General features: G+C 41.4%; 2 protein-coding genes and 1 long non-coding RNA gene across 4 annotated transcripts; 1 reads left to right on the top strand and 2 right to left on the bottom strand.

Moving 5' to 3' along the window:
- Positions 1–19,599: 19,599 nt before the first annotated feature.
- On the bottom strand, positions 19,600–55,890 carry PRRC1 (proline rich coiled-coil 1). Of its 2 annotated transcripts, none has more exons than XM_047864559.1 (9): positions 55,758–55,890; positions 50,886–51,008; positions 49,857–50,240; positions 47,597–47,757; positions 45,063–45,165; positions 40,901–41,064; positions 34,982–35,085; positions 28,861–28,963; positions 19,600–22,701 (listed from the first exon to the last, which is right to left on the bottom strand). In XM_047864559.1, the coding sequence occupies exons 2-9, from the start codon at positions 50,986–50,988 to the stop codon at positions 22,492–22,494; spliced, it is 1,332 nt and encodes a 443-aa protein (XP_047720515.1). In that variant the 5' UTR covers positions 50,989–51,008; positions 55,758–55,890; the 3' UTR covers positions 19,600–22,491. The 2 variants fall into 2 exon arrangements, with proteins under 2 accessions (XP_047720515.1, XP_047720520.1); XM_047864564.1 differs by lacking the exon at positions 55,758–55,890 and adding an exon at positions 55,551–55,702.
- A 51,764-nt stretch (positions 55,891–107,654) lies between these two features.
- Positions 107,655–286,598, bottom strand: MEGF10 (multiple EGF like domains 10). The gene is made up of 25 exons (XM_047877659.1): positions 286,565–286,598; positions 241,573–241,710; positions 233,235–233,336; positions 231,074–231,174; positions 197,635–197,727; positions 173,966–174,212; positions 172,443–172,563; positions 167,275–167,411; positions 159,494–159,706; positions 153,354–153,528; positions 151,894–152,014; positions 150,940–151,103; positions 148,194–148,296; positions 134,682–134,828; positions 133,358–133,492; positions 132,692–132,820; positions 130,769–130,897; positions 125,729–125,857; positions 123,436–123,564; positions 120,226–120,462; positions 118,860–118,987; positions 117,122–117,245; positions 112,692–112,736; positions 111,714–111,920; positions 107,655–110,454 (listed from the first exon to the last, which is right to left on the bottom strand). The coding sequence occupies exons 2-25, from the start codon at positions 241,686–241,688 to the stop codon at positions 110,273–110,275; spliced, it is 3,414 nt and encodes a 1,137-aa protein (XP_047733615.1). The 5' UTR covers positions 241,689–241,710; positions 286,565–286,598; the 3' UTR covers positions 107,655–110,272.
- On the top strand, positions 160,973–173,969 carry LOC125176367 (uncharacterized). Its single transcript, XR_007156234.1, has 3 exons — positions 160,973–161,068; positions 163,486–163,706; positions 173,533–173,969. It is a non-coding gene; the product is annotated as an uncharacterized LOC125176367 (long non-coding RNA).
- Positions 286,599–288,358: the final 1,760 nt, after the last annotated feature.

Below are 288,358 nucleotides of genomic sequence, written 5' to 3'. Positions count from 1 at the left end.
ACAACAGATTTCTGTGTCTTAATTGAATATCCTGCAACTTCACTGAACTGATTTGTCAATTCTCATAGTTTTTTTTTTGTTTATTTGTTTGGTGTAGTCTTGAGGGTTTTCAATGTGTAGTATTATGTTACATGCAAATACAGAGCTTTACTTCTTCCTTAATAATTTGGATGCCTTTATTTTTCCTTGTCTGATTGCTATAGCCAGGACTTCCAGTATTGTATTGAGTGAAAGTGGTCAGAGTGGAAATTCTTGTCTTTTTCCTGATTTTAGGGAAAAAAAAGTTCCATTTATCACCATAGAGCATAATGTTAGCTGTGAATTTGTCATATATGGCCTTTATTATGTTGAGGTATATTCCCTCTGAACCCACTTTGTGGGAGTATTTGGTGGCTCAGTCAGCTAAGCAGCCAACTCTTGATTTCAGCTCAGGTCATGATCTCACATTCAGTCACTCTGTCTTTTGATTGGATCATTTAGTCCATTTACATTTAAAGTAATTATTGATCTGTACTTATGGCCATTCTGTTACTTGTTCTCTGGTTTTTTCTGTAGTTTGTCTCTGTTTGTTTGCTTCTCCACTTGCTTTCTTCCCTTGTGGTTTTTGATGGCTTTCATTGGTGTTAAGCATGGCTTTCTTTGTCTTAATTTTTTGGGTATATATTACAGGTATTTGATTTGTAGTTACTATTGGGTTTATTTATAGCATCATTGTGTATAACAATCTATCTTAATTTGAGGGTCACAGAAAGTTCAAACACATTCTAAAAGCACTACATTTTCATTCCCTCTGTGAATATGGTACATGATACCATATTTTCCTTTTTTTAATTTTGCTTATCCTTTGGCTAATTTTTGTAGAAATAATCTCTTCTACTACTTTTGTATTTTAACCTCCATACTGGGTTTACAAGTGATCTACTATTTTACAAAACATTTGCTTTTACCGGTAAATTTTTTTGCTCTTCCAATTTTCTCCTAGTTGTAGCCTTTACATTGAAAGAATTCCCTTTAACATTTTTTGTAAGGCTGGTTATTGTGGATAAACTCTTTATCTCCTTTCTTTGATCAAGGAAATTGTTTATTTCTCATTCTATTCCGAATGATAAACTTGCTAGGCAGAGTATTCTGGGTTGTAGGTTGTAGGTTGTAGGTTATTTCCTTTCATGATATTTTTTTTGGAATATATCATACTATTCCCTTCTGGATTGCAAAGTCTCTGCTGACAAATCAGCCCTAGCTTTATGGGGCTTTTTGTGTGTATATACATAACTATTTTCTCTTGCTGATTTTAAAGTTCTGTGATTTTTGCCATCTTAATTATTATGTGTATTCATGTGTACCTCCTTGTAGTCATCTTGCTAGGAGTTCTCTGTGACTTCTAGCCCGGGATGTCTGTTTACTTAACCAGATTAGGGAAGTTTTCACCTATTAATTTTTCAGATGAATTTTCCGTCCCCTCCCCTTCCTCCCTTCTCCCTCTGGAATCCCTGTATGCCAATATTATTATACTTGATGATGTTTCTGAGTTCCTTTAACCTATTGTCATTTTTTATTCTTTTTTTCCTTTTTGCTCTTCAGCTTGGTTGCTTTCCATTACCCTGTCTTCCAGATTGCTCATCTCTTCTTCTGAATTCTCTAATATGTTGATACCTTCTAGTATATTTTCAATTTTAGGAGCTGAATTCTTCAGCTCTGATGCAGGTTATTGCTTTGTGGTAAACTTAAATCTTATATAAAACAACTTCTATTAGCCTATTTTAAATTGATAATAACTTAAGTTTGAATGTATTCTAATGCTCTACATTCTTATTCTTTCCCTGCTTCCATGTTTTATGTTCCTGATGTCACAATTAATATTGTTTTATCTTGTGTATCCATTAACTTAGTGTAGTTATAGTTACTTTTACTAAATTTATTTTCTAGGCTTATACTAACTTTATAAGTCATTAGCATACAACCTTCACGCCACTAGATTATTTTAAATTTTAACATAAATATTTATCTTTAATAATGAGATTTATAATAGGTTTTCCTGTTACTAATTATCATTCTTTTATTTCACCTTAAAGAAGTTCCTTTAACATTTCTTGTAAAGCTGGACTAGTGGTGATAAACCTTTTAAGCCTTACCTTATCTGTAAAATTCTTTCTCTTTCCTTAAATTCTGAAGGACAACTTTGCCAGGTAGAGTATTTTTGGTCACCTGTTTTTTGTTTGGTTTTGTCTTTAATTTCATTTCAGCTCTTTGAATATCTTCCATTTCATTATGGCCTGCAAATCTGCTTAAAAATCTGCAGATAGTCTATGTGAATTCATTGTATGTAACAAGTTGTTTTTCTCTTGCGGGTTTTAAGATTATTTTCTGGTCTTTAACTTTCAACACTTGAATTATAATATGTCTTGCTGTGGGGTCTCCTGGGGCTCCTCTTGTTTGGGACTTGCTGGACTTGCTGGCTTTGAATATCTGTGCCTTTCCAGGTTAGGGAAATTTTCAGCCATGATTTTCTTCAATTAAGTTTTCTTCCTTTTCTCTGTGTCTTTTCCTTCTGAGTTCTCTGTAATGTGAATGGTGGTCTTCCTATGATATCCCCTAAGCCCGTTAAGCCATGTTTACTCTTTTCATTCTTTTTTCTTTATGCTGCTGTGATTGAGTTCCACTGCCTTAGCCTGAGTTCATTGAGCCTTTCTTCTTCATTTAGACTTCTGTGAGCCTCTCGGTGTTTTTCAGTTGGCTGATTATATTCTTTATCTTTTGGACTTTTATTTTGATACTTTATTATATTCCCTTTTGGTTGAAATTCTTTTCATCCATTCTTCTCCTTAGTTAAGTGGGAATATTTATGACCATTATTTTGAACTCTTTATCAGGTAAGTCACATAACTTCATGTCATTAAGGTCTTTCTCTGAAGTTTTGTCTGGTCCTTTCATTTGGAACACATTCCTCTGTTTCTTCATTTTCCTTGATTATCTGTCTTGGCTTCTTTGCATTGTTTAAAGCAGCCACCTCTCCCATTCTTGAAGGAGTGGTGTTAACATTCAACCTTGTCCTAGTTCTTGGTTGTCTACCAAACCTTTGCAATTTTCCAAGCAACTAATTTCTTTCTAGTGGCTTTAGTAGTTGAGGGTGTAAGACCTGTCACTGTTCCAAAGAGGCAGATCTCAGCACCTAAATGTAGGCTGAGTGGAAGCCAGATCCTTAGGCAGCAGTATTTATTTATTTATGTATTTATTTATTTATTTATTTATTTAATGTTTATTTTTAAAAGAGGGAGAGGGAGTACAAGCAGGGGAGGGGCAGAGAGAGAGAGAGGGAGACGGATGATCCAAAGCAGGCTCTGTGCTGACAGCAGAGAGCTTGATGCTGGGCTTGAACCCACTAGCCATAAGATCATGACTTGAACTGAAGTTGGACAGTCAACCATCTGAGCCACCTAGAAGCCTCCAGCAGTTTTTAAAGTATGCAAAAATACTTCTTTCAGGAGAAGACTGGGAGGGTGATGTCTCTGCTTGTGTCCTCTGTGCTGAGCCCTGGAATGACCCACAATTAAGAACTGCTGCTTGGGGCACCTGGGTGGCTCAGTCGGTTAAGCGTCTGACTTTGGCTCAGGTCATGATCTCACGGTTCATAAGTTTGAGCTCTGCCCCTGGCTCTGGACTGACAGCTCAGAGCCTAGAGCCTGGTTCAGATTCTGTGTCTCCCTCTCTTCTCTGCCCCTCCTCGTCCCACCCTCTCTCTCTCTCTCTCTCTCTCTCTCTCTCTCTCTCAAAAATAAACATTAAAAAAAAAAGGACTGCTTCTTGGTTTACTACCATCCCATTGAACCTGTCAGCACAAACCCTGCTGGCCACTAGAACCAGACTATCAAGGGATGTCCTCTGGGCAACAGACATCATGGCCTATTTGCCAGATATGTACATAAGGTCTTTTTTTGGAGACTTGAACAGCCCAGGGTGCGGCAAAAGAAGAGCATGAAGTCAGCACCTCTGGCCTCTCTAGTCTCTGGAAATGACTGTTGTCAGCCTCCCGATGTACGTTTAAGTACAAACCTGCCCCTCAGGCTGCAGCCATGAGAATAAGCTCAGGGGACTCTTTTACAGACAGACTGTGGGGACAGGTGTCATTCTGCTGTCTCTGTGCTTGCCCTGCAAGGGAGGTAGGTTGTTAAAAACTGTCCATTTGTAACAGTCCCATGGGGCCTGCTGGTGCAGATCCCTCTGGCCACCAGAGCCAGGCAATTAACAAGTGTTTACCTTGGCGGCAGCCACAGAGATCGGGGCACCAGATGACTGGTTCCCCCCCCCCCCCCAGGAGATTCCAGTGACCCAGAGCGAAGCAGAGGAGAGTCACAGAGATGGTGCTCACAGGCCTCTGTCCGCAGACAGTGTCTTAGTAGGTTTCTAGTTGGGAGCCAGACCAGAAGCCTGCTTCTCAGGCCAAAGCACCAAGGCAGGCACACAGGTCTCGTTCATACAAAGACTGGAGATGTTACAGTCTGATTATTCAGTACTTATCCAGATGTTACACGCAGATATTTTTCTGCATGTAGCCATAGTTTCAGTGCATATGTAGGAGAAGGTGAGTTTAGGAATCTCCTTTGTCACCATATTCAACCAGAACCTCATTTTTTTTTTTCCACTCTGGTAAGAGTTGTCTTGTTGTCCTATTGGGAATGTAGCACGTTTTTTTGTGTGTGTGTTTGTTTGTTTAGTTGGTTTTCTTTTGTTTTTAATTGTGTGATATTCTAGTTGAGGTTGTCATCGAATTTCTTACTGCTCTGGTTTCCAAGAGGGATGAGTTCTGAATAATCAGACCCTAACACCATCCATTCACGTAACTTCTATTTCTTACACGCAATTATACGGAAAGCAAAGGTTTTCGGGAATACATTTATCCAGTCACAATAGAAGTGTCTGTGTGGTGAAAACCATCCTTGAAAAATCAGCCCTGAAGGACTGATAGAGGAGAGCAACATGGACGTGTCATGTTATGCCCAGCGTAGCACATGCCGCAGTGCTGGGTGGTTGACTGGTTGGCTAGCACTTAAGGTTTCCATTACATGAAACATTCCCATTTTCCCAAATCACAGCCATCATCATGGTGAGCAGATGTTCAGAGTAAATGGACTTAAAGGAGTTGACTATGAATATCACTTGATGTATTTCCCAAAATGGTCTTGTGCCTGTGGTATCAGCACTTGTGTATTACTCATAAAAAATGTGAGGCTCGAAGAGATGAAGAATTTGCTTGAAATTACCCAGGTCCTGAGGGCTGAGCCCGTGTTTCAAATCCAGAGTTTCTAACTTGGAGCTCTCCCATTCTGCAATGGTTGCTTTCAGTTCTTCACTCCTCAGGAGTTCAGTCTGCAGCTTTCAGTAGTCTGGTCGTTTCTTTTTTTTTTTTTTAATTTTTTTTTCAACGTTTTTATTTTTTTGGGGGGGACAGAGAGAGACAGAGCATGAACGGGGGAGGGGCAGAGAGAGAGGGAGACACAGAATCGGAAACAGGCTCCAGGCTCTGAGCCATCAGCCCAGAGCCTGACGCGGGGCTCGAACTCACGGACCGCGAGATCGTGACCTGGCTGAAGTCGGACGCTTCACCGACTGCGCCACCCAGGCGCCCCAAGTAGTCTGGTCGTTTCAAGTTGAACACTTCTGATGGACAGTCATCTTTAAATCAATTTAAACTCCTTCTTTCATCATTAAGTGACTGACAGTCCTTTCAAAGTCAGACTTGCATTTGATATTTTAAAAAAGTTTTCGTACTGAAAAGAAAGAGCACAACATATGCATTAAATAATCATCCTGCATGGTACAGAAAAAAAAAAAAAAAAACAACTGGCCTATGGGGTCATACACACTTGAGCTTCTTTAGTCACAAGATATTTACCCATTTTTGTATTAAATTTATTAATATTTATAATCATGTCAAGCCCTGAAGTATAATGGTAGATAGGACCTCCATGGTGCTGGTGTTCCATGGGCCATCCTTCGAGTGGAATAACCTTTTTAAAAAATGTGTGAAATGATACTAACACTCACTTTGCAGGGATGCACTAAGAATTTGGAACTAGGCATTAAAAGTGGGCCGTATGTGGGGCGCCTTTATGGCTCAGTCACTTGTGTCCAACTCTGGATTTCACCTCAGGTCATGATCTCACAGTCCGCGACTTGAAGCCCTGTGTCAGGCTGAACTGCTAATGTGGAGCCTGCTTGGGATTCTCTCTCTCCCTCTCTCCCTGCCTTTCCCCTGTTCGAGCTCTTTCTGTCTCTCTCAAAGAACCGTGAAAATTTTTTTTTAAAAAAAGAGGCCCCACTCATAGAAACCATCTGGCTATTAGTACCTATTATTGAATTGATAGGGAATAATGCTAATTACAAAGGCTCCTAAGAGGCAAGTAGATTTTAGGATGATGGGCAGGTACTGCATTGTGGTCAGGAAGTTAAATCTGTACTCTGACGAGTGGCTGCTTCTGAGCAAAAGCCACCACCACAAACCACGATAATCTAGGTATTTCCTACCCCTCTGACATGCGATAACCTCACTGGTGTGCAGGGTGTGTGGAGGTGTAATTTGAATACTCCGATAGACTCCTCTATAGTTCTACTTGTTCTGATATATTTCAAAGAACTTGCTTGGAATTTAATGGTTTTCTGCAAAGGACTTTGGATTTGAAAATTCTATTAAATGATAAATCTTTGCATTTCCCTGACCGTATACTTAGAGACACAATAGCTTTTATTTAAATGACAAGGTGAGTTTTACTTTTAGCAACAGCAACCGAGATTTTTAGATACAACCCTCCCAGAAAGAGCAAATGAAAAGCCAGACAACATATCGTATAAAAAAAAACAAAAACAAAAACAAAAAAACATTTAGTTGAAATCAGGAAGCTGCGAAAGAAGTGAAAATTTGTGGAACCAACGTCCAGGAGTGAAGGGAGAACAAATTTTCCATGTATGTAGAAAGAGGCATAAGCCTGGCACCAATTTAATCACTGGGAATATTGTGAAATATGAAAGCAGTGGCTGAGGTAAGAAATGGAACACAGCTTTTGTCAGATTCACAGGACTAGGGAGAGAGAAACGGAGTGTGAGACCTGCCACGGGTTTCAGGTACATTCCAGGAGTAAGACTGAACCAAAAATAGAGCATTCCACTCCTCAGAAGGATGAAAAGCACCTTAAATTATTTTAATGTCTTATTGGGTTAAGTTGATATGCTGCTAACCTGGTTCCTTAGCAAAAGCAAAACTAGATCGTCTCTGAAGGAAAATACAGAGTCTCAAATTACCATGGCAGTTCTCATACACAATGTTTAGCCCTCAATCAAAAATGAGCAGCTGTTACAAGAAGACAGGTTTTTACCAGAAACTAAGAGAAAAGAATCAGCAATAGAAACTGACCCACAGGAGGTTCAGAAGATAATGCTACCAGATGGGATCTTTAAAATAACCAAAATTAATATTTTGAAGGAACTGAAAGAAAAAATGGAGACTTTTATCCAAAAATGGAAATTATCAAAAATACAAAAATAGAAATTGTAGTGCTGAAGAAGAGAGTATCAAGAACTCAGTAGATGAGTTTAGTAGCAGAGTAGGCACAAGAGAGGAAGGAATTAGTAAACTGAATGCTAATTGGAAGAAAATGACCAGACTGAAGTTCAGAGTCAAAAGGACAGAATAGAGAACAGAGATCAGGGACACAGTGAAAATGTTTATTGTATGTGTAGCTATAGTCCCAGAATAGAGGTCTACAGAATTTGGAAGCAACGGATTCTCAGCACATCATGGTACATCTGCTGAAATCCAGAGGCAAAGAGAAAATCTTGAAGGCAGTTCGAGTAAAAGCCTGTATCACCTGTCTTCAAAGAAACAACAGTAAGACTGACAACTGGCTTACAAATAGAAACAATAGAAGCCAGAGGATATGTTATCCTTAAAAGTGTTGAAGGAAAAACATATGTGAAACTGGAATTCTATAACCAGGGAAAGCATCCTTCAAAAATTATGAAAAAAAATTATGGAATACATTTTTTAAAAAAAGAATGACCCCAGAAGATGCACAACAAAGGACCTGTAGAAAGCAGTTTCTTCAGGGTAAAAAAAGAAAATAATCCCAGAAGAAAGTTCAGAAACACAAAAAGGAATAAAGAGCAATAAAAAGAGTAAATCATAGGTAAATATAAATGAATGTAGATTTTATAAACAAAACCAGTAATGTATACTGAGATTTAACATATGTAAAGGGGTGCCTGGGTGGCTTATTTAGTTAAGGCGTCTGACGTTGGCTGAGGTCCTGATCTCACAGTTCATGGGTTCAAGCCCCAAACTTTGTGCCGACAGCTCGAAGCCTGGAGCCTTCTTCAGATTCTGTGTCTCCCTCTTTCTCTGCCCCTCCCCTGCTGGTGTTTTGTCTCTCTCTCAAAAAGAAACATTAAAAAATTAATAAAATACATAGAATTTCTCTTTTTAAGGAAAGAGAAGCATATATGGTAGAAGGACTTTAATCCAGTTAAAGTGCTGTAAGGTCAGTAAATCTAAGGATGGTCTTTTACACAAATGGTATCAGCAAAACTGTGTATTTCTCTTGAGGGGAAAAACTTGTAACCTTTATGTCATGCCCTTTATACACATATAAAATGATTCCAGAAGGTCTGTCAATCTCAAATACAAAAGCAACAACAGTGCAGAATGTGTAAGTCAATGTAGAATGTCTTCAAGAACTTGGGGTAAAGATTTTCCTTTCTTTTTTTCTTTTTTTTTTTTTTAATAGGACACAAATGGCACTAACCATAAAGGAAGAGAGAAATAGCCCTCTCTGTTATAATCTAAACTTTTGTTCAGTGACGCATACCACAGAGGGAGTGGAAAGACAAGTGTGTGGTATCTGTAACATGTATTACTCAGAGTATATAAAGAGTTTCTAAAAATCGTTTGAAAAATAGAAAAAACTTAATGGGAAAATAGGAGACTTAGTACTTCATAAAGGAAGATAACAAAATGGCAAATATATGAAAAGTGGCTCAAATTCATTTTTTTAAAAATTTTTTCTAATGTTTATTCTTGAGACAGAGACAGAGCGTGAACAGGGGAGGGGCAGAGAGAGGGAGACACAGAATCTGAAACAGGCTCCAGGCTCTGAGCTGTCAGCACAGAGCCCGACGCGGGGCTCAAACCCACAAACTGTGAGATCATGACCTGAGCCGAAGTCAGACGCTCAACTGACTGAGCCACCCAGGCGCCCCTCAGATTCATTTTTTTAAAATTTACTTAAGTAGGCTTCATACCCCATGTGGGGATTGAACTCATGACCGTGAGATTGAGAGTCACACGTTCTACCCAATGAGTCAGCTAAGTGCCCCTTAAGTTTATTTTTTTAATTTATTAATATTTTTTATTTTCACTAATTTTTTAGAGAGTGTGAACAGGGAAGGGGCAGAGAGAGAGGGAGAGTGAGAGAGAGTCCCAAGTAGCGTCCACGTCCAGTGTGGAATTCAACGTGGGGACTCGATCTCACGACCCGGAGATGGTGACCTGAACAGAAATCAAGAACGGGTAACTTAGCTGACTGAGCCACCCCGGTGCCCCTCAGATTCAGAGAAAAGTAAATTGAAACCCTAATAAAAGGAAACATTTTAATGAATTGTAGCAAGAGTTGGCAAGGATACGGAATTATTAACTGTAGGAAAGCAGAAGAAATGCGTACTAATGGTGGGACCACAAAGTGGTTTGATCACTCAGACCACATTGTGAGAATACCTACTGGAGTTAAGCAAATGCGTATATTATGACCCAAAACTTCCACTCTTCTGTATATTTCTAGCAGCATTGCTCTACATGTGCATCATAATAACTGTACCAGATGTCTGTCCACAGCTACATTACCCATTATAGTTAAAAAAAAAAAAAAAAAAAAAAAAAAACAAGGGGCGCCTGCGTGGCTCAGTCGATTGGGCATCCAACTTCAGCTCAGGTCATGATCTCACAGTCCGTGAGTTCGAGCCCCGCGTAGGGCTCTGTGCTGACAGCTCAGAGCCTGTATCCTGCTTCGGATTCTGTGTCTCCCTATCTCTGACCCTCCCCCTTTCATGCTCTGTCTCTCTCTGTCTCAAAAATAAATAAACATTACAAAAAATGTTAAAAAAAAAAAACCAAAACCAAAAACCCAACAGTGGAAACAGGCCCACCTGTCCAGTAACAGAAGAACAAAATGCATAACTTACAGTATATTCAGACAACAGAGCACTACACAGAAAGGCAAGCGGACAAATAATGCTGTACCAACATCACAAATGATTGACACAGACATGGTGTTGAAGAAGAGACGCCACAGAAGTATTTGAAGTCCAACGACAGGCAAAAGCCTTATTGGTGTTGGAGCGTGGGATAGGGGTTGGTCACCTTTGGGGAGGAGGTAGAGGACTGATTTCAAGGAGGTCTACGGGGTGATTTGAGGGGCTCGCTTATTTGTTGATCATAGTGGTGGTCATGTGAGTGTGTCCACCTTATGGTAATTCATCAGTTCATTTGTTATTTCTGTGCTTTTCCCTCTGTATATGTCGACATGTGTGGCAAAATAAACAGATACTCTGCTTTTTTGTCTTAAAGTGAAGAAATTCTTAATTTTCTTTTTTTTTTTTTAATTTTACTTAACATTTATTTGTTTTTGAGAGACAGAGCATGAGTGGGGGAGGGCCAGAGAGAGACACACACACAATCCGAAGCGGGTTTCAGGCTCTGAGCTGTCAGCCCAGAGCCTGACACGGGGCTCGAGCCCACAAACTGTGAGATCATGACCCGAGCCGAAGTCAGACGCTTAACTGACCGAGCCACCCAGGCACCCCTTAATTTTCTTCTTTTGAAAGGCTGCAGAAGTGATTTCCACTTTGTACAGTTGAGAAAATTTTTTTGCACCAGTTAAGTACACAAATCCTATAGATTTTTTTCAGAAAAACCTGAAGAAATTAGTATTGTAGCACTTAACATTGATGAGGATGTCAGATCAAGTATTTAGAGGTCTGTTAATTTATAGGGAGGTGTGTTCACTTAGATTCTGTATTGCTTTCATAAAACCTTTCTCCAATAGTAGTTGATTTTTGAAGCATCCTTCTAATATTTGTGTTTGTGCCTTGTGGACTTTCTGTTTTGATGTGTATCCTTTATGTACATTTGCATTTCTTCATAGTTGCAATTTTTCCTATCTGACCCGTCTGTTCATTATTTGAATATTAAATATAACTTGCCAGATTTGTTGCACTATTGGCTCATAATGATACACTGGTTACTCCAATTAATAGTTGACTGTCAGAGGCTGCCTTTTTCAGATAAATATTGCCATAGTAACAGAAACTATTTTTGTAGAAAAATCAAGTACGTAAACATGTGAATGGTATTATTAGAGAATAACTGATATACAATGTAGTATTAGTTTCTGGTGTATCGTTTCTGGTGATTCAGTATTTATATACATTAAAAATAGTCACCACAATAAGTCTAATTCATCATTAAATATTCATCATTAAATATCCATCATTAAATTCATCATTAAATATTTATATTTAATGTATATATATACACACACTGATGTGTTGTATAATATTTGTATTTTTTAATGTTTTTTTTTATTTTGAGAGAGAGAGATAAGTGTGAGTGGGGAGGAGTAGAGAGAGAACGAGAGAGAGAGGGAGAGAGAGACAGAGAGAGAGAGAGAATCCCAAGCAGACTCCGTGCTGTCAGTGCAGAGCCCGATTAAGGGGCTCAAACCCACAAACTGTGAGATCATGACCTGAGCTGAAATTGAGAGTTGGACAGACTGAGCCACCCAGGCACCCTAGTATTTGTATTATTAATATGTTTAAAAATCTCCATGTTTTCCCTAGGGGCTGCACCCACTTACATTACCACCAATAATAGAGCATGAGGGTTCCCTTTTCTTCACATCCTCAGCAACACTTATTTCTTGTCTTTTTCATAATAGTTATTCTGACTGGTTTAAGATGATAACTTACTGGGGTTTTGATGTGCATTTCCTTGACGGTGAGTGATGTTGAGTATCTTTTCATGATAGGTATGTATCCTTTGGGAAAATATCTGTTCAGGCCTTTGCCCATTTTGTAATTGTTCTTTTGCTATGGAGTTGTAGGAGTTCTTTATATACTTGGATGTCAAACCCTTACCAGTTTCATCATTTGTGGTTATCTTCTCCCTTTCGTTGTGTGGCCTTCTTGTTTTGTTGATGGTTTCCTCTGCTGTGCAGAAAGCTTTTTAATTTGATGTCCCATTTGTTTGTTTTTGCTTTTGATGTCCTCGCTTAAGGAAATAGGCCTCCCAAAATATTGCAAAGACCAGTGTCAAAGAGCTTACTGCCTATGTTTTTTTTTTTCCTGTGAGTTTTACAGTTTCAGTTCTTATATTTAAGTCCTTCATCCATTCTGAGTTTATTTTTGCATATGAGGTAAGAAAGTAGTACTCTATTATTCTTTGCATATAAGCTGTCCAGTTTTCCCAGCACCATTTTTTGATGAGATGGTCTCTACCTCTTTGGAGATTTTTGCCTCCTTGCTGTAGATGAATTGACTGTGTAAGTGTGGTTTTATTTCTGGCCTGTCTCTTCTGTTTGATTGATCTGTGTATCTATTTTTGTGCCACTACCATACTGTTTTGAACTGTAACTTCGTAGTATAGTTTGAAATCCAGGAACAGGATACCCCCTACTGTGTTTTTCTTTCTGAAGACTGCTTTGGCCCTTTGGAGTCATTTGTGGTTCTATATAAATTTTAGAATTGTTTATTATAGTTCTGTTTTTGAAAATGCCATGGATATTGTGACAGGGATTGTATTGAATCTGTAGATTGTTTTGGGTGGTTTGGACATTTAAACAATATTCTTCCAATCTGTGAGTATGATAGATCTTTCACTTTGTTTTGTGTCATCCTCAGTGGCTCTCATCAATGTGTTATAGTTTCAGAGTACAGATCTTTAAGCTTCCTCCTACGTTTTGTTTTGTTTTTTTTCTTTTTGATGCAGTTATAGATGGAATTGTTTTCTTAATAACTCTTGTTGATCGTTGGAACATAGTTCACGTGTATAGAAATGCAACATATTTCTACATGTTAATTTGGTACCTTGAAACTTTACTGGACTCATTTCTGCCAGTAGTTTTTGGATGGTGGCTTGAGGGTTTTCTATGTACAGTATCATGTCATCTGTAAATGGTGATGGTTTTGCTTCTTCCTTTTTAACTTGGAAGCCGTTGTTTCTTATCTGGTTGCTGTGACTAGAACTTTCAATAATACACTGAACAAAAGTGGCAAGAGTAGGTATTCCTAATTCTGGTCTTAAAAGGAAAGCTGTCAGCTTTTTATCATTGAGATGATGTTAGCTATAGGCTTATCACATATGGACTTCAGTAAGTGGTGATATGTTCCCTCCATACCCATGATATTGAGAGGTTTTATCAAAAGTGGATGTTACATTTTGTAAAATCCTTTCTCTGTATTTATTGGGATGATCATAAAATGTCCTTCATTTTGTTAATGTGGTGTATCATGTTGATTTATAGATCCTGAACCATCCTTGCATGCCTGGAAGAAATCCAACTTATTCATGGTGTATGATCCTTTTAATGTGTTACTGAATTTGGTTTGCTGATGTTTTGCTGAGGATTTTTGTATCTATAGCCATAAGGGATACTGGCCGATAATTTCTTTTGTAGTGTGTCTGATTTGGGTATCAGAGTGATGCTAGCCTTGTACAATAAGCTTGGGGGCATTACTTTCTCTTGTTTTTAGATAGAGATGGCATCTTGTAGTTTCTGGGTTGGTGAGACTCAAAAGAATCCAAAAATTTTTTTCTTGGATTTTAACAAAATGTTTTGAAGAACACACAGTTGTTGAGTTATAATTATATGTATGGAATGGCAAAATTGCCATTTAATCTAAAGAGGTCGGCAGATTTTTAAAAATTCTTCTTTTCCCCCAAACCTATTAGGATTATGCTTTATTGTTTTGGAAGAGTATTGTTCTTAGTTTTTTCAAATGCCACTTTTACCCCCTTACCCCAACACTTCCTCATAAAGGTTTTTATTTTATAGCTGCAATTTATACAAAAATTAGTAGACTTAATTTTCACCTCTAACCTATTCTTCATGTTCTCTCCCATATTGTTTTCTATTGTATCCTCTTAATTCTTAATCTTGGATTCTACTTTACACATGTGGGCAGATATGAAAAAGCCAACACAAAATTTAGTATCACCTTTCTGAATTACAATCAGTAATGGCAAGTGCCTTTCATTCCTTATATTTTCTAAGCCTAGAAAATTTTCCAAGTAGGTTTGTTTCTACAAGAATTACCAAATGAAATGTCTGAAGAAGTTACATTGTTTATTTGAGATCTTTGTTTCTTAGTGTAGGCATTATTGCTATGAATTCCCTCTTAGAACTGCTTTGGCTGCATTCCGTAAGCTTTTGCATGTTGTGTTTCCATTTCATTGTCTGAAGATAATTTTTATTTTCCCCTTTAATTTCCCCTTTCTGCTGTCTCCTTCTTTATTCTCTGTCTGATCTGTCCAGTGTTGAAATGTTGGTAGAAAAGCCCCAATTACTGTATTACTGTTGATTTGTCTTTAAGCGATTCATTTTTCCTTCATTTATTTAGGGGTTCTGATATCGAGTGCATAAATATTTACATGTGTTACATCTTCTCAGTGGATTGATCCATTTATCATTATATAATGTCGTCTCTTATTATTGTAGTCATTCTTAAAGTCTATTTTGTCTGATAAAAGTAGAGCTTCCCTGCCTTTTTATTTGCTTGTTTTTGGTTACCATTTGCTTGGAATATCTTTTCTCATCCCTTTATTCTCAGTCTGTGTCCTTTTTAAGGCTATAGTGAGTCCCTTGTAGACAACATATGATTGGATCTTGTTGGTTTTTATTTTTTTTTTCCCCAGCAGAGCCATTCTTTGTGTTTTGGAGAACTTAATCCATTTAGGTTTAAAGTAATTATTGATAGGTAAGGACTTACTATTGCCATTTTGTCGTTTGTTTTCTGGGTGTTTTGCAGATCCGTTGTTCATTGTTTCATATCCTCTCATTTTGTGTTTTGATATCTTTTGGTACAGATATCCTTTGAACTGTAATGTTGTTTGTGTAATTCTTTAGGTTTTTCCTTTAAAGGTACCATGAGGCTCACATAAAATATCTGAAAATTGTAACACCCTATCTTAAACTGAAAACTTAACTTGAATAGCATTCTTAAACTTCATGCTTTCCCCACCCCCATTTTTGTTTACTGATATTATAGTTTGCATATCTTTAAATATTTGGTTTCTAGTAACAGACAGTACAGATATGGTTATTTTTACTGTTTTAAAACTTCAAGTATAAGTGCATTATCTACCTCCCTTCCATGTTACAGAATCTAACTTTGATTATGTATTTACCATTACCTGTGAGTTTTATGCTATCTTCTTACATTTTTCTGATGTTAATTGGATTCTTTTTTTTTTTTTTTTTAATTTTTTTTTTCAAAGTTTATTTATTTTTGGGACAGAGAGAGACAGAGCATGAACGGGGGAGGGGCAGAGAGAGAGGGAGACACAGAATCAGAAACAGGCTGCAGGCTCTGAGCCATCAGCCCAGAGCCCGACGCGGGGCTCGAACTCACGGAGTGCGAGATCGTGACCTGGCTGAAGTCGGACGCTTAACCGACTGCGCCACCCAGGCGCCCCTAATTGGATTCTTTTTATTTCCACTCAAAGAACTCCCATTAACACTTCTGGTAGGGCAGGTGTAGTGGTGATGAACTCCCTCAGCTTTTATTGATTGGTAAAGTTTTCACCTCTCTATTGCTGACTACCAGCAGCTTGGCCGGGTGTGGAATTCTTGGTTGAGTTTTTTCTTGCAATATTTTGAGTATATCATCCCATTCTCTCCTGGCCTGGAACATTTCTGCTGAGAGATCAATAGTCTTTTGAGAGCTCCCTTGCATGTAACTCTGCTCTTTTTTCTTGCTAGCTTCAAAATTACTTACCTTTGACTTTTCACAGTTTAATGATAATGTGTCTCTTTGCAGCCCCTTTCGAACTCAACCTATTTTGGGTCCTTGGGGTCAGGTTTTGGGAAGTTTTCAGCCATTTTTTATTTAAATCTACTTTGTCACTTACTGTTTTTCTTCTCCTTCTGGAATTCCCAAGGAGTGAATATTGTTTCTTCTGATGGTGTCCTGTTGGTAGTAGGCTTCTTTCATTCGTTTTTTTTTTTTTTAATTTTTCCCCCTCTGCATAATTTCACCTGTTCTGTCTTTTAAGTCACTAATGATTTCTTCTGCATGATCAACTCTGTTTTTGAAGCTCTTTATTGAGTTCTTCACTTCAGTCATTATACTTTTCAGCCCTAGGAATTCTACTTGGGTTTTTGTTGTTGATGAGTGCTCTTTATTAGTGGAACTTTGCAGTTTGTGCATGCATTGTTTTCAAATTTCATTGAGGTATCTGTGTATTCTTACATTTCACTAAACATTTTTTAAAGGATTCTTCTGAATTTTAGTCTGATATTTGAGAGCTCTCCATTTCTTTAGGGTCAGTTACTGGATTTTTATGTTTTCTTTGGTGCTTCTTGCTCTCTTATTTTTAATGATCCTGAATTCTTGATGTTGGTATTTGCACATTTAAATAAGCAGTTGCTCTTCTCTACAGATTCGATTAGGCATAGACAGTTTTTCCCCAGGAAGCTCAATATGGTAGGAAGTATCTGCTAGGCGCATCCTTGGGCTGGTGAGGTTTGCTTTCAGGGTCTATTGTGGGTTGAGGCCACTGCCCAAGCTCTGGTCTGGGTTGGGAGGTGGGGTGTGGCTTTGAGAATGGCTGGACTGAACTCCTGGTTTGATTCCTTGCCCAAGTGAAGTGGTAGGATTCTCTGGTCAGGCATACTAGATGGTTGGGACTGGATACTAAGCAGCGTGGGTAATTAGCTTCCGTGCCCTGGCAGGGCAGCAGGGCAGAACCCAGGACACGCATGGTTCATTGATTGGGCACCTGAATCACGCAAGAGTACACAATGTATTTCCTGGCCAAACAAGGCCACTGGTTTTGTTCTTTATAAATGGGTAAAGTCGTGAGCTATTGGATGGACTACATGTGCTCTGGCTAACTTCTCTGGGAAGGCAGGCTGAGGCTTTATTCAGCATTGAGTGAGGCTATGAATTAGTTTCTCTGTCAGAGCACATTGGGAGAACCAGCTCCAAGGTGGGTGGTAAGGCTCTTTATTTATAGTCTTGTCTTAAACCATTCTCTGCCTCAATTTCCCTACCTGACCAGGGTTACTAGCCTTGCTCCGCAGACTGTCAGCTCTGCCTTCCACAGTCTCTGCTCAAGAGTTGATAGGCTACTTAGCTTTGCAGGTGGTAGAGCCAGGCTTTCTGGCTTGGTGGTGGTGGTGGGAGTTTTTACTTAATGGTGAGTGGGGGTATGAATTAGCTCCTCTGACTGGGTCACCTGGCACTGACTTCATTTTGTGGATGATCAGCTCTGCCTACCATACTCCTTGCACGAGCACTGCCAGGCTATGCGGCTTCCAGGGGTTTCTGCTAGCCTTTCTGCGTCAGATGGGGCTAATAAGAGTCACACTCAGCAGAGGGCTGGGGTCTGACTCAGTTCCACTGCCTGGATGGGTGCAGACCAGGATCCAGGGCTGGTGAGGCTGTTGATTTATAGGACTGAAAGCAGGCTGACCCACTCCCTGCTGAGTTCCCTCATCAGACTGTGCCACATCCTTGGTGCTGCAGATGAGCAAAACCACTGGTTGGGACCACTGCTTGGGGGCTGCAGGGGGGAAATGGGTTGGCCAAGGTGCCAGTGCTGGTTGTTGGAAGCCTCTGCTTACTTTTCTGTCATCATCAAATTCGCTGTGCTCAAGTCTTGCAGATTCGCCCACAGTACCTAGGATTCAAAACTAGAGTAGGAGCTCCCAAGAAGTAACCCATAATGTTGGGGGAGCAGGATGTCCAGCCTGGGTTCTGTTCCCCACGGAGGGACAAGAGGCTCAGGGAGGCTTTCTCAGTGTGGTGCTGTGCCGGCCCGGTGGTGCGGCAACAGAGGTCCCATACGTCGCTGCTCCTCCTGCCCTTCCCACACGGTCGATCCTAGTCTCTATGGCGGAGGGGTACATCAACCTCGCTACCTTGCTCTGATCCTCTCAGTGGTATCTGTTCCATGAATAGTTGTTAATTGCTGTTCTGAGTGGAACGGGGAAGTCAGGGACGACCTATGCTGCTATCTTGGTGACCTCACCCTCTAAAATAACTTAGGACATTAAGAATGAGTCAGGAATGGTATCACAGCAGTGGTTCTCAAAGTGTGGCCCTTGGAGCAGGAGGACTCAAAATATTAAAATACATTTTGAAAGGTATGTGGTCAGTACCTTGCCTGAAGACTAGACAGTAAGAACATTTCTGGCTCTAATCCTAAAAATGATACTCAAATGTGAGCCTAGTTTCTGGATTGTTGCATTTGGGAGAATATTCAATTATCACAGATACATTCTCATACCCGTTGGGAAGCCCCAGGTAGCACTTGAAACTAAAAGGAAAAAATATGAAGAGTATTTCTTAAACATAATATTGTAAAACTAAAAGTACACCAGGGCAGAGTCTCAAAGTATGAAGTTGCATTCGACAAACATTTACAAGATTAGCTGTGTGCCCACTTAGTGAAGCAAATACACAGGATGCTTTGGAAGAGAAGGGTTTGGTAACACCCTCCATGTGACTCCCTTCTCTGTAACTCACTTGCTGGGATGATACTGATGGAACAGCTGATTCCATTTCACTTCCATCACCTATAAAAATATATTTCTACTGCACTACCTAACCAGCAGTATGCATTTATCACGTAACTGTCAGTTCTTGGTTTTCTCTCAGCTTTAAATTACTTCACATGCGTTCACATTAAGGAGAATTTCAAAGATATCCTTCATGTGTAAGTTTTTACACCTTGATATTGGCCTTTGGTCAATTTTGTTTCTCTTGCCCAAACTTCTCCTCCAGTTAATTCTGAAACAGATTATAAATTTAACAGGACCTTTCCTAGGTTCCAAATGGGTGTTTTTCTAGTCTTCTGCAAACAATATTGTTTTCCTTTGGCAAACAAACAAAACACCCACATGAACATTTCGTTGTGTTTTGTAAAGTACACCCTTGCCTACCAAATCAAAACAAAGCTCTCCGCCCTGAGATCACAGGCTCAGAATAGCATATACCAAGGTTGTTTTGTTGTGTTGTGTTTTTAAAGAAGGTTGTTTGTGGATGTTAAGGGTAAATTAACCCCCTAGTCAAGAGATCTCAGGAAGGCAGGCCATTAACTTCTTGCCCATCGACTCTATCTCCAGAATATCCTCTCCCCTTAATATTCTGAGTTCTCTGAACTTGAAATCAGCATTTCTAGTACATCTGAATGCTACCAGTGAACCGGGAAGATGTGTTTTAAGTTGCTACCGTGTAAGAATTCTTGACAGCCAGTAGCTAGTTTAGACGAAGGAATGTAGGTCCTCCTAATACGTTAATGACTTAGCATTTAAAAAAAATCACTATACACCTTAGGGCAATAAATTGAGGTATTATTTATTTATGACATATTTACATACTTACAAAATTGTTTTTATCCAATATGTCATCCTGCATAGTATCTGAAGAATGAACATCATATTCTGGGAGTAAAAAATCCACGTTTTTAAATAATTTATACATAACCCAACATCTCTTGGGTCACAAAATACCAATTTGGCTTCAGAGAACACATATACCGGTTTCGGGTTTTTTGTAGTTGAGGAACAAAGTAAATTCAACAACATATTAAAGTAATTTAGCTGACCCTGAGTATATCACGAATTTGCATAATTTTTGAATACATGCATATAATACTTTCCTTAAACTTAGAACTGTACTACCATTTGGCTGTATATTCAGTCATCTCGATCTTCTACCTCATTAATCCTTGAGATAAAAAGGAACAGAGAATGGAGAAGTAGTAAAGAGACCAGAGGGGAAAACTACAAAGACTACCTGAAGCTTTCCAACTGAACGAGTCCGTGGCAAAACTCTGGGTCCGGGGTTACGTGACAAGCTTATTAAGAGGAGGGTCTTGAACTGAACCATCTGAGAACCTTCTGTCAACTGAGGTTACATGACTCTTGCCGCATTTTTCCTGTCGTCTTTGACACTACTTAATTAAAAGTGTACAAGCTGAGAGAATTCAGTTAAGTAATTACTTGAGCACTTCAGAAGAAAAACGTACTGTGGCCAGAAGTAAAGAGCCGTGTTAAAGTCTGGTTTTCCTGAGAAGATTGAGGGACAAAAAAGCAAAGACCCCTGGGCTGACGGATGACCTGAGTTATCTTATGCCAGCACAAGGAAACCCTGCCTGCCTGCCGCTGCCAGGGCATGAACAAGATCACAGGTTACTCTTCTCGCCCCGAGTACAACAAAGAAAGCTAACAATGAAAAAACAAGCCTGAGGTTGGGAATACAGCATGTGTGCAGGCAGTCACGCTCAGACACCTTTCAATGGCTGAGAAAGGAATCCAGAGGCCGGAACCAGATCACATGTGCCCTTCCCGGATCCAGAGAACGGAAGGCTCAGCAAATTGGCAGGAGCGGGGAGATCACTTGGCTTCCTTCACCCAAGTGGCAGAAGAAGTGAATAACTGGAGAAATGTGGGAAAACTGTCATCTGAGGGAGGTCCATTGTTGTGTCCTTAAAAACATAAAATATTTGCGACTTGCTAAAATAAAACAGACATTCCTTAGGATCCATAAAATTCGCTATAACAGGAGGGAAAGCGGCAGAAATATGGTAGGGGCACCCTTCATCCCTAACTGTGTTTTCTCCTCAGGCCAATGCCGCAATAAAATACTGTTAGCTAAGAGTACCTTTTTAAAAATAAAGGAGAAAAGTACATGGTAGAGAAAAGCTCTTTTTTATTAACGAGATGGAGGAAACATAGACTGTTCCACAAATAGCAATAAAAGAGGAGAGAAAAGTATTCGATCCCTATTATGCCACAGCAGCTGGTTACAAGTCTTTTCTCTCTCTCATTACTTTTAATGACAAGTCTGAATTTCACCAAACCACAGTTGTGAAATTAGTGCTTCTCATCCTCAGGTAAAAAATAGCACGGATCAATTAAGTACTCAAAACAATACAAAGAAACCGGTACATGTAATGACAGTGCAGGGTAAGAGCTTTGATACCCTTTATAAGATTGTGCTAATTCTGGTCCATCTAAAGACTTGTATAGACGAGTAAATAAAAATTAAGTTACACTTAGGTAAGAAACTGTCCTCAAAAAAGTTATATGAACTTGCATATATAGAGTCCAAAAGTATAAGACAAAACTATTTAAATTTTGATTTATAGAAATTCAAAAACGGTAAAATATATTATTTGGGGGAAAAAGAAGCTTTCACTAAATACAAACACAATGAAGTAGATAAACCAGAATGAGTATTAAATAGTTTCACTGAAAACTTCCATAAAGAGTAAAGGCAGAATGGCACCAGGTTAGAAAAGCAGTGTTTAAGGCAAACTAAACATTAAGTAACCTTAATTAAAATGAGGCGTACAATCCCATAAATAACAAAGCAATTCCTCTGAACAATTTCTCTACAACAGCTGAGAAAACACGAGTGGAAAGAGAAATAATGGCCAACATCAGAGTTTACTTGGAAATACTGAATAGTATTACATGAAAATAACCCAAATGTTTCTGATGTAAAATACACTTGAATCACGTGCCGCTTAGTTGTCCCACAACCACGGCAAACAAAACCCATCACGCCAACGTTTGAGAGTATAAATCTGTGAAATGCCAAAACTTACTTTGAAAAAAATCTTTCCTTTTTTAGACTATGTATGTGTGTACATGATAACACCAACAAAATTATCAATTTCATTATTTTGGCCCATGTAAAAAATATGCACAGAAATGCAAACCATCTCCCTGCAAGAAGGTGTCTGAGGGTCAACTATGAGCACATGGCTCAGTATCTGACCTGAGATCACCTGCACACACAAGAAGCATCAAAAACTAAGAAGGAAGAGATTAATCTTGAAATAGAAGAAACAATGACACGTTCTTTAATGAGTTAAGTCTTCTTAACGAAAAAAATCAAGTACATATCATTAAGTTAAATGTAGTAGGCACATGAATTTGCACCTTATAAATTTGGTATTTCAAAGTATCTTATAAAAATATTTATAGATTTTCTTTTTTAAGAACTGTGGTACACGAAATGACACGATCAAAGAAAGGATCTGTTTCTTTTCATCTACTGGAATGACCCCATGCCTTTCTAAAAAAGAACAACCGCAGCGCACAGGCAAACTATCAAGACGGCTGCGTTCACTGAAGCTGTCCACTTAGGGGAGGTACAAGGTCTAAATACCGCCAGGCCCCAAGCAAAGGAGTCTCCGTGCCCGGGGCGAGCGTTCCCTCACACGGTCCTGGGGGGCAGGCGCTGTCTATACATGCCGGCAAGGGCTTTGGCCGCACTGTAGATCATCTGTCGCCGAGACATGCCCGTGAACGTCCTGTGCCAGTCAGTCCGGGTGACATTTACTAAGCTCTTTTCCAGAACTTCACCCACTGTCACCAAAAGGCCTGACCACCTCAGATGGTAGTCTTGGGGAGTGAGACTTTGAGCCTATGGAAAAAGGAAATTTATCAGATTTATAATACATTTTAAAAACGATTGGACCTAGCTCTGACATTCCAAAGTCTCTCAGATTACTTTTGCTACAGATGAGGACAAACCCGGAGAAGCTATGCGAGCAGCTACAGGAAGTGACCAGGCTACAGAAGAACCTAGAACAGTGCTTCACACACCTCCTGTGTTTACTGTCCACGGTAAGCTCATTCTCTTGCTCACATGTCATGTCAGCCCTAATCGAACGACTCCCTCTAACAGAGCTCAGGGTCCAAGGGTTGAGGTCTCAGTGCCAGTGTGTTGCTCCAGGTTAACAATCTGAGTGGTGAGCGCACCTTCCCGTCCTTTTCCACAGTCCCTGGTTCATCAGTGTGCTCTTCGGAACCTTTCCACCATGTCAAATTTTCATTTACACGTTTCACTTATAAAGTGTCTAGTCTGGGGCATGTCGGAGGATCTAACATTTTATCAGCAGGTCTGATTTTTGCTTTGTCAGTACACACATACCCTTCTCATGCTGATCTGCTAACAAGTTATCGCTGTGCTTATCTGCAGCAAAGAGATGTCAGTTCTGTAGAAATACTTTTTTCTTCTTCAATAGGTTTTGAACTGTGTGAGTTGATGAGCTATTGCTTGAACCATCAGGCCGTTTCTGGCATAAACCTATCGTGGCTAGGCTAGAATATCGGTGATACCGGGACTTACAATAAAAAACTTACACGTGACCACTGAACAATGCAGGGGTTAGGGACAGTGACCACCTGGTATAGTTGAAAACCCACATATAACTTGTGATTCCCCAAAAACTTCACTACTAAATAGCCTACTGTTGAGAAGAAGCCTTTGTAATAACAGAGTCAATTAAGACCCACTTTGTACATTATATATATACCATATGCTTACAATAAGGTAAGCTACAGAAAAAAATGTTAAGAAAATCATAGAGAAAATAAGTACTGTACTGTAGAAAGTCTGCGTGTAAGTGACCTGTGCAGTTCAAACCCATGGTGTTCACGGGTCAACTGTGCTTGGTCATCCCATCCCCTCCCAACTCAGGGGAGGGAGGGAGACTGCAAGGTGACCAAGTAACCACGGCCCAGATGTACCAATCATGCTTATCGAATGAACTCCATAAAAACCCAAAAGGATGGGGCTGGGAGAGCTTCTAGACTGGCGAACATGTGGAGATCGAGGGAGAGGGGCGGGCTGGGAGAGGGCATGGAAGCGCTGCACCCTCTCCCAGTACCTTGTCCTCTGCCTCTCATCCATCTGGCTGTTTCTGACTTGTATCCTTTCGTAACAGGCAAGCCATCTCGTGAGTCACCAGGCTTCCTGAGAAGGAAGGTGTTATGAGAACCAACGTGCGGCAGTGGGGCCAGAAGCAGAGGTGATAACCTGGACTTGGCCCTGGTGTGTGAGGTTGGGGAGGGGCTGTCTTGTAGGACCGAGTCCTTACCCTATAGGATCTGACACTATCTCCAGGAAGACAGTGTCAGAGTGGAGCTGCAATGTATGATACCAGCTGGTATCCTAGAATTGCTGGGTGGTGTGGAAAAACCCCTCCCACACACTAGAAATGGGTAGGAGACCTAGTTAGTAGGTGTCAGAAGGGGTAGCTGGCTTGCACAGCCGTGGCTCATGGAAACACGTAGCTTGCCAAGAACAAAGATGAAAAATGAGGGAGGAAGACCGTCTGGTTGCGGGGCGGCCACCACTTGCATGGAACAGCATCTGGGATGTACTCGGTTACTAAAAGGTCAAGTTACCAGTGAAAATTAGAGATGGATCCAACTCCTGGGAAGCTGATTTCTTGGAAACCCAAAGAAATGCAAACTATTAACAAAAAGGCACAAGAGTCCCTTGGTGGTTGTTCTCTACCACAGCTACACTCTAAAAGAAAATGGTGAGTCCAGCCTTGATGCTGGGCCCAACTCGACTTGTCTGGCTTCGTTTATGCCACTAGCCTCAAGGCCACCCTCTCCAAGGTACAAGTTATGCACGGACAACACAAAGAACCTCTCAGACCTCTGGTCACTAAGAAGGTGGTCAACGGAGAGGGAAGACCTATCCCTTGTCCCTCTTGCTGGAAACACAAAGACCTGTGCACACAAGCAGAGACAATGGCCAAGAGTGGAGAAGAGAGGTTTCAAGTCCCTCGAGCTGCACTACCAGGCCTACTGGTGAAGCCGTGATGAGAGCTACAATTAAGAAAGTGAAAATGGAAGGGTTGATTGGGTTATGGAAGCTGAATTGTTTCAGCAAGTTTTATGTGAAGGTGTCTCCTTGACTTGGATTTTATGTGCAAATGGTGATCATGTCTGTTTGGGGAATAGCTGCCCTGCCTATTATTGTAAAACCATATCCTGTGGATAAGCTCCAAATACAGTCTAGCGTTAGGGGGATAAAAGTACAGATCGAAGTACCAATGTGTAAGGAAACTGTTAGGTTTGAACAGGCTTTATGTGAAGTGTTTTGTTTTGTTTTTTTTTTATCTGATTGCATTTTGGGCATGGACACTGTAATCACTGTGGAAAGCTTCCCCAGCCTAGCGAAGGGCTGTAAATTCACCCTTCAAGTATCATTTATTGGCCATGCTATACAGTAACCAGTAGGACTGGCTGAGCCCACACTGTGTGAGGCAGAAGCTGTGAGCTGGCAGTGACAAACTCTGTGCCAGTCCGATGTGGAGCTTTGACTGAGGCTTATGGCAGAAATCTGAGTGCCATCCAGCGACATTTCCTGGGACTCGGGAGTAGCATGTTTCCATCTGAGGGGCATTTACTACCTTGCTACCAGACTATTAGTTAAAGCTACCCGGTTCACTGAAGGACATAAAATGATTTTGAAATGTGAAATACGCATAACATCTAGGATGATATTGCAGAATCCCTTAATAGGACGGCAGTGCCCAGGAAAAGTTCCTAATGTGGAAATGGTTTACATACAGGATCATGATGCCTAGGGAGACAGTCATGACCAGGGCCCCTCTTTTCCTCTAGGACTCACTTTGGAGCCATGGGAAAAGCTGTGAGAAGCAACTGCCATGTAGACCGTGCCCTATGAACAACTCTCAACTGAAGAGCAAAGAGCTAGCTGCTTGGTCCGTGGATGGCAGTTCCACAGGTGAGGGGACAGTCTACATGGAAGGCCATCACTTGGACAGAAGAAGGTAAAAATGAATCAGCTCCATGGGCTAAAATGCACACTATTTTCTCAGCATGATTGGGGGTTTTACCAGTGTCTTTTTTTTTTTTTTCCCTGTTTCAGTTTTTACTGACTCAGGGCAGTGGCCAATGGTCTGACCATATGGTCGGGCAGGAAGGCACACTGGATATGTTACCTATTAAAAGGTTGCCCATGTGGGGCACAGCCCTGTGGAAATGAATCTGAGGGGTGCAATGAAGCAAGACAGGATCCCATCAGAACTTCTTCCAGGTTTGGAAGGTGAGTGGAATGGACAAACAGATACCCCCGCTTTAGATGGCTACCTGGGTCTACAAAATGAGTGGATAAATACAGAGGTAGGTTGAATCTAGACAGAGTCCTCTTGCATTCTCTGAGACAAAAAAATGCCAATATGAACTGTCTCCCAACCGGAGACAGAAAGCATGCAAATGGTTATGCAGCACGTTCCCTGCTGGGAAGACCATAAACACAGACGACAAAGGAGACTGATGGTGACAGCTCTGGGGGCTACAGATGAGCCTTGGCAGGAACAGATGTTGACTTTGGATGGAGCTTTCCTTACTAAGGGGTAGGTGCAAATGTTCAGACAGCCTAACAGAACCTGAATAGAAGATACTGTGCCAATTTGGATGGCTGAGCGTTTCTCCAGAGCAAGGAACACACCTGACAGCCCGTGTCTAGCAATGGACACGATGGACAGAGATATCCTCCTTCGAGAACGAGTTTGGTCCAGAAGAGAAAGGGGCAACAGAAACATAGCTGTCTGAAAAGCTGCAGGTGTAGGCATTTAGGTGCCGGCTCACATGAGTGTGGCACTGAGCGTGAGTGGGATGAAAGAGATGAAAAGCTCTCTTTTCCTGTGGATGTGGGGCAGGGGGCAGACGAGGATGATGGTCTCACGCTGCAATTCTGGCCAAGGGAGGGTGACCCTGGTATAGTGACTTGTTCTTTCTTCCTTAGATCACTTCAACTTTTCATTCCCGTTCGATGTTGCAAACACAGACGTGGAAACAGGGATGACTCCTAAGCAAGAAACTCTAGGTATGGTTTCAAACTTGACATTACAAAGTTCCTAAGGGCCTACGGGGCAGGATGTGCCCTCACTCTCTGTGGCAAAACTGGGTGACAGGGAGTGTGGCTACACGTACCAGTGGTGGAGACAGCCCACCATAGGGAGGCGTCATTTTGTTGCATCTCGCTTTACCGCGCGTTGCTGGTACTGCACTTTTTACAAATGGAAGGTGTGTGGCAACAGTAAGCAAGTGTATTGGTGCCACTTTTCCAACAGCGTTTGTCATTCTGTCTCCTAAATACGTAATTCTCACAATGTTACCAACTTTTTCATTATTTGTTAGTGATCTGTGATCGATAATTACAACTTGCTCAGTGCCCAAATGAATTTTTTTAGCAGTCGTGTATTTTTTAATTGAGGTATAAACGTCATATTGTGTTTTCAAATATAATGCTAATTTGGGATAGAGGCAAATAAGACCGGAAGCAATGGGAGGAATAATTCCAGAAAAAAAATCACTAAGTAGAAAATTAAACTTGCCAGTTTTACGAGAGCTTTCTGAGAGAATAAATACTATTTTATCAACATGGGAAAAAAATAAATATAATGCTCTTGTACGTTTAACAATATAGTGTAAACATAACCATCATCTGCACTGAGAAACCAAGAAACACATTTCAGATGCGTTACTGTGACACCAGCTTTATCTCAGGTCTGGAAGCAAACCTGCAAGATCTCTGCACCTCTGTAACCTCACCTTGTCTAAATACAAGTGGACTGAGTGGGGATGTACTTGCTAGACTCCTACGGCCACCTCCAAAGTATGCCAGCAGACGCAAGGGAAAAAGTTTGAGTATGAAAAGGAAAACAGGGTAAATAGTAGCTATGGGTAAAGGAACGAATTAATGGGTTATACAAAGAGGGAAACCAAACATTATGCTAACACCTCAAAAGGCCAGGGCAAGAGCTAACACTGGCTCTGAGCTCCATTATACCGCAGGCCTGGAAGGGTAAGGCCACCACACCCGGTTTAGGAAGGCAACAGAAGACTACAAACCTGAGTGGCCTCTCCCTGTGGACATTTTGACAGGACGTGATGACACACTAGATAGTTAATTATTACTGAATGGGATTCTAGTAATGTGCAAGTTGTCTTAAACCTTCGTGGTGGTTTTGCTATAAGGAATTTGTGTTTGAAGACCAGGCGGTGGACATGTAATACTGTGGTTTATAGTAAGAAATACATATTGGATCTTGGACCCCAGTTTTTGGCACAGTGCTCCTACCATCCTTGTAATTTCTTAAGGACTGAGAACCACATAGATACCTTTTGTTAATCAAGTTGAAAGCCCGAACCTATGGGCTTGGTAACATGCCTCCATAACATACTAGCCATAAAAACCCACAAGGATGGGGTTGGGAGAGCTTCTGAGTCAACATGACAAATCTGGAAAAGTGGAGGGTCCAGCCATCATGGAACCTCTGTCCCCCTGCCCCATGCAGTTCTTCCATCTAGTCATTCTGCAGTTAGATCCTTTTATAATAAATCCATAATGGAGAAAAAGTGGGTTTCCTGAGTTCCAGGAACTTGTTAGAAAAGATGAACTAAAAAGGAAGATCAAGACAAAAGATAGGAATAATTAAGGGAACCAAAATGGTAGATAACGAAAAGTGGATATAAAACCAGAACTGGTAAATCGTTTTTCTGTTGTTAGTAGCACAGCACAATCATAAAAACAAAAGAGGAAATTAATGATTAAGGTTGCCAAGTATTATCTTTTCAAAGACAGCTGGAAAACGAAGAAGAAATTGGAAAGCAAAGAGAAAAAGCTGAAAGGGGAAAGAATTAAGAAGCAAAATCAAAAATGTATATCCAGTGAAAAATCTAACAAAAGCTTTTATTGTTAAAACAGTATTTCAAGTTTCTGTGGAGTATAATGAAAAAGGAGAAAACCAACCTGTTGTACACATTCCAAAGGCACTGGTGTGGCCTGGGTAAACGTTTCAAGGTGAATGCCATGGGCAGGATCTTCAACTATCAAACAGCCAATGTCAAACCACCTACAACGGGATGGATGAGGATTAAGTTGTTGATGTGCCATAAAAAAAAAAAGTTACAGTGAATAGACAAAACTAACCCAAAAACTATTATCGTTCAAACAGGAAATGTTTTTCTAATCAATTTTCAAGCAAACAATCCATAAGAATAATATATAAAATTACCTATTAGCTTAATTCCAAGAGGAGGGAGGACACTTGGTAAAATATGAGAAATTTTACATTACCATCTCCATCGTTAATACGTAGCTGATTTGCAAAGTTAATAGCAGATTAAGCTCATTCAGAGGAAATAAATCTTCTCATTTTTGATAATCAGTCTTTAAAAACACTTCAAGAAAACTTTGTTCTATTTAAAGTTACTCATAAATTATAAAAATACATTTTATAATTGCCTTAAGTCATCTGTAACACTACCAGCATTTTAGATAACTAGAATTATGCAACCACCAGATGCCATGAAATCATAAGCCTGAATAACAAGAGGATATATAGAGCAAAAAAAGTTCACTATTTTTAAAAATATGTAGATCTAATAAAGTGTGATGGAAGAGAAAATGAATTAGGTAACTTCTATTTACATATTTAAAGAAACAGCAAAGTAAAATATAGAATAAGTTTTGCTGAGGATTAAAATGATCAGACATTACATTCTTAGTATTCATATCCTAAAATCTGGTTTCAAAATAACAACATTAAATCACACTATTTATTTGGCATACTCATCAGTAACTTGTGTATAACTGTAGTGACTGTTAGGCAAGCACTTGCTGAAAATGAGACTCACTGAAGGTAAAAGTCCCTTGGTGATGCTGGTGAAGACGCATTAGAAGAACTACAAGGTCCTCTTTGTTATCTAAAATTCCATCAGGCTCTTGAGCATGTCAACAGCGATGTGGCTAAAACTGCAACCAAGATCATGCCCTTGGAAACCTCCTGCATTTCTTTCAAGAGTGCTATTGGCCAGGGAAACTTTAGGTCCTCCTCCTCTCCCAAATACTATCCTTCAAGAACTCCAAGGGTACTCCCCACCCCACATTCACGGACAATCACTGAGGACCCCTCTCCAGGTAGCTGCTAAAATAACCAATCTCATGTGGCTGCCATTTTGACTAAAAAAGAGCTCAAGAATTGTGATTCCAAGATACTTGAATACCTTTTACCAGCAAAAATCTCAAAACAGAATGTGGGAACCGCCACTGTATTTTACAAAGACAGACCACCACCACCTACCACCACCAGTCAATTCACACACAAAAAAGACATTTTAATACATTTAACACAAAACCCAAGATTTCTGAACTTGACAGGTTAATCTCTGAATAAGGACAGTCCATGCTTACACGGGCTTTTGTCCAGGCATGGTACAGACCATGTTAGTTTTCCTCACCTAACATGAACTGATATAAAATTCATCAGAGAAGTATGTCGGTACTGGCTCTACTCTTGGTTATTAGGTGTCAACACATTTTTTCGACTGGCTCTTCCTGGATGGGTATCTTCTTAATTGTAACCGTGTTTTTGACTTTATCTTCCCGGCATTTATTTCCTACAGGACCAGGACCACAGCAGAGAGAAAGCAGGAACTGTCAAGTGGTTTGATCCTAGGTTTGCTATTTGCTCTGTATGTTCTCCCTCTTGGCTCGTCTGCACTTTCCTATCACAGCCTTTCCGTCCCCTCCTCTTTAATCCACACTAGAAACCAACAGATTTCCTAATACTACAGTATCCCCTTGAACAACGTGGACATTTGGGTTGCCATGACCCCCTAGTGCAGTCAAAAATCTAACTTCTGACTCTCCAAACACATATAAAAGCCTACTGTTGACCAAAAGCCTTACCAATAACAGTCTATTAAAACATGCTTTGCATGTTTTATAGGTATCATCTACCATATTCTTGCAATAAAGTGAGCTAGAAAAAAGAAAGAAAATCATTAAGAAGAGGGGCACGGGGGTGGCTCAGTTACGTGTCTGACTTCGGCTCAGGTCATGACATCACAGTGCACAAGTCTGAGCCTCATACAGGGCTCTGTGCTGTCACCACAAGCCTCATATTCCGATCCTCTGTTGCCCTCTCTATGCCCCTCCCCTGCTTGTGCTCTCTCTCTCAAAACTAAACACTTAAAACATCATTAGGAAGAAAAAAGGGCATTTATAGTACTGCATTCTATCAGAGAAAAGCTGTGTAAGTGGATCTGTGCAGTTCCAATCTATGCTTTTCACGAGTCAACTGTTTTTCTATCCCTAATCTTCCTAAACGCCACTGTATTGGTCAAAAGGTAATTGGTAGGAAAAATTCCACAGCTAGCTACAATGCGGCAGTTTATGGCAGACCAATGCTCCCAATGAAAAGGTGGATGAGGTATGTAAATCCTACATGTAACCAAATTAAAGAGCTGTAAAAGCCAGGAGGGCAAAATGGAGTAACGCTCTGGATTGGGAAAAGCTTTCAGAGTGAGGTGAAGACTTTCAGTTGGACCTAAGTACCACCTAACCTTAATTCAGCAACTCGACTAGAAGTGAAGGAAGCTCATTCATTAAGTCCACAGCATCTCCCAAGCAGTGGGGAAATTGTTAGACTTTTCTCTGGGGTGGGAGGTGCTCAGGACCTGTGACAATGCAGACAAGCTGGCATGCCACCTCAGTGAGCCCTGGCCCCTAGGACACACACACCAGCTCAAGCCATCTTGTGAAGGTGATGCCAGCATGGTATGCCCTGGGACCTCCCACGACTCCAAACACACATCTACACAAAGCCACGACTTCAAGACTGAGAAAGGTAGGTGTTTTTGCCTAAATGACAAACTCCTATGCTTCAAACAAGAAAAAACTCAGAGCTACACAATCTAACGGAAAAAGAGTTCAAAGTAACAGTCACAAAAGTGCTCACTGGACTGGAGTGCGTAAACTCCAAACATAAAAAAGAACTAATCAGAGTTAAATACAATAAGTGAAATGTCAGACTAGAAAGAAGAACAGATCTGTGATCTGGAAGAGAGGGTATCATAAAGCAAAGAGGCTGAAAAGCAGAAAGAAAAAACATGAAGATATGTAAAAGTGATCTCTGGAATAATATTAAGCATACTAACACTCGCAGGGTCGGGGTCCCAGAAGAGAGAGAAAGGAGCAAAACCTTCCCTGACCTGGGGCAAGAAAGAAATATCCAGGTCAAAGAATCACAGCCCAAAGCAAGATGAACCCAAGGAGGTCCACATAAGTAAAATGTCAAAAAATAAGACAGAAAATCCTGAAGACATCAAGAGGTAAACAACCAGTTATATACAAGGGAAACCTCATAAAGCTCTCAGATTTCTCCACACAAACTTTGCAGAAAAGAAGGAAGTGGCATTATAATCACAGTGGAGGAAAAGAAAAAGCCTACAGTCATGACTATTCTACCGGGCAATGGTAATAGTAATCACTAAAACAGATAAGTAGTTCATTACCACTAACCCAGGCTTGTAAGAAATGTCACAGACTTTTGTAAGAAGCAAAGGCCACAGAGATAACACTATAAAGGAAAAAAATGTACAGGTAAAAGCAAACACACAGCAAAGGGATAGATCAATCACTTATACAACTGCAAAGGTTAAAAGGCAAAAGTAGTAAAACCATATTTACATTAATTAAGGGATTCACGGTAAGATGTAAAATACGACATACAGAAAGGGTGGAGAGATGAGTAAAAATGGAGTTTTTGATTGGTGTAAGTTAAGAGACCGTTAACAGACTGCTATATAGGTAAGGTGTTATATAGAAACCTTATGGTAACTACAAACCCAAAACCTCTAACAGATAAAAAAAAAACAAGGCTACGTATAACACAACAGAAAGTCATCGGTCATAATGAAAGAACGACACAACTACAAAACAATAAAATGTCTAAATGCTCCAATCAAAAGACATAGGGTGACTACATAAAAAAACAAGATGCATTTATATGTGGCCTAAAGGAGACTGACGTCATACCTAAAGACACATATACACTTTTAAGTCTATATGTCTTTTTTAAATAAAAAAATATTCCACGCAAATGGACATGAAAGAAACCAAAAAAAAACTGGGGGAACAATACTTAGACCAGACAGACTTTAAAACAGACGGTGATGAGAGACAAAGAAGAGCATTACATAATAATAAAGGGATCAATCCAACAAGAGATTATAACAATGGCAAATATAAATGAACCCAATAATGGAAGATATATAAGGCAAAATTAGCAGATACAAAGAAGAAATTGACAGTAAAACAGTAACAGTAAAGAACTTTCCCACCCCATTTGTATCAATGGATAGATCACCCAGACAGAAAATGAGTAAGGAAATGGTGGCTTTCAACAACACATCACACCAGATGGGCTTAACCCATCTATATAGAACATTCCTTCCAAAACCAGATGAAAACATACTCTTTCCAAGAGCACATGGAATGTTCTCTAGAATCACTTAACAACCAAGAAGGTGAAAGATCTCTACTCTGAAAACTGTAACACAGCCAAAAAAATCTGAAAACTCAAAATATATAGAAAGATATTCCATGCTCCTGGACTGGAAGAATTACAATTGTTAAAATGTCCATACCATCCAAAGCGATCTAAGATTTAATGCAATCTCTATCAAAATTCCCATGGCATTTTTCACAGAAAGAGAACAAGACCCTGAATAGACAAAGCAATCCTGAGAAAGAAACAGCATCACACTCCCCGATTTCAAACTGTATTTCAAGCAATATATATTACCAAGCTATACTCATCAAAACAGTATGGTATTGGCATAAAAACAGACACACATCAATGCAACAAAATAGCTGACAAACCTACACACATGGTCAATTAAAATTAATTTACGACAAAAGACCCAAGAATATACAAGGGGGAAAGGAGAGTCTATAGGATAAATGGCCCTGGGGAAACTAGACTACTGACACCATACAGAAAAACTCAAATGGATTTAAGACTCGAACTTAAGACCTAAAGCCATAAAACTCCTACTAGAAAACAAGAGGGAGTAAAGTGCTTGCTATCAGTCTTGGTGGTGATTTTTTAGATTGGACACCAAAAGCAATGGCAACAAAACCAAAAATGATTCAGTGGGACTATATCAAACTAAAAAGGTTCTACAGAGCAAAGGAAACCATCAACGAAATGAAAAGGCAACCTACTGAATGGGAAAAATCATTTACAAATCCTTTATCTCGGAAGGCATTAACATACAAATATATTAAAAACTTCAAGAGCACAAAAACCAAATGATTAAAAAATGGGCAGAGGCTCTCAATAGTTTTCCAAAGACATACAGATGGCCAACATGTACATGAAAAGGTGCTCAAAACCACAATGAGATCTCACCTTACATCCATCGGTATGGCTATTACCACAAGTCAAAAAAATAACAAGTGTTGGCAGAGATGTGGAGAAAAATCCCTTGATGAGAATGTAAACTGGTACAGCAGTATGAAAACAATATGGAGGTTCCTCAAAAAATTCAAGCATATGATCTATCAATTCCCCTTCTGAGTATTTATCTGACGGAAATGAAAACTAACTTGAAGATACATGCACCCCTCACCAATGTTCACTGCAACAGCATTTACAATTAGCAAAACATGGAAGCAACCTAAGCACGTCAGTGGAAGAATGAAGAAATTGTGATATATACACACACACAAACACACACACTATTCAGCCATGAACAAAGAAGGAGAGTCTAAAGGAAATAAGTCGGAGAAAACAAATATTGCATGATCTCACTTATATATGGAATAAAAAAAAAACAAAAAAACTCACAGATACAAAGAATAGACTGACGGTTAGCAGTGGGGGGGGTGGTTAAAATGGGTGAAGGAGGTTAACAGGTATCAACTTTCAGTCATGAAATAAGTCGGGATAAAATATATAGCACGGTGACTATAGTTAATACTGTACTGTGTATCTGAAAAATGCTAAGAGAGTAGATTGCGAAAGTTCTCATTACAAGAAAAAAAAATTTTTAATTATGTTAAAAGAAAAGAAGCCTCTTACTTGTCAGGTAGCAATTCTGCGATGAAGTTTTCCACTGACACAGCAATCTGTTTTTCATGGATCACTCCAGTTCGACGCAAACTATCTATCCGTTCCTGGGCGCCCTGAATGACAACAGCACAGGTTAGAAGCCATTTCAAGTTACTCAGTATTCTATATACTAATTCATGGATACATAAGTAATATATACATCTACACAAAACACACCTATATACCCACTGCATATATCCAAAGAATACAGAAGTATAAACAGTACAAGAGTGCAGTCATGTTCTCCTCCGTATTAACGTTTACAGAGCACTTTCCATATACACTATTACTTTGGTTGTTACTATAAAATGGATTATTTTTACATTAATGTTCTAATTGGTACTAATTGTACTAATATGAAAACTGTGTGCTACTTCTTAATGTTGATCTGTCAAGAGGGTATCTTACTGATAAATCTTTTTTTAGTCCTAGTAGTTTTTATTCAATTTGTTCTTGAGTTACCTAGGTAGGCAATCGTATCAACAGTAAATGTTTTTCCCTCTTTCTTATTTCCTTTAAATATAGCCTTAAAATAAGCACCAAAATGACGGATGATGTATTTTTAACTGCAAATGGATATACTGCACCAAGATTTATTCAGGAAAATACATTTATGCAACAAAACTGAGGGGCTGACAATGCTACATAACTCAATACCATCAATACATATCTTACGATACAAAACTACAAGTTTACAATAAGGTTGCTGTTTACCTACTTTCATCTTAATTACTTCATAAATAGTGATAAGGGAAGTGACAGGAATGTCTAAAAAGTTAGACAAATGTGTTCTAATTTTTAATAAAACTTGCCATGGAGAATACATTAACCTATTTTTACTATGGGTAACAGAGCTAAGTAGTGATTAAGAAAAAGTGGTCAATGCTTATCAAATGAAAATTTAAAAGCAAGAGCACTTCTAGAGACAACTGAACTGATTTTAGAGACAACAGAAATAAAGAAAGTGATAACTGCAAGAAAATGGGTAAATCAATTTAAGACATTAGCTTATAAAGATGGATGAAAGAATGAACGAAACTGTAATAGTATCAAGACTGTATTTTTGCTTACTCTTAACTCTCCAGTACCTCACATAGTGTCGAACTACATGAAAAAAATAAAGGAAGAAATAAAGTATTTCTTAAAAAATTTTATCACTCATGTTAATCTTAATAGTGTAAATTTTCTAGTAACAGTGAATGAGGAGGCACCTATTGGATTTGAAAGAAAATCTAAGAGATGTTATACTGGAAAATGTAAATTTGCCCCAGTTACTCCTCCCAAGAGGAAGTTAGTTATGGTTAAATTCTGATTATGAATAAGTTTAAATAAATGTTATTTTACTGTTAACTCAGTAAAAACTATTAGGAGATTCAACCCTCTTTGAAGAAGGTATCTCAGCTATGCACAACAAAATATTCCTAGATTTAATGCTTTCAGGAAAATAAACTTGTTCATTTTTTACTATCCTACCACCTAGGGGGTTTGTATTTCACAAGGAACACAAAGAGAGGGTTATATGTGCCTCTCTTCTCCCGTGACGTTAGGTATGGCATCTTCTGGAGTCACAAATAAAGACACTTTAAGCAGAGCCCCCATCCATGTTTTGAGAACACATTTTAACTTCATTTTCAGAAGTGTAAGGAATCAAGAATTAGGTACTTTTGAGGCCACAATGAAGTAATGATCTCAAATGGAAGCAATCCACAAAAGGCCACCAGAGCTTACTGTGTACTCTTAAGAGCTTATACTAAGCAATTTGGTTTAATCAAAATTCCATACTTATAAAATGCATGTGGATTTTTATCTGTATCTGTTGAACAGAAGTTATAAAACAGTGGTCATAACTATCATTGGCTTTTCCATACAATTAATGGTTGGCATACATGCTTCAGAATCTTCCTAATTTTAATTACGGCAGGTTTATTTCCTGAAACACTCTCGTGTGCTTAAAGGAAAACTTGGGTTGAGAAAAGTCATTTAATTAAAATCTGATGGAGAGTAAAAAATCTGTGTTGAAATTTTAAATTCTAGGATTCTACATTACTTTTCTTCTCATTAGCTCCCTCTGCTGTTTGTGGGGAAAAAATAGTTGATAAATTTATGAAGGATTTTCCTAGGTATCAGTTCCTGTGAATTTTGATTTTAAGCTTCTTATAAGAAATCTGTATGTCTGAAGGGAAAAAACCAATAATAAAAATGAATCTGTCAAACACTAGAAAAATCACAACATACTGAGCTATTAATATTATCTATTATCTAAAAGATGAAGCTTTTCTTGCAGAAAAAAATTTCCATAAGCCTTTCAAAAACAGCACCTAATGATTTTAAGTATCTTCTTTTGAGACAGAGCGAGCACGAACAGGGGAGGGGCAGAGAGAGAATCCCATACAGCTCTACACTGTTAGCACAGAGCCCCATGCAGGGCTTGAACTCACGTGAGAGAACCATGAAATCATGACCTGAGCCAAAAACAAAAGTTGGCTGCTTAACTGATGAAACCACCCAGGCACCCCAATTTTAAATCTCTTCTGTGTAATAATAATTGACATAACAAAATATTTCAGACCCATCTTTTAAAAACCATGAAATTTTGAGTTACAGTCCAAATATCACATGGTGATTTATCTTCAAAAATTATTAATGACCTATCGAGTTGACAACTGTGTCGGTCCTTTTTCAGTATTGATGAGAACAAACAAGATTTTACTTCATCATTATGTCATTTGTATTCCCAACACTGAACACAGTAATTTGAACCTTCAAATGACACTCCAGAGCATTTTATGTTGTGGGGCAATGTACCATATGAACATTTAGTGGGGTGGAGGTAGGTCTCATTTCCCAAAGGGAAAGAACAGAGCCTCTCAAAGGCTGAAGCTGAATTCCTTAAAGCTCTTGGGCTCTCCTGAGACCCTGCAAAATGTTTGTGTCTCCACAGAGGTACTTCTAGACCAGTCTTAAGACCACTGTGTGACTGTGGAGGTACAATCAAGGGATAGTGATGGGTGGGGGGCAGCTAGAGTGCTCTTAAGTGAGCTTAAAAAATCTCTACTCTTCTCATGAAACCGATAGGACGTTAAACCAAAACTGAAAGCAGATCCCACAATGAAAATGTCTTGTGTATCAGACTGCTTACTTGGGAAAATTAATAATTTTAAAAACATACCCTAGAATTTTTAGTTCTGATGTTTGCAGTTCAGACATCTTGATAAAACTGTTAGATACTCACTTCGAAAAGCACCAAGCACTTTAAGAGTTCACATCTCTGAACCAAACCAAAATTCCTACTCCTGAGGAACTTAAATCTTGTGGGGACACATTCCGAAACACGAATACAAAACAAAATGACACAGTGTATCAGAAGGTGCTGAGAACCACAGAAATAAAATGCAAAATGCAGGACAAAACAAGGCAGTCAGGACAGGCCTTGCCGTGCAGGCAAGATGTGCGTGAAGACTTAAAGGTTTAAAGAGCCTGCCAAGCACATGTTGGAGGGAAGAACGTCCCAGACAGAGGAAAGACCTAGTGAAAAGGCCCTACAAAGACAAGCAGGCCAGGCAAGTATGAAGAGCAGCAAGGAAGCCACTGTGACTGGCATGAGTGAGGGAGGGGACGACCAGGAGTTGTAGCACCGAGAGAAGAAACAAAAGGCCACGTCAGCCAAACTGTGAGGGGCCGTGGAAGCCACTTAAGGAACGTGGGCTTACGATGAGTGAAATATAAAGTGTTGAAAAAGAGAGTGATGTGCTTTGATGTATGATATGAAAGGATTATCTGGCCACTCTGCTGAGAGTGACCTAGAGGGCTACAAGGTCATTACCCTGTCAGGGTAACCGTAACAGCTGGATGGCCTAGTCAGAGAGGATGGCAAGATTCCAGCAAGGCACTGCAGTGGCGGTAGAGACGCGAGAAGTCAAATGCTGGCTGGACACACCATGAAGGCAGGACGAACAAGATTTCTTCATAAACTGAACATGGGGAAAGAGAGAAGGGTGACTCTAACATTTCTCACTGGGGAAGATGGAAGGATAGTGCTGCCATCAATCAACAGACATGGAGAAGGCTAGGGGCAGACTGGGAGGAAAGAAAAGCAGGTGGATGTTTGAGGCACTCAAGTTAGGATGTTGAGAAGGCAACTTTTACATAAATCTAGTTTACATGAGAGGTCTGTGCTAGAGACAGAAATCTGAAACTGTCAGCACACAGATGGCATTTAAAGCCATAGGACACCATGAGCTCACCAAGGGAGGGAACGCAGATAAAGACAAAATCATCAGAGGGAACCAACAAAGGAAGCACAAGGGGAATGAAGAAATAGTGAGGCAGGGGAAAAACATGTGGAACCCCAGAAGTGAAAAAAACATTAAAGAAGCCTAAGTGTCTCAAAAGCTACAGATGGGTAAAACCAGATGGAGACCACTGGTGACCTGGACAGCATTCTCTGTGGGGTCAGGCTGATAGTCTGGCTGGGCTGAGTTTCAGAGACTATGAAGGCAACAATTAGAGATACAGGATTAGCAACTCTTTGGAGAAGTTTTGCTGCAAAAAGAAGCACAAAATAATAAAAAATTAAGGTGAAAGATGATGAGTTAAATGAGGTAAAAAATTTTGTTAAAATTTCTTTGGTTTATTTAAGGTGAGAAAAATATTTGCATGCTAATGACCTGTTCAGTATTCATTTGCTCGAGGACTGCAGGTCTGTATGCTGGTGGTAAAAAACGTATGAGAGAAAGGATAGGATTCTTGGAATTTTAATGTTTGAGCGAGAGACAGACAGAGCATGAGTAGGGGAGGGGCAGAGAGAGAGAGGGAGACAGATTCCGAAGCAGGTTCCAGGCTCCAAGCTGTCAGCACAGAGCCCGATGTGGAGCTCGAACCCACAAATCATGAGATCATGACCTGAGCCGAAGTCGGACGCTCAACCGGCTGAGCCACCCAGGCGCCCCCAGATTCTTGGAACTTGAATCCTCGCTAGCTTAAGAAAACCAGCTCTAGTTCACTGGGAACTGGACAGGTTTTACACAGATTTAGGACAAGGTTTTGAAATGTAACAGGCCAGAAGACAAATTGTAAAATTTAAATGGTGATGTGAGTATGCAGTGGTGTTAAATTTCTTTTTAAAACAAGTCATTCTATCATCTGCCCCTGCTACAAACTTGATCACAAGATCCTCCTCCTTCATTATGGAAAAAGTAAGACCACGTCTTCCTTTTGATATTAGTGCTAATGAGATTTTAAAAGTTTCTATACACTGAGGAGACCCTGAAAAACTCTGGTTATACACAGGTATTGTACCTATAAGGTAGGTGCCAGGCAGTCAAGTCTTTAAGACAAAGGAATTAAAAGGATGGAGAAGAGGAAGAATCAAGGCAAGGAAGCTAAGAAAAGCTTTCCAGATGACTGCTAAGTCCCTTCACCAAGTACAAAGCAAAAGGGACATTTGTAGGGTCAATCAAGATAGCACCTGCCTACTGGCACCCCATTAATAATCAGGAAACTTTCAAATATATTAGACTTCTCCAAACCATGAAGAAATACATAAGTATAAAGTATTATTTATAGTGAAGCAATAAAAAGCTTAAAGAATTCAAGAGATACTATAATTTCAGTATAAAATGATAAATTACATGCTAACACTGGGTTAAGATCTCTCTTAGCACTAACTATTCTTTGTGTTCTCCACGTCTTTCCTCCCGTCTCATCACTGAAACCTACCCTTTCTTTAAAGTAAAACTAAACAACAGTTGTCTAATTAAAAACCAAGACGATCAATATTTCAGAATGTAAAAAGCCATTAGCGCCATCAAGACCAAAGGATTACTATCAGAATTCTGAAAAAAATTAGCTTCCAGTTTCTATATACTGAAAAAGTTTTCTATTACTCACTTTTAACCCAGCTGCATACCCGACCGGCTGTGGGGCAATATTGGACTGTCCAGCTTCCCCTATCACCACAGCTAAGCCAAAGACCTCCTGGAAGGCATCTCGGACGGCGGCAACTTTCACTTCTTTATTCGAGGTCACTACTATATCCAGTTCACCTCCAGATTCTACCAAGACAAGAAAAAAATTTCAAATCCAGATTAATGGAATTGTCCTAATCATTGTCATATGCTAACATTACATAATTATTACTAAGCTCACAAAATAATGCAAGACACACATTATCAACTTCTTTACAGGCTGAGGAAGCTAAGACTGATAAGACCTTGCCAACAGTAACATAACAATTTTGCGATGATGTCAGGATGCAAACCTAGGTCTCTCACACTCCGAAATCCTCTTTCACTACACCATCTGCTCTATCAGACACACTTTCACCCTCTAATCTAACAGCATCTTATTCCAAGTGCTTGGACGCAAACTACCAACTTTTCCTGACTTTTAAAAATGAGCATTTAATGCATTACCTGAGACAGTCTAGTCTGCAGGCGGGAGATACTGCATACCTTCTCAATGTTCTGAACATCTCATCTGCCACAAACAGAGCACAACAGTTGTTTTCCTATGAAATGCTGTTCCAGGGTATATTAGTAGATCCCCTTAAAACAGCCATTTTGTGATCAAACAAGATTGAGAGATGCTCTACACATTTCTCTCTTAGAAATCCACAGGGAGGGGCGCCTGGGTGGCTCAGTCGGTTGAGCGACTGACTTCGGCTCAGGTCATGATCTCACGGTTTGTGAGTTCAAGCCCCGCGTTGGGCTCTGTGCTGCCAGCTAAGTGCCTGGAGCCTGCTTCTGATGCTGTGTCTCCCTCTCTCTTTGACCTTCCCCCACTCATGCTCTGTCTCTCTCTGCCTCAGAAATAAATAAACATTAAAAAAAATTTTTTTTTTTAAAGAAATCCACAGGGAACATTAAGAGTCTCAGAAAACCAACAGTTAAAATTCATGGCTTTAACCCAGTACTTTCCATACTTTCCATCTGTTCATGGACTACTCATTTAGCATCTAATGACAGCTCCTACAAAGTCTTCCACAGATGTCAATTTGGGAAATAATGTTTTAACAGCTATGAAAAAAGTTTAATTTTCTATTATGTTGCTCTATTAATTTCACAAGATTTCATTTTCTGGTAAGTTTACACTTTGGATAAAACACATTGCCATTTTTAAGACTGCAAATCACAATGGTTTTCCTGCTTTCAGTTAACAAAGACACACACCTGTTATGCGTAAACTTCTGATACCATGAGGATGCTGGAGTTCCAAGTCCTTCAACTAACTGAGCGATCACAGAAATTAAATACGTGGCTTGTGGAACCCAAGTTACACATTTAGGGTATGTTACAGAAAATGAAAATGAAGGCTGTTATTGACAATAAGGAATGTGTCAGAGTTGTAAAAAAGTTCTGCACTCAACAAGGGCTGCCATGAAACGTACTTTTTATGTAGAAAATAGTTTACATGGTGAGTCAACTTTTTTATCCTACGTCTCCATCATTAGAAGAAAAAAACAGCATATGCCATAAATAAATGGGTTATCTAGCTATAAATTGTACATCTATTATTGTCCTAATATGCAAGCATATAAGGAAATGGAAGTACCAACACATATAAAACTTGAAATCTAAAAAGGCAAAGAGCAATATGAAATAAAAATTCTGAAACAGTTTTAATACATCACTTCTAAAAACGGTGTTCCATTTACACAGGGTAATTTGATAAATACACCTAATTATTTTTTTAAAACCTTAATCTAACATTTTGTGACATACTGAGTTCAAAGACCTATTTCTAAGCACTGCATACTTTGCCACCTGGCGTTAATGGCTGTCACGAATCAAATATAAAGATCAAGAAAGCGGTTTGTATTGTAAAATATTTTGCCCCAGAGACAATGTTATGGTATGCCCTAATAAACATCTTGTGGAACAGCTGAAAATATTTTCAAAACATCTGGGCTTTTTATCATGAATCTTTCTTCCTATTTAAGAGGATGATCCACAGATCCCATCTGTACTAGAGTTTCTTAAGTTACTAAAACCTAAAAGCATTGAGTCTCACAGGAGAGAACAAATACACTTTTTTTTCTAACTTTTTCTCCATGTGGCACCTATCTCTTGACTCTAGCTGAGTACCATTCAATTAAACATCCGCTCAAAAGGCTTCTCAGCCTTTTTTTGATGAGCAGTGCCACCTTTAATGACGACGAGGAAAGTAATTTTAAGAATTCAGGAAGCTAAATTGTGTTAAAATCCATTCCTAATATTCTTATGCCTTCTTGATACAAATGAAACTGTAATGATTTCTAGAATATATCCGTAAAAATTTTTTTTTTGAATTTTGTTAGAATGGTCTTGCTTTCACTGTCTCTAAAGAGTTGGCTTTTTCACATCAGTTTTACTGCTTTTTATAGTTAACTGATTAAGACTATATATTACGTTACGATATTTGCTGGGAGACAATTTATTTGATATTTTCCCCTGCAACCCGACCCCTTTCGTTTTCTGCCTTTTTCATGATGCCGCGCAGACCACTGGCCTGAAAAAAAGCCCAGGATGTGAGTCCTGACTCGATTAGCTTGGTCACCTCGGGGCAGTCAATGAGCTTGTTTTTTCACGGAAAAACATTTGCCACCTCAGGGGGCTTGTTGTTATGGTAAAGTAACTGCTTTCACAGTCTAACACAGTACCTGTTAAAATAGCAAGAGCTTCAAAGATACTACTTGCTTTCCTTCCCTCATTCAAAACATGAGCTTGCGAAGAATATATATGATGCATTAATTACGTCAAACTTGATTATTATGAATACGTGAAATCAGTATCTATGACAGGGTCCAATTTCTAAATCCTCTGGCAGTTACAAACACAAAGAACAATTCAGCTGATTTAATACTTGATTCAATTTTCTATTTCCAGAGAAGCAAGTGGCTAAGTGTAAAAACAAATTGAACATGGGTTCAATCTAGCTCCACCAAATTGTATACGACCTACGATAATAATCTCTCCTAACCGAGGTTCTTCATCTCCAACTTGAAGAAAATACTTACCCTGCAGAGGTCTTATGACAAGTACTGCCTGGCAGAGCAACCACTTAATAAAGGATACTCATTCCGATTAGGTCCTGTCCTTTGACATTTACTAGCCAACCACCAAATATCAAGACTCCTGAAAGCTACTAACTTTTCCCTTGCTACTCAAAATCTCTGTTCAAGTACCTGGTGCATGGCTCTGGCTTTTAAGTTGTTATCTTTAATAGAATTACTAAGAATTGGTCACTGATCCTGCTAACGATTATGCTTGTTCACATATTAGAACATGTACCTTCAAAATTAAACAGCATGGAACATGTATGTCTATGTCATCTGTCTGGAGAATTCTTGGTAATGGGGAGTCAAAGGTGGTTAAAATAACTTCCCCAACAGACCTGGTAATCAGACATTATTAGTAAATAGATCAACTCCCTCTAAAAATATTCCCAGGGTAAGCACAATCACTTAATTAAAATAGATGAAGTGGATGGGACGCCTGGGTGGCGCAGTCGGTTAAGCGTCAGACTTCAGCCAGGTCACGATCTCGCGGTCAGTAAGTTCGAGCCCCGCGTCAGGCTCTGGGCTGATGGCTCAGAGCCTGGAGCCTGTTTCTGATTCTGTGTCTCCCTCTCTCTCTGCCCCTCCCCCGTTCATGCTCTGTCTCTCTCTGTCCCAAAAATAAATAAACGTTGAAAAAAAAAATTAAAAAAAAAAATAGATGAAGTGGAGAATTATCAAAACCAAATATAAACAAAGCATCATTTCAGACGTCAACAGTGAATAAAATACAATTCACACAAAACAATACCAACCACATTTACAATTAAAATACACTAACTGCAATTAAACTATACTATACGAATTCATATGGGTTTTACTCCTCCCAAAGTTGATTCTGTGGAGTTTTCAAAATGTATCTGTGACTAAGAAAAAGTTAAGATTGCCAACGCTAAGACTTATAATCAAGAACATAAGATCTCCAATGATTACAAGACTATGGGTCACGGTGAGTGGCTGACAAAGGCATATACTTTAAAACCATACGGCAGACGCAGCTCTATCTTAAGTACATACTGATATACGGAGCCATGCCAGGGTCCAACGTTGTAATCATACTTTCCACCGAATGTTTTGTTTTGTCAAGCACAGATTTCACCATGGGATTTCCGGCCACACCCTGCACAGGACAAATTAATATATAAATGCCCATTCTAACTACAGAACACCTGACGGTGGAAGAAAACTTTTTTGAAGTTTCTGATACATGGTAGACCTGTGATTTTGTAAAATGTAAGAAAACATGGTTATAGCAATGTCAAATTGCTGTTAAGATTTCAAAATGCTTACCCTCAATTTCTCTTCTTATCGCAGACCCACAGCAGTCTACAGACCACACAGGCCTGTATATCCACATGTGTATGTATTCATTTTGTGGATGTATATATTCATACGTATTCATTTGAGACACACACACACGATCATTTCTCTGTATGTACATATTCTTATTGCATTTCATTTCCACTTATTTATATGAAAGACTATGCAAAACTTATCCATTAAGATCCCAAATAAAAACTGTAATGAGATGTCTCCATAAACTCATACTTGATTCCCTAACCAAAAAATATAAATAGTAATGTTTCTCACCCTTATTCCCCACAAGTTACCTATTAATATGTATTACTCCGCTATGTTCTACTAACGTTTCTTTTTTCCTGCTTCTTGTTTGTTGCGTTCATCCCCCAATTCTCTCTTTTAACCCAGACCCATTCCTCTGAATTCTTACAACCACACTATTAAGCAGAAGGAACTAGGTCTGAGTATTCCCTTCTTATGCTATACTTCTCCCGTGGTAAGAGACTTCTAGGGAGAAGTGCCTCCTGAGATGGCATCTGACTAGCAGGCTTTTCCAATCTACCACTGAACTGGAATCAGAAAAAAGTTGAGTTCATAACACATGCTATTAACAAAGGAAACTAGTAGTAATCCCTATATAAGGAAAAACCTTTAAAAAGTACAGAAGCATTTAAAAAAGAAAAAAAGGAAGCTTAGAAAAATACCATCCCTGTGTAACATAAAGCTCAAATGTAGTAAATAAGTTAGCTACTTAGCAATTTAAAAATATATTTAATATATAATTAAATTGTAGCCAAACTCTCCGCAGAATACTGGGAGAAACTCTGTCAGAGTGATTCCAAAATTCATTAAGAGAAATAAATGCAGAAGACTAGTAAAAAAAAATTCTTAAGAGAAACCTGCAAACTTATAAAATTAAATACTGATAAATCAGTGCAAAAGCAGGCACTTGGAAATGACCTTTATATCTTACTCATCAATGAATATTCCTAATCTCCCTGAGCACAGAGTCAACTTTCAATAAATGATAGTATAATAATAAACAGAGTTAATAATAATGGAAATAGTGAGGTACTATTGCAGGGGCAGGCCAAACAGTGGAAGAGAAACAACTCCAGAAAATGATATTAACACACAGTTTCGTAAAGATGACGTATCAAAACACTGGGATACGATGTTGCCAGAGTCGAGTAAGTGGTCAGAAAAAAATTAAGTTTGACTTCTACTTCATGTAATAAAGTATCAGCAACAAAAAACTGGTGGGTATAAAAAAAAATGAAACCATAAAAGAATTAGAAGAAATCACAGAAAAACATTCATGATATATTGTGGTGGTAAAAGGCCATTTTTAACATTAAAAAAAAAACAAAAAAAAAACCATAACACTGATATGAAGAACTTCTGCAAATCTAGATTTTGTCTCAAAAAAGGATAATATAATTTAAATGTATGATAAAAATAGAGAAAACTGCAACATATGATGGCATATAATAAAACATTCTTACTACATTAGGAGCTCTTAAGAATTTTTGTTCAGAGACGAAAAATCATCCCAATTCAAAAATGGGCAAAGAAAAGGACTAGAGACTTAAGAAAAAAAAACACGAATGGCAAAAAAAATCACATGAAAAAATGTTCAAATCTGTTAACGAAGAAATGCAAATTAAAACAAGGTATGTGTTGTGTTTATCAAATCAGAAAAAGCTGTATTTCAAATTCATAATCAGCGCTGACAAATGAAAAATGCTGGGACAGTCAGACATTCACTCTGTTCACGCTGACATTCATCAGAAATTAACCTCAACAAAACAGAGATGAGCACAAAGATCTGCCTACAAGCATGCTCATCACAGCTGTATTATAAGAATTACAATTGAGAATACTCAAGTCCATTAGCAAAATATGGGAAATAAATGCCACGGCATGAAGGGCAAAGCAGCCATAAAGAAAATTTCTGAAGAATGTTTATGGCTTGGAAGATGTTCCTGATACGTGCTACATAAGGACAAACGAGACACAAAATAGTGTCCACGTGTCACTACCCCATTTTGACTTTAATTTTAGAAAAGATCTATCTACGCAGATAAGCACATAAAAAAGATGGAGAGAAACTATAAAAAACTGGTCATAAGACTAAAAAGAATTTTTACTTTTCCTTATATCATTTTGTTCTTTAAAAATTATTCTAATGGCCATCTAATAATTTTAGAATTAAAAAGTTCAGCCTAGTTTTTACACTAAATACCCCTTACCTTAATAAAACCCCAGAGTCCACCAGCAGATGCTTCATCCTGACCTCTACCAACTCTGGGATCTTCTTGTTCCTCTGGAAAGGTAATGGCTGATGTGGTTCCAGGTCCCTGTGCCAGAGATGACAAACTGGCTTGCTGAGTAATGGGAGTCGGCAAAATACCTAGTAAATGGCAAAAATTTCTAATATGTGTAATTTATTTCATAAACTATTTCCTGTAAAAAGATGTATGAGATGAGTAGCTCAAAACAGCTTCAATAATGTGAATATATACTCAGGCATTTTTTTTTTTTTAATTTAATGTTTATTTATTTTTGAGAGAGACAGAATGAGCCAGGGAGGGGCAGAGACAGAAGGGGGGCAGGGGGACAGAGGATGGGAAGCAGGTTCTGCAGTCAGCATGGAGACTGAGGTGGGGCTTGAACTCACAAACCTCGAGATCATAACCTGAGCCGAAGTCCGAAGCTTAACGAATTGAGCCACCCAGGCACCCCTATACTCAGGCATTTCAGGACTGAGTTATGTACTCCAAGAATCACCTAAATCTTTATAAAATACAAATGGAACAAGATTCCAAAGAACAAATTTCTTTCCCTTTCTGTAGACATTTTTATGAAGTGTCCCGAAAATGGACCAAATATATATCAAAAAGTACTTCCTATTGGCCCTATTTAGCACTTGGATGTGGGCAGCTATAATTCCAATCCCTTTAATGCATAAAATTAGTTGATGTGAGCACCCAAGCCTATCCTATAAAAGAGTATGACAATAAGTACATATTCCATGTGCTCTACTTGAACTCAAAATAGAAAATTCACACATTCATGGACGTATTATACTGTACTAAAAATTCTGTTTTTAAAGGTAGATAAGCAGAAACCTTGGTAATAAAAATCACAAAAAAGTAGCTTCTTTTTGTAAAAGGAGAAGTAACAGGCAGAAGATGACAAGGCTGAAGTTTGGATACTGGTTTTCAAAAACCATTCGGCGAAGACAAAAAAGTAGGTATAACCAACTTAGAAAAGGAAAATGGCCCAACACCACAAACTTAAGGTATACATGAGCTTTTATTTGGTTCTAAATTTTTACCTGGCTAAATAAAACTATTTCCTGAACCATTCTGCCCATATAACCTTTCAAGTAAAGCTTTAAGAAACTCTAGAATTTCACCCTGGTATTTCTCTGTAGGAGAAACTGCACTTCATATACTAAACATGTACATTTTACAACATATTAACTTTAGCATTTACTAAGTTAACAACAGCTTTATTTCGATAGTTTAAATGTCAATGGGGCACCTGGGTGGCTCAGTTAGTTGGGCATCCGACTTCAGCTCAGGTCATGATCTCATGGTTCGTGGGTTAGAGCCCTGCGTCCAGCTCTGTGCTGGTGGCTAGGAGCCTGGAGCCTGCTTCAGATTCTGTGTCTCCCTCTGTCTCTGTCCCTCCCCGCTCATGCTCTGTGTCTCTCTCAAAGATAAACATTAAAAAAATTTTTTTAAAGAAAAAAAAAAAGTCAAAACATGAGAACATTCCAGAGATTAAAGAAAGGAGCTAAAAATAATGCAGCAAGAAACAACAAAGTTAAAAAAAAAAAAGTAATAGAGAGACAGTGCTGAGGCGAAAGTGAAATGATACAACTGCTTTGGAAAAGTCTAGCATTTTCTCAAAGCCAGCAATCCCGTGCCTAGGTATATACCCAAGAGACATGAAAACATGTCCTCATGAAAACTTGTACACCAATGTTCATAAAAGCAGTATGCATAACACCAAAAAGTAGAAACAAAACAAAGTTCATCAACTGATGAAATAAAATGTGGAAGGAATATCCATACGACAAACAGAGTACAGAAACATGCTACATATGCTAAGTGAAAGAATCCTGTCACAAAAGCCACACGCTGCATGATTCTATTTATATGAAATGTCCAAAATAGGCAAATTCGTAGAGACAGAAGGCAGATGAATGCTTCCTTTGGGCTGTGAACGTTGGGAGCAAGTCAGGAGTGACTGCTAAGAGCAATAGGGCTTCTTTTCGGGGGGGCGGGGGGGGCGGTGTGATTAAAAGGTTCTAAAACTGATGATGGCGATGGTTGCAGAACTCAGTAAAAACTCTGACAACCACTGAATTGTATATTTTAAAGGGGTGAATTATATGGTATGTAAGTTATTTCTCAATAGAACAGTTATTAAAAAACAACAACCACATACTTAAACATTACCTACAGCCATTTAATTCAAATATCAGTAAGAGAGGATTACCTGTGACGGGAGGTGCAGAGAACGACGGCATCAGGGGTGTCTGGGGAGCTCTTCCCGCATGTCCCCTTGTAATGTCATAAGCGGCCCCAACAGAAAACCCCGATGTGGGAGGACCAGAAGAGGGTGCAGGTAAGAGCGTGTTTGGGGCAGAAGATGGAGGAGGGAAGTGGGACAGAGGAGGGCTAGTGAAGGCGGCAGCAGGTGCTGGCGAACCCGGAGGTGGCACGGAGGCAGCAAGCGCTGGGACAGAAGGGACGGGTGAAGGTGGCACCAAGGGCGTAGAGGGCCTCACGGGAGGAAGGGGCGGCTGGGGGGTGGCATACACGTGCGGCGGCAAGGTTTGTATGGAGGACACATTTGGAGAAGAAAAGGAACCGGTTGCAGCTAAAAAAACAGGTGGGGAGGGGAAAAAAAACAGAAGACTGAAAATGTTTTCACTTGATTTTCAAAGTATCTTATCACATTTTTCTTGCAAAATCTAACACATTAACAAGCAAGCCATAACTGAGTATTTAAAATGTACAATTTGAATTACACAACAAATATGACTGAGTGCAAATGACTTTCAACTCCCTTAAGTAAAAGAGGCAGCCGTATATAATTAAGTTACAGTCCCATTCATAAGCAGATCTTTGTGTTTTCATTCATTTTGGATGTATTTTTAATAAAATAGAGCTGTTTTTCACCACTGCTAACTTCAGCATAAAAACCTACATACTGGCTGAAAAATTTTGGCCAGAAAGTTAATCATCAAACCCACAGAACATGAGACAAAACCAATACGTGCTTCTTAGGATATTTTTATAAGAAGATGATTTAATACAGTCAGTGTAAATACAAAGAACAAAACTTGACCCAAAGCAAAACACAACGTTTTCTACCTGCGGGCTTAAATAAGAAAGGCTCCTTCCTTTCATCCTGGCAAAGATCACAAGAGTTGTAAATATGTAGTCTTCTAATTGACTCTGAGAAAAGTTAAGTGTCTTCACCGCCCTCCAGACACACTAGACACTCGACAGCTTCATGTACCTGAAGGAAGGGGGGTTGAAGACACAGCAGCCGTGGCTGGTCCTGCAGGATGTGGAGGAGGAGTCCCGGGCGGGGTGGTCTCTATTCCACTCTCTTCCATCATTTTTCTTCAGTTATGGTTTACTGTAAAGATATAAAATTGTAATAAATATTATACGGTAATCACATGAATGTATGTAAGTCTTATATCTAGATTCCAGTCACTGTTACATTTAAATTAAAAATGAATTTTTTAAGCATTAAGTATCACTCAGTATTTTTTGAGAGGGAGGGGACAGAATCTTAAGCAGGCTCACACCTAGCCTGGAGCCTGACACAGGGCTCATTCCCACTACCCAGAGATCACGACCTGAGCTGAAATCGAGAGTTGGACACTTAACCGACTGAGCCACCCACCCAGGTGCTCCTATTATTAAATATTCTTAACATTACTTCTCTCCCCATGGTGTATTATGTGGGCTATTTCTGTTAACACGAAAATAAAACTGAAATGTGCTCCATTCCCAGTATCTCTAGTTCACATCTTAAGTCATCTTTAGTAACTGTGAAATGATATGTTTCACGTACTGGAAACATTAACTTCAGCAAAAATGTTATACAGTAACTAAAGAGCAGGTCTGGGGCGCCTGGGTGGCTCAGGCAGTTAGGCTGTCCGGCTTCGGCTCAGGTCATGATCTCACGGCTTGTGAGTTTGAGCCCCGAGTCGGGTTCTGTGCTGACAGCTCAGAGCCTGGAGCCTCTTCAGGTTCTGTGTCTTTCTCTCTCTCTCTCTCTCTCTGCCCCTCCCCTGCTCACACTCTGTCTCTCTCTGTCTCTCAAAAATAAATAAACTTAAAACAAAATTTTTTTTTAAAAAAGCAGGTCCTAAGACAATAATGAAGTACAAAATATGGGAAAACTTCCTTAAAAATGACAAATTTCCAAGCTTGTCTCAAATATAAAATCAAAACTTCCAAATAAAACTTCAGAATTTGCTTTTGATGTTTCTATTCATTTAACAAATATTCAGTGAAAGTCAACTGTTTGCCAAGCACTGTACTGGTGCCTGTGGACATACAATGTATGCAGAAACAAACAGGATACATACAGTCTAGTAGCAGAGACAATAAAATAATACCACCCATGTGCAATGAACTGAATTATGTGCTCCATGGGTAAGAACACAGTCTTGAGAGGAATATGATTCTGAGTTGAAAGGGAGGAAAGACAATCACATATAAGCAGAGATCTGAAAGATATATAGAATTAAGCAAGGGAAAAGAACTAAGGAGAGCAGATTCCAGACAAAGTGAAAATAAAGGAGGTAAACAAGCCCTGTAAGGGCGGGGGACAAGACAAGTTCAAGAAAATCCATGTGCACTGAACAGAAAAGAAGAATGAAGACTGGAGACACAGGCAACAGCCCACACTGGGGTGAACCTTATACACCAGGTCAAGGAGTTGGGGTTTTTAAGAACAGAAAATCATCGTACAGCATTCAAGCTGGAGATGAAATCTCGGTCTTCTGTTTTAACTTTTTAAAAGTTTTAGAGGCACCTGGGTGGCTTCAGAGGTTAATCGGCGACTTCAGCTCAGGTCATGACCACAAGGCTTGTGGGTTCGAGCCCCACAGTGGGCTCTGTGGTCACAGCTCAGAGCCTGGATCTGCTTTGAATTCTGTGTCTCCCTCTCTCTCTCTCAAAAATAAATAAGCCTTAATTTTTTTTTTTTAATTAGATTCAAAGAAAGATGCAAAATAGACCAGAGTTCTTGGACTACCCTACACTCAGCTTCTCCAGCAACAGCATCCTACCTAACTGCGGTACAGTGATTAAACCCAGAAAATTAACATTGGTTCAATACTAGTAACTACAGACTTTATTTGCATTTTCACCTGTGTGTATGTTTGTGTGTGCAGTTCTATGAAGTTTCATCATCTGCAAAGACTCATGTAACCAACACCACAATCAGGTTACAGAACTGTTCTATTACCCTAAAGAAACTCCCTCAGAGTGTTCCTTTGTCGCATCCGCCCACTAACCATAAGCCGTGGCAACCGACTGTTCTCTATCATTTTCTCATTTCATGAAATGTTACCTAAATAGAATCATACAGCATACGTTTTGAGATCAGCCTTTTTTTTTTTTTTTTTTTTTTACTCAGCATAATGCTCTGGAGATCCATCCAAGTTGTTGGCTCTATCACTAGGTAGGTTTTTTTAACTGCTGAACAGTATTCCATTTTATAGATGTGCCACAGTTTAGCTACTGGTCTGCTGAAGGATGTATTTAAAGCTAATTCCAGCTTTTGCCAATTCGTATTTGTGTCCTAAGTATGAAAACATTCCTTTGACCACAGTATGCAGACAGGGACACGGGACAGAGTAAATGCAGAGAGAAGGATAGAAGTGGTTCATATAAAACTGGTAACACTCTAGACAAGTGGCTCTCACATGCAGGAAGAAAAGAGGATAATCCTGCCTCTCACGGTCATTTGCCAACGTCTGAAGACCTTTGTGGTTGTCAGAACTAGAGGGACTACTATCATCTAGTAGGTCAAGGCTCGAGATACCACTAAAGATCCTACAATGCACAAGACAGCCCTCACAAGAAAGAATTATCCAGCCCCAAATAGCAAAAGTGCCAAAGGTGAGAAGCTCTGGCCTAGACACATGTGATGATACGGGAGAGAGAGGAGAGTAGGTCGACTGAAGAACTGGATACGGGGCAGTGGCAGGAAGAGGCATGACTTGCACAACTGCACAGATGTCTACACCATTCACGAAGACAGGGATACAGGAAGAGGTCAAGGTATTTGTATGACGTCTTCTCTCTTGGGAAGGGGGCATTGTGCAGTGTTTAATACTGGACACGTCGAGTTTCAGCTCCTTGAAACACCCAAATAGAGACATGTGACTTGCTCTGCGGTTTCAAAATAAGTGGGGGTGGGGATGTCTTCACTTTACTGATAGCCTCTAAAGTCATGTTCTGTAATGAGGTTACCTAAGAGAATACCATGAAAAGAGAAGATGACCCCATCAGTCCTTGAAAAATAGTCTGGCAGAAAGAAGATGAGCTTACTGAGAAGAGGGAGACGACCAAAAAGAAGAAAACCAGGAGACCATAGGGTCCAAAAGCTAAAGAAGAGTTTCAAGGTGGGAACAGGCAGCAATATCAAATGCTGTGGAAATGCCAAATACAGTGACTGATGTCTGAAAAAGTCAATGGCTTGCCCAAACTAAGATATGAACACAGTGACAGCGATTTCCATGCAGAGTGGGCTAGAAGGCAATTTCAACCACAATGAGTAGAAGGTGAGGCAGAAATACACACTTTCAAAAAGTATGGTTGTGAACCTACAGGAAACATCTGTGTCATTAAGAAGGAACGGGGATCAGGGAGGCAAAATCCTTTCATTCAGTACCCATACACCTAAGGGCAATAACCTCGAACACAAATGGCCTTCTGGGGACTTTATCACTCCCTGCGAAAGCTACCTCTTTTCATCTCCCCATTCTGTTGGTCATTCAGTCTCCTCCTACAGGTGCTGCCAAATCCTTACACTGGCTGGTGGAAGTCAGGTTTAAAGATAATCTTGATCCATAACACTAACGAATGTGTTGGCAAAATGACCTCTGCAATGAAAACAATCTATAACCTGCAACAAAAGGTCAATTTTTTTCAGTCTTTAAAAGATACCCTATTTAAGAAACAGCTTAATGACAATACTGGATAAATGTTGTGTGCATAAACATGAACCCTTCTAAAGAAAAGCTATCGTGACAACAGTGAAATGTCAAAGTTGATAAAGGTTTTAGTGCAGAAGTCTCAGCGTAAGAAGTATTATTAATGTATTAACATTAAAGAAAGTGATGAAAATGGCTTAGAAAAATTGAGCCCTCAGGCTTTGGCCAGACCCTCCTCTTCCAATTTGCTTCCCATCAGAGTTTTCTGTTAAAAAGTGAATGCCTACTTATTAGAATACAATAAAAGAAATGGAATAATGCAGCTTTGATGATAAAAGCACTAAAAGCCATTATTGATCTTTTACTAGCGCAAAAGACGGTCTTCACTAACAGACAAAACAGTGCCAAAGCAGGATGTGAGTTTTGCCTTTGCATTCTCAGTTGTGAGGCCAAAAGAAACTTCCATAAACGTTAAGTGAATGAAATAATGGCCCTACAGGAGAAAGGCTGGAATGCCAAAATGTGTCACTTTGGCGGGAATGTCCACGGTGCCTCTCAAAGTACCTACTTTGAAATGCAGAAATGGATGTATCACTCGGCCAATCTAGAAGAGGAGCTTTCTTGCAAACTTGCCTAAAGACTTGGCTCCAGGGAGGAACAAAGAGACAGCAGAAGGCAAACACCCTCTGGAAAGGGGCTCGGCCCGACTGGAGAAACCTAGGGAAAACAAGCTACTTCCCAAGGGCGGGCCCGGGGTGTGCACCCCAGAGCCGAGAGAAGGCCGAAGCTGCCGAAATCCTGTTCCTGGAGGCAGCGGCCTCCCCGCAGGCTCTGCCACGTCTCCAGGCTGGGCTGGGCCGGCCTAAGGTCAGCGGGCGCCTGCCGCCGGTCCCGCTCCCACATCCAGCGCTCTGGAAGGCGGAGCCAAACGGCCACGGGCGCCAGTCTGGGTCGGCGCCCCGGAGCGCAGGGCCGGCACAAGACCCACAACCCGCACTCACAGGGCTGAGCGCGGCAGGGACTGCTGGCCTGGCGAAGCACGCTCGCACAGCTTACGCCCGGACTCCACGACAGCAGGGCTCCGACGCGACCCTAACCATCTCCGGGCACCGGCCGGCCCGCCCACCCGGCAGGGACGGCGCCCGCAGGCGCCCGCATCCCATCCCGCCGCCCGCAAGCACCCGCGTCGCTGCCAGGCTGACGCTCACCTGGGGGGGCCCGACAGAGCGTCTGCGTGGCAGTTGAAAAGCGCGGGACGTGGAGTTTGGGGTGCTAAGAGTAAAGCTCGGAGAAGACCACGAAGACGCCGGCAGAAGCTCAGCGCCGCGCGTCCCCGCCTCCAAGATGGCCACCGGAGGCGCACGCCCCTGCGGCTGCCACGTCGACCGCGCGTCGCCCCGCCCCGCGCGTCGCCCCGCCCCGTCCGCTGGGAGCCGGGTCTCTCCTCGCCCCGCCCCGCCCCCCGCCCGCCCAGCCCGAGGACGCTAGTCTAACCCGTCTGAGTACCTCCGACCTAAGGTGCTGCTGCCGGCGGGTCTCGGCGCATTCCCCCCAGAAACGTTCTTCTGTAGCACGGTCATGCTTTCCACTCCACATCCCCGCACCCGAGAACGGCACTCTCGTTACCAGGTGTAGCTCCCTTTATCCTGTGCCGTGGCTGCCCACGGGATGGAGATGAGCCAGCCAAGGTCGTCTAGTCCAGCCCCCACCTGCAAGAAGGACCCCGCTTCACAAACGGGGGACTTGCATATTTACAAAGATTTCCAGATAACAGCAGTGGCTTGCATCCTGAGAAAGAGACAGCGGGCGGGTAAAAGGTAGCAGCTACTGTTACATTTTCCTCAACCACAGTACGTTTACATTTTTTCTTTTTAATTGAAAAACCCAAGACAAAGATCATCAACCTTCTTAACCTTAAGTGCCTCACTTAAAACAATACTTGAAACAGTTTTGGCTCCATAATGTACCTTAAATAAATAAGCGAATGGCGTGCAATGGAGGAAAATAAGGGATTTGAAATCACAAGTCTGGGTTTGGGGCTGAGACTACCCTAATGCCAGTGGTGCAGCTATGTCCTTGTACAGGTCGCTCAGCCTCTTCCCGTCTCCCTATTTCCATCTGTAAGCTGAGAATAGTATCATAGCTGAGAATAGTATCATTTGTCATCTCTAAGTCAGGCAGGTAACAGTCCAAATGAGATGTATGAAAGCACTTCTTAAACTGTGTCGTGTTAAACACATGAATATTTGTTTTTGCTGTTTCCAGATTCCTTTAGGAGCCTATAGATTTCACATTAATAGATCTCTTGGACTTGACAGTCATGAGCACTCTAACATGCCTCACTAAAAAGTTAATGGTATTTAACTATGCCCAAACTTTAGATCATGCCTTGCCACTACAATGGGTTGTTCCTTTTGGTGGTGACTCTTGTCCTGCCCATAGAGAATGGGTGTAGGTAGGTATCCAGGTTACTCTTCCAAAAGTGCTGTTTGGGGTGGGGCTGAAAGTAGTTACCATCTCCAACCTGTTTGGCTGAAACCCTTAACAGCTATAAGGTTTGTTGGCTTCTTCATTCATTCAACAAATATTCATTACTGGCTGCAATGTACTGCACATGAATGCTAGAAATATAGAACGAACAAGACAGACAAGGTCCTGACACTTCATTTTCACAGCAGACAGAGGAAAATACACTGTAATGAGCACTTTGAAGAAAATCAATAAACCAGTAAGTTACAGACAGTAATTGGTCACTTTGGATAGGGTGAATGAGCAAGGCTTCTCTGAGGAGGTTTGAACAGAGACCTGTAAGGAAGCAGGCCTGTGGTTGTCTGGATGGAAGGAAGGGCACACAAAGGCTCTAAGAGAGGGTGCTTAGCACCTTTCCAGAACAACAAGGAAACTGGGACTGGGGGGGGGGGTAAGAAATGAGGTCAGAGAGATAGGAGGGCTAGATCATATCTAGGCTTGCAGGCCCTGTAAAGACTTTTGGGTTCTATTATGAGAGAAATGAGGAGTGGAAGGTTTTGAGCACAGGACTCAGAAGATTTGACTTCAGGGTGAAATCACTCTCTGATTGCTGTCATTGTAGGGACACAAGGACTAACACGGGGTTGCCAATAATAGCACGTGAGTTGGCCTGTATCTCTAATTGGGCAGGAAGAGGTGATACTTGGTCTAGGTATATTTTGAAGGTTGATTACCAATGGATTGAATGTGAGCTGTTACCAGTTTCCTGGGACTGCCCAACAAATCACCACAACTGGTTAGATAAACAACAAACGTTTTTTCTCTTCCAGTTCTAGAGGCCAGAAGTCCAAACTCAAGGGTCAGCAGGGATTCTCCAAAGGCTCCTGGAGAGAATCCTTCCATGTGTGTCTAGCTTCTGCTGGATCCAGATGCTCCTTGACTTGTACCAGTGCAACATCAATCTCTACTTACCTTTGTATGTCCTTCTCCCTAGTGTCTCTGTGTCTCAAACCTCCCTCTGCCTTTCCTTAAGCATACCTATCATTGCACTGAGGGCCCCTCCTAAATCCAGAGTGATCTCATCTCTATATCCTTAGGGGTCTACACCCAATTCCCAAATAAGCTCCCATTCACAAGTTCCCAGTAGACATATCTCTTGGGGAGGCCACTATTCAGCTCACTACATGGGCCATGACAGACAGGAATCAACCGAGTAAGATTATGACCTCGAATTGCATTTAAAACATTTTATGTTTTGCTTTCCGCTTTCCAATGAAACTTCAAAAGAATGTGTGGCAGGTGAGACTACTGTTCTAATATTAGAAGACTTTGAAAATTGTGTGTAGAACTGGAATTGAAACGCAGAATTCTTTACCCCAACTGCAGGTCTGCTTTTGGGTGGTAATAAAATGTGTTCCTAGATAGAGGGTAATGAGGGGCACTGACAGAAAATTGCTGCCTAATGACAGAGCAAAGATCTGCTTAGTTTGTTTAGTTATTACTAACAGATCTCACCAAGTTTTTTCCTTCTGGGAAGTCTCTCATAAATAAAGTCCAGAGGCGCCTGGGTGGCTCAGTAGGTTAAGCGTCGGACTTCAGCTCAGCTCATGATCTCACTGTTGCTGGGTTCCAGTCCCATGTCAAGCTCTGCACTGACAGCTCAGAGCCTGGAGCCTGCTTCGGATCCTGTGTCTCCCTCTCTCTCTGCCACTCCCCAACTCACACTCTGTCTCTGTCTCTTGAAAATAAATAAATGTTAAAAAAAATTTTTTTTTAAATAAGAGAGTTCATTTTTCAGCCATAATGAGAGACACCATGTTAGAGTGGAAATTTGATTTTATCACCCCCAGGCAAACGGAACTATTTCCCACACGAGTTGAAGTTTTTTAGCTCACTACAGAGTCTACGCTTAAATATTCTTAAAATAGTCTATAAAATGTATAATATTCATATGGATATTAAAGCATGTAGTTTGGTTTTATTTTTTTATCATTTATTATTTTTGAGAGACAGAAAGAGTGCAAGCAGGGGAGGCGCAGAGAGAGAGAGAGAGAGAGAGAGAGAGAGAGAGAGAGAGAGAAAGTCAATGCAGGCTCCAGGCTCTGAGCTGTCAGCACAGAGCCTAACATGGGGCACAAACCCACGAACTGTGAGATCATGACCTGAGCCAAAGTCTGATGCTTACCTGACTGAGCCACCCAGGTGCCTCTAAAGCCTGTATTTTGAGGTAGGCAGGAGAAGAGGCTGGAACTCCGGGCATCTGCAGCATGACCAGGAATAAAGGCAGAACTGAACCTGGTCAGAGATACCATGGGCTGGGCTGAGAAAATGCTCCACGAGGTCCACATACACAAAAGACACATTAGCAGATACATCAAGGCTACCAGCCAACACATAGGGACCAGGGGCCCACAGCCAGGCAAACAGGATCGAGAAGTTTCCTAGGAAGGAGAAGTATTGATCCAAACATTGCATGGGAAATGCTTGTACTGAACGATTATGCATGGTTGCTCTGGAATTCAAGTTTAGGAGTTAAGCAAGGTATGACTTAGAGTCCGCAAGGCAATGTGGTATAGATTGAGACACAGTTCTTGGTATAGACAACCTGGATTTGAATCCTTGCTCCAGCACCTGCTATGCCAACAACTAGCCCTGGGCATGTCACTTAAGCCCTGCCTGGATTTCTTGACCCATGAAATGAGAATATATTAATACCTACCTCATAGTTTGTTGCTCGAAGAAAAAACGTGTCGAGTGCTGGTGTGAACAGCACCTGGCATAACATTGTCTAGGTAAGTGTTACCTCTTACTCTTGAACTTTGAAATTGTCTAAATAGTCCTCTGATGATGACTTTTAAATCAAAAAGAAGTTTACTTAGATGAGCCTGAGTTGTAATTTCCAAATTTTTTTTGCTTGTTTGCCATCAATGAAAAATTTCCTTTAGTTATAAATAGGGTGGCCCTGCCTCTCAATTTGCCCAGGACTCTCCCAGTTTAGGACTACTGTCCTGGTATAATTATGAAAAGTTCCCACCTTTTATTCTCAAAAATGTTCCAGTTTGGACAATATGTCTTATACTCATTCTAGCTACAGAGATATTAAGAAGTTAATCTTCTTTCAAAAAAAAAAAAAGTTATTCTTCTTACACATGAGTTATAGTGTGAAAATTTCAATACCTGCCTCTCAATCACACACATGTAAGAATCCATTTCCATTTGCTACAAAGAAGAACTTATCTTTTATATATATATATATATATATATATATGGAAACATTCTTGGGCACCTGGGTGGTTCAGTCAGTTAAGGGTCTGACTTGTGATTTTGGCTCAGGTCATATTGTCACAGTTGGTGAGATCCAGCCTGGGTCAGGCTTTGTGCTGGCAGCATGGAGCCTGCTTGGGATTCTCTCTCTCCCTCTCTCTCTGCCCCTCCCCAACTCGTGTCCATCCCCTCTCTCCCTCCCTCCCTCCTTCTCTCTCTCTCTCTCTCTCTCTCTCAAAATAAGTAAATAAGCTTAAAAAATCTATGATTCTCCACTGCCTGAATGATAAAATCTTAAAAATTAAATTTACCCTCACTTTCTAGATCCTTTGCTCTTCCCGAATCTTCCTTCATAATCCCTAGCCATCAGCTGCATAGATCAGCCCCCTCTAGAAACCATCTGCCTTTGCTTCTATCAGTCCCTCTACCTGAAATGCTTTTTTTCTCTTTCCATCTTCTGCTAATAGGTATGCCTCATTTTTTAAGGATGTGATCAAAGTTTACTTCCATCATAAAACATTTCACATTGCATCTTTGTTGGTTGTACATGTCTACAGTCCCTGTTTGCTTATGAGCTGCTTGACAGCAATAACTTTGCTTTTAGAATCTCAAAACATTCAAATTTTCACTCTATGAACATTTTATTGAATTGATTTGAATTTCTGATGAAGACAGAGGTGTAGTATACACATTGCAAGAAGTCCTCATAATCCTTTTACTCCCCTAGATATGATTTCACTAAAAATAATCTTGTAGGAAATAGAACAAATATGCCTTTCTGGCAACTTTGAAATTTTACTTTGAAAAAGAAAGCATGCAACCCGAGTGAGTTCTCTGGCCAAAGAAAAACTGTTAAGATGCAATAACATATTACAAAGTATTTACATTTTTTTTCTAGAATTTCATGTTTTTGCAAAGTCAAAAGTTTGCATAACTTCAACCAGCAGCTCCCAGTGCAAAGTAACTCCTAAATATTCATGTCTTGTAGTAGTGCTTCTCAAAGTCTTTGAATTCAGTTTTTGCCTCTAGGCGTTTGTATCACAGTTTAGGAAAAGAGTAGGAAACATAACACAAATGTTCTTACAAGCATCTTCATTTTCAAGGAACGTTTAAAGCTCACAAGTTGCATCCATTGTGTTGGCAATTCAGCATGTCTCTAAGGCTTAGAAGTGAAATTTGAGGAAGAGAGCCTAGGAGATGAATAGATCCAAACCATATAATTCACATATAAACCCAACTGCATGTGAACAGCCACTCAGCGTCCTCCCCGCTGTGGTCTCATAGAACCGCTTCTGAGCGGGTCATCTAGGTAAGATGGAACACACAGTGGATACGGAATCTAGTGCAATCACTAAGTAGCAATGCACCTCTGGGGTTATCGCCTCTAAGCTTTAATTTCCTCCCCTGACAAATGAAGGCTAGCTAAGGGATTTCTGCAGTGATGTTAATTATGGTTGGCTTCCTAATGAGACAAGAAAAGGAAATGCTAACACATTTTTACATACCAGCACAGATGGAAAATCCTAGATGAAATCTTAGAACATGGAATTGAGGACTGAGTGGGCATGAGGATGATAATACATTATGATTAAGGGGGTATTTTTTGCCCCAGGAATAGATGGGTTGTTCCGTTTCAGAAAAATGTTTCATCTGATAGAGGGCATCTACAGAATAACATGGCAAATATCATACTTAACGACAAGATGTTAGAAGCATTTCACTTAGTAGCAATGTAAAAGGAGACACAACTTTGTAACATAAAACGAAGAAAATAAAAACTACTCTTATTTGAAGTAAAAATTCATGTTGAAATGATCCAGCACTCAGTCCTTGGGTCTCTTTTCCCAAACTTTTGTGGACTCCCCCAGGCCATTGCTTTCAACATTTATATTCTAATGATGCCCACGTTTGTATAGCTAACCATAACATCACTTGTAAACTCTACACCTCTTCAATAGCATTACTTTGATGTCTAGTCAGGAGACTAATTAAAATTCTTAATGTTTAAAAAACAAAACAAAACAGGGGCACCTGGGTGGCTCAGTAGGTTGGGCCTCTGACTTCGGCTCAGGTCATGATTTCATGGTTCGTGAGCTCAAGTCCTATGTCGGGCTCTGTGCTGCCAGCTCAGAGCCTGGAGCCTGCTTTGGATTCTGTGTCTCCCTCTCTCTCTGCCCCTCCCCCGCTGATGCTCCATCTCTCTCTCTCTCTCTCTCTCTCTCTCTCTCTCTCAAAAATAAATAAACATTAAAAAAATTAAACAAAACAAAACCCTGTTCCATTTGTGTTTCCCTGGTTAACAAATGGAATCTCTGGTTTTCCAATTGCTCTGGTAAAAAAAAAAAAAAAAAAACAAAAAACAAAAAAACAATGAAAAAACAAAAAAACAAAACAAAACAAAAAACTACCTTGGATCACAGTCAATATCCACAGTGATAAGTCACGTTGATAGACTCTGCCCTTCACAGGCTGTGAGGAAAAAGGCACTTTCCTCCCCAACCCCCCAACATAATCCTGGTTTAGTCCTGGGAACAAAGATGAATTCTACATATCTAACTAGTATTCCTCCAAACTGGCAATGCCATCCCAAGTAAGGAAAGTCTGAAAAACTGTTGCAGCCAAGAAGAGCCTAAGGAGACAAGGCTACCAAACACAATGTGGTGTGAACGCAAACGCCACCCAATAAGAGCAAGAAAAGGTTCTTTATTCAGACTTTATCTTTATCTGACTTTCTCTGGCTGGTCCTAAATTGGAAGCTGTCAATTATTAATCGAACCCTGGCCACGTGGGGCTGAATGCTACAAGGTTTGCTGTCTGGCTTCCTCGACAGCTAGCTGAGGGGTCAGAAGTCTATTCTTATATATGGTCTGGCCATTCAATCTCTGTACGTTCAATCTCTCAGTGGTATCCTGGTTAAGATCCTCGACCTGAAAGGAACATGAGGTAAAAACTAAGGAAATCCGGATGTGAGTATGGGCTTTAGTTACTAATAGAGCAACAGTGGTTCATTCATCGTAACAAAGGCACCATACTAACGTAAGGTGTTAATAATAGAGGAAACAAGGTATGGGGTGTAAGGGAACCCTCTGTACTATCTTCTCAATCTTTCTTTGACTCTAGGCGTGCTTGAGTGGCTCAGTCGGTTAAGCATCCAGCTCCTGCTTTCTGCTCAGGTCATGATCTCGTGATTTGGGAGTTCAAGCCTGCATGGGGCACACTCTGACAGCAAGGATCCTGCTTGGGATCCACCCCCGCTCTGCCTATCCTTTAAATAAATAAACTTTAAAAAAAATATTAAAAAATCTTTCTGTGGCGGCGCCTGGGTGGCTGAGTTGGTTATATGTCTAACTTCGGCTCAGGTCATGATCTCACAGTTTGTGGGTTCAGGCACTGAGTCGGGCTCTGTGTTAGCAGCTCAGAGCCTGGAGCCTGCTTCGGATTCTGTCTCTCTCTCTCTTCCTCCCCTGCTCTCTCTGATTCTCTCTCTCCCAAAAATTAAAAAAAAAATTTTTTTAAAAATATGTGAATCTAAAATTGTTGGGAAATATAAACTATATATTTTTTTAATTTTTTTTTCAACGTTTTTATTTATTTTTGGGACAGAGAGAGACAGAGCATGAACGGGGGAGGGGCAGAGAGAGAGGGAGACACAGAATCGGAAACAGGCTCCAGGCTCCGAGCCATCAGCCCAGAGCCTGACGCGGGGCTCGAACTCACGGACCGCGAGATCGTGACCTGGCTGAAGTCGGACGCTTAACCGACTGCGCCACCCAGGCGCCCCTAAAGTATATTTTTAAAAACACCACCACGTTAGAAAAATCCTGGACCACTTGCTATCTTTCACCCTCCACATCCAGTCCTCTAACACGTCCTTAGACAGGACTTGACCACAGCTCGTCCACTCTGCTGCTGTCACATTGGCCCCGACTTCATCATCTCACACTTGGAAGTCTTCACCAGCACCCTGAGGGCCCCCCTGCTCCTGCTCCTGCCTCTACAGAACTTTTCCACAGACCTCTGTGTCAGACCTGCAGGATACAGCCCCCGACACCTGTCTGCCTCGCTGTTTCCACAGGGACCTCGGTGCTGTTTCTTGAGTGCATCCACCCACTCACACCTTGGGCTGTTTGCATCTGCTGCCTCTTCCTGAACACTGGTTGACTTCCTCATGTCATTTAAGACCCAGAGAGGCCTTTGCTCAACCCTCGCTTTCTTTTTCTTCCTAACACTTAGCACGTTCTGACGTTACCATATAAACAGTGATATTTTTTGTTTCCAGTAATGTCCTGCATTATAAATGTAAACATCGGGGCACCTGGGTGGGTCAGTCAGTTAAGCATCAGACCTCAGCTCAGGTCAGGATCTCACAGTGCATGGGTTCAAGGCCCATGTTGGGCTCTGTGCTGACAGCTCAGAGCCTGGAGCCTGCTTCGGATTCTGTGTCTCCCTCTTTCTCTGCCCCTCCCTTGCTTGTGCTCTAAATAAATAAATACATACATAAATAAATAAATAAACTTAAAAAATTTTTAAATATATATATATATATATCTATGAACTCAAGAACAACTTTCTGTTTTGTTCACTGCTGTCTCCTCAGTGCTACTCTCAAACATCTGTGAAATGAATGAATAGATAAGCGAATGTACTGAGGGCCAGGAAGCTAATGCTGCAGAATGCTCTCATCATTCTTTTCTAAAATCTCATGGTTTTGATTCCATCAAATTAAGAAAACAATTTTAATTACTTTTTTCTTTTTTTTTGATGTTTATTTTTTTTTGAGAGAGAGCAGGGTAGGGGCAGAGAGAGAGGGAGAGAATCCCAAGCAGACTCCATGCCCTCAGCACAGAGCCCAATGCAGGGCTCAAACTCATGAAGTGTGAGATCATGACCTGAGACCCAGCTGCCTCACTGACTGAGCCACCCAGGCTCCCCAAATTAGAAATATTTTTGCAGAGATCAAGTTCTTTGTTTGCTTCATGCACATAAAATACATTTTGTTTAGTGTGGGTCCATTCAATGTGGCCTCAGAAATGTGATCCGTGAAGGCAGTTCAGTAAGATTCCTGACATAATCTGTAAGCGTAGGCCTGTGACATCGCCCACAGCTTAACTTTGTAGATGTCACAATTTCTGGAAACATTTCCAAGTATTCGCTCAAGCAATGTTTACTGACTGAAACACTACGCTGGAAGCCACGGGCCAGAAATAACATGAACTAATTCCCGCCGTACAAGAGATCCCAGTCAGTAGGAAAGATATGCGCCCCAAACACAAAAACACAAGGAGGAAGACTGAGGGTCTTCTAACAACTACATGCACAATGCCAGGGAGAACATAAACTTTGGGACAATAACTTCACAGCGCTGTGGAAAACACCTTACCTTGTTCATACAGCTTTTGCAGCTGGCAACGAGGAGATAGATCTTGGTGGTTTTGTTCCTCAGACTTTCACACATCATTACTTTTATGGAATAGGCCATTCCTTTTTGAGACACGCTCTTCCCTTGGATCTATGATGCTGCACTAATTGTTTCTCCTACTCCCTCTGACTACTTCTGTCTTACTAAATTTATTATTTTCTTTCAGTCCTGCTGTCTTCTCATTTGAGAAATACCTATTTCACATGGAGATCCTGCACTGGAGTCACTGAACAAAGGTTTAAACTCCGGCTCAGTCACATTTTGTTCCTGCTCTCGCCACACACACACTCATGAGAGCCAAGAGAGGAATGTGTCTCACACTCCTTCTGTTGAGACGGGCAGGAAGGAGCACACAGTTGACAAATCTTCACTCTCCAGCTCAAAAGAGTCACTGCGTACCACCCCCCCCCCAGGGCCCTCATTCCCTCATCTTCCTCTCCAGATGCTCCCCCATCAAAGCATCTCACTTTTCAAGACTGCCAGGCCCGTGTGTACATTCCCTACTTATAGACAAGGCGAAGAATCTACTCTGAGAGCTTTAACAGAAACCCTCAGTTCGGCATGTCTGTCTCTAATTCGTCTCTACAACGTCGGACCACCTAGAAAGCTCACCACCTTCTCACGCTCAACCAGGTAAAAGAGAAACTCGTCATCTTATCCATGTAACTACTTAAAAATTTTGCCTTTTCAATTTCATTGAAACTGAATTGAATGATATCACTATTATCCAGTACTTAGAAATGTGGTCGCTCTCCCTCCTCCACCAACCATATTCATCAAGCCCCAGATGTGTTAAAGCTTTTTATTGCCTCATAGACCATGGTGAAGCTCTGTGGGTCCATAGGAATGTAGGGAGATTTCCAAGCGAGCCATGATGAAGCTGGGGCTAAGACGGTAATAGGGGGCATGGCGAGCATGTGCTCAAATACTGACCCTGCCTAAGTCTGCAGTTTGCTCTTTCCAGACACTGGATCCTGCAAGCACAGGTCTTGCTTGTTTGGTAAGCACAAATCCAGATTTCTGTTTTACATGCTAAGCACTTTTTAAAAGTTTTATTTGATTTGGTATTTTTTTTAATAGACAACATATGGACACAGTGCAAAAATAAAAGATACAGAAATGTGTGTCATGACAAGTTTCTCTCAGAAGCCTGTTGTCCAACTTCATAGTCCCACTGCTCTGTATCTCAGAGGCGCATATATATGCATATGCTTTCTCTTGTATTTTTTACACAACTGGAAATATGCCAGATATACTACATTATACCTTAGTGCTCAGGGTGTGTGTGTGTATAAAATACCACTCTATGTACACACACATACACTCGCACACACATGCATATATCTTGGAGCTCAATCTCTATCACTGTATTTACAGCTACTTCATTTAAAAGAGCTACAGATGCTTCCGTTAAATGGATTACATTGTCAGTAATTTCTTTAACTTGCACCAATTCCTGAACATAGCTGATTCTAATATTTTGCTGATACCAGCAAATCTGTATTGATTCTACTTAGATGCATGTCATTTTACACACATCCAAGCATAACTGTTGAATGAATTCTCATAAGGAGAATTACTTGATCAAATGGCATTTCTATGTGGAATTTTGATACATACTTCCAAATTGCTCTGCATTGAGACTGTGTTAATTTCTACTCCCACCAGTTAAGTAGGAGCTAGCTTTTCTCCTTCTTCTCCAAATGTAGTTTTTTATCAGATGTTTGACTGCTGATTTGCAAATGGAAAATATATCCCTTTGCATTTATCTTATGAAGTCTGAGGCTGAACATTGTATGTAATTAAGAGTCCTTTGTATTTCTTTTGAAGCGGTCTCTATCTTCTGTTATATTGTTGATTTTTAAAAATAGTTTATAGGAGGTTTTTATGCAATAAAAATTGTCCTATTTATGCAATACCTATTGCAAATGTTTTGCCTTTTTTGTAGTTTGGATTTTGACTTTGTGGGGTGTGTGTGTGTGTGTGTGTGTGTGTGTGTGTGTTGCCATATAGAAAGGACTGTAGAAAGAGTCAGAGTTATTAACTTTTAACAACCAGTTCATCTATGTTAAAATAAAACTCAGATGACATTTTCATTGGAAGCCTATTATATAAATAGAGTTAGAGAAAATTGACATTTTTATAGTGCTTTGTCTTTCTATCCATCAGTCTTTTATATGTCCCAGCAGTGTTTGATTTTTTTTTTTTTACAAAATACAGAACTTTAGTATTTTTTAACCCTTTCTTGGGTATTTTATCATTTTTCTTGCCATTGTCAATACAGTCTTTTCTTCTATTGCATTTTCTAATTGATTATTACTTCTGTATAGGAAGGCTATTTATTTAATAACATCAATTTTGTAACGATTCACTTTACAGAACTGGCTTACTTCCAATAGCCAATGAAGTGATTTGCTTTTATTTACTCACCCTTTATCATATTTGCACTTATTTATTTCTATCATCTAATTTTCTTAAGTGGACCAAGATTTTGCTTGTGCCCTAAAAGATGGTCCATTAACTCCAATATTTTATGGGTGCGTGAAAATAATGTGAAGGCATGAAAACTTCATTCCATACAAAGCAATTATACCTATGACTTTCATTATGTATATGTTCCACCCGACAAACATTTTTTCTTCACCAGCTATGTCATGAACTGAGATGTGGGAATTGAAATCTCCTATTTCCTCTTAGGTTTCCTGTAATTTTTGCTTTAATTATGCTGCCACAAGGTTATTTGATTCATAGGTATCCGTAACAGTGAGATCATCAAAGTGGATATACCCTTTATTATCTTCTTCACATTTGCCTGACAGGCCTTCACTCATGATCCTTTGCTTTTCAGTTTTTAGGAGCTATTTTTTAAAAAATTTTTTTTAACGTTTATTTATTTTTGAGACAGAGAGAGACAGAGCATGAATGGGGGAGGGGCAGAGAGAGAGGGAGACACAGAATCGGAAGCAGGCTCCAGGCTCTGAGCCATCAGCCCAGAGCCTGACGCGGGGCTCGAACCCACGGACTGTGAGATTGTGACCTGAGTTGAAGTCAGACGCCCAACCGACTGAGCCACCCAGGCGCCCCAGGAGCTATTTTATTTTAGGTATATCTCTTGAATTGGGAAATAAAATTACATTTTGCTTTATGATTAAAACTTTTATTTCTGTCTTTCAATGAGGAGTTACTCAACCTATTTTTATTTATACGACACGTATGTTTAGTTTTTGTCTGACATGTTTTTTGTTACATTTTTTCTTTTTAATAGTATTTTGTTATGTTTTCTATAACGTATGTGTGTGTGCATTGTCTGATCATTTAGAAAGTTCATGTTTTTGTTCTAATGTTTATCTTTGTAATTACTACTTTATGCAATAGATTTGACCCCCTCTAAAGTATCTATGGAAGATGAAACCAGGAAATGCCCATGGCCTTTCCTTACTGCTACCCACCCACTTTAGCTGATTACCTATTTTTGGTAGTATCTACCCTTATGTTTTTTTTTTTTTCAACGTTTATTTATTTTTGGGACAGAGAGAGACAGAGCATGAACGGGGGAGGGGCAGAGAGAGAGGGAGACACAGAATCGGAAACAGGCTCCAGGCTCTGAGCCATCAGCCCAGAGCCCGACGCGGGGCTCGAACCCACGGACCTCGAGATCGTGACCTGGCTGAAGTCGGACGCTTAACCGACTGCGCCACCCAGGCGCCCCTACCCTTATGTTTTTAAATCAAACACCTGTGTTACTGGATTTACTGGTTTAATACAATTCCCAAGAGTCTTCTTCATCTACCAGGCCATATCTCCAACCTTAACCCTTACCTCATCTAAGGGGCAAAACCAGAGACTAGGACAAGCCAGAAACCCAGTCCCTGCAGCAGAAAATCTGACAGGGCATATGTAAACATCAGTAGCTATTGACAATTCTGAGATCTTATAGTTTCAGAAATCTGGAGAAAGAGGAGCAAGGAGACATTAAGGAAAGCAATACTTTCAGTTAGGTTTGGAGAAGCAAATAAAAGGAACTTTGCTTTTGAGACAATTCATGAAAGCCAAGTACTTTAGAACGTTTGTAAAGTTGGAGTCTGTGAAGGGGGTCAGTGAAGTCAAGTTCATGTTCTCTACATGGGGTTTTGGCTGCTACCATCCACAGAAGAGAGGACACCTCTTGGTATAAAGCCTAATAGTGCACCTGAAGATTAGCAGGTAAAATGGGTTTTGCTTCTTTGTAATGGCAAAGGGTGATCTTGCTAGATCAACTCCTGCAACGACAACTAAACTTTTGATGGTGCATTTCTCCTGGCAAGTTCTTGCCCCATCCTGTCCTCTAACGTGTACTATCAAGTTCTAATACACACAAAGAAAAGGAAGGCTAGTGGGGGCACCTGAGTGGTTCAGTTGGTTATGCTGACTTCGGCTCAGGTGATGATCTCACAGTTTGTGGGTTTGAGCCCTGCATGGGGCTGTGAGCTGAAAGAGAAGGGCCTGCTTTAGATCCTCTGTCTCACTCTCTCTCTTTACACTGTCCCCACTCTCTCTCTCTCAAAAATAAATAAACATTTTTAAAAAGAAGAGGAAAAAAAGAAAAGGAAAGCTAGAAAAGTTACTAAATGTGGAGTGCCTGGGGCACCTGTGTGGCTCAGTCAGCAAGGCACAGTCCGACTTTGGCTCAGGTCATGATCTCACGATTTGTGGATTCAAGCCCTGCATCTGGCTCTGTGCTGACAGCTCAGAGCCTGGAGCCTGCTTCAGACTCTGTGTCTCCCTCTCTCTGCCCCACCTGTGCTCGTGCACGCTCTCATTCTCTCTCTCTCAAAAATAAAGAAACCTGGGGCGCCTGGGTGGCGCAGTCGGTTAAGCGTCCGACTTCAGCCAGGTCACGATCTCGCGGTCCGTGAGTTCGAGCCCCGCGTCGGGCTCTGGGCTGACGGCTCAGAGCCTGGAGCCTGTTTCCGATTCTGTGTCTCCCTCTCTCTCTGCCCCTCCCCCGTTCATGCTCTGTCTCTCTCTGTCCCAAAAATAAATAAAAAATAAAAAAAAAATAAAATAAAGAAACCTTAAAAAAAAGCCTTTTCTAATAAAAAATAAATAAAAAAAATAAATGTGGAGTGCCAATGGTGTACCAGGCTTTCTCTGGAGCTTTTCCTGTGTTAGCTCAATCAAACCCCAAATAATTCTACAACGTAATGATATGATGTTCATATTCTCATGAGAAAATTTAAAAGCCAAAGCCCACACAAATGCCAAATGGGAGGATTAAAATCTGTGTCAGATTTCGAAACTCTCTCTCTTTTCCTTTTTAATTAATACTCCATATTTTAGAGCAGTTTTAAGTTTACAGTAAAATTGAGTGAAAAGTACAATTCCCATATACTGCTCCCTAACCAAAGTTTCTCACATATTAACTAACATCCTGCATTAATGTAGTATATCCATTACAGTGATGAACCAATATTGAAGATACAGTTTCACTGCCCTGAAGTTTCCCAATATTCCACCTGTTCACCCATCACCCTGAACCCTTGGCACCACTCGTCTTTTTTTTTTTTTTTAAGTTTTTAATGTTTATTTTTGAGAGAGACAGAGAGACAGAGCATGAGCAGGGGAGAGACAGAGAGAGAAAGACAAAGAATCCGAAGAAGGCTCCAGGCTCTGAGCTGTCAGCACAGAGCCTGATGCGGGGCTTGAACTCTCGAACTGTGAGGTCATGACCTGAGCCAAAGTCAGACATTTAACCGACTGACCCACTCAGGCACGCCACTACTCGTCTTTTTAATGTCTCCATAGTTTTGCCTTTTCCAAAATTTCATATAGTCATGCAGTATTTAGCCTTTTCAGATTGGTTTCTTTTACTTAGTAGTGTGCATTTCAATTCTTCCTTGTCTTTTCCTCGATGGCTCGATGGCTCTTTTCTTTTTATCACTGAACAATATCCCATTGTATGAATGTACCACAGTTTGCTTATATATTCACCTATTTTTTTTTAAGTTTATTTAAGTTTATTGACAGAGAGACAGAGTGAGCAAGGGAGGGGCAGAGAAAGAGAGACAGAGAGAATCCCAAGCAGGCTTCTTGCTGATAGCATGGCTTGAACTCACAAACTGTGAGATCATGACCTGAACCAAATGAACCACCCAGGCACCTCCATTTTTGTTTTCATTTTCATTTAGTTCAAAATATTTTAGGTATCTCTTAAGATTTCTTTCATCCTTGTGTTAGCTAGAAGTGTGCTGCTTAATCTCAAGCACTGTGAGATTTTACAGCTTTCTTTCTGTTATTGATTTCTCATTTAATTTCACTGTGGGCCAAGAGCATACATTTTATGATTTCTAATCTTTTAAATTTGTTAAGGTGAGTTTTTTGGCCCAGAATGTGGTCAGTCTTGGTAAATGTTCCATGTGAACTTGAGAAAAATGTGTATTCCACTGTTGAAGTAGTCTATCAGTGTTAATTCAGTTGATAGATGGTGTTGTTTAATTCAACTAGGTTCTTACTGATTTCCTGCCTACTAGATATGTGAATTACTGATAGAGAGATGTTGAAGTCACTCATTTTAGTAGTGTATTCATTTATTCCTCCTTGCAGTTTTATCAGTTTTTGCCTTATGTATTTTCATGCTCACTTGTTAGTTGCATACACAGTAAAATGGTTACATCTTCTTGAAGTGACCTTTTTATCACAACGACTTCTTTATCCCTGATAATTTTTCTTGCTCTGAAATCTGCTGTCTCTGAAATTAATGTAGTTACTCCCACTTATTTTTTATTTGTATTAGCATAGCCTATTTTTTCCATCAATTTGCTTTTAATCTATATGTGCCTTTATGTCTAAAGTGGGTTTCTTGTAGACAACACATAGTTGGGTCTTGTATTTTATGCACTCTGACAGTCTGCATCCTTTAAGTGGTACATGTAGACCTTTGATATTTAAAGTGATTAATGACATAGTTAGATAAATGTCTACCATATGTTTTCCACAAAATTTCTGTTTATTGTCTTTTTTTTTCTTCCACTCTTTTCCTGCCTTCTGTGATTTTAACTGACCATTTTGTGATTACATTTTTCTCTTCTCCTATACTTACATTCTTTTGGTAATGACTGTCCTAAAGTTACCAATCAACATTTACAACTAATCCAAGTTCATGTTCAAATAACACTCTACCACTTCACAAGTGACACAAGTTCCTTTTGATGGAGGATTCTCAAATCCCCTCTCCCATCCTTTATAACGTTGTTTTTCTCATTTCATTGATTCATAAGCTATAGTCACTGAATATGTTGTTGCTATTATTATTAACAGCTTATTAACTGTTAGGTCAATTAAGAATAAGAAAAATATTTTATTTTACCTTCATATATTCCTTCTGTAATGTTCTTCCCTTCTCTATGTAGCTCATGGTTTCTTGCTTTTAAAGTTTTTTTATTTTGAGAGAGAGAGAGAAAGAGAGAGGGTGAGAAACCTATGCAGGCTCCACATTCAGCGTGGAGCCCGATGTAGGGCTGGATATCACAACTGTGTAGCTCACTGTTCCTAACCTGTATCATTTTCTTTCTTTCTGAAGAATTTCTTGTAACATTTCCTGCTGTGCAAGCATACAGTTAACAAATTCCCGCAATTTTTGATCTTTGAAAAAACTGTTATTTCTCTTTCACTTCTGAAGTTAATACATAAATCTGTAGATACAGAAATCTACATTGTGGGATTCTCTTTCAAAGGTTTAACTATTTCACGTCAATTTCTTTTTATACATGAAATGCATGCCACTTAGAATATGTACAGCTCATATTTTTCTGTCCTGATTCCAGTCAATAGATTTTGTGTATGAACATGATCTCATGAGCACTTTTTGTGTGTGTGTGTATATATATATGTATATATATGTATATATATAAATATACATATTTATATACATATATACATATTTATATGTATGTATATTTAAAAATGTATTTATATATGTACATATATACACATATACATATATATACATTTTATATATGTACATTTTATATATATACACACATATACATACACATACACATATACATATATATATATATATATATATATATATATACACATACAGAGACAGAGTGAGTGGGGGCGGGGGGCAGAGAGAGGGAGAGAGAGGGAATCCCAAGCAGGCTCTGCACTCACAGCACAGACCCCAACATGGGGCTCAAACCCATGAACTGAGAGATCATGACCTAAGCCGAAGCCAAGAATTAGCAGCTTAATGGACTCAGTCACCCAGGTACCCCTCATGAGCACTGTGCTTCATAATCTGATTACAGCTACAATGTACCTTTATTTGTTTTATACTTACTATTTCCTAGTTGCTGATCCAAGCATTTTACCAAGACTACATTCTTGTCATAATAATTCTCTGAAGTAGATATTATTATTATCATACCTATTTTACAGCAGGGGTAACTGAGGCAGATAGAGACTAGGTTCTCCAGCACAATAAGCATGTACAGCCAGCACCCAGGCTTCACCCAAGCTCTCTGGATCCAGAGTGTGCTCTCATAATCTCTTGGTATGATCAAGTTATTGATAAAGGAAGCACAGCTGATCACAGAAACATTCACTATAAAATAGCATTTTTCATCATCCTCTCAACTTTCATGTGTTTTTTAAAAAAACAATCTCTCTCTCTACTGAACTATAAACTCCATGGGAACAGGAACTTTGCTTTATTTTTGCAACTCAGAGGTCCAGGTACTCAATAAATAGCTGATAATTTGAACTGAATGAGATCATGACGGTTTATCTATAATTACACACCTTTTAATAACATTAAAAGAAAAAATTACCTCATTTATTAATGAAATGTGTGCAAATTATTAAAAAAAAGGAACCCAGAAGAATTGAGAAACACATAAAGTGTTTAATAACAAATATTCATCAGCATATACACATAGAGAAGATACTCTCTTCCTGTTTTAAGTTTGTTACATTTCCTCAACCACAAAATGACAGACTGGACTAAAGAGTATTGAGAGCTCCATCCAGTGCTTTCTAAATTCTATGATTTAATCTCTTAGTTTGAAAACATTTTTGTGTCATTTTTATAAATATCCACCAGGGGGCGAGATAATGTGTCTCTCCTAAGTAACATAGGCGAAAAGTATAGGCTATTTCCACAGCACCAACAGGTGCACATCAATTCATTGCCACCACAGACACTTCATTTGCAGTGAAGCAGCCAACCAAATTCTTAAAATTTTAAATACATCTTTACGTGAGATTGATTACTTAATTTGTCTTACTGTTTCTGTGAATATTCTCCCTGGGCCACAAGAGGGAGCTCAAAGCTTGTTTGTTTTTTTTCCTTCTGCTCTTTGAGCACTTGATTACCTTAGACTCCTCATCTTTAAGACCCTGAATTTTCCTAGACTGTTTACAAGATAAAATGAAGTGCAGGAAATCTGCCTTCATATAATCATATGGTTGATCACTTGTATAAAGAAATTAAGTTGCTGATAAGGAATTACTTATGTAACTATACAAAAATATTATCTCAGTATACAGTAGTTAAAGAATTAATTTACTTGTTGTCATTTTAACCATGCAAAAAATAAAAAATAACTTCAGGGGCACCCGGGTGGTTCAGTCACTGGAACATGTGACTCTGGATCTCAGGGTTATGAATCCAAGCCCCACATTGGGTGGAGATTACTTAAAAATGAAAAATTAAATCTTAAAAAAAAAAGGAAATAACTTCAGAGAACCTCAAATATTAAAATGAAAAAATAAGAATGAATCATTTTTTTAAAAAAGCCCAGAGTGTATCTATGATCTAATATAATGAAATCTATAAGAAACATCCTACTGGCCATTTAGTAAAGGTTAAAATTTTTATACAGGTAAATTTTTTACTACATATTTATATACAGGAGACATATGTGTGTGTGTGTGTGTGTGTGTATACATACACATTTTTCTTTAAATTAGATTTTAATGCACAAATTTGGATACATAGTGATTTTCTTCGTAATTCTAATTATTCTGATATTATTCTTCTTCTTTGACAATGACTCATTTAGAATCGTGTCTTATATTTCTCTATACATGAGGATTTTATTCATCTTTTTATTTATCTACCTCTAATTTTATTGTATTGAGACACAAGAACATGGACTATAGCATAACAGTCCTTTGACATTGAGTGTTGAGACTTGCACTGTGTGTGTGAGTGTTTTTTTTTAAGGGCTTATATTGTGGGTGCAGAGTGGTTTGTGTGAAACAAGATATGACTTTTTTTTAAGTTTTATTTATTTTTGAGCAAGAGAGAGAACAGAGGAGGGGCAGAGAGAAAGAGGGAGAGAGAGAAGCCCAAGCAGGCTCCTCACTGTCAGCACAGAGCCCAAGGCAGGACTTGAACTCACAAACTGTGAGATCATGATCTGAGCCAAAATCAAGATTAAGACACAACCAACTGAGCCACCCAGCCACCCCAAAGTGTGACTTCTTTTGTTGTCTCGGTGTTTCAGCAGAAGTCAGGAAGCCAGTCCCTGTACCTCCTTGCTAGGCATTCTAAGAGAAGAGGAAACTAGTTTCACTACCTATAGGTCATCACTCACTTATAGGTGGTATAGAGAGTAAACTAGGGGATTGGTTATGTGATGAGGAAGGGTCAGAAAGGACCTATTTCTTTGGAGAGAGTAGGAGAGCCTCAATCTTTCTCCTCTCCATCCAGATGTGGTGCTAATGTCACTCTTCTTTTAATCAAGGTACACATTTCAAAGAACCGATCAGGCAGCTAGATAGGTGCTCCCTAGAAATTTGGGGACAGAGTAATTGGTACCTGACCCATGAATCAATATTCAAAAGGTGAGGGCCTGGCTAAAGCAGTCTGTCTGAAGATATGATGTACTTTCACAGCCTGTTAAGGTAGAAGCAGATGCATAATTCCTTCAAGATTTTATGGATGCTTGAAAGGGAGACACCCCCAAGAGCACAACTCGCAGGGGGTGAGGTGACTACAACAGAAGGGTAAACTGTTAGAAGTTAATGGCCATGCGGGGGATTTAGAAACTGCCATTAATAAGGGTGACTCAAGGGGCACCTGGGTTGGGTGGCTCAGTCAGTTGAGGTCTGACTCTTGACTTCGGCTCGGGTCATGACCCCAGGGTCGTGAGATAGAGCTTCATATCAACATCTGTGCTGAGCTTGCAGCTTGCTTGGGATTCTCATTCATTCTGTCTCTCTCCCCCTCTCCCTTGCTCATGCACTCTCTATCTATGTATATATATAAAATAAAATAAATAACGTTGTCTTTAAAAAAAAATCTCGGGGCGCCTGGGTGGCACAGTCGGTTAAGCATCCGACTTCAGCCAGGTCACGATCTCGCGGTCCCTGAGTTCGAGCCCCGCGTCAGGCTCTGGGCTGATGGCTCAGAGCCTGGAGCCTGTTTCCGATTCTGTGTCTCCCTCTCTCTCCGCCCCTCCCCCGTTCATGCTCTGTCTCTCTCTGTCCCAAAAATAAATAAACGTTGAAGAAAAAAAATTAAAAAAAAAAAATCTCATAGAAGTACCTAAAAGAAAGAGCCAGAAATTTGAGTGTGGCAGACAGGGCAAACTTCAAACCAGACTGATTCTGTTGAGCCTCCCAAGGTTGTTCTTTCCTTAATCCCATTTTTATGCACTTCCTTCTCTTCCCCATTGGCAAAACAAAACAAAACAAAACAAAAAACACATCTAGGAAGCAAAGAAAGGCACGTACAAAGGAAGGAGGAGAGAAGCCAACAACCACATCCTACTTCCCCATGTAGGCTGTTGAACCCATGACTGCTAAGCTAAGGAGAATCATCTACAATTGGGTAAGACTGTGGAATTGGTAATATTGGACTAGACTAGATATTTTTTAAGGGACTGGAGGAGCTGAACTCGTCAAGATTACATCTAGAAGAAAGTCCTTAGAGGGGAAAGATTACCTGGTTTCTCCTTGCACATTACAACCAACTCAACAATTCAATACCTGATATATAAAGACACACACAAGTATATCTGTATCTTTATCCATATCTATATTTATATCTACATACACAATCTACACACACACGCGCGCTCATTTATGTTCACCAAAGTTTGTTAAATATGCTTTCAAAACATGTTCTACTTTTCCCAACTTTGACATTTTTCACTTTTCCTTGAAATTCTTTCAATTTTTTCTTTGTCAATTTCAAGCTCCTAGTTAGGCTCACAAGGATTCAGAATTACGGTTTCTAGCTACATTATTTTATCTGTATCTAAAACTTAGCGTCCCTAATAAATCTTTCACCTTACAGTCTATGTGATTTGACATTAATCTAATGAGGAACTTTTCTATGGCATTTGTCTGCTGTATCTTTTTCCATCTTTGCAATGTCTACTTTCCTGCATCATTATGGCTCTAAGAATGTCTTTTAAATATCATAGAGCTGGATTTTATTATCTCATGTAAGAACCTTTGACTTACATGAGATATCTGACAAGTTCAATCTATTTTATTATTTTTATTTATATTTTAGATTTACTTCTATAATTTTACTTTGTACTTTTATTTTTATGATTTTTAGAGATTTTTCTTTTTTCAATTGGATTAATAAAGATTTCCATAACTTTTTTCCACTTCACTGACTGCCCCCCCCCCACTGACTTTATTTCTATACTTTGTAGATACACTTAATTGAAAAAGTTAATTTTCTTTTTTTTTTCAACGTTTATTTATTTTTTGGGACAGAGAGAGACAGAGCATGAACAGGGGAGGGGCAGAGAGAGAAGGAGACACAGAATCGGAAACAGGCTCCAGGCTCTGAGCCATCAGCCCAGAGCCTGACGCGGGGCTCGAACTCACGGACCGCGAGATCGTGACCTGGCTGAAGTCGGACGCTTAACTGACTGCGCCACCCAGGCGCCCCAAGTTAAATTTCTTAATACAAGAAACTTAATACAAAGTTTAAGGCTTATTATATAAAGGAGTAGGCTCAGCCTTCCTATTCTTAAATCCCATTCCCCAGAAGCAACCCCTTTGAATACTTTTAACTCTATTCTAATCATAGTTCTATCTCTCAATAACATTTTTCTGCTGCTTTTAAATTTTAGACACTATCTATTGAGTCACTGCTATGGCTATTTTCCTAGAATTATCTCTTTACAATTATCCTGGTTTTAAATGTTTTAAATTTATTTTTACTTTTTCAGAGAGAGAGAGTGCATATGTGGGCATGCAAGCAGGGGAGGGGCAGAAAGAGAAGGAGAAAAAGAACCTTAAGCAGGTTCCATGCTGTCAGTGCAGAGCCAAAGGCAGGGCTTGAACTCATGAACCCCATGAGATCATGACCTGAGCAGAAACCAAGAGTTGGACGCTTATCCAACTGAGCCACCCAGGCATCCCTCTATCCTTATATCTTTGCATTCTCTTTCCTGCCCCTAGACCCCATGATTTATTTCTTAGTTTACGCACTTGTTTTGAAAGACTACATCTTTCTGTAGATTACTTACAAAGGAGTTTCCCAGGAGGCAAATTTTTCTCTGAACCTGCATGTCTAAAATATATATATATTTTATCCCACTGTGATATTTGATTATTTGGCCAGCTATGCAGGTATGAAATTCTAAACTGAATATCACTATCCCTTGGAATCTTAAGGGCATTTTCTCATTGCATTTTATCTTCCAATATTTCTGTTGGGAAATGCAATGTCATTCTCTCTGATTCTGTGATCTCTCCTGGAAACCTTTGTCTCTTTATATAGTGTTCTGATATTTCACAGTAATGTGCTTTAATAAGAAACTATTTTTTCTGGGGTACCGGGGTGGCTCAGTCAGTGAAGCATCTGACTCTTGGTTTAGCTCCAGTCATGATCTCACGATTCGTGGGTTCGAGCCCCTCGTGGGCTCTGTACTGGCAGTGTAGAGCCTACCTGGGATTCTCTCTCTCTCTCCCTCTCTCTACCCCTCCTCCACTGGCACTCTGTCTCTCTCAAATAATAAACTTTTTAAAAAAATCTTTAAAAAAAAAAAAAAACCCTTTTTCCCCCATTCATTCTACTGTGCCCTCACTGGGATGTTTCCAGTCTGGAGTCCCATGATCTTTCGTTCTCAAAGTTTCCTGTATCATGTCTTTGATGTTTTCCTTTTCTGGGTTTTCTGTTCTCTCTTTCTAAACCCCCTGTTATTTGGATATTAGAGTTCTTGAACTGTCCTTTAATTTTCTTATCCTTTCTCTCCTATTGCCAATCTATGCTTTCTGTTCTACTTTCTGGAATATATTTTTTAATTTTGTTTTCCAACTCTTGTATTAAAATTTTTGTTTCTGTATTCCTGTTTCTCCTTTCCCAAAGTTTTTTTACTCTCTAATTTTTCACTGAAAGAATGTAGTAACTTTTGTCTTTCATAGAATATTAATCAGGGTTACATTGACTTATGTTCCAAGTTCCTCTTTTCCTCTTTATTCCATTATTTTTATTTCTCCCTTTTTGTGAGGGAGAACCCTCCCTTTTGGAGGGTTCCCTTTCATGCGCAGCAATCATGAGCTATCTATTCATATTTAAGAACAAGGCCCTTAAAAGCTGACCAGAGTTTCTGTCACTCTGTTGACCTCCCCACATGATAGAGGAGGCAGAGTTTTGTTTTGTTTTGTTTAGGGTTGGTTAGTTCCATCAAAGAGGAGTCTTTGTATCTTGTATCTGACAGTGTCAGCCTGAGGTACAGCATTCTGAGTGCCCAGAGAGAAGCTTACAGAACTTTACTCAACTACCTCTCATTATTTAGCACCTCACCTCTGCGCTCAGATCTACCCAGCACCCACAACTCTAGAACTTGGCTAGCCCAGCTTCTTCAGAGAAAAAAACTATAGTTTCTGCTGCAGTGAGGGAAGGATAGTCCCCTTGTTTGCAGCACAGAAACGGTTTGAGGTTCAGACTCTTTTCATGCTGCTTTTCTTTTTTCTTTTTTTTAAGGTTTGTTTATTTTGAGAGAGAGAGAGCATGAGAAGGGAAGCAGGCTCCAGGCTCTGAGCTGTCAGCACAGAGCCCAACGCGGGGCTCGAACCCACGAACTGCGAGATCATGACCTGAGCTGAAGTTGGACACTTAACAACTGAGCCACCCAGGAGCCCCTCATGCTGTTTTTCAATCAGTCCTCCTAGTTTGCCCATCCTCCAACCCCAACTTCAGCAAAACCCACTGCCTCCACTGCTGTGGCCTTTCCTGATGCTGTGGCATGAGTCAGATTGTTTCTTACGCGCTTCAGAATTTTCCTTTTCCCTGCTCTAATCCATTCTTCTAGTTCGTAAACTTTGTCCCCATTTTTCCCCCTTAAACACGGCCTATGTGTTGTCATCCCCTCTGTTTGCTTTTTTCTTGTGGGCTTATTTCCTTCTTACTCATTTACTGCCATTTTGATGGGCTTTGGGGAATAAATGGTGCTTAACACATATATACAAACTGGCATGTTCGTAAGAAAGCCTACCTTTACTTTTATAGGCCTACTTGACTTAGAAAGGATAAATTGATTCAAATAGATCTACTGTCCTCCTGAATAATAAATGGTCCATAAAATGATTAACTGTACTTATTTGTCCATCTCCCAAGCTATTAGGATCTAGTTGTTTTTTTAAAAAATATCACTAATTATATCGTTTTGTGGCTGTTTTTATATTTAATTCTACATATTAAAATATCCCCATTTTGAGGCCCCCCTGGGTGACTCAGTCAGTTAAGCGTCTGACTTCAGCTCAGGTTAAGATCTCATAGCTTGTGAGTTCAAGCCCCATATTGGGCTCTGTGCTGACAGCTCGGGGCCTGGAGCCTGCTTCAGATTCTGTGTCTCCCTCTGTCTTTGCCCACCCCCTCCACTCACACTCTGTCTCTCTCTCTCAAATATAAACAAACATTTTTAAAAATCCACATTTTATCACTATTGATTGATTCTAGGGCCCTTTGCATCCTTCTGGGTTCCTTATTTTTTATTTCTGAACTACATTAGCAAGGGCCTATGAGTAAAAGTTCTTGCCCTCAGTTTCAGATGATAGTTTATATCATAGTTTTGCGTTCTAGATGATTATTCTCCAATTTATATTTCAGATCTTGTTCTGCATTCGCTTGGGTCTCCTGAGAAGTAGCCATCATGATGGGATTAGAGTAGAAGACATTTACTGAAAGCCATGATGATGAAGAAAAAAGGGAGCAGCTGGAGGAGGATGTGAGCTGACTGTGGTGCAGGTCTAACCCCTGGGAAGGAGGGAGGGAAGGGGACAGTGTTAGGTAAGCAGGGTCTTAAACAGCCTAAGAAAGTTTCAGTCAGACCAGTGGGAAGCCTTGGCATAAGTCACTTATTCATGGGAGTCTTGAGAATCTCAGGACGAGGTCTGCCTCAGTTTCCCTAGTACACTCAGGCCCTGGGTACAACCAGGCTTTTGGAAGCATGTCCTCAGCATGAACGAACATGGTGGCAGATTCAGGGCACAATAAATGGGCCACCCATAGATTATGCGCCCACCCCCCAACCAGATCTGGGTGACACAACATTATGGCTGCCACAGATTCCTTGGTCACCTGTGTATGATCAACACTTTAACCCTGACAATGTCAAGGACACTGTGCTTCATTTCTAGAAATTTCATTTCAGTCTTTGTGAAATCTGCTCGTTCTTTGGTCTTGATGCCTTGGCTTTCTGTATGGATTCCATTCCTTTGTTTACCCCTCTCTTTAATAAAAGCATAATTTCTTTGCTCTCTCAGATTGCTCTATTATCTCAGATTCTTGGAGGTGTTACTCTTCTGTTTACAGTGTTTATTGATTTTCACTCAGGATGTATCATTTCCTTATGTTTTCAAATACTGATTGTGAGTTCATCTTTAGTAGGAGTTACTTTACCTTTGATAATCCTAAGGGACCTGGTTTATAGAAATGACACCCCCAAATCGTAGTAATTTGTACAATATCTGATACTATAGGGTCATCACTGGGCTCCGAATGATTTAATATCAAATTTTCATCTTGATGATTATTTTACCAGGTGAATTGTTTCCTGGAGACTTTTTTCCCATATGGATTGCTCAGGACGTTCTTTACCATCCCGAAGATGTAGGTTTTTTTTAGCTTCCTTTGATGGCAGGAGTGGCCCTTCCTATCTTCATGGAGAGTTCCAGCTCTTGTCTTCACGGGAGACCAATGCTTTGACTTTGGTTTCTGTGTGGACACTAAGTCTCGAGCTTCAAGGCAACTAAAACCTAACTTTGGGCCTGATATCCAACCTCGTGACCACAGCAGGAACAGTTTCTACCGCTGCTTTGCCTTTCAAATTATTCTTTTGTTCTGACACGGGAGGACTGCCCTATCCCCCCTCCACTTTTTTTTTTTTTTGCCTTTTGCAACATCAACCATGTATTTACATTAAAACAAACAAACAAACCCTTTCCCCCAGAATCTTCAGGTGTTTGCGGCAGAAGAGATTCCAGGTTAGCCGAGTCTATCCTGTTTGGGAAACTAGAGAAGTCCTTCTTTGTTTATTCCTTCTACCTGGAATGATCTTTTGCATTTTTTTTTTTTAAGTCCTTGTTCTAGTCACTCTTGGGTCTGGCTTCTCAAACCCTACTCCTTCAGCCAGAAATAATCACTCTCCTCTCTGCACAACCATACTACACTATTTAATATCTGCCTTATGGCATAGCCATGCCCCATTTAATAATAGCTATTGGAACGCCTTGAATTTTGACGAAAAGGACATGTATCCACAGTCAAACCTGTAACGCAGTATTATCTATAAGCACAGTGTAGTGGGGGAAAAAAGGCAACATTGAGGGCTACTTACCTAAGTGCCTTAACTTCTTTTTACTTATCTATAATATGAATTAGCACACCCACTCTACTTACTTTGCAGAATTATAGGGGAGAACATAAAAACTGTTTATATAAAAGGGCTTTCTTAATTTTAGTGAATTAGATACATCTAAAATATGTTTTATTCCACATGGCATCAGTGTTTGTTCAATCAAGAGACAGCATCTCAAAGGGTATATTTTATGATTTCATGGAAATGCAGTGAAGAACATTTGGAGAGGACGTGACGTGCATGTTCATTAAAATGAATCTTTCATTCAAAGAGAAATAAACTGAATGATGAAAATAGCAAACCTACATTGCATTTGATGTTCTGGGGGAATTATAAACTGCAAGCATGTCACATACATACAGAAGAAACATTTCCTTGGTATTTGAAGGAGCATAAAATAACTTAGAAGGTGTGTGAAAATACAGTCTCGCTGCCCCATCTGTTGAGTTATCAGATTTCACTGTTAATGCAAGTTTCCTTATCCCCTCTCCAGCATTTGGTCCTGGAATCTGTGAAAGGACTCAACGAAATTAGGTCTGTGAAATTATTATTGCTTGAGTATGCATAGTTTAGTGGTTAAGAACACAGGATCTGGGGGCAACCCAGTGGCTATGTCAGTTGAACATCTGACTCTTGATTGCAGCTTGGGTCACTGTCTTGAGGTTTGTGAGTTTGAGCCCCACAGTGGGTTCTGTGCTGACAGTGCAGAGCCTGCTTGGGATTCTCTCTCTCTCTCCCTCTCTCTCTGCCCCTTCCCAACTGTGTTGTCTCTCTCTCTCTTTCTCAAGATAAATAAAAAAACTTAAAAAAAAAAAAAAAAAAGAACACAGGATCTGGAGCCAGACTACCTGGGTAAAATTTTCTAATTCTATGACCTTGGACCATGATTTAAACTCTCGGCTGTGTTATCTGTAAAACGGAAATAATATTTCTTACCATTAATACTCCTCGTTGTGAGTATTAAATGACTTATTACAAGTAGGGTTTGGAACAACACCTGTCATATATGTAGCAGCTACAAGGACAAGACATGTACTACTGGCCAGGCAATGGGTTAAGTACTCAGAATATGAAGCTGAACAGGGTGCTTTCAACAAAAAGGCAGGAAACTCATCTTGAGCTAAACATTTGTCAGAGAGCACAGATTAATGGTTGGATAGCAAGAGAAACCAAAGAGACTCGGCAAAAATCTTGATGTAAACCATCAAATTACCTTTGAAGCATTGAAGGGAAGGTACATTTAGCTCTCGTTACCTGGAGTGATAGAATGAAGCAGTGGTACCAATCATCGCAAATAAAAGATGTTCTGAAATCCATTTCCATTTGGCTTTAAAGAGCATAATGTCATCAGGAGGGGCCAGTTTGTCTTAGGCTATCTTACTGAAGTCAGCATTAAAATGATCTTTCGTTTTATGAAGACACCAGTCCATCATGGAAAGAATCAGTACACAGCTTGACAAAGGAAATCTAATCTGTATCATTATGTGGTCATAGATAATTCACCGAATATATAATACAGATAGAGGAAAATTAGCATCAGGAAATGTTCTCAAATGAAACAGGAATTCGACATCAGCGTAAAATCATTTTTTTCTAGAGAGAGGGGTTAAAAATCTCGGAATCTGTTCTATTATTGCATTAAACTAAATCCTTTTTTTTTTTTAACCTTTATTCATTTTTGAGAGAAGACAGAGACACAGTGTGAGTAGGGGAGGGGAAGAGAGAGAAAGACACAGAATCCGAAGCAGGCTCCAGTCTCCAAGCTGTCAGCACAGAGCCCGACGCAGGGCTCGAGCTCACTGACGTGAGATCATGACCTGAGCTCCAGGTGGACCCTTAACCAACTGAGCCACCCAGCACCCCTAAACTAAATTCTTACTGTAAATGAAGTTAACATTTATCTTTAACAATTACATTCTTTGTACTGTTTGAGTATACCTTCTCAGAAACTTCTGGTTGTTAGAATAACTCCCTCTGTGGTGGAGTACAGAAGGAGCTATGGTTTCTCATGGAAATAGAAGCTTCCTAATATTAGAAAAAAAAAATCAGTGACAAAACTAAATTGTGGAATAATGAATAATTCTCAGTTGTGTTTGTCATTTTTACAACCTTCATTTTAAGTGACCTATCTTTTTGGAAATGTGGAATGTAGAGCTGGTAAAATTCTGATCTTCATTCAGAATATTTGTACATCCTTGTTTACTTTGTTTCCCTTTCTCCTTGGGCTTCTGTTGCAAACTGGTGGTCACATCATAATGAAACATTATGAATTGCCTGCTATAAGGTTTTTCCACTTTTCCCAACCATAAGCCTAAAGGGGTCATGGGAAAATTCATTTAAAAGAAAAGTATTCATTTTTACTATTCTATTCATTTTTACTAGGTTCATTCATCAAATTATTTTTCTTAGTAACAATGGGGGTAAGCTGTAATATAGAAACTATATTCATTTTGAAACAATTCTGAGAATGCAGGAAAGAAACAAAGAGACATGTGGAGACAAAAACTAATTGAGGATCTTTTTGTGACGATGCAGAAGTGCAATGACTTTGGAGTTGCAAGCGCATTCAGAAATAAAGACCTCAAAGTTCAACATGACATTTCTAAAACTTTTGAGGGAAATCTATCAAATGGGGGCATACAAACACAGTATTTCAACCCTTATCATAAGCTACTATGTTTCATACATTTAAATATTCCTTTTTTTTTCTGCTACAAGCACGGAATTCTGAACTCCAGCAGACAATGAACAGAAGACCAAAGATCAACATGTTTGTAAAGGATTATATTGCCGCCATTGCTTCCCAGACTATTGGTTTATTGTGAGAAACTTAACTCTTTCAGACTTTTTAGTAATTCACTCCTTTTGTCTATGTCAAGATGAAGTGGTCCCTTGTTTCTAACAATGGGCCACATCATCAAAGCCCCTGGAAATGCACAAAGCAAGGGGGAATGTCACACTGTGCAAATGGCCTTCAGCTTGACTGCCATGGTAGTGTCACCATTGTGTCACATGCCGGCAAAGCCACTGCCACAGAGGATAGAGAGCCATCGGGCTGGGTCATTTCCCTGGATGGAAGAATTCACTTACAATACAAATACACTCCATGACCGAACTCTTGGGCCAGACTTTACTTATTGATAGCAGCAAATCATGATTCTCAACCCTGTCTGCAAGATGCCTAGAAATAAAAGCAAAGAATGGGGAATGATAATCAGAGAAGACAGTGTTGAAAAACAATCCTTCCCCATGGTGAGAATGGCATATTCTATTTAGAAATAATTCCTCTTGGGTTTTGTTTGTGTGTGCTTCCTCTGTTCATGACAATTTGGCCATCCTGGCACAAAAGAATCTCATGTTTCAGATTGGCAAATGAGGACTATTTTCCAAAGATGTTGGATGCAAACAATATAGGAAGAAAAATAAGGGGGGGGGGGTACTATTAAGCAATACTTTCTCCTATAACTACTGCAGTTAGGTTCTTCCTTCCATCTGCACGAACCTATTTTATCACCATTCACACTACATTGTCATTTTAAAGACAATGTCTCTTTCTTTCATGAGCCTATGCCCTCCTCGTGGGCACAATGATATCCCTCTTATTTTTCTACTGTTTTTAAATTTTGCAAACCTGCTATTTGGATATGGGTTTTTTTTGTTTTTTGTTTTTTTAATTTTTTTTTCAATGTTTATTTATTTTTGGGACAGAGAGAGACAGAGCATGAATGGGGGAGGGGCAGAGAGAGAGGGAGACACAGAATCGGAAACAGGCTCCAGGCTCTGAGCCATCAGCCCAGAGCCTGACGTGGGGCGGAACTCCGGGACCGCGAGATCGTGACCTGGCTGAAGTCGGACGCTTAACCGACTGTGCCACCCAGGCGCCCCTGGATATGGTTTTTAAAAAATCAGTATAAGGGCACCTGGGTGGCTCAGTCAGTTTAAGCGTCCGACTTCGGTTAAGCGTCCGACTTTGGCTCAGGTCATGTTCTCACAGTCAGTGAGTTCAAGCCCCGCGTCGGGGTCTGTGCTGACAGCTCAGAGCCTGGAGCCTGTTTCAGATTCTGTGTCTCCCTCTCTCTGACCCTCCCCCGTTCATGCTCTGTCTCTCTCTGTCTCAAAAATAAATAAATGTTAAAATTTTTTTTAAAAAAAATCAGTATAGAAATATATACAATGGATAGGAACTTTCCCACCCATGATTGGTTTTCTTGCCCACGTCCTTCAAGAGATTTTTCCGTGCGCGCACACGTCTGTAACAAAACGGCACTGTTATAAAACCTATTCTGAGGATTATTTATTTCTCTTTAACAGTATTTTTCACAAAGCTTTCCACATGACCCTATGATTAACCTCTTCCTTCTGAATAGCAGCAAGACATTCCTTTTTCTGGATATTACGTATTTATTTAACAGATTTCTTATGAACAGACATTTGCATCATCTGTTTTTGTGATAAACAAAACCTCAATGAACATCCCCCGTTGTTCCTTTGAGCACCTATCTGAGAATACCTGTATATTAAATTTGTAAAATCCAAAAGCGTATGATAGTCTCTTTGCCCACATTTTAGTGCCATGGACTACTAAACATGATGACCTTTTCCAATTTGATAAATAAAACATGGCATCTTGTCTAAGTAAGTGTTTTTGAAAATTATGGGTAAATTTGAACATTGAAAACTATGTCGTCTCAATTAGCCTGGGGTGCTAGAATACAAATAGCATAGACTGGGTGGCTTAGACAACTTAAATCTACTCCTCATAGTTCTGTAGGCTGAGATGTCAAAGATCAAGGTGCTGTTTGGTAGCTGGGGAGAGTCACTTTCCTGGTTTGCCTCATCAGCTGCTTGGTGTATCCTTACACAGTGGAGAGAGAATCCACCTCTCCTGTGTCTCACCTTAGAAGGGCGCTCATCCCAGGGGCGCCTGGGTGGCGCAGTCGGTTAAGCGTCCGACTTCAGCCAGGTCACGATCTCGCGGTCCGTGAGTTCGAGCCCCGCGTCAGGCTCTGGGCTGATGGCTCAGAGCCTGGAGCCTGTTTCCGATTCTGTGTCTCCCTCTCTCTCTGCCCCTCCCCCGTTCATGCTCTGTCTCTCTCTGTCCCAAAAATAAATTAAAAAAATGTGGAAAAAAAATTTTAAAAAAAGAAGGGCGCTCATCCCATTCATGCGGGCTCCACTCTCATGACTTGGCCTCAAAGGCCCCACCTCCAAATACTATCGTTTTGGGCATTAGGGCTTCAACATACAAGTTTTGGTGGGACACGAACTTTCAGACCACAGAATATGTATATATTCCATTTATATTTTATAAGACATTTGGGAGCATGATAGTAAATAGTTTTGTAAAGTATTGCAGGAGCAGATTTTAAGGTGTGTTCTCTCCTTTTAGAGTATAGAGTTCAATGTATCAAGTTCAATGTATTTTCTTATTTATTAAGTTCTTTTCTATCCTTGCCTATTTGTTTGGTCTGTCACAGACCGACTTGAAGAGTAAAGTCTCCAACTACTATTGTGTTTCTCCCTTTTTCTTCTTTTATTTCTTATCATTTTGACTTATGACTTCTGATTGTGCATATGCATATAGTTTATTAAAGCACTTGTTGCTATAAATTATCTTTCTTTTTTAAGTTTATTTATTTTGAGAGACAGAGAGAGAGTGCACACATGCATGAGTGGGGGAGGGGCAGATATATATCTGCAGGTACATACACACACACACACACACACACACACACAGAAAGAGTGACAGAGAGAATATGAATCTCAGGCAGGCTCCACACTGTCAGTGCAGATCCCGAAGTGGGGCTCGAAATCATGAACCATGAGATCATGACCTGAGCTGAAGTTGGTTGCTTCACTGACTGAGCCACCCAAGCACCCCAAGAAAGAAATTATCTTTCTTTCTCATTTAATGCTTACTATCCTAAGTTCAGCATTTTCTGATATTAACATCAAAATTCCTGATTTTTAATTTTTTTAAATGTTTTTTTATTTATTTTTGAGACAGAGAGAGACAGAGCATGAGCAGGGCAGGGGCAGAGAGAGAGGGAGACACAGAATCTGAAGCAGACCCCAGGCTCTGAGCTGTCAGCACAGAGCCCAACGCGGGGCTCGAACTCATGGACCACAAGATCATGACCTGAGCCAAAGTCGGATGCTTAACCAACTGAGCCACCCAGGCGCCCCTAAAATTCCTGATTTTTAAATTTTTCTTGGTATATTTTGCTCATCCTTTTACTTGTAACATTTTGGAGTTATTGGAGTTATTTTGGAGTCATGCCATTTTGTTTTACACGCCCTATTTTTAATAATTCTTTAGATGTTCATCTTCTGCTGCATAGAATGTGTTTTGTTTTGTGTCTTTGTTTATCTTCTAGTAACTGGGAATTTGCTTCTCCCCCCCACCCCCACCCCATTGAAATGTAATCTTTATAATTGGATAGAATTTACTTAAATCTGTATTCCTTGATTAGTCCCTTTCAGGCAGCATCTATTGGCTGCCCACTATGAAAATGAAGAACTGACATACTACCTTTCATCCTTCACTGAGATGAGGCATTCCCCAAACTGCACCATCTAATTTTTGCTCATTATATTATTTTTAGTTCTCCTAAGTTATATCTCTAACATGTTAAAATATTCTTTTCTTGACCTATTGTCTAGAGACAGTATCTTTTAACACACACCCCGCTGTGAAAGATGTGTCAATCAGCATACTTATATTTGTTGTGTCTTACCTTTTCCTTCTCATGCCACCAATTTGTGTCTGTTAGTCATATCACTACTTCTATATTTTTGTGGTTTATAACATTTATATTCTATTCAGAGATGTGAATTCTAAGTATCACAAGGCCAGACATCTGAGAAACTCTTCAGACTCAACAATCTACAGACTCCATGCAATCCCTATCAAAATTCCAATGGCATTTTTCGCAGAAATAGAACAATCCAAAAATTCATATGCAACTCCCAAAGACTCTGAATAGCCAAAGCAATCTTGATAAAGAAGAACAAAGCTAGAAGCAATACATGTGCTGATTTCAAATTATACTACAAAGCTTTAGTCATCAAAACAATATTGTATGGGCATAAAAACAGACACAGATTAATTCAACAGAATAGAGAGGCCAGAAATAAACCACACATGTACAGTCAATTAATTTACAACAAAGGAGACAATAATATACAACAGGGAAAAGACAGCCTCTTTAACAAATGGTGTCAGGGAAACTGGACAGCCACATGCAAAAGAATGAAACTTGGCCACTTTGTTACACCATATACAAAAATTAACTCAAAATGGATTGAAGACGTGAGTCTTAGACCTGATGCCATAAAACTCCTAGAAGAAAACAGGCAATAAGCTTCTCCTGACATGGGTCTTGGCAATAATTTTTTGTATTTGGTACCAAATGCCAAGGCAACAAAACCAAAAATAAACAAATGGAAGTCCATCAGACATTAGACAATACACTTCCATAAAATACGAACACCGTAACAAAATGAAAAGGCAACTTACCAGAGTAAAATATTTTCAAATCATGTATTTGACAAGATGTTAATGCCCAAAATATATCAAAAACTCATACAACTCAAATGCAAAAAACAAACAAATTTGTTTAAATAAATGGACAGAGGACCTCAAAAGACATTTCCCCAAAGATGACATTTAAATGGGCAACAGGCACATGAAAACGTGGTCAACATCACGAATCATCAAGAAAATGCAAACCAAATCCACAATGAGATATCATCTCCCATCTGCCAGAATGGCTATTATCAATAAAGGTAAGAAATAAGTGTTGGTGAAGATATGGAGAAAAAGTAGTCCTTGTGCACTGTTAGTAGGAATATAAATTGGTGTAGCCATTATTTTCATTTTTATGTGGATCCTGAGAAACTTAATAGAGGACCAGGAGGAAGGGAAAAGGGAAAAAAAAGTTACAAAGAGGGAAGGAGGCAAACCATAAGAGACTCTTGAATACTGAGAACAAACTGAGGGTTGATGGGGGGTGGGGGAGAGCGGAAAGTGGGTGACGGGCATTGAGGAGGGCACCTGTTGGGATGAGCACTGGGTGTTGTATGGAAACCAATTTGACAATAAATTAAATATATTAAAAAAAAAGAATATGGAACTTGCTCAAAAAATTTAAAAAAAAGTATGTGCCCCATGTTCAATGCAGCATTACTTACCATAGCCAAAACCTGGAAACAATCTAAGTGTCAGTGATGAATAAATGGATAAAAAAAAATGTGGTATATATTCATAATGGATTGTTACTCAGCCATAAAAAAAAGCATTCTTGTCATTTTAGGGAAGTCTCATTATACTAAGTGAAATAAGTCAGAAAGAAGAAAACAAAAACTATATGATCTCACTTATATGTAGAATCTACCCTCTCCCCCCACCAACGTTGCTAAAAAAAAAAAACAAGCTCATAAATACAGATATCAGATCGGTGGTTGCCAGAAGTGGGTAAAAAGGTACAAACTTCCAGTTATAAAATATATGAGTCATGGGGATCTAATGTACAGCATGGTGACTATGGTTAATAATACTGTTATATATTTGAAAGTTGTCAAGAGAGATCTTAAAACTTATTGGAAAACATGTGATGGACGTCAACAAGATTTGCAGTGATCATTTCAAAACATACACAAACACTGATTCATTATGTTGCACACCTGAAACTAATACAATGTTATATGTCAATTATACCTCAATTAAAAGAATGTGGAAGAAAAAGATTTTATCAGCATATCCATATTATTTCTTCATAGCTAAACCTGTAACATATAAAAGCCATCAAAGGTGTATCTGTGTATCCCTGATGAAACATAATGAAATTGGAAATTAGTCCCTATGTATTGTACACACAAAAAATAATGCATTATTGATTATATTAGCACTTGGGACTCTGAGAGAATAAAATATTCTTACTGACATTTTAAGTTAAAAAAAATTTGGAAACATAACAAAGCCAGACATCTAAGAAACTCTTCAGATCCAAGCATCTCTTTATAATTCATTCCAGTTCAGACGTACGTGCTTGTAGCTAAGCCAGAATTGACCTGAGCTGAGGCCCAAGGCCAAATGCTGTTTACCTGTCTCACACGTTTCTGACATGGACATCCACACACGTTGAGTGTTTGCTGGGTTAGAGAACAGTCTTTAGATGTTCACAGGGTGCCTTTTTAAATTGGGTTGCTTATTCACGTGGAGTTTTGCCTCTGATTGAATATAAATCTATGGCAGGGGGCTTAGATGCCTCATTCCAAACTTGGAAGAATTCCTACTCCTTTCTGAACATGTACTGAGGCCAAATTCCACTTCTTGTGGAACTCGTTTGGTTTCTGATGGAAGCTTTCATCTAGGAGAACTCCAAGCCCTCTATGAAAAATGTCAAGCTATCATGAACTTAGACGTGCTGCATTTTGGCTGTTGCACAGAAACTTTATGAAGAAAAAAAAAAAAACAAATAGCAAAGCCATGGGGTGTTATCTGTGCAGACTTGATAATGTGTCACACTCCAGTGTAAGCTCTGAGCTATGGACTGCTTGTTTTAAAGCCTAGCCCCACCTCATTGATGTGTTGAAGGACTGTGAAAAAATCCTTAGCTTTCAAAAGTGATAAATGACCATACTCCACTTCCATTTAAGCCCTGGAAATACTTAAAAAAAAAAAAAACAAAAAACTTAAGATGGATCACATATGATGAGGAATCTGGGCAAAACATTCTCTGATAGCAGGAGCAGAGATGATAGCAAGTATTGAAAAATCATGAGACCAGTGAACAAGGTATCTGAAAATAGTTGCAAAGAAATAAAAGGTTACCAGCAGTATCCAACCTCTATTTCTTTTGAGTTTGTCTTAACAATTTATGCAACTATTTGGGTGCCTTGATCAGAGATAAATGAAATCACTTGCCGCTTAAAATAGAACGTGATTTATGGCCCAGCAATGTGTCGACAGGAAAGGATTCGGCCATTCATCCATACATGTTTGGACGAGAAAAACAGAAGGGAAAAAAAAAAGAAAAAGAAAAAGCATAGAATTGGGCTGTTGAAATGAACTTTAGATTCTTTCAAGGGAAGAAGCACCAGACCCAAGCAGTGAAAAAATGCCCGCTTACATTTACTTTAATGACTATTTTTATTCTGAAGATGCATCATTGCGTTTTGACATTTGAGAACTTTATGGATTCTAAGACTAGCAAGTACCAACAAAAGATATTCATACTTTTCCTCGTGGCTTTGCCATCACGTACAAAAACAGTTAAGAGTTCAGTTTGGACTGGAAGCTCTCCAAGGGCAAGGGTAATTTTTTTTTTTTTTTTTTTTTTACTCTACAATATTCTACACTGCACCATATATGGGAAAAAACATGATATAAAGAAAAAATTGAACTTTCAAAATGCACATGTCTTCTATTAAAAGAAATCAGCTGAGGGGTGCCTGGGTGGCTCAGTCAGTTAAGCCTCTGACTTTAGCTCAGGTTATGATCTCATGGTTTGGGAGTTCAAGCCCCACATCAAGCTCTGTGTTGACAGATCAGAGCCTAGAGGCTGCTTCTGAATTCTGGGTCTCTACCTCTCTGCCCCTCCCCCGTTCGTGCTCTGTCTCTGTCTCTCTCTCTCTCAAAAATAAATAAAAATTAAAAAAAAATTTTAGAAAAAAAGAAAGAAATCAGCTGAAACGCTAATCATTGAATATTTCCAGTAATATAAAGTAGGCCCTTCTGAGTGTGTATTTTTAATTTATTTTTAAAATGTATTTATTTAAATTCAAGTTAACATACAGTGTAGTATTGGTTTCACAAGTAGAACCTATTGGTTCAAGACTTACATAGAACACCCAGTGCTCGTCCCAACAAGTGCCGTCCTTCATGCCCATCAGCAATTTAGCCCACCCATCTCCCCTCCAGCAACCCTCAGTTTGTTCTCCGTATTTAAGAGTCTCTTATGGTTTGCCTCCCTCTGTTTTTATCCTATTTTTTCCTTCCCTTCCCCTATGTTCATCTGTTGTGTTTCTTAAATGTCACATATAAGTGAAATCCTGTAGTATTTGTCTTTCTCTGACTTGCCTTGTTTAGCATAAGACACTCCAGTTCCTCCACATTGTTGCAAACGGCATTATTTCATTCTTTTTTGATCGCCCAGTAGTATTTCATTGTATATACCTACCACCTCTTTTTTTTTTTTATCTATTTATCAGTTTTGAACCAAGGAGTAAAGGTCTTTTGCTTAATGGAAAAGAAAGAATCTGATGTTTATTCTGCAATGCAGTTTCTCACTCCTAATTTTCAGAAGTCATCATCTCTTTGACATAAAAATGATAGTTCAGACCTCCAGTTTTGAGTCCAACATGTAAGGAGCTGTGAAATCACTGCTCTACCCTAATAACCACTGGAAAGAGGAATACACTGAGAAGTCAACTCTTCTTAGATCTGTCAGAGAAGTGAGGTCACAGGGCAAACCACTGCTCCCCAAGCTGACAATACAGGTGGATAAAAGAGAATCACAACTTACCAGAGCAGAAACCCTTGCAGGAACTTGTGTGGACCTGAACAGCAATGAGCAAATTGCTGGAGGCTCAGTGTCGACCAGCCTGAGAGTTAAAAACTCCAGGAGGACCCAATCATACACAGTTCCCAAGCTGTTGTGAGTTTCACCTCCAGAAGCTCCAACCCGTTTTTGTCAGGGAGCCTCAGAGAAAACCCCCTAGTAAAGAGGGCAAATGAGAGCGAGTGGAACCATGTTGGAATGCACCAGAGCACTTTACTCTTAACAAGGCCCGACCCCAGAGGAAACTCGTTAACCAAAGCCTAACCTGCTGGGCTTTCTTCAGAGGCGACCTGACTTGGGAGGAGGGACATACCCACCTCTACTCCCTCTAGCCATCCTATCCCGCCTAAAAGGAGGGGCAAAAAAAACCCAAGAAGCACCTGTGAAGATCACAGCCCAAGGACACGTGCTCCTGAAAAGCTGAGACCAATCACTGGACCACAGAACGTTTCCCTCCCCCACACTCACCACTACATTACCCTGGTTCTTTTTTACCTAATACATCACATCCAACTTTCAACAAAAATTTATAAGGCATAGTATAAAGCAAAAACAAAGCTTGAAAAGATGGAGAAAGCATCAAACTAGAGTCAGATATGGCACAAATGTTGGAATTACCAGACCAGAGCTTTAAAAAAAACCCTGTAATTAACATGCTAAGAGATTTAATGGAACAGTAGACAACATGTAAGAACAGGTAGATAATGTTAAGCAGAGAGATGGAAATTCTGAGAACAAAAAAGAAGTGGCAAAAGTCACGATCACTATGCCTGGTGGGCTCATACATTGGACACAGCAAAGGAAAGAATCTCTGAGACTGAGGACAGGACGATAGAAACTCCTAAAACTGAAAAGAAAAGAGAAAAAAGACAGAAGAAAAACCACAACAAAGTATCCAAGAACCGTGGGAGAACTATAAAAGATGTAAACACATGGAATAGGAAGAGCAGAAGGAAAGGAAACAAGAAAAAGGAACAGAAACAGGTGTTAAACAATAATGACTGAGAATTTCCCCCAATTAATGTCACACATTAAACCACAGATTAAAGAGAGAAAGTTGGTGAAATAGACAAAGAAATTAATTGGAACAGAATAAAGAGCCAGAAAGACCCACATAGATGTAGTCAACTGACCTTTGAGGAAGGAACAAAGGCAATATAATGGAGCAAAGAGTCTTTTCAACAAATCTGGAAAAAACTGGACAGCCATGTAAAAAAAAATACAGACCGTGTGACCTTCTCCAAAATTAATTCAAAATGGATCATAGACCCAAACATAAAATGCAAGACTATAAAACCCCTAGAAGATAGTATAGAAAAAAGCTCCACGTGACCGTGCATATAATGAAAACTTTTTAGATACATCATCTGTGAAAGAGATCACTGATGAGAGACCCATCTGGCAAAGGACTGTCATTCAAAACATGCAAAGAACTCTTTAAACAGGAAGAAAATAAATGATTAAGAAATGGACCAAAGACCCTTAACAGATACCTCACCAAAGAAGATACTCAGATATGAAAAGATGTTCGACATCCTATGTCATTGGGGAATTGCAGATAACACCCCTACGAGAGTAGCCTAAATCTGGAACACTGACAACACCCAATACTGGTGAGAATGTGGAATAGCAGTGACTGTCATGCATTGCTGGTGACAATTCGAAATGATACAGGCACTTTCAAAGATAGGTTGTTGGTTTCTTACAGACCCAAACATACTCGCCATACGATCCAGCGATTACACTCCTTGGCATTTACCCAAATAAATCGGAAACTTATTTCCACACAACAACCTGCACCACAGATGTTTATTCATAACTGACAAACCTTGGAAACACCCAAGACGTTCTTCAGCAGGTGGATGGATCCACAGTGGTACACCCAGGCAATGGAATATTCTTCAGTGCTGAAAGAAAACGGCCTATCAAGCCATGAAAAGAAAACTCAAATTCATATTACTAAGTGAAAGAAGCCAATCTGAAAAAGCTACACGCTGTATGATTTCAGCTATATGATATCATAGAAAAGGCAAAACTACGGAGACAATAAAAGGATCTGTGGTTTCCAGGGGTTAGTGGGGAGGGAAGAATGAGATAGAGCACAGAGGGTTGGGGGGCCAGCAAAACTAGTCTATATAATAATACAATCATGGATATGTGTCATTAAACATTAGCCAAACCCAAAGAATGTACATCATCAGGAGTGGACCCTAATATACACTATTGACTTTGAGTCATAATGAGGTGTGAGTGTACGTTTGTCAGTTGTGACAAATGTACCACTTTGGTGCAGGATGTCAATATTGGGGTCGTGTATGTGGAAGGGCAGGAAGTATATGGGAACTCTGTACTTTCTCCTCAATTTTGCTGTCAACCTAAAATTGCTCTAAAAACTAAAGCTCATTAATTTATTTAAAAAGGAGTATTTGACTTACAAGAGATGATGCCTATATTAAAAAAGTACTTGCCGGGGCGCCTGGGTGGCGCAGTCGGTTAAGCGTCCGACTTCAGCCAGGTCACGATCTCGCGGTCCGGGAGTTCGAGCCCCGCGTCGGGCTCTGGGCTGATGGCTCAGAGCCTGGAGCCTGTTTCCGATTCTGTGTCTCCCTCTCTCTCTGCCCCTCCCCCGTTCATGCTCTGTCTCTCTCTGTCCCAAAAATAAAAATAAACGTTGAAAAAAGTACTTGCCATTTTTATAGCAACATTATTCCAAAAAGGTTAGGGCTTTTCCAGAAATTATCATGTGGACATTTTTTTTCCCCTGTCATTATTTCTCTGACGTGGTCATCTGCTGGAAACCCCAGATGTTACTCATATGGGAGAAGGTAAAGGGATTTAAACAGCCCAGAAGGTTCATCGGCTGAGCAGTTTAAATCAGGATTTGAAATACTGATTTTTCCTCTTCATGGTTACATCCATGACGCCATCCTGTAAGAATCTATGGAATGACCAGTCAGCCCAGCGATGTGCTTTATGTCATTCTGCTAATTGTGGAAAATCGCATCTATAGATCTCTTCCTTCTTAATCCTCTACAATGATAATTTTGGTAAATTTGAGTTTCCACCAACTATTTCAGTAACTCTTAAAGCTATTTTGTGTTATTTTCCAATATTTGGAGTTTTCAAATATGACACATCACATGTTCTGCCAATTCTATGAGGAAGAACAGTAGCAGTATGTTCTCTTTTGGTGTGAATAAACCAGAGTCAAGTGAAACGAATTACCTTGACCATGATCACACAAGGCATCAAACCTGGAAATTTGTCACCCATCCTGCCAACTCCATATTCCCTCTTGTTTCTATCATTCTCACATGATATTGACTTAGAGTATGTATGTTCCTCTTGATCCTAGACAGAATTTGTAGTCATAAGAATAATCACTTCCACAGCACTGCCAAAATAAGCAATGAAGGTAGTATGGTATGGGGTGCCTGGGTGGTTCATTGGTTAAGTGTCTGACTTCAGTTCAGGTCATGATGTTGTGGTTCATGGGTTCAAGGCCCGCGGCGGGCTCTGTGCTGACAGCTCAGAGCCTGGAGCCTGCTTTGGATTCTGTGTCTTGCTCTCTGCCCCCTCCCCCCACTCATGCTCTGTGTTTCACCATCTCTCAAAAATGAATAAACATTTTTAAAAAATTAAAAAAAATTTTAAGATAGCATGGTATAAAGAGAGAAGGTGAACTATGCAAGTCTGGAGACAAATAATAACTGGGACTAACCATAAAACTGAGATCAGAATTCCTTAATAATAATAGCAAAGTCTTCCTTGCATCATAGAGCTATATTACTCAGAAGACATGGTGTGGTCTGTAGGGGGAGTGATGTGGGCAAAGTGGGGGCCTTCAAGGAAGGGTGAGGTGACCCCGCAGACCAGCAGACAGACAAAAATCAAATCAACACCTTCACGTTGTATTTAGGAAAGTGACAGGCCTTCTTCCCCGATCAACAAAGCAAGGGCTGTGCACAAGCAAATCTCTCCACTTCTGCGTGCTTTAAGTAACAAGATGCCGTGAACAGCTGTGAGTCAAAATATCAAGAAGAAATCCACCACGACCAGAGGATTTGGGTGCGGGTTGATCACACCCGTATGAGCTGAAGTCACCAGCCAGTTCTGTCATTGGATAAAGGGCTGTGCCCTCACCACCTCTCGAGGCCATTGGTGGTTTCCCCAAATTCCTCCAAGGTTTTCCTGGAGAACTTGTTTTCTCTTAGCCTCTGAGCCCAATTCTAATAATCTAAGAGCTCTGACTATAAAGTGGTGAGTCTAGTTTTGAGGGAAAAAATGAATAATTCGGGATGTAAACACCCAAGCCAATGTTTTCCTTGAAGTAATCAAGATTATTTGAAAACTAGCTGCCTTGGGTTAAGTCAGACTGTCTATAGAGCCAGTAGGAGTCAAAAAGGAATTGTATTGTATTATGTATTGTCTTGTGTCATGTAATGTGTAAAGCGACCTGACAATGTTTTAGTACATTGTGCTGAGGCATTGAGCTTTTGTTTAATAGCACCTTGACTTTGTATTATGTGTGATATTTAAGACTGACTTTTGCTTTAAAAGTGTCTAAAGCCTTTAATGAAGTACATAACGCTCTTATATTTGTTCATTCAGTCAAAATCATTTACTGGAAACCATTTTATACATGTTAGGTGCTGAGCTCATCAAAGAATCAGATGCCTTACTAAGGGAAAGGGCACTCTTTTAATAACCAAAAAGGCATTTTCTAGTAATTAATTTGGCCACATGGTTCCTCAGTGCAGGCTTAACGGGATTCACTGCCAATCACCTTCTACTTTTCTCTATGAGGGAAAATAGCAATATTTTGAGCCTCTGAATCTTTTTTTCCAAGGCTTCCCCCCTTTTTTTTCTCCACTCTTTAAATAATACATTCTCCTGGAGCTCAACGTCTCAGGCAAGCACAAAAAACCCCTGCCTTTCATCCCGCTGTTTTAAAATCATCTTTGTCAAGCGACTCAACTCTGGTTTGTTTTCTGCTGGAAATAAAATCTACCTGCAGTACACATAAAATATTCGGGACATTTTTAAAATTTAATTTGCAGCCACAATTCAGGCATAAAGGCCACTGCTATGTATCAGTGCCTAGAGATTTAGTGAGAATTATTAAAGTGAATCTTTTGAAAACGAGTGCAATATGAAGAAAAGAGTCAATCCAGTTCTATAACATGGTCATGCATTTCTCCTGGTCTCTGTTAGTTGGCTGTGAGTCCAAAAGTCTCATGTGGGTTCCACTACCCATCTACAGGGCTAAAGAAGTCTGTCTGTGTACGGGTATAAACAATGGTGATGAATAGCTTTGTACCTCAGTGCCTTTTCCCAAAGTGGCAACTCATAAATAGATCTCATGCTATGAGTTTGTAGGTTATATGGAGCCTAGGACTCTTGAGTAAGGTCACCTTCCAATTCAGTGCTTCCCAGAAAACCTAAGATGGGGACTCCTTCACGGCTGAATAATTAGTCTAAAAATCTCCCAAGAAAGAGAGAATCCAGTTCCTATTTTTTTTTCTGATAAAATGAACACTGAACAGAAATATGTGCATTCGAAGAAGTCTGGCTTATGGCACTTTCAGTAAACAGTGCTTATTGAATGTATAAACTTTCTGGACTTCAGTTTTTCCAGATGTGAAATGAAAATGGGTCAGAATAATGTGCTCTGAGCTCCTCCCTTCCAGCCCATACATTGTATGCACCAGCGTCACGGTTTTGGCTTGGGTTTGTGGACTCCTTACTTGGACAATGGGAAATGGGGGTTGTGGTAATGATGTGCTGAAGCGGTTTGTACAGGCATGTGAGAGCCAGTTATTAAATTTTCAGGAATTCTGTGAGCCAGCTGTTGAACCCAGCCATTATTAAAACTGAAGTATAAAAACCTACAATTCAATACTTTATATTTTTACAGGTAACAATACTCAAAACTCAGCAATTTTCATTATTTTACTACCTTCTACTATGAGGAATGATCTTGAGGTCATTTACATCTATCATGCTTGTATTGTGGAAATACTATGCAATTGTATGATAATGAGCATGTCTTCTTAACTCCACATCCTGTGACACCATATTGGTACTTTCAAATTGGCCATGGTGGGAGTGTTTATACCATGGAAATGGAAAAATGCTACAAATCAATGCCTTTTAATTTTCTCAGAGAGCTGGTTTCAGAGAGCATACTGCTGCGGTCACCAGGCTGAGACCAAAGAGAGAAGGGAGCCATGAATTTTAAATAAGAGTATCAGAGTGCTCCCATAAAGCAGACCATACAGATGTTTCCACAGAGCAAATTTCACAAGGCAAATTTTTATGTGGAACCCCCTGGGTCATATATTCTCTTTAGCCTGAGTCAAGTCTGGTCCTGTGAAGGAGAGAGTGAAGGAATAGTCTACAATGCAAGCAGAATTCTAAGAAATTTTAAGTCTGGCCAGTGGGGATTCTTTGAGCCAAAACGGACTATCAAAGGAATCCCTCATTTCACAGGCAGAAAAAGCTTTCTTTGGGTTGCCCTCCTGCACTCAGTCCCTGTGAGAGAGCAGCCTGTCAGAACCATGGCCTTAGGGAAGATGTTGTGGAGGTAGGGACAGGGACAGAGAGACAGAACACAGGAAATTGCAGGGAATAAGATGGTGGGACCTGGAGAGGACACCAGAGACCAGCCAACAGTATAACATGGCTGTAAAACAGGGCTCAATAGAAGCAAAACTTCTATTTTTGACATTGGGAGATGTCAATCATCACATGTTTAGTTAAAATCCACTCTCCTGTAACATCTATTCATAAACACAACAGAAATGCTCTCAGCATCCAACATCACTGTAGCTGGTACTCTAAGCTTTGTGGGTAAAAATATCCAAGACCTGACTTGAGCCTTGAAATAAAGTAAGAAAATATTTTGCTAGATAGTCACGGTCTTGCCCTACATCCCTTCAGATTACCAGCTTCCTGAACTTGCAGCTGTCATCGTGAACGACTGCAATCGTAGGATGGGACGACAGGAGCAACATCTCCAAGCCACCTGAGAAGAATGACAAGGAAGAGCAAAGCCAAACCCGCAGTGTCAAAGTAAGCAGGAGCCATTATTCATTCATTCCATCTATCGATCTCTATTGTACCCATATCATGAGTCAGACATTAGTGTTCTTGTAATACAGCAGTGAACCATTCAGAAAAGACCTTGCCCTCATGCAGCATACATTCTAGCTGAAAAGTCAGACAATGAAAGAATAAACAAAGAGATCAAATAGTATTTAACTTCAGAGACCAAGCCTCCATGAAGGCAATTAGCCAGGGTAATAGGATACAGGGTGATGGTTTTTTTCCCCACACAAGTGGCTAAGAAACACCTTTCTCGAGAAGTAATGATTGAGCAACAGCCAACATTAGAGCTTTCCCATTTCCTGATGAAGACTATAAATTCGATTCCAACTGTTCTAGCTCCCTCTGGCTAAGAATAATTGCATATCAACTAACACAACCTCCGTTTGATATTGACCTCATTCTCTACCACCTGCTCAAGAGTTAACAGATATTATACATAAATACACTGAAGCAGAATAGTCTATGCCAGCTTCTTTATTCCAAGAGCAATTGTTATAAAAATTGCTGCAATGTTTTGGGGGATAATAGTAAATTATTAAAGATAATAATAACTAGAATCCCATGAATATGTAAGCAAGCCACAGGGATTTTGAAAAAGCTTTACTTTTTTTCTTTAAAAACAAGTTATTCTTTTAATTTTTTTCTCAAGCTATCAAAAGGGTGCCAAATAAAAAGTTCTTACACATGTAGATGTGTACAACTTAACATCATTGTCTTAGATTATTAAATTCCATCCAATTTGGGATAAAAAGGATGATAAAGTAGTTCATATACAAAATATGAGGGGCCCAGAAAGAACTAAAACCCTCTTCTTGCATGTTACACACAGGATTTAGATATTTAATCTGAATCAAAATAATTCAGCATTTTGGCTTTGATGTTTCGACTAACTTATTGTATCATATAAAAATATTATATTAACTGCCAAGCCAGGCTTACCAGTCATCTATATGAAGTAGGTAATAAGAAAGAGGATGTCTTTCCCATTAACTATAAAATCAATTTTACAGCATGACTCCAATCATCGGAATGTGATGGCAAATACTCTCTGTGCTTTCTTCATATCCTCCGTGGTGGGTCATGCTTGGTAGAACTCAGTCATGAAGCCTCCAAACCCGCCTGTGATATGTAATGACTACTGTGTCAATATGCTTTGGCTTTTGCCTACAATCACTAAATTCTTTACCTTCATTTCAGTATGGCATCTAAAGCTCTATTCTAAACACTTGGGAAGGTATGTCTCGAGTCCCTGATCATGGCTGGCACTTCAGAGAAGACACTGTTCCTACCTGTTCTCCTTACTGTCCCGATGTCCAAGATGGATCTGAAATAAAAAGGCTCAAATGTTCAGCGATCTGTTCTCTGTTTTGTGTTGTATTTAGTAGAGGTTACAAGAAATCTGCTCTTAGGTATTTCAAGATGGCTTGTTCCATAAGTGTCTTAATCCTATGCTAATAATCAAAAATACCATGGCAGCCTGGCCACTTTGTGGCATATGTGGATTTTTCTATTGCTTTATCGTCATTGAAGAAATCCAGGCCAACAACGTAGGAGGAAGAGCAGCCCTCCATAAGCCAACTGCCATGCAAGACTTCCAATTTTCTTCCTGAACACACTTCTGATGATTCCTTGATAGTAAATTCAGTGAAGGATGATAAACTGGTGCTTTGATATGTCTAGTATATCTTCTGCCAGTCCATCACACAAGCTCCTTTTCTTCTTCCCGTTGCCCTGTCTCTTGTGGTCCATGCTAGTCGGGTCAGAGGTCTCGAGCAGAATGGAAAGTGGGCTATTTAACAATCTGCTGGGCAGTAGCCACGCTGTCCTTGGGAAGATGGGCAGCTGATGCCGCGGTGGGAGAACAGCGGGCAGCTATATAACCCTTTCCCTGCCCTTTCCCACCTTGGCCCCCTCCCCATTCCTGCTCCCACCAGACACTTTATCTATCCAGCCTTATTATCTTGCCCTTATGAGCCATCTGCTATTTCTGCTTGTGCCATTATGAGTTTGTTCTTCTAGCCTCAGAGTCCGGGAATGTCACCACGATTTCTCTCCGCCCCATATATACGTATTTTTCATTACTTCTGTTTCATCAGCCAGGTAGGTCCTTTCACAACTGAAAGAAAGATCTAAAGGTCTGAAAGATTCACATTATGAACGGATATAGGTTATGGAAGTTTTCTTTGATTGTCTCTTTGATTACTATTTCTCCAGGGCGCCTCTGTTCCCCATCTGTATTAGCAACTGTTTCAATATTGGGTCTCCTGCTTGAGTTTTCCTGTTTTGCTTACCCATGATTACCATTTCTGGAATTTTCACTTGGTTGCATTTCATTCTCTGAAACACGAATTCGGCTTTAGCAGTTACTGACCTCTTTTTTTTTTTTTTTTTTTAATTGCTCTATTGAAGTTTTAAATTGGGACATCACTGTTTTCAGTTCCAGGAAACTCTCCATGGTCCTCTAATTATATCCCTTGTAAGAGTTTAACTCCTATTTATCCAGGTTTTCCTCCATTTTTCACATTAGCTCCACCTCCATAACAGAGGTTTACTGTGGTTTTCCACGTCAGCCTCTTCCCATCAGTCTGAGCTGCAATGTTCCCATCACGTGGTTGCCTTGTTTCTCTGTCTCTTCATGTGAGAGCGTGTTGGCTTTCAACACCTCTGCATCTCTCTGGTTCTTGTTTGTGTACTGACAGCCAGGGTAGGGATTTTTCCTTCAGTGGGCTGCCAGTGATGCCCTTTGTGAAGGCATCTCAGGTCACAAGTCCAAGTAGGGATAGGCTGACCTTAGCCCAACATGCAAACCTTGCCTCCAGAGATGCCATCAGGGAAGGGACAGTTAGCCTTTCTCACGGCTGCGTCACACAAACAGCAGAGAATGTCTTTCCTTCCCCCAGGTCAGCTGGCCCTCCTCTCACACCCCCTCCTCTACAGTCCACTCCCATCAATTCCAGCAACTCCCATTTACATGTTGCTTCCCACGCCCCCTGCCCTGCCATTTGCACCTTCTTTCAAGAACTTGGTATCTCACTGTGCGGAACCTCTTCAGGTTGCCAAAAACAGTCCCTGACTTTTTCTTAATGGCTGGATTCTCCAGGATAGAAATGTGAAGCCAGGTTACCATCTTTCCAGAAACCCACATCCACACATTTTCAAAGCCTCCTCTATTCTTAGGCGCTGGCTGATGAAATCATATGATTCTTGCTCTCCTAAATTACCACTCTAGTAATAAAATACATATGGAATTTTGTGATAGTACAAAAATAGATCGGGATAAGGTCACACAAATATGTAGCTTTTATAATATTCATTAAATGCTCACTCCTGATTTACCAGCCTCATCATTCATGTGGTTATTGCAAAATGGCTCAGGTTATTAGCTAATTTTTCATAATAGTAATGATAGCTAACATTTACCAGCTGCCTACTATATGTCAGGCACTGAAGTGTTGTGTACGCACAAAGTTATTAACTTCTCACAAAACCCCTATGAAGTAGGTACTCTGATTTCCAACATATTATAATATAGGAACCAAGGCCCTGAGAAGTTAAGTAACTCACCAAAGTCACGCGCCTAGTAAGATGATTCATTTGCCTGATTAAATAATGAGCTACTTTAAAATAGCTCATGTATCATTGTTTTCTGCATCCCCAACTGTGCTTGGCACTCAGGACCTCAGTAAATAAACAGCAAGTGAGAGAAGGAGCAATGTTTTATTCATATTTGATCCCTAGAACACAGTGCTATAAAGCGGATACTCCAAAAATGTTTTAATTATAAAAGAAGGAATTAACAAGCTCCTGAGATTTAAGAAACAACTTCACATAAGATAACCTAAAGCTATTTACAGATACCTGACTTTCAGCCACTAACCTGGGTTCTGGGAATCCAAATATGTACAGAATGGTGCCTCTGCCCTTAAAGAACGAGTGATCTGAAGGGGAAGCAGATACATGAGCAGTTAAATATAATGAAGTGCAATTGTTTTTACATGTCTCTATCAAGGGCTATGGTGTCACACGTGAAAAAAATATTAATTTTTCCAGTAAGATCATAGGTTCTTTTATTCGCATTAATTAACAATAGAATCAGACATAGAAATAAACACTAAAGTTTTTTTTTTAATTAGAAAGTTTATTGCATTAATCTATAAACTCATTTGGTGATATAAATGACAACGGAGGCGAATACTGACCAAAGTTAACCATCTTTGGAAAATAGAGATATTTTCACACTGAAAGCATTTTTTTGTTGGCTACAATCAAGAAAATTCTTATGTATTTGGATTTTTTCCCTTAAAAATATATGTTGCGATTTGTTCATATCAAAAGGAAGCCTGGACTAAATACGGAATGAAAACAAGCAGACCCAATGTTAGGTCACCACTAGTAGGAAGACCCTAAAAGGGCAGTTTGCTGTACATCTTTAGTCAAGAAATAAGCACTCATCCACACCACGGGACTCACACTTGCACATCTATATACACTTCCGTGACATAAAGCCTTTAAGACCAAAGTATCTATTAAATACTTGGTTCAAATAACAAAGACATTACCCAAAGATAGAAAATTTGTTATTTGAAAGAAAACGTAACCTTAAAATGTAATTTTTTTAGGACTTTATCTTATTTTAAGTGGTAACCGGACTTCTAATAATGACACGAATTCTAAAGAGTAGGGTAATCCTTTTGTACAACTTTTTCAATATACGTGGATTAAAAATCCCCAGTAATTGTCAAGTACTGCTGTGGCTCTTTGGATGTCCACATTTTCCTAAAGTTGTTTGCGTTTCTCTCAAAACACGTTGGTTGTGCTAATGGAATTGGCTGGGAGGTTATAACTATCTTATAAAATTCCATATTGTTTTTCCTAAACTTGGTGAATGTAATTTACCATAGAGAAAATGCTAAACACATTAAGTTCTTTCTTAGCATAACTACTATAGCATGTGAGAGGAATTTACATCAAGTATTGTAAATAATTATGAAATATTCCTTATCATATAATTACCTATAAATAACATATTCTCCATATTGATGCAAGTACGTAAGCTATTAATCGGGCCAATTTTGATGTATTTATACAAAATACAAATAGTTGATAAATTTTCTGTTACATCAACCTCTAGGGAAAGAATAGTTTGGCTGACATTCCCATGTGAACGGCTTTTCCTTTGTATTGCCAAACTCATGCCCTGCTCTGACCACTGTAGGATGTAGAGAAGAAATTAATTTTATGGTCCCAAATGAATGAATTCAAAGGTCATGAGAACAGATTCACTGCGTGTGATGAATGACATCACATTAACTTACATTTGATATCTCTGGAAGAGTCCAAAGGTGGTCATTTCAGGGAAAATAAAAACGTGTTGGGTCCTTTTGTCTTTTAAATTTCATTCTGACAGAAGTATTTCTCTCTTTACCCAAATCAATATAAAATATCGAGGAAGTTTTGACTTCTTAACCAGACCTCTCAAATACAACATGTCGTTTTACCATTTCCAAAACGCTGTATGTGTTCTGTTATTTGAAATATCTTGAGTGAACCCTGGTGAGTAAGACTCACCTCTGATGCAAATGCAGTGTCAGGACAGCAGCAACCCTGAGCAACTGAGTTGCCAGAGAGAACACACAGGGACGGACGGCAGAGCCCCGTTGGAGTCGGCATCTGCTGCCCAGGCTTTCTGCTGGAGATGCTGTTGCCTTTGTACGCGAAGATTTCAGGGTTGTCTTTTTGGTTTTTGTTTTTTTTGTTTTTGTTTTTTTTATGTAGTGGAATGAGAAAAAGAAAGTTGTTTTTGTTCAACTATCTCTAAGGAATAACGGGGAAACTCAATGTATCGCGGAGCACTGAAGAGATGCTGCTTTAAAAAGAAGGGGAAAAAGGTTCTTTTCTTAACCAAAAAAGGCCACAAGTGTCTCAATTTGACGTCTACTCCCTACAGTCCAAGGGTCAGCCTAAGGCTAACTGTTGGAAAAAATCAATTGTTTCTAAGGTGTGCTCCAGGTAATTCTGTGTTTCCTTGAGTTAACTTTGGGGTTCTCTGTAAGAAGCAGCCAAGCCATCAAAGGAGTGAACGCTGCAGGTGTGGGTTCTATCAACTCCCTGACCAAGTCGCCATCACAGGTGCTGGTGTGTCACGTGAAATCCCTGCAGATAAGTGACAACTCAATAACTGGCAGGGACAGTGCCTCACGTATGCTACTGGCAGAATGGATACACAATACACATAGGTTAAGTGACTCACCGAGACAGGATACCACAGAGGGTTTCATGCCTTTAAAGATTCACAACCAATCGTTCTTTCTCATGAAGTCGCTTCCTCATGCAGCTTTTTAGCCCTTCCGCTTGCTCAGGTAGGTCAAAGAGAAACCAGCTTTCTTCCATTCTATTGGCATTCTCTTGAGACAACTGCTTTGAAGTGAAAAATATTATTGCCTGATAGGTATGCACAGGATGAGCGTCCATTCTGGGTTACCTGGGACGGTCCAGATTTAGGCCCATTGCAGGTTAATTATTAATAATGCCCTCATTTACACTCAAAAGTGTCCCAGTTTGGATGATCAATTATGTGATCACCCTAATGAAGGTCTTCGTAAGAACAGCCTGTAGTACATGCTCAATAACCAATGGTTCCTCGCTCCCCTTCTCCCTGCTTTAACCAAGACTCAGAACACACAAATCAGAAGGAGCTCCATTTTGAAATAGTAACAAGTTTCTCTATTTCAAGCATGAGCCATTCGCCTATGGTTACTTTACTATTTTAGTAATGACCAATTTTAATAGATTCGATTTTATATATTCTCATCTCCTCCCTCCAAAAGGAAAGAAAGAACAATGCATTTTTGTCAGGCAAAAAGATAAGTGGCAATAATACAAGAAACAGAGAACATATAACATAATTTTTTTTCATTAACAATCCAAGCACTACAAAACGTAGACTATACAACTTAAAAATGGAAATACAAATGAATGAAAAACGGGGTACATGTCATATTAGCAATGCAAAAGACCAGCTTAAGCATAGTTTCTCTAAATCGACAATTAATAAAAGGAAAGTGCCCTTTTCTCAAATATGCACAAAAATATTTCGGTCACGTCTAGGGAAAAATTAATCAAAACTTTCTGCTAATTCTATATTACAGCATGTGTCACTAATGGTTTACAAAACCAAAACGTCTTCTTACACTTAAAATTTACACCCTTTTCCAATCATTATACACTCGTTCAATCCCGTCTGTCAAAAATAAAACAATCTATTTTCTGTATTTATGAAATAATTATTGATATGTCATGGACCTTACATGGTGAATGTGTATGATGGGGACAGGGATCAGAATGATGTCACGGATCTAAAGTGGGCCAAGGATCAAAGAAGATTAACCTCTGCCTGCCACATCTGGACAGTGATTTCTGAAATAATGCTACTATGGCTAAAATAATTCTAATTTTTTATTTCTTTATCCTAAAAAAGTCTAAAGTTTTCATATTTAAATTTGCTAACCAGTTCTAGAGTTTATTCAAAGTCTATCCAGTATGCCACTCGACAGAACTTTTCTTCCTGGGTTCATATTATCCCTATAATTCTAAATCCAGGTGCAAAAAAAAAAATGTAAGGACTCAATAATACTCCCCTTTTCTTCTACATGTTTAGTGATTCACACCAGATTTTATGATAAACTGCACAATCCTAGGTACAGGTCTGCAATGCAAATGAGAAAGAAAATACTCAGATTTTAACGGTTCAACCAAACACCAATGTCACTGCAGCCCACAACTCCCTCCCAAGGACTTCTACAAGTTCATGCTTTTAGCCAAGATCTTATAGGGAGTCATGCTTCACGAGCGCAGTTCTAAAACTAAGAAGAATAGGAAGTCACACTGATATCTCCTTCCAGGCCACCAGTACAAGAAGGACCTACGATCAGCCAGCCTCAGCTTTGAGCTTTCTGGTTCACGTCCAACAGTTGCCTACCAGGGAGATGAACATTCCCATAAGGTGGCAAACTCGAGGATAGAGGAGAACCAACCGCAGTTCTGGAAACTTCCAGTGGCTACCAGGCGGATCTTTGGTGTCATTCGCTGCTGCTGCTGCTGCTGCTGCCGCCATCCTCTTGCTTGGGGGAGGAGGAACTGTCTCGGACCGGCAGCAGGTCGTAGTGGCAAGGGATGTGACTGTTCTTTGGGAGGTCATATGGATCCTGGGTGAGATGCCCATTGTTGCTGAATATTCCTTGGACAACACTCACTGTAGGTTCTGTGACAACCGGGGACACGTGAATTCATCAGCAGTGGAAAATTTAGACAGAAAAGAGTATGGCATTTCTTGCAAATCTCAAACATACAAGAGGGGCATTTATAAAAAGATAAATATTATTTTATGAAACAAATGATGTTTTTATAATCACTTAGGGGTGGCTACTCTGGGCTGTGAGACCAGCTGATGCACACAATGGTGTTCTGCATGCCACTGGTTTGGATGGAGACATCCAAGGAATACACAGAAATCCTGGATACGAATCATTGCCTGAAAAACACCTTGGAGATGATCTAGTCCAAACCCCTGACTCCACAGGTCAGAAGATTAAGGTCCTTCTAGGCTAACTCAGTTCATGGAAATACTTAAGTTCATTTTATGACTCAGGACCCACGCTCTCGGTTCAGCTCTGTGTTAAAGTGGTGGGTTTACAGGACGGTCCAAAGCGGAATAGTAACTGACTTTTCAACGATAAATCTAGGTCACTACAACTTCCACTGTAAAAAAGCTGCCTTAATTCTTTATGAATAGTTATTTAACTTCTCAGTGACATGTCGATGGCCTAAGTTGCTAGTGACTAGAGTTAAATCGGCCACTTCATTTACAAGTAGTAGAGAATTTTCTAAAGTTTAAATCATAAACGCTGAGAACGAGAGAGAAAAATTAAAATACATGGCCCTACTCTACCTACTCAATGATACTTCTGATTTGTTTCAACTTTCCCAGAACGGTATTTGTAAGGGGCAATCAAAACAATTCTAATTTTAAATTGAATTCTTATTAAGTTCCATCAGATTCACATCTGAGAATATTAGCAATGTATTAGACACATTTAAAAGTAAAATGTTCAATCCTGCTAAGAGCATGAATGTAATGGATGCAATCAGGAAATGGAACCACCTGCTTCATCCACCTGAACCGCTTGTTTTGGCTAACGCGACATAATAGCTGAGGTGACACATGCGCTATTCCACATGGGGGCTCAAATATTCACTATGGTTACAAAGCAAGAGATGGCTGACCAGGTGAGAGATAGGAAAATTTACTTTAAATTTTCTAGCTGGTATCTTCCCTTAAAAATTTAGGTGACACCAATTAATATGATCACTGTAAACACAGGTTTGCACTTAAAATATGACCACTGTTTTGAATAGTGTTTATATGAACTGTTATTGTACTCTCAAAAACTCCCAAAGACTTTAAAATCGTTTCAAAAAAAATTCTTAGGTGAGGCTCTTCCTTTGGTTAGGGGAACTCACCAACTTCATAGACATTCTTGTTGGCTGACGTTGAGTTATTGATCTCTGCATATGGGGAATCTCTCCGTGCTGGTGACTTCATCTCCACATAGCCACACTCTGAGTTTTTGGGGATGAGTACAGGTGGGTCTTTAATAGTGGCATATGGGTTTTCAGAACTGCTTAGGGAGCAGTTACTTGAATTATATTCAGAATTCTTTCCCAAATCTGTGAAGAGAGATGGGGGAGGAAAGCATGGACAACATTGTTTTTTCCCCTGGGATGACTTACTTGGACAGATTACTTCTTTTCCTTTGTAGCTAGTTTTCTCTAATTGTAGACGCCGACAACAAAACCATACATTTGTCACTTACTTTGGAGAGACTCTGCTATAAAATGACTCAGCCGTAGAGTAATTTCAGCTCCTCTCTAAGGTGAGTATCCACGTATACATTGTGGATTTGATTTCATTTTGATTTTCACACTCCAAATTAATTCCATTTTAATTTACTAATTCCCAAAGGCTTCAATCAAGAAACCACCTGCTGATGGCCCCGGGAGCACAAGAAGGTTCTATCATCATGGCGAGGGAGGCATGTGTGACATGAAGATTCCTGGTAAAACCCCAGGACTGGGCACATGAAGTTATTCATGTAACCATGTGGAGCTCTTCTTATTTTCCCTGCTGTTTCCATTTTTGCATTTCTCGTTCCCCTTAAGTCATACATCTTTTCAAGGAAATATGAGTGTTTCCCCAGCAAACTGAAAACCTTTGTTCCCCCAGACTTATGCCCTAAAAATGATCCACCTATGGTCGTGCTTTTGATCTCAGTGAACGTTGTTTGTGTTGTTTCACGGAGTAATTAACCACACTAACAACGCTACATTTTCTCTAAACTGCCACTCTTGCTTGGTTAGCAAATTATTTCAGTCTCTGAGATAAATTAAAAAAAATTATGATTCTGATAAATGTACTTCTTCCTTAAACTTAGACCATACCTTTCAAGGATTTTCCCATATAACTTCTGTCAAGTCCAAAAGCTCCTGTGATAAAGAAGAAAAAAAAATGCCCAGTGAGATCTGGAAACGAGAAAAATCCATTTAATATTCCAAGGTCATGGAGGAAGCTCGTTTGAGCACCTACTACTTCCCTACTGCAGGAAATAACCGAGCTGCTGCTTTCCAAACCTTTGTACCCAGATCACTCATACCTGGTGTCTTCAGTGCTTAGAATTTAAAATACATATATATGTATCATTCTGATCATTCTGCTCATTTACAGTGCATTGTGAAAGGTTAATCAGTAAAGGTAGAGAACGAGGCATGGATGGATCGGTACACTTGATTCAAGGTTGTACTATGGAAAGGACAAAGCCAGGACTAGAACTGAGACAAAGGACTTGCATTTCATCACTTGCCCACCACGTGACTTAGACAAGAGGTTCAACTCTCTCGGTGTCAACTTTTTTGTCTCTCAAATGAGGAAAACAAAACCTGCCTTGCAAACTTTACAGGGTGGGTGTGATCATTAAGTGAATTGGAGCATATGCAAAGCCTCATAAATTCTGAGGCACCGTATAAATGAGTGGTGTTTCAATGACCGTAATGTTGAACGTGTCCTGTGACCCCCAACTTCAGTCTACATGCAAGCATTTCAAGGACTCCTCAATGATCTTTTAAAGAAATGTTATAGACTTGGATTAGAAACAGAGAATCAAGTAATGACGTGATGAATAGTCACATAAGAAGGAGAATGGTAAGGAGAAGGCCCCTGGCCACTGTGCATGTATTCCTTGTATGTCCTGTGGGACACACTTTTGTGGAGAAGAAGGGAGGATCCCCTAAAGGGAGAGGATGTGTGTAATATCAATCATCATGGGGCGGGAAATGGGAATGTCTTCCTCTCTCAGAGACTGTTTTCCTTCCTCATGGGTCCAGATTGTGAAGCCAAGTTCCCAGGTGGTGGGAAAGGTGCCCAGTTACACAGGGAGGCAGGACAAGGATGAAGAGTGAATTAACCTAACCAAAGTGAGCCTCTGGCTTTCACCCTAAGAACTACTTTAGAAGGTGATCTCTATACCCTTGGGATATCCCACCCAGTAAACGTGTTTTTGTTTATCTGGGGCCTAGGGCTACACTGGATCGTCTAACAAAGTGATTTATGGAAGGGGGCTTGGCACTTGGTGTCACTTTAATCTCCAGATGGTCTGGATGAAAGGTTAACGACATGGGTGGTCAACTGTGTTGACCTGATTGAACTCTAATAAAAATTCTAGATGCCAAGGCTGAAGTAAGCTTCCCTGGCTGGGAATATTTCATGCATATAGTCATATACTGTAGCCAGGAAAAGTTAGCACTTTCCATGATTCTACTGGGAAAGGACAAGTGGAAGTTTCTGACTTTGAACTTTCCTTGATGCTGCCCACTGTGTCTCTTCCCTTGGTTGATTTTAATCTGTATCCTTTGGCTGTGATAAACTGTAACCATGGGTATTAACAGCTTGCAGGGAGTTCTGTGAGTCTGTCTGCCAAATCATTGATCCTGAGGATGGTCTTGGGGATTCCCAAACTTTATAAAGGGACCGCATGAAGACGGGCAGGACCTGTGGCCTCTGAGAGCTCCCTATCAAGGAACCCTGTCCTTGCTACTCTGCCAGATTCATTTAGCTGTCTCCGAATTGTAGCAAAGTCTCATGAGATGTCCATCTTGGTCTTCGCTATGCAACGGCTAGAGTCCCCCAAGGGGCTCAGGAGAGAATCAGCATGAGGCGGATAGTAAATTAGGGAACACGAGTGGCACTGTTAGACCAGCACCCCTGCCAAGTTCTCTCTGGGTGCTGTTTTAGCAAGGGAGCAGGCGGGTGTTCTCATAAACTCCCCCATGTCTCAATTCCTGGATAGATGCTTTCAAAAGCCTACCTTAATCTAACTCATTCAAGGAGCCACAACATGATCACTATCCCTAAGTCACAATGAAGAGATCAGCTGCAGTGGAGTGATTAGCCCAGCGCCCTATCACAGAAGTAGGAATCAATCTCAGGGCTTTTGTGTCAAGTTCAGGCCTCTTTCACACAACATCACAACAACTTTTCCATCATTCAAATCACCTACTCAGTTTATCATCCATAGGGTGCCTTATCCTGTTCTTGGTAAGGGCAGACTTTTTCTGTGCAACAACTGTAAAGGACATAGACGGGAACACATGAAAGAGATCCAGAATTTCCAATGAAGATTTTATACTTTTAACAATCAGTTCCGTGGGCAGAGAAGTTTATCTGTGACCACTGTAGTGACTGTGTTCTAGAGTCAGGACCATGGGTAGCAGGTGTAGGTGGAATAAGAGAACTTTTCTCTCATTAGTGCCAGGTAGTACTTTACTAATACCAATTCATGTATTTCTTTGAGCTACATTACTCACGTAATTTAGACTTAAAAAAAAATCTCGGGGTGCCTGGGTGGCTTGTTGGTTAAATGTCTGACTTCAGCTCAGGTCATGATTCACGACTTGTGAGTTGGAGCCCCAAGTCAGGCTCTGCGCTGACAGTTCAGAACCTGAAGCCTGCTTCGGATTCTATGTCTCCCTCTCTCTCTGCCCTCCCCCACTCTCTCTCTCTCTCTCTCTCTCTCAAACATAAACATTACAGAAAATTTATAAAACAAAATCTCTCTGATGTTAAATGATTTAACCAATACATATAGTGTGAATCTGGTATATAAATAATTCAACTATGTTCAGAAATACACAGCTACTTGATAATGTTCATGTAGAATATAAATAAAACTAAAGAATTGGTACTCATTTTCCTACTTTAACATTTGCATTTCAATAGTAATAAGGGATTCCAGAGCCCTTAAAGATTGGTTCCTACATCCAGCTCAGGTGATTTGACATATAAGGGCTTCACAGAAAGAACAGTGGAGGAGTAGTTGGAAGACCACTTTGAGACCTGGCTTTACCCCATTCCTCTATGAAATCTTGGATGATAAGAGAGTTAACCTCTCTTTGATGACAAGTTTATTGCTCTATAAAACAAGATTCATGGAAAGGACCACCCAGGAGTGTTGTCAGATGCAGCAAATAAAAACACAGGAAGGACAGTTACATGTGAATTTCAGAGAAACAATAAATTATTTTTAGGGGAAGTATGTCTCTTACAACATTTGGGATATACTTATACCAAAAATATTTGTTGCTGCTCTGAAATTCAAATTTAACTGGGTTTTCTGGAAGCCCCACCATCAAATAAATACAAAAGAAAGGGTTCATTACCCATAAGGCAATGCACACATCCATTATGGTATCATCAAGCACCTCCTTGAAAATGAGGTGCAACAGCTTGGCAATGGCACTATTCTTTCATTGGGGAATCACAGCAGCTCTTTAAGGGTGGTCTAGGAAGCCCTACCCCCTTTTCAGCAGGGCCACGAGATCAAAACTATTCTCAAAATAGCACAATGACATTATTTTCCTGTTTCTCTCTCATTCTCTCTCAAATGCATAGTGGTTTTTCAAGAGCTGCACCAAGGGTGGGATCACCACTGACTGAATGTGGAAGCAGATACGAGAATCTATCCTCTACTGAGCCAGATGTTAAAGAGATTTATAAAAAAAAAGGTAGAGCAGTGCCACTCTTCTCACTAACTTGTTTTTGTTTTAGAAAATGTGGTGATTTTTTCATAAAAAATGCTTTATGTTATCACGAAATGAGATGACATCTATTACAAGCAAATAAATAACTACTTTAAATGGTCTCAGTTTTAATTTGGAATATGGTGAATATCAAAAGATATAACCCATAGTGACAGAAGCTCTTTGGGGTTCTTGATAACTTTTAAGAGTGTGATGGGGTCCTATTCCAAAATGTTTGAGAAGCATTGGCTTACTGTACTCCTGTTGATAGTTTCTTCACCTAAAGGGAAGGGGTTCTCAAGTGTGGGTGGCCCATGGTAAAAGAGTGCAAAGAGGAACACATAGCCTGGTACCACCCTGACAGGATTAAAATCCCAGCGCCACCATTTAATAGGCTTTGAGACTTTTCTCAAGTTACTTAACCTCTTCGTGACTCAGTTTCTCAACCGTCGCACGGACACGATGGTGACGGTGATAGAACGTACTTACGAACAGTACATACTTGTCAGAATGACGTAAGTTAACATACGTGGGGTTAGAATGGGAGCTACACGCAGCCAGGGATTCTTGTCTCTTTGTATCAATCCCCGGCACATACCAGGACCTTAATAAATGTTTGTTGGATGAATAAAGCACCTAGGACAGCAATAAGCCCCATACAGGCATTCGGTATAATTCTATCATTCTGCTTCTCTAGGCACGTTTCCAATAAATCGCTTTGGCAGATCATCCATCTGTGACTATCTGAGGTGACTAAAAGATGAAGGAGGCTGCTGAGGACGGACACGGGGAGAACTTGCCAAGCTCGTTGAGGTAGCCGCCGTGTTTCCAGTCTGCCGGCAGCGTCCCCGTGCAGTCGGCCACAGGGCCCCTCTTCCCGGGATTCACATTTTTCAGATTCACAAACAGCTGGTTGTTCTTTGACTGTTAAAAACATAAACCGTAAACGGCGTCAAAAGAGAACGCAGCGTGGCACAGCACAGTGTTGCCGATCTGGGGAAAGCGTGTCCGGGGCAGGAATCGAGGGCTGCTTTTCCAGTGAGGACCCACAGAGGGGCAGAGGTGACCACCGGGCAGGCCGCGGAGGGCAGCAGGAGTACGTGTCTCTTGGCCCCAACTGAACCCCCTATGGCCTCAAGTTCTTCATTTCACTTAGTCGCCCTGTTCCCATTAGACTTTACTTGGGTTAACATGCAAAGAACTTTGAAGTGAAAACACCAAACTCTGGGTTTGAGCTCTCCCGCCAAACCCTGCATGATTGTGTATGAGTCACCGGTGACCCTGAGCAGTTTTCTTAGCTATAAGTACGAGGATGAGATGAGGTACTTTGCCTCCTTCTCTGAAAATGTAGGCGAACAGACGGCAAGATGCACACAGAAGTCTCCCGGGAAGGTGAAGTACTATCTACCTATCAGGCACTGTAGTTAAAAGCCAGCTGCATTAATTTAATTGCAACTGGATTAATTTCACTACCTTGGCTTTTCTTCCAGCACAGAGCTGGAATCAGACGATCGGGATTGGAGGAGCACCTGGGTGGCCCGGTTGGTTAAGCGTCCAGCTCTTGATTCGGGCTTGGGTCATCATCTCTTGGTTCCTGAGATTGAGCCCTGCATCAGGCTCTGCACTGACAGCGTGGAGCCTGCTTGGGATTCTCTTCTTCTCTCTCTCTGCCCCTCCCTTGTTCTCTCTCTCTCTCTCTCTCAATAGATAGATAGATAGATAGATAAATAAATAAATAAATAAATAAATATTTTTTAAAAAAGACAATGGAGACAGGAAATATAATTTGGGGCACTCAGAAGGCAGAAATGTTTGGGATTTCGGAGCAATCTAGAAGAGACTGGGGTGAGGTGAGTGACACAAGAGGAGAAGGCTGGGTATCCAACCTCTCTGTGCATCTATATAAAATGAGGATAAAAATCACTCTTGATTCATAGAGTTGGTATGAAGATTAAATGAATTTATATTTGTAAAATGATTAGAAATGCTTGGCACCTAGTTTGTTGCTATTTGATCATTTGTGACCTGCAAAAAAGAAATCTCATGTGGTTGAACCCAAATAAAGGCATGTGGTTGCTGTTTTTGTTAGGAAAGTGCAGGGGGCCCCCAAAGGGCATTAGAAGAGATGTGGTCAGAAAAGACAAAAGCAAAGGCCCAGGATAGAGTCTGCTTAGGCCTGCTCTGAGACATCCTTGGAAACCTCATGCAGTATGAGAAACGTTTTTCCAAAGAGGTGCAACGGAAACAGCGCAAGTTGGAGACAAGGAGACCGGGGACCATGACTCATCCTGCAGCTCCCTCCCTCAGCAACTAGGAAGCTGTGTTTTGCAGTGACTTAAAATCCCCAAGGCTTGTGTTTTTTTACCCGTAAACTTGGGATTCTAATACGCACCCGCAAGACTGCTGGGAGGAACCAACGAGATAAGAGATATCAAGCTCCTAGAACCCCATCTGGGAAACGGCAGCTCTCCCCGATATGCCCGTTCCTCTCCTCGCCCCCCTACCCACCTTCGGCGACCTGGAGCCATTTCCTCTCACCTTTGCGATGGTCATCCTGTCTCTGTTGTTGACGTGCGGAGATGTGGCGCACTGGGTAAGCGTGTGGTAGCTGGGGTTGGTGAAGTAATGACTGTTAGCATTTCCGCTGTTGCTGTGGGGAAGGGTTTCTGTAAGAAGAGAAGGAAACGGTTAAGGTGACAGGTTCTTCTAAATCCGTGCAGGTAAAAAGAAGGCAAAATAACAAGTATGAATATTGGTACCACTTCCAAATCACAGGCTGGGCAGAATCGCCTCCTGCCTAGCATACTCAGCAAAGCTTCTAGAAGCAGCAGGTGTCTGCCCTCCTACCTGCCTCCCAAAAAAGTGTGCACGGGTCCTCAGACAAGTCCTCTTTGCTTTGAGGCTTATACACCTGGAAAGCCATTGCTTTGAAACGAATCCTGTTGTAACTTTCCTCTTTTTTTTTTAAGACACTTAAGCTCTTGCCATAATATTCTTTGCTAGAAATACACTATTAAGTAAATCAGCTGCTTTGTGTGTATTCCCCCCAGAATCAGTGTATTTATAGACATGTGACCCACCTGAAATCCTGCAATAATTGCCCAAAATAATAAATATTTAAGTGTTCAAGTTTATGTGGTTACTTCTGATGAATGAGCAGGTCACTTAAAAATCTACCTTAATGGGGACGTGTGACAGAGAGATTCTAAGGAGTTTTCTTAATGAACGGCTTTGGTTCTTGCTAATCCCACAAAACTATTTCTTATATAACTTGGTTGCTATGCAGTTAATGATGTGTATGGGCCCAGGGACAGATTAGAAGGCACTGTGTTAAGAACCCAAGGCCAGAGACAGAAGACCTGCTCCATGACTTTGCCAAAATTATGGACACCTCCTTCTCTCCACTTCCTATCCCTGACATATGGGAAAAGCTTAGATGCCCAGGAAAGCTGCCACCAGGTTGAAATTCCCTCAGTCTAAAGCAACCTCAGGGATGCCTCGGTGGCTCAGTCGGTTAAGCAGCGGGCTTCGGCTCAGGTCATGATCTCGCGGTTTGTGAGTTCAATCCTCATACCAGGCTCCGTGCTGACAGCTTCGAATTCTGTGTCTCCCTCTCTCTCTGCCGCTCCCCTACTTGCTCTCTCTCTCTCTCTTTCAAAAATAAGCAAATATTAAAAAACTTTAAAGCGATCTCATAATGAATTCAATTTCAAAACCCTCCTAGAAGACAATGGTGGTCATTCTGCTCCTGTCAACATATAAAACACATCTGCAACAAGGGATGTTTTCCCAACATACACTTTCCTCCAGGCTGATGGACAGCACAGCCAAACACCCAGTTTCAGAGAACCAGGATGAAACCTTACTTTTCAAGGAATAGGATGGCTCTAGGGACCAGTCTTACCTGAAATGGCATAGTCTGCATTCATGACCCTGAGAGCAGGGGTGTAGGTAACTGCTGGCATGCTCGATTCCTTTCCCTTCTGCTTCTGTCTATAAATAACGAACAGCGCGAGGAGGAAGAGAACAACCAGCACCAGGATGATGATGCCGACGATGGCCCCGATCTGATAGGAATCGGCAGGGAGAGCCGTGCTGGTCCTGCTCAAGCTGTTCAGATTTCCAACGATTATGACACCAGCTGGCCAAAGGAAAAGAAGAGATCTGAGCAAGGACGACAACCTGCCAGATGAATGTTTGCACTCTATTCGCAAAACTGTCTCACCGTGCCAATGACTGGGTATGTTCAGTCAGTGAAATGTTAATTCGGAAACCTTTGGAAACAGCAGGAAGGAAAAACAAACATTCTTCATTTGCAGATGCTCTTGGTCTGTCTGTGCCCAGAACAAGGCTGCTCTAAGCCTCAAAAATGAGACCAGATTTCCTGAACCCAAAGACCCCACACTAGGGTTTGGGAGCTTCCCACACACTGCAGATTAAATGCTTAGACCAGAGGCGGAATTCATTGGTGGTAACGATTTATCTAGTTTTTACCATGCTTTATTTATTACGCAGTAGTAAGCTTATGAAGGGCTTACTACTATCCTCAGCATTTCTTTTTTTTTTTTTTAATGTTTATTCAGTTTTGAGAGAGAGAGAGACAGAGAACAAGACAGGGAGGGGCAGAGAGAGAGGGAGACACAGAATCCGATGAAGGCTCCAGGCTCTGAGCTGTTAGCATAGAGCCCGACACAGGGCTCGAACCACGAGATCATGACCTGAGCTGAAGTCACTTAATCAACTAATCCACCCAGGAGTCCAAGTATTTCTCTTTTTTAAATTCTTTTTGAGAGCGTGTGCACAGGTGCACCCCCTGCTTCCCCCCCCCCCCCCCCCGCCCCACAAGAGCGTGTGCAAGCAGGGAAGAGGGCCAAAAGGAAAGGGAAAGAGAGAATCTTAAGCAGGATCCATACCCAGCATGGAGCCCAACATGGAGCTCAATCTCATGACTGTGAGATCATGACTGGAACCAAAATCAGGAGTCAGACGCTTCACCAACTGAGCCATATAGGCGCCCCTATCCTCAACATTTCTAGGAATAATTTTCCTTCCAAGGATAACTCCATCAAAAGTCTAGTTCAAGATGAGGGTCTGCCTTATCCTAATTTCAGTGGACTCTTTACCCCAAGTTGTATTGTTCCATATAGTGATATTTTTTTTTGTGACAGAAAGGTCTGTTCCAATAATAGCTGATGACATCACCTTAAAACCTTACTCGTTAATATTTAAACTTTAGCTTTATATAATTTCTCCTCGCGTTCCATCCAATGGGGACAGGAAAGCTCTGAAGTGGGAGTCAAGAAACCGGGCATCTAAAAAACTGATCCAGATATCCTGAACTTTCCTTTAGGCACTGAAGGCTACAGTTTCACCATCTACAAACAAGGCACCTGGCCGCCCAGAAGGTGCTTCCAGCTCAAACGTCCCTGTGACCTCATGATTCTAAGCATTAGACCTCCTTATTAGACAGCGTGCCCTGAAACACACAGCAGTGTGCACCGTGATCACAATGCATGTGTCCTGATGATGTGACTGTGGAACAGAACATCTTGTTGTTACGACAGACAAATATAATTCATGAACATGCAAAAGTTACTTAATGAAAGACAATGAAACAGGAATACATACAGAATGCATGTTTTAAGATGGCCGCCCCACAACACTGTATGAATTTTCCAAAGCCCCCTAGAGCCCATGTGGTTGTTACCCTCTGAAGCAGAGTCACACATTTCAGGAGCTCTCTGGTGGCCACGCTTTAGAACCATCAGAAGAACTTTCTCTTTTTTTCATTTTCATTTTCATTTTTTTTTTGAGAGAAAGAGAGAGAGAGAGAGAGAGAGAGAGAGAGAGAATGCATGAGCAGAGGAGGGGCAGAAGGAGAGGGAGAGAGAGAATCTTAAGCAGGCTCCACTCTTAGTGCACAGCCTGATACAGAGCTCAATCCCACGATGCTGAGATCATGACCTGAGCTGAAATCAAGAGTCGGACACTTAACTGACTGAGCCACCCAGGTACCCCAAGAACTGTCTCAAAGGCCCCATCCATTCCAGAATCAGAATTGCCCAAGTAGGACTACATATATGACCATTCTCAGATTACTGTGATACACCCTTGTTAAAAACCATAGGCACAAGCTTCTTAAAAAGGTAAACATATGCCTGTCATATGTCATATGAGCCGATCATTCTATACCTATAAGTTTATTCAAGAGAAATGGAAGTATGTATCCATAGGCTTGACACATTATTCTTCATAATAGCTTTATCCATAATAGCAAAAACTGGAAACAATCCAAATGTCCATCTACGGGGGGATCAGTAAACAAATGATGATATATCCAGGCAGAGGAATACTGCTCGGCAATAAAAAGAACAGAAGTATGGATTCATACAGCAACGTGGTTCAACCTCAGAATAATTTTGCAGAGCAAACAAAAGCAGACAAGAAAGAGTACAGTGTGATTCTACTTACATGAAATTCTAAACAATACAAACCCATCTGTAGTTACATCAGTGGTTGCCTGGGGCCCCGGGAGCAGTGGTGGCAGAGAAGGGCATGAGGTAACATTTGGAGGGGGGCGGGGGAGGGATGTATTCATGATCTTTATTGTGGTTGTGGTCTCATGGTTATATCTGTTTGTCAGATTGTATCAGGTTATATATATACTGCATGCTGTACATATATACATTGTGTATGTATGCATATATGTGTGTATATACATATATATTTATATATAGACATATATATATACATATATACACATAATATAATGGTATACATGCATTGCTTTTTATGGGTTAGTTATATCTCAATAAAGGTGAAAACATTCGTAGGCACAGCAGGAAGTTCCTGAGCTTTGGAATCAGACAAACGCGGCATCTAAGCCCTGACGTACATATAGCTATGTATTCGATATTAGCTACGTCACGTTGGGCAAATGACTCAACCTCTCTGAGCCTTACCTTCCTCACCCATAGGACAGCAGCAGTGAGGCATCCATCTGGCAACTAAACAACCAGCTACACCTTGCAGTGGAGGTGCAAATACTTCATGTTGCCTGGTACATGGTGGTTACACAGTTTGAGGCAGTAGGACCCTTTACTAGTATCCTTACCTTGATCACATCGCGCCCCCTTCCAGCCTGGGCTGCAGTAACAGGTCCCAGTGATATGGTCGCAGGTGGAGTTGTTCAGGCAATCACATATCTGGCGACAGCCATAGCCATATGTTCCTGCAGGGCACTCTGAGAAGGAGATGAAAATCCAACGTAAGCTGTCCAGCCTTGGGGATGTGGGGCAAAGCTGTCTCTTACTATATGATCCTCTGTGTCTCAAGGGCAGCCCTTCCGGGGGATCCTTACACAGGCAGACCCACCCTGGAAGTCCTAGAGCTGGCCAGGATTCCCTGCCCCATGGGATTCGGGGCCATGTGGCACAAGGCCAGACACTGAGCTCCTTGCCACAGCTCCTGACTCCTGCAGCTTCTATGTACCCACTTCCCTGATGGGTAAGTTGAGAGTCTGCAGAACCCAACGGAACTGATAAAGATCGTGAGCAAGGGCAACCTGAGATGACCTCGCGGGGCAAAACTGTGAGATAAAACACTGAAGAGTATGGACAAGAGATGGCATCCTTGAGAACGTGAGCACGTTCCTGACGACTCGGGGATCTTCCAAGTGGCGCATTCCGACTCGGATTAGCTGGGAACAGGGACAAGGGAAGGGCAAGTCTTGTTAATTTTCTAGGTAAGAACTTCATTTGCCATAGAATGGCTCAAAATTTGGATGTGCAAGTTGAAGCCTGAGAGACGAAAATACTGATATTTTTATGATGCACTCTTTATAAGAGTTGGGTGTGAATTTCAAAGAAGAGTCAAATCCAAAAATCATCACCAAATACTGATGTTTTCTGTAAAGTGAGCAGCAGGGGGCAATGTTCTATTATTATTGGAATTCTCTGTCAGTGTTTCTGTTTACAAAAGAGCATCAGGAGAGTTCTCCAAAAATAGGGATATTTTAATTTGATGTTCAAAGTAATCACGGAAGCACTTCAGCAGCTTTTATTTAATAAGAACCATAACCGGTCTGGCATTCAAGGGAAAGTCAGTTTAGAGTCTGTTCTGATTCTAGGTATGTGCACATATGTTTAGACATTTATGCACACATACACACACACGCACACACATAAACACACACACACACATAATATTTACATACACGAGGGGTATGCAGGAAACCGTGTGACTCAGTACGTGTTTCAGGATGAAATGAATAGCAGTAAAAAACTAAAATTGGGACATCCGTTTCCAGGCTGATTCCTGGAGGTCACTCCTGTTATATTTACTATACAGGAAGATATGCAAAAATAACTCAAGGGTTTAGTACCCAAGACTGAGACGACCTGGATATTCCAGGGGCGCTGTGAGGTGCTGCTGGGGTAGAGGGAAGGCGATGGTTTATTGCCAAAGCCCCGTCCTGCTGATCTGCCTTTCCGGCCATAATGCTCCCACAGCCCTGTAGTCTTTGCTGCGTCCTTGCCAAGAGCGCCCTCTCTGGTAAGCAAGAACGCTCCTGTCCCTTTCTTGTCATCTATGATAAAAGACTGAGCCCCATTACAGCTCTAAGACCCTATTTATTCATTCTGAATATTGAATGAAAGTCGCAGAGGAAAGTAACAAGAGACTACTTTGAAATACTCAATCTAAACCTAATTTTCTTATACCCTGCAGACGCATAGCTGTAGCGGCAGAAATGGCAAAAAAGGCTGCGTAATTCCAACAGAGCATATTCTTCTGGAGTGGGATTTTTACAGCAAAAAATTTTAAGGCGATATATTGTCTTGAACGTCGTAAAGACCGAGATGCACAGTTGCTAGGGGAAACAGTAGAAAAATACTATCTAGCAAAGGTTGTCGGAAGGGGGGGCAATGTTTGCATGGACCTCATTCCACACCCACTGAGGGGCTGGGAGCCCCTGCCTGCCTTTTGTGCACTCAGCCTGGCCCCAGAGAATGCATTCTCCTCCAGTGTGGACCTGGGCTCTGACTCTGACTGGTTCGTAACGCCCTTGAGCAGCCACGTTCCAAAAATAAGCAGGAGAGTTAGAGAGAGCCAGGGTGAACAGATGGAAAACCTGAATTCTGTCTTCCTCCTTGGAGCCACACCCCCTCCACCCAGAGCACTGATTACTTACCCAGAAGAAGTTTAGGGGGAAAGACAGCCAGCAAGGACCCCGAGGTGGCCAGCTCCCTGGGAGGGTTGACCGTAACGGTCAACAGTGCTGGTAAGTGACCAGCCATCCATTCAAACAACTTGACAGATGCAGATCCTGCCTTCATATTGTTCAGGCATGTAGGAAAACTGATTCTAGGGGAAAACACCAACCAGATGGGTCACCCTCCCGTACTTACTCTGTTCACAGCGCTTCCCCATGAACCCGGTCCGGCATGTACACTGTCCAGAGATGTGGTCACAGTCAGCTCCATTTTGACACTGGCATATCAACGCACAGTCCTTTCCGTAAAAACCCAGAGGACATCCTGTGCAGGACGGAAGGACAGCAGAGTCAGAGGCTGCTGAGGAAAAACATAGCTCTTGCTTCCCACTGTTTGTGTTTAAACCTGAAAGGTTCTTAGCCACTGGAGAGTGAATAAAGACAGTAACGCAGATCTCAGCTTGTCACAAAGGCTTCTTTGAAGTCCCAAGATGGGGCGCGTGCAAGGAGGTCATAATTCATGAGCGGGAGGCAGAATGGTTCCATACCTGGTGCTCCTGGAGACAAGACTAGTATCTTCTGACAAAGCACGCCATCAACCCCGCGGAAGTATGGGGGCAATTCCTTGCATTCTTTCCCTGAACTACTCGACTCCTGGACTCAAATGCCATGGACTGAAATGGGTATTATATATTAAAATTACCCATATGCTTTTACTTACAGCACAGAACGTCCCTCAGTCTGCGGCTAGCCCTGTCCACCGTATCCGTCACTGACTCAGATAACATCTCCTTCACCAAAGATGTAGAGTAGAATGTTAAACTCAAAACAAAACAAAACAAAACAAAACAAACAGCACTTCATAGGTGCTTTGTAAAAAAAAAAAATCCATAAACCTAACACTGCTGTATGATTTTCCAGACCCAGACCTCTTGGCTGAGGACACACATAAGCCCCACGGGCTGTCCTGGGCCAGCAGCTGCCCGGCAAGGGTGTGGGCGCTCTGGCATAACAAAAAGTTCAATACAGGCTGCTTGTATGGCTACTTCTAAGTATCCCATGTGGATTTTTATTTTCTCTTTTTTCTAATGGAGGTTTTAACCAAAGTTCAACTTCCAAGAAACAGAGGCAGAGCACAGATGCCAGCATGCAATGACAACTGCCATTGCCGTATATTTATTTAGCACCTAATCGATGCCAGATGCTTTGCATGCATCCTCTCACCGAATCTTCACCGCAGCACAGACACACAGGGATGGGTATTCCCACCTATAGCTGGGAGCTCAGCCCCAAGCGCCCTAAGTCACACAGCCAGCAACCTCAGACAAGTCTGGCTCCAGACCCCATGTCCTTCCCACTTTCTTGTGCTATGTCCATTTAAAAAGGTCCTCTGATTAAAGTAGACCCTAATATTGGAATGATAAATAGTAATGTGTAAGTAATTTTCTCTAAGTAGCTGAAAAACTTTCTATATATACAGTCTTGGCAGAATATGCCTGAGACAAGATCTCTACTTGCCAATGCTGCCTTTTGAGCAATGGCTCAAGGTTTACACCCACTTCCGGGAAGTTTCAAAACACGTGTCCAGCCTATTCTCCAGTTTTCTAATTAGTGTTAAACAAGCGATGCCCAATTGTTTCATTAAATTTTTTAATGTCTATTTATTGTTGAGAGAGAGAGAGAGAGATGAGCAGGGAAGGGGCAGAGAGAGAGGGAGACACAGAATCCAAAGTAGCCTCCAGGCTCTGAGTTGTCAGCACAGAGCCCGGTGCAGGGCTCAAACTCAAGAACCACAAGATCATGACCTGAGCCGAAGTCGGATGCTTAACTGACTGAGTCACTGAGTGCCCACCTAATTTTTTTTTTAAAGATTTTATTTTTGAGTGACCTTTACACCCAACATTGGGCTTGAACATAAGACTCTGAGATCAAGAGTCACATGCTTTAATGACTGAGCCAGACAGGCACCCCAAGAATTGCCTAATTTCTGACCTATTTTTGTTTCTCATCTCATTTCTGGGATTTCTGGGTGCTCATCGATTGGGAGAATAAATATTGTTGAAATTTCAGTACTACCCAAAGCAATCTGCACATTCAATGCAATCCCAATCAAAAGTGCACCAGCATTCTTCTCGAAGCTAGAACAAGCAATCCTAAAATTTGTATGGAACCACAAAAGACCCTGAATAGCCACAGTAATATTGAAAAAGAGCAAGGCATCACAATCCCAGACTTTAGCCTCTACTACAAAGCTGTAATCATCAAGACAGCATGGTACTGGCACAAAAACAGACATATAGACCAATGGAATAGAATAGAGACTCCAGAATTGGATGCACAAATGTATGACCAACTAATCTCTGACAAAGCAGGAAAGAGTATCCAATGGAAAAAAGACAGTCTCTTTAACAAATGGTGCTGGGAGAACTGGACAGCAACATGCAGAAGGATGAAACTAGACCACTTTCTCACACCATTCACAAAAATCAACTCAAAATGGATAAAGGACCTGAATGTGAGACAGGAAACCATCAAAACCCTAGAGGAGAAAGCAGGAAAAGACCTCTCTGACCTCAGCCGCAGCAATTTCTTACTTGACACATCCCCAAAGGCAAGGGAATTAAACGCAAAAATGAACTATTGGGACCTCATGAAGATAAAAAGCTTCTGCACAGCAAAGGAAACAATCAACAAAACTAAAAGGCAACCAACGGAATGGGAAAAGATATTTGCAAATGACATATCGGACAAAAGGCTAGTATCCAAAATCTATAAAGAACTCACCAAATTCCACACCTGAAAAACAAATAATCCAGTGAAGAAATGGGCAGAAGACATGAATAGACACTTCTCTGAAGAAGACATCCAGATGGCCAAAAGGCACATGAAAAGATGCTCAACGTCGCTCCTCATCAGGGAAATACAAATCAAAACCACACTCAGATATCACCTCACGCCAGTCAGAGTGGCCAAAATGAACAAATCAGGAGACTATAGATGCTGGAGAGGATGTGGAGAAACGGGAACCCTCTTGCACTATTGGTGGGAATGCAAACTGGTGCAGCCACTGTGGAAAACAGCGTGGAGGTTCCTTAAAACATTAAAAATAGGTCTACCTTACCACCCAGAAATAGCACTGCTAGGAATTTACCCAAGGGATACAGGAGTGCAGATGCATAGGAGCACTTGTACCCCAAATTTTTATAGCAGCACTATCAACAATAGCCAAATTATGGAAAGAGCCTAAATGTCCATCAACTGACGAATGGATAAAGAAGCTGTGGTTTATATATACAATGGAATACTACTTGGCAATGAGAAAGAAAGAAATATGGCCCTTTGTAGCAACGTGGATGAAACTGGAGAGTGTTATGCTAAGTGAAATAAGTTTTACAGAGAAAGACAGATACCATATGTTTTCACTCTTATGTGGATCCTGAGAAACTTAACAGAAGACCATGGGGGAGGGGAAGGAAAAAAAAAGAGAGGGAGGGAGGCAAACCATAAGAGACTCTTAAAAACTGAAAATAAACAGGGTTGATGGGGGTAGGAGGGAGGGGAAAGTAGGTCATGGGCATTGAGGAGGGCACCTGTTGGGATGAGCATTGGGTGTTGTATGGAAACCAATTTGACAATAAATTTCATATTAAAAAAAAAAGACTCTGAGATCAAGAGTCACATGCTTGAATGACTGAGCCAGCCAGGCACCCCAAGAATTGCCTAATTTCTGACCTATTTTTCCTTCTCAGCTCCTTTCTGGGATTTAAAATTTCATATTATGATTAAAAAAAGAATAAAATGATATATTATTGGGGCACATGGCAGGCTCAATCAGTCAAGCATCTGACTCTCGATTTCCGCTCAGGTCATGATCTCATTCGTGGGATCGAGCCTTGTGTCAGGCTCAGCACGGAGCATGGAGCTGCTTGGGATTCTCTCTTTCCCTCTCTCTCTCTGCACTTTCCCTGCTTGTGCTCTCTTTCTTTCTCAAAATAAATAAATAAGCTGAAACCAAGTGTATACTATTATTGGTAACCATCATGCATGCTTTCCCGTGCTGTCTCCTTTATTCATTTGAAGGCAAGAAGATAGAGAATAGTCTTTTTTCTCCCTGACAGTGCTGAGCTGTGGACTACTTTGCACATTATATCCTATGATGGTAAAAACCTCACAGAAGAAGAAATGGTTGGGGCACTATGTGATATAAAATGGAAAAAAGAATGAGTGGTTCTTGAAGCATGATCCCAGACTGGCATCACCATGTGGAAAGTTGTCAGCAATGTGAATTCTCAGGTCCCACCCCAGACCCAGTGAATCAGACACTCTGGGAGTGGGGCCAGCAGTCTGTGTTTGTCATGCCACCTGGGTGACTCTGGCGCTCACTTAAGTTTGAGAACCACGGAACAGACTCTTCTCCAAGAGCACACATTACATCGGGGAGCAAGGCTTGTGATCTTCACTGCCTTTCTAGCCACAGTCACTTATCCCAACCTTTGTGCTGTTGGAATAAATGACAGGGTGGACATCCATGTAACCACCACCCCAGTTTGAACCATTATATAGAACATTTTCATCACCCTTCATGCACCTTCCCAGTAGATAATCCTAACAGATCAATTTGTTTGTTCTTGATCTTCATATAAAAGGAATCACAGGGATGTCTGGGTGGGTGGCTCAAGCGGTGGAGGTCTGACTTCGGCTCAGGTCATGATCTCACAGATTGTGGGTTCGAGCCCTGCATGGGGGCTCTAGGCTGTCAGCACAGAGCTGGCTTTGGATCCTCTGTCCCCCCTCTCCCTCTCTGCCCCACCCCCTTTCACACTCTCTCTCTCTAAAAATAAATAAAAACATTAAAAAAAATAAAAGGAATCACATACTACAAAAATGTGTACATATGTCTGTACAAAGATACATGTATTGATAAATGATAGGGAGTTTGGTGCATATACATAGGGTCTGGTCAAAGGAGAGTGAGGAAAGAAACTGCACACCATCACATACAGCACTGCTCCACTTCGGTGTCCTGCAATGACATACAGACAGAAAACTTGGAACGTGACAGCTCATAACCACACAGAGGCAGTTAGACGTCTAGTGGTCACGGGGGAGATGAAACGCCAGGAACCCTGGGTGAGCTCAGCTCGTGCATGCAAAGGGCGAGGCTTGGTCCCATCCCCCTTGGGTGTGGCTCCCTTGGTGAGTCTCAGAAGGCTTGTCACTAAGGCTTGTCACTTACTCTGAGTGCAGTACAGCCCCGTCCAGCCGGGAGTGCATTTACATTCCCCATCATAGGCGCTGCAGAAGGCCCCGTTGTGACAGTTGCACGTGTGGATGCAGTTCGGGCCCCAGTGGGCAGGCGGACAAGCTGAAACCACAGCACGCATGGAGAGTTCGGTTAGAGCCCGGAGACCAGCACCCAGCAGAGGGAACTCCGTCCTGCTGCCCATCTCCTTGCATATGGGAGGTTAGCGGTGTGCATCAGGACTAAGAAAGCACGGTGCTCCCAGACTGACTAATACCCAGATGGCAACATTGACTGCAACGGCAACCATCATTACTGCCACTGTATTCATGGACAGACTGCGGAGTGAGGCAGGCAGAACAAAAAGTATCTACAGTTCATAGATTTACCTGCCTAACAAATGCACGCTGAGCTCCTATGTGCCCAGCACTGTTCTAGACACAGAAGAGATAGCAGAGGACCAGGCAAGGTCCAGACCGCCCTTTGAAACCTTATACAGTAAAACCTTGTTTTGCAAGCATAATTCACTCCAGAAACATGCTTATAATCCAAGGCACCTGTATATCAAAGCGCATTTCAAGAACCATTGGCTCAGTTGTGATCATGTGACGTTGGGCATCATGTGCTCCTTGTATTGCAAGACATCGTTCACCAGAGCCACTCCCTCAGGGAAGGCTTCCCCAAGGGGAGAACATCTAAGCAGAGATAAGATGGACAAAATGATAGGACTAAGAAAAACTAAGGGATCTGGTGTCACGTAAGTCACACACCAGTCGCTCTGCCCCAGAGTTGTCACTAGAGATTTGTTTAAAGTTTAAGGTGTAAATTATACGTAAGAATTGGTTTACTCATGAAAATTCTTAATTGCATGAAGCAGAAAATAATAAAAGGAAATCATTGGAGGGTCACTGTCCATTTAAGAGCAAAAAGAGCTTCAGATAAAGTATCTGTGAAATAATATCATATTATGGGGTAAAACGATTTGATTTACCAAAAACAAACAAAAAACACACAGAAAACCTTTTCATTTATACTAATGCTTTGAGAATAAACCTGCTTTGGGGCACCTGGGAGGCTCAGTCGGTAAAGCGTCCAACTTCGTCTCAGGTCATGATCCCAGGGTTGATGGGTTCGAGCCCCGCATCGGGCTCTGTGCTGACAGTTCGGAGCCTGAAGCCTGCTTTGGATTCTATGTCTCTCTCTCTCTTTCTGACCCTCCCCCGCTCACACTCTGTCTCTCTCTCTCTCTCTCAAAAATAAATAAACATTTAAAAAAAACTTTAAGGAATAAACCTGCTTAAAATGAGGACAACCATTGTATCTACGTGAGAAGATGGGTCTTAGCAGAACCAGCTGATCATTTCAAAGCAAAGAGAGATCCAACCATCATGCTGTTTACCTTTAGAGTATATAGTGATGTATGTTAATTATTTCTCAATAAAATTGGAGGAAAACAAAGCAGGACCATCTATAATTTTTATTTGGTTACCCAGTAGGGAATATGGCCCAATGAAGAGAGTAAGTCTGAAGTAAGTAAAAAATAGAAAAAAAATTCTCCTGAAACTGTGTGCACCATAATTTGCCCAAGAACAAGGGCAAAATGATAGGTGACGTTCAAGGTCTGAAATTAAACCTAGAATGGATTTTCTGAGTCCAATACCCTCATTTTACAGATTAAGAGTCACTGAAAAGTGAATAAGCATGCTACCCATTTAGGCTTTTTGCAAGACCTTATTTGGATTTAACATAGGAACATTGCACAGAGCTCTTAGTGGGGGAAACAGCCATTTAAAAATTAAAGTAATGTATATCATAATTATTCATATATTATTTCTTGATTATATACACACTCTTACTTTAGTCCTAAAGAATTTGAAAACCAGTGAAGATCAATGGTTGTTCCTAAATAAGACTTACGTTGAGAGCAGTCACTGCCAATCCAACCCGGGTAACACTGACAAGATCTGTCAATGGGGTTACAGGTTCCATTGTTGGTACAGGTACAAACCCCTGCACAGTTTTTCCCAAATCTGCCGCTGGGACACACTGTGAATAAGTTTTAGGTCAGTAACGCACAATTACATCTCATCGCATGGAACTCGAGAGTCTTGGGACAGAAAACAACTTTGAAAGCCATCAGCCCGGCTGCCCATTTAGTAGCTGCCTCCACTCAACAGCACCCCGTCATCTGGAATGGGCTCATTTTTAGAAACACATGAAGCCCAACATTCTCATTAAGGCATCACAAACCAGGAGACATCATCACGTTTCTGGAAATCTGACTTCATGGCTTCTTGCTCAGGGAGTCCAAACCCTCCCTGATATTGATTTTTCATGGGATGCTGTTTCCAATTAAAACCGAAGAGCAGCACAGCTCAGAGAGTAGAGAGATTCTGCCGGGGCGGCAAGCCAGCTTTTCCAAAGTCATTTCTGCAGAAGCTGCAGAAAGGGCATCCCAGAAGGCCTTGATAGCTGGTGGCTGAAAACATCCTCGGGGAAGCCCGAGAGGAAGCCTGAGGACAGATTGCACGGGGCTTGCCCGGCACCGTGCACCTCCCCCCAGATACTGTGCACCTTACTTACCTTCATTGCAGAGAGCACCTGTGAAGCCAGGCAAGCAGTCGCACAGGCCCGTGATGTGGTGACAGGGCCCACTGCTGTGCACACACTGTGGACACGTCTGGCTGCAGCGATGCCCATAAAAACCGGGGGAGCAGACTGAAAATAGAATGGAAATCAACAGTTATCTTTCCTGAGACATATTCCTCTCAAATTCCACATCAGGATCTAGTTGAAGTTTGGGGCAAAAAAATTTTTTTTGTTTAACGATACTGAGAATTTTCCAAGTCTAAAACAAGCACCAAAGGAAGAAGGGTAGTCCTTAATAATGAAAAGAAACCATTAAACTGAATTGCTGGAGGGCAGGCAAATGTCTCTGTCCTCTTTATTTTCTCACTTATGGTCCCAATTAACCTGGGGCCTGGCACACAACAGGGGCTTGAAGAATTTTTGTTGAACAAATAAATGAAAGGAAATAAAATTCTAAAATCTAATAAGGCCACGTAAATACTCTCAAGCCATGTCTTGATCCTTTTTTCTTTAAGAGTCATTACTGGCAATAAACAGATCTATAGTCTGAATTAAAAGATTGTTCCTCCTCAACGTGGTCCAGATTAATGACTGTGATTGAGAAGTGAGCAAGCAAAATGCTACATAATTAGGTTCTCCTCAAGACATTACTTGGATTTAAACGCAAGACAAATGCATAGAGCTTTCACTGAAAAAAGAAAAAAGTCATCTAAAAATAAGGATAATGTGTCTTAGAGCCATATATTCTTTTCTTGATTACATTTACCGAAAGATTTCGTAAAATCTTATGGATCCCCTCCTCTCTTAAAAATCCCATTAACCAATGTCAACGGCCTCCATTTTTAACTCTGCAATTCTATTTCCCCCACAGCACTGGCTGTGAGACTACTAGCAAGATGTATGATTCGCCGCAAGGTTTGGCTGATGTTGACTTCTGGTAATTGAGGTAAGGACAATGCCAAAATTGCTGAATCAAATATTTACAGGTCAATGGATTTCTGGAACACCATTTGCAAGATTTAAGGCAGGATCAAGAAACGTATCCTGACGACGATGCCAATGAGGCATTGAAATCATTACTGAGAAGGAAAGGCCAAAGCCCCATCTGTTAGGCTCGTCCTGGAGGTTGGAACGAATAAAGCTCTTCAGGCAGTGCTATCAAGGACAGCTCCACAAGGGACAGAGACCTATTACAGTCTCCTCCCCACTCCACTGCAACAGAACAGCGCCACGAACTGAGGTGTGGGACAGAGATAATAATCCTGCACACGGTACCTGAGAAGGGAAGGCAGACCTTTCCACGTAATGAGACACTTACTTCTCTGACACGTGGTGCCTCGGAACCCTGGCGCGCACTCACAGATGCCATCATCTGGGGAGCACGAAGCCCCATTTTTGCAGTAGCAGGGCAGAGAGCAGTTGGGGCCCCAGCGTCCCTCAGCACACACGCTGTCACAGTGGACACCTGAAACAATGCACACGGGCAAGGCTGACTAAGAGGCAGTGGGGGCTGGTGCCTCTGGGACACAAAGTCCCGGACGAGGAGGAGGAGGAGGACGGTCATGGTATCCAAGCTGGGTTATCTCTGCAACGATGAGCGGGATGGCATAAGGTTTAAAATTCACTAATATACGTCAGTACATCATCATACACTGTGTCATCCTGTATCGTATCATCACAGCATTAAAATAATCCCAGGGTGATTTTCTACCAAGTCATAAAAGAGCAGGAATAAAACACCTTTGTTATACTGATTTTTTTATTTTTTACATATACATAATTTATTGTCGCGTTAGTGATGTTTCTTTTTTAGAAGGATGAAGCAAATGGGAAGCCCAAGGGCTCTGTCTATTAAAGGCAAAATTTATCAAAAATATTTTTATCAGTGAGCCCTCAGCAACTTCCTTCTTCCCCCATCCTTTATCTTTACAGAAAAACCAAGTGTAAAAAAGATAAAAAGAAGTAAAAAGTGGTTAAATTGTTTTACATAAAGAAAACTCTCCCCCTGGAGCACACACCATCTTAAAACATTTTGACGATAGGGGCACCTGGGTGGCTCAGTCAGGTGAGCGTCCAACTTCAGCTCAGGTCACGACATCTTGGTTCGTGGGTTCAAGCCCTGCACCAGGCTCTATGCTGACGGCTTGGAGCCTGCTTTGGACGTTGTGTCTCCCTCTCTCTCTGCCCCTCCCTAGCTCATGCTCTGTCTGTCTCTCTCTCTCTCTCAAAAATAAATAAGCATTAAAAAATTTGAAAAATAATGAAAATTAAAGAAAAAAACATGTTGATGCTACATTGTACAGGATGGAAAGATATACTAATCGGTGCCACTAAATTCCTCTTTAAGAATTGAATCTGGCACTGGGCAGATAAAGGCAGAATATCACAACTGATCTTATTTGCAGCTGTTGTCCAAGTTATTGATTATTAGGATACTACTCTATGTAGGTGTTTAACTCTCACCCGGAAACAGAAATTCTGGAGTTGGTCATGAATGAACAAACGCCTAAGGAAAATGCAAGGGAAAAAGCAAAGTCGCAGAAATAAAAATAAAACCAGGTTTTACGTGAGGTAAAGAGAAGTCTCTTTGGGAAGTTTGCGTTTGAAATACAACAGGGGCCTCTTTCTTGTAAGTCAGAATTCTCCCCAACTCAAAGACACGCTCTTTGCATTGAGAAGCAGCGAGTTATAATTAGTAGTGAACTGGCAACTGCTGGCTTCAGACCAAGTGCAAACACAGTAAGAACAAGCACGCACACACTTAGGGATCCAGAATGCTGTCACCACCCAGCACCAAGGAAGCTGAGAAAGCCATGTTTTGTATTACAGTTTTTGCTTCGAAATTGATTAGGAGAAAAGTTACCGTGGCCCAAACCTTACAACAGAAGCAGCCCCAAACCATAATGTGAACGTTGCTAATTGGCACAGTCATTTCTGCTGAGCCATAACTCCACTTTTGACTGTTCCCGTTTCCTCCTTCTGAAAATCTCCCACATGGTAAAGGCTGTTAAGTAGGCATGAAAGCTCACAGACCTCATTGTGTCTAGCTTGAGCCAACAAAAGACTATTATTTTAGCTCGCGCTGCTGGCTGAAGTAGATCAGACCTGTTAGAAGCTGACTGGGGTTCAAGGAATCCCTGTAGAATAAAATATGGAATTTTGGCCTCCTGTGATTTTTTTTTCTTGAGTTCACAAACATACGGTCTTTTCTTTTTCTTTTCAAATCTCTTTTGAAAAGCTGAGGTGGAATCCCAAAATGCTATGCTCACCAAATGTGATTCAGCAGCTATAGAGTTGTATCTATACTGCTCGCACCTACACGAGGCAGCAAATGGGAGGTGTTTGGGCTCGCACCTACACGAGGCAGGGCATTTATTAAGGAGCAAACCACTTCAAAAAGAGGCTGCAAATGGAAAAATTTTGTTTTATGAACCAACAAGGGTAATCTTGTGAAGGGTCACAGGCTTCACTCTCTTTTCAAATTCAGGTTCTGAGCGCTGACCATGAGCTAGGGCCCTATTTAATGGCACCTAAGACGGGGATTCCTGCTTGACAGATATTCGGACAACTCTGGCCATTTTGGTTTGCAGCCATCCATGCAAATCCCAGTAAGGACTTTGGAGAAGTAGAAGTTGAAAATCATCCTGAAAATTAGTCCTCATTTCTGGCACATTGTTGTGTGGTGGGAGCTTGAGGAAAGGGGAAGGGGCGGGATTTAGCCATTTATGGTGTTTTGGTTCATCAGCTACTTGCCAAATCTCTCCACCACATTAAATAAATGCAGCTAAATCAGAATGGAATACACTTGAGGTCAAAATTATCTGCTGCTTTTTTTGCATTATAGATTATCATAATTTATATGTGACTTAGCACATTCTCAATCAGAGCATGTTAAGAAAAGTGACCCCAGCACAGATTGGTAAATCTGAATAAAGTGATCCTTTATTTCATATCTGATTCCTCTTCCCTAATAGGTTTGTCCAGCTGGATAGGACAGCCATCTGTCATAATCAACTTTATCGAGGTAATTTTCATAGAGTAACAAGGCCCACGATATAGCAAAGAGATCCATTACAATGATACGCTTGTTTCACATGATTTACCCATGATTTCATTTCCAGAGAACCACGGGGAATTTTAGAGATCATCTATCAAATCTGCTGTCTCCAATCATAAAAGAATATTTCAGCAGAACCAAGCCTACTTTTAAATATCTTTTATTTCAGGATTGCAAATAAGTCTCCCCTTTGAAAGTAAGTTATAGTAATTCTATGACCAACTTCCTCTAAAAACTCAACCTCTTTTCTTTTTCTCTACCATCAGTAAAATGAGTCATCACTTTTCAGATATTAATGCCTAATCTATTTGTAGACAGACATAAAGTATGCCTCAGGGGGCAATTCTAGAAAAAAGCATGAAGCTGCATTTTTTCCCCTTGCTGTCCTATTTTCTCCTACTGATACTCCTCCCCCTCAGAGCTCTGTGCCCTCCTATTATCTTTCCTTTCATCTTATAGTCAGGAAAAGGTAAGGTAAATTGATTACTGTTGAGTTGTTACCTTCTCTAGGGAATACTAATATTTTAAGAGAATACACACGTGAGGAGCCTAAGAAATAAACCTCTAATTGTGAAATATCAGGCACTGAAGCTCACAGAGGGGGTCCCTGGGTAAGTGTTTCTCTAGGCCACACTAGGTATACGGCTACTGATGTGACCTCCCTGTAAGACTAACCCTTCAGTAAAACTTTTTTCAGGATAGACAATTATAAGTTTGCTTTAACCTGTGTGTGTGTGTGTGTGTGTGTGTGTGTGTGTGTGTGTGTGTGTGTTTCCTGAATTATTTCCATTCATCTCATCCCAATCTTTGCAAACTTGCTGGAGTCCTATAAGACATTTTTATGTTTCCTTTTTTATCAAAGACAGAAAAGAGAATTCAACTTAATGAATATTCAAGGGGTCCAGGGGCTATTGGCTTCCCGGTGATAGGTTCTCTAAGAAAGAACTTCAACTCTAGAATGATAATGGCCCCAGAATAGGCACACCTAACCCTGTCTTGGGATCTCAGTCAGAAAAGGAGAGAGCCTGGGAAGGTGGAGAAGGGCTCCAAGCTAATGGAATGGTGGGTACAAGGCCCAGAAGCCCAAAGAAGCATATGGAAATGGAGGACAGCTGAAACTGGGGTGGGGAAGAACAGGAGAGGTGTTTGGGCAGCCAGGCAGTGGTCACATACCCAAAGCCAGAATGCCACGCTGTGAAGTGTGAGCTTCCCCCTTGGGGTTGACAGGGACCAAATGGACAATGAAGCAGGAGAAGCACATAACTGAATTTGTGGTTTGTAGGAGGGCAGAAGACAGTTTGAGGATGATGGGTCTGGAAGCAAGAAGACCTGTGTCAGGGGGCTGTTTGGGGTTATCCAGGTAAAGGAAAAAAAAGACAGACATGACAAGGTCTTAAACTAAGTCAAGGGCAGTTGGGATGCAGGTGGGGGGGGGGATAAATTCCTCAGAAATGCAAGGGACAATGGAGGTGAAAGATCTGTACTTGCACTGGCTCCTCCCGCCCCCATATTCTGCGCAGGGAAATGAATGAAGTCTGGAGCTCCGTCAAAGAGAGATGGTGTTTCTGTTCACCACAGTGCCCAGCACACGGAGGGTGTTAAAGATTTGTTGAGTGAATCAAGAAGCACCATCTCTCTTTCCAATTTGATATTCAGAACTATTTCCAACTGGATGGGAGCAATTATATAATTCTTTCTTTCCCTAAGGAAGTGATGAGAGGCCCATGCAGACCAGAAAACCCAGCATATGTATATTTTATATGCCTCAAATGGTGACCTTTCCCATCTAAGGGGGTAGAAATGTCTGCCTTGCTGATTTTTGAGAAGATATACCTTCATGAGCTCAGGCCTGTGTTTTTCAATGCTAGCCCAGATTACAAAGCAACCGACGAATTAGGGAGGCATCTTGAAGAAATTGTTTTGGAATGTTTAACGAAGAAGAGATAAAGGCTCTAATGGGAGTTACTTTAGGAAACAACGCCCTAATGCTTTTGGAAGAGGGGACAAAATGGGAAGGGGGGATCTTTAAATTTGCAAGGATCTCTGGTTCAGTGGAAGCATTTTTTCCTGATCAACGTTCTAACGCTGATAAGGCGATCTGTGAGGGACTGTTTTTGCCAGGACTGAGGACAAAGAGCTCTTTGATAGCCTTCCCAAGTTGCTAGGCAATGGCTGAATGATCGTGATAAACTTCAGCTAAGCAGCTCTAAAGAAATGTTCGTGCATTTCATGCCTGATGCATTATGCCAGCGGCCTCAATGTGAAACCAGCATTCACTAGGCATTTGTGATTGCATGAATGCGGTAAAATAAATCATCTCGGGTGTCATTACTTCTCCCTCTCAGAGATAGAACCCAAACTCCTCGTCTTGCTAATTGTTCGTATTCCTAATGCCCGTACTGCACTCTTTGGGGGCATTAGTGAACGAAGGACATGATTTTCATTCGATGTCTGGTTCCTGAGCAACAAGCTATTAAACATCTATTAGAAGGAAGAGAGGGATTTGTTACTAATAATTGGGCTTGATGAGTATAGAAGAGAAGAGCCAGAGTAAGCGTCATAATACTTTTGCTGCTTTTCTAATCCTCTCGCTAACAAAGCAGAGGCTTACTGTTGGCGTAGAGACGTTCTTCGCTGGTGTAACCACCTGTGCCCACGCTGTGTCCGCCCTGTGAGGACGTGAGTTTCTGCAGGCCAGGAGCTGGCCTCGCTTCACCCTCGTGCTCCCAGCATCCAGCACTGTGGCTGCACACAATTTGGAGGCACTCAACATGTGGTTGTTAAATCAATTTCTATTTGGATACTATGAGTTGTAAAGATGGATTAAAAAAGGATCTGCTTTACAGAGATGACCAGGTTGAAAAGGACATCCTGATAAATCATATAAATCATCGATGTGTGCATTTGTAGCTGCAAGACAAAAACACCAGAGGGCATGACCTGCCTCAGTCCGGACCTGGATAAAAGTAAACAGAACAGACTGCTAAGCAGATGGGGGGCCCTGGGAGCTCTGGCTTTTTCTGCAGCCATTCTTTTGGGAAGGCAAGCCCCTTCCTCCACTCTCACCTCAGGGACTCCACCTTCTGCTTTTACAGGACTCCCTCCCCCACAAAACTGCATAGATAGAGAGACATAAGTGCTGCATAAATGTTGTCCACTCTTCAATACCCTGCTTGATTGGATGCATGCATGTTAATTAAAGCTCACTTCCACTTGCACTTGGATGTCACTGCGTGAAGAATTAGGTTCCCCCTTATTATAACAACTCAGGCATCACTAACACCACAGGAGAGATCACTTTGGCACAGACCAGTAGCTAAAGCAGCAGTTCACTTACTCACCTGGTCAACCTTGGAGAATTTGGGGAAACACACATTTCCTCTTTGTAACACCCCCTGCCTCCTGGCTGGGCTCCAATAAGCACCCCGCCTCTCTCCCTATTCTCTGTGCCCCTCCTTACCCTCCCACATAGTTGCCAGTCCCTCTCTCTTTCCCAAGGCTTCGAGAGGTTGATTTGGTGCCTTCAACTCTTTCCTCTTAGTTTAGCATTTAACTTTTTTTTTCTGCCATGAATGCATCCCTAAGCCTTTTGCCACTGGTTATGAGGATTCTGCCACAGAAATGCTCCCTGCAACCCCCACCTCTTCAATAGTGAGAGTAAACATGCATGACAGAGGCCAGTCTACAGACGGGTAATTGTCACTGCATGAGCCACTGGTGCAACCTTTTTTAAGCAGACTTCACACCTAAGAGCCCAACATGGGGCTTGAACTCACAACCCTGAGATCAAGACCGGAGGTGGGATCAAGAGTCAGATGCATAACCGACTGGGCCACCCAAGCGCCAATGTATAACTTGTGAAATGACAAATGAGGCCACCAAGTAAGGTTGTGCAGGCTGTACACTACACAAGAGCCTCTGGCCATAGGGCTAAGTGAGGGCAGAAATCCACCTGCCAAGCAGTACAACCTGAAAGATTTCCAAACCTTCTCCAAATTTGTGCAAAAGGTGCTTTATGGGAAGGCAATAGCTCTGCCTTCTTCATGCACCCCCCAGCTCATCATTCACCAGGTGTGAGGTGGGGACAGGGAATACACAAGTTAAAAAAGTTCCCAGGTGACAGTGATCTTAGCCAGAACTTGGAACCAGGCTGGGGACGGCATATGTTCCCACAGCCAGAATGAAATCTTGATTAGCTATAATACTCAGTGAAGAGGTGTTTTGGCTGACTGAAGTCAGGGCAAAAAGGGAGGAAAAAAGTCAGCATGTGTCTACTGTTTTTGGAAAATACTTTATAAAGCATATTACTTTACTACTGTGGAAATACACAAACATACAGAAACACAACTAATTACATTTCTTTGACATCTGGGACTTCAAAATAATCATTTGAAAAGCCAATCTCACTTTACAGCAGTGTGTGTGTGTGTGTGTGTGTGTGTGTGTGTGTGTGTAGAGGTGTGGGAGAAGGAGCCCAGGACACAGCCTATATTTTGGATAGTGTTTCATTTTCCCCCATTTTTTTTGCTACAATCTGCCTCTTTTGGTAAAGTAATCAATGGGCTAAAAAATCCATATATTAAGGTTTTAAATAACTACATATAGTAAAAGTCCTTGTCTTTTTTTAAAAAATTTTTTAACGTTTTTTATTTATTTTTGAGACAGAGAGAGAGACAGAGCATGAACAGGGGAGGGGCAGAGAGAGCGGGAGACACAGAATCGGAAGCAGGCTCCAGGCTCTGAGCCATCATCCCAAAGCCCGACGTGGGGCTCGAACTCACGGACCGTGAGATCATGACCTGAGCTGAAGTCGGATGTTTAACCGACTGAGCCACCCAGGCGCCCGTCCTTGTCTTTTTTTAATGGTACATTTCTTTCGGAAGTAGTATTTGGGATGTCAGATGTACCTTTTGCTTTGAGTAATCTGTATGGCCGTACATTTTGAAAACTTGTTTTAGAACCAGGTAAAATGGGAATATCAATGATAGAAATAGAGTGTCAGTTCCTTTAAAAGAAAAAGCCAGTCAAACATTAAAATGATGGTAAAGTCATGAGGAGTGGTGGATGAACCCAACCATGAAAAAGCAAGTTGATTCTCTTAGGTTAGCATATGATTTCCTCAATTTAGACGTGTCAATTTCTTCATAAAAAGGGATAAAGCTCTCCCTTATCTCTGGCTTTAAACCCAGAGGACTGATGAGCAACTCCCCACAGCGTGCTCAGTGACCCAGCACTGTTGGTGACTCTGTGCCTTCTTACTGATTTGGTCAGGGGAAGAACCCAGTCCCCGTGTCAACTGCATTGAAGCCCCACTATTAATCTACACATGACTACCTTGTCCGGTGATACTTAACATCTCAGCTAAAGCAATCTCGGCAACAGGGAGAAGAGGCGTCTGAATCATTTACTTCCCTAGGCTCATGTTATTTATCTGGCCCTGCATCCAAATGAAAAGCAAGGCTTTCTCTATGTTGAGAAACATTCTTACGAGGCACTTACTCAAAAGCAAGTTTGTTGATGAAAATTTCTGGGTCTCCCCAGGGCTGACAATGAAATGGTATTCTATGTAAATAACACAGAGTCTACTCTTCCTTCCTTTTGGGAAAATAAACAATTCTTTGTGCAATTGGAGGGTGCTTTCTGGAGCTCCAGTAGCCTTCTTTTCCTCTATCTACATTTGCTTATACCAAGTGTGTTCTGTGAATGTGGTGGATGACTTCTCTTTAAAAAAAAAAAAGTCTCAGAGCAATCTTAGATCCTCACAGATCAACAGCTTACACAGAAGACCCAGAGAAATGAGACACTGGGGCCATGAAGCAAAGAGACAGTGGGGCAACCAGTCACAGATGGACAGAGCATTACGAGATTATGCTGTGTGACAAAGTTGCTGCATTCCCGCAGGAGCTCCATAGGTCTAAGGCCAGATGGGATAATTTGTCTTACCCCATGACCCAGACTGTGGAATGTAACAAACACATTTTCTGGCTGGCTTCAGGCCAAATCATATCTCCTGCTTTTTTCATGTAGACTAGAGTATGCCTTTCACAGTCTGGCTCTAAATCATCAAAGCAGGTAGATACTTGAGCAGTGACTCGTGTGTTCGAGAACACCTCACACTTCCTCTAAAGTCATAAAACAAAAGTGGATTTGGTGGAGCATGGTCCCAAATGGATGACAGGTCCTCTCTGTTAGAAAAGTTCTGAACTTGCCAGGGGGTTCAAAATGCTATTTAACTTCATTGTGGTCACAGAGAACTTGGTACCGGTCATTCGATTTGAGAACTTCAAGAACCCTAGGGAAGTCACAAAACCTGGTCTATTCCCTAGAGCGATGTAGTTGTAGCACTGAGTGAGAGCCCTGCAGAAACATGGGGAGGTGGAATTTCATAGTGTGAAGTCAGAATTATCTCAGCTTTTGCAAGTCAAGGAGAAACTAGAGGGTGAGGGAGTCCTTGTGTTTGTGGATAACTCCTATTGACAGAAAAAGTCCATGACCCCAGCCTTGGTCTGTTTCCCAAGGTAGCTCTCAGACACTAGAAATCAAGCACATGACAGCTCATCTCAGTTTACTCCTGTCAGAAGCCAAAGCAGCTCTCAACAAATTCCAAAGGACTGAGAGACACCGCTGAAGAGGTCACTGATGACATTTCCCATTCAAGGATGTGAAGACATGTATTGTCAGGTTGGTAATACTCCCCACATTGATCTATAAACTCAATCCTCATTCAACCCAGAGTGTTTCTTCACAGGAATTGGCCTGTTGGCCCTCAAATTCATAGAGAAGTTCAAAGGACCCAGGATAGCCCAAGAAATCTTGAAAAAGAAGACAGAAGTTGGAGGACTCACACTTCCCACATTTTAAAACTTTCTACAGAATTATAATAATCCAAACAGCATGGTGCTGACATAAGGATAGACACACATATCAATGTAATAGAAGTGAGAGTCCAGACATAAATACTCTCACATTTATGGCCACTCCTTTTTGGCAAGGGTATCAAGATGGTGAGGGTGGGGCAAGGGAAGAATGACCTTCTCAACACATGATGCTGGACCAACTGGATATCAGCATGCAAAAGAACAAAGTTGGACCCTCACCTCACACCATATATAAAAACAAACTCAAAATGGATCAAAGACCTAAATGTAAAAGCTAAAACTCTGAAATGCTTAGAAGAATACACAGGCATGAATCTTTGTGACCTTGGATTAGACAATGGTTTCTTAGACTTGACACCCAAAGCACGAGGAACAAAAGAAAAAACAGAGACAAGCTGAACTTCATCACAATAAAAACTTTTCTATGGAAACAGACAGCATGAAGAAAGTGAAAAAGTAACACACAGAATGGGTATATTTGCAAATCTGATAAGGAATATCTGATAAGGAATATCTAGGTAGAATATGTAAAGAAATATTACAACTTGGGGTGCCTGGGTGGCTCAGTCAGTTGAGCATCTGACTTCCAGCTCAGGTCACGATCTTGTGGTTTGTGGGTTCGAGCCCTGCGTCAGGCTCTGTGTGACAGCTCAGAGCCTGGAGCCTGCTGCAGATTCTGTGTCTCCTTCTCTCTCTGCCCCTCCCCCGATCTTTCTCTCTGTCTCTCTCTCTGTCTCTCTCTCTCTCTCTCTCTCTGTCTCTCAAAAATGAATAAATGTTAAAAAAAATTTTTAAAGAAATATTATGACTCAACTATAAAAAGACAAATGACCCAATGAAAAAATGAGCAAAGTATGTGAATAGACATTTTTACAAAGAAAATATACAGATGGCTGAAATGAAATCCAAAGATGCTTAACATCATCACCTATTAGGGAAATGCAAATCAAAAATTCAATGAAATAACATTTCACACCACTAGGATGGCTTTAATCAAAAAGACAGATAATAAAAAGTTTTGGTGAGTATACAGGAACCTCACATAACTGGTGGGAATGTAAAACAGAGCAGCTGCTTTGAAAAACAGTGTAGCAATTCCTCAAAAAGTTAAACTTAGAGTTATCACACAACCCAGAAATTCCACCCCCGAATACATACCAACTATACACACATCCAGACAAAAACTTGTACTATGTTCATAACAGCATTATCCAAAATAGCCAGAAAGTGGAAACAACTCAAATGTCCAACACAGATGAATGTGCAAATAAAATGTGGTCTGCCCATACCATGGAATATTAGCCAGCACCCAAAAGGAATGAAGGAATGATATATGCTCCAAAACGAATGAACCTTGAAAACAAGCCAAGAGAAGGAAGCTAGTCACCAAAGACCACATATTCCATGAATCCATACAATACCGGAAGAGGCAAATCTATGGAGACAGAAAGTAGATTAGTGGTTGCCTAGGGTATGGAGAAGGGAGATAAGGTTGCCTAGTGGTGAGTTGGGGGTAAATGGAAAATGACTTTTAGTGAGTATTAATGGGGTTTCTTTATGAATTGATGAAAATCTTCTAAAAATGATAGTGATGATGGTCGTACAATTCTTTGAACATATGAAAAGCCAATGAATTATACAATTTAAATAGGTGAATTCTATGGTATATCTTTCTGTCTCTGCCTCTCTCTCTCTCTCTCTCTCTCTCTCTCTCTCTCTCTCTCTCCATATACATATATATACATGTAAACACACACACACACACGAAGAGGTTGCTGCTTATCAGCACTTATCACCAGGTCCTATCATAATTCTCAGAAGTCCTCATCCATGCTCAATTAATCTCCACCTAACTGCCCCTTCCCCAGCACTTTCTGGAAGAAACGTGTGCATGGCAGAGGGTGCAGTAATTAAGAGAGCTGGAGATGCAGTGGAAAAGCAATGGTGCAAATCCTGTCTCTCACGTTTACTGACCCTGCAGCCTTGATCAAGCCACTCAACTTCTCGGTGCCTCAGTTTCTTTGTCTGTAAAGACAGAAAAATATTTTCTACCTCACAGAGCTGCTGCGAGCCTGCAGTAAGCATTCAAAAAACATTACTTATTATTTCTTTGTTCTTCCTTTTATGCATTTTTGCTAAAAGGTAAGACCACCCTGACTCCATAATTTCCTAAATGTCACATCTCTGGTATGGATGCATAAGACTCTCCTCTGAAAGGTCCACGTTCTCAAAATATAAACCATCACTAAAGGGGGCACTGGCTTGTTACTACCAATTTCTCTTTTAGAGGACAAGTTAAGAAACCATGTTGGAAGGTACTGAAGAATGACCAACATGGAGATAGTTCTGCCCTACAAGTCTCCCTCTCTTCTCTAAATATAGATACAAATATATTTAGATACAAACACAACATATACAAACATACACACACACACACACACACACACACACACACACACACAGATGACTTCGAATGAGAATTCTGAAAAGAGAGTTTTGGTTCATCTAACTACCTCTGGTCCCTAGTTTCCCAGCACTTCACTCTAAAATGGCACATTAGCAATCAACATTTTATTTTACTTTCAGAAGAAATGCTCACAAATACACCCAGTTCATTCATCCCAATGTTCAATAATTTTCTTGGTGCACTCCCATTTGTAATTTTCCTAAATAAGCTTTTAAAATTCTGTTCATACTTTAGGATTTTGTTTTCATTTTTGTGTTTTTTTTAATTTTTTAACGTTTATTTATTTTTAAGACAGAGAGAGACAGAGCATGAACAGGGGAGGGTCAGAGAGAGGGAGACACAGAATCTGAAACAGGCTCCAGGCTCTGAGCTGTCAGCACAGAGCCCGACGCAGGGCTCGAACTCACGGACCGTGAGATCATGATCTGAGCCGAAGTCGGACGCTTAACCGACCAACCCACCAAGGCGCCCCTCATTTTTGTTTTTAAAATAGGCTTGACTTGATGTAAGAAACAGAAAAGCAAGATCTCTCTTTGCTTGGGCATTTAGTTCCCTCTCCCGAGTCTGTTGATCACGAGCAAAAACGTCGTTCTTTTTCCAAGTCCACTGTTAGTTTGGTAAACTTCCTGTCTGGAACCATGAAGCCATATTAATAAGGAGAAACTTCTGCCTTTTGGTCACAAAACTGACACTCAATCATAATAGGAAATTTATGACTGAAGAATTATTATAAGAAAAAGGAAGTTTTAAAGCTTTCGTGTCTAGCAATGAATATTTTAATACTTGCATGTTAACCATATTAATATTAATACTTAACATTCTTGCCTCACCAAGGTGAACTTAGTTATATTCTTGTGGTTTATTTCAATCGTTCTTTCCTCAAAGTTCAAAAATACCACAGAAGGCTTGATAAACCCCTCACAGCAAAAACATTTTCCCCTCTTGCTGCCCTGAATTCTAACAGTTGGATCTTCAATTGAGGTTCAAGAGAATTACCCCTATATGTTTCAACAAGAAGTCATTTGGGGTGCCTGGGTGGCTCAATCAGTTAAGTGGCCGAGTTCAGCTTAGGTCATGATCTCGTGGTTTGGGAGTTTGAGCCCCGTGTCAGGCTCTCTGCTTTCAGCACAGAGCCTGGAGGCTTCTTCAGATTCTGTGTCTCCCTCCCTCTCTGCCCCTCCCAGGCTCACACTCTATCTCTCTTTCTCTCTCAAAAATAAAACAAAACAAAACAAAACAAAAAAAGAAATCATTCTCAGATTACAGATTAATTTGGTCTTCTTGGGTAAAACTGTGGCAGTTTACTGGAGACTTTACCCTTTTTCCTTCTCTCAAAAGCTGACCCGTGTGCATTTCTGGAAAGTAGCAAGGGAGAGCACCAGGTGTAACTGACATGTTTCCCGATTCAAGTAGCAGTCCTCGGCTCACCTGACCATCCAGGGAGGCAGCGGCAGTGGCCCGTGGTGGAGTGGCAGCCGTCCGCATGGCTACAGTCACAGCGCTCCGCACAGTTCAGCCCATACGTGCCGTCCTGCGTGGGAGACAGCAATGAGGTCATGGAAATCCACAGGGAGAGACGACAGGGACCTTACTCAGCGACTTCAGATCCAGGATCTCCTTTCCCAAACACCTCTCAGCAACATGCATTATAATCACCTCTTCCCGTGTCTTCTCAGCCCCCCAAATGGAGGAGGCAGTGTTTTAAAGTCACTCAAACTGTAGTTTTTGTCCAACAAAATCACGGTCGGTCCTATGAATGATGACACCAACTATGCCACTAGGCTGATGGGCACATATGCAAATACATGTAAACATGCTAATTAATTAACAGAATCTTTTTATCTTATCCTAAGCCACCACCCATAAAAATATTTTCTTTTGGGGCGCCTGGGTGGCTCAGTCAGCTAAATGCCTGACTTCGGCTCAGGTCATGATCTCAAGGTTCGTGGGTTCGAGCCCCGCATTGGGCTCTGTGCTGACAGCTCAGAGCCTGGAGCCTGCTTTGGCTTCTACGTCTCCCTCTCTCTCTGCCCCTCTCCCACTCATGTTCTGTCTCTCTCTCAAAAATAAAAAAAATTTAAAAAAACATTAAAAAAATTAAAAAAATTTTTTTCTTTTGCTCCTAGAGATTTTTATATAGTAGTTCAGTATTCCCTATAAGGCATGCTACTTGATGGTGGAAAGGGAGGACACTGACTCACATAAAGAAGCCCTAAACTTAAAAGGAAATTGGGACTCCTGGGGCGCTTAGTCAGTTAGGCATTCAACTCTTGGTCATGATCTCTTGGTCATGACTCTTGGTCATGGAGGTCATGATCTCACAGTTCATGAGTTTGAGCCCCCCATCAGGTTCTACGCCGGCTCCATGGAGCCTGCTTGGGATTCACTCTCTCCCTCTCTCCATGCCTCCCTCTCTGCCCTTCCCCTGCTTGTACGTGCACACACACACACCCTCAAAATAAATAAATGAGCATTTAAAAATAAAGAAATAAAATTAAAAGAAAATCATAGTGCTAGTTGAATTAAGTTCATTTCCATAAACTGCCAAGGTGATACCAAGAACCGTAAGAAGTGAAAATCTTCTGTTACTTTTCCTAATTAATGTCCTCTTCTCCGTGAAGAAGTCTAAACAACCCGTGTATTCTGATTCCATCTAATAGAAGGCTGGAGTACTTGTTGGCAAATATTCCTCCCTGGTCTATTCCCAGGCCTTACAGTTTTCACAAGCGCATCAGTTTGGGTCCAACAGAGACAAAACTCTTTGTGGACGTGACCAGTTGGCCCATGGGAGGAAAATGGACAGCTTTGCCTATACAAGCCCCGCCCTTTCAGGCCAGATCTTGATAAACGGAGGAAGGATACCATAAACCTTCAGGGGATTCACCATTACCAAGAGCGAGGAACCTGAGAACCAGCATAAAACAGGCTGTGGGTGTCTGAAAGCATAATCATTTGTCTAGGGTTTACTAAAATAAAAATTAGGCCCCACTAATGTTTTCTGGGGCTCCACGGCATTTAGATTTGCCACCATATGGGCCACTTAAACCACCATCAGCTTCCACTGAATTTTCTAATGCATCTAATATATTAAAAAAAAAAAAAAAGGACAAGATTATGCCGGGGGCTTTGCTCTCTTTGTCTATAATCAGACTGGGAGTGAAAGGTACTCTCAAGCCCATCTCAGAGCACCGATAATTTGTTCACTGGTGGATGAGAGGCAGCAAAGCTAACTTCACTTTGTCCTAGGGGGTTGGAGGGCAAGGAATAGCCCAGGGTGGGATGCTCTCTAGTTGGGAAATGGGTTGTACTTGATGAGGGGGAAGCCCAGGGGGAAATCATCTCCCAGCGCGAGGGGCCCACTTCAGGGGTGGGGCATGGTATCATCTAGCCATCTCTCCCGGAGGCAGAGAGCACACATCACTGAGAAAATGCTTAATGGCTCAGGAGGCAAAAAAAAATGAGGAAGAAAGAGTAATGAAAAAGAGGGCAAAGAAACGGGCCAAGGGCTTCAGAGGAAGAAAGAGAAATTGGCCTATTACTGCGGAACGTGTGTCCTATTCGCAGCCTCTGCCTGCCTGCGGTAGACAGAGAGCGGGATTTCTAACTATGAGTACCTCTAAAGTAGGTCAAGGGAGCAGAGTCAGCATCGAACAAGGCAAATCTTTGGAGCTGTTAGTGACTCTGGACACACTTATGTTAGCAGACGGTTGTTTCTAAACCTTTCACCATCTTGACGCGCATTTCTGTGACGCCGGTCACCACCCCCTTTCAATCCCCTGCCGCTTTCCACCCCAGAGGCGGGAGGATTTCCATGATAATGGAAACATGATATTGGGGGAGTTGACAGGTATACGCTGGGTGTTTGACAAATGCTGTTGACTGGCTGCCACAAAAAAATGGGTAGATGAGAATGGAGAAAACAAGAAAGGGCAGTGGGGGTGGGGGTGGGAACCAGGGCAGAGATGAAGGAAAAGAAGGGAGTGATTCTCGCAGAGCCACCTAACTGATTTCCACGTCTGCCCCTTTTCCAATCGTATGGCCCATGTGAGTTCAAAGACCTCAATTCTTCTAATAGTTTCATTGGGTTCACACTCGCACATGGGAAATCAGGAAAACTGCAACCACGAGTCAACACTCTGCAGGCCTCCGAGCTGGGGCGCTGGTTCAGTCGTACCTGGCAGGGAAGTTCACATTTTTCCCCGCGCCATCCAGGTGCACACGTGCACGTCCCGTCCAGGGTGTTGCAGGCCCCGCCGTTGAGGCACTGGCAGGTTAAGTTACAGCTGAAGCCCCATGTACCGCTGGGACAGCTGATGGAGCAGTCCACCCCGTGCCAGCCTGCCACGACAAGAACGCCAGAGCATGGAACAAACACAAGCAGCAGGGAGTGTGGACGAGCCTCTGCAAGCCACGTTTCCCTTTAGACATGTTGGAGGTGCACAGCAGGGTCCCCAGCACAGAGAGCCATGGCCCTGCCATGTACAGCCTCCATCGGCAATGACCGCGGTACCCAGAATCCACCTTTGCTGTATGATGGGTCAAGGATGCCAACACCAATAAGCGCCATGGGGCTACTGGGAGAAGATACGGAGTGGGGGAGCCTCTTAAGTGCAGTGATGCATAATGCACAATGCTGAGTGTTTTTCCAGTTGAGAAAGCGAAATATTTACATGGGAGGGTAAAGGAAGGTTAGCGTTTGAAAGAGCAACCTCATCTTTAAAGCAAACGCCAGTAACCAATGAACAGTGAGCATCCAGGACCCTGGCTGTTGCAGCAACAACAGTTAGACACAGTTTGGCCCTCGCATAACATTGGAGCTTGGCTGCATTTCTTGTTGTGAATCTGGGCCCGTCAATTTAGGGGTGTGGATACATGTCTACTTGCTTACTTTTACCCAAAGCACAGAGACTCCCAGACTTCTGGAGCTGGCGGCAACCTCAGAGATATTATATGAACCCCTTCTCTTGGCCCAGAGAATTGAGAGAGCCCACCCTGGACAAGGGGCTGGCTCAGTTTAGAGGCTGAATGTTGGCACAGCTGAAGCCAGAACCCGAGTCAAGGTTTCTTCCCCGTGACTTTCAGAGGTACCAGGATAAGGATCAGCTAAAAGACTCATTCACCCACTTACCTGCCTTGCAAGTGCAAGACCCGTCCACAGGTGAGCAGACAGCATCATTTTTACAACCACAGGGAGAGGAACAGTTGATCCCATAGGTTCCCAGCGGGCATGGGATAGAGCAGTCAATTCCCTAGACAGGCACGGATAGGAAAATGCAATTATACTGAATGAAATATGGCCAACACAAATAAACAAAAATACCTCTTGACAATGCTAATTATAATCCCTCTCTAATTTTAACACTTGTATTTTTAAAAATTGCTAAATGCCACCAGCATGCAAATTTTAAAGCTTCAAGGGCAATGCCAGCTTGCCTGTTTAGGATACAGTTATTAAATAGGGGCTCTTATTAAATAGAAAAAAGCCTGCTGCCTTCATTAGCTTCCCTTCCTAGCAAATACAAACCCCTTTGTCCTGGCTCAGACGAGCAGATATAGCACAATGAACTACAAATTACAGTCAATAAATAAATACACATAAATATAAATTATACACTAAATGGCATAGCGCCCTACACTTCTTTGTATAACATGCAATATGATTAGCGGGTGAAGCAAAGCATCAGAACATACCCTCTGCCTACAGCATGATTCAATTTATTATCTGACAATAAGCCTGAAACACAGAAGTGGGCTATCAAGGATGACCGGAGGTCATCTCCTCTCAAAACAGAAGAGACTTAACGCAAGGCTAATTCAAGGCTCCAGCAAAGAATACTGACATAGGTTAGAAAACCTGTAAAGATCCTCTCAACTCTGAGGCTTTATCACTTACTCACTCCACATTATATGCTCTAGAATAATCACCAATGTCTTCATTGGTTAATACTGTCCTCTTTCAAATAGGAGAAAATACTCAAGGCCATTTCCTTTAAAACAAAGATTCCTAACGGGTAGCTAAGAAATCCTAGAAACTAGGCAAAATTCTGCTCTATTGGCACACAGGCATATATATGTGCAAGGTCTAGACTCTCAAAGGCGCTGAAAAACTTACAAAGCGCTAACCATCACATGCAAATACACAATAAATACTAACTCGATACATTCTGTGCCTTCAAATTGCACGAGGTTAAGACAAAAGCCATTAACAATAGTATATACCCTACTTGGAAAAGTCATTTCTTTGTTGTCTATCTAACGTAGTAAAAGAATAGTGTAAGGAAACAAATAATTATGTAAGGAATAATTAAAATACAGCCATATATATATATGACATATATTAAGCCATGACATATATTAAGGAAATCATTAATATCAATGCTACATTTATAGCTTTACCTGCTCTCCCATCATTATTCTAAGGGAATGACTTATGTTTCTTATCAGTACTTCTCTCTTTACTCTCTTTCTTGCTAATGATGTGACCGATTTTAGCACCTTTGTTTGTATGTCAGAAAAGGTCACATATGGTATATGGTATCAGTATGCTCCACGTCGTACCCCTCGGCTCCTCCCTCCAGAGCCACTCACTTTGAATCCCGGGGCACAGGTGCACTTTCCAGTCACACTGTCACAGTCAGCCCCATTTTGGCAGCTGCAGATCTGTTGGCAAGCTTCCCCGAAGAATCCAGGGGAACATGTTTCATTACAGTAGAGTCCCGACCAGCCCGGCTTGCAGGCACACTCTCCAGACATGGGGTGACAGCTGAGAGACACGGATGAAAGGAGAAAGTCACTCCCGGGTAAACATGACACCCAAGGCCCATGCAAATGTCGCCTTAGCCATGAGCAATTCAGGGGTGGGTGATTCCATGCACAGTAATTTAAATTTCATTCCCAGGCTTGCTGTGATTGAATTAATTGGCTGAAACCCGATTGGTACCGCAGAAATGTTGCGTGAAATCGGCATCACGCTCTAACAGGAAGACGATCACAACCACATCCTTTTGTCTGGAACTCACTGTGATTTTCATAAACTGAAAGCGCTAATTCGGCGAGAGGTCAACTAGATGAGAAGGCTTCAAGAATGACTCTGGCCAATGAACAATACCAAATCAGTGAAGCAGGGTGATGGCTGAGGGACTCCAAAAGCAGTGACCTGGTTGGCCTGTTTCCTCTCTCGTTTCCCTGTACCTGGTGGTGGCGCAGCTGTCCCTACCTGAAGCAGCAGCTGCTTTGACAGGCCAGGCGGCCAGCTGTCACTCCAGAGCAAATGGACACATCAGCTGCGCCGAGAGGCAGGCGTTGGTGAGGCTGACACAATAGGGCGCTCTGTGGCATGCAAAACACATGTGCTTCTCACCACAGGAGAATCTCAACCATCAAACAGGCTCCACTCACAATTGAAACACTGTTTGTTAAAGACGGTCTTCCTCCCCCCGGTGGAGATAAACCCCCTCCCATTAATGAGAGCCAACAACAGAACCCACTGTCGCATCCCGACATTTGGTAAGTGACTCTCATCTGAAGACAACCCATAGATTTTCTACTCTTAGAAAGAATGATCTGCTGGGAGAGGGGAAGGCTGAGATGTAACTCCAGCTCTCCCACCACCTGGGTACCTTAGTGAAAGCACACAACCTCTCCGGCCTGACGTCCCAGTCTGTCCAGCGAGGGCCTCCACCGCACCCCTGTGGGTGGGATGCTTTGCTCTTCTGCCGCAACTAAGTGTCCACAAGCAAAGGCCTAGGCATCTGTCAGAATCATGACTCAGGGAACACGCTATGAAGAAATACCCAAGGACCACTCTACATTGAACATGGGTTCTTGGGTATAGAAGGTCTGGACTTAAAAGGCAAGGGTTAGTTGGGCATCTGGGCGGCTCAGTTGGTTAAGCGTCCGACTTCGGCTCAGGTCATGATCTCACGTTTCGTTGAGCTCGAGCCCCGCGTCGGGCTCTGTGCTGACAGCTCAGAGTCTGGAGCCTGCTTCAGATTCTGTGCCTCCCTCTCTCTCTGACCGTCCCCTGCTCATGCTCTGTCTCTCTCAAAATAAATAAACATTAAAAAAATATTTTTTTAAAAAAAGAAAGGTTTGAGTGTCAAGTCAAGGTTTGAGTGTCAAGGTCTTACTTAGACCTACTCAGATCTACTTATCTGCTCCTTATCCTTGAGCAAACACCGGGCACCGTCATCTCAAACTTAGCATGTCAAATACCGAGTCTGTTCTTCCCTCTCTTCATTCCCCAGGGTTTACTCTCAATCACCTCACCGGAACAACGGCACCACCAGCCAGTCAGTTGTTTAAAGCAGAAACCTCAGAGTTATTCCTGGTAACCCCTCCCTCATTCCACTTATCTACTTCATCACTAGAACCCAATACCCTGCCTCCACCATCATCTCTCCCTCCTCCCTGTCACCATGCTACCCGAAGCCACGGCCGTCTAGCGTTGAAAATCGGGACAGCCTTATGCCTTCTAACACCAGCATTCACTCAAGCCTTGTCACCCAAAAAAGTCGATGCTATCCTATCATTCTTGTTAAAACTCTTCAAAAACTTCCACTACACTTAGAATAAAATCTATGCTAACATGGCTCAAGTGACTGTGTCATTTATTGTCTAAACCAGGACATTTTCAACAGTGAAGAGGGAATTCTTCATAATTACATTAAGAGAACAGGCCCTAATGCAAACAGTCCCTGTGACCCTAGAAATAAGATCACCCTAAATACAGCCCACAGGTCATTGTTATCTGGCCACTGCCTACTTCCCCAACCTCTTCTTTAGTCATTATTCTCTCTTTATTACTACACTTAACTGCAATGGATTTCTTTTTACTGATAAAAGCATTGAGTGTCAGGGTGCCTGGGTGGCTCAGTCAGTTGAATGTCTGACTTCAGCTCAGGTCATGATCTCATGGTTCGTGGGTTCAAGCCCCATGTCAGGCTCTGTGCTGACAGCTCGGAGCCTGGAGCCTGCTTCGGATTCTGTGCCTAAATCTCTCTCTGCCCCTCCCTTGCTTGTTCTCTCTCTCTCTTTCAAAAATAAACACTAAAAAAAATCATTAAAAAAAAAGAAAGCACTGAGCGTTGCCAATGTAAAGCCATCACATGGGCTGTTTATTCCATATGACTAGAGTACCATTTCCCCTTTCTCTGCCTGGCCCTCTCCATTCGACTCATGTCTTCCTTCCCCTCTAGACTGGGGGTTCCCTGAGGGCAAGAATCAAGCATGTTTTATTACCTGTCCCCAGCCCACAGTGGGTGTACAGCAAATACTGATTAAGGGAGTGAAAATAGCTTGGCTGAGGGGTAGTGGGATTTGACTGTGAATTCTTGCTTTCCCACATGGATCTGCTTCCCCCATATCTCCGAGTCATCCAGCAGGACTGAATGATAATCTGCACACCTGCACTGAAAGGCAAGATTCACCCTAGAATTAGTTTTTAAAACATCAACGTTGTGGCTGAAAGGGAACCACCATGAATTTCAGGGAATACTCACTTACGTGACATTTATGATGACACTGTAAATCAATGCATGGGCCAGCAGCTAGCATTTACCGAGCCCTGGATAGGAGCTAACATCATGCTCCACAATCCATGTGCATTATTTCGTTTAATACCTAAAGTTAATAAAACTACTCTACGTGTTGGGTAGGCACCCACTTTGTAAATAAGGCAACAGGGACCTGGAAAGAGTAATTTGTTCAAAGCCCAGCACGGGTAGAGCAGAATCAAAACCGAACCCAGTTTTATTCGTTTTTACATCAAAGAAAAAGTTGGGTAGCAACATGCTAGGTGGGCTACTTATGGGAAAAAAAATGGCTACAATTTAGGATTTAGCACAGATCAATGGGACAGCAGGAGCAATAAAAGCCTGTATTGTGCAAAAGCAGGAACAAATTTAAATTAAAACTTCAGAAAGTTCTGACAATTGAGAAAAGGAAAAGAAATATTTCAAGCCATGGATTGGTTGAAGTCGTTGACATTATTTCAACATACTGTTACAAGGACATCTTTTTGTAGAAACTATTACTTTACATTGAAAAGTAGAAAGTCATATTCATGGTATAGACATAAATGTTAAATGAAATGGATTATCTGGGGACAGGGAATTGAACTAAGCTACAGGCAGACACAGAAATTGATATTCAATGCCCCCTAGTGAGTATTAGTTCAGCACACTGGTTCTCAGATTGATTGACACCGAAATTAGTATTCTGTAATTTGTAATTAGATGTAGGAAGCCAGAGCACTTTGGAGGCATTTGATGGGTTCTCAGGCAGGCAGATTAATTGGTAATGAGATTTACGTGTTGATGTTAGTGCGGCAGACTGGAGGCTGAAGGGTAATACGCTACTATCTGTTTTCTTTCTACAGAACAGATTGCTTTGTGTATCTGAAAATAGGATTATACATGTATAGGAATACCTATCATCTCATCACATATGTAACTAGATACAAATACTCTGGTAAAACTTTCAATTTCACAGCAAATTATTACAAGGGTCCAATACAATATTGGCTAAAATAGAATGAGTCCTTGAACTTCCTTTTATTCATTTCCTTAGATGTTATTAATGCTCAAATGTAATGACAATTATGTGGCATTTGCAAATAGGCACAACCTGATTGCCCCCAGCTATTAAAAGTCCTTATTAATAAGACCTAATATACATATCCCGTGGGGAATCTTAATAAATTTCAAATTTTATTTTCCTGTTCAAAATCATTTCCACCATAAAAGCTAGTTTTCAGCTGAAAAGCCCAGGCCACAGCGAATGTCTTAAGGCTCTATAATAGGGCTATACCTGAAAACAGAAATGTCACTTATAAATAGATTTAAATTAGTTTCAACCCTATGATAGACTGCAAAAATAACAATGGCCACACATTCTTTGCAACTCCTCCTATCAGTTGAAACTGTAGTTGGTGTAGACCTGTTTTGACTAGAGGGATGTTAGCAAATATGAGATAACCAAAGGTTTGAAAAGTGTTTGCACATTGGGGCCTTTTCCACCTCTTTTTGCTTTTGGAAGTCGGGCATTATGAAAGAAAGCCAAGGTTAAGGTGCTAGCTGCTGAAGACATGTGGTTCAGGCACCCATCAACCAGCCAAATGGTAGACAAGTGAGGGGGGAATTCTAGAACCAATCAACCTCTACTTGATCTGCCGGCTGAATACCAGGAGAAAAGCAGAAGGATCACCAAGATGTGCCCAGCTCAAATAGTCAAGCAAAAAATCAACTGCTGGGATGCCTGGGTGGCTCTGTCGGTTAAGCGCCCGAGTCTTGATTTCAGCTCAGGACATCATCCCAGAGTTGTGGAATCCAGCCCCACATCAGGCTCTGCACTGACAGCACGGAGCCTGCTTGGGATTCTCCCTCCCTTCCTCTGCCCCTCTCCCCCACTAGCTTGCTCACTCTCTCTCTCCCTCTCTCCCTCTCTCTGTCTCTCTCTCTCTCTCTCTCTCTCTCTCTCTGTCTGTCTCTCTCTCTCTCTCACACACACACGCACACATTTAAATGGTAAAATGAACAAGCTAGATTTTCAATTAATACAAAGATTCTATACCTCTTGGTTCAAAGGAACCTTGTGTTTCCAGGAAACACATTTTCACTCACCAAGTGTTTACTTAACCCTGTCACGTAAAGAGTGGCAACATTTTCCAATGAAGAAAACCAAAGTTGATTAAAGCAGTTTGCAAAGTTGCTTGAGATACATTAGGAATGCACTTCTTTGATATGTCTCACTAAAATGTATTCCAAATATTCTCTCTCTCTCCCTCGTTTGCTCCCTTATAGTACAAAGTCTGCTTTTTCGTTCCTAACAATGGTTTAAAGAAGAGACCAACCGCACACTTCTATTTACATTTACCTTTTCTGCATTTGAGATTTGACGTGGCCACAAGTTACTTTTCTGGAGCATAAACGAAGTAACAGCTGTGCGGAATTCAAATAAGTAATTCTTGTAACATTTGAACTGCTATATAATGCACTACATTTTTGTCAGACCGAGCTTTTCCGGCAGTCTGCAAAGGAGACCCAGAATCTAAGTGATAAGTATGTGGTCCTTGGGGGAGGGAGAGGAAGAAATGGGGTAGAAAGATGTTTTCAGGGGTAGGCAAGGAACACTACGGTGGGTGGGATCATGGTTTCCTGTTCTTAAATTCTTCGAGAAAGTTTTGAGCTAAAAGGCCCCTGTGAGTCCTATGTCAGAGTAATCAATTCTGAAAACATATTTCACATGTGACAGCCACATGCGAAACACTTTTACGAAACTTCCACCGCTACCCTTCTTTTCTACACAGATGTGCTGTCATGTCAAAGATGCTGCAGTGAGAACCATTTTTGGGATACTTTTACGTACTACACTGGGCTTAACTCATGTCTTTCATTGCATCTTTGCTTCTAAGGGAATGTCACAGAATCCCCCTCTTAGGGAAACATTCTACGAACCTCAGCAAATTTAATTTTTGGCAATGGCCATCGATGGAGAATAGAATTTGATATCCACCCAAGAGCCTCTACCAGTTGGAGCACTTCCGGCCTGGGCTGTCACCCACTAAGTAAAGAATTCTTCCACTCACTTAGCGGCTCCTCCCCAGAATGATGCAGAGGCAGGAAGGGTCTCAGGGTGGGCATCCCCCTGTCAATCTCTCCTTCCAAAGAGTGGTCACTGCAGTTCAAACTGTAATAGGACACATCCTTCCAGGGGCAGCTAACCCTCACCTATGAGTGTTATCCAGGTGGCAGGGACACCGCTTGTCACACTTGATGCCATACAGCCCTTCTGGACACAGACGCGCCTCGCAACGCTCGCCAGCAAAGCCTGCTTCGCAGAGGCACGAACCGCTCACGTGATAACATTTCCCTCCATTGACACATTGGCAGGTCTCCGCACAGCCAACTCCGTAGGTGCCAACGGGACACTCGTCCTGGCACCTGTCAAGCAGGAGGCGGGAGCAGAAGACAGATTAGTCAGTGCCGTGTAAAAATACACAGTCCATTCTGATAGGCTTTGTGATGTATAAACTGAACCTGCTTTTCGCATTTGATACATTGTTTTCGCGACAGTCCCGTTACAGGTATAAAAGCAGTAAGCTGAATCACTCTGGCTACAGATAGTATTAACAGCAGTATGAGTCTGTTCAAAGGAATAACAAAAACGAAACCAAAATAAAATTATGAACTTGCCACAGGAAGAACATTTTTTACCTCGTGCTTGCTAAAGATATATAGATATAGACACAGATACAGATATATCACTTGAGGAGATACCGAAAACGGGAGAAGAGTTATTGCCCAAATTAGGAAACTAAAATATTGAAATAGATGCTTTCCCCATTTTAACGATAAAACTTCGTGGCATATTTCAAACAACGTTAATTCTCTTGGCTTTCACGGTGGCATCAGTATTTAATCTCAGCCATGTGTCTGCTCTTTTCAAAGCTGAATGACAATAATTGCCCCTCATTTAGAAAGTTATGCATTTCGGGGCGCCTGGGTGGCGCAGTCGGTTAAACGTCTGACTTCAGCCAGGTCATGATCTCGTGGTCCGTGAGTTCGAGCCCCGCGTCGGGCTCTGGGCTGATGGCTCAGAGCCTGGAGCCTGTTTCCGATTCTGTGTCTCCTTCTCTCTCTGCCCCTCCCCCGTTCATGCTCTGTCTCTCTCTGTCCCCCAAAAAATAAATAAACGTTGAAAAAAATATTAAAAAAAAAATTTAAAAAAAAAAAAAAAAGAAAGTTATGCATTTAATAAACACAGTCCTCTTTAGATCCGGGGAAGTCAGAGCTATAGCTATCAGGATTCCTTGATTCCACCTGGGGAAATCTTGCCAGGAGATTTAGAGACGCACGGAGTTTCCTAGCACAAATTTTTTGCAAAGTGGGGTATCGTCCTCCGTAAGAAGGGTTGACCAACAGCAAGGAAAAAATATCCGGTCCCCAAAACTGACTTTATCTTGTAAAAAATAACATTAGAGTCTGGTCCTAAAGGAAGGACAGGGTCTGGATAAGTTGGATCAGGTGGGAAGCTAAGTGGCCGCAAGGAAGTATGATGGAGAAGAGAAAATTCTCATCACGCCATAGAATGCATGACCAGTTGTCCAGCCAGCCAAGTTTCTTTGTGACCTGGCAAGGTGACTTCACAGAGCCTCCCGAAACAGAAGGAGCACTTCCTGCCAAGGGAGAGTGAGATGGGGTCTCGTCTAGCCAAGTGCCGGCCATAAGTAGGGTACACTTTGTGGATATCAGCAGACACTTCCCATGTGGCTCTCATGTCATGCCAGAACCACGGTCAAAAAGGTAGGTCAGCACTGCATTTTTTTAGGCCAGTATAATGCCAACAGCAAGTTCAAAATAATGAATTCAAGGATACCTAAAGGCACTGGCAAAGGGGCTGAAAAGCAAACATTTTCCACAAGGTTTGCTTATGTTTTATGGGGCGTGATTAGTAACAATACCAAGACTGGCTGGGATTCTATTTAAGAGTAGAAGATAAATCTCCAGATCCCTTTGACACTTTTCTGGTCAGGCCTGGCTCTAGCATGTATTTCATGAGACAGAGAAAAGGAAAGGAGCCTCCGGCAAACATGGTTTCACCTGACTCTTAAGACCATCTTTAGGTATGTTTGTCAAGAGGCAAAATCTTCAGATCAACTGCTCAACAGATCATTAGCAAAGTTCTGTAGTAACTATCACTTAGCATAAAATCAGATGTGTGTCTTAAGGTTACCCAGGAGTATACCTATTTTTAGACCAGAGTATTTTTAAAGGGTACTCTATTTTTAACTTGTAAGATGCTTTAATAAGCCAAGTCACTTAGTTTATTCCTTAAAGATGTAAACTTTAGAGAAAGAAATGCTGAAGTACAGTAATTTGGCCTTGTCGTGGCTCGGCTAAAGGATGGTAAGACAACTATGCAACCTGTTCATCCAGATCTTCCTGCAATTCAGTCCCAAAAAGATAAAGATAAACAAGGTGAAATAACATTGCTTCGTCTCTCTTATATGGATTTGAAAACTAACAAAATGTGAAGCTTTGGGATCCATGATTTTAACTTAGTAAAAAGCTTAGCTCTAAAAGTGGGTGAACTGAGTATAGATCGGAAGCCTGGAAAAAACGTCTGTCCACTGACAAATGACAGGGAAACAGTGTGTATATTTCATCCTATCTTGGCAGAGACTTCCTTTTCTTTGGGAAAACAAAATCCATAATAACTGGTCCTGGACCATATTTACCTTTCTAAGCTATAATAAAACATAGTACTAGTTTGTATTATAAATGGCAAAAAGCCATTTGAATTTTACTTACTGAAGTAGCCATTATGTAAAGCTCACTTCATAGTCTCCTTTCTTTTTCATCAATGTTGCACTTGTAAGAGAATCCTGTGAATAACAGTTATGTCTATTTCCATCTACTAAACCAAGGTGGTAGGGTATCTTCCTAGAAGTAGACATTTTCCATCTTTGCAAATAAAAGCAATCACGAGGTAGCTTATACCTTTCAGGTTAGCAGAGTTAAAAGTCTTTGTCAACCAGACTTATCTCCCTTTTTGGCCCCTTTATCTAAAAGAAGCATCATTCTCAATGAATTTCATGCCCTTAATGTTGTTTTTGTGGTCCCAGGCAGAACAATGGGGGGAAAATCTATCTTAAGAATTAGTAAAAGAGGTAATAGATGTTCTTAGGAGAGACAGCAGAGAGGCTGATAAAGATATAGCAATAAATAGTGGCCACAGCAGAAATATAGAAATTTGGAGTTTATACATTCTTTCATTTTTTTAAATATTTTTTAACGTTTATTTATTTTTGAGACAGAGAGAGACAGAGGATAAATGGGGAGGGTCAGAAAGAGAGACAGACACAGAATCCAGGGCAGGCTCCATCCAGGCTCTGAGCTGTCAGCACAGAGCCCGACGTGGGGCTCGAACTCACAGACTGTGAGATCATGACCTGAGCCGAAGTTGGTTGCTCAACCGACTGAGCCACCCAAGTACCCCTTTAATTTTTTTTAATGTTTATTTATTTTTTGACAGAGAGAGAGAGACAGAGCAGAGACAGAGGGAGATACAGAATCCAAAGCAGGCTCTAGGCTCTGAGCTGTAAACACAGAGCCCGACATGGGGCTCGAACTCACAAACCACGAGATCATGACCTGAGCTGAAGTCGGACGCTTAACCGACTGAGCCATCCAGGCGCCCCTCATTTTTGTTTCTGTATAATGCTCTGGGATTGGAAAAAAAATGGATAAGCTTTAAGTAGAGATAATAAAATACAGCCCCAATTCCCAAACCAATGAAGGTCACAGGCTTATTTTAATACCATTTTGATTATTATATTGCATCTTGTTACAAATGGATGGAAAAGGAAGTGAGTTAGCATATAAGGGGTGGCAGCTCCTTTCTGCCTGGTCCTTTTGAGCACGTTCTCTCCCTAGAGGGCTTGGAATAATTGGGCCAAACCATGATTTCGTGGGAAAGAATCGCATTCCTCATTAAATCTGGGATCGATGGATCAGCTGCCTGCCTTTCAAGCATCTGGAACTACTGCTCTGAGGGAAATATAAAAAGTGCTGGAAAACAGCCAAATTTTCCACAATCCTAGATACCAGAAAGTTCCCCCATTGGAGACCAAAGCCACATCCCCCTCCCCCCCAGCCCAATTCCTGTCTGTAATTTCTGACTTTACCTCCTCTGACCCACATTCCTTCTTCACTTGCAGGTTAATAGGGAACACAGGCATGGCCAGACAATCTTGGCTTCACCTTAACAGACAGCCGAACTGAGGCACAGATCTCTCCATGCAGCTCACTCTTAATGGAGCACCAGTTACAGGAAAGGACCCCAAAGGTCTGAGCGATTCCATGGTGACCCACTAGCATGAAGAACACTATTTTAACCCCTTCAAAAGAATGTGCATGAGAATCTGGAAACCACCAGATGGTAGGATATCTTTCTAGAAGTAGACATGTTCTATCTGGAAAATAAAAGCAATCATGACGTAGCTTATACCTTTCAGGTTAGCGGAGTTAAAAGTCTTTGTCAAACAGACTTAGCTCCATTTGGGGGATATAAGGGATATATAGATAGATAGATATAGATGATATAGATATAGATATAGATATAGATATAGATATAGATATAGATATAGATATAGATATAGATATAGATAGATATCTTCCCTCTTGCCTGGTTGTGCCACATTACAGTTCCTCACCACAATGTCCTCCTAAACTGTCCACAAGCCCCAGGGACTATTATTTGGGCATCCCATGAGCCTCTCTGCCTGCCTACAAGGTGACTGTTCTGTTTTTCTGCTTCTACTGTGGCTGGGAGTGCGTCCCCACATCCTGGAAATGCTCTGCTGACAGCTACCAGTGGTGATACCTGCTCCCCCAGGCAGCAGCCCTCTGGTCTAACCTCAGTGATCAAGTTACGCTGACTTCTTAAAATAGGGAAATGCCAAGACCCCAGGCCCTCAAAGCTACTGTCACCACAAACTGCCCCATAGCTGCTCATTTTCCCCAATCGTGGTGACAAAAGTGCATGCCGTGTGTGTGTGTGTGTGTGTGTGTGTGTGTGTCCAGAACCCAGATGGGCATGGTATAATTAAAAACAGAAATCAGGGGCGCCTGCGTGGCTCAGTCGGTTAAACAGCCGACTTCGGCTCAGGTCATGATTCTCAGTCCGTGAGTTCGAGCAGCACGTCGGGCTCTGTGCTGACAGCTCAGAGCCCGGAGCCTGTTTCAGATTCTGTGTCTCCCTCTCTCTGACCCTCCCCCGTTCATGCTCTGACTCTCTCTGTCTCAAAAATAAATAAACGTTAAAAAAAAATTTTTTTTAAAAACAAAAAACAGAAATCATGTTGTCAAGTCACCAGAAAAACAATAGTTAGTGGAACAACAACTCAAGAAGATGTTCCCTCTTCAACTTCCTTGTCTTCCTTTGGCTCGTTGCCTTCCTTGCCTTAATCTAAAATTCACCTGGAAATTGGCTGTTATCCCCCCCTCCCCTGCATTCTAAATAAGATGAGTCTAAGTCTGCATTATATGTTCGCCTTACAAGTTTGCCTTATATGTTTGTTGTCTCTGTGTTGCCTCAGATTTGAGACTTAAACCAGTAGAGGACAAGAAAAACGATGATACAGCTGATCCTCAAATAACATGGGTTTAGAACGCACAAGTCACTTATATGCTGATTTTTTTTTATAAATACAGTCTGCTACTGTAAATATATTCTCTCTTACTTACGATTTTCTTAACATTTTCTTTTCTCTAGCTCACTTTATTCTAAGAGTATAGCAATACATATAACATAGAAAATATGTGCCAACAGACTGTTTATATTATCAGGAAGGCTCCCTAAACAGTAGGCTATTAGGTTAGGTTTTGAGGGAGTCAAAAGTTACGTGCAATTTCTCGACTGAATAGGGGGTCAGTGCCCCAAACCTCTGAATTTTTCAAGGGTCTGTATTTAATTTTTTAGTGCCCTAAAATATTAGACAAAGCTATTATCCTCATCTATCCAAAATATAACAATAAGCCAGGATGTAGGTCACATAAACTTTTTGAGAAGCTCAGTTACATGTTACAAAAACCATGCTCTGAAAGGTGTCAATAGTTTGCAACATCAAAAAATAAAGGTAAAATACATAATTACATTAACAAAAGATGAAAAGCCTTTAATGAAGCCTTTCATTAACTTTAAAGAAGTTAAATAGATAACACTAATGAAAGTTCCTAATAAAAACAGGGATTAAAAAAAAAAACACCCAAGCATGAAAAATTTTACTAAAAACCAGTAATGAGCATGAAACTACACTGAATCCATTTTCAATGAAATTAGGAAGAAGACAGGAGTTCCCAGTTTTACTTGTTTGTCAACACTGATTTAAAGGTTTCAATTAATGCAATTATTTCAAGAAAATGAAACAACCCTTCTAAGTACAAATAAATGAAACAACCCTTATAAATATTATAGAGACAAATATCTTTTTTTTTCCTTTGGTAGGTGATAAAATAACTTTAGTGTTTGCTAAGTAACACTTGAATTAATTAAAAATTTTGGTAGAGAGACTAAATAAAAACACTCAAAATCAAGCCTGTCTTTATCCTGAAATAGCCAATTAGAAACTGAAATGGGATTTTCCCAAAAATACAAAATACTTAGGAATAAATTTAATACAAAAGTACAAATTCTAAGTTGGGAGGGGGAAGTGAGGGACCACACTATATAGCATCATATTTTTTTCTTTTTTTTTTCTTCTTCAAAGTTTGTTTATTTTTATTTTTTTACTTTAAATTATACTTATTATTATATATTCATAAAAATAAAATTATAATAAAAACACATATTGATTATATAAAGTTAGAGAAATTACATAGCAAGAAAACAAATTTTCCAGTATTCCCACAATCTAGAAATAACTGTCATTTACATTTTACTGGATTTCCATTAGTGCTATAGTATCTTCTTAAAAGTCAAAAACAGATCAGCCTTTTGGAAAAAAAAATAATGAGGGAAGAAAGTTGAAGAAATTCTTAGGTCACAGATATCATCAAAAATAATGATAGTTAATTTTTATTTGGTCCCCAGACATCACTCAAATTGACAATCACTAGTATTTGTACAGTTCAGAGAAATCACTCAACTATAATAACAGCTAATATTTGTAAGCTTCCACACTGTTCTAACCACTTTAATGTACTTATTGAATCCTGAGAGCAACCCCAAAGGAAAGTAAAATTATTTTAGCGATAAGGATGTATCTAAGGACACAGGTTCCAAAAAATCTTTGTTGTGAGCCATTATAATCTCCTACCTCTCAAGTCTTTTTTCTCTAATTGTATGCACACATCCCAAAAGCTTCGTTATCTGGTCTTTTAGGATGTAAGAGAGGAAAGAGAAAATTAGAAGGAGTAAGGTGTGCAAAGCTGTCTAGGGTAACCCTTCACTGATACAAAAAATGACAGTGGATGGAAGGGCCAGGTGAACACAGCCATTCATTTGCTCTTATAATCTTCAAAGTCCCATTGGATCTCACTTGGTCGCTACTCCACAGGGAAATGACTGGTATTCTTAATGGAATACTGAATCATAAGAAGGTAACTTTATGCCCAGCATACTTTTTAAAGCTAACCAAATACACATCCAATTTTGGTAAATTTATCAAATTTTGATAAATCTATCAAAAACTATTTAAAATGTAAAAAGTGGCTGTCCAGCCATTCAACTGTTGAGCACGAAACATTTATCACGGGTTCTGAATAGCTGGGATTTTATTTCTTTATTTTAATGCTGTCTGTCTTCAATTCACCATCACTGTTGATGGTTCCATTTCCACACAATGAGTTGGGAAAAAAATCTGTCGAACACATTGATACCTTATAGACGCCTCTGGAATATTATAGAACAGTCAGAGACACGTAGTAGCAAAGGTATTCCCTGGGCTCTGCAGCCTTTCCTTTCACACCATTATGAACAGTCAGAGAAAGATAAGACTATCCCTTACCGTTCCCCTGTGTATCCTGGGCTGCAACGACACTGGCCTGTGGCAACGTCACAAGTCCCTCCATTATGGCACTGACATTCTTGTGAACAGTTCTTTCCAAAGCGACCCTGAGGGCAAGGCTGACCACACACTGTGCCCTGCATTGAAAGAGATTTGGAAAATTACATGGGCCTCCAGCCAGGGAAGGGCTAAAGGAGGAGGGAAAGAAGAGAGGAAACAAAAGGAGGAGGAGATAAGGGAACAGGGCTGCAAGATAATTAGATGAAGGGGATTTTAGAACACTCTGTTCATCATCTAAAAAATGTTAGGAAATTTAAGTGGACTTATTTACTTGGTAAGCCTAGATCTCAAGATACGTTCAAAGATGCAGAACAGGGGCACCTGGGTGGCTCAGTCAGTTAAGCGTCCAACTCTTGATTTCAGCTCAAGTCATGAGCTCATGGTTCGTGGGTTCGAGCCTCGCATGGGGCTCCGTACTGACAGCAGGGAGCTTGCTTGGGGTTCTCTCTCTACCTCTTTCTGCTCCTCCCCTGCTCACGCACTCTCTCTCTCAAAATAAATAAATATTTTTTTAAGAAAAGATGGCAGAATAATCTTAATAAATATCCATATTAAAAAACTGAAGTTTAAGATAAAGTTACACAAAATTATTATGGTAACCTAAGGAATTTATAAATCCTCCTAAGCGTTCTTCCTTGTGTCATACATGTACAATAAGTCAACAATACTTACTGAACATCCATTACATGAATGGCAACATCTGGGGCAAATACAATATCCAAATGCTTTACCATATGTTCTAAGGAAAACACACATTATCATTGGCTTTATTTCTTATAGGGTATAATGTAGCATAAGACAGAAATTTTGTGTACTTGGATTAACAGTAACATTGCCTAAGAAGTAGTTCTACAAGAATGAACCTAGACATTTTATTATGAGAGAAAAACACTTTTATTTTCAGCAGGTTGAACAAACATTGGTGGGCCAAGATCAATAGGAAAGCTTATTTCCTGGGAAGAAAAATCAAGAGAGGAACTTGGACATGTTTCCTCACCCTAGAGGCTGTCCATCTTGTCAGGCACTGTCACTATATTTAACCCAATCCTCTGCTTTATATGAATAAGTACCAATAAGTCAGTGAAATACCTTCCCGTTTTCTGCTTCACTTGGCCATATAACTTGGGCTTGTAGCTTATCATCTGTTTATTGGAGTTATTGTTAGAGCAAACAACATTTCCCAAATAACAGGGATTTTTAAACTGTTTTTTTTTAACTGTTGCAAGCTGTTGCTTTGTCCTCCTTCTCTCTAAAAAAAGGCAGACTGTGGGCACTCTGAAATTGGAGGCTAGCAAACACCAGATGGTTTTGTAAATGTTTATTCTGGATAGCATAAGAAAATACATTTCCTCTAACTCCTGGCTACCCACAAAGGCAGTTGGTGTGCTAATTAAGTCTCCTCTGGTGGTTTCTAGCTATCTACAAACAGGGAAAGTTCTTCCACAGACTCTTGGAACTGAAAAAGCCTTTGAGAGATGATTCAAATCAATGCCTCACTGAGAATCATCTATGCATCAGGCATAGAGTTAAGCTCTGAGAATCAAAGTGATAAGGTCACAACCTTTAATTAGTTCACAATGTGATGAGGGGGACAGATGAAAAAATAGCTCTAATCCCTCCATTCTAGCACACCATAACAACACGACTGAAAAAACAATGTGCCAAGGGTCAATCTGCGGTAAGCAGAAATTCTGGTGAAAATTCTCATTCTCCCAGGGACTGACCCTACCCATATTTTGTAATGGTCCCCCATCAGCTTTAGAGATGTTGTTGAAATATCGTTTGTGAGTAAAGATTAACGTGAGCAAATAGCTTTAAGTAAGGCATTCTTAGGAGTTGAAATGCATGTGTGTGTACATGTAAAAGGTATATATTTCATCTTTGAAAAGCACCTAGAGTAATAGCACAAATAAAATATTATAGAGAGAAGTATACCTTAGAAGCTCAGCTCTCAATTCACAGATTGAGAAATGACCCGAAGCATTCAGTAAGAAACTTCTACCAAGGTAGCAGCCTCAGAGTACAGACACACTGGAGAATGGGAAGATCCATCTACCCAGTAATTGGGATTCATGGTCCAAGCCTGTGGCTGTCAGTATCCCACACCATAACCATCCCAACCAAGAAGAAAGCTTCAACCTCAAGATGAGGCAACTATACAGACAACATCTATACAATAGTCCTACAGTAGAATGCCTATAACTCTTCATCCAAAGAACACGGAGCTTTCCGGATACTCTGCTGCCCCAACAAAATCCTTCCCTTGCCAAGAACCAAGCAATGTCCAACAATGGCAAAAGACTGCTTATAAGAAATGAAGAAGAGAAGGAGTCAAAGGTAATTCAGTATTTCTACCTTGGGCAATAAGAAAGAAATGCTGGTTTTAACGAAGACTTTTAAAAAGCAGAAAAGGAGTAGCCTTAAGAAAGACTTGGGTTCATGACAAGTTTTGTTTCATTAGCAATGACTTTGATGTGGCTCGAGCCAGTTCAGTACTTCTCAATAGCTCCCTTGTTCACCCCATCATCAGCCACTCAGTAAAAGGCCCCTCACTCTGACTCCACTGATTTAAGGGGTTTCTTTGGGCTCTGCCTCTAGAACCAGACCTTGTCTTGTCTGCTTACCTTTCTAACGCTCACCTTGGGTCTAATATTTCTTTTCCCCTTGTCTACATGGTCCTCACATCTTGAACTCTCCCTTACTTCCCATGATTCTCACTGGGATGTGAACTCCAGTTCTCCTTTGCTTCAGGACTACAGCAAGGGCATTCGCAGACCAATTCCACTCCATGTCTGGCTCTTAAGGCTCCAGCTTGGGTGGAGCCCAAGTAGATGGTGGCTTCATGTCTGCAGGTCATCTGGGTTGGGGTGTTTAATAGGACAGTGACAAATATATGTCTGGACTCCGAAGGAAGGTCAAGATTTGGGAAAAATCAGTAGATGACTGTTAAAGCCATGGATCTGGGTGAGATTTTCAGAGATTTATAGTGGGAAAAGAGAAGAAGGAAAAGACTGAAACCTCGGAAATACTGTAATAAAGAGGTGTGAAGAAGGAGGAGGTTAGGAAAAGAGATCTTCAGTAAGAGAAGTAGGAGAGGGGGTTATCAAATAAATGGAGAAAAAGATTATGAAAGGGAGGCGAATGAGCAACAGGGTTGGAAGCTTTGGTGAAGTCAAGCAGAATGAGCACAGAAAGGCCAGCACTGGATCTGATAATCAAGAAGTCTCTTATGACCCTACAAACATAGTTTCACTACAGCTGCTGGTGATAGAAGGGGATAGTGAAGTGAACCGTTCTCTTAATTTTTGTTTGTTATTGAAGGAAACAGACCTTGGTCGTTCACTCTTGTGCCTTCAAGCAGATGTACGCACAAACCAATGCCGGTAATGGCCATATCACACCCAGGTTTCAGAGAAGGCTAGTTAGCAAATCAGCTTTGATATTGAGTGTGTTGCAATGTCGCAAAACACTAAGCCCGTGAGACACGACATGAAGAAAGTGTGACATGGTCAAAGTTTGGGAAGTGGGGTGAGTGACAGCTTCCCCTTGGATTTGCATACAAAAGGCTTTGAGAAACTCTGCCATACCTGGTAATAAACCTGGTTCACCTCAATTGTGCCTCCACAAATACATGACCAGATCAGTTGTTCACATAACACTCACTCTGTTGAGAATAATGGTCTCAAAGAACAATAGTGATCCATGGAACTTAATTATAAAAACAATTGCAGACATATTTCATTTACTGTGTTTTGCTTTATTGTGTTTCACAGACACATTATGTGTTTTGTTTTTTCTTTTCTTCTCTTTTCTTTTCTTTTCTTTTTTTTTTTTTTTTAACATTTATCCACTTTTTGAGACACAGAGACAGAGTGTGAGCAGGGCAGGAGCAGAGAGAGAGGGAGACACAGAATCCGAAACAGGCTCCAGGCTCTGAGCTGCATAGAGCCCGATGTGGGGCTCGAACTCATGAACCGTGAGATCATGACCTGAGCCGAAGTCAGACGCTTAACTGACTGAGCCACCCAGGCACCCCGCGTGTTTTGTTTTTTAAGCAAAATGAAGGTTTGTGACAATCGTGCATTCAGCATGTTCAGTGATACCATTTTTCTTTCTTTTTCTTTTCTTTTCTTTTTTTTTTTTTTTTAAGTAGGCTCTATGCCCAACGTGGGGCTTGAACTCACAACCCTGAGATCAAGAGTCGCACGCTCTACTAAGCCAGCCAGGGGCTCATTTTTTTCCCCCGTGTTGGTGTCATTTTTTTCTTTTTTGTTTTTTTAATGCTTATTTATATTTGAGAGAGAGCATGTGAGAGAGAGGGGAGAAGGGCAGAGAGAAGTGGGGACAGAGGATCTGAAGCAGGCTCTGTGCTGATAGCAGAGAGCCTGATGCAGGGCTGGAACTCACAAACCATGAGATCATGACCTGAGCCGAAGTAACTGACTGAGCCACCCGGGCACCCCGGCACCATTTTCCTAACATTTATTCTTTTCACGTATCTCAGTCATATGTTAGTAATTCTAACATTGTTTCAAATTTGTTTCATTACTTTTATGTTTGTTATGGTGATCTGTGATCAGCGATCTCTGATGTTACTAATGTCATTGCTTTGTTACCTACATTGGTTTTTTAGACATAATGCCATTGCACTCTTAATAGACTACAGTATAGTATAAAATAACTTTCATATGCTGTAGGAAACCAAAAAATTCATTTGACTCACTTTATTGTGGTATTCACTTTATTGCTGTGGTCTAGAACCAAACCCGAAGTATCTCCGAGGTAGGTTTATATTTAGATTCTTCCGGTGTTTAAATATTCTTCTGGTGTTTAACAGCATTGTCTGTCATACACGAGATGAAATATTTCCCTCTTTTTTTATCCTGAGGGAAAGTGCAGGACAGGTGGCCACTATGTTTTCCAATGAGGACCCTTAGCGCACTTCAAGATTTAATCACCTTCTGCCTGAAAATGGACGGAAGGCTTCCAGCTTTAAAAATGCTCAGGTCTTTCCAGTTTTGCCACCTTTAGCCATCGGTACAACTTTCCTTTGTGCTAAAGTCTCCTATGTGCCCTTTGGGATGGGGGAGGGGAGGAAGGGAGCTTACCAGCCAGCCAGAAGGGCAAGAGCATTCTCCGGTGACGTGATGACATATTCCTCCATTTTGGCAGGGGCATCTCTGCTCACACTGTGGGCCGTGCTTGCCGGGGGGACAAAGATCCTCACAGCTGAGGAATTGAGGTGTGACAAAAGATACCATTACTGACCCAACCACACGACCCTCGGGTTCAGACACAACAGCACCCAGGACCCTAAAACAGATAGCTTTCTCCGTTCGGAATTCTTCATTTCGTTAACATCAAGGCATTAACCACATTGGCTGGAAAGGTCGTTGAGGGGTCACCTAGACCTTTCCTTTCTTTGGGGCTATTTTGTAATGAAACTGTTTTATCTGCTTTTGTTTGTGTGTCTGTTCAAACCTCAAAGGAGACTGAAACACTGGCACAGCCCCTGCTTTGTGTACATATTCCTCATAATTAATCTCCAACAATCTCTTCTTGAAACTGATCGCTTTCCATGACTTTAACCCCCACCCTTTTTCTATGAATGAACTTCCCTCGCTAAGGCTTTGTCTTGTCTGCTCTCCTGTAAAATTGGTCCAAGTTTTCCAAAGCCCATTGTGGCCTTGATAAAAACCCGTAAGAGCAATATTAACAACTAAGTCGTTTGAGATGATCATTCTCCCAAAAGCCAGGGCTTTCTAGGCTAATGCAGTTTTTCCTTTAGCTCTACTTTATAGCTGTTAATACTGTTGGCAGGAAGTATTTACCTAATCAGCCGCATTTTTTCAAGTTTTAGCTCTGTGATTTACAAGTGTAATTTTCCCAGTAAGAGAATGATATTTTTCTATATCCTACTTTTTTTTTTTTTTGGCAAATTCTGTCTCTTATTCTGTTTGCTTATACAAGCCACTGAAGAATGTCCTTCATACCAAATAAAGAGAGTAGTGGAGGTTAAGAAGATGCTCCAATTTGATCCAGACAGAATGAAACTATCTGCACCCACATATCCTACACAGATGTGATACATTTCTTTCATGTTCACAAGGCAACATATGTATCCACAGGCATTAAATAACCCAGTTAAGCTTTTATCATGGACTATTTCCAACATCTTCCCCTTTTTCTCTTTTCTAGGGCACTAAACCCACCCCAGCTTTCTCCAGCTAATTAGTTACCACACAAAGCAGAACAGCATGGATCATTACCTATGAGCAGTGTAAAATAAATGCACTTGTCGGGGAATCGAAGCAGATCCTCAAATCTGCCCCAGCAGCCCCCAAATATTTCCACTCAATGCAACATCCCAGTCCTCTCTGTCTCTGCCCTGCCAGAAGGACAGCATGGAAGCCGGCCCTCCGACTTTGGCTGGGGTCTGATGTTCAAGAGTTAAACAGCAGGAACATCTAGTGGCTGTCACTGCTGATCTCCCCATCTGTGTCTGGAGCCCCGACCTGTCCGTGACTTCAGGCAGCAAGAGAAACAGAAGCACGGGAAGGCGATGGGGGCAGCAGCATGAACGGAGAAGGTGAGAGGCCTCCGCCACCTTGCGCGGCCCTGTGTCACTTACAAGGCTCCAGTGTATCCCGGCGGGCAGCGGCATTCCCCCGTGACGTGGTCACAGGTGGCTCCATTCTGACACTGGCATCGCTGGCGACAGTCATTACCGTAGGTGCCCTGCTCGCAGCGGTCCTCGCAGCGCCAGCCCCGGAAACCTGCAGCACAGTGGCAAGCCCCCGTGATGGGGTTGCACAGAGCCCCGTTTTTGCACTGGCACCGGCTGCTGCAGTGGGGCCCCCAGTGATCACCATCACAGGCTGAAGAGGGGGAAAAACAATGGAGGGTGTCAGAGTATGGATGCGGGTAAGAGCAAGCTCTTCAGAACCCGCTTTCCTCTCCCCTTGACGAGATGGCTTCATGACCCCTTCGCTGCTACTCCTCAGCTGGACATCGCGGCTCTGACACCAGCCCAGGCAATGCTTCATAAATGTGACCAGCACTAAGTGGGCCACTTCCAATCACTCCATCGCTCAAGCAGAGCTATGTTTTCCAGCTTCATGACTTTTCTTGGCCTGTTTCCTGCACCCAGAGTGTTGAGTTTGATGTGGCTAGAGTCAATGGCTAGGGGAGATGTAAGTAATGGGGGGTGGGGGGTGGGGGGAGAGGAGGCCGGCTACCCAGATAGGAAGGTTCAGCTCATACAAGGGCTTAAATGCACACTAAGGAACTGGATTGCATCTTGAGAATACGGTATTGGCCATAAAGGATTTTGAACAATGAGAGACAATGCAGATTTGTGTCCTAGAAAGGTCATCTAGCTACATTCTGAGGAAGGGGCAGGAAGGAGCTCACAAGAGGCAGGGAGATGGGGCAAGAAGAATGGCAGTAGATCAGGAAGTAAGTGAGGTTCAGGGGCCTGCCCTCAGGCAGTGATCCTGAAGACCAAGAGGGGTCCTGCAGGCAGACCTACTGTGGAGTGGACCCACCCTGCTATAGGTCTAGGCTGGAGTAATCCAAAAGAAAACTGATCTGCTTTCAAGGTGTCAAAGAATGTGTGGATTGGGAGGTAACAGAAAAGAGAGAAAATTATTGATACAAATACTTAAATTCACTCGCTCTGGGGCGCCTGGGTGGCTCAGTCAGTTGAGCATCTGACTTCAGCTCAGGTCATGATCTCCTGTTTCGTGGGTTTGAGCCCCACATCGGGCTGTATGCTGACAGTTCAGAGCCTGGAGCCTTCTGTGGATTCTGTCTCCCTCTATCTGGCCCTCCCCTGCTCATGCTCTGTCTCTCTCTCTCTCTCTCTCTCTCTCTCTCTCTCTCTCTCTCAAAAATAAATAACTGTTAAAAAAAGTAAACTGGGGCGCCTGGGTGGCTCAGTCGGTTGGGCATCCGACTTCGCCTCAGGTCATGATCTCACCAATCCTGAGTTCAAGCCCCTCATCAGGCTCTGTGCTGACAGCTCAGGGCCTGGAGCCTACTTCAGATTCTGGGTCTCCTCCTCTCTGTGCCCCTCCCATGCTCATGCTCTGTCTCTCTGTCTCTTAATAATAAGCGTTTAAAAAATAAATAAATAAACTCAGTAAGTTTATTTAAACAGTAAGACAAACGTGAAACTGAAAACGGACAGCAAAGGAAAAGACAACAGGCACACGAAACCAGGTAAGACAGTAACAGAAAAGAACATTTGAGAAATAGATTTAAAAGCATAATTCCAAAGGAAAGGAAGAAGGACTGCAACTCAAGTCGATGAGCAGGAATAGGGGAGCAGGAAAGGAAAAATTTTCAATCCCGAACCTTCTACAAATTGTAAAGGGGGATGATAAGCAAAACTAACTCAATATGCATTGTCTACCCAGCTGTGCATTTATTTACTAATTAGATGCTATAAAAATCACTAGGGAAGAAGCACCCTGCCTGGAGCTCTTAGGATAAACTGCTTTTAAGACTCAAGACACAGTTTCACTTCGTAAAAATTCTGTAACTTTAACAGATCTAGAATCAACCATTGGAAAACAAAACAAACTAGGCACACAGCAAATAACTTAGAGGAGATGTACAGGATTCACCTTCCAATATTAGAATCCACCTTTCATTTTATAACATCAAAAGGTTTAAATGAATAATTTTGTTTTTAATCAGCATGGCTTCGTTCTCATTACCACCTTAATAAACATACTTTAACGCAATTAAAAACAATAAGAAGATTATTGAATCTAAAGCAGATCAAGAAAGCAATTACCTAAGAATTCACAATCATCTTTCACAAAGAAAGATTAGGTAGTAGTTCTGAGATTTAAGCCTCATTGTTATTCACACAGTTGTTTCCTTTATTGCCTATGGATATGGACAAAGAATTTTTTGTTCAATTATAACTCTTTCAATCTAGGAGCTATACTTAAAAAAAAAAATACACAGTATGTTTCTTTAAACCCCCTCGGGTATCCCAGTAGAAAAGAACATACCCTGTTTTTAAGGTAAGTTACACAGTCCTTTGTAACTTGTTCCCTGGTTCATCAATCCTAAGAGTAAGGAACAGCTTCATTCCACATAAGCCAAATCCCTTATCCTATAATCTGAACCAGTCGATTTGGTGATTTGGTTCATCACCGTTCTCTGTATTATAAATGATCTTATTCCCGAAATGTGAAGGTATCCTTGATCCCACTTCTTGTGAGATTAAATACAACCTTCAATACTTTTACTTATTTTTTAAAAGCTATTCAGTTTCACTCACTTTCTCCGATCAACCATCTCCAAAGTTTCCATATCCCTCTCAACTTGTGGGAGCCTCATATGCTAAGTTAAATATTCATTTTTAAAAAAAAATTTTTTTTTCAACGTTTATTTATTTTTGGGACAGAGAGAGACAGAGCATGAACGGGGGAGGGGCAGAGAGAGAGGGAGACACAGAATCAGAAACAGGCTCCAGGCTCCGAGCCATCAGCCCGGAGCCTGACGCGGGGCTCGAACTCCCGGACCGCGAGATCGTGACCTGGCTGAAGTCGGAGGCTTAACTGACTGCGCCACCCAGGCGCCCCATATATTCATTTTTTCTTAATGTATCCTGAGGTATTAAGTGAGCAACACAAAACACAATTTTAGTTAATAATACTACCTTGATAAGGACAACCTGACTGTGTCAGAAGCACTTAGAAAGAAAAAACCATGATGGGTTAGAGTTCTTTCTTCCCACGGTGGCAGTGGGATAAGGGTGTGCTGGCACGCATACATTTTATGGAATATGTTTTACAACATCAGGAGAGGAGTGGGAAGAAAGAAGTCAAGGTACTGAGGGGACAGAACACGTCTCTCTTCTCTCTTGTGATTCACTTCCACATCCCATCCAACAATTTCTCTCCCAGAAGAGCAGTCAGGGAGAGACCAGTCCTATTTCCTTGAGGTTAGATAAATGCAAAAAAAAAAACCCCAAAAAACAAAACACACACACACACACACACACACACACACACACACACACACACAAAACAAAAACCCTTAAGACACCTCCTCATGATAGAAACAAGTTCATAGCAGAAATTGATAACTATCAGCATCAAAGAAAGGGTTTCAGGCTTTAAAGGAAATAATATCATGCCGACATGGTTAATTTCCTGTCTATATCTAAGCACTGTGGTATGCTTTGAAGTGACAGCTTCTCCCTTTGGGGCTGTGTTTCCCTAACAGGCCATTGATACATGGACCTCACCATGTGAATACTGGGCGCCAACATAAGCGATGCTGGGGGTGGGGGGGCATCCACATACAGAAGCATACAGACAAATAAGCAGGAAACAGAACAAGTGGGACACAGAAGCCTGGCTTGAATTTACGCATCACTGTGACTTCCTTTCCTCTCTTCATTTGTCATATTCAACTACTGCAACACTTCCATTTTTGCAGCTTATCACACAAAAGCCAGCTTTCTTACCCGATTGCTACAAATACAAGGGTATGTTGACTGTCTAGACAAGAGGCAGAACTTGCTCCTTATGAGCGTCAAGCTTGACCGGTTATCCTGAATTCAAGTACTGTGTTTGGAAAGGCAGTTTGGAGACTCTGAACTGAAATCACTTCAAGTCTTTTACTTAACACCTCACTGTAATCTCACAGGGCAAGCATTTCATGCCTAAAGAAAAAGTGACTAGGTTGGTTATTGCCACTGAAAACCTTAAAAAAAAATTGGTTACATTAAGACGGCAATAGCTAGAATATTCTAATAGGAAAAGGTAGATGAACCAACTTCTGTTTCAAATTATACTGAGAAGAACCCTGATGCTTTGAAAGGAGTGAGGACTCCTTTTCAGCTTCTGGTTTCATCTCTCTCTCTCTCTCTCTCTTTTTAATGTTTATTTATTTTTCAGAGAGAGACAGAGACAGAAACAGCACAAGCGGGGGAGGGGCAGAGAGAGAGGGAGACACAGAATCTGAAGCAGGCTCCAGGCTCTGAGCCATGAGCCCAGAGCCCGACGTGGGGCTCGAACTCACGAGTGGTGAGATTATGACCCGAGCCGAAATCAGAAGCTTAACTGACTGAGCCACCCAGGTGCTCCTAGTTTCATCTCTTGCTGTGCTGGCAGCTAGAAATGGGCTCTAGATGCTATGTCCCCAGATTCGTGCAGCTGTTTCGGGGAAAGCTTAATGAGGGTCTCAGGCAGCATGGATAGCATGCTCTAATAAAAGGAAGTTTTTTTTTTAATTTTTTTTTAACGTTTATTTATTTTTGAGACAAAGAGAGACAGAGCATGAATGGGGGAGGGTCAGAGAGAGAGGGAGACACAGAATCCGAAACAGGCTCCAGGCTCTGAGCTGTCAGCACAGAGCCCGACGCGGGGCTCGAACTCACGGACCGCGAGATCATGACCTGAGCCAAAGTCGGACGCTGAACCGACTGAGCCACCCAGGCGCCCCAAAAGGAAGTTTAAACTACTGTGTAATATCAGAAGTATACCGTCCATGCTACAACCCTTAATGACAGCTAGCGGAGCACTGGATCCTCGCAAGACAATGGGCTCGCCCCGGAGCCCTTATGGCGATAACTTCCAGGGCTACCAGTAACCACAGGTTACATCCATGGGCTGGGTACTGAAATTCACTCAATTTACACCTCTCAAGTACCTGCCATGTGCCAGCCATAGGGCTAGGCTTAGAATTCAAAGGAGAATGGTAGAGCACATGCTTCTGGAAGCTTACAGGTTATCAGCAGACACATTAAGTTATTAGGCACTAAAATACCCCGCGATAAGCAGTAGGGGGAGGTACAAGGTACAACAGAAAACAGAGGAATGACCCCAAAACGGTGTGGTTGAGCTGGGAAAATAATGTCTAAGTTGAGACCTAAAGGCAGAGTGTGCCCTGTTTAGGTAAAGCGTGGAGGGTTTGTACAGAGAAAGACGGGGGACTGGAAAGGGAGGGAAGCTGTAGGAGATATTACATGTGGAGAGAATAAGGCATGCAAAAGTCACAAGGGCTTTTAAATCGCGAACGTCCATGAATGCCCCCTTCTATGGCATCATGGCCGCGATCATCTTCCTGTGCCCGACAAAAGAAGTAGGTATAGAAACACGTAGATGTGGAGAGGTGTTAGATACGTCCTCTCCCTCCATCAGTCCTTCCCAGGTTTCCAAGCTCAGCCTGGAAATCTCTGTCCTACAGGTACATCTTTTCAGACCCAATCTGAGATGCTCTCTGAAGGAAGACACCCATATATATATCTGCCATGACGCTCATCTTGCTCTCACATCACAATTTTTGTATATGTTTGCCTTGTTCCCTATCAAATAAGACTTAATTAATTTCACAGGTGTTAAGACACACCGACAGCCTTTCTTGATCTCAGTAGTTGTCAACAGAAGGTCCCACACTGGCATGTCACAGCAGTTATCCGGACGACTCTGATGGTTGGAAGCATTCTGACTTCAGGGATATTAAGCCATGAAAAACCGCGCACCCTCAGTCACGAGGTGGGGTCACAACAATGATGAATCTGATACGTACAGTGATGGAGATAACCTCCCCCTTTACATGAAAACAGCGCTTTTACACACTTCTGTGGGAGAGCGGATTACCACGCCTATTTTAGAAATTAATCTTGAATCGGGTACTGAGAGCTCTTCAGTCATAAATTCCTCCTTTGAGATATTTTTCCAAAGGAAATAAACATATGTGTATAATGACAGGAACGATTCACAGTAGTTAATCCATTAGTAATATTTACAGTGTGCCCACAGACACTCTCCTCGGCACTAGAGACAGACGAACTCTCACAATGGCCCCATGAAGTAGGTCCTATTTGGAAGTTGTGCCCATTTTGTGGAAGAAGAAACTGAGATCCAGGTGACTTGTTATAGGTACACAGGCAGGAAGCAGGGAAGTACAGACCTCTGCCTTTTGTTGGCATTCCTTTTTTTTTTTTTAATGTTTATTATTTTTGAGAGAGAGACAGAGAGAAAGAGAGAGAGTATGAGCAAGGGAGGGGCAGAGAGAGAGGGAGACACAGAATCAGAAGCAGGGTCCAGGCTCCAAGCTGTCAACACAGAGCCCAGCTGCGGGGCTCGAACTCACGAACCCCGAGATCATGACCTGAGCGAAAGTTGGATGCTTAACCAACTGAGCCACCCAGGCGCCCCCTTTAGTCTGCATTCTAAACCATGATACTTACTGCCTCCAAAGCTGTCATGTTTATCCTAGCACTGTTTATAGCAACAAAAAATTGAAAACAATCTAATTTTCTAGTAATGGGGGATTGGTGAAAAGAGATGGGTATAATCACACAATGGAACATTACATATCATCTAAAAGTGATATTATAGAAGAATATTTAATGAACTTGAAAAACATTAGCAATGTCTTCATTGTAAAAAAGCAGATTAAAATGGTACCACATGATCCAATTTTAGCCATATATTCGAATGAACTAGATGAAAGTGTTGTTAATTTAGGTCACAAAAGGCCAAATATCAGCAACTATATATGGCTGAACCTAATATCAGGGGAGTCAGGGAGAAGAAAGAACATGACAAAGGCAGAAAGACAGACAGACAGACAGACAGACTTAGATAGATAGATAGATAGATAGATAGATAGATAGATAGACAGACAGACAGATATTGAGAGGCTCTATGATCAAATGGCACCACTGGGGATCTCTGGGTCTTAAGAATATGCTTGATATTCCCTTTGTTCATTTAGATTAACCACCTTTTCTAAACTCTCTGCAATCATTGTACATCCTTTTGGCAGTATGAGAAAAGCAAGCAAAAAATGATTTTTAAAGGGTTCGATCTGCTGAGCCTTTGTATTGTGCCAGGTTCTGTGCTCCCTGCTTCAGACACCACTTTCTGGTCCTCAGAGCAATCACAACAAGGTGGGTCATCATTATCATCTTCAGCACATGGAGGATATTTAGGATGAGATTCTTTAGGTACAGTGTCCCAAAACACCAGGCTGGTAGGGGTGGCATCCGTATTCAAAGGCCAAGCATTTTTCAGGAAGCCATGCTGCTCCTGAAGGAGTGAAATTATGTATTTTGCTTAAACATAATATCCCACAATTTCACCAGATATGACCCATGAAGGCAGGGCAGCAAATGATAAAACCTGTCACTGAGCCAGCCCATGGGGTCAGCCAATGACTCACTATTTAGGGGCACTGGAACTAGGAAATTACCTCAGTCGTGAGAACATAGTGAAAATATGATTGAGGAGATGTCATATCTGAAGAGCTTCTGTAAGTTGGTAATGATTCTATGCAAACAAAAAAACCAATAAGCTCACTGTGAAAATGGTATTGATGTCAACTGGCTTTAGGAGCACACCAAACTGAACACTAGACCCACGTGGCACATGGCCAGCGTTCGTGGTCTGTTTGGTAGAGGAATGGAATTGATCGTGAATGTAGATCCACATTCCACAAGGAGACCAACGGGTAAAACTATCTCAACACCTCTGGGAACATTCTCCTCTCCTGACCCACTTAAAAAATTTTTAATGTTTATTTTCTGAGAGAGAGAGAGAACAAACCAGAGAGGGGCAGACAGAGAGAGGAGAGACAGAGAATCCCAAGCAGGCTGTGGGCTATCAGCGCAAAGCCCAACTCAGGGCTCGAACTCACCAACTGGGAGATCATGACCTGAGCCGAAACTAAGAGCCAGACGTTGAACCGACTGAGCCACCAAGGCGTCCTTCTCGTGACCCACGTTAAACCCTCAGTCCAATCTCCCCTTCAAAGGATGGGACGAGAACGAAGGGGTTGTAAGATACATCAAGTTTCAAACATGCGGCAGCCTTATGCGGCTATTTCAAATATCACAATATCTCAATGCCACAGGTATAATTATTCCAACATATCATGTGCCAAATTAACTCAGATGATAATTTGCTCAGTCACTTAGCATTCACGTGGCAGTGGCAAGGACTCAGCCGAACCTGTCAATGCCTCAAAGCTGTGATCTTGCCGTACCCCATCAGGCCACCCCAGGCAACCAAAGCCCAACGGAGACAAAATCTGCCATCAGCGCACATTCACGGCTTCTCCCTGATTTTCAAAGGGGAACGTTCTAAGACAAAAACATCTCACAGATGTTTGAAAAATATTTTTTTGGCCTAAAAATGGTATTTGCCAGGCTTCAAAGTGTTAACAGCAGTTTCATCAGAAGGGTTTTGATGCAGAATATCTCAACATGTCCACAGACACCCACGTATCGACAAAAACGTGGCATTAAGAACATTCTTCGAACAAACAGCAGATAGTTTAGTAAATCTCGCGTCTTTGTGTAGAGAAAGAATGAAAGAAAGGAGCACAATGAGAGATACACAGAAATGCCAAGTTGAGAGATGCTTTGGAGCAAAGAACAAGGGCACATTAATACATTGCCTCAGCCACAACATTCCTCAACAACGACAACAGAAAAAAGGAAAGGATGAAATCATTTTTCCCTTAGATTAAGGAGTAATGTTTACCATCAAGTTCACCTTGTTACAGACCTTCATCAATCACGAGCTGGCTCAAGGAAGGGTATAATCATTCAGCATCAGACAGACCTGGACCCTAGCTACTGTCACTTCATAACCATGGAACCTTGAGCAAGTTCCCAAACTTTGTTCTACTTAATTCTCTCTCTGTCACATGGGAATGGTGGGACATACTCATCACACAAAACGTACCTTTGGTATGTGTGACACAGCATGGATCCAGTATAGCAGAAATTTTATTCCATGGTCAGCACATTGGAATATCCCACCCCAGTAAAAACAACAACAACAACAAAAAAAACCACCCTAAAGAAACATCCTCCAGCTGTACATAAAGCTAGAATAACAGGCCTGTCGTTGGTTTGTACTGTCTTTCTTGCATGAATCATTCATGACAAAGGCACAACTTGGTTCTCCCAATGTGAATTTCAAAAACAAATTGCCCACAAACTCCGCAAAGTAAAAGACGAGGTGGGGTGTCATCCCTTTTGGCCATTTTCATAAAGCCAAATGGAAAAAGCTCAGGCCTGCAGTGAAACCCAGTGCTAGGTGACATCCTATTTTTACTTGCCAGATAGAAACTGGATTTAGAAACTTCCCGCTTGCGGGTGACCAGTGTGCCCAGAGGGGCAGGCGGGTACCTGGAGGCCAGAAAAGTAAAAGGAGGAACCAGGAAACAACGAATGAACTCCTGAGTAATCCTCCCCTTCGCATAAAGAAATAGGTGGCCATAGGGCGCCTGGATGGCGCAGTCGGTTAAGCGTCCGACTTCAGCCAGGTCACGATCTCGCGGCCCGTGAGTTCGAGCCCCGCGTCGGGCTCTGTGCTGATGGCTCCGAGCCTGGAGCCTGTTTCCGATTCTGTGTCTCCCTCTCTCTCTGTCCCTCCCCTGTTCATGCTCTGTCTCTCTCTGTCCCAAAAATAAATAAACGTTGAAGAAAAAAAAAAAAAAAGAAATAGGTGGCCATAAATAAAACCTACAGAATCTTGCCGTATTACTAGGCACCAAAACCACTGACTTGATCTTGCCTCAGCCTCTCTATGCCCACTAAGACAAGAGAAGCAGCCTTGAAACCCACACTGAACTTCAAGATGCTTTTCTAAAGCAACTGGCTCTAAATTACAGAGAACAACAGAAGTGGCCAATTCTGTGCACTTGTGTTAGGTCTAAACCAATCCCAGATGAAATGATGAGTGGTCTGCATTTTGTTGTTGTTTTATTTTGTTTTTATTTGTCTTGGATTTGACCTCTAGTATAGAAGAAGTCAAATCGTAGAACCGCATGGGGTTTGAGAAGCTTGTGGAAACATCTGTCCCAGACACTTCCAGCAGGATAATATATGGAATCTGGGAACTAGGCTTTATCATCGGGAAAGTGATGTCAGCTTATAATATATAACTACCCTCACCAGGGTTGCTGATTGAAGAAACTAAGACTAAGTGCCCTTAACATTTAAATGTCAAGTATCTTTTAGGATACATTAGTCAGCCATACTGACTTGAAAATGTATTTTTGTATGGTATTTTGCTGTAATGTTCACCATTGACTTTAAACACAGGGCAATCTGTGACTAGGAGAGAAATTAACAGGGAAGACGTTCAGCCCTTCACATTCTGATACATATAGACAAAGCACAAGTAAGTCACTTTCAGGAAAATCGCTCTACGGAGTTTCAGGAGCGACCAAAATAAACTTCCACTGTCTCAAAGGATAGCAAAACATGGTTCTTCTTGAAATATACACCCTTTCTTCCTAAGCTCTGGTTCCCTCAAGTTCTTTTATCTCCGTGTGATTTCATTCCCTTCGCTTCAGGCTAACAAGGCTACGGTATGTCATTCCCTTTGTTAATGCAGAAGAAAAGACCCTCATTCAAAACATCAAGTGCTTTAAAAATAAAACAACTTTGTAAAGCTTCCCCATCCATGAAGAAGAACAATAAAAATGTATTTTCCAGATCCTCTGAAAGCACTAAAACCTCACGTCCTTCACATGTCAAAAAAGCCACTGGAGAGCTGACAGAGAGCCAACGATCACTGTGGACAACCACCCAGTGCTGTTGATATTAATATTATTCAGTGGCTGAGAGAAAACCTTTATTCTTCTTTTAAAAAAAAAATGTTTGTTAAATGAATTTTCAAAGCATGAAATATCATTTTAGAACTGCAGCGAATGCTTATCTCAAATTATGAAGCAGAAAAAAAGGGCGTGAAATGTTTATTCTTTAATGTGTCTAAATATAAACGTTGATGTCTCTCAATGAAAGCATATTGATGACCCTGTTCACGGTGCAGGAAAATCTCAAGGCTATAAACGGTAGGCTCGGCTTAAGTGAAGGATTTGGGGGGATTACATTGATCCACTGAAGTCAAAAGAATAATAAAAACCTCAGAAACCATTACAGGGTGTCTTGCTTTACAAAGTCCTGCCGTATTTTTGTTCTTTTGCTCATGTATTTTTTTTTCATGAAACATGTATTAAGTATCTTCTAAGGCCACGACGTTCTGTTTGTTGAGGAACACACACTACCTGATCCTGCCTGACATGTTCCACAGCAGGATTTCTTGATCTGCTGGAAGAGACTGGTCCCCAGTGAGACTTATCGCAAAGCAGGCGTGCTAGGTGTTACAGTTCACAGGATGCTCGAGGGACACAGAGGATCTATGTTATGTGTGTACTGAACCTTCGGGCAGAGGAAAGGAGGGATGGGGAGAAGGTTTCCAGGCGAGGTGAGGCTTCAGGGGAGCACCGGAGAGTAAGCACTCGTCACCACCACTGGGCAAGTATTAAAGCTCTTCATTCCGGACGTGAGAGTCAAAGGGCGGAAGCCTTAAATGTTTGCTTAAAATCCCACAGTGAGGAAACTAGACCCCCAGCCCTCACTGTTCCCTGGATGGTCTGGAAAATATAATACAGTATTCTTGGGAAAAAAAAAAACAAACCACTTTTTTTTTTTTTTTTTTTTTAGCTATGGGAGACTACAGGTGATACTGTAACAAAGGCCCGTGCACACACAACCTAGAATTAACAGTTGGGAATGCTACGTCCCCTTTACTTCATCATTTGAGGCGAGAAATAAAATATGAGAGATGAAGTCCCCTTTGTCTTCTCTGTGCCTGGTTCCCAGGTCTCTCCCTGCCCCTTCCTCAGAGGTAACTGCATGATTTTAACCTGCATCCTGCTAGTCTGTGTGTGTCCAGAAATAATAAACTGTATCATTTCATGTAGTTATTAGTTTTACATGAAATGTATACATCACTGTGCATCTTGCTTTTTCTGCCCTGTCTGATGGCATTGAGATCAATTAATATCACACATCTGCTAGCACAGAATACTGTGTATCAATTTATAGGAATGAATGGCTACACAGCATTCCTCCATATTAACAGCCTCTAACAAACTTCTATTTTCCCTTATTCATGGCCATTATCTGTTGTTGCCAAATTTTCACTGTTACAAAGATGGAAAGAACAGATCCCCCAGTTTAAGCAAAGCAAAGGTTTCTGCAAGGTCTGTAGACAAATGACAAAGGAGTAGGAGTAAAATTCCTGGATCCTATGGTGCACTCAAATTAGAATTTTACTCTAGAGACAGGAAAATTGCTCTCTAAAGTTACTCTGCCAATTTACCCTCATGGGAGCGGTATATGGAATCTTCCTTTCACATCCTTGCCAACATGCGGTGCTGACAGACTTCTTAACTTTTGCCAATCTGATGGCAAAAAATGGCATCTTGGTCATTTACTATGCACTTCGCTGATTATGACAAAGAGAAGCATATTCTCATAAACTTATTAGCCGATCAGGTTTCCTGGTCTCTAAATTATCTTACTGTGCTGCCCATTCTAAAGTTGAGGGGTTTTTCTTATTGACTTGTGGCAATTCTTCATGAATTCCATATACTCATCATTTGCTTTATACATTGCAAAAATCTTTTCCCATCCCTGCTTCTATTTAACTTCGCTTAAGACATTTTCTGTCTTGAAGAAGTTTTTCACTTTGATGTGGTCTAATTATTCTGAGAACTAATGGATAACATGGATAAATCTGATTTATGTATTACTAATTTTACAACATAAGGTTTTTTTTTTAAGGGGCTGCTTTTCTTCAATGTATGAACAAAACTTCACAGTTTAGATACCAACATCCAGCGCAAGCAGTTCCATTGAAATTTAAACTTTCTTTGGAAGTTACTTTCACTAGTTTTGTGGAATAGTGGTGAGTAGTAAAACATTAGGCTTTCGCAGAGGTTTAAGATGATCCTATCGTTTATGATTCAAGAGCTAGGCTTCTCTTGCAACCTCTTCTATTTTATTCTGTTGGAATAGTCTTTATCACTTATTACTTTCTATACTTTTAAAAGAATATTTCAGGGAGAGAGTGTGGGGAAGAGGGACAGATTGAGAGAGAGAGAGAGAGAGAGAGAGAGAGAGAGAATCTTAAGCAGGGTCTACGCTCAGCGTGATCTCATATTCCTGGGATCATGATCTGAGACGAAATCAAGAGTCAGGGGCGCCTGGGTGGCGCAGTCGGTTGAGCGTCCGACTTCAGCCAGGTCACGATCTCGCGGTCCGTGAGTTCGAGCCCCGCGTCAGGCTCTGGGCTGATGGCTCGGAGCCTGGAGCCTGCTTCTGATTCTGTGTCTCCCTCTCTCTCTGTCCCTCCCCCGTTCATGCTCTGTCTCTCTCTGTCCCAAAAATAAATAAAACGTTAAAAAAAATTAAAAAAAAAAAAAAAGAAATCAAGAGTCAGACACTCAACTGACTAAGCCACCCAGGTGCCCCTACTTTCTTTGCGTTTTTAGTTTAAACATGGCAAATGTGATTAATTTCTCTAGTATACAGGTACAAATGTTCAAACTTTTAAAAATCAATGAAGTTGTCGATGAATTAAAAGATGATTTTGACAAAAGAGAAACACCGTGACGGGCCCCTTTTCTTGTTTGCCTTGAAGAAACTTTCACGTGTTTTAAAAAAATTCTCTCATACAATCGCAAACAATAAGAGATCATGTATAATTGGTGAAAGATACCGGACTACGTAATACACCACAGCACTTAAATATTTTATCCAATTAACAACATAACTCCGTAAGATGAAATGTATGTAGTTCTACTAAACTCAAGTGTCAGCGCACCCATTTTACAGGTATGGTGACAAATAAGGCTCCGGGACCGCCTAATACATATCATTATTTCACTCTCAGCAGAACAGCCAGGAAACGCATTTGTGCTGTCAGAAACTGGTTGCTGTGTGATTGCAAATAATTTGTAGTCTGAGTTTCTTTGCCTAATTTCTTACTGCTCCTACTCCATTGTGGTACACGTTTCACTAAGTTCCACATTGTCATACAAAATCCCCACCTTGAGACATAATACGCGGAAGTTTAGATGGCAGAACCGTTCGGCGTTACCCGCTGGAACGAGGGCGGGCTTTCAAACACCTTTCTTAGTCTTGAGGCCACTGTGTCAGAAGCCTCAGCCCTCTACGAGTAGTAACCTTGATGTTGGTACTATAGCTTTCCCTCTCCTGAGGCCAAGGAGCTCCCACATCCCCACTGCCTAATAGTTCATGGAAACCACATCGAGTACATGTCACCTGGCTTCTATGATTTCACTGCAGGTGACTGTTTATGGACAAGGAATCTTCTGCTAAGTCACCAAGGAAGAATGGGCCCCCTCTACACACAGCCAAGAGCCACAGGAACCCAAACTATCTTAAGGCCACTGAAGGGAAGAACCCTTCATAGGGTCATACCCTTTCTCTAGAAGACTTATGATTACTTCCTTCTTAACTTCTCTGGATATTTTGCTTATATATTTGGGCACATACTTCCCATCCCTGTTAAACTGAAAGCTCCTTGAACAAAGAGTTGGAGTCTTATTCATCTCTCATGTCTCGCTTTTATATCCATTACTATTCCTGGAACATTTATGCCTTTATTCCTTCCTCTCACAAATATATATTGAGCATTACTGTGTGCCCAGTACTGTGCTGGACATTAAGTGAGCAAATTAGCTACAGAACAGTGAAAACAACAGACAAAATTTTAGGGGCCCTACGTCCCAGAAGGAAAGACAGTCCCAAAACAAAAGAAAACAAAACAAAATATTTTCAGTGCCATAAAAAAAATTAAAAAGGAGATGTGATCAAGAATCATGGGGAATACCCTTTATATATAAAGGTTGGGGAAAGCTGAGACCTGATTGGCCTCAAGAAGCCAGCCAGCTACATAAAGATCTCGGGAGAAGAGTATTCCAGGTTGAAGGAAGATCGAGGGCAAAGGGAGAAATGAAACCAGTGTGGGGATGCCTGGGTGGCTCAGTTGGTTAAGCGTCTGACTTTAACTCAGGTCACGATCTTGCCGTCTGTGGACTCAAGCCCCACGTCGGGCTCTGTGCTGACAGCTCAGCGCCTGGAGCCTGTTTCGAATTCGGTGTCTCCCTCTCTCTCTGCCCCTCCTCTGCTCGCACTCTCAAAAATAAATAAACATTAAAAAAAAATTTTTTTTGAAACCATTGTGTCCCATGAGAGGAAGGGAGAGGGCTGGGTAGTATGATACCCAGAGAGAAAGTGTGATGACAAGGGATAGATGGCATAGGGGTGGGACAGGTCAAAAAGAGCTTTGGCGATGATTCCATCTTGGGAAATACTGGGGAGTTCTGTTTTATAGAACAGTTTTGCAAGGTCACTCTGGGGTCACTACAGAGAACTGACCCCAGTTGGGCCCAATTAGGTGTAGCATCAAAGAGGCTATTGTGGGGGCGCCTGGGTGGCACAGTCGGTTGAGCGTCCGACTTCAGCCAGGTCACGATCTCGCGGTCCAGGAGTTCGAGCCCCGCGTCAGGCTCTGGGCTGACGGCTCGGAGCCTGGAGCCTGTTTCCGATTCTGTGTCTCCCTCTCTCTCTGCCCCTCCCCCATTCATGCTCTGTCTCTCTCTGTCCCAAAAATAAATAAACGTTGAAAAAAAAGAAATTAAAAAAAAAAAAAAGAGGCTATTGTGTGAGCACCGATTAAAAGAGGGCAGTGACATGGATTAGAGGGGTAGCACTCAGGTCATGATCTCACAGTCTGTGAGTTCGAGCCCTGTGTCAGGCTCTGAGCTGTCAGCACAGAGCCTGGAGCCTGCTTCGGATGCTGTGGTTCCCTCTCGCTCTGCCCCTCCCCCACTTGCGCTCTGTCTCTGTCTGTCTCTCTCTCTCAAAAATAAATAAACGTTAAATTTTTTTTTAAATAAAAGCTTAGATTTTGTTATATTTTGAGGTTGAACCAAGATTTTCTGATAAGCAGATGTAGAGGGATATTGAAGAAAGCCAAAAGAAAGAAAAAAAAAAAGGAAAGAAAAGAAAAAGGAAACACATGAATACATGATACGGAATGGAGTTTAGTAACATGACAGCCAAGCCTGGTCTTTAACAGCCACCGCGTGTGGACTAGTGCAAGTAACGTAAACGTCTACAGTGTTCTCAGTAAGCCAGAATGTAAACCAGACATGAATCCATCTGGTAAGGACATCCACGTTCGGAGGTTGAGAATAATGCAGGAAACTGCACCAGGGCTCTGTCTGGGGGACCTCGTGCCCAGCAACTGTGGACAGAGAGAGGCTTCTGCTAAGCAAGGGGGTGGCCCCCGGGACTAAACAAGATGTCCACAACGAGCGTCTGCATCCACTGTTCCACCCACACACTGAAGTCTAGTGGAAGCCACATCTGTCACACAAAGAATTGCAAGTAAGTACCAGGTACAATGCCGAGCAGGGAACAGCTACGGGGTCATCTAATCCTCACGGTTAGGTCGTCTCATCCTTATTTCAGGACGAGGAACGTGAGGCCCAGAAACAGCACCGAAAGGACAGCAGCCAGGACTCCTGCAATTCAGCTCCAACACGGGGTTTAGAGGGAGCAGGGGGAGGAGGTTCCCTGACCCTCCAGAGAGAAACCAAGAACAGCCCAGTTTTCAGCGTCCTTCGGAAAGGCCAAGTCCGCATTTTGTGCTCATGACCTCTATCGAAAGATGTGGGCAGTCCATCAACGAAACTGCCTTCAGGCGGGTCTGATGAACCCTTCCCAGCTCCATCCTTCCCACCTGTCATCAATGCCCTGCCCCCACGCCAGTGAGCCCAAAAGATCTCTTAGTCCTGCTGCTTCATCAACCCGATTTCTAAAGTAATTCTGACAGCGCGATTGGGCATGTTAACGACTCACTGTGAGGACTGGGTTCTGAGCGTCTTCTCTTCCCAGACACCATCGATCCGACTATTGTGTCCAGTCGATAGAGCTTTGCAGCAGACCTTGCTGGGGAATAAGCCAGCTTTTTGTGTCTCACGATTTCTGGCTTGCGCTATCCTTCAAATGGATTCCCCGATCGGAATATCCCGCAGGCAAAGTCTTATTACTTACTCCCTGCTGCACAGCACGCCTGCTTTATATAAAAGGTTATCAGTGTTCCTAATGTTGTACCTGAAAATGTTTGAGCTAGTCTTGCCTCCCAGGCATATTTTTACTGCTTCCAAGTACATTTAACCAGAAACGCTATCGGTGGCTAAATAAGCCCCAGTTTCGAATTTCTAAACCGAAATTAATTTCCATGTTTGCCTCTACTTGGTACTCATTTCAGAAGCCTGCGGAACAAGCTTTGAAAGCTATTTGCGGGCTACTGGTTGATTTAGGGCTCTCCCTTGCATCCTGGAAGTGCCCTATAGCCAGAGGAGAAACACATTTCTCTATAGACGTTTAGAAAAATCATAAACAGGATTATATAGATTGAGAGAACAAATGTGTTACTGCTACTCATGCAAAAGCTTTAAAGGGTTTCCAAAACAAAGAAAGGTCTCAGGGATTGCATATATGTAAGAGAAAACCACACATAAAATCACAGGTTGGAAAGGGATCGTAAGTACAATCTGCCCAACATTCTTAATATTATAAATGAGGAAATTAAAAATTACAAAATGAGACCATCCAAAGGGGTGTCATTTAAAATTCATTACCTCTGAGAGTGTGCCTTTGACATCTCTCAGAGGGCTTTTCTTTTCTTATTTTTAAAACTATTTTTGTTTATTTTTGAGAGAAAAAAGACAGAGAGACAGAGCGTGAGCAGGGGAGGGGCAGAAAGAGAGAGGAGGACCCAGAATCCGAAGCAGGCTCCAGTCTCTGAGCTGTCAGCACAGAGCCCGACGCGGGGCTCAAATCACAAACCACAAGATGACAACCCGAGCCGAAATTGAAGCTTAACCGACTGAGCCACCCAGGTGCCCCTCAGGATGCTTATTTTCACATTTGTCTGGTGCTGTCAGCCCCTGCCTCCTGCTCTCATTCCTCTCAGGGCCACGGACCCTTGACACTTTAACCAAACCTCCTTTCCAATTTCACGAGACACTGTACCCTTGTGGTTAAAAAGACTGGCCATAAAGGGGATGTGACTATGCCTCCACCATTTAGTAGGTGTTTAAACTGAGACAAGTCATTTAATTGTTCGGCACGTCTGCTTCTTCATCAGTAAAATAGGAACAAGAATTGTACCCATGTCACGTCTGCCACGAGTATTAAACGTGACTCCTATAAAGCCCTTGCGGTGATGCTGTGCACATACCAAGGACGCAAGGACTATTACCGTCATCATCATCATCAATATGACCCAACTCCTGCACCCTTTCACGTCGGCAGATTGTCTCTGTTCCCAGTTTACCCAAAGAAAGGTCATCAGATACGAACCCCCTCAAGCTCTCCCCACCTTTGCCCACTAGCTCCCTGATTCCACACACCTCTTGATATCTCTGCCAGCCCTTCTTTCCTCTTCATGCCATATCCAGTTCTCACTCCCGTACCCAGTGCCATTTTTGGCTTTCTCCAGCCACCTCTGTTCTGTGTACCTGCCTCGAAGCCGTGAGCTCTGTGAGGCCAGCGAAAGCTCCACATGCGTTTCCTTATCCCCAGCATCCAATACAGTTCCTTGCACACAGCAATCACTCAATGAAAGTTCACACCATGAACACGCGGATGACCTTCATGGAATCATACAGCTCATTCAATCTAATTAAATAGAACAACCATTCACTCTGCTCCAACCACATGCCAGGCACAATGGAGGCTAACGAGATTAATAACACACAGCGCCTGCCTTCTAGGAGTTGTTTTTCATGCCCTGAAAGAGGAAGAGGGATAGAAGATTGATGAAGGGATGGAGAGATAGATGTTGGGGGGAGGAAAAGGGAGAGGGGGAAGAGGAGGGAAGGGAGAGATGGAGGTAGGTTAGATTGATGTCATATAGGCTAGGGTATGCATTAGAATGCCAATAAAAGTAAAATATGAGTGAGGTTTTTTTTTAAATCATTTAATCAAATTTTAAAAGAAGCAATATGTCTGAGTTCAGTCAAATAAATCATGATTTTACTCCAGGGGAAGAAACTTTGTACAGTCTTCTGACACACTTGGTTTTTTTTTTTTTTTTTTTTTTTTTTAATACAGAGAATACATTGAGATCCAGGAAGACTGTCTGTACGTCACAGACAGGAATCCATCCGTCCATGGACAAAGTAAACGGTCAGATTAAATCTCCAAGGGAAGCCTTTGTAAACCTGCACCTGTGAAAGTACCTGTTCCTTATTCTACCACGTACATTAGTAAAGAAAACACACACACACACACACACAGATAGCTGTCTGTGACAGGTATTGATTTACTGCCGTCTGATTATCTGGAGTGAATGATCCTGATTATCAGGCAGAAATTGGGTTGCACAGTAGGATAAAGGAGAACCACGTCTGGAAGCCAAGAGATTCCGTGGGTTCCTAAGAAGTATTTCCACGCCCAGAAGTAAAGGTCAACAGAGAAATCAACCAAAAAAAAGGGGGGGGGCAGGACAACTGGAGATTCAGATCCTTCAAGGGGGATAAAGGTTGAGGTCGCTCCACCAGGTAAAGAACCCCAAGCAGCTGAGGTGTGAGGGAGGAGGGGGAAAATACAGAATGAGGGGTGGAAAGAGGAAGCCGTATGTACAGTTATAGCCTTGTGACAAATGACAGCAAGGAGGCCTGCAGCAGTTTTTAATATCTTCCATTTGTTCTATGTATGTGTTTGTTTGTAGATGCTATTTTCTTTTTTCCCCTCTCTTTCCACTTTATTTTATATACAAGCGGTTCTAAGTCAATTTTAGTCCAGCAAACACAATATTCAGTGGAACCGTGACAGAATTTGAGGAGAAATTCATGTCATCCATAATGGCTATGTAACTGTTGGGTCTTGTATCTCCTCACTTCGGAAAGAGAGTGAGAATGTTTTTACTTGTAAGACGGAGAGCTGCATCTTGTTGGGTGGAAATGGAGGGCTGTTTCCTTGACGTACAAGAATTCGCATGTGTGTACACATGGGCAGAGAGGAGCTCGGCAACCAAAGGACTGGGTGTAACAGTAGTTATCAGTTTATTGGCTCTCGGTGCTAAATTTATCCATTAACCTGTGCTCTACAAAAGACAATATAGGCCCTTTAAATAGTTTTACTTTGCCAACTGACCAAACGTTAAGCAATCTGTAGAGGGCGCTAGAGAGACACTGCAGGAGGAAAGTTTTCTTTGGTGGTTCCAGCCTGCTAGCTCAACTGACTCCTACAGGGCAGGTGGCTCCTCCAGCACCCTGCTCCTGCCAAGCAAGCACAGGGGGAGGCACTTCTGCAGCATCCGGCTCCGTAGCACCTACATCTTGCATGGTGCCCAGTTTCTGCAGCACGACCAGCTTCTCCAGCCCAGCTCCTGGCTCCCAGAAGCATGGGCCACTTCTCAGCACCCAGCTCCTACACTAGCAGGCCAGCTAGCTAGTGGCTAGTCAGCCAGCAACTTCCGCTGGCATCCCTCTGGGCCTTTTCTGTAGCAGAGCACGTCTCGTAAGACACTTCTCCCCAAACAGCTTTCCCAAACATCCTATAGTGCAGATTTCTAGCAAATTCCAGAGGGCAGATGTCCATCAAGTTCTACCAGAATAGTACAGCCTGTTGCCGCTCGGTGAGCTGTGGCGTACCTTCTCTAAGAACATCTGGATCCCAGCCCTAGTGGGGATTCCTTTTGGACATCCTGTCTCAGCCCTAGAAGTAGCGGCTGCTCCTTAAATCTGCTATTCCTGTGTTCTTTCGAGTGCTATTAATTCTACTAGCCAATTCTTCATTACTCCAGTCCCCTGTTATAGTTAAAAATGTTTCATAAACTTCCCTGTGTCAATATGTCAGTTTGACAAACTAATGGCAAGATATTAACAAGGGGGAAAACTGGATACAGGCATATGGTAACTCTCTGCCATCTTGCAACTTTTCCGTAAATCTAAAACTATTCCAAAATAAAAAAGGTTGCTTAAAAAAAAGGTATTGTCGTTTCTGTCTCCGGATTGGACCCTGACCGATGCAAGCAACTAGTCTGATTATCAAGGCAATCATTTTATGGATCTAATATATATCATCCAGTGTGTTCATAATAATACCCAGAGAGGAGGGGACAGAGAAATAGAACCTTTGGAAAGGAGGTCATATAAACTGTGCTACTTAGTAGATTACTCGAGCGTGCGTTTTGTTTCAGGAATTATTTAGCCTAGAGTAATTAAACTATACACCTTCTAACAAGTGATATTAAAGCCACTGCTGCAGACAAAACCCAGGTAACAAGACACAGCGCTCTAGCTCGGAACAGCATTTTCTTATGTGCTTAAAAAAGGTATCAGAAATGTTTTCCTCAGAGCACCTTTGAAGACTGTCTGTGTTTATTTATGCTTTTGTTCATTTTAAAGCCAAAACGTGAGTTGTAAAGAATAGACTTAACCTTGCATCAATATCGTATTCTAGGACGGAAAGAAGAGGTGTCCTCAGAATTCTAGAAGCTTCATGCAAAAATCAGTAAATTCCAAAAGAAAGCAACAAGTTACGTTTTAGAAAGCCTCACCTCCAAAATAAGGCAACAGTTTGTTTTCTAGAAGGCCTAAATCAGTTCTGGAAAGTCTGAAACTCATGTAGACTTTTCTTCACACAAACACTCATCTGGTCTGTTCTCTCAGCTTGAGGCAGGCGTAGTTCTTGGTAAACTAACTCTGAATAACCACTGCAACATACTTGCCAGGGAATTAGTAACAAATCTCACTTTTCAAATACGTCCACTCTTTTCATTGCCACTAGTTTATATAATAAAGTTATTTTTTCTTCAAAATGTGTAGGCGCAACTGATTTTTAAGCTGGAAAAGTTAATGAAAGCGACATTGCATTCGAGGTCAGTCGGCCAGAAAAATGGCTGTGAGCCAAATCCCACATCCCAAACATTTGCCTCTGCGGCATGTGAACAAAATGCCCACTTTCCTCCTGATCTCCAGCAGAAGCAAAACAAAACCCTGCAAGACAGTTATCCATTGGAATTGGAAGCCTTTCAGGGGCAGAAAGACACACACACACACACACACACACACACACACACACACACACCAGCGCGCGCGCGCGCACACACACACACACACACACACACACACTCCCTGTTGAAGATACAATAAAAAGGCTCTTTCACACAGAATGTTCTGTGCACAGGCAGCACAAGGGACTAGTCCTGGAAATGCTGTTTTGGGGACAGCCAAGAGATCACAAGCCTAAAACAAGTAGTTTCAACAAGATAAACAGTAATCTCCCCGATTCCAATTATAAGCAAGTAAGAATTCTTAAAAACCGTTTTATCCAAATGGCTTGAAATCCCTTCGAACTAGTTTCAGAAAATAGTAATGTATGAAATGAGGCTGAATTTGTGTTGTCATCCGATCCTGCTAATTTTTAAAACTATTCTTTCCTTTCTCTAAACGTAATACTTTGAGCATTAAAATTCAGTTGCACTTTGATTCCCCCTCACGTTTTTCAAAGCAAAAGGGAGTACGAAGAGACAGGAAGTAGCCACAATTACACGCGCGGCAATGAGCTAGCCAGAAAACCAAAGTTTTAACTGTGAAATTTAGAAGAGCAACTGTATTATATGAAATTCCACTGCCTAATCCTCTTAATAAAGAATACTAGGTTTTAAGTGCAAGCTGTTCATAGTCCAAAATACCATTATGTTAGAATTATAATTCTAATTATAAAATTATAGAATTATAGAATTCTATATTATAATAATTCTAATTATAGAATTATATAGAATTATAGAATCTAATTCTAATTATGGAATTATAGGATTATAATTCTAACATAATGGACACAAATTATATACCATATTACTATTTGATTTAATACCAAAATGTTTGTGAATTTTCAGTTATGACCAATATTTCTCCCCAACATTTTCTGAGCAAGTACTGATTATTTGTATACCAGATATCAGAGAAAAATAAACATACTAAGCATTGAAAATATCAATTTTACTTCTGATTTAAAGGCAACAAGTGGTAAATTTTAATCACCATGGAAGTAACCTTGATCAGTCAACATGTAAAAAGAACAGTTAGGACATAACAGTTATGTTACAACAGCTTTCCTGAACCAAGGAGCCTAAATTCTGGAACACATATTCATATTTACAAAAGTACCAGCATCGGACTATTGACATCTTCTTTCTAAGGACCTTTCTTTATCCTCAATTAACAACAGTTCTGAACATAATATATACACTGATGTACAAGAAACTGTCTTCATGAGTTGGACTGGGAACCCACACCATACTCTGCATAGGCAACTAGAGGGAAACCCATGGTTCAGGATAAGCTGCAGACAGGGGGGCCCATGCAGCAAAAACACTCCGAGATGGACAAGAACAGGTGGAAACTTACCACTAGAGCAGTTGGTCCCACCCCAGCCAGGCTCACACTGACAGGTGTTCGGAGCAATGCAGCGACCGTGGACACATTTATCAGCACAGTGGGCTGTCAGAGAGAAAATCAATCAAATAAGGAAAGTTGGCACAAGAAGAAAAAAAAAAACCCAACAACACAGCTGTTTCACATCCCAGTCTCAAGTATCACTTAAAAACAACATGCATGCTTGACAATTTCCTTCAATCCATTCCTTGGCCCTGTCAGGGTCCGCTGTGCAACCAAACAATTCCCCTTCTGATTTTGAGATCTCCAAATAAATTCCTTCATTTCTACGATTTCATTCTACGTCATGCTAAATTAGGAAAGGAGTTGCAAGAAAAACTGCCTCACCCACATTTTTAAAAAAATTATCAGTGACTACCGAATATATCCTCTTTGTTTCAGGAGAAGCATACATATGGGTTCAGGAAAAAAGCCCCAAAGGGAGATAGTGGGACTCCAGAGCGACAGAGTAGACCCCAGAATAGACCCATAATACCTTCCCTGGAAAGCAAAGTCAAATTTCTTTGGGTGCACGTTACTCCCAACTATGACACAGCAGAACGAGATGCCCTTTTCCTATTAACAAAAATATTCAAAAAATGTCACGGAGGTCTTCAGGGATTAGTAAATCTTCATTTCTGTTTCATTAGTAAATGTCTTAGGTGTGGCCTGACCCGTGGAAGTAAGGGTTATCACGGCAAACATGAGCGGACAGGTAGACTGACATTTCCAAAGCAAAGGTCTGTAGCCTGGTAGAAAGGAACATCAACTATATTCTGTGCCAAACATAAGCATTACCTCCAATGTTAGCGCCGCTCACTTTGATTAAACACCCTTTAGAATGGCTGGATATTTGAGTAATTGTGAGAAAAACACAGTGTAGTTTGGGGTTCAGATATTCCAAAATTTTATGTAAGGATGAGACGGAATAAGGTATCCTATGCTTTACAGATAAATTTTATTAACTCACATCTTATTACAAAAGTAAAACAGATTTTAAACCAATAAGCAAAGTAAACCTACCTATGGTTCCATCAAATGGTAACATTTCTATGTATGGAGACACTCAGGAAATTTTCCCTATATATTTTTCTCCTCAAAGAAAAAAAAAGAATCTTAATATTTTTCAATTTTCCTTTCCATTAATATAAAGGTAAAAATCTTCCCACATCATTAAATATTTTTCATGTTGATTTAGGCACAATTATGTGTATAGTTTACATTTGTATATATACTGTATATACACTGATATACATAGTATATATTTACATATGTATATATATGTGTATATATTTTACATACAGTTTCTGGACCAAAAAATGATAACCACTCCTATTATTTTTATCAAAAAGAATTTAGACATGCAGAGATCTAGGGGAAGGCATTTTATTATTTTTTTTTCCAACGTTTATTTTTATTTTTGGGACAGAGAGAGACAGAGCATGAACAGGGGAGGGGCAGAGAGAGAGGGAGACACAGAATTGGAAACAGGCTCCAGGCTCTGAGCCATCAGCCCAGAGCCCGACGCGGGGCTCAAACTCGCGGACCGCGAGATCATGACCTGGCTGAAGTCGGACGCTTAACTGACTGCGCCACCCAGGCGCCCCGGGGAAGGCATTTTAGATGAAGAAAAAGCAAAAAAAAAAAAAAAGGGGGGGGGGTAGAAAGAAATCAAATGAAAGTGAGCAGATCTGTTTGGGTGCAATGTTCAGAGCAGTAGCTTTAGAAGATGTAGACCTTCCATGAAAAAATGCTCAACATCACTCAGCATCAGGGAAATATAAATCAAAACCACAATGAGATACCACCTTAAACCTGTCAGAATGACTAACATTAACAACTCAGGCAACAACAGATGTTGGTGAGGATGCGGGGAAAGAGGATCTCTTTTGCATTGCTGGTGGGAATGCAAACTGGTGCAGCCGCTCTGGAAAACAGTATGGAGGTTGCTCAAAAAATTAAAAATAGAACTACCCTGCAACCCAGCAATTGCACTACTAGGCATTTATCCACGGGATACAGGTGTGCTGTTTCGAAGGGACACATGCACCCCCAAGTTTAGAGCAGCACTATCAACAATAGCCAAAGTATGGAAAGAGCCCAAATATCCATTGACAGATGAATGGATAAACAAAATGTGGTATATACACACACACACACACACACACACACACACACACACACACACAATGGAGTATTACTCACCAATCAAAAAGAATGAAATCTCGCCATTTGCAACTATGCGGATGGAACTGGAGGGTATTATGCTAAGTGAAATTAGTCAGAGAAAGACAAAAATCATATGACTTCATTCATATGAGGACTTTAAGACACAAAACAGATGCGTATAAGGGAAGGGAAACAAAAATAATATAAAAACAGGGAGGGGGACAAAACAGAAGAGACTCATAAACATGGAGAACAAACTGAGGGTTGCTGGAGGGGTTGTGGGAGGGGAGATGGGCTAAATGGGTAAGGGCCACTAAGGAATCTACTGAAATCATTGCTTCACTATATACTAATTTGGATGTAAATTTTAAAAAATAAAAAATAAAGTTAAATCAAAAAAAAAAAGATGTAGACCTTCAAAATCAAAGTCAGTTGTTAGGACTGAGAATTAGCTGGGAATATTGTAAGAAACATATAGAATTATCACAACAAACCATCAGGTAGAGGACACCACAAGGGAAAAAAGTGACCATCAATTTGAAGAACTAAAGACTCACTTCCTTCACCAGAAGGCCATGTGGTGAGGGACGTCACGTCAAGTGAGCTTGGGACGTTGGGCAGGTGTAGAGATATTAACACTAGCATTGCAAGGAGATGCTCAGCAACTTCCCCAATACTTGATTCAGACAATCACATATTTCGCTGTAATTAAAAGCAAAATCAGCCTGTAACATATGAATACACCGGCTCTCTAATATGTTGCCTCATGCTGCCAGGTTAAGTCAGTACGTGCCAACCTCAGGGTTCAGCATCTCCTGCCATCTCTATGCATGTGTTTGGTATTGCAGATGTGCCATTCATTTGTAAGGTCATGGCTCTGCACTGTTCTCTAAGATGTAGATTTGCACATACAAGCCAGCAAACCACCATACCTGGAGTATGCAAGGGTCGATTCAATGCCACAGAAGGCTCAGTCTAACTGCACAGGGGACATGCGCTGGATGCTGGATCACACCATGTTATGTGGCAGCCTGTGCACACAGCCACAGGACACTCCCACCTCACCCAGAGCGCTGGCACCCACCGTAATACGTAAATATGACAGTGCCTTATCTCACTCGTCTTACGCACTCAGGACATCTCTGTCTGAGGCATGTTGCAAACCTAAGTCTTCCTGCCCCGATTTACCAATTTCTCCTTACTCAAGATAGTAAAACTATTCAAAATGCCATTCGCACATCTAAGAAGTTGTAAAGATCAGATCCTAGTCGCCTTTCGTATGAAAGAAGAGCTACCCGAGAACACAGAAATTGGATATGGCGGCCGCTGAAAACAGGGTTGCCCATATCCTCAAATTTCACATTTTTGAGATTGCTGAGTAATGAATATGAATGCTCTCATGTTTGATTCCTGATGGGATAAACTTTGTGTTTTATGAAATGAACACCAAGCAGTCCAGTCAGCTACAACAGATAAAAACAATAATCCTGTGATAGTAATGTCAAAATCCAGATTATTTTTATAAATGCCTTGAACTAACATTTGGCCAAAGTCTGGAGCAAAATGTCAATAGATAGTTAGCGGCCAACAAATTCATCTGTAAATTAATGAGAAACTGGAAGGGGGATTCTGCTTCCCTAATGATTTTTTTTTTAATTAAAGCTAAAGCCAATGAAATTGCCCCTGAGCAGTGAAGCCTCAAGTCAAGTAATTATCTAAGTAATGTGGAGTATTGTTGGTGTGGATTCCAGAAGGAAAGAACACGAATTCTACTGCCACAGTGCAGAATCCTCACACAGCATTAGATTCTGTCACACAAGTGCCATCTGTGTTCCAAGCTCTTATCCCACCAGCTCTGGACTCTCCACATCTAATAATAACCTTCACCAAGAAACAGCTGGACCAGCAGGAGCAAAAGGAGACATCAGAAGGGAAGACAGTAAACTATAAAACTCTGTGCTTTCAAACATCCCAATTTGCCACGTTGCAGGGACACTCACTGTGGTGTATATGTTGACAGTGACCCTTGCCCAAGGACATCAGCTGAGCTCGATCCCTACCCCTGTCCCACCTTCCCTCAGTTAGCTTCGGATGCCACCCACTCTGGGGGCTATGCTTCCATAACTAAAGCACTGCATGTGAGAAATAAAGTAGAATAAAGATGTCGATTTGTCCTGTAGAAAATCCCAAAGTAGGCACCTGGGTGGCTCAGTCGGTTAAGCGTCCCACTTCGGCTCAGGTCATGATCTCACGGTTGGTGGGTTCGAGCCCCGTGTCGGACTCTGTGCTGACAGCTCAGAGCCTGGAGCCTGCTTTGGATTCTGTGTCTCCCTCTCTCTCTGCCCCTCCCCTGCTCATGCTGTGTCTCTCTCTGTCCCTCAAAAATAAATAAACACAAATAAATAAATAAATAAATAAATTAATTAATTAATAAAAGAAAATCCCAAAGTGCCCTAGAAAGAGAAAAGGAACAGAGGTTCCCCTTAACAAATGTTTAATCACTTAGATTTCAAGAATAGTTACCTAAAAATAATAATAATAATAATAATAATAATAAGTACTAAAGACCCATCATAAGTGTGGCTCTCCTATCCATGGAAAACAGGCTTCTTATTCCCTCTTCATGTCCTTTCTTCTTATTTTTCAAATCAGGAAAATGCTAGCAAAGACGAACTATCCCATATGATTTAATTTCCCCATCTCCCTTGAAGAAGATCATCAGATTTCATATTCTGAGATTTTAGTAGTCTTTTTTAGAGATCGGATGTAAGTAGCAGCTCTGGGCCCACACTAAGCACTGCTGTAGACGCATCAGTGTCTTGAGGGTAGCCAAGGCATCTTCTCCCTCAAGAACTGGCAGGCAAGAGACACTGATGAGAAGTGAAAGCTGTGGACAGTCTGTCTGCCTGATGGACAGGTGAGGACTGACATGATGACCTTAAGATCTTCTCTAATTAGGCTCCTATTTCAGCCTTAGATCCTAATTCCACTTAAATCCCATTACCAGTGCCACGGACCTCATTTCTTTCACGTGTAAATACTTGGCTTTAATACCAAGAGCCACTAACGATACTCAATAGTTTTCTCTTCTGTCATGTACATTTCACTTTGGATTTACACCTAAAAAAAAAAAAAAGTGTGGGAAGACTAAAGATTCCTTTATAAACCAATTATATCTCTAAATACAGTGCTTACTGTTGTTCTAATGGATATAATATCAATTAGTGTAAGTTAATTTGAAAAATGTTTCCATGGTCAAAGTATCTTTTGAAAATAACTGTCCAATGGGAATGCAAGCCTTCCAGACAACTCATCTTTCCACAGAAATTCCTTTTATTCTGGTATTCTGAATTAATAACACGGGTCAAAATCTTGCCTGCACTCATTTATTCTGAGTTGCTATAAAAGAACACATATTATTAGAGTTAAAGGTCCCTTTCCCAAACATAATTGCCACATTTTTTTCAGACAAAGAAGCCAAGACTAGAAATATGGAACGGGTTTTCTCAACATTCATAGCTGGTGGTAAAGGTAGAAGGAAGAATTAAACTCTTGTACCTGGCTCGCAGTAGACCAAAACTTATGATGGATTTTAAGTGGGGGAAAGGGGGGGAGCAGAAGTGAAAACAATGGTAGATGTTTTATGCTGGGTCAGATACTAGGGCAGGTGAACTGGGTGGCTAGGAGTCATATCCAGCCATTCAAAAATCTGACTGATACTATAGTGTTCAGGTATAGACAGGAAAAATCTTGTTTCCATATTTCCAAATTTACGCTGCAGCCTCTCCTATTGTGTTTGTTTATAAAAAGGAAAGGACGTCTCTTTCCTCCCATTTAGTATTTACTGATGTAACAGGCACGTTGCTAGCACTACTATAGACACAGAGATGGCAGACGAGGGACTCCGACTCTGCAGAGGAAGTCAAATACAAGCTCCGCAAACTCCATAGACACAGAGCAGAATGCAGCTGTATCAGCAAAATACTGCGAGAGCATACTCAAGAATTCCATTTCTATGACATGTCCAAGGGACAAATCTACAGAGAGTGCATTAGTGGTCTAGGATTGGGAGGGATTGGTGTCAATGTGGGGTGATGAAGATGTTCTAAAATTGATTGTGTGATAGTCGCACAACTCTGTGAAGATACCAAGGGTCACTGAATTGTATACTTTAAAGAATACTATAAGAACTATACCTCAATAAAGCAGTCACAAAACATACTGCGGGAAATGCAGGAGGGGAGCGTTTAATTGCAACTGGAGTGAAATCAAGGAGGTTCTCATGAAAGAACATCTGAACAGAGAAAGTGAACACCTTTATAATACACTTGCAGGAAAGAGTGGCCAACAACAGCTGTTGCCTTTTCCCTTCTCCTTCCATCCTATCCCCAAAGTTGCCACACCCACTGCTTGGGGTCAGAGCTCTTGCTCCCCAGCCACCAGTGGTGCATATATGACCTGCGGTGATGGCTGATCAGTCATGGAAAGGGAGAGAACATGGGGAACTTAGAAATCTGCATCGAGTCAATGTAATAAAAAATACTTAGCTCAAATTCCTTTCCCTCCATTCCTAAATAGGGCTTCCATGGCCCTTAGGCACACAGGCACAAAGAGCATTTGCTAGCAGCATCTTTGGCAAACGTTGCTAACTGTATACCTAACGTCCATCCTTCTTTCCATCCTTATTAACAGAATCCCACTCTCACCAGGGACAATAAGGTACCCAGCAATAAACTACATTTCCCAGCCCTCTTTCTGGATTGAAGTGTGCAGGAAGAAAACAGTGTGGGGGACAGACTTAATTGGTAAGTGTAATTCTCCTTCTCTTTCTCCATTCTGATGCCTAGTGTGTGGACAAAATGGTTGAATCTGCAAATACCATCAAGAACTTGAAGGAAGGACCCAGAGAATTGTGGAAACTTTTGCTCTGAATTCATTGTGTGCATGAATGTATGCCACAAAGCAACAACTTCTGGACTTCTCATTACATAAAGATAATAAACCCTTAGTATGTACCTGTTTCTATTTTTCAGGCATCTATTTATTGCAGCCAAACACGATTCCTAACTAATACATTGCCCTTTTGGGGGATCTTTCAGGTGAGTGAGTTCCTCAATTAAAAAAAAATAATAATAGCAGAAAATTATTATCTCAAAAAAAGGCTGAAAAAGCATTTGGCAAAATCCAGTATCCATTTCTGATAAAAATGTTCTGTGAACCAGGAACAAAAAGGAGATTTTCCTTTTCCTTTTCCTTTTCCTGATTAAGGGCAAATATGAAAATCCCACTACTAATGTAATAAAATAATGAATGTTCCCACCCATACATGCATGATTAAGAGCAAGACGAGGAAGTTTGCTCTTATAATTTCTATTCATCACTGCACTGGAAGTTCTAGCAAGTATAATAAGGCAGCAAAAAGGAAATAAAAGATATCCAGACTGGGAAGAAAGAAGCAAAACTCCCTTTATTTACAGATTATATAAATATATCTCTATATGTAAAATATCTGATGGAATCTACGAAAAAAGCCACTAAAAATAATGAGTTTAGGGAAGTTACATATACAAAATTGTACAAAAAAATATACTTCTATACACCAGCAATGAACAATCAGAAATTGAAATTTTAAAAGCCATCTACAATAGCATCGAAAAGGGCAAGTCTAACCAAAAATGTGAAAGACGTGTACACTAAGAATTAACAACACTGCTGAGAGAAAGTAGAGAATTGACAGTCAATTTGACCTATTTGACACTTACAGAATTCACAGCAGCAGAACATACATGCCGTCTCGAAACAGAGACAGACCTTGTTTATAACTCTGGTGATTCAATATTGTTAACATATCAATTCTCCCCAAAGAGATCTATACATAGACATAGATTCAATACAATACTAATCAATATCCCAGCAGCTTTTCTTATAAATATTGACAAGCTGCTTTTAAGATTTATGTTCATGTGAAATGCCTAGAAGGGCCAAAACAACTTTAAAAAGAAATACAGGGGCGCCTGGGTGGCGCAGTCGGTTAAGCGGCCGACTTCAGCCAGGTCACGATCTCGCGGTCCGTGAGTTCGAGCCCCGCGTCAGGCTCTGGGCTGATGGCTCGGAGCCTGGAGCCTGTTTCTGATTCTGTGTCTCCCTCTCTCTCTGCCCCTCCCCCGTTCATGCTCTGTCTCTCTCTGTCCCAGAAATAAATAAAAACGTTGAAAAAAAAATTAAAAAAAAAAAAAAAGAAATACAAATACTACTTAATTTAAGGACTTATAATGCTTATAAATACATGTGACATTGGTGTAAATATAGACAAACAGATCAGTGGAAAGGAAAAGACAGTCCAGAAATTAATTTACACATATATGCACAATTATCTTTTTACAGAGCCACAAGGCAATTCAGTGAAGAAAGAAACAGTGATGGAAAATTGGAATATCCATATGCACATCAGCAAATGTGGGTAATTGCACACCAAATACAAAAATTAACTCAAAATGAATCCTAGACCTAAATGTAAAACCTTAAAGTTTAAAATCTGTACAAGAAAACAGAAGATAAAACCTTTGTGATCTTGAGGTGGGCAAAGATTCCTTAGATACAGCACCAAAAACACAAAATGGAAAAGAGTAAATGAATCACTTTGTCCAACAAAATTAAAAATTTTTGCTTTTCAAAAAAAACATAAGGAGAATGAAAAGACAAGTCACAGAATGAAACTAATATATTTTTTAATATTATCTGATAAAGAAGTTGCATCCAGAATATATAAAGAGTAGTAAGAAAACAATCAGTGTAATTACAAATAAATAAATAAATAAATAAATAGGCAAAAGATATGAACACTTTAGCAAAGATGTACTAATGGTAAATAAGTTCATGAAAAGATGCTCATTATTGTTCATCACCAGAACAGTGCAAATTAAAATAACAAGATAATACCACATAACTGTTCAAATGACTGAAATGCGGAAGACTCTACGAAGTGATGGCATAGATGTGGAGAGGCTACAACTCTCCTACAGTGCTAGTGAGAATATAAAACGGACAAAAACTTTGGCAAAGTCTGGCAATTTCCTAACGTGTTCATGGGTGTTTGGATTGTTTGCAGGGTTCAGCTATTACAAATAAAGCATCTCTGAACGTAGTGTATGAGGAAGAACTTGTACATGAGTTCTCAGAGCAGCTTGATTGGTAATTGCCCAAAATGGTCCACAAACACATGAAAGGATAAATAATAAATGGTGGTATATCCATGTAATAGAACACTACTCAGTAAAATGGAATGAGTTAATGGTACAACAATATGGACGAATGCCAATATGATTACGTTGAGTGAAAGAGATTAGGCATAAAACGGAACATACTATATGATTCCATTTATATAAATGTCTAGAAAATACAAACTAATCAAGAGGGACAGAAAGCAGATCAGTGGGTACCTGAATAAGTGGGGAGCAGGTAGGAGCGGTTGGAAGGAATACAAAGGCATGTGAGGAAATGTTTGTATGTGATGAGTAAGTTCACTATCAGGACTGACATGGATGGTTTCATGGTTATATACATGAAATGCATACCAATAACTATCAAATGGTACACTTAAATTTGTACAGTTATTTTTTGTCAATTTTACCTCAGTAAAGCTGTTAAAAAACAATCCAGAGTGTGAGGAGAACTTCCAAAGAAGGACAAAGAGACTTATCTCTATTCAGGAGGGAAGATTTAAAAACTCTCAAGTAACATTAAAATGCTGTGCACACATTACAATTTCAGTAAGAATCTATGGTCATTGATGGATGGGCTCTGTAAATACTTAAGAAGGTACTGGCTTTAGAAGCTTCCAAGAAATATTTATTTGGGGAAATGCTCATATTAAAATCTCACATGCAATATTCTACTAAAATTTTCCTCTACAATGTGAATTACTTAGAAAAAAAAAAGTTTGTGTAGAAATGGACTCCTGTAATGAATCCTACACAAGGGACTGAAATACCATCTGTAGAGCGCATAATCCTATTCATTTATTTGAAAATGGGAAGAGTTTTTAGCTTAATTCCACACATATACAGGCATTATCTATTTTGGCCACGATTCTGCCATTGTCTCTTTAGGTTAAATTAGATTTAAGTCACATGAGTAACATGATCCTAACGGACCATAGTTTCAAAAAGTTCATAAGCGCTGGAATAAACTCTAATTTTCCAAAGCACGAATCTGTAACAACTCAGCCTACAACCAGGGTGATGAGACAACTCTAAACTGATTCCATTTGAGCAGGATTTCAAAATCACCAGCACACAGTGTAGAGAAGAAACCAGAAGGAAGGCACCTTCGTGTGTGATAAATCATCTCCCTCCTGGTCTTGTCATGTTTATGTCTGTGAGGAAAGTATGATGATTCTACAGGAAGTGCCATACCAGGCTCCCCTGTTTTTAGAAAGGCATTCCTCGTGGTTCGACCACTCTCTATGGAGCCCTGGAATTCTTTCACAAATACTCTTTCCCAAAGCATGTTTTCCACCACATGGCATTTCCCCCGGTCCACCCTATTTCATCTCAATGACACTTGTTTCCAGATACTTTGCTTCTGGTTAACCAATACATCTCAATCACATGTTAATAACAAAGGCCAGCTCTAGGGAAAGTTGAGAGGGTAATGGGTGTCAGAGCTATGCTTTTCCCATTCAGTGTCCTCACCCCTGCTTCCTCCTCGCTGGTCCCTGGACACTTCCTTTTGGACTCCGGTGCCCTTATGTTCTTCCTACAGGCCTGTCTCCATTAGCTTGACGATGAATGGAGTCCTCATAGTGAAAGGTCAATGACTAATAATAGCAGCTAAGATTATTTCCTCATCAGAGTTATTTGCCTTTCAGTATTGAAGACTTAAGACCAATATACAAATTAAGTGGTAGAACTTCTTCAAAGAGAGGAGGATCAAGGGTCTGAGAGAAAACGGGCAGCTGGACTTTTGCTAATAGAATGCCCCATGGAAACGGGGGAACACAAGCTCAAACGCCTCTAGGAACCAAGTGGGATCGATGAGCAGAGTGAGAAGTTCAGGTGAGGCCTGATAAAACTCAGGGAGCACTTACTCATCTAAAAGGGGCAGCTCCAGGGGCATCTGGGTGACTCAGTTGGTTAAGCATCAGACTTTGGCTCAGGCCATGATCTCATGGTTCATGGGTACAAGCCCCATGTCGGGCTCTGTGCTGACAGCTCGGAGCCTGGAGCCTGCTTCGGATTCTGTGTCTCCCTCTCTCTCTGCCCCTCCCCCATTCACACTCTCTCTTACTGTCTCTCAAAAATAAATAAACATTAAAAAAAATTAAAAGGGGCAGCTCCAGGGAGTCAAAAGGAACAAACTTCCTATTATAAAATAATTAAGTGGCTATATTAATAATACTGTATTGCCTATTTGAAAGTTGGTAAGAGTAGATCTTAGAAGTTCTCATCCCAAGGAAAAAAGTATTTTACAACTATGTGTGATGATGGATGTTTTAGTATATGTGTTGTTGAAACAAGCACGTGTGGTGACGGATGTTAACTAGACTTACTTTGGTGATCATTTCACAACACTTACATATGTTGAATCATGGTGTTGTACACCAGGAACTAATATAGTGTTATATGTTAATTATATCCCTATTAAAAATAAATAAAGGGGTAATTCCCCTTCAGTGTCTCTAGCCTTCTGCCACCAAGCCAATGCTATCAATTGCCTGGTTTCTCCATGGAAGAGGAAAGTCCCAAGTTTTATGTTCAAATTTTTTTTTTTAATGTAAGACACTCAGGGCGCCTGGGTGGCTCAGTTAAGCATCTGGCTTTTGTTTTCAGCTCAGGTCATGATCTCACAGCCATGAGATTGAACCAGCTCTCAGTGTGGAGCCTGCTTGGGATTCTCTCTCTTCCTCTCTCTCTGCCCCTCCCCAACTCACGCTCATGCTCACATGCCAGTGCTCTTTATTTCTCTCAGAATAAATAAGTAATCTTAAAACAAACAACCAAAAAAAGGAAAACATTCTGTGTACCAAACAAAACATGATTATACACCAAATCATCCAGCCCACTAGTCTGCCACCTCTGGCCTAGACTATTGGACTGCAGATCAGTGATGGACTGCAGCTGTTCAGAATAAACAGCTTTTAAGTTCTTTAACAGATGGCATTTTAAACTTAACTGTCCCTTTTTCTTAGTTTTCGTTTTTTGCCCTTGAGTCAAATCTATCATGTATATAGCTGTTTTGAATTTAATATCAAGATCAGCTTCATAGGCATACTCACTGATGCCTCTATGTTTGGTGAACAACTGTTGACCATGAAATACCTCTGTCAATATGGTTCAAACCTTGGAGGGGAGGCCCCACCAATGCTGGCCCAGTTGATGAAGCCAGGAAATAGGTACATTTTCTATGCCATTGTGAAGGGAAGAATGTCTGCTACATCCCATCATGACTCGACTAAATTTTGCCCTTTCCGGAGTTGTTAAAACAGATATCATCCTTACCCTTAAAGGAAATTAAAGAGGAGTGACATTAGCAATATTCCTGAAAAAGACATCCATCACAGCACTGCCCCTCAGCAACAATTTGGCATCCATCCATGGACAAAAGTGCCTTCATGGGAGCTGTGGAATTCAGCACCATACTTCAAAGGACTCGAAAGGAGTCTTGCCTACCCAAGCATCAGATAATAAAACATACAGACCTCAGCCCTAGCTATGAACCCTGAAGTGGCCCATTAACTGTCTCCAGTCCATCTTGGCCATGGTCCAGGAGTCCCTGGAGAACACTGTCTTAAGCAATCACCCATGGATGATAGAGCCTTTGTGGAAGATCAGATTTCCAATAAGGAAGCTCCAGAACATCACTGGAGCAAACAAACAAACAAACAAACAAACAACTGTGGACATAATGGAGAGGATAAGAGGAAAAGTTAGACTTTACTCATCATCCCTTCCCCAGGGCAGTGCACCTCAGTATCAACAGAGCCCTTCTTAGCCTGTGATTTCTCATGCCAGGAAAAGTGAGAGTGTGTGAGTGAGCACATAGCTCCCCCAACTGTGTAGAACTTTGTCAAAGAGCCCCATTTCTCTCCTTGACACATCGAGAATATAGAGTTGTGAACCACATGACTAGGGAGAGGGAAGAGGCTGGGAGAGCAGCAGATAAGTATCTTGGAGGGCATTAAAGGAACGTGGATCCTACTATCTGTGTTTCAGAGTCCAACAAGAAGCCCACCCATGAGCCACTGGGAATTCCCAGCCTGTGGATTCACCCCACTGGCCCAAGAACACTCCCAACACTCCATGCACCTCAAACTACCCCCCCCCCCACAAACTCTGTGTCCACCTCTCTGTGCATGTTCCCAACAGTGGTAAGAATGAGCCTTGCGAGATGGCTAGTGAAAATGTGCATAAAGCCAGCCCGAATCTGTGGACCAAGGAGAGACTATAAACTTGAGCTTTTGCTCTGCCCTTGGGAGAGCAAAGGAGAGGCTGTCAGCTCCTGACCTGGTGTGTTCCAGATTAGAAGGCATACAAGTTTCACAATTCTGCCACAAGAGGGAGCAAGAAGAGAGAAGCAGCCCAAATCGATACAGGTTCTGAGAAAGCCTCAGAATCCCTAGCAGAGCTGAAAGAACATGCTGCTCTTCTAAAGCAGTTAATAAAGACTGGAGAAGATGAGTGCCAATACAAATGTGAAGATAACGGGAACAAAAGACTTCAAGGAACATTAAATACCAGGAAAACATGACACCACCAAAGGAACACATGAATATTCCAATAACCAACCTCAAAGACATGGAAAGCTGTGATTTACTCAATAAAGAATTCAAAATATCTGTTAAGGAAGCCCAGTCCACTACAAGAAAAAAGAACAATTCAATAAGATTAGGAAAACAATACACAAAGAAAATTAGAAGTTTAACAAAAAATAACTAAAAAGAACCCAATAGAAATTCTCAATCTGAAGAAAACAAAGAATCGAATAAAAAATGCAAGAGAGCATCAAGAGAAGAATAGATCAGGCAGAAGAAAATAATCTGTGAAATAGAAAACAGATATTTTTTACATTTTCAAGCCAGAGGAGAACAAAGACAAAGAATGAAAAAAAAAAAGGTGAAGAAAGACTACCTGTTCTATAGGATACCATTAAAGAAGCAATTTGCTAATTATTGGAATCCCTAAAAGAAAAGAGAGGGAGAAAGAGGCAGAAAGCTTACTTAAAGAAATAATGGCTGAGAATATCCCAAATCTGAGGAGAGATTTGGATACTGGAGATCATAAACCTCATTAGTCATCAAACAAACTCAAAGGTATCTTCTCCAAGACACATTATCAAAAAAATGTCAAAAATCAAAAACAAAGAGAGAAGCTTAAAATTTGCAGGCACCCTGCAAATTTGTACCCTTAAAACACAGTGGGAGTGACTGTGTTTAAGGGTACAAATTTGCAGGGTGCCTGGGTGGCTCAGTCGGTTAAGCATATGACTTTTACTCTGACAGCGCAGGCCTGCTTAGGATTCTCTCTCTCTCTCTGCCCCTACCCAACTTACGCTCTCTCTCTCTCTCACTCTCTCAAAATAAAGAAATAAACTAAAAAGAAGGTACAAACTTGCAATAAGTAATAAATAAGTCATTGAGATCTAATGAACAAACATTATAATGAATACAGAAAATAATATTGCACTATAATTATATAATGTGATAAATATTGTTACATTGGTAATCTATTACAATATATAAATGTATCAAAATAACAAGCTATACACTTTACACTTACACAATTTTACTCTAATAATGTAATATGGTGGTGGGTGTGTTAACCTCTTTAATATAAAGGTTAAAAGACACGAGTGTTAAAAAATATATAGCTACAATAATTTGTTAATGAATACATAACATAAAAAGAGGTAATAAAGTGTGAAATAAAAACATAAAAGAAGGAGAGGTGCCTGGGTGACTCAGTTAAGTGTCCAACTCTTGACTTCAGCTAAGGTCATGATCTCATGGTTCTTGAATTTGAGCCCCACATTGGGCTCTGTGCTGACAGTGCAGATCCTGCTTGGGATTCTCTCTCTCTCTCTCTCTCTCTCTCTCTCTCTGCCCCTCCCCTGCTCATACATGCTCGCTCGCTTGCTCTTTCCCTCTCTCTCTCTTTCTAACTCTCTCTCAGTAAATAAATAAACTTTAACCAAAAACATAAAAGAAGGGGAAAGAAAGAGTAGAGTTTTGTTAAGTCTCTATCAACATAAAATAGATTATTATATCTATCTTTATATAGGCCTCATGGCAATCACAAAGCAAAAACCCACAGTAGATACACAAAAGAGAAGGGAATCAAATGACCACTATAGAAAAGTATCAATTCACAAAGGAATGCAGAAATAGAGGGAGAAAGGGAGAAGGGAACTACCAATCAGAAAACAATAAGACAGCATTATTAAGTCCTTACCTACCGAAAAGTACTCTAAATGTAAATGGATAAATTCTCCAATCAAAAGGTACAGCATAGCTGGATTGATGAAGAAGAAGAAGAAGCAGAAGGAGGAGGAGGAGGAGGGAGATCAAACTATATGCTGCTCAGAACAGACTCACTTCAGCTTTAAGCATACATAGAAACTCAAAGTGAAAGGATGAAAAAAGATATTCTTGCCAAGCGGAAACCAAAGAAAACAGGGATACCTACCCATACTTGTATCTGAGAAAATAGACTGTAAGCCAAAAATGGTAATAAGAGAGAAATAAGATCACCATATAATGTAAAGGGGTCAATTCATCAAGATGATATAACAACTTGAAGCACTTAAATATATTAATCATATACCAACAGATCTGAAGGGAAAAATAGACAATAATATATTAATAGTAGAGGACTTCAAAACTCTACTTTAAACAATGGATAAATCATTCACACTCTGAAAACCAATAAGGAAATGTTGGACTTGAACTTTACTTTAGACATATAAGAAATATTTGACCCAAAAGCAGCAGAATACTTGTTCTTCTCAACTGCATAAGGAACATTCCTCAGGATATCACATGATAGGTTACAAAACAAGTCTTAGCAAAGTTAAGAAGACTGGAATCATATCAAGCATCTTTTCCAACCACCATTGGTTGAAACTAGAAATCACTAACAGGAGGAAAAGTAGAAAATTCACAGTTATGTGGAAATATAACAACGTACTTCTAAACGACCAATAGGTCAATGAAATAAAAAAACTAAAAATTTATTGAAACAAACAAAAAAGGAAACACAACATACCAAAACTTATGGGATACAGCAAAAGGTGTTCTAATAGGGAAGTTCATAGTAATAATCTTCATTAATAGAAGATCTCAGAAAACAAGAGGAAGGTTCCTACATATCAAGGAATCAGAAAAGAAAAAAAAAAGAGCCAACTAAGCGCAAAGTTAGCACAAGGAAGGAAATGACAAATATCAAAACATAAATAAAAGAAATAGAGATGAAAAAACAATAGACTGAGAGCTGGTTTTTTGAAAAGATTATCAAAATTGACAAATCTTTAGCTAGACTACCTATTGAAAAGTAAATAAAATTAGAAATGAAAGAGGAGATGTTACAACTGGTAACACTGAAATAAAAAAGATTTTAAGACAATACTATGAACAATTATAGATCAACCAATTGGAGAACTTAGAAGAAATGTATACATAAAACCTACCAAGAGTGAATCATAAAGAAACAGAAAATCTCAACAAACCAATTATGGTAAGGCAACAGAAAACTTTACCACGAAGAAAAGTCCAGGACCAGAAGGTTGCCCTGGTGAATGTACCAGACATTTAAAGAATAATTCATGCCAATTTTTCTCAAACTCTTCTCCAAAACTGAAGAAAACACTCCCAAACTCATTTTACAAAGCCAGCGTTGTCCTGATATCAAAACCAGATAAGGACACTATAAGATCAGTAAATTATAGGTCAATATCCTTGATGAATACAGAAGCAAAAGTTCTCAGCAAAATATTAGCAAAGAAGACTCAGCAACACATTAAAAGGATCATACACACTGGGCAAGGGGGATTTATCCTTGAGATGCAAATATGGTTAAACATAAAAATACGTAATACATTAGTCCAATGAAAGGCACGCGGAGTGATTATCCCAGTAGATGTAGAGAGAGCATTTGACAAAATACGCATCCTTTCATGATATAAACTCTCAACAAATTGGGTATGTAAGGAATGTAGGTCAATGTAATAAAGGCATATATGACATGCCTACAGCTAACATCATACCCAGCGGTAAAAAGTGAAAGCTCTTCCTCTAAGATCAGGAACAAGACAACAATGTCCACTTTCACTACTTTCATTCAACTTAGTCCTGGAAGTCCCGTCCAGAGCAATCTGGTAAGGAAAGGAAATAAAAGCATTGGTACTGGAAGAGAAGAAATAAAATTGTCTCTGTTTGTCGATAATATTATCTTATAGAGAGAAAATTCTAAAGACTCCACCAAAACCAGTTAGAAATAATCAACAAATTTGGTAAAGTTACAGGATACAAAATCAACATAAAGAAATCGGTTTCAGTTATACATGGTAATGATGAAATATCTGAAAAAGAAATAAATAAAACAGTTCTATTCACAATAGCATCAAAAACAATAGAATACTTAAGAATAAATTTAACCAAGGAAGTGAAACTTTTGTACACCGAATATAAAACTTTGATGAAGAAAATTTAAGAAGACACCAGTAAATGGAAAGATGGAAGTACTAATATTGGTAGAATGTTCATAGTACCCAAAGCCTATTCAATCCTATCCCTACAGCATTCCAATAGCATTTTTCACAGAAATAGAAACAACAATCCTAAATTATTTATAAAACCATAAAACAGGGCACCTGGTTGGCTCAGTCAGTTAAGCGACCGACTCTTGATCTCAGCTCAGATCTTACGCTCAGGGTCATGACTTCAAGCCCCACATTGGGCTGTGCACTGTGTGTGACATCTACTTAAAAACAAACAAAACAGCCAAACAAAAACCCACAAAACACTGAATAGCCAATGCAATCTTAAGAGAAAAAAACAAACCTGGAGGCACCGTGCTTCTTGATTTCAAACTATATTACACAGCTACCATAACCAAACAGCCTGGCACTGGCACAGGGACCATAGGAACAGAATTGAAAGCTCATAAGTAAGTCCTGGCATAGATGGCCAACAATATTTGATGAGAGAACCAAGAATTCTCAATGGGGAAAGGATAGTCTCTTCAATAAATGGTACTAAGGAAACTAGATAATCACATACAGAAGAATGAAATTGGACCCCTATCTTACACTAAAAAATATAACCTCAAAATGGATTAAAGACTTAACTATAAAACCTGGGGTGCCTGGGTGGCATCTGACTTGGTTCAGGTCATGATCTCATGGTTCATGGGTTCAAGCCCCATGTCGGGCTTTGTGCTAACAGCACAAAGCCTGCTTCGGATTTTCTGTTTCAATCTCTCTCTGCCCCTCATCCGCTCACTTGCTCTCTCTCAAAAATAAATAACATTAAAAACATTTTAAAATATAAAACCTGACACCATAAAACTCCTAGAAGAAAGCATAGGGGGAAAGTACTTTACATTGGTCTTGGCCATGATTTTTTTTTTTTTTTGATAGGACACTGAAAGCACGAGCAATGACTGACAGTAAAAATAAGTAAGTGGGGTTACATCAAACTAAAAAGCCTCTGCACAGCAAAAGAAACAATTGACAGAGTGAAAAGTCAACGTACAGGATGGAAGAAAATATTTGCAAATTTTATGTCTGATAAGGGGCTAATATCCAAAATATATAAGCACTCATACAACTCAATAGTAAAAACCAAACAATCCAATTAAAAAAGAGAACCTGAATAGACATTTTTTCCAAAAGAGTCATATACATATCCCCTCACACCTGCTAGGATGGCACTCATCAGAAAGACAAGGGAGAAGTGTTGGTGAGGACACAGAGAAGTGCCCAACCCTTGGGCACTGTTGGTGGGACTGTATGCTGATACAGACACTATGGAAAAACAGTATGGAAGCTCCTCAAAAGATCAAAAATAGAACTTCCATATGACCCAGCAATCCCACTTCTGGGTACATATCCAAATGAAATGAAATCAGGTCTCAAAGGAATATCTTCCCTCCCATATTCACTGCAGCAGTATTCATAATAGCTAAGATAGGGAAATAACATACATGTCCTTTGGCTGATGAATGGACAAAGAAAATGTGGTATATACATACAGAGGAATGTTATCCATCCACAATAAAGAAGGAAATCTTGCCATCTGTGACAACATAGATGGTCCTGAGGGCATTATCCTAAGTGATGAGTCAGAAAGAGAAATACCATATGATGTTATTCTTTGCAGAATCTGAAAAAGCTGAACTCATAGAAACAGAGTGGAACAGTGGTTCCAGGGCTGGAAAGGTAGAGGAAATGGGGAGAAGTTTGTCAAAGGGTACAAGCTTGTAGTAACAAGATGAATAAGTTCTGGGACTCTAATGTACAGCATGTCAACTATAGTTAATAATACTGTATTATATACAAATATTAACTAAGAAGAGTACGTCTTCAATGTTCTCACCACAAACAAGAAACAGTAATCATGAAAGATGACGGAAATGTTAACTAACCTTCTTGTAATCATTTTGCAATATATGTAAGTGTGTCAAATTATCATGTTGTACACCTTACATGTTATATGTCAATTATATCCCAATAAACCTGGGTAGAAAACTCAAGAAATTAAAGCTCCAAAGAGTCTCTGATAAAGTTAGACAATTACAGTTACCAGTCTAGAGGTATAGAAAAGAAAACTGAATCCCTTAAAGCATTATTCCTCAAATAAGTAGAGTCTGAGTATTACCAGTTCTATCATGTTCTTGGGGTTGAAAAGGGTGGGGGTGGGGGTGGAATTTCATGGCCAAATAAACTTTGGACACACCTTTACCCAACCATTTCCAGAGCCTTCACCAGACTACCATAAATATTTGAGAAAGGGGATCAAATACAAGGCATTTCCCAATCTTACTGGATGATGCAACAGTGAATTCTACAGGATGGATATTCAGTAGCCCACACTAGAGATAATGCACAGGGTCCAAGTTTCTGGAAACCTAGTCTCCTTGGATAAACACACTGATTTCATTTGAGGTGGCATATTTCCTTTTTTTCCCTCAGTGACATGCCAAGTACAATAGATTAACCTAGTTATTATTGAGCTTAAACATCAGTGGGGGCACCATATTTTTAGACTTGTCATAACAGCTTTGCCCCTCCAATGTGCCTCGATGGTCAGGGAGGCCCACCTTCAAATCATGCTCCCTTCTGTGGTCTGAGTAAGAAGATTGCTTGTCTTCTTTTTTTAATGTTTATTTATTTTTTTTGAGAGGCAGAGAGAGAGCATGAGCTGGGGAAGGGCAGAAAGAGAGAAAATCCCAAGCAGGCTCCACGCTGTCAGCACAGAGCTTGATGTGGGGCTTGATCCCACACACCATGAGTCATGACCTGAGCAGAAATCAAGAGCCTGATGCTCAAATGACTGAGCCACCCAGGCACCCCAGAGGACTGTTTTTCTACAGAGTGGTTCTCTTGGAGGCCTAGCTGGTTTCTTTCAACCCTTTTAGAATTATTCTTCAAGAAAAAACTTGGGATATCGCTGCAGCTTAAAGACAGAATAGTGTCCATGCAGCACTGCTTGTATCAGTGCCTGTCTCCCTCTCCTTTAGCAGCTCCGTGTGTGGCCCAGAGGGATGGAATAGGTTTACCACTGGATTATCTGTAAAAGTACTGAGAGTCACCATACTGGACTAAAAAATGCAAGTTCTGCGACCACCTGGCCAGATCAACATTTTGTGGTTGGACATTTAAATCAAAATGTGCTTTTTTTCCCATTATTTTAAAATTACTTTGCTGTAAAAAGATTTAAACCATAGTACAATAAAAATTGCTTCTCCATTCTGAGCTTTCCTATTAGCTATTGTCTATCTCTGTAAGGAGGCTGTGTAAATTATTAGACCTGTAAGAATTCCACCTGTCTTGTAAAGGGTAAAATTGCAGGAACTCATTTTCTAGAGATAAGGCAAGGATGTTTCATTGCCTTCCTTTGGCCTGCTTCCATGGGACTCTAAAGTCAGGCTTTCTTAAGCAAAAAAAAAAAAAAAAAAAAAAAAGAAAAGAAAAGAAAAAGGCAGCAGACATGATTTCCATCTGTTTAAACTCAAGGTATCTTCAATTTACTATTATATTCATAGTTTCTATTTGTGAAATCCTAACTAGTGAGCAAACACTGACCATCAAGAAATCAACAAAGATCATCTGCATTGTTTATCAGATTTCCTGTTTTCAGTAGTAGCTGAGACCAAAGACCAAAACTGGAGACCTGAAGTTTAGGTTCCAATAGATGTGTGGGAAAATTGGAATTTCTGCTGGTGAAACATGTGGACAAAGGGCCTTTCCCAGTATTTACTGATAGGTTCCTCCAAACCAAGTCGGGCTCCATAGCAACAGAATACAGGGTCCCTATGGAAACATGAAAAAATCCACTGCCGTGGCAGAAAGGGCATCATGAGTAGGTATACTTAGAAACATACCATCTGATTGCTGTCAGCTCAGGGTCTCTTCGGCTAGCCCAATAGGATTGTCTCACTTTAATCCGGCCTCAAAAGAGTCTGTTCAAGAGTCGACCCACCACAGTTGTTGGGAAATATTTGACAAGATCACAACTCTATTATTAATCAAGCTTGTGAGAGTCAAGCAAATCCAGAGCAGAAGGCTCAGAGTGCCTTCAGCTTCAGAGAGGTGTTGCCCACTCCTTAAACTCTTACCGTGCTCCCCTCACTCCCCCAGAGATGCCCAGCTCATTAATAAACAGCCCTCTGCCAAAGGTGAAAATTTCTCAGCCCACACAAGGCTCCTTGCCCTGGACCCTAGCACTTGCCATCTTGAAAAACCTGAGCCCCAATCTTTTCAGCAGCAAAAGACCAATAAAGAATTTAATGTGTTCTTCTATAATCTCCAGGTGAGGGAAATGAGTCCTTGCAGCGCTGCTATTCCTAAAACCCTTGCCCATCAGGACGCTTTGCCTGCAATGCCCTTCCTACCAGACCCTCCTAGGCCTACATGGAGGCAAAATGTGGCTGTTGAGGATCTGTTTCCATTCCATAAATAAAATTGTTGACAATATAATCCTGAATATTCCAGCTCACAAAGAGAAAGCTCATTTCTCTGGGGGACAATAGGAGAAACAAGTACATACGACTTCATAGTTAAATGGAAAAGCTAAGTATAACAGGAGTCTATGGCCAGCTGTATGATTCAGGAACCTCAACTGATACCTCCACGATTCAAGAGGTCCAAAATGCCACAGGATGTCATACAGAGTCTACCAGAGGGAGGGCGAATGTGAGGCACTAGGGCCACCTAATGATAATGACAGAAAGCACTAATGAGTCACTCCATTCTTTCTCTTAGCACAAACATGGCCTCAGAATCCTTCTAAACACAATGTTCCAGGTAGCTACTTCTAAGAGATGGTGCCCCCTCTCCCAAAAGGGAAGCTTTTATTAATTCCAGTTTAACATAATATTCCAGGACAAAAAAAAAAAAAAATATATATATATATATATATATGTATATATATATATATATATATATATATATATATATATATATATATATATGGGGAAATGTGTGGGTTCTATGGCCCTTTAAAGCATCACCTATGTGGCCTATTTGCCTCCTGGAAGAAAAATAGTCCTGGGTAAGTGAGCTACAGATGTCTCTAAGCCCTTAACCCAAAATTTGGACTTTCAACCCATTGCTTACTGAAGCATGACATTCAAACAAGAGTAAGTTCATTTGCAAGAATTATTTTTTGTGTAAACAACCACCCCAGTTCTAGCTCCCTATTTGCCTATAACCAGGTCTGTTTTTCATAAAATTGGCCAAGTTAAAAATCAGCTGTGAATATTCATTCACTGCTATGGTAATCAATTGTCACACTCATCTCTGCTAAGAACAGGAAATCATATACAGTTCAGTGTGTGGGAGTTAAGGCTTCTTGTTTACAGTTCCAGAGTTCTCTTAATGAATGCCAAAGACAGGCAGGGCACATCCATGGGAACCGATCTTCCACCATCAGGGCTGGCCTACAAGGCAATAGAGTGGATGACCCAGTCCACAAATCTCTGCCACTGTCTTGCTCGCAAGCAGCACTGCCTGTAATGCCCCCATGGCAGCTTGAATTTGAAGTTAGCATTTGACCTTCCTATCTAAGGAAAATAGGAAAACAGAGTTAAGTCTACCCCCAAAGAAACATTTGTCAGAATGGTCTTTTCCTTTGCAGCAGCATCCAGTAGAAGATTGGGCATGTGGGGCAAAAAGATGGGAGCCAGGGGTGCCTGGGTGGCTCAGCCGGTTAAGCGTCCAGCTCTGGATTTCAGCTCAAGTCATGATCTCACGATTCGTGAGATCGAGCCCCCAGTCGGACTCTGTGCTGACAGTGCAGAGCCTGCTTGGGATCCTCTCTCCCTTTCTCTCTGCCCCTCCCACTTCTCAAAAATAAATAAATAAACTTAAAAAAAAAAAAGAAAAGAACACTAAAAAGAAACAAACAGGGGCGCCTTGGTAGCTCAGCCGCTTAAGTGTCCGACTTAGGCTCAGGTCATGATTTCACGGTTCATGAGTTCGAGCCCCGCAACAGGCTCTGTGCTGACAGCTCAGAGCCTGGAGCTGCTCCAGATTCTGTGTCTCCCTCTCTCTCTGCCCCTCCCTGCTCATGCTCTGTCTCTCTCTCTCTCTCTGTCTCTCTCTCTCTCTCTCTCAAAAATAAATAATAAAAACAAAAAACAAAAGGATGAGAGCTAGACAGGAGAAGGGACACCTGGTCATGTCGTGTGTCCATTCACGATTCTGCCACATGCAACCCTGCTTACACCTGCCTTCTCTGCCACCAGCCAAGGTGAGACCCAGGACACCAGAATGAGAATGGATGGCCAGCCTTGTTTCATGATTAAGCAATCCCACAGAAGAAGAGGTGCCAACTTCCCACTCTGCTGCTGCTTTTCCTATGAGTTTTTCCTAGTCCCATGAAACCAAATCAATAAGAGATTCCTACTTGCTAGGGGGTCAGGTTTCACTATGTGTTTGGAAATCAGTTGTGTGTATCGCAAAGGCACCTGCCTGAAGTTCTATTGTTGTAAATAATGGTGAGGCACTTAGGGCTGCCTCCAACATTCATTTACTCCAAAACTGCAGTTCCACGAAGATCATGAGTCTGGATCTTGGCTCCTCTCCATGGACAGTGCATGTTCACTGCTTCAAGCTGTCCTCACTGCCATGGGAGCAGAGAGTATTCCTCTTTCCTCAGGGCTCATGGTGGGGAGCCATGGGAGAAGATAAGAGGCCGCCAGGCTCTATGCCATCCCCAGAGCTTCAAAGAGTTGAGGTCATGGGGGAGAGGGACCTGGGGAACATTGGGGTGAGGAGGGAAAGGACGCCAGCAACACTGATGATGATAAGAAGCTCTGAAGGGCCTGAGTCTTCTGCTGGTTTGACCTTGGCATTTATTATTCAAGCTGCAGTCTCACACTGTCTCCCTTTTTTCTCTACTGCCCCTTCTTGCTTCTCATCAGCATTTCTGTGACTCTCTGAAGAACAAAGCAGTTTCACTGTATCCTCCAGACTGTTCTCATCCTTGAAGCCAAAATACAAATGGCTGATAAATATATGTTTTTGAAGAGAACACCATCACTAGTAATCAAGGTAATGCAAAGTAAAGCAAGCAAGTTACCATTCCCACGCCCCCTCCATAGGTTGTAAGCAATAGTAATACCTAGTGTCGGTAAAGATATGGAGAAGTGGGCACGCTCACACCCTTCTTGTGGGCAAGCAAGTTGGTACAACCTGCTCGACAGCAATTTGGCAATCTGTATCAAAAAGTCTTAAAATGTGGCTCAGATGGCTCCTGTCTCCTAATATCCATTATTACCATCCCATAAAAATAGATTTTTACCAGGCAGACTCCTGATCCTCCAGAATTAAGAGGCTCTTACAGGTTAGTAAGGCCGGTGACTATATTCTGGTCAAAGTGGAAATAGAATGCAATCACTTCCAAGAACTTTCCTTAAAAGACAGCTGCCTTTAACATTTGCCTCTTACTCTTGCCTCCTCCATCCACTGCTTGGGAACAAGACTGATACATAGAGATCAGTAATGGTACATGAAGATGAAGGCTGTACCTCAGAGACGGTAGGGCAGAAAGGTGGAAATTGCCTGGGCCCCTCCTGGTTTACCCAAATCTGGGCTCATAGGTAAGAAAGAAAGAAACTTGTATCTCAGAACTGAACCTAATCCTTACTGATACAATATTCATGCCCTTTGGCCCAGAAGTCCCATGTAATTTATCTTACGAATCACTCACATGTGCAAAGAGAGATATAAAATCATGCTCACTGCATCCACTAAACTGTTTAAGTGTTCAATAATTGAATGAGTGAATAGGTAAGTACGTAGGGAGGGAGGGAGGAAAGGAGGAAGGGAAGAGGGGAGGGAGGAAGGAAGAAAGGAAGGAAGGAAAAGTGAGGGAGACAAAACAATGAGGAAGACATCGATGTTAATTTATAATCTTTGAACACACTACATTAAGGCTAGTTTGTGTTGTGCATCTTTTCATTTCAGGAATAAGAGAAAAATTCTAAATGAGAAACCTATACGGATTATATACAGGGGTGGGGGTTTGACAAGATGGAAGATGGGAAGTATCTGGATACTGCTCATCTTACAGAGGAAATTAATACCTTGAAGGAAGAGCCACACAACTGTCACTCTTGTAACTTTAGACTATACATGGGACCTGCATCAAAGCAAGGTGAAAAAGAGTGAGTAAGATGACCTTAGAGGTTATGATTTCACATTCCAACCATGAGATATGCAAAATGCAATGAGATATCATTTTCATATTTACAAGAGATATGAGTCATAAAATATGACTTACATGAAAAGAATACATAATTATAGTAATTACCACAGTAAAGTTAGGCAAAAAAAATACATTTACATATTTTAATGACTAAAAGATATGTCACATTCAATCAAATGGGGTCACCAACTGGGTCGATAGTTCGAACCTAACCTGAAAAACAAGACTAAGACAGAATGGGTCTCAGATTTCAGGGATACAGAAGGCAACGTCTGGAATAGACAAGGGACTCAGTATGTTCCATGAAGGTAACAATAAAGAACCAGGTTCCCTGATATTTTAAAAACTTCAAAAAACAACACAAAGGAATATTATGTAGACTTAAAAAAATAATTTCTAGCAAAAGTTATAACATGGATGAAACTCGAGGACATTGTACCAAGTAAAATGAGTCTGTCATAAAAGGACAAAAATTGTATGATTCCACTCATATAAAGTCTCTAAAGTAGTCAAAACCCCAGAAACAGGAAGTAGAAATTAAAAGGTGATGGCCAAGGGCTGGAGTAAAGGAAGAGGGGGGGAATTAAGATTTAAAAAGTACAGAGTTTCAATTTAAAAAATGAAAAAGTTCTAGGGATCCGTTACACAACAAAGTAAATACACTCAACACCACTAAATAGTACACTTAAAAATTATTAAGATGGTATTTAATGTTATGTATTTTTTACTACAATTGAAACAAACTAATTAATTAACCAAAAACTTCAGCAAACTGGGGGTGTCTGGGTGGTTCCATCAGTTAAACATCTGACTCTTGATTTCAGCTGAGATCATGATCTCACATTTCGTGAGTCTGAGCCTCACATAGTCCACACTGTTAGCAAGAAGCCCACTTGGGATTCTCTCTCTGTCCTTCTCCCACTTGTGCACACATGCTCTGTCTCTCCCTCTCTCAATAAAGAAATCAACTTAAAAAAAAAAACACTTCAGCAAACTGAAAAGAGACCACCAAATTTTTTTTTTACAGTAAAGCAAAAACATGAGATGATATAATTATTTTCTTAGAGGGTAACTATTTTTCAGCCTTGTGAATATTTTGAATTTAATGTGGAAATGTGTAAGATCATCAAAATCTATAGTGTTTATTCCATTTTAAAAACATAAATTCCATTTTAAAAACTTGATGGTGTTTAAATTTGTAAAACATGAGTTAGAGGCCCTTCAGTGTGTTTATTAGAGTTAGACTGATGAATAAAACATCTCTAAGCTGAATTTAGCATATCAAACACTAGGTTTTTAGATTTATAAACTCAATATATCAGTTATTCCAAACAATGGATTCGAAAAATTAGTAATGTTAAAATGTCCATACTACCCCAAGCCACCTACGATTCAATACGATCTCTATCAAAATTACAATGATGTTGTTCACAGAAATAGACCAAAGAAACCTAGAATTTGTGTGAAATCACAAAAGAGCCCAAAAAGCCAAAACAATCTTGAGAAATAAGAACAAAGCTGGAGGCATCACACTTCCTGATTTCAAACTACAGGAATCAAAGCAGTGTGGTATTGACATAAAAACAGACACAGGGATCGATGGAGCAGAACAGAGAGGCCACAAATAAACTGACTCATACATGGTCAATTAATTTATGGCAAAGGAGCCACAAATATACAATGGAGAAAAGACAGTCTCTTCAATAAACGGTACTGGGAACACTGGACAGCCACATGCAGAAGAATGCAAAAAAACCTGGACAACTGTCTTTCATGACACACAAAAATAAGTTCAATTTGGATCAAAGACTTGAATGTAAGACCTGAAAGCATAAAACTCCTAGAAGAAAACATAGGCAATAAGCTTCTTAACATCAATCTTAGAGATAAGTTTTTGGATATGACACCAAAAGCAAAGGCAGAAAAAATTAAAATAAACAAGTAGGACTCCATCCAACTAAAAATCCTTTGCACTTCAAAGGAAATCATCAAGAAAATGAAGAGCAACCTACCAATAAAAAAAAAAAAACTTGCAGATCACATAGCTGATAATATATCCGATAAGGAGTTAATATCCCAAATACATTTTAAAAAATTCACACAGCTCAAGAGGAAGAAAAAATATCAATTAAAAAAATGGGCAAAGGATCTGAACAGACATTTTTCCAAAGAAGACATATAGATGGCCAACAGGTATATGAAAAAGTGCTCATCATCACTATTCATTGGGGAAATACAAATCAAAATCACAATGAGATATCATCTCCACCTGTTAAAACGTCTATTACAAAAAAGACAAGAAATAACAAGTGTTGTGAGGATGTGGAGAAAAGGGAGTCCTTGTGCACTGTTGGTAGGCATGTAAATTGGTACAGCCACTATGAAAAACAGCATGGAGGTTCCTCAAAAAATTAAAAATAGAACTACCAAGGGGCACCTGGGTGGCTTAGTCAGTTAAGCATCTGGCTTCAGCTCAGATCATGATCTCACGGTTTGTGGGTTCTAGCCCCACATTAGCTCAGAGCCTGGAGCCTGTTTCAGATTCTGCGTTTCCTTCTCTCTCTGCACCTCCCCCGGTGACACTCTGTCTCTCTCTCTCAAAAATAAACGTGAAAGAAAGAAAGAAAGAAAGAAAGAAAGAAAGAAAGAAAGAAAGAAAGAAAGACTTCCAAATGACCCAACAATTCTACTTATGGGTATTTATCTGAAGGCAACAGAAACACTAACTCAAAAAGGTATCTATACCCCTATGTATATAGCAGCATTATTTACAATAGCTGAGAGAGAAACAACATTAGGGTCTATTGATGGATAAATAGATAAAGAAAATGTGTTATATATACACAACGGAATATTACTCAGCCATGAAAAGAATGAACTCTTGGGATGCCTGGGCAGCTCAGTTGGTTGAGCATCCTCCAACTCTTGATTTCAGCTCAGGTGACCTCATAATTGGTGGAATTGAGCCCCACAATAGGCTCTGTGCTGACAGCACAGGGCCTACTTGGGATTCTCTTCTCTTTCTCTTTCCCTCTCCCTCTCTCTCTCTTTGTCCCTTCTCCATTAACACATACTCTCTCTAAATAAATAAATAAATAGCCTTAAAAAAAGAATGACATATTAAAAAAAGATGAGTGGATAAAGATGTGATGTGCACACACACACACACACACACACACACACACACACTGGAGTATCATACAAAGAAAAGGGTGAGATTTTGTCATTTATGACAACATGGATGGACCTAATGAGTACTATGCTAAATAAGTCAGACAGAGAAAGACAAATACCATATGATTCACTCATCTGTGGAATCTAAAAAGCAGAACAAATGAATAAATTAGAAAAGCAAAATCAGACTTACAAATACAGAGAACAAATCGATGGTGGCCAGAGGGAAGAGGGTGGAAGGGTGGGCAAAAAAGGTGAAGGGGAGTGCAAAATATAGGCTTCCCATTATGGAATGAATGAGTCATAGGAATAAAAGCCACAGCATAGGGAATGTAGTCAATGACACTATAATTGCATTTTAGCTATTATATGGAGCCACACTTGTGGTGAGCATAGCGTGACATATTAGAGAAGCTGAAGTATACAAGAATCACACCAAAAACTAACATAACAGTGTGTGTCAACTACACTTAAAAAAAAACACTTTTAAAAATAAATAACAGGGGCGCCTGGGTGGCACAGTTGGTTAAGCGTCCGACTTCAGCCAGGTCATGATCTCGCGGTCTGCGAGTTCGAGCCCCGCGTCAGGCTCTGGGCTGATGGCTCAGAGCCTGGAGCCTGTTTCCGATTCTGTGTCTCCCTCTCTCTCTGCCCCTCCCCCGTTCATGCTCTGTCTCTCTCTGTCCCAAAAATAAATAAACTTTGAAAAAAAAATTAAAAAAAAAAAAATAACAAAAAACCATATATATACACGTACACACTGACATACAGGTACACATACTACATACATATATACACAGATAAATGTGCGCGCGCGCACACACACACACACACACACACACACACACACACACTGAACCCATTTCATTCCCCTGTGCTTTTCTTCATTACTATTTGAATTTCTCCACATCAAAAGTAATTAAACACAACATTGGGCAAGAATAGTAACCCTGAAAGATGAATACACTTAAAAGTTTATTATTAGGAATAGGTTAAAACCTCCTCAAGAAATCATGGACATTTTCAGGTCTAGTAATATTTTCTTTATGGAAAATTTTCCAAACATTCCTTTTCCCACCCAGATTCCAATGCTATTGCCTACGTTCTCCATCTTGATTCTTCCTGCCTGATGACACAATCTGTCTTCTGGACAGAGACCCTGGTGACTCAAAATGTGCTCTGTGGACTAGCAGCCTCTACACAATCTGTCTAGAGGAAATCCATCATCTTTAGCAGGATGAAGCAGAGGTAATAAAAATAGAGCTTGCTCTCCAGAAGGATCTAGTCCAGCTAATTAAAGGATACTTTTTTCAAATATGGGTATGTATTTGCATGAAACCATCCTTTTTGCCTTCTAGGAAAACTTACTACCAAAAATTAAACTAAAATTATAACCAATTCTTGTGTTTCAATTCTGTCTGGTAACTAGAAACAGTTAACAATGATGACTATTCTGTGTACCTGACAGCAAAAACTAATTGATAAGGAGAGAAGAACCAAGAGTCCTGTCTTCTCTCTCCCTTCTCTATCCACGAGGGTGCCTCACTGCAGCCAGCTGTTGAGAGGACAGAAGACTGACTGGAGGCATCCCCAAGAACAAGGAAGCAAGGGAAGCTTGATCATCCTCCAGGGTAAAGCTATGAAATCAAGACATCAGAGTGGAGAGATGCAAAATACCTTTAAAGAGACCAAATAGCTCCCAGGCCTCTGAGAGGAGACAGTAAGCTGATCAAATATATTAACATATCTAAGGGAAAAATGTTTCAGTCTCCAGGGGCAGTTGGTCAGGCAGGAAGGCTTAGAAAAAGAAGAACTTTAGAGGCAAATGCTAAAGCCATCAGGAGGACACCTTGCGACCCACCTAGTGTGAGATAAAGGAAAAGTCATTTCTATCATTCTAATATCGACGGGTGATGATGCTAGAGCTGGGCAGCAGCAATGCAGGAAATGACAGAGGTGTTGGGTTCTGGAAGGCTGGGACCATGAAGCACCAAAACCCTAACAGACCTTGCTTGGATCCATGCTCCTCCCACCAGCTTGCCAGTAAAATCAAGCTTCCTTAGCGCAAGGCCTTCAAGGAAAGAAGGTACGACAGAAGACTGCCCAAACACCTCTCCAGTCTCTACCTAACTTAATGCAAGAGCATCCTGACTTTATATAACATTTCTGTGACCTAGGTAATAGAAAAGAATCCTGGGAGACACAACCACTCTCTTATTCTATTGATGATTGTTCTTGTACGTTAGAGCCCCAGCAAGGGCACCAAGATAACATCACCCCGAAGCCCCTGGGAAGCGGCCAGCCCAGACAGCCAGGGTCCACGCCCGTTCTGCCTGGGCGCATGCTCAGGGCTTTGCTTTGAAAACTCCCATCAGCCTGGGCCACAGAGATCGGTTCATAATTATTCGCTAAGATGTTTGATTATAAACATGTAATTTTTCTTATTTGACATTGTTAATCAGAGGCATGCAAACTAAGAAAAAAAATTACCAAAGGGAAAATTGGCACACAGTTTAAGCAAAAAGCATTCCCAAATACTGTAAGTAGCAGCAGAAAGCAGAAAGACACCAAACATTTTAAAAATAGGTATATACCTCTGACCCAGGAATTTTACTTCTAGGAAGGTATCCTTACCTACTAATTAAGGGTACGAACACAGATTTAACCATGATGATGTCTTCTAGAACAGGTCATAATAGGTAAAACATGGAAATGGCACAAATATTCAACAGCTGAAACTGGTTAAGTATCTACAACGCAATCGCACAATGACATTTGCAATATGCTACAAAAGTACATTTACTGACCAGGGAACATACTCTCAATGTAGTCTCCTTCTCTTTTTTTTTTTTTCATTTTTTTAAATGTTTATTTATTTTTGACAGAGAGAGAGAGAGACAGAGTGTGAGTGGGGAGGGGCAGAGAGAGACAGAGACACAAAATCTGAAGCAGGCTCCAGGCTCTGAGCCACCAGCACAGAGCCCAATGCAGGGCTCAAACTCACGGACCGTGAGATCATGACCTGAACCAGACGCTTAACTGACTGAACCACCCAGGCACCCCTCCTTTTCTTTTGTTTCGTTCTATTTTCTAAGTTTTTCAGTGAACATTTATTATCACAAAAAGCCCTGGTTCCAAATCAAAGTTGAGGAACTGCTGCTGTTCATTTAAAGAATAGAATCCAGTCACTGGAAAGAAGAGGGCACACACACATATCCATTTAACTCCTCTCTCCACTAGAGACAAAAGGAGTCTCAAAGAGGTATAAAGGGCTTATCTGAGGCCACCCAGGGCTATTACCCAGCACTGCAGATACTCATGCTAAGAGGTGTTCAATTGATCCTAATGCCATCCAGTTAGAGCAGAACCTTGTCTCTCTATGCAACTCAACACCAGTGTCTCAGCTCAGAAAACAAAGTGGCCCCTCTAGCTATGTGTTGAGCCAAAATATTTGAATAAAACCCTTTCTAATGATCTCTGCTCTATGTCCTAAACCCAGTAGTAAGAAACCTCAGTTTGCAAACTTCATCCCACATGATATTCTAGGATTTTTCTGAAGTGTATCATAAAATACCAAGCTTGCCTTGAGACATTCCAGAGTGAACCGGTGAGCTGGGGAAGGGAGAGAGAAAATGACAAAGAAGAAGGTCTACTTTGTGACTCAGACTTAGTGTCGGTGCTTAGTGTGAAAACTCTTCTACTTTGTGAAAGCCTTCATCTTTCTGTGCACCAGAAAAGAACACACCCGCCTCTCAGAAGCTGACTTGGGACTCCAGTCCGCTGCTGCAGGAAAGTCATGCCTCTCTTCCCTTCTGTGACCTAAGTCGAGTGACAACTTGACCCATTTCCAAAGAGACACTTATTGCAAAACTGTAATGAACACTGCCACATCCAGCCTTCAATAATCCTTCTATAACATCTGTTTTCTCCTCAGGCAACATTCATTTGGAGATTTTTTTATAACACAGAGGAACAGAGCAATGCTTCCCTCATTCCACAGACCAGGAAAGCAGCCATCAAAAGGGAAAGGGAATAGTCCAAGCTTCCCCAGCTCCCCAGGCCTCCATCTTGGCTGCCATTAACAGATGCACACCAGCACCGGGAAAAATAAGTGACCCACAAAGGGATAAAGGTCTTACTTACGGACACACATTTCCCGGCTTTCATAAAATCCAGGACAACACTGAGATTTGCGCCTATACATAGTTTTCTCTCCGTGTCGATAGGCCGTCCGATAACTGATTCTACACAGAGGGAGAAATCACACTGTTACTTCTTTTGACTGACAATTTGATTAGAAATCAAGAATTTTTATTTTAATACCAAAGGGCTATTACATATATATATAATAAAGGTATGAAGAGCAAAGTATTCTAAAACAGTTAAGAAGAAACAGGGAGGGGCACCTCGGTGACTCAGTCGGTTAAGATTCCAACCTCGGCTCAGGCCATGATATCACAGTTCATGAGTTCGAGCCCACAGTTAGGCTCTGTGCCGACAGCTGGGAGCCTGGAGCCAGCTTCGGATTCTGTCTCCCTCTCTCTCTGCCCCTCACTGGCTCTCCCTCTGTTTCTCTCTCTCTCAATAATAAATAAACATTTTAAAAACTTTTAAAAGAAGAAACATGGAATAAATGTCTTGATGAATAGTATGCTAACTCTTAATCAGTTTGCTAAGAATATATTAAAATTGCCCAGGGGCGCCTGTGTGGCGCAGTCGGTTAAGCGTCCGACTTCAGCCAGGTCACGATCTCGCGGTCCGTGAGTTGGAGCCCCGCGTCAGGCTCTGGGCTGATGGCTCAGAGCCTGGAGCCTGTTTCCAATTCTGTGTCTCCCTCTCTCTCTGCCCCTCCCCCGTTCATGCTCTGTCTCTCGCTGTCCCAAAAATAAATAAACGTTGAAAAAAAAATTTTTTTTTTAAAAAATAATAAATAAAAAAATAAAATTGCCCATTTAAGTCAAGTTATACTTTATTTCAAGGGATCAGAAGTTTTATGACTTTCCTATTTCACTTATCTTGAGATAGCTCAGAGAGTATGATTAATTTCAGCTATGACACTGATCTAATTACCATTCACATATGTTTTAAAGGAAGAATTCAGAGAATTCCTTGAAAAATGAGACAACACAGTCTCATCCCACTATAAAATAGAAGTATACAGGGGCGCCTGGGTGGCTCAGTCGGTTGAGCGTCCAGCTTCAGCTCGGGTCATGATCTCACAGTCTGTGAGTTCGAGCCCCGCGTTGGGCTCTGTGCTGACAGCTCAGAGCCCGGGGCCTGTTTCAGATTCTATGTCTCCCTCTCTCTCTAACCCTCCCCCATTCATGCTCTGTCTCTCTCTGTCTCAAAAATAAATAAACGTTAAAAAAATTAAAAACAAAAATAGAAGTATACAAAGGACTCTCACATTTAACTAAAGCTTCATTCATTCACTGATTCATTTATGCAACACACGCTCACTGAGTGCCTAATATATTCCAGGCACTGCTCTAGACACTGGGGAAGTAGCTCAGAGTGAGCAAAACAATATAAAGCCTTGCCCTCAAAGAACTTACACTCTACTGGGGAAGACAGACATATAGAATTTAAGTGCAGATACATATTAAACAAATAAATCGGTCATATCATGACTAGTAATGATTATATAGTGTGATGAAAAATAAGGCCTGAGTAAGGAAAGAGAGTGTGACAGGAAGGGAATACTTGTTTAGACAGAGTGGTGGAGGAAAGCCTGTCTGAAGAAATAACACTGAGTATAACATTTAGTGCAGTATAAATCAACAGGTGTCACATTACACCCATGACTCACACCATGGTAAACATTTTACCAATAAAAGTAAGGCATCGCTGGTCCCTTCCATATTAACATTCATATTTAAGATGTTTTTCTTCTCTGTTTTCACATTTATAGGGGGAAAAATGTGGCTTCAGTTGAGTTCAAGTTTAAATTAGTCCAAATTGAGTCAGATATTCAAGTAGAAACGTATGCTGGAATATGAGTTTCTTGAAGTCCATAGTTAAGAGTGTCTCCCCCGTTTACGCATCACACAAAAGCTGCATGAATTCTTGCTAACCAAACTATGGTAACCAGGAGACCCTTCCCCTGTAAGCTCATCAAGGGCATGGACAGGCTTTTTTTTGCATGTCTGTATCTCCTATGGTTTGGAACAAGGCTAGGACAGTAACAAGCACTCAATAACTATTGACTAGATGAACAGACACATCTTCTCATACATGTAACGTCTCTGTAGTAAAGTACTTCCCAGTTAGCCAAACTCCATAAATAGACCTGAGCTTTGATTACCTGTGCCGCGTACATTTAAACCAGTTCAGAATGTCAGTGCAGCTGGTGTAGTAAATTTGATCGAAGGGATGCGGGTATGACTCTTGCACAGTCACTGAGTAGCTGAAAAGAAGAAGAAAGGTAAGGAATCAGTAGTTCCTACTCTTACATTAATGATGTACTGTGTACATACAAACATCATAGACTAAATTATCTCCATTTGCTGACTTTCAAAAGAGAATCTCCACGTGTTTACAGGTTTTTATTTGACTGAGAACACCAAAAGGACCAATATTAATAATACATTTAAAAGATAAGAATTCATGTTCTAAATTCATAAAAAAATTATCTTTACTACTCACCATTAACTCTGATAACCCTAAACTTGAAAACATTACCACCATGTACGTTTCTGTATTTAATGGCATCCCCTCATCCTAGGTGTCCAGGCTTAACCCAGAACTTATACAAGGAAGTTTTCAATCGAAATGTGCATGCAAATAATAAGCTAAGAGACAATGTGAATATTATTACTAGTACATTTTGGTAGTGATTCTGGAAAATCAAAAAGAACACACTTCTCAGGTTGGAACTTGAATTAATTTGGTTTTGGGTTCCTGCCCTACTTTTCAGGCGGTGGAAGAATATATACAACCTCTGAATAAAAACTACAAAGAAGTCTCTAAGCTAGGTTCTAAACACACAGCTGAAACAATTAGCCTGAAATATACATACCCACAGCCTGCTGCTACTTAGCCTGGGTTTTCAATACATTTCACTAACAGCTTCTTGTTAAAGTAAAGGCATGCCATCCTAAGAGCCTAAGAATGCAGGTGGAAAACATCCACGAAACACAAAAGCATTCAATGTTCAATGTCATATTTCTTCATTTTAAAGCAGTCTATTACATGGCTCAAGAGCTTAGAGCTCCTGCCTATAGGAGAACCCGAAGCATCCTCTTGTCCAAACAAGTTAATCCTCTTCTCTTTAACAGTCTCAAAGATTTTCACTAAAATCGTTAATTCACCCTAGCAAACAAAACAGGCCACAATTATGGACTAACTTGCAGCAAATCAATGGACCAACTTCATTACTAGGTACAGATGAGACTTCTCTAGTCTAGGTGTTGACTAGAGAAGGTACAGAAGGAATGAGTTTGAAATGTTGGCATAAAGAATTCAGGTTAGGGGTGCCTGGGTGACTCAGTCGGTTAAACATCTGACTCTTGACTTCAGCTCAGGTCATGATCTCACGGTTTGTGGGATTGAGCCCCACATCAGGCTCTGTGCTGACATTGCCAAGCTTGCTTGGGATTCTCTCTCTCCCTCTCTCTCTCTGCTCCACCCCCTGCTCACCCTCTCTTCATCAAAAATAAATTATTTCAGGTTAGATATAGGGCAGAACCTTCTCATCTGAAAAGCTGTGCGGTGCTGGCCTCCCCACCAATGGGATTTCTTTCTCTAGCCAGTCTCTGTTAGCCATAACATACTTAGGCTTCAATAGGAAGTCTATAAAATAACCTAACTATTCACCCTTTTGTGTATTTCATTCTTTGGGCCATTGCACCTTGATTTCTAGGTAAATTTAGGGATCCTCTACAAATCTTAGGCAGATGCAACAGGTCTTACTGAACAGATCATTGGATTAGCAGAAGACAGGGTTATCCTGATCAACAGTAAGAAACTAGATGGCAATCAGCAAATAACCTTCTTTTCCTATTTTTATTTTTTTTAATGTTTTTATTTATCTTTGAGACAGACAGAGACAGAGCATGAGCAGGGGAGGGACAGAGAGAGAGGCAGACACAGAATCGAAGCAGGCTTCAGGCTCTGAGCTGTCAGCACAGAGCCCGACGCAGGGCTCCAACTCACTGACTGTGAGATCATGACCTGAACCAAAGTCAGACGTTTAACTGACTGAGCCACCTAGGTGCCCCTTTCCTGGGTTTTGATAACCACATCTTAAAACCAGGGGGTCAGAGGTAGTCTTGAAGATCCCTTCCACTTGGCATTCTGAATTGCTAACGTACATTTTAGGTGACTATTTTCTTCTCTACCATATGCAACCTGAGGCTACCGGCAAGAACAGGTTCAGATGATCGCACAGTATGCAAATGCCAACATCTGTGACATTACTCCTTTAGGGGAAAAGAGGCCTCTGTTAAAATACAAAGGTTCTTAGGGTGGGTGCCCAGGCAGCTCAGTCACTCAAGCGTCTGACTCTTGATTTCGGCTCAGGTCATGATCTCACGTTTTGTGAGATTAGAGCCCCATATCCTGTTCTGTGCGGACGGCACAGAGCCTGCTTGAGATTTTCTCTCTCTCCCTTGCCCTCTTGCCCTCCCCCCACTCATGCTCTCTCTCAAAATAAATAAATAAGTGTTTTAAAAAATATATAAAGTTTCTTGGAACGAAATATCACAGTAAGCTATTAATGTCTTCTGACTTCAGCACTGTTCTGAGGTTCACGTTAATGCAAATTAGAAGACCTCGCCAACTTTCTTCCTGCCTCTCCAGCTGCTTGTAAATAACTGAACCTCGAGGTCTGTAGCATTATTTGTCCACTCCGTTTTCAGTGGACAGCAAAGCAGATGAACATCCTCTGTATATGAAACTACCATACAGGTGCGGTCTTGTATTACCTGTGAACAAAACACAGCTGCTTTCCTCCACTAGAGGAGTTAAAAAGAAGCCACTCTAAATCAATGCCAGTTGGGTGACAACAATATTCTACCAGGCCCTACAGCACTAATACAAGTGTACATTGGTTTGTTGGAACTACACCTAATGCTTTATTCCCATAAAATTTCAAAGGTTATGTTATGACATTAAACGTCTGTATGCCTTCAAAAGCAGAAGTGATCATAGACAAATGGGTCCCGGGCAAATGCAGCCCATTTGATGTGGATGGCAGAACGGATTCCATAGGCAATCATGAGAAGTATGTTCACTAATTTCTAGCAGCCTGTAAGGTTGTTTCAAATGAGAGGAAATACCGAAGAACAGGAATTTGCTCTCTGGCCTCTTGCCCCTCACCAACAGCACACACTTGCAGGATGCTTCCGTGGTTTTAGAAGATACAAAAGCTCTTCTCCATGAAAGGGTCATCGAACCATTTAGGATTGCAATTCAACGAAAAGGTATTGAACATCTTCTCTGCAGCTCCCACCCCCTAAGAGCTCTCAGCAGAGGCCAGCTCACAAGGCTAAAAACAACACAATATGGCTTTAACAGAGAAATATGTACAGTTTGGGGAATAACCAAAGACAAAATGACGATGCTTTGAGCCTTTCTCTTCCACCTCGACTCCTCTTCTTAAAATTATTGGGAAGCTAGGGGAGCCTGGGTGGCTCAGTTGGTTGAGCATCCGACTTCGGCTCAGGTCATGATCTCACAGTTTGTGGATTCGAGCCCCGCGTCAGGTTCTGTGCTGACAACTTGCTCAGAGCCTGCAGGCTGCTTCAGAGTCTGTCTCCTTCTCTCTGCCCCTCCCCCGCTCATGCTCTGTACCTCTCTGTCTCTCAAAAATAAATAAATGTTAAAAAAAATTTTTTTTTTAAATTATCGGGAAGCTCAAACTCAGTTCAGAACTGATTGAAAACAAATTACTTGGCACGATGATCAGAAACAGGCTTCTAGTCAAGTCTGTGGGAGAAAGGCTCTAAGCCTTTTCACACCAAATTTCCTTTCTGTTGCATTTTATACATTCTTCCTCTTTTCTAGACAATCTTTCTCTCTTTTCTTACCCATTTTTAATGGCATTACAATCACACTACAAATTTTGGAAAACAACATTTTAAGGAGAGAATTCTCTAACTCATACGTAACCACCAATAGCATATAGCAGATTTTTTTTTTACAGTCTCCAGGGGTTTTCGTTTTTTGTTTTAGTTAGCTTTTTAGTTTTTATATTATTACAACCATACAATGCACATAATTTTGAAAATTACTGTTAAACTCGAGTATATTATAAGCATGGACTAGTAAAAAATTTTCAAATTGTGACTGCCAAATACTCCGTAAATTTGCTCAATACCCACCTAACTAGTTGAACAACTAACTTGTCACTTTTCAAGGGGCCACTTTGTGGAAGCTGTGTGCTCATAATCTGAGGGGAAAGGTCTCTGAACAGGCTAGCCTCCTCTGGGTCTTTATCACAGCTTCCGGGCTGCTGTTTGAACTTCATCAGCGCCTCTGCTGACAGTCCACACTTCCATGTTCATCAGCAACTGCTCTTTTTTTTTTTTTTTTTTTTTTTTAATTCTTGAGAGAGAGGGAGAGAGAGAGAGCACCTGCAAGTGGGGAAGAAGGGCAGAGGGAAGGAGAGAGAGAAACCCAAGCAGGTGCCATACTCAGCGTGGAGCCCAATGACGGGATTTATCCCACGGCCCTGGGACCGTGACCTGAGCCGAATTCAGGAGTTAGACGCTCAAACGACTGAGCCACCCAGGTGCCTCAGCAGCTGCTCTTATGTACTCACTTCAGCAGCACATATACCAGTGGCTACTCTTAAAGTCAGTGTGGGAAGGAACTTTCTTGACTGTCTACTTAAATCATGTGTTTTTCTTTCAATGTTTATTCATTTTTTTGAAAGAGACAGACACAGTGGGGTAGGGGCAGAGAGAGAGAGAGGGAGACCCAGAATCCGAAGCAGGCTCCAGGCTCTGAGCTGTCAGCACAGAGCCCGATGCGGGACTCAAACCCAGGAACAGTAAAATCATGACCTGACTGAAGTCGTACGCTTAACGCACTGAGCCACCCGGGTGACCCCAAACGTGTTTTTATCACAAATGATCAGCACGGAGCTCCCTGTGCTAGCAGTCACTCTACAGCCAGCACTAACACCACGGCCCCGAGACACCACCCTGTCCCATGCTACCTCTCGGATGTCATTAGAACATCTAAAGCTTCTAAAGTAGACAATAAGCGCCAAACTGCGGTATCAATGGAATCTGACCTCAATTCTACGCTACTTTCCCCACAGCGATGCAGAACTCTTCATCTCCTGCCTGTTTGCTTAATCTTCTCAAATACACTGAAAACATATCACCACCGTGATTTTAACCTATTACATATCATCCGGGGAGAAACCCCAGCAAGATTTAATGTAAGGTCAAAGAACGGGGGGTGGGGGGTGGGGGAAGCCATCATCACTTGGATGCATTCCAAAGTGGTTAGTGACATTTTATCTGCCAAAATGATCTTGTTACTTTCATCAGACATGGTAGGAATTATCATTTCTTATCTCTGCTCGCTTCAGGACTAGCTGCAATCAGTACCACTTCTGTGCTCCACCCCCAAGGCGACGGACAAAGAAGGGCTCCTCTTCACTTGCGTCTTCCTGAGAGGAAACCCTAATAGATGCAAACACTTCAACTCCCAGAACAGGGAAAGGGATGCGGAGAAGAAACAGAAAGTTCACGGAATCATCAGTCTCCCCCAGGACGCTGCGCAGGCTGCCTTTAACAACAAGCACCCCCTGTATATTCTAAATGATTTAACTTTCGTTAATTTCATTTCATGTACACCTTCTGAGAACCGCTGCATTAAAAGGAGGCCTGCTTTTGTCTGAAAATAAACGATTCAGCAGGCCTGGGGCAGGGCCTGATGGTCTGCATTTCTGACAGGCAATGCTCATTAAGCACACTGTGGAAAGCAAGGCTCCAGCCGAATCCACTTGGGACAGGTGGGGTTTAGATAAGGCACAGCTACAGCGAGCCCCGCTCGGACCTACTACCAAGAATTTTGTCCTTGAAACTCATCTTCCTCTCCCCATTTCAATTCAAGCCCTATTTCACTTTTTTTAATGTTTATTTATGTATTTTTGAGAGAGAGACAGAGAAACAGAGAAAAACCCAAGCAGGCTCCACGCCATCAACATAGAGACAGACGCTTAACCGACTGAGCCACCCAGGCACCCCTACCCGAGTGTTTTTGAAAATACAGGACAAGGCGTCACCCGCACTTTCATTTGACCATTTTAATTTACATTCCTTCCTTCATTCTTGTCAAACAATCCCACTTTCTTCTACCTTTCTTCAAAGAATCATCATCTAGCCTTAAAACGGGAAATGTATCAATAAGAAGATTACGGTTGTCCATCCTTTTTTCTAGCAGGTCATGGGAAAAAAATACAGTCAGGGGGAAAAAAAAAACCCTCCATCATTTCCCTACTCTTTCACCCTCATTTGCCGTCCTCATTAGTTAGTATTTTAGAGGTTACTCTAATCACTTCTTCAACAGTGGGATTGCATTAGGTTTAGAGGCCAATGTGCCCCCTGTTGTCTGTCTTTCCTCTCTCCCCATTGCCCCACTGATTTCCATATGAAGTCCTTCCATTCCTTGTCAGAAGGTACTCAAGCAACAGTTATTTCTTGAGCACGTGCCCTACGCAAGGCAGTGTTTTAGACAACGGGAATTATCAACGGCAAACAGAACATGCAATTATGTGTTGCCAAGTTTCGTCAAACCGTTGAACGAGGAATCGGGGCAAAATGTGCGTGTATGAGAGGGTGCTGGATTAACTCAAGTCTTGGTTGTTTTTTCTTTATAGCCTTTCCCTCAGAGAGCCCACCTGTTCGATCTCATCATGCTGGGGACTCCCAATCCTGTACTCCCCAACACAGCCAGGCCCACCTCTCACACCGATCTTAAGAACACAACACGGCAGAACCACACTAACCCCTTCCCTCTCAAATCAACTCTCTTCCTTTAATTTTTTTCATATGTGCAATGACACCTCCACTCTTTCGCCGGGCAGGCTGTAAACCCCCCCCTTTCCTGCCTCCTTCACATCCTACAATCAACGTATGACCAAGATTCTGACTGATGCTTATTTCAGAGCATCTTACGAATTTGATTTTTTCCTTCTATTCCAAAGCTTGCATCCTCCCACAAATTCAACCGTCAATGGCCCTCCCTTTTTTAAATGGGAAATGTACCCCTTCTTATATTCACGGACTCACTTTTATGCATTTATGGGTGTTCATTATGTACTTCGTAAGTGAAATACTTATGGGAGGTGGTGTAACGATTATGAGGATAATTAATAGGAGGTCCTTCCCCTTCAATTCTATGTAATATAGTTAATACCGCAAACACATAGGACTTTATTACATACACGTATTTCCTCTACAGCTTAAAGTTTCATAATGGAACTATGTGTGTAGGAACCAGTGCGCCCCTCCAATACCCCAGCTGCTGTGCTGGGAAGCCTCTGACCTGTGCTCGTTTGTTTGTTTTTTTTCCATTTATTTATTTATTTTTCATTTATTTATTTAAAGTCAAGTTAGTTGACATACAGTGTGGTATTGGCTTTTACCTGGTGACTGGAATGTGTACCCTGTGGTGTGCTACTCACGGCGCTGGGGGTAATGGGGACAAGCGATGGAGAGGTGGATGCAATGGCATATACAGCTATCAAACATACCTATTACTCTTGAGCACTGGGGCATACTGGAAGGATGCCACCTTCTCTTTGAAAAACTGACATGTACAATGTTACTTTTGGATAAAGATGTTTTCTTAGGAATGCAACTAGCACAGGAGAGGGGCGTAGACGACATTTGACTGTACTGTAATGGCACTGGATGGTCTGTGCTATCTGTGTGTTCCCAAAAGGACTAGGGGATCTCTGACAATGACCTGTTGTGTCGTACGCCCTCTGTATTTCCCACTGCAAAGTGCCCTGATCTGCACACTACATCGTCTGCTTTGCTGTAATCTATTCAACCACGCCCTCCTGCGGTCCTGTACTAACACTAGTCTTTTGCTCAAGGCCCTCAGCGGTCTGGGTAGCCCTGGTTTCAAGCTCCCTTCCATTCCCAGAACCGCACATCATCACCGCCATCCACTTGTCTTATTCAAGTCTTTGAGAACATCTCAGCCTTTGCCACGTTCCTCCAGAAAACTTGTCTCCCTTTTCAGGCCACAGAAAGCCCAGTTTTCTTACACCATACATTCCAGCACTTCAGGACAGTATCTCATGCTGTCTTTCACTGCTCACGCATCGGTTCCTCATGCATAAGTCTAGCTCCCTGAGCTTACTGCAAATAGACCGAGAGCAAGGAGAAGATGCCTGGGAGATCATTTTGAGGGAGCTAGTAATATTTTCCCTGCATCATACAATTGCTCCTGTGTTGGAATCAACAGATCAAGTTTTCTTTCACTTTATATTCCAGAATACCAAGGTGAATAACACCGTCTAGTTTATTAATATAACCACTGCTTTTTACATAAATAAGTCATTTATTTCATCGTCTCTTCTCAAATTCTAATTTCATAGATCAGACTGTTAATGATAGTACATTAAAAAATAACTTATCCGAAATCATTTCGCAGAGTAATTTCAAAACTATTACCTTTCCCAGTGACTGCACACATTAGGGTCTTCAAGATTCAGCGAGGATGCTGTCCTGCTCCAGAGACATAACAATAAACCAATGAAGCTCAGGCATGAGTTCGAAGAAATAACCATTTTTTTTTTACTGAAGAACAACCTATAAGAAAAAAAAAAAAAACCACTCCAAATTAGAGATGCATTAAAGTGACCCAAACATAATTCTTTTCAATACAGCAACCATTCGGTACCAGTTGTCACTAGGGCCGAACGAGGCATAACAAGCCATGTGTTTAAATAGACAGGTCACCAGATTTCATGGTCCAAGAGAGAGGTATTCCTTGTGCTGTGCAGGGGGGACACCACTTTGTAAATTACAAAAATGTGCAAATCATCATTAATTGCCACCACAACAAAAGCCCTTCTCATCCATGCCAGCCAACATTAAAGGAATCTACCCGAACAACGCAGAGCAACACAGGCTTCCAGATTCTCTCACCAGGCACATTTCCCTTCTGGAAGAAGAGGGCTCACAGAGGAATCTGGCCTCATTTGTCCCAGAGGATAAATGATGAAACAGAAGCTCCATTGACTCAAGAGAGAGGCACCTCAGCTCAAAGTGAGATTCATTCAATAATTCATTCAATCTGCACTGAACGCCTGCTCTATCCTAGGCACCGTGCAAAAACTGGACATAAAATACAGATGTGGTTTCAGTCCCTGGCCAGTGAGACATTTATAATTTAATCATCATGATGTACAATTGTTATACGTAGTGCTTCACTTTTCCCATTTGCTCAACAGAAACAAAACCAGCTATCTTATGGACGGTTCTTCATAGGTGTACAGAAACAGGTATAAAGCTGTTTAGAGGTGGGTGTTGGAGAAAACCATCCTGGTATTACTGAGAGGAAGAAAGAACACAACAGAGAAGCAAATAATAACATATCTGCAAAACAGGCTGGGCAAAGGAGATACCAAGAGGAAGGAGAATGGTCCACACAGAGAAAACCGGAAGTAAGGGATGGTCAGGCACATTTTAGGAAGCTCAAATTCATTCAGCCAAGAAAGAGACAGAGGCATATCACAATGGGTTTTATACACCATTGCAAAGTACATGAACTTCACTGGGGATAACACAGACCTTGCAGGGAACTGAGTGAAACTGAGAGGCTTTTAGGACTTGGAATCCATTGAACTTGGTGATGGAAGGTGGGAATGAAAGAGAAGAACGCTCCCTGGGATAGCCCCATGGGTCAAGGGCATGCTCTTCACTAAGATGGGAGGCACAGACACCCTCCCCTTTCGGAAGGAAGAAGCTGAAGTTCAGTTTCAGATACGTCAAGTATGAGGTTCCCATGAGATACTCAAATGAAGTCATCTGCAAGCATCTATTGAACACCTACTATGTGCCAGGCACTCATCAGCTCGGATGTTGTAACAGCAAGCATGGCCTGCACCTGGAACCCATGCCCAACTCCTAACCTCTAGGAACTTATCACTTAGTAAGAAGGAAATGTCTAATTGTCACATGTATATAAAATGATTTTATATAATTATTATAAAAACGAACATGGATGGTTCAGTCGGTTGGGTGTCCGACAAGATTTTGGCTCAGGTCATGGTCTCACAGTTCCTGAGATTGAGTCCCACATCGGGCTCTGCACCGACAGTGCAGAGCCTGCTTGAGATTCTCTCTCCCTCTCTCTCTGCCTCTACCCCTTTCTCTCTCTCTCTCTCTCTCTCTCTCTGTCTCAAAATAATAAATAAACATTAGAAAAATGGGACAGGGAACTATAAATAGCTGAACCTATTACTAATTAAAAAGAGAATAAATATCAACTGGCCTGTTGGTAAACTAGAGAAACTAGTAACAATAGGCCAGATTATGTGACTAAAACAGTTACTTTCGGGGTGAAAGCTGGCATTTTGAGAAGCTATACTAACCTTCCACACAAGTGTGGAACAACCTTGCAGTTTAAAAAGGTAAGCTTATCAGGGCACCCGGCTGGCTCAGTTGGTAGAACATGTGACTCTTGATCTCGGGGTTGTGAGTTCAACCCCCACATTGGGTGTAGAGATTACTTTTATTTATTTTTTTAATATGAAATTTACTGTCAAATTGGTTTCCATACAACACCCAGTGTTCATCCCAACAAGTGCCCCCCTCAATACCCATCACCCACCCTCCCCACCCTCCCAGCCCCCCATCAACCCTTAGTTTGTTCTCAGTTTTTAAGAGTCTCTTATGCTTTGGCTCTCTCCATCTCTAACCTCTTTTTTTTTTCCTTCCCCTCCCCCATGGTCTTCTGTTAAGTTTCTCAGGATCCACATAAGAGTGAAAACATAGGGTATCTGTCTTTCTCTGTATGACTTATTTCACTTACCATAACACTCTCCAGTTCCAAAAAAGAGTAAGATTATCTTCAAAAAACATCAACAATAATACCAGCAAAACCTCACCGTAGGAAATAGTTTATCCTTCAAATTCAAGAGAACCGATCAAGTGAGGAAGTGCTCAGTCTTTCAAAATCAAGACTGATTATAAGGATAGTAAGTCTCTCGCGATAAGTCATCTAACTCTAAGTGGACAAAAGCTAACACTAAAGAAAACATTGATTTAGAATAAGGAAAAAAGATTACGAATTTGTAGGAAAATTAAAAGATACTATAAGCCACTATGAGAGGTCGTGAAATCTTCAAAAGGGGGAGTTTCAGTCATCACAAAATGTATTCTAACATAAAGAGCATAAGTGGGTAGCCAAAATAGGGCTTATAAATTAATTCAGATTATTGGTGTTTGTCTCGAAGTTGTAGGATCTGAAGCTTAACATGACGCATCTAAAGAAGCCACTCTGCTTAACAGGAATGAATATAAGTGATAACGAAAGGCAGTAACAGCTTACATTTCCTGACCGATGGCTGTGGGCCAGACGCTGTGTCAACCTTTGATGTGTGTTTCCATCCAACCCCCCACAGCCATTTACCTAAGAAGTGGTGTTTTTATTATCCCATCTCACAGTTGAAGACACGAGATAGACTGCCAATGTTTCCCTCACTCCTCAAAAAAACAAAACCTTTAATATATTTAGTGGTAACAGATAAGCATGGCAAGTATCTGTCTCATTGCTTTATCTATGTTAGGATAAGCGTTTTGTTTCAATGAAGTGTGAAATATGTATATTAACTTTCATTCTTTCCTCAAAGATAAAAACGCGTACTAGTCAGCAGTAATGGGCCATCTACTTACCAACAATTACCCCAAATTGGAAAGCTTATTATATCGTGAGTCACCCACATCTTCGACTCAAACCATCCATTTCCCAATTAGAAATGTTTAGTCTGTAAAGTTAGAAATGGCTGCAAGCAGTGACTCAAACTGCCAAGAAAAAGAAAAAGGCTGTGTGTTTTCTTTTAATGTAAAAATGTTAAGGCTAATCTTTCGGTAGCCCTTCTTGCTCTGCACTTGATGTGTGGCTCTGCAAAGGCTTTAACCTCTCTATAGGAATGGCAGAGAAAAAGAAAAAAAAAGCAAAATTTGGTCACCTCCCCTTTGCTTTTGAAATTTGGCATAGAGAAAACTCTGTGTTGCAAAGCTACTGGAGGTGTTCATAGGAGGGAAAATATAAGTACATTTTAAAAATGTATATATACGTCAGCTTGTCTCATTCCCAAAGGATTTTCTGCATTCTAGAAAATTAAGTGAATTCTAGAATAATCTACGTTAAAGTATAAAACATCAAAAGCAAAAATAATTGCTAGATCAAGATTCAGGGAACATGCAAACACATATACAAGTTAAAACCATTTAAGAAAATGATTCAAATATTTCATATGGTGAGGGGAGAGGACATTGCAGAAATATGCCAATGAGCTGTAAAAAACTACAGAAATACAGCATTTCACTATATTCAGAAACAGATGTTCCTTCGTTTTGTTCTGTCTTGTTGAATAAAGGTACTGAAAAGCAGAGGTGCCTGGGTGGCTCTTGACTCCTGCCCAGGTCAGGATCTCATGGTTCCTGAGTTCAAGCCCCACTTCGGGCTCTGCACTGACAGAGTGGAGCCTCCTTGAGATTCTCTCCTTCCTCTCGCTCTGCCCCTCCCCTGCTCCCTCTCTTTCAAAAATAAATACACATTTAAAAATAAAATAAAATAAAATAAAATAAAATAAAATAAAATAAAATAAAATAGTAATGAGAGGCCATCCAAGTCAGTGGATAGGGCATTACATACACCCTTTCCCTATTTCATGTTTTCTTATATAGGTTTTGATGAACAAATGTGGGTACCTTTTTTTCCTTTATATCTACTCTGAAGGAAGAAAGTTCAATACATTTTCCTCCCTCATGTCTCTGTTTTAAGCTATGCCATCTTGCCTTACACTCTAATCTTCCACTTTGAAAACAAAATGCAATCTTTAAAAAAAAATAGCATTATTTCAATTGAAAAAGAAAGGTAACAAGGTGATTTGTTTCATTAAAATAGACATTTGGAAAATATTCAAAATTCTAAATAAAGAGTTATGCTACCCCCACCCACTCAGTCTTCCTCTTCCAACAACTTTCCTTATGATTCCATTTAACAAAATGTAAAATGTAAAAAAAAAAGAAAGAAAGAAAGATAGAGAGTCATTTGCATGAACCCCCTAGTGCCAAACTTGATTGCATTCCATATCATTCACTTAATTATTATGGAAAAATCAAAACAGAAAATCAGTACAACTGATTAGCATTGCTAAAGTGCTCTTATTAGAAAAAAGAAACACAGCAGGCAGAATTAACTCTTGCTGCCTACTAGGAAGGTAGGCTTTGCTTATTCTCACAGAAACCTCAATAAATAATCAGGTTGAACCCAGTCCTTACAATGGATGAATCAGGGTTCTGATGAGAGGGAGCAGTTTCTTTCTCAGTGTATTAGAGAGACATAAATAACAGGGCGTTGATTTACTAATTTATTTTTGCAACAACAGAGGAATAAATGATTCTAGACAATCCTTTCTGGTTCTAAAATCTATTTCCTTCCTAAAATCATTAAGGGCACACATAGAAATAACTTTGATGCCCTCACCCAGTTTTTTTTTCTTTTTAAGCACATTTCCCTAAAATCATCTCACAATTTTCTAAGTGAAAAGACATTTCTATCTATCTATCTATCTATCTATCTATCTATCTATTTATTTATTTATTTATGTTTATTTATTTATTTTGAGAGAGAGAGACAGTGAGAGGGACAGAGAGCACAAGGAGGGAGGGGCAGAGAGAAAAAGAAAAATAGAGAATCCCAAGCAGGCTCCACTCTGTCAACCCAGAACCCCATGCAGGACTGAAACTCACCAACTGTGAGATCATGACCTGAGCTGAAACCAAAGTCAGAAGCTTAAACTGACTGAGCCACCCAGGTGCCCATGAAAATAAGTTTCTCGATTAAGAATAGCCACATTTCCGGGGCTCCTGGGTGGCTGAGTGGGTTACGTCTCTAACTCTTGGTCTTGGCTCAGGTCGTGACCTCACAGTTTGTGGTTTCAACCCCCCGCATTGGGCTCCAAGCAGGCAGTGCAGAGCCTGCTTGGGATTCTCTCTGTCTCTCCCCTCCTTTCTCTGCCCTTCCCCTGCTCACACACTCTCTCTCAAAGTAAACAAATGAACTTTAAAAAAGAGAGAGGGAGAGGGAGGATAGCCACATTTCCACAATCCCCACCCACTCTCTGGGTACCAAAAGCCACCAATTTTAATCACTCCAAAATGTTATCTATAGAGAACATACTAGCTTTTCTTCAGAACGGCCACCCAGGTGGGGCAGAAGGTAGCCTCCTGTGCTCTTCCTGGAGCTTCATGCCTATGAATCGAGTATCAGAGCTCCAGCTCTGGGGTATCTCTTGATTCATCTAACTCTTGACCTCAGGTTGTGAGTTCAAGCCCCACCTTGGGCACAGAGCTTACTTTAAAAAAAAAAAAAAAATTAACATAACTTGTGCTGGTTGTCCTGAGAAAAATCCCAGATAAAAATTTCCACAGAAATACTACTTTGCAGATAAAAAGAATCCAGGAGGCACTGTTGTGATTTCCATTTTCACAGTCCAAAGCTAGTTATTCTAGCAGTGTATTACTTTAACCAAGCATAACTCTTCATCTGAAGCAATACAAGAACTATATACATTTTGTGTGTGCAGAGCCTCACATCACGTTGCTTACATCAAACAGCACAACAGAGATATTCTTTTGAGTCAAATTAAATCATCTCATGTTGGCGGTCACACAGCATTCTGTGGAAGACTCTAAGACTACAAGTTAAACGAACGTGGCTATTAACATCAAAGAAGTTCATCAGTTCCTATTTTATAAACTTGTGATGGTCTCATAACCAAAAAAAAAAAAAAATCCCTAAACCTTAGCATGAAGTGAGTGTTTAATACCAGTTCTGGCATTCACTGGATACTTCACATCAAACAAAAACTGGGCAAAGCAATGAGGATGCCAGGCACTGAGCTACCCTCAGGGAGCTCACCAGCCACAGGGAGAATGGCCACAAACGGACCATTTCAATACAGCACCATGCAGGCATGGTTAAGACCAGAGAGGCTATCGTGCGAACACAGAGGTACAGTCTCATCTACTTAACCAGCCAACCCCATAGGCGTTGTCTAGGTGGCATTAACAGGGAGTTCGTGGGAGACCCTGGTCACCCACATGTCCTCAACTCTGGGAGGTACTACACACCATCTCTAAGAATCCCAACCCCATATGGAAAAAACTCACAAACAATACTCACTAAGGATCTAAGTTCAAACAACTGAGGGGACCACTATGACTTACAAGGCATGGTCTCTGCCCTCAACAGGTCAAATTCTAAATAAAATATCATTATTTGCCAAATGAGGCAACACAGAAATAAACTGCCAGAGTTTTAAAAGGAGGGAAAAATCAATCTGAGCAATACAGTTTCACAAAAGGGGTCAAACTTGAACAGGAGCATTCAAAAGAAAATGAACTAGAAGTCACTGAGCATCTATCTCATGCCTTGCACTTCACATACGTAATCTCATTGGCTGAGATTACACGCTTCACTGGAAATCAGACAATGAAATCAGCAGAGACGTGAACCAATCTGGCTTATGACCTACAGCATCGGCAATCGGTTGGCAGCTCATATCTGGGTAAAAGGGAACCCTGAGTAAATGAAAACCATGGCAACAGGTCATGAGGCAAAGGGAGAAGTGGGAGCCAAGCCTTGAGGGTGGAGAGCAGGAGGTCTTACAAGGAATCATGAGAAGCAGTCTAGACAGGTAGGTAGCACTTGATAACAAAGGCTCTTGAGCACCAGTCTACGGAGTTCATATGGTTTTACCCTATCTGCAGTGGGATGTACTTAAGTCTTTGAGCAGAGTGCATTATTTAATGAAAGAGGTGTTTGGGAGATTAATGCAGAGGGGCGAGCAAAATTCAATAAGGGAACAGATACTGGAGGCAAAGAAAGTGGGCAGAAGTTAGTGCATTCAGGTAGGGGGCAGAACTGCCCATGGAGGGGTAGGAAGTATGGGAAAAACCAGTAAAAGAAAGAATTGGCAGGACTGAGAGAAATAATAGTAAATAAGGTCGATATTAAGGACAGCTGTTGTGGTTTTAAACCATTATGAATCACAGTTTTATTTTCTTGGTTAGGTCTACTTATCTCCTACTGGGGAAACAATACCTCTCTTTTTTTATTGGAAAAAGAAACTTCAAACACTGCTTCTCATTCCAGGCTTCAGTGAATAAAATCATCTTGATTTTTCCTAAACTTCTCACGATTTAACATTCTTCATTAACATTCCCACTCACTCTTCTCAATCTGGAGTCCTCATTTTTTGGCCCGTCCACAAAAAAAAAAAAAAAAAAAAAAGCCCTATCATCCCTTTTATAAAATTTACCTTTGTTTCCTTTTTCAACAACTATGCTCTGGCAGCCCTAATCATGCCCTAGCATCGTAGCCGACCTCCAGGATGACGTCCAATGACCCCTGCCTTGTGTAAGCCCATCTCTCAATGAACAGACTGTGTAACCAAAAGGATATTGCAAAAATGACAAAGTATTACTTCTAAACCTAGGTCACCCGGGGCTTTGCGGTCTCCATCTTGCTTTTTGGATCACCATTCTGCAGGAAGCCAGCTGCCCATGTCATTCAGACACCCAAGCAGCAAAGGGAAGAACTGAGGCTGCCCGCCAACAGCCATGCAAGTGGACCCCCCCAGCCCCAGGCAAGCCTTCAAGTGACTGTAGCCCCTGCAGACATACGGACCACAACCTCATGAGACCCTGAGCCAGAGCCACCAGCTAAGCTTCTCCCAAATTCCTGATGCACGGAAACCGAAGTAATGAACGTTTGCTGTTCTAAGCCACTAAATTTTGAGGTAATTTGTTACACAGCAATAGATAGCCCATAAGTCTGTATTTTAATATACCAAACATATTTCGTTGGACTTCCAAAATGCTCTCAATAACGCTCACAATTTTGCTGACATCTTCAGTAGTCACGCACAGCAGAAACCACCTGTGATAATTCTGAAATCTTTTCCCCGCATTCTAACTCCCAGCAGGAGACCATCATCTTCTAATTACAGCTCCAGTTATTTTGTTCCAAGAGGCATGACCTCACAATGCCTGGGTTTGGAGGTGTATCTGCTGCTTTTCCACACAAAGCATTGTCCTACATTATCCTGCCACTTATCCTTGATCATTCGCATTTGAATATCCAGGAGAACCGACCTGCGCCACGATAACCTGGAGAGTTCATCATGTGCTCTGTACCTTATAAAATATAACAGATACTTTTTCCTCTACAAATAAATGTTCCTTTTACTCTCCTGCATCTGAAGTCGTTTTTTTTAACCTCTGATAATATATCTGAATGAAATATATATACAAAAATTAAAGTGTATTGTTTTTTAACTATTTTGAAATAATTTCAAATTTATCTGAAAGCTACAAAAATAAAGAATGCCCTTCACCCAGACTCACCAGCTGCTAACATTTTGCCACATTTACTTTATAACTATCTACTTACACACACACACACACACACACACACACACACACACAACCATTTGAGAGTAATTTGTACGTAATCATGCCTCTATACCTCTAAATACATCAATGTACATTTCCAGAACAAGGACATTTACATATATAATTACAATTATCTAAATGAAAAAAAAAATTAGCCTTGATGCAATACTACTATCTAACCTAGAGACTGGATTCAATTTTCATCAACTGTCCTAATCATGTAATTATTTTAACCATCTGTCACATAGAAATTTTTCAAAATTTCAAACAAACAATTGTTCTTTCGATCAGCAAACACCAGAGAAGACTATCTTTGCCCTCAAAGAGTTTACAGTTGAACACGAGAGTGGTATCATGTGTATGGTAATGACAAGGCAACGTAAAATGTGATTAGAGTCAAAGGGGTTATGAAATAAGTCTGAACATTCAGAAAGTATTCCCAACTGGTGAGTGGGCATAGGAGTTAGCACTGTTGAAGACTGTGCTGGGTAGATCGAGCATGGGAGGTTGTCCCCAGAGGAACCACCATGGGCAAAGGCAGAGAAAGAAAAACTTTCCAGAGGGAAAGGCAAGTGGGCAAGACTGTCCAGAACACAGAGTGGAAAAGTGAGGGAGTTAAGAGGAATGTTAGACCCATGTCAAGAATAGCACTTCATACCGTGGTTCAAGATCGACCCAAGGTAAAATAGCTGAACACCTAATAAGACCTCAGGCAAAGAATGAATGGGTTTGAGAAAAATGAACTAGAAAATAGAACTTGATCAGCCCAGGAAGAAAGGGAGACCTACTGCCATTTTTTTTTTCTTTGAACCAACAATACAGATGGCGAAAGCTGATCGGACAGACCAATCAATATACCAGTGGGAAATTCTCTAACATGCAGCATGATCCTTGAGAATCATCAAAATCTTAGGTCTTTCCTTGCATATGGGGGTTGGGGGAGGACAGGGGAAGTAATTGGGAGCCTAAGTGTTTGCATTGTCCCTCTCTCAGGAAGGTCCTTTTCATTGGTGCATACTGCTATCTGCTATCACAGGAAGGATGACCACCCTCATTCTGCCCACATCATTCACATGACAAGGGTCACCTCAATGTCACCTGGTCTCCTAACTCTGGGTCATTATGTTAACTCTCAATTTCTGAGATACTTACTATTAGGGCAGAGCTGAGCAATCCAAGTCAAGCCTTCATTTCCCCAAAGGTTACTTCTTTTAAATTAAATTAAATCAAATTAAATTAAATTAAATTAAATTAAATTAAATTAAATTAAATTAAATTTATTTTAGAGAGAGAAGACATGCCAGTGGGGGGAGAGGGGCAGAGAGGGAAAGAGAGAAAGAGGGAGAGAATCTCAAGCAGACTCCATGCTCAGCACAGAGTCTGAGGTGGGGCTCAACCCCACGACCCTGGGATCATGACCAGAGTCAAAAGCAAGAGTCGGACCCAACCAACTGAGCCACATAGGCGCCTCAAAGGTTGTTTCTTAAAGAAGAAAATCCAGAGGAACAAAGACCCTTTGAGGGAAAGAATTTCCGTGGAACCAAGATTTTAGAAAATTTTCATATCAACTGTATCTGTCCAGATTCTATTAATGCAAACACACACACACACACACACACACACACACAGAGCACTTCTCTATTTTTTAATACTTCATAACAGGCTTGTAACATTCATTTGGCTCCCAAAAGTTTCCAGGGCCCTACACATATCTTGGGGTCCACAGAGCTTTTATACTAAAAAACAGAACAGAAAGTTAGAGTTTAAGGCCTTATGGGATCCAGTCAAAATCATTTCATTTTTTTAATTTTTTTTTTTTTTTTTTGAGAGACAGACAGACAGAATGTGAGTGGGGGAGAGGCAGGGAGAGAAGAAGACACAGAATCCAAAGCAGGCTCCAGGCTCTGAGCTGTCAGCACTGAGACCTACGCAAGGCTCAAACTCGGGAACCTGGAGATCGTGACCTGAGCCGAAGTCGGACGCTTAACTGACCAAGCCACCCAGGCACCCCCAAATCCTTTCATTTTTGTGAAAAAAATAATTGGAGCCCCCAAGTCATGGTGACTCAGTTACATCACGGAGCTAGTTTGTGGGTAGTCTAACAGTGGAACCTAGTAGACTCAGGGCTCCTACTTTTAGTCAACTCTTCACCCAGTGAACAAGCTATGGTCTTTCTAAAATAACACTCCACCTGTATAACAGAACAAGAAATGCTTCTTGAAATGCAAATTCATTAAAAGCTAGATTCTCCAAGTGACTAAGCTATTTCCTGGTCAAAACTGAGAACCTGAATTGGAAAGTACGAAAGGTATTTCCATATTTACAGCATACAGATGTTTCAAATAATCAGTGACATCGGGATTCAACTGCCATTCTTCCCGGGGTTACTCACTTCAGAACCACTAATCCAGACCAGGATGCAGAGTGACCACAGACATCTCTTGCAGCAGGCACGGCCACAAAGGAGTCTGGACACTTTCATCCTTATGGTTTTCAGCCCACATGGTCAAAAGCTTTGAAGATTTCAGGCAAAATGTGAGGAAACTGCTGAAGAAATGTAAGTAGGCGGAAGGACATAATTATTCAGAGTTGCGTTTGGCCAGCACATTAAGGAGAAAATCCTTGGGCAGCCTTCCCTCCCACCTCCGCTTCCTTACCAATTGCATATATATGCAAATATGAGAAGCCACAACCCAAACCCCAACTTTACGACTCCTAAAATAGGGCTTTGTTTGAGGAGATAAAGTACCACATGTTGAAGTAGCAACACCACTTCCTGTGGTATCTAGACAGATCCTTTATTCAACAAGTGACCCTGTCTGACCCTGTATAATGGTTCGAGAACAATCTCATATTGATAGGAAATGAAGGGCCATTCTCCATATTACTTCCTTTATTCACATGATCCATAATCCTCTCGTCTGATTTCCGTGCGTCTCTATACTTGTTCTTTTCCGCCATTTTTAGGGTAATTCAGTATCTGCAAGTCATGGGACAGGAAAGTATAGCGACTGAGGTAAATTCTAGTCTGGCTTGGCATCAGACTTTGATCACTGCCGCGTCGTTCATTCTTTCTCTGCTTTATTTCCCTTTCACAAATATCAGCCAGGAAAGGAACTTGCATGGCAAGCAAACTTAAAAAAAGAGAGTTGTATTTTCATTTTGTCTTTCTTAAAAACTTCCAGAATGCCTAAGAGTCATTGGCTTTTGTGTGAACATAGCCTTTAGCAGGAAGCTGGTCCAATACTTTAAATTTTACAAATGGTGATGCCGTGGTCCAGAGAAATTCGGTGTACGCCCAAGGTCACAGAGCTATTTCATAAACAGCTTCTCCTTAGGCTAATATTGGCGCCAAATTTAAGATCCTGTCAGTTTTTCTTGCACAATATTATGAATTGCTGCACAGCAAGATAATCAAGACGCAATTACATTTTTTTCCTGTGGCTAATGCCAGTCTTAATAGAATATAAATATACAAATTATTAGTCCTAGAGTTCTTACAAAAGCTTAACATAAATATTGATGGAATGTCCAAGGCAACTTGTGAATGATCCTTTTCATTTCAAGGAGGAGGAGCTCACAGTGAATTAGGTCTACTTAATCTGTGCATCGAAGGAGCAAATTAGACACAGGCCTCCTCAAAGTTTTGCTAATGGCTGCTGCAAGGAAATTGAAGAAAGATAAATATACAACCCCCAATTTCTTCAGCGCAATGACGCTTTTTGGTTTTCTCTGGCATCCTTGGCCCCTAGAACAGCACCTAGCAGAGAGGAGGGCAAATGAATGGATGAATAAATGATGAATGAATGAATGAATTTAAAGAATAAAGTATAGAGAGGAGTTAAGTATGTAGATTTGAACAAAGAATTAAAAACAAAAGACTTGGATCTAGCAAGACCTCTCGAGTCTAGCAAGGTTCGGAATTGGTAAATTGAACAAATAAATATCTGTTGAAAAATACATATTTCAAGTCAGGAGTTTTACAAGAATCAATCATTTTTATGTACTAAGAAGCAGTTGCACATCACTTACGTGCCTTCAATTACCCTAAAAATACTTCTCTTTCTTTGTTTTTTAAAAGTTCTGGGAGAGGACTTTGAATTTGTTAGGGCAGGTTTTATCATTTTTATGGGCGTTTTAGTTTTTTCTCTCTCATTCTCAGCCAATTATGCTTGATCTGCTTATCGGAAAAGTTTTCCATTAATTTATTTTTTATTTTTTTTTCAACGTTTTTTATTCATTTTTGGGACAGAGAGAGACAGAGCATGAACGGGGGAGGGGCAGAGAGAGAGAGGGAGACACAGAATCGGAAACAGGCTCCAGGCTCTGAGCCATCAGCCCAGAGCCCGACGCGGGGCTCGAACTCACGGACCGTGAGATCGTGACCTGGCTGAAGTTGGACGCTTAACCGACTGCGCCACCCAGGCGCCCCCATTAATTTATTTTTTACAATTTTTCAGGCATCAGTCAATGTTCCAGTGGCAAAATTGTTGTAAGAGTGTCAACTCTTAACTCATGCGTTTATTGTATATTCTAGGATGATTTTACTTTTTTTGACATAACATTTGACCACTTTATCTGCTTTCCAAAGTACTTTTAAATTCATTTTCAGCCAGTGATGCCAACTGTACCTACTTAGCACGATCCATTTCTTTTAAATTATCACTTTCATATATTAGCAAACACTTCGATCAGAAATGAAGAAATGGCCGCTTTTTGGTTGGCTATTCCTGAAAGGGTTATTAAGTTTTAAATTTCATTTTAATATTGAAATACAAAATAAAGGGTTGAGAAATATATGCCTCTATCATTTATCATTTATCTACTATTATCTCTTGTTCTATAGCAATAAGCAAGTAGCTAGTATTGGTCCTTTCGTTTGACTTTTTATTGTAAAGATGAAGTAGGTTTTACTAAGAGCAAGTTTAAAACCAAAGTGTAGAAACACTAACTTTTGAACAGCTTTTCAGTTCGATTGATTTATCCTTTTTACCAAGCAACTTCCAATTGGTCCTCCATGCTCCCACCAATACTTTCAAAAACACAAGTAACAGGGGCACCTGGGTGGCTCAGCTGGTTAAGCGCCTGACTCTTGATTTTGGCTCAGGTCATGCTCTCAAGGTCATGAGGTCAGGTGCTGGGCATTGAGCCTGCTTAAGATTCTGTCTGTCTCTCTCTCTCTCTCTCTCTCTCTCTCTCTCTCTCTGCCCTTTACCTACATGCACGTGCGTGCACACACACTCTTCTCTCTTTCTCAAAAACAAAAAGAATGAAAAAAAACTCACAAATCAGAATATCACACTTCTATACTTCAAAGTTTTTGAGAGCTTTCCTTTTCGGTCAAGTCCAAACTGCCACTCACTCCTTCATTCAAGATGATGTGACTATGTATCATCTGTATCTATCACTTAAGCAGTGACTGCTACTTGAATTTCACAATTCTTCTTTTTTTTTTTTTTAAGTTTATTTATTTTGAGAGAGAGCAAGCATGTGCAAGCGGGGTAGGGGCAGAGAGAGAGGGACAGAGAGAGAGAGTCCCAACAAGTACGGAGCCCGATGCGGGGCTGGAACCCACAAACCATGAGATCATGACCTGAGTCAGAGTCAGACATGTAACCGACTGAGCCACCTAAGCGCCTTCCCCCCCCCCCACCATTATTTTTTAAGAATCAAATGTTACTTCCTCTTAGGAGCACTCCCAAGCCAACCCAGACATCCTTCCTCTTTGTTCCCATACTCCTGGTGCATCCTGGGAGCAGAAGATGTGGACATTGTCAGAGTGGTAACACATGCTATTTTATTCACCATTTTCCTATTCATGTCTTTACTAGCTCTCTTCATGTCAAAACAATACACTGTTCATCTCTACATGTTCTTGCTACATATGGGGGTGGGGCTCAATAATATTTATTGACTACTGATCGGCTGACTGAATGGATGACCCATGGGAAGAATAAAGCTCAGAATATGTAAATCAGCTGTTCGGGAGTTTGAAATATTTTTCTCATTATATAAAGGAAGAAATGGAAAATAAAGGTTTTCCCATTTAATTGCTAAACTATACAAGTGCAAAGGAAAATCCCAGAGTTGAAACCAGATAATTACAATACTGGTGATTGTAAATGTAGAAAAACAATGAAAGCTTTGCTGGAAAACTGTTTGGCTCAATTAGAGAAAAAACTGTTTTTTTCTTAAGAGAATTCTATGGACACTTTCAAGGGCTAAATTAGCAGTTTTCACCACCGTAAACCCCTTTAAAAAGTGCAGCTACTTTTAAAGGTGCGTTTAGTGAGAGAATTTCTTTATAAGTCAGTCAAGTGAGGGGCCCCTGGGTGGCTCAGTCGGTTAAGCATCCGACTTTGGCTCAGATCACAATCTCATGGATCATGAGTTTGAGTTCCCCGTTGAACTCTGTGCTTGACAGCTCAGAGCCTGGGGCCTGCTTCAGATTCTGTGTCTCCCTCTCTCTCTGCCCCTTCCCTGATCACACTCTGTCCCCCTCTCTGTCAAAAATAAATAAACTTTAAAAAAAAAGAAAAGGGCACCTGGGTGGCTGAGTCGGTTAAGCATCCGACTTCAGCCCGGGGTGACTCTCTCGTAGTGAGTTCGAGCCCCGCATTGGGCTCTGAGCTGACAGCTCAGAGCCTGGAGCCTGCTTCGGATTCTGTGTCTCCCTCTCTCTCCCTGCCCCTCCCTCACTCACACTCTGTCTCTCTCTCAAAAATAAATAAACTTTAATTTAAAAAAAAAATAAAAAATAAAAAGTTAAGGCTTTTGGGGCACCTGGGTGGCTCAGTCAGGTGAGTGTCCAATTTTTGATTTTGGCTCAGGTCATGATCTCAGAGTGGTGGGATTGAACTTTATACGGGGTTCTGCACTGCATGGAGCCTGCTTAAGATTCTCTCCCTCTCTGTCTCTGCCTCTCCCCAGCTGATGCTCTCTCTTTCTCTCCCTCTCTCTCAAAAAAAAAAAAAAAAAAAAAAAGGTTAAGGCTTTATTTTCATTGGTGTTCCTTTATTCTCAGTAAGTGGCCCTGCTCAAGAATTAGCAGATTATTACAGCCTACAGTAACTAAAGGACTTCCCTGTTTCAATGTGTTCATGAAGTGTAATATAAATATAATCTAGAAGAGGGAAATAATATATTATAAGGTGATTTAAAATATATGCTTGAAATACACACAAAAAGGAAAAGAAGGGTTCATGTAATTTTAAGGCTTAATTTTGAGAAGCGACTAAGGTCTTTGGTAAAGATCACAATGCAACTACACCTAAAAGAACATTTTAATGGACCCCAAATGTACATTAGTGTTTGTATGTTACCTAAATAAGGCAAGAAAATTGATGCCACAGACGGGCATAAATGTACAAGTATAATGTTAAGAATAAATACATTAACATTAAATAGTAAACATTAGTATTAAATAGTACATATTAATATTAAAATAATATTAATTATTTATAACATTAACATTAAAAAATTACGGATTTCACGGTGAATCACACCTTCACTCTTAAGCAGATTCTGATAACTCTTTAAGGGCATTTGAACTGAAGAGACTAAAGGTATCTGAACTGAAGCCATGAGCTCTGAACTCTGGCGGGCCACAGGCCCAATTTATGACATTTTGTTTAATGTCTTCCCTTCTTCCATTCTTGCTTTAAAAAAAGGTCATTTCTCTAAGGGTGCCTGGGTGGCACAGCCGGTTAAGCATTCGACTTTGGCTGAGGTCATGATCTCACATTTCATGGGTTCAAGCCCCGCATTGGGCTGTCTGTGCTGACGGCTCAGAGCCTGGAGCCTGCTTCAGATTCTGTGTCTCCCTCTCTCTCTGCCCCTCCCCAGCTCATGTTCTGTTTCTCTCTGCCTCTCAAAAATGAATAAACGTTAAAAAAAATAAAAAGGTCATTTCCCTTTTGCTTTTATTATAAATCCTCTTCCTTGACTCTTTTTTTTTTAATTTCCAAATCTCTAATGGCAATATCTTCACTTTGTCATAAATAATAGAAACTACAGGTAGCAGAAAGCATTCAAGTTTAAGTTGACCCCATCACACTGAATGCATCCATTTCCTTCTTATGAAGAATCAGTTCGTATAAACTGTATCACCGTCATTTGTTCAAGGTTTTAAACATTCTAATCATTTCATCTAAAATGGAAAAATAAAATCGAATGGATTTAAACTATCCATGAAGACCGTCTGAATTGGAGAATCTGTGGAGGGTGGAAATGGTTTCCTGCACAGATTATATTTTTCCTGCCCCACTAATTTTCAAGGGTCTGTGATTCAGGTCTATAATTCCCTTGGGTCAACATCTAAGCCTCACTAAGTGCCTGAAATTCACACCATTACATAAGCTTCCTGTCAACTTACTTCTCTCTCTGCAATAATTTATTCTCTCATTAAATATCTAGTTAATGATGTGTTAGGACCTCAGTAAAAATATTCTTTAGTCTTTTCACTAAAAACTGCATAGAAACCTCTGATGCAACCAACTCAGCACATCCTTTGTCTGATAATGTGTATGTTACCTGAGACTGCAGTTCATCTTGGGACTTCAGTCTTGCCTTCTCAACTACAAACCCCTTGAAAGCAGAGCCCATGTCTTGCTCTTGTTTTCTGCTGCCCTTCTCCCTGATTATCGCTTCTCTCCACATCTGGAAGACTATAACAGAGGCTCCAGAAATGGTTGTTTACTACTGAGCTAGAACAAAACTCGAGGCTATGGGGCACAAGACATTCACATCATACCGGGCAGTGATCTGAGAGGTCAAAGGGCCATCAGCGGATCGCACCCTGTGAATCATAAGTAGTTGACATGAGTCCAAAGGCTTGAGGTGAGAGATTAATAACTGAGGAGGGGATCCATATTGGGGAAGACAAATGCATCATTTGGGAGCCCAAGTAACTTTGAGAAAGCATTCCTGATGTGATCTATTCCACCAGGAGATGAGACTTTCACCCAGGGCCACTCTTGCTTGGCAAGTTTCCACTTCATCACTAATTTATAGAAATATTTCTCCAACAATAGAATTAGAACTGAGACGCCTGGGTGGCTCAATCAGTTAAGTGTCCAACTTCAGCTCAACTCAGGATCTCATGGTTCATGAGTTCAAGCCCCACGTCAGGCTCTGTGCTGACAGCTCAGAGCCTGGAGCCTGCTTCGGACTCTGTGTCTCCCTCTCTCTCTGCCCCACCCCCGCTCACGCTCTGTCTCTCTCTCCCAAAAATAAGTAAACATTAAAATTGTTTTAAAAAAAGAACTAGAATTAAACATAAGCTGTATTATCCCAGAATATCTTGCTGTTCTTAGAAACAATATAAGCAAACTAATCTGAATCTTATTTTTTTTTTTAATTTTTTTTTTCAACATTTATTTATTTTTTGGGACAGAGAGAGACAGAGCATGAATGGGGGAGGGGCAGACAGAGAGGGAGACACAGAATCAGAAACAGGCTCCAGGCTCCGAGCCATCAGCCCAGAGCCCGACGCGGGGCTCGAACTCACGGACCGCGAGATCGTGACCTGGCTGAAGTCGGACGCTTAACCGACTGCGCCACCCAGGCGCCCCCTGAATCTTATTTAAAGAAAAGCTTTGCTGACTACAGGGTCTCTGCTTGAACCATGGGTCTTTCCCACTATATCTTTGTTTTTTGTTTTTTAATTTTTTTTAATATTTATTTATTTTTGAGAGAGAGAAAGCAAGAGAGACAGAGCATGAGCGCGGGAGGGCAGAGAGAGAGGGAGACACCGAATCCAAAGCAGGCTCCAGGCTCTGAGCTGTCAGCACAAAGCCCAACCTGGGGCTCGAACTCACGAATTGCAAGATCATGATCTGAGCCAGAATCAGATACTTAACTGACTGAGCCACCCAGGAGCCCCATTTGTTTCTTAAATTTCTACGTGGTAAAAATCTGAGCCTAAGCATGCCTGCTTTCATATTTGGCAAGAAACCTGTTTGATGTGAATGATGGAAAATGTTGCCTAAATGGATAAAGGTGCTTAAAAGTGAATTATAAACCCTGGGTGTCAGAGGAGTCAACAAATATGGAGTAACATTAAGGTTGCTAAGGCCTTTACACAAAGGTGTATATACCAATGTTAAATACATTCAAATGACTTGTTCAGGGCTAATCAGACAAGTAGGTCAAGTTTATGCTTCACTAATATAAGAATTGAGATTATATCTTGATTATGCTCTATGAGTCACCTGCTTCATGTGGGTCAGATTAAAAGCTAAGTTTAAGAATACAGCCATCTAGAAATCCTCATGGAAATATCTTGGAAGACTCAAAATCATGCATCACGAGACAAGGAAATGAATCAAGAGTTTTATAAAATGGGATCCAGAGCCTTTTCAAACATTTAAAACAAAATGTCTACACAAATCTCTACGCCTAAAGCCACCATGGACTAGAAACAAAAAAATTATCTCCGTGATAAAAATGCAGCTTCCAAATCTACACTATCCAACAGAGCCATGTCAGATATGGGAGGCGCCCTTGGCTCCTTCCCAAGAGCAACACAATTGCACAGAAGCAGCTCTGAACTCTTCAGCGGAGCTGAAGAGGAAGTTCCGAGCTGCGTTCTCTTACTGTTAAGGACATCTACTTTTTCTACCTGTCCCAAGTCATTAAATTCTTAGATTCACTTTCTGTAATGATGAGCCACACTCACGTTCATCATTAAAAAAGAAGAAAGAAACAACCTTAATGAAGACATTTGCTTTAGAAACTGCCACAATCAAAGACAGACCTTTTCAGATGTAATTAAATTTTTTTCCAAGATCATTTATCCTATTAAAATATGGTAATTTACCATGGTTTCGGGTTCTCTGAAACCTCTCTAAGATTGAAAACCGAAGTGACTTTCTTGCTCTACGCAGTATAATTTGAGCCTAAGAGAATCAGGGAGCATTTTATATTCACACAATCATGTAGAAGCTAAAACTGTTCATATGGAAGGTACTTAAAGGAATCTGATTGTACCCCTGGAATCTTCATATGCTTTGTTACTGGAGTCCAGAGGGCGCTATAGACAGAGCGGAACTGTCCTCCCCCACACTCCCTGGCAGCACACTGGCCCGATAAGGACCTAGGAAGAAAGCCCTTGCAGAGATGACATTTTGGACAATATCGGTGCGCCCAATTCAAAAATCAGCACGATTGGAGGTTTAATGAGGCACTTTGTTGTTCCCTGCAATAAAAACGAGAAAATAGAGACAGAGTTCTTCAGGCTCAATTACCACATCTGTTATTGGGCACTTTACCGTGATTGACTGGAGTGCATGTTGGACACAGTGCCAAAAAAGCCTCCCCATACAAGCAGCTTCCCGCTCGCTGCCTGAATGGCATCGGTCTCTGTTCCAACCAGGATTTCCATGGCAAACAAGCAAAGCTCGGGGCACACAAGAGCCCGTGCCAGCTGAAGCCACTTTCCCCCGATGCCAGTTAAGATGGTCGCAGGGCCCAGTTGGCTTGCTCTGCTTCTGCTTGTCCCCCTCCTCCGGGCTCCCCCACACTTCCCCGCAGCAGGTGACACGCAGGGATGGCAGAGGAACTAGGCGGCGGGGGAGACCAGGGTCCGAGCTGGGGTTTTCTTGGGATGCCTGCTTGCAGACATCGAAATGAGGAATTCCGACGCTGCAGGGGTACGCCATTTTCCAGCTTCTGCGGTAATTATGACATTAAAAAGTACGGCTAACATGTAACCCCAAGAAGCTGCTTTCTCAGGATCCCGGACCCTATGAACTCACCACCAAATTTGATTTTAGGAATGTAACCCTCATTCTGTAACATGCATATTAGAGAAACTTCCTGCCACCATTCCTTGTCCCCAGCAAAGCGAATCACTGCGACCCTCAAGCACAGAGACAAGTGTGGATATGCTAACCAAAGTGCAATTCATTTGACAAGTCCTGCTTTTATAAAGTTTGCCACCAACTTTCTCAAGGTGCAAAAATCCCCACACGCACAGCTCAAGTTACTATGTAGGCAACAGCAACATACTGACAATTATTGGCACAGAAAACCACTCTTCAGACTGGACCTAGGACCTACATTATGGCCAGGAAAGTCACAGCAATCTCATACCTGAACACACGCCAGGGAGGGAAACACAAATATCACCTAACACTGGTTGCCTCAAGTAAACAATAGCCCAATGCTACAGAAGTTGGGACACACGGTTGCAACATACATCATGAGAAAATACTAAAACGTATATACCTTGTGACTACGTTCTTCTGGAACAATCAAGAGAAAAGAAGAAAGGCCTGGAGGCATTCTCTGTCTGTAATTTGCTCCTCCAGGATGAGAATGTATAAACTTACCAGGTGTTCATCAATTGTTCTTTTATACCAAGCGATATCCATGGCATTTTGGGGGTGTGGCTACTGTTAATGGTGATTTCTGCACAGAATACAATCCAGAAAAAATAACGAGCGAAGTATGGAAAACTAGCTAGCAGGGGGGCGCCTGGGTGGCGCAGTCGGTTAAGCGTCCGACTTCAGCCAGGTCACGATCTCGCGGTCCGTGAGTTCGAGCCCCGCGTCGGGCTCTGGGCTGATGGCTCAGAGCCTGGAGCCTGTTTCCGATTCTGTGTCTCCCTCTCTCTCTGCCCCTCGCCCGTTCATGCTCTGTCTCTCTCTGTCCCAAAAATAAATAAACGCTGAAAAAAAAATTTACAAAAAAAAAAAAAAAAACAAAACTAGCTAGCAGGGAAAGGATTTTCTGAGCTCTTAGAAGAGTCTTACCAGCATTTAATAAAAATAAAAGTAACATATGGTGTTTTCTAAAAAGGAATGAACTTTTATAAAAAGCATTATCCATACACTTTGGGAAACGTATATGGAACAACTCTTTCGGTCCTTGGAATAGAGATTGGAAGTCAACTCCCTAGAGGTTTGCCCCTAGGGTGTGCCCACTTTTCGATAATCTTCCCAGCCTGAGGAGGGAAAAAAGAGCTTCAGGAAATAGATTCCAGCCTTCTAGACAAATGGCAGTCAAGTTTGGTGTCACACACTTCCTGTCAGTCATGATCACCAAAGGACCCTCTCATATTCCCTAGACTTCTTAAATCTGGCCTTTCTCTTCTCAGCCTGTATAATATACATGATTGAGGCCCTCTTCAAACTAAGCCTTTCCCTCATTCTTTTTTTTTCTGTAGCCACAAATGAGCCTTTGTGATCCCTTGAGAGGAGAAGAGAGATGGGCAGAGCATGGCAAAAGTGAAGTCAACCAATTCCGAAATTATACAAGGAATGGGTTTTGTGATATTAAAGAGAAAGGAGCTATATGTTGAAATACTTAAAAGTAAATTGGCAATGATCTCTTGGATATAATACCAAAAGCATAAGCAACAAAAGAAAAAAACAGACACATCAGGCTTCATAAAAATAAAAACCACTGTGCATCATTGTGCATCAAAGGACACCATCAACAGAGTGGAGAGGCAACCCCCACGGATTGGGGGAAAATATCTGCAAATCATAAATCTGAGAAAAATCCAGAAAATTAAAAAGAAACCTACACTCAACAGCAATAAAATAAACAGCCTAATCAAAAGATGGGTAAAGGACACGAACAGATAATTCTTTAAAGAAGACGTAGTAATGGCCAGTACGCCCAGGAAAAGATGTTCCACCTCACTAATCGTTAGGGACACGCAAATCAAAACCACAATGAGATAGCCCGATGCTCCCATTAATATGGCTATTATCAAAACCCAAAACAAACAAAACCCCCAAAATGGCAACTGTTGGTGAGGATGTGGAGAATTCGGGATCCTGTGCTTTGCTGGGGAAGTGTAAAATGTTGCTGCTTCCGTGGAAACCAGTATGGTGGTTTCCGAAAAAGTTAAAACCTGGAATTCTCACATGATGCAGCAATTCTATTTCTGGGTATATATTCAGAAAGAACTGAAGCAAGGACTTGAACAGATTTGCACACTAAGGTTCACAGCAGCATTATTCCTACTACCCCAAAAGTGGGAAGGACACAAATGTCTATTAATGGCTACAGAAATGACACGAATGTCTATTAATGGCTACATGGATAAACAACATGGGATATACACACAGAATGCAATATTATCGAGCCTTTTAAAAAGGAAGGAAATTCTGACACGTGCTGCAACATGGATCGACCTTGAAGACATTAAGCTAAGTGAACTAGGTCAGTCAGTCAAGACGACAAATACTGTATGATTCTACTTCTATGAGGTATCTAAAGTGGTCAGATTCATAGAGTCAGAAAATAGAAGGGTGGTTGCCAGGGGCAGGCGGCAAAGGAGAATGGAGAGTTGCTGTTTAATGGATACAGAGTTTCAGTTTGGGAACCTGAAAAAGTTCTGGAGACCGAGGTCGGGGTGATGGCTGCCTAACGGTGTGAATGTACCCAATGCAGCAGAACCCCCGCACTTAAACCCCACACTTAAAAATAATTAAATGTTACTCTGCCACAATAAAAAAAGAAAGAAATATCTAGAGTAAGCCAACTTCTGAGGAGTAACAGATGTCTGCCCAAGAGGTAGGGGACTCCTGTTTGCTTCTTTTTATGGCCCATCAGCATGATTAAAACAAACATTCACACATTCTTCCAGGGCTCACCATGGACCTGTAATCTGGTCTCTAGAACCAGAGGCAAATGTCAGCAAGTGTAATAACAACAGTGTGATCCTTTGTCGGCCCCAGATCATCACAGCCGCCTCCCAGGCCAGAATGTCACCTCTCTCCTCTCCTAGAGAGCTATAAAACAGATGACAATTCCTCACAGAGCCACCCGACTGTCTCTCAATGTTAAGCAAATGGAAAGCAAAGGGCATCAAACATTTCGAAGCCGCCAGGCCAGGTCGGGATTCCCGCTCTCTGCTGCTTGTTGGCCTGAACTCTGACTCGACTGTTTAACTTGGAATGAAGGCACTTCGAGATCTGGACTTGGGTGTGTTCCTTCCTTTCGCAGAGAAGTTCTAAGGCGTTTGAGGTTTGGGAAGGACTGACCTTCCTCGACTTCAGGTCTCAATTCCTCACCTTGGATTTTCCGGGTCATACCAAAATCCCTTTGCTTTGGGGTTTTATTCTCCCGCCCCCTCTACTTGCCAGTGAAGTTAAGATTACACAAAACAAGGCCTTCTCCAGTACAGAGCGCAGATTGCAATCCCTCCTGGCAGGTACTCCTGCGGACCAGTTGTTATTTATAATACCTATAGGGAGAGGAGAGATTAAGAGCTCAAGTCACACGCTGCACTTCCCCACAAAGCAGGCCACAGGGCTACCCCGGCTTCTGAGCAGCTGCTCTGTGAAGAGACAGCAAGACCTCTGTTGTCCTGCAGGGTCCGTTCAGGTCACCGCATGTGGCATGGATTAGAGAGTCCTGGTCCTCTATTCCCCGGGGGGGGGGGGGGGGGGGGGGACAGAACCGGGGGTTTACACGCCGCCCTCCCAAACCAAGGCTCTGTGCCATCACGTGATACTCTTCAGGGTCTCTTGGGGAACAAGAGCAGACATCAGACTTCACAAAATGTTTCAAAGCGAACCAGTTCTTTTCTTTCTTGTTTTACGTTGGTGTGTAAGTTTTAAAAGGAGATAGAGAACAACTCGTTTTTACGTGTTTTCCCAAAGCTCTGTCATAACGGCACGGAAGACAACGTATCCATCTTGGAGAGGAGAAGCTTTGGACTTGGTCTGAAGTTAGCTAAATTTGGACACTTAACAAAAGTTACGCCTCAGGAGGAAGGAGTCCCACATGTCGGCCGGAGGCTGTGTCCTAAGCATGAGCCAGCACAGAAAAAGAGCCCCCAGGAAAACAGCTGTCCCAAAACTCACACTCAGCTTCCGAGACCATAGAAGGGAGCAGAAAGGGTAAAGCTCTTTCTGTCACGCAGTTGTGTTTCCCCCATTTGCTGTCTAGCTCCCGGTCGTGCCAGACAGCCGCTCAGGCAGAGCTGTGCCTCTGCTCTGGGGGCCGTGGGCGGGAGGGAAACTAGAGGGACTCCATTTAAAAAAAAAATTGTTTTTAATGTTCATTTATTTTTGGGCAGAGAGAGAAAGAGCATGAACGGGGGAGGCCGGAGAGAGAGGGAGACACAGAATCTGAAACGGGCTCCAGGCTCTGAGCTGTCAGCACAGAGCCCGACGCGGGGCTCGAACTCACGGACCGCGAGATCATGACCTGAGCCGAAGTCGGACGCCCAACCGACTGAGCCACCCAGGCGCCCCTGGGGACTCCATTTTAGAAAGGCTCCATCTCCACTGGTTTTCTGCGAGGCCGCATTCACTCATGACCCGCATTTTGCCTTCAAATAAGCCAAAGAAGCCATGTTCCCATTTCAAGGGGGAAACGAGCCAGTTAATCATTCTCTGTGTTCTGTCCTAGGCCCCAAACACCCGATAACACCTAAAAGCCAGGTCCCAAACATGTCCCAGAGCACGAGCTTCAAACAAACCTTGGCGGACGTTGGCATCAATTCCCGACTCTTGGTAACTTATGGAATCGCTCCTGTTGTTCACCTGACACTCACCTCCGACTGGGCTCTACTGCGGACTCCTGGAGTATCCTAGAGTCTTTTCTAGTATAAACCCCTAACCCCAAGCAATGATGAGACTCGTTCTCCTTTCCTTTCTGAGTCTCTCAGACATTCCATCTGCTGTTCTGTCACTCACACTATTCATCAACTCCGTTTCCATTTTCTCTGGCTCGCATTTGATTTCCATCCTGCATGAAGCCAAGAACCCTCTCCTGGGTTCCTGGACCCAGTCTACCTGCATCACTCACCTACCCTACTCTGACCTGCCCACTCTGTGGCCCCAGAGGCTTCCCAGCCAAGCTCATGCAGTTGGAACAGGCCTTTCTAACCTCCTCATCTTATAAATAAGGACATCCTCCCAAAAGAGTTTTTTTTAGCTGCCGAAGATCAAACCAAGGGAGCTAGATCTCAAGACAAGACCTTTTTAGTCACTAGATACGATACTGTTTCCACCATTCAGGGCTCCCTAATAGAGTTCTAGGGGCAGAAAGCAGGCTCCTTCACTCAAGAAACATTTATTTCTTTCACTGAAGGGCATGCCAAAAGAATTAAAAATCTAATGGATTAGCGACACTGACCTTAACATCGGCATCGCAGTTAATGCTTTTCTTTTTTTTTTTTTTTTTTTAAATTTTTTTTTTTTTTCAACGTTTATTCATTTTTGGGACAGAGAGAGACAGAGCATGAACGGGGGAGGGGCAGAGAGAGAGGGAGACACAGAATCGGAAATAGGCTCCAGGCCCTGAGCCATCAGCCCAGAGCCTGACGCGGGGCTCGAACTCACGGACCGCGAGATCGTGACCTGGCTGAAATCGGACGCTTAACCGACTGCGCCACCCAGGCGCCCCGTTAATGCTTTTCATTGTCACTTAGGATTAGAAAACACCAGAAATTACCTCGAATTGATACAGTTCTAAAAGTGAACAGTTAACATTCATGAGTCGTGCTGGAATTTTGACATTGGGTGATTCCACTGCCTCCCACGACTGAGCCTAAAGCCTAAAGCCTAAACTTGAACTGAATCAATGGAGTGAAATTTCCCAAAAGTCAATCTCTCCTTAAGGCATTTTGCTTCATCTGGACTTCTTGTCTCTAACCATGGGTTCACCACTGAGCCTTCAGCGATGACTTTTTTTTTTTTTTTTATTCTGAGAAGTCACATTTTATTTTTTTTCTTCCGAATTTTTATTTAAATTCTAATTAGTTAGGGGCGCCTGGGTGGCTCAGTCAGTTAAGCCTCTGACTTCGGCTCAGGTCATGATCTCACTGTTCGTGAGTTTGGGCCCTGTGTCAGGCTCTGTGCTGACAGCTGGGAGCCTGGAACCTGCTTCGGATTCTGTGTCTCCCTCTCTCTCTGCCCCTCCCATGCTCATGTTCTGTCTCTCTCTCTCTCTTTCTCAAAAATAAATAAACATTAAAAGTAATTTTTTTTAATAAATAATTTCTAGTTAGTTAACCTACAGCGTAATATTGGTTTCAGGAGTAGAATTCATTGATTCAACACTTATATACAACACCCAGTGCTTACCCCAACGAGTGCCCTCCTCAATGACCATCGCCCATTTAGCCCGACCCCCACACACCTCCATCAACCCTCAGTCTACTCTCTATCGTTAAGAGTCTCTTATGGCTTGCTTTCCTCTCCCTCTCTCTTTTTTTTTTTCCCTTCCCTACGTTCTTCAGTGATGATTCTGAAGCCTGACACTGACCTCTCAGAAGCATCTTCACTTTCCCTAACTGCACAGCTGCCAACAACTGCTGGGCCAAAAAGAACGGGTGGGACGGCCACTACACATGGCTCCTTTTTTGCGATCACAGTGGCCAGAGCCAGGCAGAGGCCTGATCGTCTCCCCATGTCTCAGGGACTACACCGTGGAAGAAACGGCACCATGGTTCCCAGCATACCCTGACGGGGGTTTGCTCTGCCTGGGGTCTTATTTGTGATGGATCCAACCGCTAGACAGACATCGGGACGCTGCTTTTGTGTCAAGAACTAGTTCTCAGAAGTCAATGACAAAACTTGCACGGCTTCCACAGTCCTTTTAGCAGCTGACACTTTGTTCTGAAAGTCTGCCTGTCAGGTCTTGGGTGCCACCCTGCTCAGCAGTGGGGCTTGACACATTCACCATCAAAGGGAAGAGAGAGGACAAATCAGCCCCTAACACACAAAAACACTGTGGTCTCCCTTATGTGCCAGTGAATGAATCTACGTGCCATTGGACCCTAATTTCATGGTTGCATTTTTACAAACAGCTACGATCTGGCCAAGAAATGAAAAATGCTCTTCCAAACTCTCTGGCTAGACAGGACTTCCCTTAGGTCAGGCTACAAGCCATCCTCCTTGGACAGAGAATTAAGAGCTCTCTGTATGCCACACCTGAACTTTGGACAGATCCAGAAAGATCGGACGTCGGTCCTCTAGGGAGAGGGCTACACATAAGCACATGTTAGTTTGAAATTCTAAAAGCAAATTTACGGGATCACTTTTAGAAGATCCCTTGGTTGCATCACAATTCAACATCCTCAACCAAAGACACGTATCCTGGGAGGTGACAATGGGACCCCCAATGGCTTACGGGATGATCACCATCATAAACATTAAACTCTACAGAAGCGACAGAAGGCTATGGGGAGGCCCTCTGAATGGTCCCCAGGGGCTGCACAAACAAAACTACAAAGCATCATTTACATACTGCCTTGAAAGAAACACAAGGATTTTTTTTTTTCCCCCAGCCCCAGCTTGGCAGAGCTCCACATCGTAAGCTTTTTCGTCTCTGCTTTTGAACAGCGGAAGAAAAGTGCCTTTGCTCCAGGCTGGTCTTCACCAAAATAAAAGTAGACCATCTGGCCAGCTCTGCTGAGGAAGCCTCTGCACCTGAATCCATCCGTGGCTGGGCTCAGATGTAATCACTGCCCTTCCTGGAGGAGGACCTCTCCTCCTTGGTGTGAGGAACCACCTGGCCTCTTCTGGCTGAGGTGAGATGCAGCCTTAAGGGTGTGGCCGCCATTACTTACCCTCCCTCACATTCTGTCCACTTCAGTCCTGCTGCGTCCCCAGAAAGAACACCTAGGGAGTCAAGGGTTTAAAACCTGAAAATCTAAAGAGAAACTGCGCAAGGCCTTCCCTTACCTTCCGCCCTCCCAACAGCTGTGTGCACTTCCTGTTGGCTATTTCCCCACTCATACGTGCCTCCACTAGAGGAAAGATAGGATGTCCTGGGGGAATTTGAATCAAGCAGTGACGCTACCTTGCAGCCTCTGCTGGTTTGTGGCAGGTGACGAAGGCAAGATTATCCATTTGAGTGAAGATGAGGACTGTGAGTCAGGTTCACGTTTTCATGTGATTCTTACATCCCTGTAGTTCTGAATAATCTTGAAATTAGTCCAGTCCATAAAGATTTAAGTTCTTAGTCTATTTATTTTATTTTTTTTAAGTTTAATTTTGAGAGAGAGAGAGAGAGAGAGAGAGAGAGAGAGCGCATGAAGAGGGGAGGGTCAGAGAAAGAAGAACACATAGGATCTGAAGCAAAGACCCCGATGCAGGGCCCTGACAGCAAAGACCCCGATGCAGGGCTCGAACTCATGAACCATGAGATCATGATGCGAGCTGAAGCTGAATGCTTAACCAACTGAGCCCTGCAGGTCCTCCTATTTTGTTTTTTTTTAAAGAAGAAAGTAGAACAAGTGAGCATGTCTTGTTCTACTCAGACTGTCATAACAAAATATCACAGACTGGGTGACTTAACAGAAATTTATTTCTCATAGCTGTGCAGGCTGGGAAATCCAAGAACAAGGTGCTGGCCAATTCAGTTGCTGGTGAGAGCCCCCCCGCCCCTGTCCCGACTTGCCGTTGGCCTCCTCACTGTGTTTGTACAGGATGGAAAGAGAGAGCTCTGGTGTCTCTTCCTCTTCTTATAAAGTCACCAGCTCTATTGGATTAGGGCCCCACATTAGGACCCCACTTAACCTTTATCACTTCCTCATGGGCCCTTATCTCCAAATATGGTCACATTGAAGGATAAGGCTTCCACATATGAATTATGGGAGATACAATTCAGTCCAGAGCACTATGCTTGGCCATTGGGGGGGGCTGAAAGGTAAATAACATAGGTCCTATGTGCTCAAGGACCTTAAGTTCTAGAATCCATTTATTTTAGAAATAGAAGGGCCCACAGAGTTTATACAGTCTCTTCTCTCTAGCTCCAGGGATTCCTTCCAGACACGCTCCAAAAATGTGCCTCTGTGAGGTCTTTGGCTATTTCACTCTGCTTCAAGAAAGAGACACAGAGGCACAGAGATGTGAGGTGGCCTGGGGCACTGATGAGGTAACACAAATTAAATTCAAAGTGCGGCTGTGTCTCCAAAAGGAGACTCGAGATGCTAAGGCCTGGAGCATCAAACACATTCCTTGTCCCTAGACTCCTAACAATGACAGGGCAGTACCTCCCTAGGTGTTTATAAAGACTTTTTGATTCATAATGTAGGAGGAGCAATAGATGGAAGCTTGAGCCCAAGACAAGACCAGGACTGTAGTTTGGTAGAGAGAGCGACTTTGTTGTTTTCCTGAAGTATGAAAGCAGAGTTTGGATGCTAATGAACTCGACAAGTTCAACATCCAAGACAGTATGGCATATTAAAGACCTTAGACCCGAGACACCCCTTGCCACACCGGGTTCCTGCAAGAGCCTCACTGAGCTGAAAAGAGAAATGACCGTAACAAATCCTCGAGTAGAACTTGATCAGATGCAAATAAACAAACAAAACTTACTGAGCCTTTGCCATATGCCAGATAGTGTCCTTTTCATCTATTATCTCATTTAATCTGCATAATAGGTCTATGAGACCCACACTTAACTGATACAGAATCTGAAGACTGATGAAAATACACTTCTCCAAAGAAGACATCCAGATGGCTAACAGACACATGAAAAGATGCTCAAAATCACTCGTCATCAGTGAAATGCAAATCAAAACCATGATGAGATACCACCTCATACCTGTCAGAGTGGCTAAAAATGGCAACACAAGAAAAAAAAGGTGTCGGTGTGGAGAAAGGGGACCCCTCTTGTACTGTTGGTGGGAATGCAAACAGGTGCAGCCGCTCTGGAGAAGAGTATGGAAAATATAAAAATATGGGACACCTGGGTGGCTCAGTCCATTAAGAGTCCTACTTCAGCTCAGGTCATGATCTCATGGCTTGTGAGTTTGAGCCCCGCATTGGGGTCCTTGCTGACAGCTCGGAGCCTGGAGCCTGCTTCAGATTCTATGTCTCCCTCTCTCTCTGCCCCTCCCCCACTCATGCTCTAATTCTCTCTCTCAAAAATAAATAAATATTAGGGGCACCTGGATGGCTGAGTCAGTTAAGCATCAGACTTCAGCTCAGGTCATGATCTCACGGTTTGTGGGTTCAAGCCCCATGTCGGGCTTTGTGTGACAGCTCAGAGCCTGGAGCCTGTTTCAGATTCTGTGTCTCCCTCTCTCTCTCTGTCCCTCCCCCGCTTGCACGCACACAATCTCTCTCTCTCTCAAAAATAAATAAATATTAAATAAACATTAAATTAAAAAAAAAACTAAAAATAGAACTACCCTATAATCCAGCAATTGCACTATTAGGTATTTACCAAAAGGATACAGAAATACAGATCCAAAGGGGCACATGTACCCCAACGTTTGTAGAAGCACTACCAACAAGAGCCAAACTGTGGAGAGAACCCAAATGTCCACTGACTGATGAATGGATAAAGAAGATGTGGTATATATACACAATGAAATATTACTCAGCAATCAAAAAAGAATGAAATCATGCCATTTGCAATGATGTTGATGGAGCTAGAAGGTATTATGCAAAGCGAAATAAGTCAGTCAGGAAAAGACAGTTACCATATGATTTCACTCATATGTGGAATTTAAGAAACAAAACAGATGAGCATACGGGAACACAGGGGTGGAGAAGACAAGAGAGGGAAACAAACCACAAGAGATTCTTAATGACAGAGAACAAACTGGGTTGATGGAGGGAGATGGGTGGGGATGGGCTAGATGGGTGAAGGGTATTAAGGAGGGCACTTGTGCGGTGCACTGGCTGTTGTATGTAAGTGATGAATCAATGAATTCTACTCCTGAAACCAATATTGCATTGTATGTTAACTAACTGAAATTTAAATAATAATAAAAAAAAAAGAAACTGAAGTCTGGAGTAACTGGCTTGGGGTCGTACGTTCGGTAAACATTGGGACAAACTAGGATTTAAATCCAGGAACCCACACTCGGAGCATACATTACAGCATACTTGGGGCTTCACTTTTCAAACACATTTGTCCACTGGGCTAGCAGTCAGTGCTTGAAGTGTATACTAGAATGCAAATCTAAAAGGGCAGGGACCTCGTTTATCTTAGGTGTCATCCCATCGCTACCACAGAAAATTACATGGAACGTAACAGGTGCTCAGTAAATATTTACTGAATGAATAAATAACAGATTATGTCTGATTCAGTGAAATCACTGCCATAGTCTCCTCATCATCTTCCCCATTTTTATCCGATGTTCTACTTCTATCGTCAATGGCCATCTTTTGCTACCCACTGCCTGGTGACTTTAAACAGCTTTCAAAGATTTTCCAACCTGGCTCCAACCTACACGTCCAGCCTCACGTGCTGACAGTCCATTATAAAATACTCCACTCTGGTCACCGTTGCCCTGCCCCTGCCCCTGCCCAGCCGCCTCTCGCCCAGGCCATGTGCCATTCTACCAACTGAGGTATCCTCTCCCTCTTCTTGGATTATATGGAGCTCACTCACCTTTCAAGTCCAATCTCTTCCAAAAAGCCTTCTCTCATCATCAAGTGCACAGTGCTATTTTCTCTCCTGAATATGGATTCACCTGGAACATATCACCCACTCCCTCATCCTTTCCCATCTCCACAAAGAGACAGAAGGCCAAGGCCATGCCGTGTCATTTTTGATATTCTCCCCAACATACAGTAAAGGCTTGGCTTACAACAGACACATCAAGAATACAGACTGACTGAGTGATACAGAATATGTCTCATCTAAATGCAAAACATCTATTGATACGGTTTTTTTAAATAAAGGTTAAAAAAATTTCATTGAGATAAAATTCACATGACATAAAATGTTATCATTTTAACCACACCGTGCAACCATCACCATTACCTAGTTCCAGGACTTTTTCATCGCCCCAAAAGGAAACCCCATTCCTGTGACACAATCACTCCCCGCTTCTTCCTCTCCTGGCCCCTGGCAACCACTACTTTCTGTCTCTATGGGTTTGCCAATTCTGGACATTTCACATAAATGGGATTATACGTGTGACATGCGGTCATTGGTGTCTGGTGTCTTTCCCTTAGCATTATGTTTTCAAGGTTCATCTATGTCCTTGACGACATGTATCATATTTCATTCCTCTTAATGATTGAGTAATATTCCATTGTGTGGATATATGACATCTCGTTCATCCACTCTCCAGTCAATAGCCAGTGGAAATTCGGGTCGTTTTCACCTTGCGGTTATTGTGAATAATGCTGCTATACACATTTGCGGACAAGCTTTTGTTGGAACACTTCCATTCTGCTGATATCTTACTAGGAAAGAACAAATTAACTAAAAGCCTCATCCTGATTCTATAGCAGATATAAAACTTTTCTTTTAGTACATTATTATCTTCATTAAAAAACATTCATGCTCATGAGTAAATTTAACTGTTATTGTATTCCAGAATATTTTAAATTTCTGATAGCTTATGTTTTGTCTCCGAGACTATTTTCTAACTTCTACATTCAATTAACAGGATCTTTAAATTTTTTTTTTCAACGTTTATTTATTTTTGGGACAGAGAGAGACAGAGCATGAATGGTGAGGGGCAGAGAGAGAGGGAGACACAGAATCGGAAACAGGCTCCAGGCTCTGAGCCATCAGCCCAGAGCCTGACGCGGGGCTCAAACTCACGGACCGCGAGATCGTGACCTGGCTGAAGTCAGACGCTCAACCAACGGCGCCACCCAGGCGCCCCCAATTAACAGGATCTTACGTAAACACTTGGATGATTCTTTTACAAAAGGCATACACAAATCTTATTCCTGGTAATTATTCTTCACTATTTTAACATTATTTGGTGTTCAGTAATGGTAACTAATATTGGCTGAGAGCTTACTATGTACCTACCACTACGCTAAATGTAACAACACTCTTGGACGTACATACTGTTAGCATTTCCCAGGTGATGGAAAGAGGTCTGGAGAGCTAAAACAGCCTGCCCAAGGTCATAAAGGTCGAAGGGGTAGAGATGGGATCCTGAACCAGGTTGCCATATTTCATACAGTAAATGACAAGGCCAGCCTGGAATAGACCCAGACCATCAAAATCTTGTCTCTTAATTCACGATTTGAATCACATGTGTTTGTGTAAGTCAACAGTTAACCTTTAAGTCCAATACCTAAAGGAGGTATACAGAATGGGTATGGAGATGCCCCACAGATGTGCTAGAACCATTCCAAGGCCAAGAACTCCACATTCTCCTTCAAAAAACCTACGAAAAACAAAACACTCCTGTTTTCTCTGTTTCAGTCTACTAGCTCTAGATTGTAACAGCAAGTTAGAATGTTCTACAGGTAAGATGCCCCACACTGCTGATGACTGATGTCCTCTTGACAGAAATAGGACCACAGGCCACTCTTGTGTCAGAAGCATCCTTTTGCTTATGGGGAAGCTTCATATTCAGAGGTACTGCTCGTGGAGTTCAGGAGATGATGGCTGAAATAAGTGAGAGAGAGGAGCCCAAGACGCCATACCTCCTATCGCTTTGTCCCCATTAGCAAAATGTGAGGAAAAAAAATGAAAGCATTCCAATATTAGACTTGAGGAAAGATGGCATCTAAAACTAAGGAAAAAAAATACATGGTCTATAGTCTTAGTCTGATTTTCCTGACAGATTACAATGAAGGTGGAGGGTGGAAAACGGGACTGAGATTTGCTAGTTGGCCAATTTGGAGGGCTGCTTGTGTTTTAGTTTCTAAAGAGTGGGGCTCTGCTAATGCTGTTGACTTCCTAGTCACTGGATTTGCTGCCTAGAAAAGTCAGTCAACTATGTTGGTGCTGGCCCATCGCTTTCTGACACAGAGCTCTACCAACCACAGAAAGAGGGGCGAATTAATGGATATAGAAAGCTCCAGACCCTCGTAGCTACACCAGGTTCCAAATTATATGACAGTTGGGGTTCCCAAAGTTGGCTGTTTTCTATCACTGTATAACTTTAATTCTATATTAAACACTACGCTTCAAATGTTTTTGAACTTTTTGTTTAAGTATAAAATACATACCAAGAAAGGATACAAACAGAGTTGAACAGCTCAACACATTTTCACAAAATGAACACACTCACACAACCAACACCCAGATTAAACAGACCAGAAGCCCTCCTCGGCCAGGGTTTTAATTCTGACACAACATGAAGGGCCAGCAAGCATCCCATGCCTAAAAAAGCATTTAGTACGGAACATGCCATGTGGCACATAAACCACAATAAAAGACAACATATCACTTCTCTATTTGTTCAACGAAAGCTGCATCAACACAGAACTTCAAGTAGAGCACGGTCATGCCTCATAGCACCCAGGAGTCAGCCTCTCCAAATCACAGGAGTGGAGCCAAAGGAACAGGCCTAATGACAATGAGGTAAAAATTAATTAACTAATCAGGAGCATGGTCAACACAGTCTTTTCGCCACCTGCAAAGAACAGTTTTCCCTTCCCCTTCTCCACTTCAAAAGTACCTACATCACTGGTAAAACCAAATATCCACTTAGTAAAGTATAAACAAACTGCAAGAGGAGGGAGAATGGAAATATAATGAAGAAAATAAAGCCACTTGCCTCTCTGCAATCCACTTGCTTCTCCTTCTTTAATGGATTTACAGTAATAGTCTATCATCAAGGTACAATGACAGACTTAATTACAAGAAGCTCTAAGTGATCTAAAGAAAATCGTATATTGCCATCTCCTGGGTACAAACCTCCTTAAGCCTAATCTTCCCAGTCAGGAAACCTCTTATCTCAAAGACAAAAGGATTCCTACTGGCCAATGAATACCAGCTGTCTGAATACTCTTTGTAAAAGGGCCCTCCACAGCCCACTACATCCAGAAAAGACTTTCTGCATTCTACCTCACTCAGGGCTGTATTCTGTGCTGAAGGAAGGGAAGGGGAGGGGAGGGGAGGGGAGGGGAGGGGAGGGGAGGGAAGGGAAGGGAAGGGAAGGGAAGGGAAGAAAGAAAGAAAGAAAGAAAGAAAGAAAGAAAGAAGAAAAATAAAGGTAGGAAGGAAGGAAGGAAGGAAGGAAGGAAGGAAGGAAGCCTTCTACAAATATCCACAGGAACTAGGGACTAAGTTTCCCTTTGAAGGAAACTCAGAGGCAAAGACTGAATGAATGGCATACTTTTTCATAAAGGGAGTAATGAGGCTAAAAGAACAATCCTGTGCGAAAAGTCTGTGACCTATGCTGAGGCTATGACCTTGAATTTGAATCTTCGGACACAAAGAATGTAGCCAATTGTTGAGCTCTGAATTAGATCTTTACAGGAAGTTTGCAAGCCTTTCCCTCTGGGGCTAGAATCCAGTTTGGAAGTTGAGGGTGAGGGGTGGTATCTAAATGATAGGGAAGCCCCCAACATCATAACTGTCCATACACATCAACTTTCTAATGGATTTAACTGTATCTCAATCGCAGAAAAACCTTCTTGGCTTCGAAATTTATTATCTGAATCTAGATTTGGAAGGATTATGAACATATCATCATATACACAGGAACCATACCCCTGAACAGTTTATCATTCTTGGAGTTTATAGGCCTTGATTTAAGTGGACTTTCAGATCAAACACCTGCCTTTGATGAGCCCAGGGGAAAGAGGTGGAGAAATGTGCTTGCGCCTCTCATGGATAGAGAGAGGTCTTTTTAAGGTTTTAAATCAATAATAAAAACCTGCAATAAGGTGAGTCAGTGGAACATATTCAGAAACAGTTCTTCATTGGCCAAAGATCAACTGGGAGTTCTAACGGACCTGTGTCTCCCTAACACCACATCTCATGCTCCCAAACCAGATTAATGATGCTTCTACAGAATTATTTTCTTCCTTCCCAAATCCTACCTCTGACACATTGCTGCAAGTAGTTTAACTGTGAAAGGCCTTGACCTCCTTTCTTTGTCTCTCCAATTCAAGTGTGTCTGTTTCCTTGGGGCTACCAAGCTCAGTTGGATGGCTGGCCGGAGCAGAATGTAGCATCAGCCAACCCCGGAACAATGGGCCCCTTTCTCTGGCTGTCACATGAACAGCGTAGTGTTGCAGCCATTGTCCCTCTAAGCGGAGAGGGAGAGGCACGGGTTCTCACAGACTAGCTATTCTCCCTGACCCCCTCTGACCAAGTCACTAAAATGTTTTTTTTTTTTTTTTTTAAAAAACAAGAAGAAGAAAGAAAAAGGAAAAAAGTTGTGCTTTCTGAATGGAGCAAAAGAGCCCTAACAAGGATTGCAGTGCATCCAGGGACCACCTGGATCAGAAGACCTTGCCAAAAATAAACATCCCTGGGCCCCACAACACACCAATGGGGTCCAAATCATTAGAACGGGGGCCAGTGTCTGCCAGTGATTCTCAGGCCTCTGTTTGAAAACAGGCTGCACAGAGGTCTCAAGTCTTGCTAACCTCTCTAACGAGCAGAGTATGCACGCCCCTCTGTTCAAGGGAGGCACAGGAGATGGGGGTATACTGAAAGGCAGATGCTCTCTGCTGCAGGTACCAAATCTCAGTGCTGGGGAGGGAAACACCAAGAGAAGGCAGGTGAGAATGATCGGGTCACCGAGGAATGTGGAGAGGAAGACTGGACATGAAAAGAAAACAGCTGGTCTGAAGGTAATAAGAATTGGGGGTAGGGTCAGCAATGAGGACAAGGGGGAGGAGCAGAAAAGTTAAAAGAAAGCACAGAAGCCATCTAAAAGACGCTGGAGCCTTCAGCAAAACATGGACGGGAAGAAAATTCCAGGGATGGTGGGAACAAACAGCTTTTAAAAAAACCAGTTTCATGTCCAGTTTCAAATAATTTAATAATTAATAGTAACCAATAATAACGTATTAAATGATTATAATTAATATATAATAGTTAATAATAATGAATGGTTTGATAATTTCAGAATAGCAACCAATAAAAATATATGAAAGGATTATAACTAATACATAACCATTAACTATACTAATAAATTTTTTTAATGTTTATTTATTTTTGAGAGAGACAGAGAAAGAACTCAAGTGGGTTGGGGCAGAGAGAAAGAAAGACACAGAATCCGAAGCAGGCTCTGGGCTCCGAGCTGTCAGCACAGAGCCCGACGTGGGGCTCGAACCCATGGACTGTGAGATCATGACCTTCGGTGAAGTTGGACGCTCAACCGACTGGGCCACCCAGGCACCCCAACAATAACAAATAAATTAATGGTTTAATGGCTTTAAGTCTTAAGACATGAACTTCCTCCACAGTCCCAAGCCTTAAAGGTCAGCTACTCAGAGCTACACGTTGGGTGACGCTTTGTAAAATTAAAGAAAGAGAAAGTGACATCCGTGGTTCGGTGGACAACTTCACGTGAGAAGACACGGCACAGCAGTGTGGCAAGATAATCCCTAAACTGAGGATCTGAAGGGAAAGTACGAATTCAGATCCAGATGATGCCCCTGACCCTACCCCCACCCTCAGTAAGCCCCGTAGTTGTTGAATGAGTTAAGTTTCCTCATTTCACGCCTTCTCATGGAACGGGAGCTCCATTTTTATGTGAATCCCAATAGGTGTCCCAAACCACATCTGGTTTAGATAATGAAAGAGCAGTGTCCTACGAGGGGCTCCTCTAATGTCCATAGTGCTGTGGGAGCAGGCTGAATCCAGTCCTGGGGTCCCCTGTATGTTAACTCACCACTCCCGTGGAACGCTTGAGCCACCGTTCTTTGAAACATCTAGCAAACGTCTGCAGCTGTGTGTTGGCTGAGCTCGTTTCCTTATCTAATACGTGCCGTGCACACTCGAGTCCTCTCTCTTCAAAGCCCCACAGTGCCAGGAAAATTTTGGCAACACACCGAACCCTCTCTCTAGAAGGATCTCTCGGAGAAGTTCTCAGAACGGCCTACTGGCCCTTACAACACCCAGCCTTACCCACTCAGTTGTATTTTTTTTTAATCTTTATTTTTCTTAAGGCAAGTATCTCAGTAATTCCACATAATAATCATCCCCTTGCCCTATACACCTGATAAATATCTGATTGGGCAAAAATAAAACTCAAACCAACTTCTTTCTTAAAGAATGCAAACGTCACATCTTGTCCTCAATTCCTTGTCCAAAATAAATAAATAAATAAAGTAGTGTTCTAAACATATCAATGGAGGTAGGTATTTAAAATTTTTCATTTTGGTGGCAAAATTAATCCCCTGGGCCCCAAACAAAGATTTTATACTTCTGTTTTGCTCCTGGAGAAACAAGTTAAGTCTGTGTTTTGATTTTCAGTTTACCATTAAAAAAAATTTTTCAAAGAAGACAAACATGATTCTTTCCCAGAAGGTATTTATATGGTACATAGTGAGATGATCACCTATGGCGAGGTTTGAGAACTAAGCAAATCTGTGTAGCTCATCCGGATCGGCCAGGATGTTCATGACAAGGCACTCAGTCACCCACCCTCTAGGATAGGGCCTCCTTGCTCTCAAAGATAAGATGTTTTTAACAGATGTTAATATCCTGCACATGTACCCATTAAGACGAGGTTCCCATGCTGAAATACTGTTTTCTTTGTCTTAGAAGGGGGGAAGGGTACAATTTATTGCCTTCTGAGTAGGAAACTGAGGTGGTTAAAATGCTTTACATAGTCTCTTTATCTAATAGCATAAATCACTACAAATGAAACAAGAGAGGAAATCACTGGAAATGAACCTCCATCATAAGAGGATAGATGATCACATTCACGCTTTCCAGACTGGCTAATGGCAGAGTATGCATTATCAAATGACATCCACATGCCAACCTGTAGTTTCGCAAATAAAATTGTATAAAGTAAAACAACACTGGTTTGTGCTTTCTTTTTTCCCTCATCACATGAGAAATCTTTGCATCAAGTGTGATAAATTAATCTTCTGCAATAACTGTCTTTAAAAGAGAGTGATCACTGTGAAAAATAATCTTAAATTGCGAGGAAAAGAGAGTGTAGAGATAAATAAAAAATCTTGGGAAATTCAGATAGAATGAATGAATGAATGAATGAGTGAGTGAATGAATGAAGGAATGAATGAAGAGACGAGCTAAGACACTCACAGAAGTACACACAGATGCAAGCTTAAACTAAGGTAGAAAAAGTTCATTTTGGAAATAGCGCTGAAAAGGAAGACAAATCAACAAAACCCAATGAATTGTAGTTGATTCTTAAAACTGAGCTAATTTTTAACACAGAACACTGGGCGCACATCCTTGAGAAATGGAGACCACAGGCAATTCTTAATATTGTTTGTGTGAAGTCCAAACAATCAGGACGTTTGTACTCTGTGTGCTGATACTGCTCCCTTCCTGCCCTATGCCACCAGAACTTTCATGCATCAGCCTATGAATGAACACTTTTCATGGTTCATCCTTTGGTGAAGCTGCCCATGAGCTAAAATTTCCATCTTTGTCATTACCCCACAATGTTTGTTCACTTGTTTGCATGTTATTGCCTATTTCAATAATTACAAAAAATGAGTGAGATGGGGTGCCTGGGTGGCTCAGTTGGTTGAGCGTCCGACTTTGGCTCAGGTCATGATCTCACGGTTCATGAGTTCGAGCCCTGCGTTGGGCTCTGTGCTGACGGCTCACAGCCTGGAGCCTGCTTCAGATTCTGTGTCTCCCTCTCTCTCTGCCCCTCCCGCTGTCATGCTCTGTCTCTCTCTCTTTCTCAAAAATGAATCATAAAACATTTTTAAAATATTAAAAACAAAAAAGGAGTGAGAAATGAAACAATTAAAAACCTAAAGTAATAAGAAGAAGTTTTTGTCTCATGAAACTTAACACAAGTGACCAAAAACGGGAGTTATTAGACACGCAAAATAATGGCCAATCTTAAGCCTGAATCAAGACATTTGCTGAACTTAAACAGATCAACTGTTGTTCAAATGAGAAGGAAAGCACCAAAAGTATAGAATGTTTAAAGCGAGAAAAATTAAAGAAAGGAGTAAACACCGAATGCAGTGTGTAAATGGCTAACTATAATTAAACATTTTGTAATTCACGTGGCTCCCAGGGCCAGCATCCCTTATACATGGTAGGCTTTTGCACCATCGATCTTTGGACCTATTTTTAGGAATGCATCCTGTACTAAAGTAGGAAAAAAGAGTACTAAACTGGTCACCATATTTATGATTGAATATAAAAACAAATACAAAGGGATGTATAAATTGACAAGCACGGGGCAAAAGTGCTTTGCTTTTACTGGCACTGGCACTTCCAGGGCCCCGACACTGTCATTCACAACGAAGACCATCCCACAGGTATCATACGCTCAGCTCTTATATCATAGCTCTGCCACGGTGTTGAACATGCAACATCAATGCGATGGCATCTAGTGTTTCATAAGTCTCAGGATAGTCTATCTTGCCCATTTACCACTCCGGGTTACTAACTGTGTATACTATGCCTAGCCAAATTGTAAGTTCTTGACTGGCTTCTCCACAGCCCTTGGTACGTACGTAGTGCCTATCCCGAACGCTCTGTGTGCTAAGGAATGTCACCTAGCATTTATTCATTCCATCTTCCCCCACCTTCCTTAGGCATTTATTATGTAACTCCTATGTGCCAGCCACGCAGATAAAGGCTTAAAATAAGGAATGGTAAACTCACCAATCAGCTGGACAAACATCCAGGGAACAAACACGTTTGACACAATATCATAGATGCCACAGTAAAGCTATCCACACAGTAGACTGGGAATCATAAGAGATATCGCTGAGTTTCTGAGAGACAATTAGGAAATTAGGGTGAGTCTCGAACTGTATCTTGTAGGATGAATGAGTAATATAGGGATTGGACGAAAAAGAGGAATAAAGACATTTCGGGCAGAGAAAACAGCATACACGGCTAGGTTGGGGAGAAGTAAGAGCAGGCAATGTATCTTCTAAGGAAGAAGAACAAGGTCAAGATTAGTGGGGCAGGAGGCCCGCAGAAGAGGCGAGCAGAAAACCTGGTATTTTGCTCCTACTTATCGGGTTAAAGACGTTAGGCGTTATGCTCTCCACCGGTGTTACTCCAATTGTGATCTTAGGTCACCTCCACCAGATTCATTTAGGGATCTGCTCAAATGCAGATGTCTGGCCCTTGCATCTAGAGTGAAGCCCTGCAATCTGCATTTTCAATAAGCACCTGGGTAACACTGATGCTTACCACCCGGAGAGCTGCCAAAGATTTTTAAACAAGGTAATGACATGATCGGATTGGTGTTTAAAATGTTTTTTTTAACGTTTATTCACTTTTGAGAGACACAGAGCATGAGCGGGGAAGGGGCAGAGAGAGGGAGACACAGAATCCGAGGCAGGCTCCAGGCTCTGAGCCGTCAGCACAGAGCCCGACGTGGGGCTCGAACTCTCAAACTGCAAGTTCGGTCGCTCAACTGGCTAAGCCACTCAGGTGCTCCCAGATTTGTTTTTAAAACCGTGCTACTAGACTGAGCAGACAACCACAAGGAAGGTACACTCACGGCTGCTGCACGAGCATGTCACTTGGGTTTGCCATAGGGAACTTGTAAAACTGCGGACTTTTCACCTATCTCCCAAGACTTACTGCACGTGGATCAAAGTGGACGGGGCTGGGATTTTTTTTAATTATTTTTAAATTTTTTTTTAATGTTTTTATTTATTTTTGAGACAGAGAGAGACGGGCACGAGTGGGGGAGGGGCGGAGTGCCAGGGAGACACAGAATGGGAAGCAGGCTCCAGGCTCTGAGCTGTCAGCACAGAGCCTGGCACAGGGCTCGAACTCATGAACCGTGAGAGCATGACGTGGGCTGAAGTCAGACGCCTAACCGACTGAGACATCCAGGCACCCGGGCGGGCTAGGATTTATACTAGGTTGAACAGTATGAAATTGCCATTTTATATAGGTAAACAATGGGCAAATTGTGGCCATTTCTCATAGCCCAGTCTAACTAAAGCTCAGAGTAACTGAGGATGTGCACACAGAGCTGAATACTTTTCCTCTTCTATTAATTATCGACCCCATTACTCACTTGGCCTGCAATGATGGAAGTGACATAATTTACAGACCTAAGACAAACAGGAGGTTCAAAAGCAACAACCAATGAAGCAAAGCAGCTAATCTGGGGGCTGCAGAGACAGAAGGGACCCTGGAGATTCGCCTGCTCTTTCCCCACCTCCCAACACAAATTAACATAGGAGGAAGCTGATGGGAGAAGTAACCTGCTGGAGGTTACCCTGAATATTTTGTTCAATTGCTCAGTGATACGTTCTCTTCATTTTAACAGATCTTGAAATCGTTATAGCTAAAAAGTATTTGGGATTTAATTTGTGGAGAGCTAGTGTCACAGGATGCCCTCAAATGCATAACATGGGGGGAAGGGGAGACACGAGGCCAATACTCAATACTTAAAATGAAGCCAACAAACTTAAATGATATGGAACATAGACCAGCACTTGAAATGTAATAGCGACTCAATAAACATTCATTGAACGAGTGAATGACCTCCAAGAAATAGGTTAACGGAGGTATATTCACGCAAGGAGTTTCTAAGGCAGTGTGCGGGGTGTAAAAGACTGTAGATCTCCCACCGGCCAGTCTGTCCCAAGCACCCTTTGGCCCCCAACCATGACCTCTCCTCTAAAATCCCAGCCCTGCCACATGCACCTTTCTTTCCTCTGAAAGGATCCCAGCAGACAGCAACACAAAGATCATGTGTGAGTTAAATTTGGCATTACATCTCGTCCTAGGTGATTGTGACGCACACATGAGCGCAGCCTTCACAGCTCATCCCAGCACAAATAATAGCTTACACTTCGCTACATTATGGTGATACAATGGTTAACGTTAGCTGTATGGTCATCACCATCACCATAACTAATTATCTGCCAGGCTTTTAGCACTCCACGGGCGCTGACTCCCGTGACTCATTGAATCCTTTTAACAATCCTCTGGTGTAAGGATTTTCATTACCATTCAGAGTTTATAGATGAAGATAAGAGAGATTAAGTCACTTGCCCCAAACGCCACAACTGGAAAGGGGAAGGGCTGAGAGTTGACCTCAGGTGGCCCGGTCCCCAAACTCACCCTCTACTTAACTCTTTGATCTCAGAGCAGCAAAACTAAAAGTACGCTGCAAGCCAAGCCCCCAGAGCAGTCATGTCAGGAAGATGACGCTTCTGGACAAAAAGATTGGATCCTTGCCTTTTCATCCATAAGGAATGAAGTATCTTCAGTTGAGAAGACCATACACAACGTGAGATCCAGGCTATGAAGGAGAAAGGCAAGAAGAAACAGCGAGAAAGTCATTCTCCTCTGTCTAGCTCGGATTTTACTGTCTGAGAACTTTTTGGCTAATAAAAATCCCAAGCTTTAACTCTTCCCCCTAAAGAGTTTGGGTCTTCCTATGAGGATATTATCTAAAGAAACATCAAATAAATCATTACACCTCATTTACTCCATGGTACCATCCCCAATTCCAGGAAGAACTATAAAGACAAAATATTTCCCTTAAAGCAGGGCTCCAAGTCCCAGTTCTTTAAAGGACTGCCACAAGATAGATCTTTCTGCGGTCTGAAGAACCGCCCCTCCTAACATTCCCTGTGAAGCCAGGCACACCAACAAGGAAGAGATCCCTCTGGTCTAAGTCACCAGACTGTGATCCTCACACCCCTAAAGGACTCCGAGAACGCAGGAAGAGGGAGCATCCCAAGCCTGTCTGCACAATGTGAATTATCAAGTCCTGGAGAAAGAAAAGTTTGGAAAATAAGGAAAGGTCCCAGAGAAGGCAAGCTGGTGTGGAAGAAAGGGTCCTGCTGAAACTGTTTGTCCTTCCCAGTCTGAGTCCACGCTCAAAACCTCCCTACATCCAGCTAGGATACCCGTCAACAGAGAATAAACACAGAAGAGGCAATGCAAGGGCAGAAATTATGCACAACAAAATGCGTAATGGAGGTGTCTCCCCAGGAAAAATACTCCAGGAAGTTCCTATATAGCCCCCCAAAACAGGACCAAATGTAAACAGTAACAATGAACCCTTGAGACAAAGTAAACAACCCAGACTGAGCCCATCCCGCCCCGGCTCACACGGCACCCGGGTCTCCAGACTAAAGGAAAATATGTCCCCAACCCGTAACAAACCAGCCAGCGTCGGGCCAAGGTCCAGGAGGTGTCAGAAGTGAGTTTGCCCAACTCTTACCCAGGTCCCGAGATCCTGAGATTTGCAGCACAACCCTTTCTGCCCGGTTTTCACCCAACGCCGGCCGAGAAACAAAATCTCTTCCAACAGCGCAGTTAGCCTCCAAGTAGCGTCCCTGAAGAGAGCGATACCTGGGGGGCGGGGGGGGGGGGGGGGGTGTCAGGCTCCAAGGTGGACACGCGGGAAAGGAGGCCGGTCTCCGCGCGTTTCCAGACCCCTAGTTTTGCGCACCGGGGAAGTACTCGTCGCAAACTTCAACCAGGCTTTCCCGGTCTGGCCCGAGATGCTGGAGGAGGAGGGGAGTAACCCGAGCCGGGGCTGGGATGCGAGCAGTTGCCGCTGCTGCAGCTGCCGCCGCCGGGGCAGTGACCACTGGGGGGTGTCACTTGGCGCCTCTCACTCCCTAGAGCACCCGGCAGGATCCTACCGGCCAGACTGTGAGACCCGACCGCGGGTCTCCCCTGCCCGGAGCGGCTTCCACCCCCTGGGAGTGACCCCAGCAGAGAGACCGGTCACGAAGTTGGCAAAAAGGGTGGGGGCAGGGGAGTCACCGCAAGAAATGAACCAAGGGGTGGTGGAGAGGGTGCCTGTCTGCGTTGAGCGCGCGCGCCCTAGTCAAAGTCCCTGGCAGGTGTTCTAGACCCTGTAGCAGGACTTGAGGTACTGGGGACAGCGCCCGAGCGGCCAGCTGGATGGACGGTTCGTCCCCACTGGTGCCAGGGAAGGAGCGCGAATGGGGGACGGAGAAGGGATAGGTGACCTAGGCGTGCCAGAGCGTGCGCTGCGGCCACAAAGTGGTTGGAAGGTGGAACGAGGAAGTCGCGGGGAGAGGGGGGCAATGAGGGAGTCTGCTTTATAGAGGCGGGGCAAAGAGAACTCCCGGGACCCCGCAGGAGAATCCATCCAGGCCCTCCGCCCGACGTCGCCCAGAGATTTCTTGGGGAATGGCTCCCTCTGCCGACTAGCCAAGGAGGCCCCAGGAGACAAATCCCAGAACGTGAGAAGGAAGAAAAGGTTTTCCTCCGTTTGAGGGTTGGCCTAGACGCAAATTCTGCAATCTGTTTCTCTAACTGTCCATCTTCTTCTTCCCTCCCAAAGAACTTGCCCGCGTCCAGACACGATGCAGGCGGACACAAACCTTTAATTGATGGAGAGTTCTTATATTAAGCTGCATTCTCCCATGACCCCTCACACACCCCTCCACCACCCCTCCAAAAAAAGGCTTGCGCTCCATGCCCAGGCCAGACGATCCTCTCCTACCAGATTTCTCTTCCTTACATTAACATGAACTCTTTCTTTTTGGAGACCTCTCAAACGCATATGCGCCTCCAGTCAGTAAAAGCATCGGCACTAGTCCATACTCAAAATTATGCTTGAATGAATAAGCATGTATCACCATCTTCCTAGGTCACACCCCTGGAAATACACAAGGGAAGAATTCGTTTGTTTGGTCCATTGTTCGTTTACCAGGCATCATTTCCCCTTCTTCTAGTTAACGGCAGTTCCATTTTTTTTTTTTTTTTTTTTTTTTTTTTTTGGAGGCCACTCCTGCCACACTTAGCACAGTCTGGATTGGAAGGCCTCTCAAAATGGTCCAGCTTTTCCAGGTCCGAGAGTGGGCACCTGCCCTAAGCTAGTCCCTTCAGACCTTCTCTGCCAGGAGTGTAAGCTTTGATCAGAACCACAAATCTAGAGCTGATTGACCATATGACTGTGTTCTGAAGATTGGCCAGGAGCTCATGTCACTTAATCCCCAAAGCTATCCCCGCTTTAAGTTTTATGAACTTGGTTGCT

This window comes from Prionailurus viverrinus, chromosome A1 (assembly GCF_022837055.1).
Source record: "Prionailurus viverrinus isolate Anna chromosome A1, UM_Priviv_1.0, whole genome shotgun sequence".
Lineage (NCBI taxonomy): Eukaryota > Metazoa > Chordata > Mammalia > Carnivora > Felidae > Prionailurus > Prionailurus viverrinus.
The sequence above is the reverse complement of the archived record's forward strand: the minus strand, read 5'-3'. Positions and strand labels throughout refer to the sequence as shown.

Bases quoted from the DNA above. Each gene is read 5' to 3' on its own strand.
- PRRC1 (XM_047864559.1), bottom strand. From the start codon at position 50,988: ATGATGGAAGAGAGTGGAATAGAGACCACCCCGCCCGGGACTCCTCCT. The intron at 47,758-49,856 runs GTAATCCTCTCT...GCCATTTACTAG, and splicing joins CTCTGCACCTCCCGTCACAG to GTATTTTGCCGACTCCCATT. The intron at 28,964-34,981 runs GTAAGAGGCTTC...ATCCCGTTGTAG, and splicing joins GCAGAATTGCTACCTGACAA to GTGGTTTGACATTGGCTGTT.
- MEGF10 (XM_047877659.1), bottom strand. From the start codon at position 241,688: ATGGTTATTTCTTCGAACTCATGCCTGAGCTTCATTGGTTTATTGTTA. The intron at 174,213-197,634 runs GTAAGTTTCCAC...CCCCCTCTTCAG, and splicing joins TGGGACCAACTGCTCTAGTG to CCTGTGATGGTGATCACTGG. The intron at 134,829-148,193 runs GTGAGCCGAGGA...GCATTGTTTCAG, and splicing joins CTGCCTCCCTGGATGGTCAG to GTGTCCACTGTGACAGCGTG.